Raw genomic sequence first — 234,692 nt, 5'->3', positions numbered from 1 at the left:
CATCATATTTGTAAGCTTTGATGCAACTCCAATGTTTTCAAAAATTACTCTTCCTTTCTGGAAAGCACCTTGCTCAAGCGATGTCAACTTGTGCAATAAAGCGGACAATCTGTTTGCCATAATTTTTGGAATGATTTTGAAAAAGAAATTTCCCAGGCATAGGGGGCAAAATTGCCCTACCTTTTTGGCATTCTCAACTTTTGGGATTAGACAAAGGAAATTATAATTTACCCCTTTAGTGACAATACCTTCCCTGAAGAATCTCTGAATGCCACAATAGATGTCCCTGCCAATGATGTCCCAACACACCCTAAAGAAATGCAACAAAGAATATAAAATAGATGGAAGCTTATGCATGACATTGAAGTGCAAGATATCTTATTGGCTCTATCTAGTTACAAGTCAAGGAAGAAATAAGACTAATTTTAAAAATAAAATAAAAAAAATAAAACTGATTTAAAAATTAAAGGGAGAGGGTTATCTCAACAAGTAACATATAAGAGTATACCAATGAGGTATGATAAGATGGTATCATATATTGAAGGGAAATGAGGTCAATTCTTGCGATGAGGAGAGAGATGGACATATAGGTGCTAGTATACCCTGCCCTGATAGCTTAGAGAATCTTTTCCGAGAACTAAAACATGATGCCTAGTTCCTATGGATTCACTTTAAATATTAATAATTGCCAAGTTGCAAATTAAATGGGAATGTAAAACATTTAAGCCATTAGGTTCCCTACTCACATGTAGAGTTTAAGTCACATTGGAGTTTGCCTCACAACAAAACAAAATTTCAAAAATCCAGCAAGCAATGAAAAAATGCTAAATAGTAATTGGAGCACCATAGACGTACCATAGACGTGCATGGAAATACATCAAGAAGCATATAAAATACACAAAAGAGTATCTGATTAGTGGACCCTTCATCCCACATTGCCTTGTATATTAAATAGAAAAAAGAAGAAGAATTTTATTTTTGACTACTTTGACTTTAGTAGGGTACATGAACATGACGTGCAATACAAAAAGCAGAAAAAGAAGCAAAAGAATCAAGAAATTTCTTTGGTCTCTAAGGAAAGTAGTGGACTCCCTCAATGGAAGGACCTTATGCCCTTGGCATGGTCAGAGATATTTTCAATGTATATATATATCCAACAACGAAATAGGACTGCAGATCATTTTTTTTTTTTCCCCAACTTTATCATGGAGGCAGGAGGGTTTGTCAAACTACCATGCTCATCTCCCATGAGGTTGTGGTGACATTTGGACTTGTCACCACTCACCACTTGTCTTTTAACTTTTAAGGGAAAAGGTTCTCTAAGCCACTTGGCAGGGTACACAAGCATTCCTGTGTTTATCTCTCTCTCTTTCAAATATGAAATGACCTCGTTGCCCTCCAATGCACGATATCGTTTTGATGCACCTAATTTGTATGCTCCTCTATGCCAACTTGCTTAGAGAACCCTCTCTCTAACTTTAATTTTTGAGGAGGATGTTTCCAATGACCCAAAGTGAGAAGGTTTCCCACACCACATCAATGAGTGGTACCGATTGACTTCGTCAATAAGGGGTAGAAGAGAGAATGTGCCAAGAGGATGTCAAGGAGGAGATAGACTATTAGAGATCATAGGTAACTGGTGTATGGGACAATTTTCCCTTAATTTGAACAATTGAAGTAGATACGAAACCATTTTTTAACAAAATAAATTGATTATATATGATTTCCATGATAAACATACTACAAATTGAACCATAGAAAGATGGAATCCATCCTCCCATGGGTCTAGGAGTTTTTCCTTCTAATCTTGTTTTACATTTTTTCTTTTGATAGTTATCTATGTAACATTGAAAAATGATGTTTCTAAGAAAATCATAAGTCAAATACGAGTGCATGGTAATATCGAGTGAATATACTTACAATGTTTTGGTAGTTCTACATATGATGTAAAATCAAAGTCATCGGATTGATATGCTGGACGTACACAATATTCATATTAATATAAACTCTAAAATTTGACATGTAGTAAATCTAGACCATGCCCTCATTATTCAACGGTCAGAATAGATACATCCTCTGTCCACACGGCAAAATAAATGTCATGTAACATTTTAAAAAACAACGGACCCTTGTGATAATAATAATTTACTACTTTATATATAATTTTGAAAGCAGATAGGGTAGGTGGGTTTCATTGTTAGCATTGAGAAAATAAAGTGACACCAAACATTCCAAGAGTTTGTCTAAGAGTTTGTCTAAGATGGTTACATCCGTTGTTGAGATGTGAGAAAACATAAACCCCACATAACTGCTTGCCATCTACTTTACCACCTTCTTACTTCTATCATACAAGAAGGCAAGGCCAAGCAAGTTAACCCCCTTTTTTACTCAGTAACAAAGACCAGGTTTTGACAAAAATAGAATCTTTATAAATCTATTGATCAAATTATTTTTGAGGAAAATGTTTTCTCACGTCATCTTCCTTCATCATGCTTACTACTATTTAACCACATGAACTAATACTTTTGTAAGCTAGATATTTTATATATTTGTTTTAAATGAAAGAGTGTCTAAATGACACCTCTATAACAGTATTTAGAACTTGACATCTTTTGGTTGTCTCATCTTATTTCTAAAAGTTCTTTAAAATAGTCTGGGAGTGAAAAAATGTTTTTTCGAAAATAATTTGAAAATGACTTATCGTCTAATCATTATCAAAATGAGTCAATCTTACATATTTTTCAAGAATCATGCCTTCACTTGGGGGGTTATTCTCTGATTATGTCAACACATCTTCAATCACTTAGGGACCTAGGAGTTTCAAGATGTTCCCTCTTCCTTTGAAGTTAATATCATCACAAACCCACCTGAAAACACCAACCAATGGAGTGTATACCTATAGTGGATTGTCATCATAGGAGCTTTTACAGTCACCCCAATGAGGAAGGATGGGCTCTGTTAAATTTGTATGGAGAAACTTTGTTACAGTTAACATGCAATCTGGATACTCAGGTTCAGCAGATGAGGTTGGAAACATTTCAATGATTTTTTAGAACCTTAGTACTGTAATTATTAAGAAACGAGACAGGTCTAAGGTTATTTTGGCACATAGATTAAAAATCCTTTAGGTGGGAAAATGTTGATGTAGCACTATAAAATCCCACTCTAACTTTGTTTGGTTAATTTAGGGTGGTAAACTAACAAAAGCTTAGGGGACATCATTAATTGCTTTGTCCTTTGATGAGGCACTTCAAAATCTCACCCCTTTGCTATCCAGAATCCCATCAAATTGGTGGGATTTTTATCCGCTGCTGTACCCATCGTACGGCGCTGCAGGTGCCATGTGGGGTCCGTTGTGCACACATGGCACCTGCAGCGCCGCACGATGAGTACAACAGTGCTGCAGTTATAGCAACGGATAATGATCCAAATTGGTGGGACTATGGTTACTATTCACGAGAAAAGTAATTTTACCTCAACATTTCCACCCCCAACAAAACCTCACCAACATTTTTTAGGATAGCAAACTCCATCCATCTATTATTCTCCACCAAATAAACAGATGGGTAAGTGATAATCACCTAATTAATACTAATGCAAAGGGCATCCAATCTTCTCAGAATCTTTCACAACAACAAGTTTCGTATCTTATGGAATTTTACTTGGATATGGAGACCATGGATTCTGACATTTTGATCACAGATGACAGTTTTAACCACACCTCTAACCGAGGGGGTGGGGTTCTGTTATAATTTTCAAACATCAATTCTATGCATCTTTAATGCATTTTGGATTTGCAGGGACAACACAAGAAATAAAGCTCAGATGACTCAAAGAAGGGCTTGAAGGGGCACTTCTATCGGAATACAGAGAATTAGCAATATAGACGGATTCTGAAGAGCTTAAGAATTGGCTGACAAATGTGGACATCAATCCATGGCCTTGGGAACTTTATCATCACTTCTGGATATCAAAACTATTTTCAGTTTTTTCCGATCTATAATAATAATTAAGCAACCTAGACTTTTGACTCTACCTACACATAAATTAGCACATGCTAGGACTTCAAAGATATCATCCAAATGTATGTTTAACGACATTTCTATTATATTTTAATATAATAGTTTCTTAGTTCATCAAAAAAAACAAAACCCCTCAGACATATGAGTCCCATATTCCCAGCAATCCCACCCCACCTTCCCCTCTAAACAAATGAGGCCTTAGCATTTCAATTATGCAGCTAGTTATCTTTTTTAATATCACATATTTTTTCTCTCATAAAACAATAAGAGAGCGGGTCTATGGAAGGGTTTTATCATAAGGTATCTATAGACAACCCACAAGATTGTGTCACGTGGCATGTTAGATGGGATTGACAAGTAGACCAGAGGTCACCTATCACATGTAAAATTTCAGTTTGAAAAGAGTTTGTTTAGTCAAAAAATAAAGCAGTAATAAGGGAAAAAGAATACTGCTAGTTGCGTGGCTCCTATGCCTAGACATAGGAGCGTGCAAAATTATCACCCAACCTTTTTTGAAATAAAAAATCTTATTCATGTTGATACCTATGTGCACGCTCTCATTGACCTTTGCACCGTTGCAAAGACCACAAAACAAAGCAATGATCTCTCCCCACCCCCCCCAAAAAAAATAAAATTTCAAGACTACCAAGAGGGTGCACATTAATTCTTAGACTAACAAGGGAGAGCATAAGATTGGGCTTGATAATGATGAATTCAAATCATTCCATGTATATCCAATAGTTGAAATTGCTGATCCAGGGCTTGCCCTGGTGGTTCGCTATTCCCTTAAGAGAACTGCGTTAGAAGCTTGATCGGTGGTTCAGGTCTCCTTAGCGGCACCAAGTCCACTCTTTACTCGCTTTCCAAGAAGTGGAGCCCATGTGGGTCCTGCCCTCAAGATGCTCCCGCGCACACTCTCATTGGCTATCGCATGCATGTGACCCTGCTCTCCCCCACAGAGAACTGCTCCCCTACTTTTATATATATTTTTAGGGACAGACCCAAAATGACCATAAGAAAAGTGGTGAGGAAATATATGGACAGTCTAGGTCTTATACCAAGTATGACCTCAGATAGAGCTTATTGGAGGGTATGGATCCATGTAGCATAACCCATTTAGCTGAGATTCTCTTGACGTGCTGAGGTGTGACTTTGTCCTCTTAGTCTTTTTCATCTTTCATTTTTCTATTTATTTCTCATATTTCATTTGTCATTTATATTTTTCATTTTTCATCTCTTTCCCCATCCTTCTTTTCTCATATTCTTTTCCCTTTCTTGGTTAAAACTGTGTCTTCACTACTTTGTTGTGTTTGGATCCATGTAGCCGACCTCATTAAGTTGGGATAAAAGCTGAGTTTGTTGTTGTTGTTGTATCTACCCCATTCAGTTGGCTGAGTATAGTTTGTTAGTCCTAATCTCATAAAAAAGAGTTTCCTTTTTTCATTTGGGGTATGATATCTGGATCTGCATCACCACCATATATATCTCAAGAAAATAAGAAGGAAAAACAAAAAAAATAAAACAAAACACAGGAAAAGGGTAAAAGAAAAGAAAGAAAGAATGAATAGCAAAAAAAGTTAGGCTGGTGATTGTTAGGTGAGACTGGGATGGTCCAGATGGATAAAAATTAATGTGTGTTGGTTATGTCTCTCACTCTTCGTCCTGGTGGTGGACTGATTTTGTGGATGGAAAGCTTCTGCAGAAACACAACCACCACTCGTTTCAGAATCAATCGACCCAATGCAAAGATCCCAAATCCACACGCACCTCCCTCTCTCCCATATCTTCTTGGTATATTCTCTTCCACCGCTCCTCAGATCTCTCTGTCTTCCTCTTGAACCCATTAAAGCATGCCTCCATCTTCTTACCTCTCTTCCACGAGAAACGGGTTAGCGACAGACACAGTCCTTCTCAATTCTCACCTTCTCCATGTTCGCAGACACCGATCATCTTTCCTCTTCTCCCACCAAACTCACTTCTCCAAGAGAGAGACTATACACCTCAAATCTCAACCACCCAGATCCTCACTTCCCATACTGAGACTAAAAAGTTCCAAACTTCTCCTTCTCCCTTCTGCAACCTTATCATCCTTTGCTGAAGCTGAAGGTGAAGAAGTATCTCAGAATACACAAACCCGTGAGGATGCAAAATCTGACGATTTGTCGGGTATGGCTAAGGCTTTCAACATCTCCTCCAGCACAGCTTCTGCAATTTCTATCTGCATAGCCTTTGCTGCTCTTGGTCTTCCTTTTTTCATGACGTCTTTGGGGCGAGGATTAACACTGAAGATTAAATTGCTTTCTTATATAACACTGTTGTTTGGGTTTTACATGGCCTGGAACATTGGAGCTAATGATGTTGCCAATGCCATGGGCACTTCGGTGGGTTCGGGTGCTTTGACACTTCGGCAGGCGGTGCTGACTGCTGCAGTGCTGGAGTTCTCCGGGGCAATGTTGATGGGTACCCATGTGACTGGTACAATGCAGAAGGGGATCCTTGTTGTCAATTCTTTTCTGGGGAAGGATTCATTGCTCTTTGCGGGTTTGCTTTCTTCTCTAGCTGCTGCTGGTACCTGGTTACAGGTCCATTCCCTTGATCCTGTGCCATTGTCTTCTTCTTTCATACATTATCTTCCAGAGCTTCCCATTGCTGACCATTTTTCATCTTCCACCATCTAAGTAACTTAATTGATGAACAAGGAATTTGGAAAGATGAGCATTTAATGTAATAACGGAAAGCAGACCATGGAACTAGCCCAATTTCTAACCATGACATCTTCTTGGAGAGCTTTTGGAAGACACCTAGAAATTGAATAATTTATTTGTTAATCATAGAAGTGGATCCACAAGTTCAATTGCAAAGGACTAACCACCAGGATGACAAATATAAAGGATTAAAATTTTAGACTACCTAGAATGAATTTGTTGCACATGGGTTCATGTTGACATGAAAAACCCCATTCCTGAGTCGCTGCTCTTTGCCTAAGTGTTTTCAGATAAGTCATATTTGGCAAAAATCATCAATCATATTTATTTGTTGGGTGAATAGGTTGTAACTATGTATATAAGCAGATAAACTAAAAATAGGGCCTACAACAAAATCATTAAAAAGGTAGTTAGGAAAACTATCAGACCAGCTCATATCATGGGGGGTTTTGGCTGTTTTTTTTTTTTTTTAATGAAAATTAAAAAACTTCATTAACCACGAAACGGGGGGTTGTACAACTGTTTGGGTGCTGGACCATTCTTCCTATACAGGTGGAAATTTAATTTAGTAAAGTTTTCTGTAGCCTTGGCAAAGGTAACGAAGAGAGATAAAATGTTCCATGGTAGAGGGGATGGGGATTGAAACGTTAGAAAGTTAAACAGTATACTATTGCATAACCATATGTCCCTAATCTGAATTGTTGTTTGCTGTGAATACTCCCAGCCTTTCCACAATCCAAAAAGCTCCGCTTCCACATCATCCTGTGCGGCAACCCAACCTGCATCTGTTAGAACACTCTCACCATCTATCAAAATATAATAAGCCCACCTTGCTAAATTAAGATCTGGTTCAGTCTAAATATTTTTCTCTTTCTAAATTGATTCTCAAGAATGCCGTCTTATGCTCCCATAAAGTATGGTAGAATGTGCTGAAACTAGAAAGGAAGCATTGTTAGCTTGAAGAGCTGACTGACGCAGGAAAGACCAGCTCACATTGAGGTCTCCCCAGATAAAGGGCTGGACCTTTTGTAGTTCATTTCCATTGGAAGTTGACTAGTTGTTACAAAACATTATTTGGAAATGATAAATATGGATGAGCAGGAATCTGTAAAATACCTCAGGTTACTGACCAGCTTAGAAATTGTTACTTATAGTTCTGACAACACGACTTAATTAAGGCATGGTCTTTGTTCAATCTTAAGTAAACAAATTGTGTAAAGACATACAGCTACAAGATCTTACATGTTAAGGAATATCAGATATTAAATAACTGCCAGTTTCCCATCCTGCAAAAAAGCATATTTCAATTTACATGCACAAGGATGGCTTATATTTATATATCCCCCTTACATTTTCCACAACTATGACAATCCCCTGAATTTACTTGAGGGAAAAAAAAAGGGTTTTTTTAAGATTCTCTGGTTCCAGTTCAATGCCATTGACAAATTTGTTTGTCCAGGTTGCATCCTATTTCGGTTGGCCCGTCTCCACCACACATTGTATAGTAGGAGCAATGGTTGGGTTTGGTCTAGTCTATGGGGGAGTAGGTGCTGTATTCTGGAGTTCACTAGCCAGGGTAACTTCGTCATGGGTCATCTCCCCTATCATGGGAGCAGCAGTGTCATTTCTTGTGTACAAATGCATCCGCAGGGTATGCTCTCCATCATATGGGACTTAAACTACAAAGCCTACAAATCATATATTCCCAAAGAGGATCCTAGCCGCTTTGGGAAATAGATAAAACAATGGAACTTCACATGCTAACTCTTACTATTGTTTCCTTTCTCTAGTTTGTCTACAGTGCTCCAAACCCAGGGCAGGCTGCTGCTGCAGCTGCTCCTATTGCTGTATTTGTGGGTGTAACTGGAATCTCCTATGCAGCTTTCCCACTCAGCAAGAACCTTTCCGTGGCTCTGGTGCAGGCCTTAGCCTGCGGAATGGCGGGTGCACTTATGGTCAGTAGAATTATCCACAATCAGCTTGGCCACCTCCTCAAGTCTGAATTGTCACAAGCAGAGCAACAAGAGGAACCTTCCCAGAGTAAGAATATTGGATTCCTCTCTGACATTGCAGGCCCCAAGGGGACACAGCTGGAAATTGTCTATGGTGTCTTTGGCTACATGCAGGTTCTGTCGGCCTGCTTCATGTCATTTGCTCATGGGGCAAATGATGTATCAAATGCAATTGGCCCATTAGCTGCTGCATTATCTATTCTCCAGGGCAGTGCCAGTGGATCTCAGATTGTCATTCCAAATGATGTTCTTGCATGGGGAGGATTTGGGATTGTTGCAGGACTGACAATGTGGGGGTACAGGGTGATGGCAACCATTGGGAAGAAAATAACAGAGCTGACACCAACAAGGGGATTTGCAGCCGAGTTTGCAGCAGCTTCCGTGGTTCTCTTCGCATCAAAGTTAGGACTCCCTATCTCTGCAACCCACACTCTTGTGGGAGCTGTCATGGGTGTGGGTTTTGCAAGGGGACTTAACAGTGTGCGAGCAGAGACAGTGAGGGAGATTGTGGCTTCTTGGGCCATCACAATCCCAGTTGGTGCATCTTTCGCCGTTTTCTACACGTGGATCCTGACCAGGCTCTTGTCATATATACTTTGAGGTGTACTACTGAAAGATTAGAAGGAAGGAGGACAGCCTCACGCTTTATATTGATTGCAGAACTGATCTCTTTTAAATTTGAAGTCTAGATTCTAGACAATGAGAAATGATCGTTTCTTTATCCAAAAATTTCTCCCTGAAAGAGAAACGAAAGACTAGAAATGAGTGAATTATTTGTAATCTCTGGCTCTGGAACTCAAAAGATGAGGTTTCCAATTCTTCTGGGAGATTAAAGCTCTCTTTTCCTTTCATACCAACTGAATGTTCTACAAATGTACTCCTTGCTGTACAGAAGGATCCAACTAGTTTGGTATTAAATTTTGAGTTTAAGAATACCAAGTTTCTTTTACTGATTCTTCTTTCAAATTAGGGACTGTCTAAATGATACTTCCATGGTAGTATTAGAACTCGACACCTTTTATTTCCCTCCTCTTATTCCTGAAAGCTCTTAAAGCTAGGGGTATAAAAGGGTTTTCAAAAAAATTTGAAAATGGCCTATCATTATATCGTTATCAAAAGTTGTCATTGTCTTGCATATTTTTTGAATATAAAAGCCATTTAGAGTCTGCATTTTCCGTCATCAGTGACTTTAACAGCCCAGGGTTCCAGCCCTTCTAGGTGGGAGAGTTCTATAGTAACTTGGTGTTTAAGTGAGGGGCACCTCTTTATTGGGGGATCTATGATCTTATGAGGTTCTGAAAGTCTCATGTTAGTTGAAATGAGATTCAATAGTTGTTAGCTCCATTGATATGTAGAAACCATGGATTCTGATTCCGCCAGCCTTTAATTTTTTTTTTCATGTTCCATAAATTGAATCGTTATCCTTAACAAATATTGTCCTATAAAGGATATAGGATAAATATCATCTGTGTCCCCAGGTGCATCAAAAGAACAGAAGATTCAGATAGATGTGTCTGCAGGAAGAGAAGTACTGCCCAAAAAAAGGGAGGGTAGCTGTAGACTGGCAGCAGTAAGGAAGAAATGTTATCAAATCTGGAAGAAGTCTACGAGCTTTAATGAATAAAAACAACAAATAAAAATAACAATTAGGACTAGTTTACAACTATGAAAAACTATACTTAAAGGCAATCACAGTTTTCACTTCATATAACAGCATTTCACCCACAAATATCCATTCTCAAGGTTTGATGAATGCAAATTAGTATACAACACTAGTGCAAAGCTATTTTTCATTTCGACCATCACCTAGGCAATTAAAGAAGCATTGTACGTCTTAAATTACTCAGTTATCTCATTCAGAATCTGAATCAAATCCCTGAATGACACAAATTTAATCTCTTTGTTACATCCAGTAAGACATAAGACCTCTGTTTTTATTGCATCCAACAGCTCCCCTAGCATAGTGGCACTGGAAGAGATTTGCACTGCACACAGCGAAAGCAGGGACCAGCTTGATAGTTTGCAGTGGACTAAACCATCATGCACAACGATAGTTTGACGTTTCTCTGTGCTTTCGCAGAGAGGCTGTTTCCAGACTTAAGTGGCGGGGTTTGGGGAGGGTCATAATGTACACAGCCTTACCCTTGCTTATCGCAAAGAGACTGTTTTCAGACTCGTACGCGTGACCACTTGGTCACAATGGAACAACATTTATCATTGCACCAAGCCCACCCTCATTTTTCTTGCTTCATTATGCATTCTAAATCTAAAATCTATTCCAACAATTCATATGAAACACAACCTAAGGTTCAAAGATTTTAAACCCCGAATTGGGGGTTTGGTTTTCGGTCCCTCAGATTTAAAACCCAATGATCCGATCCCAAAAAAACCTAAAATCGGCTGATCTTCTTGAACAAAAACTCATTAGCAGACTCTCTGCTCACAAAATCGAAGGGGGTATCGGAAATAAAAATCATTCTGGTTACTATCAAGTCAATCCACTTGACTGTTCCTTCAGTTTGAATTGAAGGATAGTTTGTGAAAAAAACTCATTTTGTCACTGAATTTTCCCCTTAAAATGGACTTTCTACCTATAAAAACAAAAATCCTGAACGAGAATCCAAGGATTGGGGATTATGGAGAAGGAATTGAACAAGCTTTCCAAGGGGGGAAAGGAACCCGTGAACTACTGGATACTTGGCTCTTGCTGAAGGAGAATCAGATTGGTTCAAAAATTATGTTTACTGACAAGTGTCACTTACAGCAATTTCTACAGGCAAACCACCTTCTGAGTTCTGGCTCCCTCATGCATGTTCTATTTAACAAAGAGAGAGAATAGTGGAGGGGGGGGGGGATCAGGGTTTTAAAAATCTGGTTCGGATTGGCTGATTTGGATGGAATCGAGCGATTCGGGTCAACATTAGAAAATCTCATTCCAAAATTTGGCGCCAAGACCAATCCAGATCCCGATTCTGGGTTTTAAAACTGTGTATCCAATCGTAAAAACATGGACAGTGGCGTCTTTTTTTTTTTATCCTCTCAATTGTGGGGTGAACGGTTGAATGATTAAGTGAGGTGCACTGGGCAGAATGCATCGTGCGACGGCTGCAGAGGCCATGTGCACCATGTGGGACCCGCTATACCACATGGTTTCTACAACACCTCATGATGCAATACAACACCGTGCTATAATAAGAGAGGATAATGATTCCACTGGACAGTGCACCGCACTTGAGGATAAATATCTGTGTGGCATGCGGCAGCGTGGGACACAGTAGTAAAAATATGAAGTCTTCTAGAAACTCAATGACTCTAAAACGGTAATGGACATGAAATGATACCATCTACGGAAGTCTTACTCAGGATTGTTCACCTTTAAAGTGGGGTGTGATGCTTACATACTAATCTAGTTATCTCTCACAAGATAGGCCAGATAATTATTTAACCATATTTACCTCCTTTGGATACTTTGCCAAAAACCTGTCTCTACACCATCGCTAATAAAGAAAACAAGCGAATGGACTATCGAAGGAGGTATTCAACCTGATCTTCGATAGAAGCTACAAGCCACAGCAACAGTTGCCACAGTTCCAATAACAGCAACTGCTGCGAGAATATCACTTTGCTCCCATGTTTCTGCCCAAGCTGTGAGATTGCCAAACATATTCTTGCTCACATCAGTACCTTGTCTCTGTTTCTTTCCTGCAATTTCACTCTTCACTTCCATCTCTTCATTCCTGCAACATGAGAACCCATTGGCACCCTGACAATAGCTCTCTACATCTTTCAGATTGAATTCACCGTTACTTCCTTTGGGTTCAGTCTCCCCTTTCTTCAAGTTTGTCCCATTATTAGCCATTCCAACATTTTCTTGATGCTTGTGTTCACCTTCATTTTCCTCTTTTTCATTGGATGAACCCATTTGACCTCTGCACATTGCAATTAAATTGGATTGGTTCGCCTGTTTGACAATAAAGAAAACTACAGGAATCATCCCAGATATGAATAAAATCAAGAGCTAGTTCTTGGACATAAGCAACCACCCATTGGCTGCTCAACAAGAACATGGTCTAAAAAATGGGAATAAGGAAACCATAGAAGTGAACCAAAAGAATCCAACACATATCTAACATGTCATAAAAACTAGCAAAAACGAATGTGACAATCAATAACCTCCTAGTTGGCTTGGTTGAAATATGGTCACTCAAAAGCAACATAAAACCGACTGCACAACACCATACGAAAAATGGTAGACATGTAGCATAGGGTGGTCCATAAGATCCGATCCAGCATGCATCCAATATGATTGCTCAGAAGCAACTAAGGTTGGACTTCATGAATTCTCAGTTTCTTTGATAGGGCTAAATAGATCATAGCAGAAGTATTCTGCAGTGACCAAATATATGATGTGACTAAAGCCTAGAGGATGCAGAAGGCTCTCCTGAGAGCTATCAACTAATGGTAGAATAGAAATGTGACCAATGGACAAGCACAAGTGAACATAGAACTCATGAAAACACCAATCAAATTGGTATACCACCAGTGAAAAATAAGTAAGTAGAATGAAACTAAACCCTGCAAGCTATTACGCACCACAGCAATCTCCAACGATTGTGAAGAGAAAATAAAAACCAAAGTAAAAGCTAGGAAGAAAAATAAAAAACTATGATGGCCGAGTCATATATCTTACTTGCACATAATGACGGTACTAGAAAGATCATTGTTACTTCGATTCACTTCAGAAAGATTTTGACAGTGCACATCATCTCTGATCCAGTAGTATATTTCTGTGAATAAGAAGTTATCTCGGGAAAGAGAGCCCCAACTCCCCAAGCCACCATCCAAACAATTGGGGGAATGTAGGAACAGTAATTCAGTCACATATTTGGTTTGCTGTCAACACTTTGTTAAAAAAAGAGAAATACCATATTGCTAATCGCCACAGCAGCCAAGATCAAAGACTTTTACTTGCTTACCTATTTAAGTCACTAATATACTCAACTGGTGGTCTTTGCAAAACTCCACAGAGGGCTAACCTAGCAATACTAGTATGACTTCACCACAAATGTTCAAGCCTCATGCATGTCTTTGAGCTTCAGTGACCTTACAAACCATTTTGGCAAACATATTTATAGACATCATATTTCAGAGTCTAGGAAGTAGATTAACTCAATGGTTTGGATCTTGATCTTACCAATTTGATATTTGGCATTATCATCAGCATAGTTATCAAGGTGTCGCCATGGCGTCCAGACTCCTTGTCGCCTTGGACGCCTTGGGTGCCATGGCGGGCGCCTTGCCGCCATGGAGGTGTCGCCTTACTTTTTTCCCCTCTAAAACGCCATGGTCGCCTTCCCGCCTTGATAACTATGATCATTAGTAACACAAAGAACTTCCGAATTTTTGCTCCATATCATCAGGAAATATTGCATCAGGGGACTAGGAAGTTTGAAAGTTGAAATCTGTTGCAACCAGTATTTGTGTATTTTTGATTCAGCTGTAAAAGATGAAATTCTCATACTCAGTTCTCAAAGCAGTCTTCTACTTGGTTTACCAATCTCAATAAAGTATATAATTGGTTTTAAGAACGGAAACTTTTTGTACTTTCTTTTTATCTTTTAAAATATAACTAAAAAATTTCTCTCATTTTCTAATTTTGCCAAGTTTTTTTAAAATAGGAATAACAAAGGATGGTCATTCACTCATTCTCGAGGAGAACCAAAAGGAAGTTCCACTTCCATTCCTAGGCTGTTAAAAATCTCTTTCTCCATGTTCTGAAAAGTATTTACCATCCAACAAACAAAAGCCTTTGTCTAAAGTGCATTTAACATAAATTTCTCCATTTCCACTATTTAAAATCCTCGTACTACTTAGGTAATTGAAAAAATAAAACACTGACAAAATTTTCAGCTATCATCAATGAAGGCAAAACAAGAACACAAGATATTTTCTAAGAACCAATTGGATTATACCATGTAAGTCCCTATTGCTTGAGCATACCATCCCAAGCTTCTGCAACTGTCATACACTCATTTTCTTCCTCTGTCTTTTTCCTCCTAGCAAATCCAAGATTAATCCAGTAAGGAGCACCTATATCGTAATTAAATTTCTTTATCACTGGATTTCCAGTTTTATATGACAAAGGTCAGGCTCTGGTAATAGTCATTACACGTCTTGTGGTATTCCATTGTTTCCTAAAGACAAACCATTTTTAATAATTGCATAATAAATCAAGATTACCCATTAAATAACCCAGTTTCAGTTTCTGAAGTCACCTATTTAAAGCATTACCTCATTTGTACTGACGGTTATATCAAATCAAAATCTGAGTCTGAATCCATGTTTGAGTCTAATATAATTTGAGAACTACAGAGATATAGGAGTCCCATCTGAATCTAGGGACAAAACTGATAACTTCAGATCCAATAACTCTTTTACTGATTTTTTTTTTTTTGATGAAAGTGTAATCACACAAAGCACACACCAATCTCTTTTACTGATTTTGGCTACCATAGATATGTAATCAAATCAAATGCAGAAAAAATATTTAAATTGAATCTACTCACAGGGCCTAAAGCATAAGCATGCACGTATAGGGATGCGTGTAATAAACCGGAGGGTGTTTGATTGAATTTAAGTATGAAATTTGACATGTGGTTTATATAGACCATATCCTCTCTATCCAACTGTCAAAATTGCTACATCATCTATTGATGAAGGCCCAGGACCACATCACCAGTCCAGAGTCTAGACTGAGTCCAGGACTACCTCACCAACCAAGATCGACCCAGATGATCCAGATCCACCCTCTCATGTGCCAAGTGGAGGATGATTCAACAATTCGATTTATTTATGCCCATCAAAGGACCTCGAGATGCTAATCCACGAAAAACGATACGAGAAATTCGAAAGAACTCATATACGGAACGAGGGCGACCAGTGGAAATACATCGGTTTCTTACTCGTGCAAAGGAACTATTTCTTGGCAACTTGGACAACTGATAACGATGGAATTCCCGACTCTCTCGTAGATTATCATGTATCGGAGCTACTCCTAACTCAGATTCCTTACTTGATTGTGAAGTTTAAACCAACCATAAAATACTAAACACTATTTACCAACAATGCTGAGTCAAGATATGTAAATAGGACAATCAGCCCAGCTGAAATCACTCAAGGGAACACACATACAGACAGTCAAAGACTAGGAAACCACCTACCTACTGGTATTATTAAAAAAATCACTTGTTCATAGTAGAAAGGTATTAATAAATGGGCATACCCAGCATACAAAGCTCCTGCCACTGCAGGGTCTGGGGAGGGTAATAATGTACGCAGCCTTACCCCTGCTTTCGCGGACAGGCTGTTTCCAGAAGGGTATTAATGACCACCATAAATGGCTCTATGCCTCTATCCAGTCAAATCTATAAAAGGTAGACCTAATTCGGAACAGTATGTGTTTTAGATAAAACTTTGGAACATTACTTCTCTTGCATTTCCCCTCAAGTTAATCACCTTAACTGCAATCGTTTTAGTTGTGCCTTCAACAACTTTAGTTGATCAGAAAAGCCAGCACCAACTTTTTTTCAATTGAACATAAGATAAACCTCAGCCTGGTATTTTGGGTCAAAAGAAGAGTGCATAAGTGGAATTGACAAATTCACCTACCTCCATAGCCTTTCTACAATCTCTCCCTTTCCAATATGCTGCTCAAGCAAAATGGGGACATCATCAGGAGTAACATACCCATACCTGCCAAAAAAACAAAAGAACTTGATGATCCCTCATCAAACAGCGGTAATATCTGAGAACTCATCGGGGAATTATCAAATGGTGGATTTCACGTGAACGTTTAAAAAGCTGGAAGACAAAGTGGAGGGAGGTGAAGCAAAGCAAGAAATCAAAGTACATGAATCTTACCAATGACCAGCAACTTTTCCCTCAGAATTCGAACTGAATATTATCAAGTTCCCAGCATATTTGTGCCCCCCAATGTGAGAGCACGGACTGACAAATACCTGATCATTAAGTCCTCGTGATTCAGTCTCCTCTTTAAACTTATCGATAAGAACAGGTCCACAAACACCACATCTCCGGTCTCGACTACCATGAGAGCACACGAATATGTGTGAGCCGGTTAAGGCTTCAGGAGCTCCAGAAACCCACGTAGAGCCTTTCACGACCACATTCTCAACGAAATTATCAACGTCAAGGTGTGTCAAACCCCTTCATCAATTAAACCCCAAAGAAAGGGACGATCTCAGAAACAACTAGCACGAGTCGAGAACATTGCAAATGGAAAAGAAAAAAAAAATCCAAGTATTTGTCCTGACAGTTACCTATATCGGACCATGTCTGGAAAAATCAAGATATCCCCGTTTGAAGACTCTGTTCCATGCCGCCCCTCACATATCGTCAAACGAGTCTGTCCATGTACACCAACAAAACCTCACTACCACATTTCCTAACCTCTAATCACCTGATCAAATCTTTCTATAATTCACAAGGTAACAAAGAAAAGAATTAAAGTGAATCGTGCATCCGAGAAGGAACCGACCTTTCCTTGAATTTCGTTCTTGCGAGATTTAAGAGCGGCAGCAAGAAGACTGGGAAGTCTATCGAATTCAGCATCTTCGACTCGAGAAGGCCAGCTCTCGGCATTCTTGTAGCATAAAAACACATGGCGGTCGTAAGGATCGACAGTTCCGGCGAGAGAGTTCTTGTACATTTCAGGTCGCTGGAATCCGTACTTCAAGTCGTCTGCGTCGATGACACCTTCGTCGACTTGAGAATTGGAAGAATTGACCGCAGTACCATCAGGATTGCCGGAGAAAGAAGACTGATCTTCTCCAGCACCGGCCATAGTAGAAACTGAGGAATTTCGCAGAGAAGTCGGAGACTCGAAGGACGAAATTGAACAAAACTGAGGAACGAGTTTGAAAAACTGGTCGGCTGAAATATATACGGGAGGTCTAACACTATGCTCATGTGTACTGATCCTCCGCCGTCATTTCTGCGTACCCAACTGTGCCGTCAAAGGGTATCAAGTTGGAAAGGCCAATTATAATATCATATGCCTTTGGGCTTCGTGGGCCACTTATGGAAGAAAATTACCGAACAGAGAGGTTCAGGTTCGAACCTGGGAGAGGATCCCTACTCCACTCCAACGGTCCAACCTGTTCAGCCCATTAGCCCGTCGAAGAAACCCAAGCTTTTTGGCTTCTGGCATTGGGTAGTGATTATTCCAAACCAACATATTCTATTGGCTCCATCTTTTTGTTATTATAGAAACTGGTTCTAGAAGCCTAAGGTAGAAGTTTGATATGGTTATACAAATATGCCCTTAGTTGCCAAGCTTAATTGCATTCTCCACCATAATGTGATTTTTGCCCATGTTTCTTGAACTATTCCTACAGAATGTGGCTTTCAATGTAGCTGTGAAAGTAAGAGAAAAGTTTTCCTTCATACCACGTCAAGGAAAATGATACCCAAATGATACCCATCAATGGTTGTCAATATCGAGAATGGATCATCTGCACGTATCAGTATGTGAATGTACATCTCAGAGTCAATCATATTTTAATTTTGTTTCCATAAAAACCCTTCCCCCCGTTGTAAATGGTAAAAATAGAACAGGTGATCGGCTCTCACATGTACGTTCACCTGTTGGTATACAAAGGAACAAAACTCATCAATATCTGTCATCTATTTATGAATAATTAAAAATATCTTTAAAAAAAAAATTTCCACGAAGCTAACCTATTCTTAATTCTATTAATAACAAAACAAAAAACAATCGTCCTAAATCTAGAAAGAGAAATGGGTGTGCTCAAGAAGGAGTCTTGTTTTGAATCACTCACGCCCAATAGATTATAGACTAAAGTTTTAAACTCATGTGGAGTGGAATGACTAAACATTATTGCACTTTTCTCAAATTTAATTTGTTGCCTAGAGAGGTCATGAACTAGATCCAAGATAGCCATTAGAGTCAAAATATCTTTTTTATTAGCCCTATAGAAAATAAAAGTATCATCAAAAAAAAAAAAAATTGTGAAAAATTTCAAGACCAAATTTATTTAGTTTGATACCCCTAAAATGAAATTTCAAGATATAATTTGGGATTTAATGGTGGTAAGTTCTGGTTTTCACCTTTTGTTCATGATTTTAAAAATCAGATCACAATCGACGAAATTAGTCAATTCAAATCGAAATCAATCAACTCTTTTGAAATTATCATCATTATTACTCTTCTTACTATACAGAGTCGATAATACTATTCCAGGTACTCATCCCAAAATCGACTTACGGTACAAAATCGATATATCCTACACTCATCTGTAAATAAATTCCTCATTCGCCGTGGATGAAGGAAAATTTTTCCTTCCTTGTGAGTGAAGGAAACTGTGGCCTGGTCTACCTCGCTCTTTTTTGGGGGGAGGGGGGTGTTTAGCTATTAGCATCGATTGTACACACATGCAGCTTCCCAATTTCATGCCCCCAACTAACTCAACTACCATTAGAACAGAGTAATCCCAACTACCATTAGAAATAGAATCTTGTCTAGTCTCTCCATTGAAAGTTTGGTGCACAACCCTCATCTATACTTAAAAACCACGTGAAAAATAGATGGACTCTTTGGTAGGTGAATGCCAGAATGGATCACTCACCCACCAATAGTTCAGTTTGATAAGCTTGATATCTTAGATATAAGTGCTATTCTTTTGTTCTATTGGTTCTACCTTTCGCTAATCCTTTGGATAAATAGAACCCTTCCTATGTCTCCTTTCACATTTGAATTTCAACTTATAAGGGGAGTTTTCCAAGCAGCAAAATATGGAACATTGGAGGGCATATAATTGAATTTGATTATGAAATTTAACATACATGTGGTCGAATAAAAATCCTCTATAGTGCCTTAATCTTGCGGTGCCTTACAGTTCAGGCATGAGAGCTCGATACGTGGAAGATGTGACATCCAATGGTGCCGAGCTCAAGAAGAAAGAAAAAAAAAAAAAAACTAGGTCAATTGAGCTTGCACCGGATGAAGCATCTTCCACGTGTCGACCTCTCAGACCTGAACTACAAGGCATCATAAGATGAAGGAATTACAGAGGATTTTAACCATATGTGGTCTATCAAGACCATCCATTATCTATTCAATAATTTGAAATTGTCACGCCATCCACCACATGATGAAAAAGGAATTCCATGGAGAAAAACCTCTCCCCCTATTTAAGACCAACTCAATAGTATTGTAAAAACAATATTTTTAGGCTCGTAATGACGTCAATGAGCACGGATCATGTCCTTGTACAACTACCCTCCAAGGCCAATCACATGGAATCCACTCCTCTTGTAGGTCTCATTGTAGATTCCATGTGACTGACCCTAGAGGGCATTGGACGGTACTTGTACAAGGACATGATCCGGTCTTGACATTCATAGGTATCACGCAACAATTTTTTTTTAAAAAAATCTCAGTAGGTTGATTAGTTTTGATTAAATTTGTTCTTCACTCCATCCCTACTTATCTGATGTCTTGTTTTATCTTTCCTCACAGTATTTGACTATTTGTCATCAACTAGATTCTATAAACCCGATCTACGATTTGGCTAGGTAAGAAGTTGGATGACAAAAAGTTTTATGATTGTGTATTGAAGCTCTTTGTGTATTCTGTCTTGTTTCAGAATACTCTTTTTGACCCAACTTATAATTTTAAGAATGGGTCTTACGGGTGGAATAGTTTGAAAATGTTTTATTTTCTCTGAGGAGAATGGTTTATTGAAAAATTGAAGATGTTAACTTTGTTTCCATTTGGAAAACCCTTGGATTTTATCCTAGTAGTATTCATATTTTTCGCAGAGATAACTCTACACCCCTGATATCGTCCTTCATTTTCACACATTCAGTTGCCAATGCCATTACATCCATTAGACTGGATAGTGCTCCAGATACTCTTGTTTCAAATCTCTCTCTCTATGGGAATTTGAAAAGTATGTATTTGTGAGAATGGTTGACAGGTTTTAAAGTGTGGAACCTTCGATGGGATTTTAAAGTTTATCCAAAATTCAAGTTATTCCTATGGAAGGTGTTAATTGGAGACATCTCTACAAAGAGAAAACTTGTAACTTTTATGCAAATTGATCCACAGTGTGAAAAAACTAGCAATTTTTATGCAAATTGAAATTGGATAGTTGAAAATGTGGCCTGATTTTGTACAGTAGTCATGTTAGCCTTGGGAGTTATTCACTTACCCCTTTAAGCAGTCTAAAACATTGATTGTCTTTCTAAGTCTGTAAATATTCTGGTGAATGAACAATAATATGTAAATGTAGCAAATAAATTATCTACTATGGCATGTAGATCTCAGCTTAGGGGACATGTAGCTATAGATTTATTTTTGGATGCTCTCTTAAATTTAAACTTTTCTATTCATCTAAGAAAACCCAAATTCTCTTCATTGTTGAATGTGGAAACTCGGGAAAACATCATTTTCCTTTTGGACTAAGTTTTTCTTCACCAACAGTGAAGAGAGAATCTTTTCATCCACCACTTTTGATGGTTGGATGGGATTTTTGGAACGATGTGAAGAACATTTCAAACCTTCGTACTATAGAGAGAGTAATTATGAGATCTCAATGGTAAGATTATTTTTACCATGATGTTGAAGAGAAACTTTTCCTTCCCTTTTTGGATATATTATGCAAGTTGATCTAATTAAATCTGCCAAGATTGCATGCTTCAACCAAATTATTCCTCACCTTTTTCTTTCTGGCAGGCTTTGGCGAGCGAGGGGCAAAGTTTTAAGAATCAGATCAAATAGGCCGATTCTAGCTGATCCAGCTAGGAATTGGCTAAGTCGTCATGGGGACATCCATGACCAATTCCATGAACACTCTCGTAAGGGAAGAGTGACAAACCACCAGAGCAAGCCCTAGATCGGCATCCATCCCATATCTTTTTCTAATAATTAAGAAGAAATTTATTTATTGAAGTGTGCAAAACGCTCGAAATCTGATTTCATAACTCAAAAATTCAAGGAGTGGAAATAAGCTAACTTGTCCAACACACGCAAGACAACGCCATCCTTGCAAGGGAGTCAGCCATGCTGTTATTCTCCCTTGAAACATAAGAAAAATAACATGATTGAAGATATGTTACAAGATGATTGAAATCCTGTATAGTGTCGACAACCTCAATTTGAATTGGATGATGAACCTAGCTCAACATTAATATCAGCTCTTTGTATCCATCTCTACCATCAAATAGTAATTACTTAATATATTCCTTGAAGCAAATCCGCTCTCAATGCCATAGATTCACTTTGTCGAATCAAAAGAGAAGGAAGTTGATTCACAGATAGCAGAAGTAGGGGATCCCAATTTTTTGGGATCTTTATCCTCTACATTACACTGCCCGGACTTGACGTCAAGAACATCTAATAGAGGAGGCAGAAATAACTATCCTACCCCCTATCCAAACACATTGTCCGAGGTGGGGTCCACCTCCCTCTATTAGATGTACTTGACCTCAAGTATGGATAGTGTAATTGAGAGGATAAAAATTCAATTTTTTGCCGGTCTGGTACCAAACCACAGGTACGACCCAAGGATAAAAAGATATAAAATTGATTTTTATTAAAAAGCAGGGGGAAATCCTTTTGATTCGACCCGATTCAGGGCGTACCAGATTAGTATTGACCGAGACCAATCCCCATCCCATTACTAAAACCCTAGGCTAGACTTTCAAATTCAGATCCACCCAATTCCAAATCATCCGGAATCAGATCGGATGACCACAACACCCCCCCTGGCGTATTTTTATCTGTTCTATTTTTTGCACGCTTCATTTCCCCAAGTTATTCCAATAGAGGGGGTGAACTCCACCCAGGCAGGGGTATGGTGGTCATTTCCAACCTCCTTTATTAGAGGAACTTGGGAAAATAGACTGCCCAGGAAATGGAGCGCCCCCACCCCACAACCCCACGCCAAAAAACAAAAAGAAGACTTTGAGCACAACGCAAAAGGAAAGATCAATCTTACCAAAAAAAAAAAAGAAAAGGAAAGATCAATAATATTGTACTGATTCCTAGTCATAGATACGTATCATTTCGAATTTCCAACCGCATATGCCATTAATTCCACACATGAACGCATGGCTTGCAATACTATTATGACACTAAAAATCTGAAATGTAGGAATCACAAGTGAAGCCGTCATAGTCATAGCCCTTTTGCTTTTAGTGGTGATGGTACTTTCCAACCAACCATTACAGCGAAATGTGCCAAAAAATTAGGATAAAGTTACACTTTTCTGTGCTGAAAATTAGTGATGGATTTAATACTCCATTGGTGAAAGGGAAACCAATATCTGCCACAGTAGGGGCAAATATGTCATTTTATAAAAGGGAGGAGAAAGATAGATTAACTTTACACTATGTAGTCCGACAGCGTTCGTCATGCTTACTTATATATTGGATTAAGGGAAAAAAATCCCATCCATAGGACCACGCAAAATAACTGCCCCACCCACTAAAAAGAAAATATCTCACCTTGTGCGCCCACTTATTGGCCCTGTGGTTGAGCAGGAGCCACATAGCCTAGCAGCGATCTACTACTCTTGGATTAATTATAAGGATCGGGTTCTATTTTGCTCTTACTTCTTACTTGACCCATAATTTAGGGAAGCAGTTTTCTGCCTGGGAGTGTGACCTACACCAGCACTCCCATCTGTCTATCTCTCTCATCCTTAAAACAAAGAGGCAGAAGTGTCTTTTCAAATGGAGAGGAGAGAGATAGATTCATTGGAGTGCTCATGGGAGTGCTGACGTAGGCCACACTCTCCGATACAGGTTTTTTTTTCCCAGAATTTAACTGTGGTATATAAAACTATGGGAGCAAGATTTCATGGCCTGGTCCAATCACACCAAAAGATGCACCTAATACTTGTCATATGCTATTTGTAAGTTTCTGAAGCTCCTGATTCCAACAAATGGAATAAGTAAGAAATAGGAGAATACACAACTTCAACGGGCTTACGGCTTTCCCTTTAGACACAGTCCGGGTCAAAGTAGTTAATGTAACACTGTTAAGTTTATAACTCAAAAAGGGATTAATGGAGAGTACCTTAAGTGGTCCACACTCCATTTGTTACAGGTCGTCTCATATACTCATCCACTAGTGTTAAGGAGTTTAAAGAGGACAAAAACGAATCTCCTTTCTTTTCTTTTCATGTGTAGTTTTCTTTCAGCACTTTGGAGCAACGACTTCCAACTCTCTTGACATGCTAAGACGATAAAAAAGCAGAAACTGTAAACCTCTCTCTCTCTCTCTCTACCTCTCTTCCTCTTTGCCTGTGAATATGAAGAGACACAGAAAGAGAGAGAGAGAGAGAGAGATGGCAGAAGAAATCATTGAGATAGGAGATAACAGTGAGAGTAGCACAAGTAGCAGAGATGGAGGAGGAGAGGCTAAGGATGTATATGTCGCAGTTGGCCAAGACGACCTTGATGTCTTGACATGGGCACTTGATCATGCTCTTGGACCTGGAAGTTGTGTATACCTTGTCCATGTTTTCCCTCCTATTCATTACATCCCCACACCTGGTAAGCTTTCCTTGGATTTCATCTTCTAGTTCCAGCATCTCTGTTTGTCCTCTTTAAAATAACTCCTTAACACTGCGAGACTCCTAACGAACATGGCTGTTTGTGGACTTTGTGCTGTTTTTTGTTAGTTGGGAGGCTATCAAGGAGCCAACTCAGTCAAGAACAACTGAGGCCTTATATCCAGGAAGAGAATACGCGGAGGCGAAACCTCTTGCAGAAATATATTACCCTTTGCAGCCAAGCAAAGGTAACCAACCACTCTATTGATTTGCAAACTCTGCATGTCTTAGAACTGATTCTGATCTTTTCTCACCATTAATTGTCTCAGGTGGCCGTAGATACAATACTTATAGAGAGTGATTTCACGGCCAAGGCAATCTTGGAACTTATTCCTGTTCTCAATATTACCTCCCTTATTATGGGAACGAAACGGCTGCCCTCTAGGTAACAACTATATCATCAAACTATACCAGAAATTTATGAATCTATAATCTTTACATTGTTATATTGGTAAAGTCTAGCTTGGATTTAGAGAATTTACCACTCCATAGTTTTTAGCAATTAAAGTTTACTGAGTTCCTCCGGCAAATAAAGTTTACTGAGTTCCTGTGTCTTTGCATCAGCAATTTTCTTTCTAAGCCTCAGTCATTGTGCAGGAGATTGAGGAAGGGACTGGGCAAAGGAGAATTTGTCAAGAAGAATGCTCCAGACTTCTGTGAGGTTGTCATTGTTTGTGATGGCAAAAAGGTTGTAGATAGGCAACAGAGGAGTGGATTAGAACCTTCTTCACCAGCATCAAGTAGCCGGAGACCAGAAATAGAACGACACCCAGAGCGGCACTTCTTTGAATGTGTTTGCTTTTCAGGGAAATTCAATTGAGTTCTATGTTACCTGGATTTACTGCAAGCACATCTGCTAAATGCTCTCTTTCTCTGTATAACTGAGACACAAAGACGGGTTAAGAATGGATTACACAAATTTCCTCATGATAACTGAGACACAAAGACTAATTCTGTTATCAGTGTTCTTGAGGGACTCATTTGAGGTTACTCTAACAACCTGAACTTTCTTTTTGGATAGGAAAGATGATTAATTGCTGGTTTGTTAGGGGCTGGTTTGTTAGGGGCGAGGTTGAATGTGGAACTGGAAAACAACTTACAGACATTAAAGATTTAGCAAGCATAGATAAAATGTAGGGATCCCTTCGTCAATTACTCCTAATAAAATGTCTATAATCCTCCCCATGAAATGTAGGACTCGTTTTCTCTTCACCAATCCCCTCACCATGGACATCAAAAACCTTTGGTTTCTCTTCGGTTGAGCTCTGGCATTCTTTTATCACATAGAATACCGTGCACCTCTCCTTTCCTAAAGTATATGACCTCTTCCTGCAATGACTAAATACTTAATTATTATCATCTGAGACGAAGAAAGTAGAAAAGATACACTCCAATAATCCATGGAAGCTTAGCATTTGCATGGAAGACCAAGTAGCTCAGGCTGGTAAATAGGATCTGTCAAGAGTTGTTCTTTGAGAGGGCCATTCGTACCATATTCAAAAAGTCCCAATGCAATTAAGAACGTCGAGTGCTTGAATCATGTTGGCCAACCCATAGACATTACACTTGTGTGTTTGTCTTCAAATGGTAACAGGAGAAATAGTGTGGGATATGTTCAGGTACGGTTTAGTCTTGCATGAGAATACAATTACAGCTACAGGAACACAGGTAAACCTCCTGGACATAATTGGTATAAGATAAAAGGACACGTTCTATATGTGTTTAAAAAAAAGGTTAAAAGAGAAGAGTTACAATTAGTTTTCCACAACTTTTAGGTCCAAGAAGATAATCCCCTTTTTTTTCGAGGGAATTTTCTAGACACGCATGTCTAGATGGTATCACTAAATGTGCATGGTTATAGCTCTGGATAAATGGAACACAGAATGCAGGTCGGCTAAGAACAGGAAGAAGGAGATAACTGGAGATGCAGAGAGATCACAGGCGAAAGCGAGGGAGAGAGTTGCAGGAGAGATTGGACAACTGTAACCCTTCCCCATCAAGAGATACCATCCAGAGAATCTTGAATAATTTTTTTCCTTTCTTAAAAAAAAAGGTAAAACAGGTATTATAGACAAAATTTCGATGTTTCAGAGACTACCTAATCAATGAGATTTCAACCCTTCCTCTGGGACCTTGATTAGGTCCAGAGATCTTCAATGGTCTAGAATGGCTCTGTATCAAATCATAGAAAGGCTAGGTTATCCTTTTTGAGAGGTGAAACAAAGAATGGGAAACCCTTTTTGATGCTACTGGTAAATGAAAGACGACAATCAGTGTAGAAACTCCTCCCCTACCCACACTTCCCTGGGCATAAAATCTTTGTGCCTTGAGAAGAGGATATTATGTCAAAGGCTCTTAATAATAATGGTTCTTGTCTTAGCATAGGAGCAGCAAACAAAAATTGAAGATTTTGCTTCAGAAGACCATTATCATGTGATTAGAAATAATCACATGCTAACATACTAGTGGTCTAGTGTAGCAGACACACAGGATGCTATATTTGCATTGAACCAACTATACCTTGACATTTATCCTAGCTCATAAGGCATAGAACTAATTTTCCAGTTGCAGAAACAAGTGGGAATATTGATAGTAGATACACAACGCAACTCAGTATTGTGTGGTTAGTATTAAGTGCTGCAGCAAACGATTTAGAAGTTATAAAAAATGATAGAAAAGAAAAGGACCCCGACACAATGTTCTCCACAATATTTTCTCCAAATCTTAATATCATGGTACAGTCACTAAATGGCAACCATCCAATACTTGTGTGCTTAATTTTAAATTAATGACAGCATGCAGAAAATCCACATCTATTTGGAAGTAGCATATTCACCAATCCTTTTTTTTTTTGGGTATATGAAGGTTTTTATCGACATAACCTGCAACGTCTTTCTTCATTTTAATGCATTTTTCAGCAGTGTACCATGCCTAGTGAAGCGAAAGATCAATTACACATGACGTTTGGAGGAGCAACAATTTCTGATCTTTGTAGTTGGGAAAAAAGAAGAAGCATATGACAATATCTTACCATGGAAATTGGTACAGAAAGATACAACTACAAGAATCAAAAGAAATCAATATCTAAATAATTACCTGAAGGCTTCATGTCAACCCTCGGCATCTTCTCATTTTTGGGTGCCTGTGGCACATCTGATTTTGCTGGTAAGTTCATCATGAATGGCTTTGGCACCTCTGGCGGACTGGTACACCGGATAAGTGCCCAATTCACACTCTGAAAGAATGGATGTTGCTTAATTTCTGTGGCCCCACGCCTATATGCTAGACGATGTTGTGGCTCTTTCACAAGCAAACCTCTGATCAAGTCCCTTGCAGCAAAGCTCACACTAGGTGACTCTGGAAATCTTAGGGGCTGCCCTACCACATTGAATAGCGTAGCACGGTTGGCTGACCCCTTAAATGGAGTCTTCCCAAACAAAAGCTCATATAGGAAGATACCGAAAGTCCACCAATCTACAGCACTGCCATGTCCTTCTCCTTTGATTATCTCTGGAGCCAAGTACTCATGCGTACCTACAAAGGACATTGACCGAGCACTTGTAGGTTCTGCCATAAGCTCTGGGAGTGGACTCACTTGATTATAGACTTCATTCTTTGGTTTTGTCTTCTTTTCTTTCTTGGACTTGCTTGATAGGAAGCGTGGTACAAAACATGCTGGTTGTATGCAGGATGGCTGAATTATGCAAGTTGGTTCAATGCAAGAAGGCTGAACACAGTAACCAGAGTTCTTTCCTGAGTTCATGTCTGTGTTTGAGGACTTCACAAGAGTTGGGCAAACTGCACATCTTAGAGATAGATCAAAATCTGAAAGCATAATATGGCCATCATCCCTCACTAAAACATTCTCTGGTTTAAGGTCTCTGTAAATGATCCCAAGCATGTGAAGGTACTCCAAAGCCAGTAGAACCTCTGCCACAAAAAATCTGCACGATCATGATTGCAAGATTAGAAAACTAAAAGAAAGTCAATACTTCCTGTTCTACTCGATCCTTCAAAAATAAATTTCCATGTAACAAATCACCACCATTGCTTGTGAAAACCAAAAAGCATGACATTGTGCAGGTTCAACTCAATAAAGATTTCGCTTTCTTTAGGCAATATACACATTATCTGATATCTATTGTACACATTCATCTGTTTGCTACCGTTTCTCCTAAAAGCTCGAACTGTTAGGGAAGGGCTGCGTATTTGTATGCATCAACACTCTCCCGCATGTGCATACCAAGATTTCATGGTCCTTGCACGTGGAGTCCACACGGCGCTGAAGGAGAAGAAATGCCAGGAAAACTCTTCCAATGTACTTTCCAGGAGTCGAACACTCAACCTCCCTGCTGTGATACCATGTTCACTACCGTTTCTCATAAAAGCTCTAACTGTTAGGGAAGGGCAGTGTAATTGTAACATCAACATCATCATGCAGCAATGTACCCATTAGGAACATGACTGTTTTATGATGCTTGCCTTGAAGGGGTCATAAAGAAAAGGTAGAATTTAAGAGAGAAGAGGATTAAAGCAGATTCCAAGGGCAAAGTTCCAGAAAATTTTACTCATCTACAAACTGGAATTTATGACTTTTGCGAGTACAGTCTAATCAGGTAATTACCATGAATCACCAATAAAGGAACCGAAATTCAATCAACATATTAAAATAAGGTGTTGATATCCCATATTGTAAGTATCAGAGAATAGAGGATGATAATATGGGACTATTATTTAAAGCCTTTACAGAATTATAAAGTAAGCAACATGCAGAAATTTGGAACATGTTTGTAAGGGTTTCTAATGTGGAGTCGAATGACATTAACAATGTTCAGAGATTGCATAACATAGACTAAACCCAAGTTAGCAGGCTCACACAGGAAGCAATGTAAAAGAATTAGCAGAAAGGTAATTGACATCAGACAGTTAGGAGGGATAAAGAAGTAAATGTAGTAGATACTTTTCAGAAATTAATTTTTAGAGGAAGTTTTGCCCCTAGCAAAGGGAAGAACAAGGTAAAGATTGTACCAGCTTCATATATTGCATAAATTTCAGGATTGCAGTGGAACCTTAATGTCTTATGTGATATAAATTGTCATGAATAATCCAAATTAGCAGGCTATAGATGTTCCAATTATATTACAATCTCATTTCCTGAGGGTTCATGGTAGCAGAAAGTTATTCTTCCTTTTCCATCACATGCAAAGACAGATGAAGGACCTTCAAAACTAGCAAAACTCTGTCAGGATAGAATTGATTCAGATTTACATGTTTGCAATACACGCCTCTTCAGCAAAGAGCCACATGATTAGAGAATCATTTCATTAAGCAATGACCGCTTTTATTTGCTTCAAGAGATTTCTGTTACTTTACCAGCAAAAAGATAGAATTATTATAAAAAAATGAAAACTTTGAATTATACCTAGCTGCATGCTCTGGAAAATATTTCCCTGGTTGTCTCTGCCGAAGTGCATGCAAGTCACCTCCAGGACAGAACTCCATGACCAAGCAGGAAATTTTTTCCGTCTCAAAGTGTGTATACAAAGTGGGCAGGAAAGGATGATCCAGGGACTGCAATATCTCTCTTTCTGTCTGAGCCCGTAGAAGCTTCTTCCTACTCGCTAGTGCTGCTTTATCCATAACCTTTATGGCATAATAACTTCTAGTCCCGCTCAACTCCGATAGGTAAACGCTACCTATATCTCCACAGCCCAACTTATCCAAAATCCTAAAGTGGTTCAACCCCAAATCCTCTCCACGAGATCGAACAGCTTGAATTGCTTCCCATTTCGTATCGTTTGCTTTGTGGGGTTTATTCATTGCACTGTTAAAACTACTTGAGCTGCTCTCCTCACTAACATCACTACCCGTGCTGCCTCTGTATATACTCGTCTTCCTACTCTCCATAATATCACACGAGTTACTAACTTTGGCGCTTCCACTAGATTTCTCCATGCTGCTGACACAGTCACTAACTTCCGTGGCTGCAGAACTGTCCTTGGCATCTGGGTTTTGGATCGCAGTGTGGAAACTATTATCAGGACTTGGGCAGTAACCGACGGGTGATTGAGATGTTAATGGTAGGTCCTGTTCCTCCATACTTAGTTTACTAGGCGCCGAAACGAAATCCATTAGATTCGACGAACAATTACACACACAACTCTCAGGATCGTCAATGGGGTGTTTGACGCACGGTTCTTGCTCCGTGGAAGATTCTTTTAATACATCTTCGGGAAAAGTTGTTTTCACCATTCCGGTAAGACCATCGTTCAGGGCGACGACTGCATGTTGCTCCTTGTCCAATCGGAGACATTTCTTCAAAGAAGCAGGTAACTCTTCCTTTGGCGACTCGTGACGTGGAAGCGTGGGATGGGCAAGAGTGGTCATGCCACAAATAGAGGAGACCCACTCGTCGGTGGACTGCTTTGAAGAACGTGGCGGAGGTTGAACACGGCGAGGATTACCGGGCAAACCTGTAGCAGAAGTCGAATCGTAAGGCTTCGACAAAGAACCTATTCCATCTCCAACCACTTCTCTTGGGTAATTGGGAGCACGCACAGCCGCACCGTAATTGAATTGGCCACTGGGATGTTCCGGGCGAAAGGTGGTCGATACGTCCGAAGTCGTAGCCATCAATCGAAGTAAACTCAAACTGTCTTCCGACCGGAGGACTCAATACACGGATTCTTCTGGGCAAAACCATTCCAACACAAGAATTCAGATCAAACACATTAAATCAAATCAAAGATTCTCCCCAAAATTTAATTCTTTGAAATCGGAGAGAGTCGTTACAAACGCCACCAACTGAGACAGTGAAGTAAAATCCCGAAGATTACGAGACCAAAAGAAGCAAGATTTAGCAAGGATGATGCACAAGAACAATTAAGTGAAAATGGAAACAGAAATTCTCAGTCAAAGAAGACGACCATAAAACTAAACAGAAAAAGGAAAAGAAAAGCAGCAGGAAGAAAGAAATTAAAGCTACCTTCATGGAAAACACCATTTAAGAGCAACTTTAAAGAAAACCGAGGTAAACAAAGAAGCTCACGAAGGCGAAAAAACAAAAAGAGAAAGAAGCAAAGCAATAGAGATTACCTGATCAGAGCACTGATCACAAAATGCAGAGCGGGCGATCTTTCATGACTAGAAAAGCAATTACACCCTTTAGAGCTCCGAGAGACGGAGAGACAGAGTTTTTGTCGATCTTTTAGTATCTCAGATCCAATCTAAGGAAGCAAAGCTAACTCCAAAGGTCCTGAAATTTGTGTTATTCCGTCGTTTATCGTCTCGGAGTTGAGACTTGAAACGAAGCCAAACTGAATCTCGCTACCAAAGCAACCCGTCTTTTTCTTGGATATTCTCTTCTTCTTCTTCTTCTTTTCGCCTTCTTTTTCCGCTCCTTCCACTTCACTTCTCAGTTACTACTTGCGACTGAAGAAGATATGAGAGAGTGAGAGAGAGATCACTAGGTCGTGAATTCGAGGTGTTTTAATGGAGTTACAGAGGCAATAAGGATTCAGGGAACTGTAAAGAGTAAAATAGCTGAATTGCAATCTATTTCTCGTTTCTCCGTTTCTTTCCAATGGATTGATTGGTAGAAACCGAATCTACGGTACCTAAACAGTCGGGATTGTGGTGTCTAAAAGATTCCGATCCAACATCTCTAAGAGAAGACCAGAGCAAAAAGGACAGGCAAGAGTAAAAACGTTTTAAGGGCTGTGATTTGATTGGATTATGATTTTTCACCAAATCAGATCCACATGAGGATTGAGGAATTACGATTATCCCAAAGTAATTTATCCTTTTTTTTCCTTTCTGGGTTATCGGGGAGTGATGTGGGTCACATGCGTGCACGTGAACAGGAAGGCGTGAATGTTGACTGCTGTCATGGGTTGGCGCAATATAATAACTTTACACTTCCGGCATACCAGCTACGGTAATAGACTCCCGCTAAACACCATTACTTTGGAATCTTTATTTTACCGTGATCATGGTTTTAAAAAAATGGTATCGGACCGATTTGAATCGAAATCGGCTGTAACCGATTCCAATTCTGGACGTTAGGAATCAGGATGAATAGAACTTGCGAGGATAGAAACCAAAACTCTGTGTACACGTGGCAGATTAGACCGGTTTGGTGAAGATAAATCACTCTAATCTTGTGGATAATGGTTGTGTACCCACAAATTGGAATCCTTCCCGAGCTTGAAGGTTATAATAAGCCATAGACAATCCTGATGGGCGATGGAGTTTGTAGTGACTAGAGGGAGACAGGTAGGGACTTGAAAACCCCATCTTCTGTTTTTTTATTATTATTGAAATGAAAAATAAAATAAAATTAAAAGGAATAAAATAATAAACTGTTTTTTTTGTTTAGAAAGCAGGGCTATTCATTGGGCAAACAAAGGAAAACAAGATACATAATATAGATAGAGAACATGATAAACGCGAGGTATGGATACACAGTCTCCGAAACCATGGAGTGGAAATTGACCCAGTCTCACATGCCATTGACAGGGTCATCCAGGCTAAGGTTTGGTAGCAGGCTGTAGATACACTAATCTTAAGCATATGCACATTCGTGCCAATAGATGGGCCCCCATGCTCATCGTTGGAGCCTACGCCAATCTGCCCATGCGTCGTCCGGCGACAGGATAAGGATGGTGAAGGTTGAACGGTGGGTGGTGCTACAGAGTCGACGGAAACTTCGGTACCACCAGTACCAGAGTTTGCACCACCTGCAAACACACACACAAAAGAAAATAAAAAAGGAAAACCTCCCGAACATGCCCGATTTCGAAGAAACCTTTCCAAGAGAAAGGTATAGATGACAAATTGGAGGCAGAAAAGCTGGGCCACTCAGGCTAGATTTTGGTGGGCCGCTCAGGCCAGGTTCCAGTGTCGAGGGTGCCGATGCCAACATCGTCGGTGTAATCCGGCTTGAGCCAGAAACCGGTAACATCGATGAGAAGGTTAGGGATGTGGAGGTGGTGGATCCGATCGAGGATGGTGGAGAGGGCATCTGGATGGCAGCAAAACTGGCCTGCTTTAGAGTGAGTGTCAGTCACCGTAGAAGAGACTTAGATGGCTGAGCAAGCGCATCAGCTTCTGGAAAAGGCAGCCACAGATCTTAAAGCCGGTGGAATATCGATTTCAGCTTCTCACACCTAACCCTATTGGATAAATACTTAATAAACCTTATAATAGAACCTAAGAAATCAATCAGTAAAAACAACTATTTTAAGTTTTGAAAATGTGAAATCGACCTAGAATGCATTACTAACACAGTCTTCAAGTCCAAAACATTACTATCTTGAAGGAAATGCTTCAGTTAGTTCTCTCAAACCGGGTTGTGTGTGCTAATCTCCAAGACGAAACAATCCATATGTAGGCCCATCTAGTACACGTTACACACGCTTATTAGGCCTCTATCAGGAATCCTTAGGATGCACCCAATTCCGAAAATGAAGATGGAAACAAGAATTGAAAACTCAGTAGGTAGTTGCATAGCAAAAGAGAGAGAGAGAGATAAATAGATACACTTTCAAGGTAGTCCTTTGAAAAGGTATGCTTAACCTGAATAGGTACACTTATATGGACTTCAATGCTGAGGATTCAATTTCGAGGAAAAGATTTTGAATCACATTACAACACACCCTTTTGTATGATTGTCTTTATGTAAAGACATGTCCAATAAGACACCGCCCATCCGTTTTATCCTTTAAAAATAAGCTCAAGCCCAGCCCATGTGACAAAAAATAAGTCAAGCAAAAAGAATGATCCAAGTTTATATTCCACACCCATGTTCCGTCCAATTAAAGCGAGAGGGTGAATGTCCACGTACGTGAGGATATGTGAACGACTCACAGTCGTTCAGATGGAACATTCCTATATGATAGATTCCATCTGAACAACTGTGAGTTGTTCACATACACTCATGTACTATGTGAAGACCTTGGACCTCGGACACTTGAAAGAAGGGAGAGTCTACCATTTAAGAGTTTACACCTTCATAAAACTATATTTATTAATAAATCTCTCTTCTTCCGTTTTTTTGTAGCGGTAATAAACCTCTCTTCTTACTCATTTTCAAACAAAATGAAACTAAAATTCTCAAAAATAAAATACCCATATTGGAGACAAAAAAAACCAAAGTAATAAAATGTTCTAAGGGGGAAAGATAGGCACAGGAGAGTTGACCTCATGACTTCCATAGATTCTCTCAATCTCTTGATAATTCAGTAATTCATAATTCACTTTTTACCTTCTAAAATTTATCTCTCTCTCTCTCTCTCTCCTCCCTCGACTTCCTCTCTTTCTTCCTAATTTTCTCAAATATCTTCCTTGATTAACGGTTCCCAATTTCCATCACAACCCTAATTGATCCCAATATCATTCACCATGATACAAAAATTTGAACATGTTGTTTTTTAGTTATTAATATTTGTTAATTACTGACTTGGTGATCCACTCAAATCAGTTAGCCACTGAGTGAATCGATCTTCTGAGATTTCATGGCCAATCTCTTTTGTTTGATTAATAGAGAGATGATATGGAAAATTTTAATTGTTGGATAAATAAAAAACCATATGACTTATAACACAATTTTACTTAGGTGACAAGTTATCATAATCATATATATATATATAATATTCTAATGCATATCACCACCACCTTGGTTCGATTTTCGGGCCAACAGGATACTGATTGGGTTTTTGAACCCTGACAATCCATACTTGATGGAACAAGAAATCTGAATTGGTTGAACCAATCAGAACGATCAAAAAATATGATTAGACAAAAACCGAACATTTGTCTAATGGTTCAAGATTTAGGTTTTTGAAATCCGATACAAAATGAAACAAATCGGATCAATTGAAACAAAAAATAATCAAAATCAAATCGAATTGAACAAATAGTGAACCATTTGACACTTGCCTAATGAAGTACAACGGTTTACTATTTGACACTTCACAAATAGTGAACGATTATATTTCACTAGGCATAGTGACGGGGAAGAAAACTCTATATATATAAACTTAAAATCAAACCAAATCAAAACCAACCAAAACTGAATCTCATCTTAACGGTTCGATTTGAACCTGTGGATGACAAAAGCAAATTTGGTCCGACCGAGATATCGTCCAAAGATCATTTCCCTTACATAATAGGTTCGGAGTCGGGATCGGGGCGGGTTCGGGAACCCATTTTATAAAATATATTTGATTTTGTTAGCTAGGGCTACGTTTGGTCCTCTATGCAATTTCTCATCTTCGAAGCTGCCATTCCTCTCTCTTTCTCAGTATCAGTCTCAGACTCTTCAACTTGGAGTCTCACACCTCCGTCGCCGTAAAACGCCCTTTTTCTGATCTGCGGCACTGCCCTTTGACTGGCCAAATCGATGGCCACAGACTTGAAGGCTATGGATGCTTCCCTCGACGATGAAATTAACGAAGTTAAAACTTCTGAGCACACTGAAGACAACAAGTCTCAACCTCATACAGGAAAAGCCAGTCCTGGGTATTTGATTCTCTCTCTCTCTCTCTCTTTGTGCTTCTTCACTCACCTTCACCCTTCCGTTTCTCTCTTCTTCATCTTTTATCTGCTAGTGTATTTTCTTTAAAGTTTTGTTAATAACTGAAGACATGTGTTTCTTTATTAGAGCTCATTTTACCATCTACCTCTTCGTTGGGTACTGCTCATTTTACCATATTGAGGCTCTTTTCTTTGTTGTTGGCGCCATGTTTGTGAAATTTGTTCATGATCTCATGACCTTGTAAAAGATTCACTCTCAAATTCCCTTAACAATGAACGAAACACCCATTTTTCCCTTTTCTTGTTTTCTTATTCTTTTTTTCCAATTATATGTTTCTTGTATGCAAACCCATTTTATTCTTCTATTGTAACTAGAGATATTTCTTGGAAGCATCATTTCTTCGAGGTTTCTTCTCTTATTTTCTTGAATGTACCCAATTGTCGTAGTCTTTCGATTTCTATCGAGTAACTCAACTTACTGGGGAGCCCATCTCTCCAAGTTTGCTTTTTTTGCTTCTGTTTAATAACTGAAGTTATTTCCTGTAGTTCAGTTTTCCTTCTGATGTTTTATTTCTTTACTTATATTTTTTGACCTTTTAAACCTTATTTTCATAGTCATTCCTTATAGCTTTTCTGTTTTTGTCCTTTGGAGATCTTAGTATTACGTGCCCATTGCTCTGTTTCTAATTTTGTTAGATCTTTATTTGCAGGAAGATTTTCATTGGAGGTTTAGCAAAGGAGACAACTCCTGGTTGGTTATTGATCTTATAATATCCAATTTCATCTTACTACCATTTTGGTCTAACATTTCTGGTTTTGTTTTCATTTGTAATTGTGTGTTCCTATAGAACAATTCACCACGCATTTTGGTAAGTATGGTGAAATTACGGATTCTGTCGTGATGAAAGATCGGAGAACAGGGCAACCTCGTGGGTTTGGATTTGTAACTTACGCAAATCCTTCAGTGGTAGATGAAGTCATTCAAGAGACTCATATTATCAACGGGAAACAAGTATGGTTTACTTTTGATTCAAACATCTGGTTTGGTTTTTGTTGTTGTAGCATATTTCAGTTGCTTCATCTTCAGTTGTCTGCTTTGGTGTCCGTGCTGGAAAATTTAGGTTGAAATCAAGCGGACCATACCAAAAGGAGCCATCGACCCTAAGGATTCTAGGACGAAGAAGATCTTTGTTGGTGGAATTCCTACAACTGTGACAGAAGGTGTTTTTCTATTTTTCTTGTCTCAGTTTCTTTATTTTTACTTATGGGACTTTGTTAGCAGAGTTCAATAATGGGAATCAAGTTCATAGAGACTGAGTGCTGCAGATCTGCCCCCCACCCAATCCCACTCCGAGAAATTGAAATATGTCAATTAAGTGGCAGTCTGATTAGCTGAAGTATTTTACCATTTTAGGGCTTGGTGATACTGTATTCAGATTGGTGTATGATGATAATAATCCACTACCCTTGAAGAAAAAATCTGAATTAGATAATAGTTAGCTAGAAATCTGTAAATTGTTTGAAGTTTCTTTTCTTTTCTTTTTGGTTCTACTTTGGGGGGGGGGTTATATCACATCTCTAAGCAAGCTGGGCATAGCTCGGCTGCATTTTGTCTCGTGACTCTTGGGTTGGGCTCGTGTCTCAGTCTTGCTATGAGCCCTAAATAAGAAGCTTGGGCTTGTGTCATTAAGGTTTGTGGGTTGGCCTTGTATAAACTGAAATCTATGCACGATGCAGTAAACAAAACAAAACAAAACAAAAGAAAGAGAAAACAAACAACCACAATGCAAGGATATACGTGGTTTGGCAAGGTGCTTACATCCACGGTGAGATGAGAGTGCCGAGATGAGAGTGTCTTCACTAGCAATGGAGAAAAGGGTTACAAGCTCTCTTCCTCACGCCTCTCTGTTTACAAGAATTCCCCGTAATCCTAATAACCCTATCACTACCAATTTAAAGTTAAAATACAAAGAGATACGGGCTTTTGACGGCCCTTCGGAGGTGGCCCATAACCCAAACCACAGAATACAAGACATCAACCCTCAACAGACCTTTTTCTGGTTATCTAAACTTGGTTGCAGTTTGACCTAGACAGACCAGAAGACTGCTAGTCCATAAGCCCTATATAAGTATGTAATTCTGTCATGCGTTTAGTGACTGAGCCATGCCAAGCTTGAACAAGAAAGGCATGTTCAGCTTATGTACTGGGCTTTGAGGGTCTAGGTTGGTTTGTGAGCTGCAAACTTGAACTCAGGCTTATGTCATGGTGGGCCATGCAAGCTTGGCTTGTTGACATCCTGATTAGTTGATTTGTATTTCTAATTCCAGGTATTAATGTTTTCTTGCCTTGAATGGTGCAGATGAGTTTAAGGACTTCTTTGCAAAGTTTGGAGAGGTGAAGGAGCACCAGATCATGCGGGACCATGCCACCAGCCGTTCTCGTGGCTTTGGATTTATTACTTTTGACACTGAACAAGCTGTTGATGATCTCTTGGCTGAGGGGAATAAGCTTGACCTAGCTGGAGCTCAGGTGAGTGCAGAGCCTACTGGAAAGATAATCTGAATCTGTTGCTTCACTGTTTCTATGATGTTGTTGGTCAGAAAGATAATGAATTCTCTAACATCTTCTTTCACACGGTTTGGCCAAAAAAAAAAAAAAAAAAATTGGTCCAATTTATGCTCTTCAACTTGATTTGTTTGTGAAGAGGGTTATGCAAGAAAACTTGTTTCACTTGAGTTAATTATCCATCCATGACTGATGTTGCTTTTAGTAGAATATCAGCCTTTTCTTTGCTGATAACTTATCATGAAAAATGGTCCTTCCATTTTATTTTCATATCCCTGCATTGTGACAGAGTCCTGTGGATGGTTTTTGAAGAATAACAATCTAGGTTGACACTTCTCTTTTGTTGTAGGTGGAAATCAAGAAGGCTGAACCAAAGAAAGCCTCAAACCTGCCTCCATCACTACCCAAGCGTTTTAATGATCCTAGGCCCACTTTTGGTGGTGGTTTTGGGGATGATTATGGTGGCTTTGGTGTTGGCACTGGTGGCTTTGGTGCTAGTTCTTATAGGTCAGGAAGGGGTTATGGGGGTAGACCTGGTGCATTTGGTGGATATAGTGGGTCTGAGTTTGGTGGTGGGTATGGAGGATATGGTGGTAGTGGCTTAGGGTCTTATAGGGGAGATCCCTCCCTAGGATACTCTGGCCGCTATGGTGGAGGCTTTGGTAGAGATTATGATTTAGTAGGTGGTTATGGTGGTGCAACTGATGGGTATGGACGATATGGAAGTGCCAGTGGTGGTTATGGTAGTGCAGCTGATAGTTATGGACGATATGGAAGTGCCAGTGGTGGCTATGGCAGTGCTTATGATGCCAGCCTTGATGGTGGTTATGGAGGTAGTGGTGGAGGCTCATTGTATGGGAATAGAGGGACTTATGGAGGTAGTGGGAGTGGCAGATACAATCCTTATGCAAGGTAGCTGAGGACCATGAAACAAGGCCTTTGTGATCATACAGTGCAAGATTAAATTTTCAATCTGTAGCCTCAAGCAATTTTACTTCTATGCCTTATGGGTGGATACTTTCTTACTCTAAGAGGCCATGAAGCAAGGACGTGGTTGTCTTCAAGTTTGTCTTCAGTCTTGAGGAGAGTTTGTTTCCTTTAAGGGAGAGTTACTTTAGCCATTTCGTTATTGTGCCCCGCTGTTTCTCTCTTCTTTATCAGGACTAATAGGCTGGGCCTTTTTCCAACTGCCATTAATGAAGAAAATAGATGTTTAGCTTTTTTTAATGTTTGGTTTTTTTCATTTCTCCCCCCCCCCTCCTGTGGTAGGTATGTCACTTCTTAATGTTTCAATAGCACCACTTTTCTGGTTTTGGATATTGGAACCTGGAAAATTATATTTTGGACATCTTGTTGGGTTTTAATGGTTGCATGCTTCTAAAGTTCAGTAAAATCAAGTAATCTGGCAATGCACGCCAATATTTAATGTTTCTGCCTAAAAAATACAACTTAAAGAGTACAGCAGAACCTGAATCATTGTTATTTGATTGGCATGGCCGTTAAGTTTCTTGGAAAGATTATGTTCTAAGGGAAAAGAATGTAGTATCTTTAGCATTTCATTAGTGTACTTGACAATTTTTTTTTCAGGGTCACAGGTTGGATATTGTGATATCTGATATTCTATCTCCATTCTTATTGAAACCTGTAAGCATTTTTTTTTTTTAATTTGTTGGTTCTGTTAAACAGTCGATTACATGGGTTTTTTACTTTCTTATTTTGTTGCTAATTAGCAATCTAGGCTGGTGCTTTACTTGTGTTCATGTGATATGCTTGAGGTGCATCCATGGAACTTTGTTACTATTAATCAAAATCAGGACCAGAACCGACCATTGATCTAATTTCGATCCGAATAGGGAAGAATTAACTGTATCCTGCAAAGAGTCGGTAAGTAATTGGAAAAAAGGCCCTAGAAGTACTGGATTATATCAGCCAGAACCAGGATTCACTACGGCCATATTCAGCTGAACCAAACCTGATTCCTTAAACCGTAAAACTAAAAATTCATAAACCCAACTTGTAAGTCCTAAAAACTGGGTTATATCCCACAAAAAGGTTCTGCTGGAAAACAAAACCAAATGAGGGAACATGTTTAGCAGTGTCCCATTCACTGAAGTCAAATCTTCTGCTCTGTATTCCTTCAAAGACTTAAAACTTGATTGTGTACCAAAAGTCCTGAATCCATAATTGTCTACACCTTTAGCCCATGGTATGCTACTTGATTACTTGTCATTTGTTCGTTGAGAAGAGGAGGCAACATACCAATGCTTGATCCTTGGTTTCCAAGGTAACACCAAGGAGTATTGACCATTGGAATAACCAAAGGTATTGGTTCCTCTAAAAAACTTAAAATAAGGAGGGTATCTTCCAAGAGATTATTTCCGAAAAAACCTAGGGCAGATTATGAAATAGAAATAAAAAAATTTGATTCAGTTTTGGTTTTGAAAAGTGAGATTTTATTCAGTTTGGTTTCAATTTTCCCCTACACCAACCGTTTGAACCGAGCCAAATTGAATCAAATATAAATTGTATAAACTAAACCAAACCTAAACCCTACTACACAATACAATCATGTCTGGATAGTGTAAAATCACCTACTATCGATTCCTTGTTTAGTTATGTAAAAACAATTGCAACTTACTAGAATTGGCAGTGGGAGTCTCATCTTCTTGACGTTGTAATTTCCTTCCCAACTGTATTTGTTTCGGTAGATTATTTCCACTCAAACGAAATTATTGAGATCATGTACGAATCAAATAAAATTGAATAAAAAAAAAACAAAAAACAAATAGGAACTGAATAAACCTGAACCAAATCGGCTTGTTTTGGTTCAGATTATGAAAATGATTAAATTTCGATTATAGATAATTTTACTCTAAGCCGAACTGAAATCGAATAGACCGACACCCTTACCTCAAAGCTGAAGCTGCATAATGAACTTGTAGATTAGACTGCGTATTGCAGTTTGTCACTTTGGGGATCCAGGATCCGGTTCCTCTCCAGGGAGCTCGGCGCCTAGGGAGTGCCCAGGGGGCATCCAAGGGTTGGGCTGTGCTGCACACCTAGGGATGTGTGCGGCACAGTCCAACGGCTAAATGCTCCCTGAATGTGCTGGGCTCCCTAGAGAGGAGCTCAATCTGGGGATCCAAATCCAATTTGACAAATTTAGAGGCAGCTGCAATGCTGTTCACAGGATCAGTAGACATAAGAAAATATCTGAGAACGAAGAACCAAATGGGTACCCATGGTAGAATTGCTTAAATCTATCAAATAATAAAAAGATTTACAAAATTGTTAGGTATAAATAATGTATTACATTCATAAACTACGAAGTTAAAAAGATTTACCAAATCCCCATGTAAGTAATAGAAGCTATAGAAAAAGGAGGGAACCCGATGATAGAGGTATTTTAGGTTTTTCTTTTAGCATTTTTTACTTTTGTGGGGATTTAGTAAATCTTGATAACTTCATACTTTTTAAATGTAAAACATAATTTATGCCTACCTAGTTTGTATATCTTTTTCTTATAATAGATCTAGAAAATTCGCCCCCATAATTAAATTACTTTGCAGACTTAGCTCTGATTTCAGGGACCCAACTTAAAAACAAAGTGATACGGTAGTACCATGTATACACCTGGGTTAATTCACTGTTTCTGTTTTGACCCTTTTAAGGCTAAATGATAGCAAGGTCTAAACTGAGTACCTATTTAAATGTTCTCATAAAAAAAAAAAACTATTTAAGGTTAGCAAGCCTGATCAAAAGCTACATTAGCAATCAACGTTGAGTCCATGCGATAAGAGGATCAACCTATACCTATCTCACCATTCAAGTTTTAACCCAGGCTGCAGGTTGAGATCCGACAAAGTCAGATCAAGGTTATTAAAATTCAATAATGCCACCAGATTCCCTTACAGTCAAATTGCTTCCCCATAATTTTATACTTTTAACTCTTTTTTCAACCATTTCCACAACTTTGGGGATGATATTTGACTTGACTAATGAGACGGATAACGTATCCTCTAATTGCCTCGACCCACCATGGTCCATCCAAGTCAGCCAGGTAGCAAGAAACATGAGCTTCTGGCAGGAAGCAAATGTGGCTAACAAAACATTTCATATAGAGGCTACTCCTGAGGAAAACAGAGCTTCTAATGAACTGAAATAATCACAAGCACAGCCTCCACGGGTGCGAGTGCTCCAATATTAAATAAAAAGGCATGCAACTCCACTGAAATTCGTATGGCCTCCAGATCTTTTGTTTGAAAAAAAAAAAAAACTATTTTTGAGATGAGGAAAGCACATTGCTTCCAAATCTTCTGAAACAAAAAAAAAACACAATTTTGGAAATGGGGAAAGCACATTACCTGCCACCTTTATCAATTCAACATCTTTAGGCCAGAAAGAAAGCAGTTCACAACTAGCTGATAACATGGCAATGCCTAAAAATATTACCATGGCCAAAACAACTACAATATCAAAATTTTCTAGGCAAACAACCGTTAATTTTGAAAATCTTCCCTACATGATTCCATCTGCAAGAATAAGAGAAACACCACAAAAGGAGCTTCATATGAAACTTTTGAAGAATCAAACCTCAGGTTGATGGGATTGCCAACCCATGAATCTAGAACGTATTCTGAGCATTAAATCTCCTCCTCCCTTCTCGTCTATAGTATGGTGTTTCATCTATTGTCCTCCTCACATACTCTATGAAAGGCTGTGGTGTCCGAGGTGACTGCTCCGAGCTATAACTCACTGTACTACGTTCAGGTGTGATGGGTGCAGCAATACTTGGTGCGGCTGGAAGGGATTGTTGGGACCTGTCGGGTCGGTCGAGGAACCACATGAAGATGGCAACAGTAAGTATCAAAGCAGTGAAACTTCCAATTATACCAGCCCATATGGCAACACTCCTCGTCTTTGAGCCTGCTCCTCCTTCAGGCTCATAACTAACATTTATGTCTGCTCTTTGACCTGTAATGTAAACCATTACTGTAGCTTGTTAAAACTTCATATTAAGTCGGAATCCCTCTTCAATTCCATGGATACAACAGACTAAAATAAAGTATAGTAAATATAACGAAAACAGATATTTTCTGCATTGATTCAGGTTTTCACCAAGAAGCAACTATTCCCGGCCTGTTTTTGAACCATTTAGGTTTCCAATCTTCCGACTACGAAAAAAGGCAGTTTGGATTTTCTGCATATTGGAGATTCTGGGTGCAACCCATTGAACTGAGTACTTTGATCACCGTTCAGGATAAGGCATCTGTTACCCCTACAGAGACTTTTTACTGTGCTTTCATTTCTTAATATCAAGCTGATTGCACATCATGTAAATGCTGCCTGAGTTAAGCTAATTGTCTTAAAACAAAAAACTAGTTAAATTCCACTCCAAGTACAAAAAAAATGAGCAAACAGTGATGGAATAATTACTTGAGAATCAAGAACATTCTTCAGCAAGTGGGGAGGAAACATAAAAATTATTATGGACGTTGCTTAAGGTGCAATTCCCTACCAGTGGCTGGGAGTGTAATGATGATTTTGTCTTTGAATCTTTCAGCTCTCAGAACCTTGACCTGTAGTCAACGATAAGCGAAATGGCTGTAACTAAAAAATTGAATTTAGGATCCAAGACAATAACCATAGATGGAATTGTCACAGCACTTTAATTAGAATCAGGGAAAAAGAATTGTGTACACCTCATATACAGCACGCCCACCAATCCCATGATCTTCTCTGTAGATGGGATTGACCAATATCAAGTCTCTGCCTTGCCAATGGATTTCGACATCTACAATGAAAATAACCCATCAACATCTATCATTATTGCTAATCTAAGAGGATTACAGGCTACGAGGAAGCCTTGAAAAAAGCCAGCATCCAGACCTCTACCATAAATTACATACATGCAATGGGTCTGAAATCCACAAACAAAAAAGTCCTGCTTTATTAAGTGATGCTTTACCCAATCGGATGAGTAGCCCTATATATCACATTCCACTGGACATCCGGAAGAGATTTTGTGAATGTTTCAGATATGTCAACAGATGGAATGGTTGGGAACTTAGGATCATTTCATTGGGTCATTTTTGACTTCTCAGGATGTGCAGTTGAGACAAATCAGAAGGCAAGACCACTAGCATGATGCACAGCAGGAAGTTTTGTCCATCAAGGTGCATGTATCCACCATTAATCTAAGATTAGAACATGTTAGCCATAATCACCTGTATTTCCCACAACTGTTATAAAACTCTTGTTGGAGGCCGGTGTCAAATTCAACTGCATCAATTCCTGAAACAGAAAAACATGCTACCTAAATCATCACAGAATATATAAAAATTACGTATATCTTCCTTCAATATTAACTAGTATTATAGGGACTTCTCTTTAAGCTCAAACTTAAAGGACCAGTTCTAGCCACATGTTGAGACCTTCCTCTAATTTTTCCCCCTTCCCCAGCTTCTTACTGTATCATCCTGTTTTTTAATGTTTCTTCCCCCTCCCCCCCCTTGTTTTTGATGTATTAACCTTTGATTAGTTGTTTTCCCACCTGGCTTTTGATGTATGATCATTTGGTTATCTGGTTTGGTCTTTGTTTGGGGTCTCTCCCTAGGCTAACCGTTTTTGGCTTCGTGTCGGACTTTGCTCTTTTGCCATAATATATTTTTCATTCACATAACCCCCTCAATAAATAAATAAAAAAAACAAAAAAAAAAACCCTCAAAATACACTTCTGAGTGCTGGTCATTTAAATATTATACAATCTGGCCATCAACAATTACCCCTCAGCAGAGGGTGGGGTTGACATGGCCATCTGCAACACAAATCTGACAGTATGATGTAGCAGCGGTACATCGAATGGGCCGTATAGCAGGCCAATATCTGGCCCATCTTATGGGTTTATTTAAGACCATTGAGAAACATGTAGTTAATTCATAATTCTGGTTCTATTCATGGCCATCGAGTTTGGCCCAATATAACCATCAAGCCAGCATATTATGAGGAGATCGACCTGCATATCCTATGGGCCCTGTTAGAAGTTGCCGATGAAAGGGGGAGGAAGTCGTGAATTAGCGCTAGAGCTAATTCACGATTTCCCTCTTAGGGGTGTTTTGGTCTTTTTCTGTTTACCCTATTGTTAATCTTATTAATATTGAATGTTTTGGAGCAGGCTGTAATACGGCTGTGACTCCCAACTTGTTGCAGCACTTCTTCTTCTCCTCTGTTTCTCTTCAATTTTGTTACATGGTATTAGAGCTGGATCAATAGGGACTGGTTCACGCTTCCAGAGATCCATTGTTCTCTTTTGATTGAGGTTTTACAGTGGCTGAAGGTGTCTTCTACAAACCAATCAAGTTGTAGACTATTCAGTCTTGAAGGGGTGCAGCACCCTATGCTGTCTTTGGTTTTTGTTTAGAAACTAGTTCGTGATTATATGAAGAACTAGGTCTATTTTTTTTTGGATGATTTTAATGAGTTGTTGTGGGACGTGAAGGTTGATGGAGTAATTGCTTGAAGTCAGCGATATTGGGAGTATTCACGATATTTTTTTTTTAATCGTGATTTTGTGCTTTGAGTTGTGTTATACTTTGGGGGTGATTCTCGATTTTGTTTTTAATTGGGATTATTTGGTGGATTGTTCTTTGGCTGTCTCTGCGATTTGAAGAATATCTGAATTAGTGAGAATGGTTGAGACCAAGACTACGTTGACTGAGCTTTCTTCTTCTAATCGTATTACTGATCGAAAGTTAGAGGGAACATCAAATTTCCAGGAATGGAAGAAGGCGGTTCGATTGGCTTTAATTGGCTGTGATCAACAGGATCATTTGACAAAATCGAAACCGGTTGATGATACATCATGGTACACTGTCGATGCATGGATTTTGAGCCAGATGCTGAATTCAATGGAAAATCAGATTGCAGACTTGGTGACTCATATTGATACAGTTAAGGAATTATGGGAATATTTGAATATCCTGTACTTTGGACAGGACAACCTGTCACGTATATATGATCTTTCTCAGGCCTTATAAAGTGGATCAAAAGAATCTCAATGTTACCCAATATTTTGCTGATTTCAAACGTTTGTATGAGGAGCTGAATTCTGTCCTTCCTATTTCATCGGATGTGCAAGCGATACAAAACCAGTGAAAATAGCTTGCTGTTATGGTATTTTTGGGTGGACTTCGTAAGGAATTTGAGTCAGTGAGGTCTCAGATTCTTGGTGAAGATAAGGTCACTCTTTCGGAAACTTTTTCTCGAGTTTTACGTGCTTCCCATGAAAGCAGTCAAGAACCCACCAATGCTGAAAATTCTGCCCTTGCTTCTTTTCCACCAAACCGTGGCTCTAATGGTGGGACAGGTAATAGTGGTGGTGGTAGTCGTGGTCGTGGGACTGGCACTAGTAAAGCTCCCACTTCTAGTGCTTCAGAGATTTCAGGACAGGTGAGAGAACTTGTCATCATTGTGGTAAGCCTGGCCATATTCAGCGGTTTTGCTGGAGACTACATGGTAAACCACCTCAATTTGCCAACTCGGCTAGTAGTGATTCGGGTGTTCCTTCTCCCTCCAAGCCTGAGGGTAAGATTGTGACGATGTCTGATGAAGATTATGAGCGCTTTACTCAGTTTCAGAGTTCCTAGTCATCTCAGTTCTCCGCTGCTACTCTTGTTCAGATAGGTAATGCTACTGCATGCCTTTCATCCATTTCTCGTCCCTGGATCATTGATTCAGGTGCTTTGGATCATATGACTGGGGTTTCAGGTATTTTTTCTTCATTTCGTGAGTCTTCTTCAAAAGTTGTTTTAGCTGATGGGTCTTTAGCTCAGGTTCGGGGTACAGGCACTGTGCATGCTACCTCGTCTTTGTCATTATCCTCTGTTTCTTATCTGCCTAAGTTTCCATTTAATTTGTTGTCTGTTCACAAATTCACCAAAGCTCATAATTATTTTGTCACTTTTTTCCCTGGCTATTATGTATTTCAGGATCTCAAGTCGAAGAAGACAATTGGTAGAGGCCGTGAATCTGGGGGGCTGTATCTACTTGAAGACACATTAGTAGTGGCATGTTGAAGTGTGGCGCTTCCTCATCAGATTCATTGTCGTTTGGGTCATCCTTCCTTGGAGAGTTTGAAAATTTTAGATAGTCGTTTTAAGTTTGTTTAGTCTTAATTGTGAGTCGTGTTAGTTTGGGAAACTTCACCAAACTTCACCGTGTAAGTTATCCCCCTAGAGCCAATAAATGGGTTGCCCACCTTTTTTCTTTAGTTCATTCTGATGTATGGGGCTCTTGCCCGGTTGTTTCTCAGTTGGGCTTTTGTAACTTTGTTACATTTGTTGATGATTATTCCAAAGTTACCTGGATTTATTTAATGAAGAATTGTTCTGAGTTATTCTCCATTTTTTGTGCGTTCGTTCTTGAAATTCAGAATCAGTTTAATACTTCATTAAAAGTTCTTTGTAGTGATAATGCTAAAGAATACTTTTCTACTCCTTTTACTACATTTATGGTTGAGCATGGCATCATTCATCAGTCCTCTTGTGGGACACACCTCAACAAAATGGTGTGGCCGAGAGGAAAAATAGACATTTAATGGAAGTCACTCGATCTCTTTTGTTTGGGATGAAAGTGGCGACAATTTTTTGGGCTGATGCAGTTTTGGCCGCATGTTATCTTATTAACCGTCTGCCATCTTTAGTTTTGTATGGGGGTATTCCATATTCTTTGTTGTTTCCTTCTCAACCTTTGTTTGCTTTACCCTCTCGTGTATTTGGGAGTGTTTGTTTTATTTGGGATCATCGTCTTAGTCGCTCTAAGTTGGATCCTAGGGCTCTTAAATGTCTTTTTGTGGGGTATTCTAAAACTCAAAAGGGTTATCGTTGCTATTCTTTTGATTTAAAAAAAATACTTTGTTACAGCTGATATCAAATTCTTTGAATCCACTCCGTTTGTTGAGTCTTCGCTGCCTTCTTCAGATTTGGACGATGATCTACCCGTCTCTGTCGTTGAGTATTCTTCTCTTTTGCAGGATCCTTTGCCAGCAGCGCCACCTCCTACTAAGCCATTTGTTGTGTTCCACTGTCGCTCATCCGACGAGCCGACACCTTGCAGTTCAGCTTATGACAAATATAGCACCCAGTTAGCTACCTCTACCTCGTCTTCTTCGCCTCCAGATCTGGATCCTCCAATAGGTACTTCCTCTTCGCCTCCTATTCCTGTTATTTCTGATTTAGATGTCCCTATTGTTTTTCGTAAGGGTTTTCGGAGTTATACCCAACATCCTATCTCTAACGTTGTGTCCTATATTGATTTGTCCTCTACTTTTGTTGCTTGTTTGTCTACTCTTGAACGTCATCCTATTCCTAAGTCTGTTGCAGAAGCCTTGTCTGACCCTGGGTGGAGGGCTGCTATGACTGAGGAAGGGTGGAGGGCTGCTATGACTGAGGAATTATCTGCGTTGAAGGACAATCAGACATGGGACCTTGTTTCTTTTCCCTCTGGTAAGTCTGCCATTGGCTGTCGGTGGATATTTGTGGTGAAAGTTAATCCTGATGGGTCTGTGGCTCGGTTGAAGGCCCATCATGTTGCCAAGGGATATGCCCAGGTCTATGGTATAGACTACCTGGATACCTTTTCTCCTGTCGCGAAACTTGTTTCTGTTCGCATTTTCATTTCTTTGGCTGCTACACACCATTGGCCTTTGTTTCAGTTGGACGTCAAGAATGCTTTCTTGCATGGTGATCTCCATGAGGAAGTGTATATGGAGCAACTTCCTGGTTTTGTTGCTCGAGGGGAGCCTGGTAAGGTGTGTAGGCTGAAACAGTCGCCAAGGGCGTGGTTTGGCTGATTTACAGATGTTGTGTTGGAGTTTGGACTGAGTTGGTCTAAGAGTGATCATTCGGTGTTTTTCCGGCATTCTGATGCAGGGAGGATATTTTTGGTAGTTTATGTAGATGATATTGTTATCACAGGAGATGATTCTTCAGGTATTGAGAGCTTGAAGACACATTTAGGACAACAATTTCAGACTAAGGACCTGGGAGGTCTGAAATATTTCTTGGGTATTGAGGTAGCTCAATCACGAAAAGGGATTTTGCTCTCACAGCGGAAGTATGTTCTTGACTTGCTTTCAGAGACAGGGTTACTGGGATCTAAACCTTTGGATACTCCTATGGATCCTAATTTGAAACTGATGGCAGATGATGGTGATATCCTTGATGATCCAGAGAAGTATCGGAGGCTTGTAGGGAAACTCAACTATTTGACTTTGACTAGACCTGACATCTCCTTTCCTGTCAGTGTACTGAGTCAGTTTATGTCCTCTCCTCGGACGTCTCATTGGGATGCGGTTATAAGGGTTTTGTGCTATTGTCAAGAAAGCTCCAGGGCGTGGTCTTCTATATACTAATCATGGTCATGGGAGGATTGAAGGTTTTATTGATGCTGACTAGGCAGGGTCTCCAGTTGATCGAAGAAATACTTCAGGTCACTGTGTGTTTGTTGGAGGAAATATTGTTTTATGGAAGAGCAAGAAACATACCGTTGTAGCTCGGTCTAGTGTAGAGTCGGAGTATCGTGCTATGGCACATGGCACTTGTGAGCTGATGTGGATTAAACAATTGATGACAGAGCTTGGGTTTGGTGATGATTCTCCTATGTTATTATGGTGCGATAATCAGGCTGCCATTCATATTTCTACTAATCCTGTGTTTCATGAGAGAACGAAACACATTGAGATTGACTGTCATTTTGTTCGTGAAAAGCTGCAACAAGGGATTATTTCTCCTCATCATGTTTGAACCGGGGAGCAATTTGCTGATTTGTTTACAAAGTCTTTGGGGAGTGTGAGAGTAGATTATATTTGTAACAAGCTGGGCATAATTAATATATATGCTCCAGCTTGAGGGGGAGTGTTAGAAGTTGTCGATGAAAGGGGGAGGAAGTCGTGAATTAGTAGCGCTAGAGCTAATTCACGATTTCCCTCTTAGGGGTGTTTTGGTCTTTTGCTGTTTACCCTATTGTTAATCTTATTAATATTGAATACTTGGAGCAGGCTGTAATACGGCTGTGACTCCCAACTTGTTGCAGCACTTCTTCTTCTCCTCCTCCTCTCTTTAATTTTGTTACAGGCCCCATAGTCAGCTAGCTCGGAGAACAAGTTGAGTTTAATTACCAATCGGGTGGAGACTTGTTAGGCTTAGTTTTTAGTTAGTTTTATTTCCTATTTCATTCATAGCGATTTTGACAACATTCGCAGGTCAAATCCAAGATTGCTTAAATCTGATTTGTATGAAAATATTTTTTTACATATCAAAACAAATGAATATTTTACCGTACTTTTGGTTTTTAACAATGTTGTACCATATTAAGATTCATGGAATTTATAGATTTGAGAAAGCCCCCAGCATTTAAAAGTTGAAAATTGCACCTGCTGCCGAAAATCTTGTTTTTTGTTCTAGAACTGGGGGGTTGTCTTTTTATCCTTTTGGAATTTTATTTTTTAACTATTTTTATTCGATTAAAATAGGGGGTATTTGCTAATTTATGATTAATATCTTAAGTAAATGTTTACTAAAATGACATTTGGCATAAATAACTGCCTCCTTTGACAACTATGATTCTTAGTACACCACTGCGGACACTAGTAAACTTAGGTTAATAACCACAAGTACCATTTTGAGTGTTTTTTTTTTGTGTGAAAATAGTTCATGCATTGTGTTTAGAATGTCAAAAATAGGTTGTATAGAAAAAACTAGAGCAAAAAAAAGCATTTCTGGGCCTTGAAACCACCACCTTGGCTTGGCTGGGAAAAAATCCCTGGCTTCGACCATATCTTGGTTTCTGGCTGGTCGAAACTAGGGTCGAAACTGAGTTCTTGAACCTTGGATTAAACCAATCGGACCATCAGATCTGATCAACCTTTTGGGATCTTCTGGCCCCTCATAAAAGAGCCACTTGACCATAGTGTTGGATTAATCTGACATGTAGATTTAATTTAATCCAAATTCTCCTGTTTTCTGCAAGTACTCTATTTCAGGTCTGAATGTAATTACTTTGAATCTAACCATTGGATCTTGTTGAAGTTTTGATCAAAATTTCTACACCTTAAGAGGAAGATTCAATCCAAGTTTTAGCAGGATCTGACCTGCTGATTTCTGGAATTTGAACTTCCCAATTCTACCCCTGGGGTTATTCATCTGCTGATTTCTATAATGATTTCCGAGATTGATTTTCTGATTTAATACCCTGACTTAGTTATGTTATTCATAATCTTCTCAAAATCAAATCTGATTGCTAACCCTAGTTGTGAATTTATGAGACTACAATTTTGCCACTGACCTTAAATCTGCTGATAGTCTAACCATCAGATTTGGTTCAACTTTTTCAGAACTTATTCCTTATATCATCTAGTGAACTCGATCAGAGTTTTATGTTAATCCGTCTGATTTTAAGATATTCAAGTTTTTCTTAAATCTGGGTTTGGTTTTCTGAGTAGAGATCCTGGTTAGGTACTGTCTCGTTAATCCCCTACAGTCCCATCACAGTACATGTGCTCCCTATGGCTGAGAGAGAGGTAACTGATGCGCATCCAGATGCCTATGAAGCAGGCATATTCTAGCTGTCTGCTACTCTGCTTGGAACATTTTATCTGATTACCTTGCTCATTCCCAAAATTGAAAATCCTCCAACAAAAAGTGCAGGTGCAGACCCCATGACATTCTCAGCATCTATTAATGAAGCATTGACAGTGATGGATATATCTGGTCTCATGGCCTTCAATTTGGGTATTGACTGTGCTAAATGCTCTGGTGAGTAAGGGAGGAAGAGACAATATGAAATACCGGTATCAAGATCTCTCCAAGGCTTTGCATATCTACACCCAACCAATGAAAAACAAAACAGAAGAAAAATAAGAGGTTACATGATTCAATAAGCAGATAAGAAAATAGAGAAGAAGATTGAAGCATACCCAACAAAAGGTGGGTCCACCCTACAATCATACAGAATTCCATTTCCGTTCCCAAGAGCTCCAAACTTGTGACTGTGGGTATCCCTTTTGCAGTAAAGTAATCAATAAAAAATCATTAAGAACACATCTTTATAGAAAATCCGATATTTCATGCAATGAGGTATCCATAATAATACAATAGTTGCATGTCAGTTATTTACAGATTTGTTATACATCTGGAAGCAGAGCAGCAAATTATAAGTAGATGGTGATCACACCTTGGGACAGTACACACTTTTGCTGAAATCTCGCCAAACTGTGAAATATTTTGGTTTCACAAGGGCTCAAAACAAAACCCTATGCGATAAAATGGATTGCACATATTTCGACTGAAATTTCAAGCTTTTGGTCGAAATTCGGTCAAATGTTTCGTTTTGCTGAAATTTCGGCTGAAGCGTTTCTTTGACCATGCTTTAAATATCACATTTAGAGTGAAATAAGTCAAAATTTCAAGCCATTTCATTCATTTCGCCTAGTTTCGACTAAGAATCTTGGAAAACCGTTTTGGTGCTTTCTTTACCAAATCGCTGCTGTAAAAAGTTGGAACAAGTACTTGGGTAGTAGAGGAACACAGTGGAAGCAACCATTTGCTGCGTTGTTGGAAGATTTGTCAAATAATCATGGTTTCTTCTTCCATACTATGACATGTGACATATTACAAATAGAATAGGGCTGTCACATGGTATTAGAGCTGAGATCCACCTCGGGATCGCAGGCCTAGCAGCCGCCACTCTTTTCTCTCTCTCTTTTTTTTTCTTCCCTTGGTTTCCACCTTCCACCTCTTTTCTTCTCTTCTCCGACCTCTCTCTCTCTTTCTCACCTTCCGAGGGCCATCCCCTCTTCTATTGGGTTTTCAGATCTCTCTTGAATAAATGATCTAAGAGCCCTCCTATGTTCCAATTGATTTTTTCCAACTTTTGAGATGAGAAAGACTTTTCAGGGTTTTGAGATTGACTTTTCAGGGTTTTCTGAACCCTCTACTGACCTCTTTTTGAATGTTCTTCGCATCACCCAAAGTGGTAACTATATCGGCTGACACTACTGCATCCACTAGAATTGAAGAGTCGAGTCGTGGGACTGATAATGATTTCCCTTCATTCCCTGTTAGCTCTGATGGATTAGATGGGAGCAATTATCTAATGTGGTCTCGCTTTTGTTACCTCTCCATTGATTCCCGTGGCTATGCGGGTAATTTGACGAGTGAAACTGCAGGGACTACTGCTACTGATGCTTTACAGAGGAAGTGGAGTTCGGACAACTCCTTGGTAATGGTCTTTCTCATCAACTCCATGGAACCTCAGATCGCTCGAGGTTATCTTCTTTTGGATATTGCAGCCAAAATTTTGAAAGCAGCCCAGGACACATACTCCCAAGTTGGGAATGAAGCTCAGGTTTACGAACTGCGCAAGAAGCTTGATGAAACTGTTAGATGTCGTTATATGTGAGGGGGAGGGAATCGTGAATTAGCAACTAGCGCTAATTCACGATTTCCCCTTTAAGGGTGTTTTTGTCCTTTCAGCTTGTACACTGTTTACCCTATTGGGTAAACTTATTAACATTAATGGAATTGGGGGCAGTCGACCAATAGGACTGCGACTCCAACTGTTGCAGCAATTTTGTCTCTCTCCTTCCTGTCTTCTCTTCTCTTCTTCCTTCTTCTCTCTATTATTATTACATGGCATCAGAGCAGGATCGTTAGGGACTGGTTCACGCTTCCAAGGATTGATTGTTCTCTTGTTTGAAGGTTTACATTGGTTGAGTTCTTCTTCTACAAACACATTACGTTGTAGACTCTCCGACCTTCCGTTTGAAGGGGTGCAGCACCCTAATGCTGTGTTTGATCTTGGGTTAGAGACCAGTTCATGATTACATGAAGAACTAGGTCTGTTGTTGGTGGTATTGATGAATTATTTTGGAGGAGAAGATTGATGAATTGAGATCAGTTTTATTATTTTAATCAGAAGTCAGCGCTATTAAGAGTGTTTGGTGATTCACGAATTTTTTTAATTGTGATAGTTTGGTGGAGAATTTCTGGGGCTGCTTCTGATTTTTGAGGATTATTTGACGGTTGAGCATGGTTGAGACAAAGACTATGGTGACTGAAATTTCGTCATCTTCTCATCGCATTACTGAAAGTAAGCTAGAAGTAATTTCTAACTTTCAGCAATGGAAGAAGGTAGTCAAGTTGGCTTTAACTGGTCGTGATCAACAGGATCACTTGACGAAGACGAAACCTGAAGATGATACGACATGGGACACTGTGGATGCAAGGATATTGAGTCAGATGTTGAATTCGATGGATAATTAGATTGCAGACTTAGTGACTCATATTGACAAGGTTAAGGACTTATGGGAATATTTGAATGTCTTGTACTCTGGGAAGGACAACTTGTCTCGCATTATGATCTATCCCAGGCTTTCTATAAAGTGGATTAGAAGACCCTTAATGTTACCCAATATTTTGCAGAGTTCAAGAGGTTGTATGAGGAGCTGACTTCCATCCTTCCTATTACTTCTGATGTACAAGACATGCAAAAACAGCGAGAACAGCTTGCTGTTATGGTATTTTTGGGTGGACTTCGTAAGGAATTTGAGTCAGTGCGATCTCAAATTCTTGGTGGTGATAAGGTCACCACACTTTCTGAAGCCCTTTCTCGGGTTTTACGAGTTTCTCGTGAGAGCAGTCAAGATTCCACCCCTGTTGAAAATTCGGCTCTTGCATCTTTTACACCAAACCGTGGGCCCAATGGTGGGATAGGTAATGGTAGTGGTCGTCGTCGTGGGATTGGTACTGGTAAAGCTCCCACGTCTGGTGCTTCAGAGACTTCTGGACAAGTGAGGACTTGTCACCACTGTGGTAAACCTGGCCACATTCAGCATTTTTGCTGGAAGCTTCATGGTAAACCACCTCAGTTTGCAAATTCAGCTAGTAGTGATCCGGTTGTTCCTTGTTCTTCCAAGTCTGAGGGTAAAACAGTAACAATGTCTGATGAAGATTATGAGCGCTTTACTTAGTTTCAAAATTCCCAATCATACCAGTTCTCCACTGCTACCCTTGTTCAGCCAGGTAATGCAATTGCGTGTCTTTCATCCGCTTCTCGTCCTTGGATCATTGATTCAGGTGCTTCAGATCATGACTGGGGTTTCAGGTATTTTTTCTTCGTTTCGTGAGTCTTCTTCAAATGTTGTGTTAGCCGATGGGTCTTTAGCTAAAGTTCGGGGTACATGCCCTGTGCATGCTACCCCCTTCTTTGTCATTATCTTTTGTTTCCTATTTGCCCAACTTTCCTTTTAATTTATTGTCTGTTCGGAAATTCACCAAAGCTTATAATTGTTCTGTCACTTTTTTCCCTGACCATTGTATGTTTCAAGATCTCAAGTCGAAGATGATGATTGGTAGAGGTCATGAATCTGGGGGATTTTATGTACTTGAAGACGCATCAGCTGTGGCATGTTCAAGTGTGGCGCTTCCCCATCAAATTCATTGTCGTTTGGATCATCCTTTGGTGGAGAGTTTGAAGATTTTAGATAGTCGGTTTAGGTCATTGTCTAGTTTGAATTGTGCGTCTTGTCAGTTTGGGAAACTACACCGTGTCAGTTATCCCCCTCGTGTTAATAAACGGGCTGCCCACCCTTTTTCTTTAGTTCATTCAGATGTGTGGGGTCCTTGTCCAGTTATTTCTAAGTTGGGTTTTCGTTACTTTGTTACCTTTGTAGATGACTATTCCAGAGTTACCTAGATTTATTTAATGAAAAATCGTTCTACATTATTCTCCATTTTTGGTGCCTTTGTCCTTGAAATTCAGAATTAATTTAATACTTCATTGAAAATTCTTCGTAGTGATAATGCTACAGAGTATTTTTTTGCTCCTTTCAATGACTTTATGGTTCACCATGGGGTAATTCATCAGTCCTCTTGTGCGGATACACCTCAACAAAAGGGTGTAAGCCGAAAGGAAAAACGGACATTTGATGGAAGTCACTTGATCTCTTTTGCTTGAGATGAAGGTGGCTAAATTTTTTTGGGCTGATGCCGTTCTAACTACGTGTTATCTTATTAACCGTATGCCTTCTTCAGTTTTAAATGGTGTTATTACGTATTCTTTATTGTTTCCTTCTCACCCTTTGTTTGTATTACTCCCACGTGTTTTTAGGAGTGTTTGCTTTATTCGGGATCATCGTCCTCATCGCTCTAAGTTGGATCCTAGAACTCTTAAATGTCTTTTTGTTGGGTATTCTAAAACTCAAAAGGCGTATCGTTGTTATTCGTTTGATCTAAATAAATACTCTGTTACGGCTGATGTTTCTTTCTTTGAGTCTACTCCTTTTGTTGAGTCTTCGTTGCCCGATTCAGCCTTAGATGATGATCTGCCCATATATGTTGTTGAGCATTCTTCTCCTTTGCAGGTTCCGTTGCCATTTGTACCACCTCCAATAGAGCCACTTGTTGTGTTTCAACGTCGCTCACCACACGAGACGGCGACGCCCCACATTACACCTTTTGAGATATATAGCACCCAGTTACCTACTTTAACTCGTCTTCTTTGCCTTCGGATCCACCAATAGGTACTTCCTCTTCTTCTACCATTGCTGTTATTTCTGATTTAGATGTACCTATTGTGCATCGTAAGGGTGTTCGGCGTTGTACTGAGCATCCTATCTCTAACTTTGTGTACTATTCTGGTTTGTCATCTACTTTTGTTGCTTGCTTGTCTACTGTTGACCGTCATCCTATTCCTAAGTCTGTTACAGAGCCTTTGTCTAATCCTGGGTGGAGAGATGCTATGACTGAGAAATTATCTGCGTTGGAGGAAAATCAGACATGGGACCTTGTTTTGTTACCTCCTGATAAGTCTGCTATTGGTTGTCGATGGATATTTGTGGTGAAAGTCAACCCTGACGGTTCTGTGGCTCGTTTGAAGGCCCGTCTTGTTGCTAAGGGATATGCCAAGGTATATAGAGTAGATTATCTGGATACTTTTTCTCCTGTTGCGAAGCTTACATCTGTTCGCATTTTGATTTCTTTGGCTGCTACACATCATTGGCCTTTGTTTTAGTTAGATGTGAAAAGTGAATTTTTGCATGGTGATCTCCATGAGGAGGTGTATATGGAGCAACCTCCTGGGTTTGTTGCTCAGGGGGAGTCTAGGAAGGTGTGTAGGCTAAAGAAATCGTTGTATGGACTGAAACAGTTGCCACATGCATGGTTTGGTCGTTTTACTTATGTAGTATTGGAGTTTGTGCTGAAACGGTTTGAGAGTGATCATTTAGTGTTTTTCCGACATTCTGATGCAGGGAGGATGTTTTTGGTAGTTTATGTAGATGATATTGTTATCACAGACTCTTTCTCCTTCATATCATACCTTTGTGTCTTCCTTGTCATCTATTTCCATTCCCCAGAATTGGCAGGAAGCTATCATAGAACAACAATGGAAGGAAACCATGATTGAAGAAATGCAAGCCCTGAAAAAGAATGGTACTTGGGATCTGGACCCTCTTCCATCACAGAAAAGGACAATGAGTTGCAAAGGGTTTTCATTGTAAAGCAAAATATCGATGGGGTAGTGGACCGGTGCAAGACCAGGCTGGTTGCAAGAGGATTTACCTAGATTTATGGTATGGATTACCAAGAGACATTCATACCAGAAAAATGAATACCATGATTCTTTCTTGTGCTATGAATCTAGGAAGGGATTTGCAATAACTTGAAGGCAAGAACGCATTTCTTCATGGTGAACTGGAAGAAGAAGTGTACATGGAAATTCGACCTGGTTTCTCGTGTCAGTAAACCAAGGGAAAGGTTTGCAAGCTCAAGAGAGCTCTGTATGGATTGAAATAGTCTCCTTGTGCCTGGTTTGGGAGATTTCACAAAGCTATGGTGTCTGTAGGTTACACTCAAAGCAATGTTAATCACATCCTGTTCATTAAGCGGACTGGTTCCAAGATTTCTATCCTCATTGTGTACGTTTATGACATTGTTGTCACTGGGAGTCACGGAGGAAATTTCTCGCCTAAAGACTTACCTTTGTCAAGAGTTTGAGATTAGCGACCTAGGTAAGTTGGGTTACTTTCTTGGTATTGAGTTTGCCCGTTCTACCAAGGGTATCTTTCTATCTCAACGGGAAATATACTCTTGACCTTCTATCTGAGACAGGGATGTTGGGTTGTAGGCGTTCAAATACTCCTCTTAAAGCGAATGTTCATCTCACTAGTAAGACTGATGATCTAGTGGATAAGGGACAGTATCAGCGATTGGGTGGAAAGCTGATTTATCTATCTCACACTCATCCTGTCATTGCCTTTGTTGTTAGTTTGGCAACCCAATATATGCATGATCCTTACTCCTTGCACTTAAAAGCTATGTTCCGGTCTTCCAGATCTTGCGCTACTTGAAGTCTGCACCAGGAAAGGGAATCCTCCTCTCTTTTTATGGCCATTTACGAGTTGAGTCCTTTACCGATGCTGATTGGGCCAACTCTCTAGAAGATTGGCGATCTACCACCGGTTATGGCACTTTTGTGGGAAGCAACCTGGTTACTTGGAGGAGTATGATCAAACTTAAGTACACGGTCCGATCAAGTTTGAAGTTGAAGAATTGATTGACGGTCCAATTTCAGTTGTGAAATCCCACAATCAAATTCCCATCAAAGAGATGTCGTTTGCTAACGACCATCAAAAGATCGTGATGATTGATCATGAGATGTGTTGGATCATTGCCCCCCCATCAAACCGATGTTTGTAGATGACGATTAAGTGGTGCTAATTCTCTCGTTTTACAAAACTCGTGGACGAGTTTTTCTCAACATCGGGGGAATTGATGCAGCTGCACCTAAAGTTCTAAAACTCGGATCTCGGCACCAACTCGGTTCTGGGAAAAACTGAGTCGAGTCAAGATCTTGGTGAGTTGGTGCATTTTTTTTTCCCGACTCGAAGCCTCATCTCGGTCGGTTTTAGACCTAGTTTGGGTTTGAAACTTGGTATTCAGCCTATTTTAGGCCATTTAAACACAATGGCACTATCAGATTTTGCAAAAACAAAGTCCAAATATGAGTTTCACTTCTGACCATAGGTTGGTAGGCAATGATGTACTAAAATACCCTACTTTACACATTATTTAATAATAGAAAGCAAGCAAAACATTCAATTAATAGCTAAACAACTTAAATAAGAATCAGAAATGTTAAAGTGATATATCAAACTGTTTAACAGTGTTACAACTATCATCACATAAAATGACTTTGAATCAAGTATTCAGGCCGCACTAGTGTCACATAGTCTTCCCATGACATAGTGTTGCTGTAATGTTGCGTATAGTGCTCCACAGCAAGCATATAAGAGTTCTGTCGAGTTAGGTAAGTAAATACATAGTAGATGGGTCATTTCCATGGGTCAACCCGAGATCTCGGCGAGATATGGACAAGATGCCTCATAAAAATGGTTCAAGACGAGATCTCGAACCGAGATCCGAGATTTCGGCGAGATCTCACACTTTTGGGACTCGCCCAAGGTCTCGTCTTGTCTTTTCCAAAAACGAGAAACTCGGCGAGATCTCGCAAGTTCTCGAACTATGGCTACACCACCTTCGATCGACCCAAACCCATTTGGGTATCGAGTTAAAGATGAACCTGGTCCACTTTGAGAGTTACGATCTAGTCGGACATTCGTAGTTTATTTACTTTGGGAGTCTTGTAGAGGTTGATGAGTATGAGTCGTAAGAGTCTTTTGTGGGTTTTCTTTATTATTTGGATTTATCTTGAGTCACTTTTAAAGTCTAATTCAGTTTTAGATTTCAATTAGGATTATGGGTTGTTTGAGTCTTTAAATACATAGTTGTAACTAGCAAGGTTAGATTTGAGAATGAATCGAAAGTTGAGTTTGAAGAGCAATGTGGTTGTGGTTTGTGCGATCTTCTTCTCCCCCCCTTCTTCTTATGCGATTTATCTTTTTCCCTGCAACTTTGAGTTCTACTCAGAATTCCCCTCTTTCTCATTGGCCCTTCCACCAAGGCAGTTGTTGCTCGGTCCAGTGCTGAAGCTGATGTGAGTTGATGTTGCTTCAAGGTCTCTTGAAAGACCTGGACCTTCCGGTTTCCTTTCCTATGATGCTTTATAGTGACAAAAAGTCTGCGATTAGTATTGCTCACAGAGTAATTAAATTGCTATCGATTTAGAGGAATGTTCTTGTTTTATAAGAAGTTTGACTGTCAAATGATTTTATTTCTACATGAGATTTTTTGTATTAGGAAGAGCACAAAAATTGTTTTCCAACAAATCTAAGATTGCTTAAATCTGATTTATATTGAAAGAGTTATGTTCCGATCAAACCTTATTTGTAGTCAAAATCTCTCTCAATGAAAATATTTTTTTAGATATCAAAATAAATGAATATTTTACCGCTCTTTTGGTGTTTAGCAATGTTTTACCATATTAAGATCTATGGAATTTTTAGGTTTGAGAAAAACCCCAGCATTTGAAAGTTGAAAATTTCACCTACTGTTGAAAATCTTGTTTTTGTTCTTGAACTAGGGAGTTGATTTTTTATCCTTTTAGAATTTGATTTTTTAACTAATTTTATTAGGGACAAAATAGAGAGAAGAATAAGAGAATAATGGCTTGCGACACTCTGTCCACAACCCACTTTATTTATAATAGACTAGGGAACTTTCTAAAATAGGTACAAGAACAAAAAATACCCCTAATAGATAGAATAAGACAAAAATACCCTTCTACCCCAAATTATAACACTCCCCCTCAAGTTGGTGCATAGATGTCAATCATGCCCCACTTGGAAATAATTGGATGAAAAACTTTACTAGACAACTCCTTAGTAAACACATCTACCACTTGCTCCGCTGAAGTAACAAAAGGTACACAAATGACCCCAGTTCAAGATTCTCCTTGATAAAGTGACAATCAATCTCAATGTGCTTTGTCCTATCATGCTGAACCGGGTTGTGTGCAATGCTGATGGCTGATTTGCAGTCCCAAAAAGTTTCATGGGGGAGCTGAGTAGGAACACATAGATCCTGTAGAAGCCCTTGAAGCCAGAGAAGTTCACAAATACCATGGGCCATAGCCCTGAACTCCGCTTCTGCACTTGAATGGGTGACCACCGCTTTGCTTCTTACTGTGCCAAGTGATGAGGTTTCCACCAACCAAAGTACAGTATCCAGTCGTGGAAGGTCTATCATCAGGAGAGCGAGTGCAATCAGCATAGTATAAGCTTCAATACGGAGATGTTCATGAGCAGAAAAAAGAACCCCTCGACCATGGGCAGACTTCAAGTACCTCAAAATCCTACAAACAACATCCAAATTACAAAAGTAGGGTTCATGCATGTACTGGCTGACCATACTAACAACAAATGCAATATACCGCCTAATGTGAGACACGTAAATCAACCTCCCAACCAATCTCTGATATCTCTCTTTACCTATGGGTTCACCATCCTTTTGCTTGAGATGAAAATTTGCCTCTAAAGGGGTATTTGCTGGTCTACACCCCAACATCCCAGTGTCAGTCAAAAGATCAAGTGTATACTTCTGTTGAGAGAGGAAGATTCCCTAATCTGATCTTGCAACCTCAATCCCAAGGAAATATCGATACTTACCTAGATCTTTAATCTCAACTTGGTACCTAGAAGGCCAGAAAGGTCTTCAACCAGGCTATCTCACTACTATCGCTTCTTGTAACCACAATGTCATCGACATACACAATAAGAACAGTATTCAACTCACCATTCTTCTGATGAACAGAGTATGACCAGCATTACTCTGTTTGAAACCCACAACCATCATTGTTTGTAACCCACAACCATCATTTTTTAAGGACTATATGGGTATTTCGGTAAATTTCCTGTATAGGGTTTTGCTATAAATCTGTAGCGAGAGTTCTTTCTCTGTATTGCAAATCTGAGAGAGGTGTGAGGAACGAGCGACTATAACCCTATCCTCCATTGATAGTGAAACAGATCTCATCTCACCGTGGACATAGACAACCTTGTCGAACCACGTAAATCTTTGTATGCATTGTGTGATTGTGTTTGCGATTTCCATTCTTCTCTGCATCGTGTTAGGTTTTACAATCATAGCTTTATGAAAGCGTCCAAACCACCCTCGTGGTGATTGCTTTAATCCATACAATGCCTGTCTTAACTTGTAGACCTTGCCATGTGTATCTGGACCAGAAAAACCAGGAGGAACATCCATGTAAACCTCCTCTTCTAGTTCCCCATGAAGGAACGCATTCTTCACATCTAGTTGTTGCAGCTATGAGCTAACACATGAGAGAATTACCCGAACAGTGTTTAACTTGGCCACATAAAACCAGTAAAAAAAAGGTAGGACATTCAAACTTAAAAAAAGGGGGGATGATGGAGGCTTAAAGCTGCCATGCTAATCAAAAGAAAACAATGACTAGCTCCAGCATCATACTTCGTATTCTACGAAAGTAGCTTTAAGAAAGGAGATTTATTCTACATATATTTAAACGTCACTAAGAATTTTTAAAGTGGACCTAATGTGCAACATCATGAAACGTTTCAAGGAATGAACTCAGTTTTTAAAAATCATCTACACTCAATGGTAACAATTAGCCAGTCAACTTAAGCCATACATCATATTCTTCATTTTCCTGAATAACTACATAACATAAGAATTATCAAAATATCAAATTCAGAAATTGAACAGACTAAAAGGTAGACATAACCTATCACAAACAATTAATCCAAGATAATAGCAAAAATATTAGAGGACAGGGCTATATGCATACCTTAATCTGACTGAGAAATTATATCCTTTTGTAGGGAAGGGGACATTGGTTAAGGTCTCTGCAGGTGCATCAATTAAAACCAGATTCATCCTTTGCACTGACACTGTTGTTTGTAGTTTCAAACTTGAACTTTCAAAAATAACTGTTCAGAGAAAGATACCTGTCAGCTGTTAGAAAAGATATTTCTAAAAGCAGTAGTACAGGATGCTAATAAGCAGAAAACGGAATTCAAAGTGCTTGAATTGATTCCAGTACACAGAAAATGACAAGTAAACGAGAGTTCGGTTCAGTACCTTGGGTTGCACCTTCCCCAACTGCATGGGCTTCTCCAGAGACCATGTCTATAGACAAAACACTTTCATTGCCACTCACCCACTGACCATATACTCGATCGATTAACCCTAACATATAGAGTGGAAACTTAGGATATCATATGGAAAATATTGGAGGGATAGTAAAAAGGCAATACCAATTATGAATGATTTGCCATTTTGACCATAATCTGGTCAAGTCAACACTCGCACCTTCATTATGAACATGAGCCACCAAGCCCAACACACGAGATTTCATTGAATTATATTCATTGATACAAGAACATAAAGAATTTATTGTATTAAAATACATTCAGGGGGATACTTACATATTACCAGATCAGGAATATGTTACAAAGTAAAAGGAAGATGGCAAAGAGGCTTCAATCAGAGTTGCTTTAAATACTCATGAAAACAATTTACAAGCTATTGCACTACACCCCCCCCCCCCCCCCACCCAAAAAAAAAAAAAGACCTGGACAAAAGAGGGATAATCTAATCAGCCACATGGCATAAATCAAGTGGGTGACATGCCAAGTCACGAAAAATGACCATCATGTCACCCTTTTTACTTTTAATTTATCAGATTACAGGTTTTAATATTATTCTTGCTGTTAGTGGTTTTGCTCGAAAGGATCAGTTTTACTGAATTCATAATTATAGTTTCACTTTCTCAAGTACATCTTAACTTCAATCTAACATTTTATAATCTAGTTTTTTATCTTATTTTGTACGCTTTGTTAAAATCTACTTAGTATAGAGAGTCCATTTTAAGATGGCCCTTTTCCTCAGATTCAATCAAGAGTTAAGACTTTGAAGGTTTCTTTTTCAAATATTATTTTACTTGAGATTATTAACAAAACTATCAAGTATAGAATCCTAATAACAAAACTGTCAAGGATTTCAGCCTAATTCCTTTGCTATACATTCGAGAGGTATATAAGGAATGGAACCTGCTTATCTTTGAGAACAAGCTTTTCCCACCATGATGATCCAGCACAATATTTTAAATTGGGTTCATGAGATTACTTGGATATTTACATTCTACTGTTCAGGTGACAAGTTGCAATTGGTAAATATCTTTAGAGTCCTTGCACTCATTTCCAAAACAAAAGCAAAACTTAGTCTGCTCCCTGCCATGCATGGAAAACTGAAGTTGAACATAAAAGATTCTAATAGGATGAACCGTGGACATGGTGGGGGTGTTTCTTACTGATAACTGAATTTATAAGAAAGAATACAATAATGGTACAACTCCGAAAGGAAAAAGTAGCTGCCTTCAACAACTAACAAGAAAACAATGTTACAGACTCAATAACTCAAAAGAGTTCTAATCATGCATTTACTGCTTTTAATGTAATGATCTTGACCAATTGACAGAGTTATAATCCCTACTAGAGAGGATGAGCTTGTGCGAACCTTGCTTTGCATAAGATTGATATCAAAAGGGACTCAGCTCTTAATGTGAATTTGTTCAGGATTCATTGATCACTGGGTTCATCTAATTGGATTTAAATGTTTTGGGGTCACACCTACCCCCGTCCTTTAGGATGTAAACATTTTTTTCACATTTATAAAATTTTCAAGGGTGCTCCAGGAAGGATGTGTGTAAGGAGGGAAAAGTGGGGGGAATATTTTTTTTTTTCGGGGGCAACAGGGGGGGGGGGTGTGTCATTCCTTGAACTTGAGCGGCTTTTTCCTACCAAATTTAATATCAACTTTAGATTTGTTTTCCTTTCTGTTATCTCAACTTCCATTATGCTGATTTATGTAATCTTTTATACATATTTATTTAGTATCCCTTAAAATATATCAGCTTTTGATATTTCTTGCTTCAATACTTTTTTCTTCAAACTATTTTTTTATATAAGATTTTTATTCAATAAATCAAAAGAGAAGGCAGGGTAGGCATACAGAGCCCCTCCCCCCCCCCCCCCCCCCCAACACACACACACACACAGAATTCCTCTTCACTTCATCTTTTGTCTTGAGCCTTAAAAATATGGTTTGATGATTTACATGTCATGCTCCTAGAAAATTATCTTTTAACCATCATCAGAGTCGTAAGGTTACAAACAGTCCAATTATTAAAGTGTAGGAATCCATTACATAGAGAATCACAAGAATTCTTGCGTAACATTAGATTCATCAAAAGCACGATTATAAGGAGATCAATGTCATGGAAAGGTTAGAAAGCGCAAACTATATAAAAGTTAAAAATTAATCATGAATGCCATGCCCATGAATATGCCTATCCTCCCAATAGATGGCAGTCCCTCAAGAAAATACTAATGTGACACATCATGACGAGGTTTACCCCTTCGGCCATTATTTAAAAAAGGAATAAAGAATCTGTTATATCCGTGCCCAAAACCTGTACTAATTTAAACTTTGTGAATGTAGCGTAGCTTGGGCGGCCGCCTACACCGTCGACCTATGGATCGCTACTGTCAAACCGACGATCAAGATCATCGATTGATTGTCGGGAGACATTGTCAAGGAAAGGTTTATAAACTGGACGTGGGGGAGGTTTGTAGACTGTGGTAGATTTGTCAACTACCCACCCTATATTAGCGAGTGGACAGAAGCGAGTAGAAGATACCCGAGACCTGCTTTTGAGGCTGATCCCCTTGTATGTATGTGTGAAGACTGCGCAGAAGAGAGAGGACTATTCCTGGCACTGTCACCGTATGCGTGAGGTGAGCTGCGATCCCTATGCATTATATTTTAATATGAATAGTAGCACATAAACACTAAATTGGGCTTAGGACCTTAGGATTGCCCACTTTATAATTAGAATCTGGGCTATGGGCCTAAGTGGGTTAAAAGGCCCAATAACTTAAACTAGGACCTAAGGTTAGTACCCAACCAAACAAGCCCTAGTCAAATAGACCTAAGGATTTAAAACCCAACCAAACATGTCCTAATGGCCATGTAAAGTCGATAGGGGCAAAGCTACTATTCACTTCACTTTCTAAAAGCCATAAATCGATTTGAGAAGGAGAGAAGAAGAGAAGAGGAAAGGAGAAGAAGGGAAGGGAAAGGAAGAGGAGTGGAGCTTGAGCCTAAGCCCAAACCCAGCTCTCCTACTTGGTGAGTGTTATGCTTCATCTCTCCCTCTCATTTATTGTTCATTTTAGGGTTTGGTTTGAAAGGACCTACCATCAATGGAGCTCCACCCACCTAAGTGAAGAAGCCATTGATGTGGGGGGGGGGGGGGAGGGTGTCATTCTCATTTAATGGAAGCCACATTAATTCCTTTAACCTTCCTTCCTTTCCTATTTGAAACCCTTACTTGTATGGGACAACCCTAACTTGTGGGATAATGATTTTTGGGGATTTCCTACTAGTTGTGAATGCTTCTCATGAAGAAGAGAAGACGAAAGGAGAAGAAGAAGGGAAGGGAAAGGAGGAGTAGTGGAGCTTGAGCCTAAGCCCAAACCCAGCTTCCTACTTGGTGAGTGTTATGCTTCATCTCTCCCTCTCATTTATTGTTCATTTTAGGGTTAGGTTTGAAAGGACCTACCATCAATGGAGCTCCACCCACCCAAGTGAAGAAGCCATTGATGGGGGGGGGGGGGGGTGTCATTCACAATAACTGGAAGCCACATTAATTCCTTTAACCTTCATTCCTTTCCTATTTGAAACCCTTACTCGTATGGGACAACCCTAACTTGTGGGATAATGATTTTTGGGGATTTCCTACTAGTTGTGAATGCTTCTCATGTAGTTAAGCTTTAAGCTACATTGTGGGCCTTAAATGAGTCCTCCCACCCTATGATCCTCCCCATGTACTCATCTTCCCATGCTTGTGTGAATAAACCCATTTAAATCATAGGGTTCATGCAACCAAGTGATTGGAATGCAATAGACCTCAATTGAAGGTTGTCCTCATGGCTTGGGAACTCCATAAGACCTTGGGGTATGCTCCTTATGAGCCAAAACCCCAAAATCCCAAGACCAAACTCGGATTTGTGAATACAGCAGGACAGGCACGAAGGTTCCTGGGCTGTTCCTGCCTGTGGACACTGCCAAGGGACAGGCAGGAAGCTCCTGGGTTGTTCCTGTCGGTGGGGACCTGCTGTTCTTGCTTGTGGATACTGCCAGGGGATAGGCAGGAGGAGGCAGGAAGCCCAGGGCTTGTTCCTGCCGGTGGGACTTACTTTTCTTGTCGGTCCCCTGTTTTAGTGAGTTTGAACCCTTTTTGGGTCCTCTTTCTCTTGGGGGCCTAACTCCAAAGTGGAAATTAACCCCACATTTGTATACATGTCTAGGGCACTCGATTAGGCACGGGCACATGCCGATACCTAGAGATCCGGACCGTACATTGGAAATTCGATCGAAAGCACAAGGTGAGGAAATCAGATACTTGATCTTAATTTGGTGTGTTTTGCACCTTTACTATACGAATGCCTTACATGCATGTGCTTGTTTAACTTCCAAGCTTTTATAACAAAGATGCTTATAATGCTGAGGGTGGTTGTGTTGGATTGTACCATGTTGAATGTATATTCTTAGGATGTATCTTGCTTTTGAACTATTATGATGAGACTATGAATGTGGTTGTGAGAATATGATGAGACTTGCGTGTGAATCACGAATGGGTTATGGTTAAGTGTTGAGACACGAGAATGAATGGTGATTGAGATATGTATGGGATTGATAGGACCCAAGTGCCATAGTGTGCGCCAAACTTGGGAACGGTAATTGAAAACAAATATATGTGCACGTGTAAGCTAGAGGGGGCGAGAGGATAGCGAGCCCAATGTAGGGACTATGGACTTGACCTTTGGCCTACGCTTGTGCATACCCCTATTATGCATCTAGATGTTGCTGGCTAGGACGACAATATACCCAGTGCTACAACCCTTACCAACAGGGGTTTATGTGTTGGATAATCCCCCACGAGGAAACCAACGATTTCGATATAGGTACTGGGAGCGGCGATTCTGATGTAGGACCGGAACCGTGGTAGTGGGATTAACCTTGGGGGTTTGCTGGGTAAACCATCGATTCCGATTTAGGTACTGGGACCGGCGATTTGTTCTAGGACTGGGACCGGCAGGCTCATTGCACAACTCGGGTTTGACATTGTCGGATAGGCCACCAATGTGTGAGAGGTGGAGGGCCGGGGGATGCTACCTAGGGTGTTGCAGTAGCACTAGACCAGACTTACAACGTGATGTTAGGTGAAAAAGCCATTAATGCATTCATGCATCATGATATCTGTCATTCATACATGTTGTGGTTGCTTGTATGGTTTGATTTGCTCATTGGGCTCAGTGGAGCTCATTCCTCAAGGATACCTCTTTTTAGATTGTGATGCAGGTATGATGGAGCCAAGTGACTCAGAGTATGTGGTACCTGAGGATGGCAGTGGAGAATGGTGGACTCTTGAGGTAGAGGAGCATGGGCCAAACCGCTATTGCGACATGTGCTACCAGGGAGAGTAGCGGTGATGGGTCGGTGGCCACATGTTGATACTTTGATATTTGATACTTTGATTATTTTTTATTTCTGTCATGAATGATGTATTATTTAGAAATTATGTAATACATAAATCCTGATGGGGTGATAACTTATGATAATTTAATGCGATAGAATGGTAAACTCCAATAAACTGCCACTAGTTAATGTATTTATGTTATAACATAGCTTCTGCTACTCTGAATATTGTTAATATATATTTCATCTTATCCTTTGATCTGTCACGTGTGGTATGGATGAATTAGCTTGAATACTGGTGGGAGCATGGAGCGTAGGTTATACACTCCAGTTACGTGTCCCTGTGGTACAGGAATCGGGGCGTGACAGAATCACAATGGAACTCAACAAGGAATAAACACATTAGAAAAAAAAAAAAAGCAAAAGAGAATAGGAAAATCCTTAGGTTGTTGACAACCCCTTATGGAGTATCCAAACTACTTTAAACATTAAAGAGATTAGTAGAACGAAGATGGAGTAGATGAAGTGTAATTTTAGTCACACTACGATGGATACTGACATGGTGCGAACTGAGGAAAGAGAGATACTGCATAGTGACTATTTTAGATATTTAGGGTAAATCATAAATAAAGAAGGTGGCATAGAAGATGATGTTTCAATGAGAATTAAAGTGGGATGGATGAAGTGCAGAGGAGTGTCTGGAGTGCTATGTGACCGACATATTCCTTGAAAGGTTAAAGGAAAGTTTTATAGGACTGATGTATGACCGGCTATGATGTATGGGGCAGAATGTTGGATAGCTAAGAAGTGTCATATTGAGAAGCTATGTGCGGCAGAGATGAGGATGTTAAGATGGATGTGTGGAAAAAACAAGGAAAGATAAAGTAAGGAATGATCGTATCAAAGATGTCTTGGGAATTGCTCCGATCAATTACAAGCTCTGAGAGAGTCATTTGGGGTGATAAGATCATGTTCAACGAAGGCCTAGGGATGCCCCAGTAAGGAGGAGTGATATGATTCCAATTGAAGCAGCTAAAAGGGCGAGAGGTCATGTTGCTCCATTGCGACTCAGTGGTCATGTGTTCGAGTTGGGAAATAGCCTCTCCGTGAAGCGGGGGTAAGGATGGGTACATTATGACCCTCCCCAGACCCCATAGTGGTGGGAGCCTCGTGCACTAGGTACGTCCTTTTTGTCTCAACTACTTAAATAGATTGGATAGAAGTTCTAACAAAGTGGAACTCTAGTACAAGTGTAAAACTAGTACAAGTAACTAAAGGCAACACAAACAAAATAAAAGATCAACTAAGTGTCCCATGTTGAGGGAACGCTTGTGCTGGCCCATTGCTGATCCAAAACTGAGCGGACTAAGTCAACTCGTTTGAGTTACTGAGTTGACCCACTGAGTTCACTCTCTGAGTTGCCTCAAGCTCTTTTCCTTCTTTGGTACTTCTTTAAGAATCTTTGATCAGCATCACATCACCTGTGGCTTTCAAGCTTTTTCTTCCTTTGGTACTTCTTTGAGTACCTTTGATCTGCATCACATCATGTGTTGCCTTTGCACCCAAGAGGGATGTAGAATGTGGCAGTATAACCCCACAACAAATACATAAAATACAGTTTCAGATCATCTAGTGTATCCAAATTTGGATACCAACATCACAACCATTCAGGATTTCAGTTCGGGTGTGGATTACCATAATTCAAGTCTTGTTTGGACTTGGATCCATAGATAGATCCAAGAAATGGTACCCTCCCCTCCCCAAACACATACACAGATGGAATTGTGTGTTTCTCCTGAAATCCATATTTAGGATCCATTTTATCTCAAGTTGTATATGGATCCCAGTTAGAATTAGATCCACAGGGGCCCAACCTGAAACTAATTGTTTTATCCCAATCATGACATCCTGTATACCAACCCATATGTATAGAAATAAATGCCCCCTGCAGATGCAGTAGCACAAAGGCGATCCAAAGTCCACTAAAAACATAAGATAAAAGACCTACCTTCTATACTGAAGTTAAGATAATGACCCTCAGATATGACTGGATTTTGAGGATGTAAATGAGCACCAACTGAAATCTGAAAATGGAGGAGTTCAAAAATTAGGCATGTAGTCTATCAATGGAAAAGCAAGCTATACCACAATAAAAAAGAGAGATAAACAATAAAGAAAAGGAAAGTACCATCATGTAGTCTGACTTCTCTGACTGTTCGTGAATTGATATCCGAACAAGAGCCCTACCATGGTGCATTGCCTTTAAGCAGAAAGACAGGAGAAAGTGAGAGGTAAGAGGAAAAGAAACAATCCCAACATCAATAACAACAACAATTATTACTATTATTATCATAATATCATAATAATAACAAATAACAATAATAATAATATGCTAATTAGATAAATCATGTATATTCTCATTTGATTATCTGCACAAAAAATATTCTTATATTTAAAGATGGAACTGCTTACCCTTTTTGCATCTTTACAGTATCTACTGTATTTGCATAGAGAAAATATTTTATTCAATTTTCAAGAAACCTCTCTTATTCAAAGCAGGAGGCTGCTGTCCAATGCAAACACAGAAGTAATGGGTCTAGAAGATGCAAAAAGGGACGTGGAAATAGCAACTCACAAATTCCAAGTAAATATGGCATGGCTCTAGGTGATTCAAAGAGTGAACTGTATTGAACCAAAAGTTCTAAAACCACTGAAACTTGGAAAATTAGGAAAAATAGAAACATGCATCAGACCTTCAGATGGATTCTTCCTTTGTTATCACATGTGTCACCAATAGAAACAATATCCGGGTAATTAGTCTCAGCCTTTGCTTGAACAACACCGTAAGCTTCATGGAAGGGGCTCCCTAAAAAAGGAAGAGTCACAACCACATAAATAATGAAACCACAAAACTGGAATACACAAAGAGGCACTTCATTGGTATTGCTGAACTTTGACTACCTAGATCATCACAGTAGCTTACAACAAGTTCAAGTTTGTCACCAACAGCTAGATCAGCCACATGGAAAGGAAATCCCTCAGTAACTCTTATTTGAGCCACCTGATCACAGAAATGGTTCTGAGCACAATAACCTTTTGTGGTAACAAAGAAAAAGTGAGAAGAACACATAACGCAAATTCATACTAAATTTACAAAAAACAGAAGCACAAATCCAGGTTTCTCCCCAAGGCATAGTACATAGAACTCAATGTTACAACATGCATTCAGAAACTACTCTCTATGTTTACAGAATCCATAACCTGGCACTTCCGATAAAAGTCTATCCATTTCAAAATAAGAAGCTGGCAATATAAACGTGAAATTCTATAGAGCCGTTTTGGACACCTGTATCAGATGTGACTGAAACTCTAGTCGAAGACTATTTTAGTATAGGAGAACAAGATATCAAATTCTCAGAGTGATCAGAAGGTTGGATTCTGAGATCTGGTCAAATCCTATTCAGTTAAGGAAACTCACAACAGAATTGCAAGACCAAAATGGGAGAAAAATTATAACTTAGTACGCACAGGTCAGTAACATACCAAAGGCTGGTTGAAGGGTGTTCCAGATTATTAGAGGAATATCTCCATCAAGTTTCAGCAGATTCTGATGGGTGGATTAAAAGATACTTAAGAATCCCAGTTGAACAAGGAAGGTCAACTAGAACAGAATTCAATTGCTGTAATGAGCTGATTCAAAGATATGAATCAGAATGGATTAACAAAAGTACCGACCAGCAAATAACCAACAGAAACAATTGCTTATAGATCAAAGAATAAGATTCAAAATTAGAAACCAGAATAATATGCGCGAGAAGAACTAACTTGTAAATTGGAGATGAAACCAGAAAATAGAGAGAGAAGAAAGAAAAATGTGATTTTGGAATCACCACCAATCAACTTACTGAATCATCGAAGTAGAGCTGGACTGAATTACCACAGTAACAATATTCTGAATCACAACAGAATAAACAAACTGAATCCAATTCTCATTACTCAAAAACGTGCACAAGGTTGGAGCCACTTAAAAACCTAAATAAAGACTGCTTAAACTGAAGCAGACACTAAAAAGGAAAGGCTGGAGCCAAGTATAACCATAACAGTAACTAAAAATAGACATAAAGACTAACTAGAACTCCTAAACTGACCATGAAACAGAAAACCAAAACCAAACCAGGAAAACTTCTCCTAATCACAATTCACAAGCTATAGGAGAGGTTCTATACTGACTAGGACTCACAAAACAGAATAGAAAAAGGAATGAAATTTATAACCAAGATCCCAGCCTTTACAAGGAAACTAATTAATAAAAAAAAAATTATATAGAAGATAACAGCCCTTAAACTGACCCACAAGGGGGCTTCCTGGTCTGGTTCTTCTCATGCGTTGGGAGTACCCTGAGCCTTGAATCTGAATCACTCACTCTTTCTTTTTTCTTTGGCTGGTGTGTAATTCATATCAGAAGCCTCTCCACCCACTCACTGAGAAGCCACGATAAATAGCTGTAAAACTGTCCATCCCAATACGCATGGAAGGAGTTTTCATTTATAAAAAAAAAATTACGTGGAAGGAGTCCCAATATTGGCATTGGATGCGCCCAAGTGATTGATATGACCTACTTATCAACATAGGGATTTTCCTCCCCTTCTGGTTGCAATATACACAGTTCAGAAATTGCCTAACATGAACCTTCATCAGAAACTTACCAGCTTCGAGTCTTCGCCTGATAACGATAATAGACAGCTAAAAACTCTTGTTTTTTTTTCTAAAATTAATTTCTTTCCTTAATTTCAGCTCATCAGAGATATTGCTAGAGAAATATCACATTGGACTAATGCAAAGTGGACACTCAAAAAAAAAAAAAAGAGGCTCGTGATTGATTAAGATAATACCATCAAAAGATCAAAATTTCAAAAAAAAGGGGAATCATTAAAATAGGAGGCCGAAAAAAGATTGATTAGGAACACAGTTTAGTTAATCTTAGACTTCGAATAGGAAATGTATCAATCCAGTGATTCTACTAGGATGGGCAAGAAGAGGCCAAAGCACAACATTGCATCAGAATGCTCTCAGCCTCATATTGCTGCTTTTTTGGGATTGAACTTGTGGTGCCTTTGTCATTGGTTCTTTCTTGGGGATTTATCTTTTGCTCCGGTAGCATTTTGTTCATAGTTGTCACGGCGGTTAGGCGACCCAAGGTGGTGGAGAGGACCAAAATCCAAGGCGCCCAAGTCGACCAAGACACCGCCTAGGCGACGCGTTGACAACTATGATTTTGTTGTTCATGCTTTCCGCATTGTGTCCTGACAGGTTTTTTTTTCTCTTAATAACAAACAATATTGTTGTCCTGACATGTTATCTTCCTTTTCTTTTTCTTTTTCAGAGGGGGGGGGGAAGAGAGGATAATCTACATTAATTTCTTTCTTTCAGTTCTTATGCTTGTATTTTCTCTTTCCTTTTCACTTATAATAGAAAATACTGTCTAATGGATTCAGGTCCAAAACCACTGGTGTCCATTGCATAAGATCTTGTAGAACTTACCAATGAGGTCCCATCAATTGTCTTACACTGAAGAAATCTGTTGAATGTTCACGGATTACCCGGTGACCCGTGACCCGGACCCGGACACATTAAAGTGTCCAGGTTCATTATGCACATGTTGCACATGTGATTTGACTAGGATTTTATTTCCTTTATTGTAATGATCTCTGATTATAAATAAAGAGGCTGCGGGCACATTGTTCACAAGCCATTATTCATGAAATTCATCAAAATCAATTATAGACACTAACACAGTAATACTAATGGACAAATCTTGATAAACAAACTTGGATTTTGTGATCCCAGGTAAGCTCACTTTAGGGTCATGGGACCCTTTTCCATCAATAATTATAGGCATCTGTCTGGTGGAATTCTTGTCATTTCTACAGATCCCGTGGAGGCCTATAATGACAATATTTACTCATAGCCTCATAGGTCACATTCTTTGGAGGATGATTGTCCTTGAAGCATTTAAAGTTTATGGACGGACAGAATAACAGCAACTACTAAGAACGTTGTTCCAATTGATTAGAAGCTTCCAAACAAAATATATGGTCAGGCATTCTTCAGGAATTTAATTGGAGAAGATAATTCCATTTCTAAACTTGGGATGAGATTATGGAAATGTAACATCTCAGATTTACAGCTCATTTAAAGATGATGTGCATTGACTAAATGCATCAACTAAGGGGGCCATGAATGCATTTAGAGAAGAAATCAGAACAACAATTGATGCAAAGATTATGAAGCAGTTTTCTGTCAAAGAGTAAATACTTATGGATCAGCACAGCATAACCAGGAGTTTACAAAATATCATTCATCAATGAAAAAAAAATAGAACATATTAATACCTCAGCAACCCTAACACAAGTTGCAATTTCAGTTCTTCCAGTTGTTCGGTCTTTTGCCTGAATGCAAGCAATATTATTACTTTCTGTTGTCTTTATTCTTCCGCCATCAATGGAAATGGAATCCTGTTGCATATCTTCATTCTTTTCACCAGAAGCTCTCAATAGAGAATAAATAATAGTTCCTTTACGACCATGAGAATCATTTTGGTTGTATGATTCTGATGATGCAGGCAAGGGATCCAACATGGTATAGAATGGTGGAAGGATCCACGTCATTGGCACTCCAAGAGAAAGGGGAGGATCAGGAACCACCCATATTAATGCAGATGCATTAAATGATTTTGACTCCGAGAATGCACCAGAAGAATGAAAATTACAAGAGAATGAAAGAGCGACATTTGTTCTTCCTGCAGATCTGTAGAGGATGCATGTTGATGAGAAATAACAAGCTATTATATTGTAACAGACAATCAAAGTATCTACCAAAGCAGAAATTCTGATTGTGAAATAAGTAGACCAGCTAAATTCTATTATGAATGACAGATCAAAAAGGAGTATTTTTGTATGAACTCTGCATTCTAGCAAATAACCCCTTGCAATAGCTGTGCAAGTAACCCCATTGGTCATTCTGATTTTTTATAAATCTTAATTGGCTAATAGATAAATAAACATGGCCACCAATCAAAATTAAGAGAGCAACTCTAATTCTGCTAATGTGCTAATGTGCCAGAGACTGATCAAATATTCAAAAGAATATTAAGAGCGAAACCAAGACTCTAATTCTACTTTGACTAACACAATTTTTCCTGGCATCTAATAGTATGTCAGGGAGTAATAAATTGATTAATTATTAACATACAATCCATATTAGCATGGGAAAATTGCCTTCACATGTCTCGTTTGGAAGGGCTTTCAAGACGGATTACCATTTTGTGCCATGAGGAAAAATGATGTGGCTAATCCGACTGTGGGATAGAGAGGACATTGTATGGATTCGCCACATGTCCAATTTCAAAACCTAATTCAATCATATACACTCCTAGCTATTAGCATGCATCCACGACTCCATGTGTATTTCCATGCAAATCTACAGGTACTTCGACCACTACTGTGCACTCTTCCATAGTATTGAGTTTTTCAAAAGCTGTATTTTGCCACTTTGGCAAATTTCGATTTAGCTGAAACTTGACATATGAACAGGGGACTTGGGGTCTACCTGTCTAAAAAGGTTGGGCTTGATCTGATCTGCCACGTAGCATATTTTTGGGGCTGTTTAGGTAAGGCTTCCTAAGCGGAATGTTGAATAAACATTTACACTAATAGTATTTGTCGTACAGCATATAATATCTACTACATTACTGTTTTCATTTTCACATTTATGTACATAGATTTTTACACTTTTTCTAGCTCATTCTCGTGGTTATTTGTAGACTTGTGCTCCATTCTACAATCAAAAAGAAATTGGCTAGCACGATTGAATTCTGTTTGTTCTCGATATCAAAAGGAATGGCAGGGTGTTTATCCAACTAAATCAGTCAGAAAAAGTGATCAACATCATTAGAAATAAATTGCAGTTTTCTGTGAGAACCTGGAAAGAGAAAAGGAGATCATCTCATCTAGTTGGTTACAGTCATAATTGCCAAGGTGGTAGAGGGGTGCCTAAGCACTTAGGCGACAAGGAACTAGCCTATGTGCGACCAAGTGTTATTTTTTATTTCCCCTCTTTTCTAACATTATTTAGTATGCTACAATACATACCTTAGATCATCAAAAATCAAAATTAAGCCACATCAACTTATCAAAAATCAACATTAAGCCACAACAAGTCATCAAAAATCAACATTAAGTCACATCTAGTCATCAAAAATCAATATTAAGTCACATCTAGTCATCAAAAATCAATATTAAGCCACATCAAGTCATCAAAAATCAACATAGAACTAGAAGACAGCAGAACTGAAGAAGCAAGCTATTAGAAGTTTGAAACAATCAAAACATACATTTGGGTTATATTGTTCTTGGAATTGGTGATTGTCCTGGTATACCTTGTCTCACATTTGGTTTATACTGTTCATAGAAAATATAATCTTATCTATAAGTAATAAAATTGCTCTCAATTTAGAGAAATATTATTGTTCTCTAAGAAATTGGATTGGTCAAATGATTTAATTTTGACAAGAGATATTTTGTATTAGGTAGAGCACAAAACCAGCTTTCCAACAAATCCAAGATTGCTTAAATCTGATTTATATTGAACGAGTTATGTTCCGATCAAACCATATTTGGTGTGCGCAAATGCTGTCAAAATTGCTCTGAATAAATATATTTCTTTTTAAATATATCAAAACAAATGAATATTTTACCGCTTTTTTGGTTTTTAGTAATGCTTTATCATATTAAGATTTATGAAATTTTTTGACTTGAGAAAGAAAAAAAAAACACATCATTAGAAAGCAGAAAATTCCACCTGCTGCCATAGTTCAAAATCTTGGCCAAATTTTACCGAAATTTCGCATATTTCGGTTGGGTCCGAGACGAGATGCACTGTCGAATTGAAAAAATACAAGATTTTGGTCACTATTTCAGCGAGATAACAAAATTTCGACTGTTTGTAACATCTCGCCGATATTTTGGCCAGATGTTACAAACTCCAGGTATAAAAAGGCAGAGTCTCGTGACTCTCAGTCAAAATTTCGACCGAAAACTCTCCATAGTCTGGTTTTTGCTCCCATTTTGAACTTTTTTCACTTGTTTTTGCTAATTTGTGATTTCCTCTTCAAATTTTCGCCCCATAAACGTCGGAATCACTTGGGAAACGCATCATTGAAGCTTTCTAGCACATCATTGAAGCCTTCTCCACTGTTTCTGGTAAAATCATTTTCTCCAAAAAAGTTTTTCTGAAAAACATAATGAATACATGTTGGTTAGTGATGAATTTATTATATGTCAGACACCAGAGGCCGATCTACAACCTCACGGTGTCGAAATTTTTTTCTATATATATATTATTTTTTATTTCTGCTTCAAAAAATTGATTTTCCTACAAAAATTTTAAAAATTAGGGGTTATATAAACTTGATAGGGATCAATTAATATGTGTTAGACACCATTGGCCGATCTATGACCTCACGGTGTCGAAAATATTTTCTGCCAATAATTAATTATTTTTATTTTTGAAATTAAGAAAATATTTAATTTAAAAAAAAAAAAAAAAAAGGAACAATAAGGAAAAACATGAGGTCTTGATTTGAAAATTAATGAAAAAATATGAAAATAATTTTACATGTTTTTGAAGTGCATTTGAGGCATATTATGGTGTATCATTTTCGGTTTTGTTGTGTTAGGCCAATATTTATTTGAAAAATATTTTTAAAAATTGTTTTTAAATATGAGAAAAATATAAGGGTTAGGGGAAAAATAGGAAATAGCTATATACTTGTTTTAGTTATCATAGTTGTCAATGCGATAGGTGAATCAAGGCGGTCGAGGGGTGAAAATACTTAAGGCGACACCAACCAAGGCACCATAAGGGAGAACGAAATAGCTATAAACTTTTTTTATTCATGCAACAGTAAACAAGTCAGATTATGGCGGGCCGTGAAAGATAGCAGAGGCAGGGGAAACAAAGGCAGGGGGAGCAGAGGCCACCCAGGCACCCCAAGGGTGGCATTGCATGGCTGCACGGAGTGGCAATTGATGGGGATAAAAGAAAAACATAGTGTAATTAGTGTCATAAGAGGTTTTTGGGAGGTGGGGCCACTAGACTCAAACAACATCTGGCTGGGAATTCTCTTGATGTGGGTCTCATGCTTTGTTAGCAAAAACGCGTTTAAAACGCTGTCCGCGTTTTTTTACCGTTTAAAATGTCGTTTGTCGTTTGATTGTGAAGTATACAGGAAAAAACAGCAAACCCCTTCGTTTTAAATGTGTTTCAAACGCTGTATACATTTATTTTAAAGGGTTAAAAAAAAAAAAAAAAAAAAAAACACCAAATCCCAAAATCACATTCACAATTCACACCTTTCCTTTCCCTTCGGCCTTCCCAATCTTTAACCTTGCCGTTTCCTGCAAACCTTGGCCCACCGCAATCGAAGGAAAAACATAAAATCGAAGGAGCTCTAAAGTTAGAACATCAGCTAGGAGATTGCAGACCCAGCCTGAAGCTTCGTCTTTGTGGGTTGGGATTTGGGAACTTGGAACGGTGAATATTGTCTACTGCTTTCCTCCTCCTCCTCCGGTCTCCTCTATTTGCAGACCCAGTTGCTATTCCTGACTTGCTGCCACATTGTCTTTGAACTTTGGAAGAGACCGGTGAACGTTCTCTTGCCCATATCTTAAACTTACTTCATATCAGAATCAGTTCAGCCCTATTGCTAGAAAATATCTTCATATTAGAATCTGTTCAGCCCTATTGCTAGAAAATATCTTCATATCAGAATCTGTTCAGCCCTATTGGTAGAAAATATTCTTCATATCAGAATCTGTTCATGTTTTGCCAATTTTGTTTCAAAATAAGATTCAGTTTGGGGAAAAAAACAAAGAAATTTGCATTCAATGAAAATGGAATGCTTGGTCTGGAATTATTGGAATTAGTTGAACATATGTCCTGTTAATTACTTAAGAAAAAGAAGAAGAAGAAGAGAAATCGAGAGAAAGAGGAGAGGAGAAGATGTGCAACTTGGGAGTTACACAATTTGTGTAATCTCCCTCAATAATTCATTATTTATTTAGTGAAGGGTAAAACAGGAAAACACAAGACAAAAACATAATAAGGACCTAGACAAAAATACCCCTCACATATCTAAGTATTACTGTATTAGTGAAGGCACTAATACCGAGCCATACACAATTCACTATAACACTCCCCCTCAAGCCGGAGCATAGATGTTAATCATACCCAGCTTGTTACAAATATAATCCACTCTTGCACTTTCCAAAGATTTTGTGAACACATTTGCAAGTTGTTCTCCTGTAGGAACATGACCAGGAGAAATCAGTCCTTGTTGTAACTTGTAACTTCTCTCGAACAAAAATGACAATCAACTTTAATGTGTTTCATCCTTTCATGAAACACCGGATTTGAAGCAATATGGATAGAAGCTTGACTGTCACACTACAGTTTCATTGAAGAACCATCAACAAAGCCAAGTTCAGCCATTAATTGTTTCACCCACATTAGCTCACAGGTAACATGTGCCATAGCCCTGTACTCTGACTCTGCACTGGAACGAGAAACTACTGCCTGTTTCTTGCTCTTCCAGGACACCAAATTTCCACCAACAAACACACAATATCCTGTAGTAGATCTCCTATCAACAGGATACCCTGCCCAATCAGCATCTGAAAAACCCTATATCCGCCCATGGCCATGATCACTGTAGAGAAGACCACGTCCAGGAGCCTTTTTAAGATAGCGTAAAATACACATAACAACGTCCCAATGAGACATCTAAGAAGCAGACAAGAACCGACTCACCACACTAACAGGAAAGGCTATATCACACCTCGTCACTGTTAGGTAATTCAACTTTCCAACAAGCCTCCGATACTTCTTTGAATTAGGCAAGACATCTCCATCATCAGCAGTAAGCTTCAAATTAGGATCCATAGGAGTATCGAGAGGTTTAGAACCAAACATTCCTGTCTTCGACAGAAGATCAAGAACATATTTTCGCTGTGAGAGCGAAATTCCTTTCTTTGACTAAGCAACTTCCACACCCAAAAAATATTTCAACCTTCCCAGGTCCTTGGTTTAAAATTTCTGCTGCAAATGTGTCTTCAAACCTTCAATACCAAAAAAATCATCTCCTGTGAGGACTATATCATCAACATAAGCCACAAGAAATAATTTTCCTGCATCAGAACGACAAAAAAATACAGAATGATCACTATCACACCGTGTCAGCCCAAATTCTAACACAACCTCAGTGAATCTACTGAACCAAGCCCTAGGGGGCTGTTTCAGCCCATACAAAGACTTCTTCAACTTACACGCCAAACCAGACTTCCTCTGAGCAACAAACCCAGGAGGTTGCTCCATATAAACCTCTTCATCCAAATCGTCATACAAAAACACATTCTTGACATCTAGCTAATATAAAGGCCAATGGTAAGTAGCAGCAAGAGATATCAAAATCCGAACAGAAGTAAGCTTCGCCGTAGGAGAAAAGATATCCAAGTAATCAACATCATATACTTGGGCATAGCCCTTTGCCACAAGGCGGGCCTTCAAGCGAGCCAAGGACCCATCAGGGTTCACTTTCACCACATATACCCACCGACAACCAATAGCCAATCTACCTGAAGGTAAGGGAACAAGATCCCAAGTCTAATTTTCTCCAATGCCAACAATTCGTCATTCATAGCAGCCTTCCAACCAGGACTAGACAATGCCTCTGCGACAGACTTAAGAATAGGATGATTTTCAACAGTGTGTAAACAAGAATGAAAGGTTGCAGACAAACCAGCATAGGAAACAAAGTTAGAAATGGGGTGCTGGGTACAAGCCCGAACCCCCTTACGATGAGCAATAGGAACCTCAAGATTAGAAGGAATTTCAAAAGGAGGAAGATCATTACCTATTGCTGAATCTGCCGGCAAAGAAGGAGATGGGGCTGAAGTCGCAGTCGCAAGGGTCCAAGCACATACTTTCCATTGGTGACATTTAAACACAATAGGTTGAGGTGCCGGTGATGAGGCAGCCTGCAGAACATGATGAACAACGGATTGAACAATAGAAACAGGAAGATCATCATCCATGTCAGACACAATAAAAGACGAACTATCATATGGTGTAGACTCAAAGAAAGAGACATCAGCTGTAACAAAGTATTTTCGCAACTCAAAAGAATAACAACAATAACCCTTTTGGGTACGAGAATAACCAACAAACATACACTTGGGAGCCTTGGGATCCAACTTGGAAACACTATGATGATGATCACGGATAAAGCAAACACTACCAAACACGCTCGGTGGCAAAACAAACAATGGCACAGAAGGAAATAATAAAGAAAAAGGAATACCACCACGTACAACAGAGGAAGGCATGCGATTAATGAGGTAACATGAAGTTAAAACAGCATCTGCCCAAAAGGATTCAACTACTTTCATTTCAAATAAAAGAGAACGAGTAATCTCCATTAAATGTCTATTCTTCTTCTCAGTTACACCATTTTGTTGTGGGGTGTAAGCACAAGAGGACTGATGAATAATACCACATTGAGTCATAAATTCAGCAAAAGGGGCAGAAAAATATTCCTTAGCGTTATCGCTACAAAGAACACTCAAAGGATTTGGGAATTGATTAGTTACCTCATTCACAAAAGCACAAAAGATAAAAAATAACTCAGAACGATTTTTCATTAAGTAAATCCAGGTAACCATGGAATAATCATTAACAAAAGTTACAAAGTAACTAAAACCTAAAGTAGAAATGATAGGACACGGACCCCAAACATCTGAATGAACCAACGCAACAGGTTGGTCAGACCGTTTATTGACTCTAGGAGGATAACTCACACAATGGAGCTTCCCAAACTGGCACGACTCACAATTTAAACTAGAAAATGACCGAAAACGACTATCAAGAAGCTTCAAACTCTCCAACGAAGGATGACCCAAACGACAATGAATCTGGTGGGGTGACGCCACACTGGAACACGCCATAGATGAAGTGTCCTCCAGTATATAAAGTCCCCCCGACTCACGACCTCTACCAATCATCCACTTTGATGAAAGATCATGAAATACACAAGAATCCGAAGAAAAGGTTACAGAACAATTAGGAGTTTTTATAAACCGACTAACAGATAAAAGACAAAGGAAAATCAGGCACACAAAGGACGGAAGACAAAGACAGAGAAGGTGTAACATGAGCAGTACCGGTACCAGTCACTTTAGCTAAGGTGACACTTGAGGAAGATTTCTAAAAAGAAGAAAGTATACCTGAAACACCAGTCATATGTTCGGAGGCCCCTGAATCAATGATCTAGGAACGAGAAGTGGCAATCGAAAGGCATGCAATGGCATTACCTGTCTGAACAAAGGTGGCAGTTGGAGGCTAGGCTGACTGAGAAATCTAGAACCGTGTAAAACGGGCATATTCATCATCAGACATCTGCACGGTCTTACCCTCAGGCTATGTAGATGTGAAAGCAGGAGACTCAGTAATAGTAGCAGAGTTGGCAAACTGTAGCTGATTTGGTTTGCCATGAAGTTTCCAACAGAAACGTTGGATATGTCTTGGATGACCACAATGATGACAAGTTCTCACCAAACCACCAAAACCATCAGAATTACTTTAAGTACTCGAAGTAGGTGCTTTACTAGAACCAGCCCCACCACCACGACCACAGCCATCACCAGTATTACTATTACCACCATTACCAACCCCACTGTTGGGCCCACAGTTGATGGAAGAAGCCAAAGTTGAAGTGTCAACATCAATAGTGCTCTCACGAGAAACACAAAGAACCCTTGAAAAAGTTTCAAACAAAGTAGCTACCTTGTCACCACCAAGAATTTGAGAACAGACTGAGTCAAATTCCTTCCCAAGTCCTCCTAAAAACCCCATAACAGCAAATTGCTCCCGCTGAATTTGCATTTGTGCCACATCAGATGCAATAGGAAGTAAGGAATTAAGCTCCTCATACATCCTCTTAAAATCAGAAAAATATTGTGTCAAAGGACGACCCTTTCTATCAACCCTGTAGAACTCTTGGGACAAGTCATAAATACGGGAAAGGTTGTTTTGTCCAGAATACAAAACATTGAGGTACTCCCACAATGATGCAGATCCAAGTACTCGAAAGAAGAAGAAGAGCAGCCTTGATTAGGCTGATTTTCGTTGGAGCCTTTTAGTTCTTTTTTTGTTTTAATTAGGAAGATTAAACAGTCTTTTATTCATTTTAGTCTTAAGTTCTCCCTCCACGATTTTAGAGGGATAGGTGTTTATTTATTTTATTTGTTTAAACTTATACTCCTAGTTAAGGGTATAAGTCTATGATTTGTTATGTTGGTAATTAGGATTCAGATTAGGAATTCCCACTCCTAATCTGACTAGGATTGCTTTTAATTTGTTTTATTGTAAGGCCTTTGGCCACCCCCCCCCCCCCCCTTTTATTATAAATAGACAGATCGTGGGCAGGCTCCCCGACTTCTTATTGCCATAAAAACACTGATTTTCAGATCTGAGATTGCTGCCATCGAGCTGCTGCCTCTGCTCCTCTGCGAGCTTGCATCCTTGTGGACTCAAGGTGGTGAAGGGTGGGTTCTCCTGCGACTCCTTGCACTGTGAAGGTCAAGAGGTCTTCTTCAATCTTCAAGCTGTTGCTGCTCCTACACATTAACCCTGCAACTTATCCATTCAACCCTCAACCCCATTAAACCTGCAACTCCTACTTCAACTGGGACTCCCTTATAATTCCAGATCTAGCCATCACCTTCAAACCCTATTCTCAGCCCACCTTCCCTACATCATTCCCCACACTCGACCTCAGCCCTAGCCTATAATTCCCACTCTAACCCCTTCATCTCTTCACCCCATTAAACCCTAAAGTCTGTGACCCGATTCTGCCCAAACTTGCAGAATTTCAAAACTTCTCCAAACCCTAATATCTTTATACCACTAGAGCCTCTTAAACCTGCCTTTTAAAACCCTATAAACCCCATAGTCATTACATAGCCCTAACCCTCAATTTTGCCCTAATAACCCTAATCTGCCCATTCGGCCAGCCCTTGGACAGAACCTGGTCCTAAGTGGAAGTTATTTCACCTAGGCTACATCACTCCCACAACTCCTTCACTGTATCAATGTGTGTCACCAAATCGACCATTTGGTGCTCCATAGAATTCAACAAATGTCCCAAGATTCGAGCATCAACTGTGTCCCATAATGGATCATCATCGGGCTTAAGTTTGAAAGTTGGTGATCCCCTCCAATTTCTTCTCAGTGATACGATTGGAGGAAGAGAAAATCTCTGTAGTCATTATAAATTTGGAACCATCACCCATCATGTACCATCGGATTGATGAAGTGAAGAGAAAAGTCCCAAAAATTCTGGAAAGATGTCCAAAAATGAATTCTCCAAAAACCCTGTCAAAAAATCGACTTTGCCAGAAACCCAGACAAAAAATCGATTCCAATAGAAAGGCAACCAAAAACTGTTCTCCAAAATTCTGCCACAAAGAAAATGCAACACCCTTCGAAAATCCAGCCAAGCCACAGAGAAACAAAAAACGATTTTAAAAAATCCTGAAAAAATCGAGAAAAATCGATCTCAAACCTTGACAAGTGCTGCCAATTTGATGCTTGAGCCTCCAATGTAATCTTCACTCCATCCAACTCCTTTAAACACTTCCACAAACAAAAAAGGAGACCTAGTTCTTAATTTATGCCATGAACTAGTCTGTAAACAAACCCAAAGTACAGCATAGGGTGCTGCACCCCTTCAAACAAAGAGTAGAAGAAACCGCAAGGCCTTCAAATCCTCTAACACACTTCAATCTTGGTTGTAGACTGTAGAAAAGAGAAGAAGGATCCAACCGAAAGCTGTAACAGTACCTACAGCTCTGATACCATGTTAATTACTGAAGAAAAAGAAGAAGAAGAGAAATTGAGAGAAAGAGGAGAGGAGAAGATGTGCAACTTGGGAGTTATACGATGTGTGTAATCTCCCTCAACAATTCATTATATATTTAGTGAAGGGTAACAGGAAAACACAAGACATGAACATAATAAGGACCTAGACAAAAATACCCCTCACATATCTCGGTATTAGTGAAGGCACTAATACCAAACCTTACACACTTCACGATAACATATCCTAAGTCCATACTCTTTTGTTCTGTTTCTAGTTTGATTTTAAGATGTTCTGGTTCTGTTATAACTCTTGAACCAATCCACATGATAAGAGTGGTGTGTTTCCTGCCATGAATTTTTTTCTTTTTTGGTTGAAGTTTCCTGCCATGGATATGCGTGGTGTTTTGTACATTTGGCAAACCCATTCTAACACAGATAGGTTGGTTTTGTTTTACATTAATTAAAATCTGCAAGACCAATTGATTTTGTTTCTATAACACCAATCCTGTAACAACCGAGCTTATGCTGGCACATGAACTCCCAGTAGAATGGACATGGTAGGTGCTTTCTAGCATATGAGCAGTCATGTAAGGATTACAACAAAGTCAGAAATGGAAATTAAGCTTTCTTTCTAATTTCTTTATCATTGATGATGTTGGATGATATCAGACTGTATGTTAGAAGTTTGGAACTTATAATAGGTGTTGAATATATATGCATTAATGTTGGATGTTTAGTTGTTTTGAACATTAGATGCAGGTATTTAAGTAATATTTCCTCAATTTATAAGAGTATACTGCTGTTTTTTTTTTTTGGTCTCCTTTTATTGAAATCTACGCGCGTTTAAAACATGTACCGTCTGTTTCCGTTTTTTAACCGTTCTCCCTTTTTTTTTGCCGATTTTTTTACCATACTGTTCGTTATTTTTACACCGCTTAAAACACGTGCCGTTGGACTCCCTTTTTTGTCGTTCCCGTTTGCTAACTATGATCTCATGTCATATGGTTCCTATTGAGATAGCTAGGACCATAAGTGAGCACATGAGGGGAGGGTGTAAGAGGAAGGCTCGAAGGGAGAAGGCAAGGATGAAACTTGAGGATGCAGTGAGGAGTACAGTGTGAGCCTATGATATTACTCATTATAGCGATGATGATCATAGTTATCAAGGCGTCGCCATGGCATACAGGCTCCTTGGTCGCCATGGACGCCTTGGACCCCATGGCGGGCACCTTGCCGCCATGGTGGTGTCGTCTTGGATTTTGACCCTCTAAAACGCCATGGTCGCCTTCCCACCTTGATAACTATGATGATGATGATGATGATAGTAATGACCCTATCTATGTGCCTAATGATAAGAAGAGGCTAAGGATTTTCGGCGGGCACTGGCGAGGAGCAGAGCCACTTATCATGATGATCAGGAGAGACTGAGAGTAGATGGTAGTGGAGGAGCAGGTACCTTTAGAACAGGTGGTAGGCAGTCTGGGTTGCCTAATCCCTTTAGAAGATTACAGAGTACAAGGGTAGCTCCACCTCCACCACCTCCAGTAGTACCACCACGAGTTGACCCTTGGTATCTACAAGAAGAAAGGCAGAAAGTAACCTCAAATAAAGGGAGCATGGAAAAATCAGAAGAGCTTGTGAAAGAGTCTATAGCTAAGTAAATGTTATACAATACCATCCCAGCAAATACCGCACAAGGCCCCTATTATCAGACGATGATAGATGCAATTGCTGAGGGTGGCCCAGGGTATAAGGGGCCTAGACCTTATGAGATGATGAATATTTATTTGCCCCAACAAAAGAGTGACCTTGAGGAATACATTGCGAAAATGAGGTTGATGTGGGAGAGCTATGGGGTAACTATCATGTGTGATGGTTGGACTGGTCCTACAAGGAAGTCCATCACCAACTTTATAGTGTATTGTGATGGAAGGACAATATTCCTCAAATTTATAAGTTGTTGAAGGAGGTGGTAGCAAAGGTAGGAGTGGAGAATGTTGTCCAGGTTGTAACGGACAACGGAAGCAACTTCAAGATAGCCGGTGAGAAGTTGATGCATAACAATAAGTATCGGCTATTCTGGACACCTTGTGCAACCCATTGTATAGACCTCATGCTGAAAGATATGGAGAAGATAAAATTGGTTCAGGATGTGGTAGATAGGGCAAGACAAGTGACCAATTTTGTATACAACCATGGATATGTGCTAAACCTTCTGAGGGATGAGTGTGGGGGTGACTTAGTGAGGTCGGGCATAACTAGATTATGCCACAAACTACATTGCACTCAAGAGCTTTGAGACAAAGTCTGGACTTAGATCTATGTTTACTTGTGAAGAGTGGTTTGAATGGAGGGGGTCCAATACCTAAGGTGGGAAGAAGCACATGCCACCATATCATCTGATGACTTCTAGACAAAGCTGAATATAGTGGTGAAAATATTGGACCCACTGGTCAAGGTTCTGCATATTGTGCACTCCACTCTCAAGGGGCCCACCATTCCACACTAGTATGTTGTTATAGACATGATGAAGGATAGTGTGTCCAATGCAAATCCACGTGGTAGCAAGCACTTCATCAAGATTATCAAGGATCATTGGGAGCTTCAACTTATGCATCCACTACATAAGGCTAGTGAGTAAGTTTTTTAATGTAACTAATTCACATTACATCTTATAATTGAAGAATATATTACTAATTAACTATGCATTGATAATATATATATGCATACTTGAAATACAAATAACATGTCTTTTTGTTGTAATGCAGCTGAATGGTGGGTGTGAGAGAATTTAAAGAGAATAGCAATTTGGGGACTGATCGCAAGAAACTAACTATAAACCATATATTGTTTTCATTTAAATTCTATTTAATATTAGAAACTAAAAAAATATACACCACGTTTCCATTTAATTCTCCTCCAAACAAGAGATCCTTGTTGCATTTAATTTTGATGCAAAAAGCTGAATGACAAGTTTTATTGCCATCAGGTAAGAGTATTTGCACCCAAAAGAGCAATAAAATAATAATGAGGGGGTATACCTTCCATGTAATACTTTAATAAAACCAAGGTCCTTTTCATCTGGATAATTAGGGTGAATTTCTTTGGAACTAGAGAATGGAACTTCATACTTATCACCATGTGAATTCCCCCAAAAGCTCAACACCTAAACACAGAGAAACAATTGGTTTTATTTAAATTTTTCAAAAAAGTTTATCCCTAGGTGTGCAGTACCATGAGGAAAAAACAAGCAGAAAGCAGGGGAAAATGGGAAGCTATTTTACTTGCTCATCTTCGATGATCCATTTGTAATTATTGCATAACTCATAGAAGGAAAACAAATTACCCTGAAGTACATCAATAAGTTAGTTGAACATTCACAGAGAAGAGAAACCGAACAATAACTATTTCTCTCTTTTTATACTTGCCTGGGGTAAAGAAGGGAATATTGGCATTTCACGGCCAACGCCAAGCTGTTCACTTTGTACACTCAAAATCATTGAGGAAGGTATCCCAACTTTAACTCTGCCATGTGCTTGGCAAATCACAGTATCACCATTCCCATACACCGTGGCAAGTAGGGTCTGATCATCAGAATCATTCAATTGGATATATAATCAAATTCTATATTTGAAGCAGGCATGCAACCAAAGTAGTAGCAATCATAGTTCAAAAACTAGTCTTCTTTCGGTATCTCAACCAGGTCGAGACAACCGAAACCTAGAAATTCGCCAAAACATTCTATTTTTTTTTAGTTTTGCTTGGCCATTTTGGGGTGTAAAAGGCCGAAATGACCAAAATGACCAAAATACCGAAACGAAATGGCTGAAATTTCAACAAATGCTGCAGTTTTAGACCGAAATGGGCAAGATTCCAAAACAAATGAACAAAATTTCAGTCGAAACATTGTCTGGTTTGGGTTTCGACGTTTTGTATGATGTTTCGTCTCGGGATGGGTTCGAAATTACTGATATATTCGAAAATTTTCGCCGAGTTTTTGAACTATGGTAGCAATAAGTATGAAGAGAGAAAAAGATCAACATCATTCTAAACAATGCAGAAGAGATCAAATAATACTCTGAAAGGGAACAAGAGGATCCATCAAACTAAATAAGTAAATATGCAGATAAACCAAATCCAGGATATCGGATGATCATCTCACTCAAATAACAGAATCCGTCTCTGCCACAGAAAACAAGAAAAGTCAAATAAACTGATCCTGGTTCATTATAAACTCAACATTAACAAAACTATGCAGTTGATCTAATTCACCAAGAGAGATTAACTTGGAAGAGAAGGAGCTTAGTTATATTCAAACAATACCAAGTCCATGTGCTCGTTAATAGCTTTGGACCCTCAGACAATTATCACTTTATTCCACATTTGATTCAAGATTGACATAACGCCAACTTGAAGTTTGAACCATGTTTAAAAATTTTTCTCTTAAAAAGTCTTCACTGACACATTCCAATTGAAGAAAATCACAATTACCAACAAGAAGATTCTTTACATTATACCATTTAATTCAACTTTATTGAAAATTAAATTAAATCATTATGAATTAATTCGTTTTGAAAATCAATAACAAAACCCAAAGAAAAAGAAGAAAAAGTGTATCTGTTACAACTGCTTATCCCAAAAGCTCGAGCTGTTAAGTTAGGGCTACAACAATGTATATTAACACAACACCACCCCACACGTGCAGGCCCACACACGCGCACAGCAGTGCATGTGACACCATCGTGTGGCATCAAGGGGCACAAAGTGTAGGGGCAGAACACACATAACACAAACCCCTTGCATTTACCAGGGATCGAACACCCGACCCCCTGGCTCTAATACTAAGTTACAATTGCTTATACCAAAAGCTCGAGCTGTCAAGTGGGGGCAACAACAACAACAGTATCCAACAAGAAATCAGGAAGTATCAATCAGCCAATACAGGTATACCAAGCAAGAGGAAGCATATCGAAATTCTAGCTTACACTAGTCCCAGGTGAAATTGCTGAAAGTCGGCCTGAAGTTCGGTTGATTGTTGCAACTGCATCATCCATACAAGCATACTCAATAAAAGTCCTGATGGTTGGGCCGCCTTTCATGGTGAGCTAAACAGAGAGAGAGAGATCGTTATAGAACCACTATATAACAGGAAAGATTATCACTATTGGGCAATAAGAACTAATGAAAATGGCAAAATTTAGTAAAGCTACAAGGAACTGAAACTGAAATGCATTCTCCCACAACTGTGATTAGATATTGAGCAATTAATAGGAGACTTTTCCCTCCCCATTTTTCCTCTAAACATTTCAATCCAACACCAGCAAAGGTTAAAAATATTCTATTATAGGCACCCACCATATAAGATGCACCTGGCGCAAGGAAAATATCTTCAGGATGTATTTTTGGTGGTGCATAGACTTCAACTTTGATGGGTTGACTTAAGATTTCATGCCCAGAATGCTGCATAGCACTGACCTGGAAATTCCAAAATCTTTTTAGTAAGAAATTGGAGACTCCTTACAATTGAGAACTAAACATTACATTATAGCAAAGACCAAATAAAAAACTTACATAAATAGTTGAAACTCCAAGATGTTTTGCCTGAATTACAAAAGTTGGCCCATAGATATGTCCGCTACCAGAGCTAGGAAAATGATCCGCATTGACAAGCTCAAGTATAGGATCCTCAATGTGAAGACGAATATTCATATAGACATACTACAAGAAAGGACTTACCACATAAGCTTAGAATTGGGTAACGAGAATCTAAGAGAGCACTTCTTGGTACCATAAAAAAGGGAAAAAATAATGAAGAGCTTATGGTAATTAAATATTCAATGTGGCAATTCAAAGTATAATATGATACATCAGCCACAACCCATCTAGCACAAAGAACCATGTAGAAAATAGAAAATATGGTGCCAAGTTCCCATTGTTGCACACAATAGAAAACTTAGATACATGATTTTTGGTACAAGTAACTACTACCCAGTAAATATGTCCACATAAGTACAAATTACAGCAGCGACATGGAAATATACACTTCAGAGATAAAAGTCCAAAGTATAATTAATCAAACCTGAGAAGAATCAAAGGCATTTCCATCACGAACTCCTGCTAATATATCAAAAGATTTTGCTTCTTTGTCCTACAAAACATTGAAGTGAAACAAATAAAAAAAAACATTGGAAACAAACAAATAAATAAATAAATAAATCCAACATACCATAAGACTTATCTCTTCTTCTGAAATTATCCTAATCCAGTCCACATCTGCAACTTGAACCTGTAAAAAAAATATACCTTTATCAGATAACAGCAGATAAGAACTCATATAAGAAAGAAGTGATAATGGAACTGTAATCGTTGGTCATAGGCAGCAAGGACATGCTCGAATAAGATATCTACAACATAGAGCATTATTTCCCAAGGATACATAATGCCTCCTTCACTTCTGCTTTAGTATAAAACAAATAATGATGCCCCAACATAAGTTCAAAATCTAGAAGCATTATGAAAAGAAAATTTTATTACAGCTCAAAAACATTTAGGGAGGAAAATGGTAAACTTCAGTGGGAACTTGGAAATTCTACACACGACATTGGACAGCAACTCCCAGTCTGGCATTCAGAACTTCCAATCTATTGTTGAACTAGATCACAAAGTCGCATTCTTCAATGATATCAAGCAACTGGACCATAGTTGTCAAGGCGGCGCCTTATTGGTGCTGCCTTGGTTTTTTTCCTTCCGCCACCACCTTGGATTGCCTTGTCGCCATGACAACTATGAACTGGACTGTGCACCTCCAACATACATTGTGGGAGGCAATGGTAGTGCTGTACCTGCTGATCGGCTAGCAAAGGATGCTTATACTTTGCCAGATTTACTGTAGGAACTGCATGTCTCAAACAACTCTAGTACTAGGGGTGTCAAAACCTAGACCAAACAACTTAACCAAACGAAACCCAACCGGCTAAACCTGAATCCACTTGACCAATAATTTAATTGTTCCAGTTTTAGTTTGGGTTTTAAAAATTCCAGGTATTCAATCAGTCCTGGCCTGACCTGGTTACACTGACAGCCCCAACTGAAATGGCAAAGTTGGACAGAACCCTAAAACCAACTGGTGAAACCATTAAAAGGTTTTACTTTTAGGTAAACTATATTTTCAGTAATTTTCACTGTGTCTCCCAACTCTCTCTCACGCACAAAATGGCAGAGGAAACTCTTGCATCTCTCTCTCCCATCTTTCCCTCCAGCTGCCATTGTTACTGGTGGGTGATGACAAGCAAGCTCACCCATTCTAAAGTGGCCTTTTCTAATGCCCGTGGTTCCATTATTGTCGCTCTTTTCCGTGGGGCTTCTGATTCCCAATGCTTCTCTTATCTCTGGAAGCTGTGTGTGCGCAATTATAACTGTTAAGATTACTTTAAATCCCACTCCACTATCAAGGTCACAAGTACTCTCTTGTTTGATCAATAGATAAATCCTCTTTTGAGGAAAGAATAGATAAAGATTATGAATCCCTTGAGGAACTCAGATAGGGAAAAACAAGGAGATATTTTGTATATTCTATCCTTCTCCTTTCCCCAAACGAAGGACCCCAATCCCCAGTGAGTTTTTTTTTTTTTTTTTGGGGTGTTCGTTTAAGGTGAAACCAGTAATGACAGTAAATGTCTGCCAAATTTGAGGTTAGATTTTATATGTACTATGAAAGAAAGACAACAGTAATTTGTTAATGGTTTTTTCCCTTGCAAATTTTGGTCATTTGGTCTATCGCACTGACAATGGACCAATCGTCTTTGGCACCAAGACCGATTATCTTATCGCTCCAGTTTTGGTCCTAGCCCATTTGCATGAGCACCTGCAGTAAGACCAACCGATTGACACCCCTATCTGGTAGGTTGTATGTCCCTTTCTTCTTAATAGAAAGACTAATAATGAATAGAGAAACAAACCTAACAAAATAGATGGAGCACAGAAGAAAGCTTACCATAGTAGAAGCCGCAAGAGGAGGAGAGAGTCCTATATCATGAACTGTGACAAGGGCAGTACCTATCCCTCGGGGAGCCAGCATCAGTTGCAAGCACTGCAGACTGGGTGGTGGTTGAATTACCTCAACCACTTGAGTGTCATTCACAACAGCATTCAGAAAACACGTTCCTCCAGTAATTGACAGATTTAGCTGGAAATACGATGATACATATAAGTACGCAACAATATTATCTGACGAGCAACAGAAGAAAACGTAAGGGAAAAGGGTTTACCAAACATAACAGAAGAATATATAAAAGCAATTCAGCAAACAGTATTGATAATCTGGTGCAAGAATACAAAAAACACAGTTCCACTTTAAGGCACCATTTTCATATTCATACTTGAGACCATGCTAGACATAGCCAACAAACAAAATACATGTTATGCATAATAATTACAATAATTTTCAGTCAAGATTGAATGTTGTTCAAGAAACTAAGGCAAATGGCAAATCGACAAGCACCAGAAAATGGTATCACCACTACCACCATGGTATAATAAAATCAAGCTTCCATTTGTACAGAATACAAGAATACAACAACATGTGCAAATAGATGCATCACAGATATGAGCTGGATTATCAAATTAGCACCTCAAGCATCAATAGCCATGACATGATTCAGAAAATTTTCCTCTTTTTTTCCCAGATGAATAACTGATTCTACAGAAAAAGGAAAAGAGAGACGAAACAGAATAGGATGTGCAAAGAAAAGGATGATTGAAAAATACAAACCACTATAGTGGATTTATATAGCCTGAAACGTCAGCCCAACAGCTGTGCTTGTGAACAAGTTACGTCACCGATAAGTTAATCATCATAACTTGATTAACATCATTGAGGAAGTTGGAACCCCTGACACCCAGGGTCTACAGAAGAAATCCCAGTAGGACCAAAAACAAGTTGCCGACACACTCTTCTTTCCCCCCCCCCCTCCCAAGGGAATTCGTAAATAAACTAATAGTTGAATACCAGAGTGGGATTAGAATATTTGCCTTGTCAAGGAGACAGAGGCCACAGCTTTATTTATAATCAAAGAGTATTACAAATATGGAAGATAAATCAGCATGTGCACGATGTGCAACATGTGCATAATGAACCTAGACACTCTAGTGTATCTGGGACTGGATACAAGTCACTGGATCATCCTTCAACACTCCCTCTCAAGTTGGTGCATAGATGTCTCTCATACCCAACTTAAATACGACTGGATGGAATGACTTGCATAGTCTAGGTCTTGTGCCAAGTATGACCTCAGATAGAGCCTATTGGAGGACAAGGATCCACGTTGTCGACACCATGTAGCTGGGATTTTTCCTGATGTTATGGGCTATCCTCTTTCCTCTTACTTTTTTTTTTTTTCTTTTTTCATTTTCTATTTCTCACATTTTTATCCCATATCTTCTTTTTTATTCTGCATTACTCTTATTTTCCTTTTCTTTGTGAGGACGTCAACTTTTCCCTACATTCTTTTGAAAGGATCCATGTAGCCGACCCCATTTAGTTGGGATAAGGCTAAGTTGTTGTTGTTGTTGTTGTTGTTGTAGTTGTTGTTGGTTGGAATGACTCAGACACCAAACCCTTGGTGAAAATATCAGCCAATTGATTTTCAGTAGTGACAAAAGGTATGCATATCAGGCCTTCTTCCAGCTTCTCCTTGTGAACACTTTTTTTGAAAAAAATTGAGGAAACTTAGTTACCTACAAAAGTGGGACTTATACCAATCAAATAGATTTCTTCCTAATTAGAATGGCAGACAGAATGTTGTGTAAGGATTGTAAGGCTATTCTTGGGGAGAGTCTAATCACCCAACATAGACTAGTGGTCTTGGATATGTGCATAGTACAAAAACTCATTATATTTCGGTTGAGATCTCAAGAATTTCGAGTACCTCGACCTTCTTGAAACGAAATGCAACTTCGAAACCAAAAAATGCAATATTTCGACTGATATTTCGGTCATTTCACGAAATTTCGAGTTTTTGTAACATCTCACCGAAATATCGGCAAGATGTTACAAAGTCACCTTATAAATATACAATGTCTCGTGACTCTCAACCGAGAGCTCACAAGACTGCATTTTTTCGAGTTTTTGGTCCTTTTGCTTCATTCTTCACTCATTTTTGGTGATTTTTGGTTTGTTCTTCGAATCTTCGCCGCATCTACGCCAGAAGCACTTGGAGAACACAGGATTGAACCTTCTCAGCACATCAGTGAAGCCTTTCCACTATTTCAGGTAAAACCATTTTAGGTACGACTCCCACTCACAGGGATGTAGTGGATCGTCTTTTGTGGATGACATCTTCTCTTACCCAACCCACCAGCCGTACCCGTACATGCTCCCAAAGCCGTCATATCACAGTGGATCAGTGGGTAGTCATGGTTCTTCATAGATTGGTGACCAATATCCTAGGATAGGTTACATTCAGCATGTTGATGATGCAATTTAAATGGCAATTGTGGATGACAACACTCGTTTCTTCTCTCAGACTATGACGTGGCATTCATATGTCCTATAGTCGGAGAACAATGCACGTCGGCTCCATCGGACTATGAGTGGGATTGATCCTGGACGGCGGAGTAATTATTTTGGGGAATACGCAGGCACTGGGTTTGTTGGAGAAAGGTCTGTAGGCCGCTCGAGGAAGGGGGGCTTGGTATCAGACTTCTGGAGGATGTTGGTGTCTCGCTCAGGCTTAAGGGCCTTTGGAGAGTACTTACGGACCATTCCCTGTGGAGTGAGTTTTTTAGGGCCAAATTCTTCAAGAACATCCATGTTGCTCTGGCAGGATCATATGGGACAGGTTCAAAATCTTGGCATTGCACCTTAGCTTACAGAGGGTTCCTTTTGGAGAGAGCAAGGTGGCTGATTAGTATTGGCAGGGTTTCTTTCTGGCTTGATAACTTGACGGGAGCTGGGCCTCTGATAGATTATGTGGATAACGGCCTTCTGGTGGACACAGGTTTGTGTGTGAAAGACGCTCTGGGAGAGGATGGTAGCTGGAAACAGGAAATCCTTAACCTCATTAACTCTTCAGCCGTCAAGGAAAGCATTATGATGGGGGATTTTGCGCTTATTGATAGGGATGATGTCCTAGCATGGTCCCCCTCGAGTGATGGGCGTTTTACCACCAAGTCGGCGTGGAATGAGATTAGGAGTACCTCGCCTACGGTGTCTTATGCTACGTGGGTTTGGAACTCTTCTGTTCCGGTGAAAATTGCTTTCTTCTCATGGTAGCTTCTAAATGGCAGGGTCCCTACGGACGAGGCGCTTATGTCAGTTGGAATACCCTTAGCCTCAAAATGTAACTGTTGTAACGACAGACCATTGCCTGCTTTATGGGGGTACGGCTGCCAAGGTGTGGGACTACTTTGACCAGGTTTTTGACATCCACTCTGCACCTTCTCAGAATGTCAGAGGGCGCATAGGGCAGTGGCAGAGCTTGGCACGCTGTAGTTCGCTTAGAGCTTACATCACAGGTGTTCTGCCGTCCTTGGTGGTTTGGGAGCTATGGAAAGAGAGAAATAATAGAAGGCATGGGGAGAGCAGGCGCACAGCAAGCTCCATCATAGCAGCTATTAAAAACCTGGGTGAAAGATATGCACATTCCCCCCAAAGTTGGCCGGTCAAGGTCTCTGAGAGAGGATCTTATTCTGCAGTGCTTTGGGCTTGCGCCTGCGGCCCCCAGGCTGAAACGCCCCATGGCAGTTTATTGGTGCCCGCCCTTTGCTTCAGTTAAACTCAATATGGATGGTGCATGTAGGGGCAACCCGGGCTTGGGTGGTGGTGGAGGGGTCATAAGGGATCCGGATGGGGTGGTCCTAGCTGCCTTCTCAAATCACTATGGAGCCTGCACAAACTCGATTGCCAAGCTTCGAGCATTGCGAGATGGCCTTATGCTGTGTCGGGATCTTGGTTTCATGGATGTAACAGTTAATGTGGACTCTGCCTCAACGGCCAGGATGGTGTGTCAGGGGCATTGTAGCCTGTGGAAAGGTTGGTACTGGTTCCATGAGATCTTGACTCTGGTCTCGTCAACCTGGTCTTGTGTCTCGTTTGACTATCGGGAAAGCAATAGAGCGGCGGATTGGATAGCTAACTTGGCTTGCGATTCTGGGTCTTCTGTAACCTTTCAGCAGGATGACTTGCCTACAGGTGTGTTTCAGGTTATCCTCTGTGAGGACAAAGAGGGACTTCCGGTACTCAAAAAATAAGGTAGTCTCCCTACCAGTTGTTGGTCGTTGTGGTGGAGAAGTCCTGTGTGGGCAGCTCCGTGGGTTTGGGGTAAGGTGGAATGTCCCCCCTGTGTAAGCTCTTATTCTTTTATTGATTATTAATAAAATTCGAGGGGCTGTCCTGGGTCCCAGTTAAGTTCGGGGTAAAAATTTAAAAAAAAATAAAAAAATTAGTCACTTGACTTCTTGACTTGTATTGGGAATTTGAGATATTGATATCATCTTGTTATTGACTTATTGTACTTAATATTATGACTTACGTTATGACTCTTTATCTTTATGTATCCAAGTGAATTTACTTGTTTAAATTGCTTATTAATTATTAACTTATTATGTCCTCTAGTACTTAAAGTCTTAAACAATGTGTATGCGTAATTAACTAAGTTACACATTAGGATTCGACAGTATACTTCCAATCAATGGTGCAAATCCAAAACAACACTTTGGGTGATTATTTTTGCAATTTGAACATTCACATGTGTTAATATAGCCTAAAAGAGGGTTTCTATGAAGTTTCAGGCCTTAACTTGGCCTAAAACCCACCGAAACGACCTACCGAAACCTTGCAGAAAAATTACAATATTTCGGTCAGACCGAAATACTGAAACGAAACGAGATTTTAAACCTTGGATATGTGCCTCCGTGCACACAGAAGCGTAGGAGGAGGGAACCATTATACCCTCAGATAAGATGGTGGAGACTAAAAGGGGAGTCCCTAGGAACATTTACTGAAAATATGGTCAAACAAGGAAAGTGGGACTCTGAGGGAGACACCAATACGATGTGGAACAAGATGATGACTTGTATTAAGAGGGTTGCCAAAGAAGTTCTTGGGGAATCAAAGGATAGGCGCCAGGCCCCTAGGGAGACTTGGTGGTGGGATGACGAGGTCCAAACAGCCATCAAGACCAAGAAATAGAGGTTTAAGATATGGTAACGGACTACGGAAACAGAAGATTAAAAAAAAAAAGAAGGTATAATGAGGCTAGAAACGAGGCTAAGAAGATAGTGGGGATGGCTAGGGAGAGGAAATATGAGGAGCTCTATATTAATCTAAACACAAAGGAAGGGAAAAAAGCTATTTATAAAAAAGCTAAAATGAGAGAAAGGAAGAGTAGAGACTTTGAGCAAGTGAGATGCATAAAAGGGGAGGATGGAAGAGTGTTGGCAACGGATGAGGACATTGTCAGGAGATGGGATGAGTATATTTGTGAACTTCTAAATGGAGATAGTACGAATTTGTCCGATCCGATTAACTGCGGTATCCATCAAGACATCACACATCATAGATATGTACGAAACGATGGTGTGGCGAAAGTTAAAGAAGCCTTAAGAAAGATAAAAGTAGGCAAGACACCAGGCCCAGATGAGATCCCAACAGAAGTGTGGAAGGCCAAGTATTGGGGTATATTGCTTATCCAAGTTATTTAACAAGATCATGATCACAAGGAAAATGCCAGATGATTGGAGGAGAAGCATTGTAGTTCCAATCTACAAAAATAAGGCTAATGTCCAAAGTTGCAATAACTATAGAAGCATAAAACTAATGAGCCATACTATGAAATTTTGTGAGAAGGTTATTGAAGCCCGGTTTAAAAAAGAAACTGATATCTCGAAGAATCAATTTGGTTTTATGCCAGGTAGATCCGGTTATTGAAGCCCGGTTTAAAAAAGAAACTGATATCTCGAAGAATCAATTTGGTTTTATGCCAGGTAGATCCACGACTAAAGCAATCTACCTATTGAGGAGGCTCATGGAAAGATGTAGAGCTAGAAAGAAGGACCTCCATATGGTCTTTATTGACCTGGAGAAAGCCTATGATAGAGTCCCTAGCGATTTAATCCTGCATGTGCTTGCAAAGAGAGGGGTGACGAGTAAATATATGGATGTAATTAAAGATAGGAAAATTTACGTCTACCATCCCTAGAGTTTCATACAATTACGTCTACCACCCTTGGAAATTTAAAATTACTTCCATACCCCTAAGTAGTAACTCTGTTAGTTTTGGGGGGAAATAACAATTTTCCCTTTTACCCTCCTCCTTCCTCTTCCTCCTGCAACTCCGCCCCCACCCTGCTCCTTTCTTCCCCTTGGACAACAGCCCCCCGGCTCCATCAGCGCAACCAGCCCCGCCACCCCGTTTGCAGATCTCTTGCGGCCCCATCTGTAAGACACACTGCAATCAGCTCTGCAACACCTCAGCCCTAGCCTTTGAACACGAAGCCACACCCTGCACCATACCCAGACCCTGTTCACATCATCCCAGCCCCAACCCATTGATGAAATCACCCAATCCAACCGCTGCCCTGCTCCCATCGCTGTCCAGCTTGCATTACCGCAACCATCTGCTGCTCCAGCAATAGCAGGGGACTCGCTCTTGGCTATTGTCACATTTGGGTAAAATGAAATCCCCAAATGTGGATTTCAAAACTGAAAAAATTCCTGTTTCCCTCTCCAATCAAAACCCAAGTCTGTTCCTCAGTTTCTTCTCTTCATCTTCTTCTTTGTTTCTTCAAAATTTGAACTTGTTTCATGTAATGTGTGTATTTGAAAGAGTGAATTTTTACACTTTTTTTTTTTCTCATTCTCAATGTACAGAGCTCAGGCTTTCCTTTCAAGAATTAAGATGCCCATTCATATTTCTCCTTCCAACGGTTGAGAGGAATGAATGTCTTGTAATTTGCTTCTTATTTGTGTGCTATTCCTTTAATAAATATCGTTTCTGTCATTCTGTGTGTAGAAAAGAAAACTAGAGATTCAATGGGTGGCTCTTGGTTCGTTGAGATCTGAGAAAAATGATAGATTTCGAGATCTCAATTGTCCAAGTGATTGTGGATTTGGAAAGAGTTGAAGACAAAGCTCACGACTAAAAGGCAGAGGAAACAAGTAAAGAAGAAAGAGATCAACAATCCCACCTGCTCAAAACTTCAACCTCACAACCATTAGCATTTGCAGCAATTGCAGAAAAAATTAGAAGGCCTACTGGAAGACAAATATAAAGAAGAAATTCTACAACGAGGAATTGAAAGCCAAACTGGGTTTCCCACCGAAGCCATTAATAAAGGGCAATACCAAACACCAAACTAAGTGAAAGAGGACTACAATCGAGTTCGTTGGAGAACCTCAAGTATCTCCCTCTAGTTTCAATGAAATAGTCCAATGATCCTCACCAGCTCTGGTTTCGTTCGTCAGAATCCCCAAATCGCAGGGCATATGAGATGAAGAAAGCTTGTAAGGGTATTATGGGTATTTAGTTAATATTTGGGTGATGACATCATCATTTAACTATTCTAATCTAATGGTAGGGGTACATTTGTAAGAATCTTTCAAAATACAGTGGAAGTTTATGAAATAGATGAAATTCCAGAAATGGTAGACATAACTGTTTAAAACCCTAGGGGTAGTAGACGTAAATTGTATGAGGGTGTAGTGTGAGATCTGTGGGAGGCCAGGACAAGGAATTCCCAATTACGATTGGTTTACATCAAGGATCAGCCCTAAGCTCTTATTTGTTTGCACTTATCACGAATGAATTAACCAAGAACAACCAACATGAGGTACCCTAGTGTATGCTATTCGCCGATGATATCGTTTTGGTGGATGAGATAAAAGCAGGGATTAAGGCTAAGTTAGAGATGAGGAGATCAAACTTAGAAACAAGAGGCTTTAAGATTAGTAGATCAAAGATGGAATATACGGTGTGTAACTTTAGTCACACTATGATGGATGTTGACATGATGAAAATTGAGGAGAGAGAGATACCACCCAAGTGACTATTTTAGATACCTGGGATCTATCATACACAAAGAAGGTGATATAGATGATGATGTTTCACAAAGAATCAAAGTGGAATGGATGAAGTGGAGAGGTGCGACCGGAGTACTATGTAACTGACACATTCCTTTAAAGCTTAAAGGAAAGCTCTATGGGACTATTGTCCGACCTGCTATGATGTATGGGGTGGAATATTGGGCAGTTAAAAAGTGCCACATAGCAAAGCTATGTGTTGCAGAGATGAGGATGTTAAGATGGATGTGCGGCAAAACTAGGAAGGATAAAGTGAGGAACGAACGTATCAGAGCTGATGTAGGAGTTGCCTTGATCAGTGACAAGCTCCGAGAATGTCATCTGAGATGGTTTGGCCATGTGCAACGGAGGCCTGGGGACACCCTGTAAGGAGTGATCTAATTCTGATTGAAGGAGCTAAAAGAGCTAGGGGCAGGCCTAAAATGACCATAGGTGAGGTTGTGAAGAATGACATGCATAGTCTGGGTCTTGTGCCAAGTATGACCTCAGATAGAGCTTACTGGAGGGCAAGGATCCACGTTGTTGACAACAAGTAGCTGAAATTTCCTGACGACCTGGGCTATCCTATTTCGTCCTACTTTCATCTTTCAATTTTCATTTCTAACTTTTCTTATCTCATTTCTTCTTTTTATTTTTTATTTTTATTCTTCATTTCTCTTACTTTTCTTTCCTTTGTGAGGACCTCAGTTTTTCCTACTTTGTTTGGAAATGCTCCATGTAGCCGACCCCATTCAGTTGGGATAAGGCTGAGTTGTTGTATGTTGGATTGGATTATGAGCGATGCTAATTGCAACCTTGTTGTCACAGTAGAGCCTCGTAGGGTCTTGAGAAGTAACACCCAGATCTTTGAGAAGGATCTTTAACCAAAGCTATTCACAAATTCCTTGTGTCATGGCTCGGAATTCAGCTTTTCCATAGGACCTGGATACGACTGACTGCTTCTTGCTTCTCCAGGTAACCAAGTTGCCTCCAAGAAAAGTGCAATACCGGGAAGTAGAGTGTTTGTCATCAATAGAGCCAGCCCAATCAGCATTTGTAAAAGCTTCAAACTGAAGATTGTTGTTGTTGGAACATAAGAGGCCTTTATACTGATATGCGGCCTCGAGATGCATGGTACGAGGATCTTGTAAGAATCAGCTGACAATTCAAACTGAATAGACTATGTCTGGCCGAGTATGGGAGAGGTAGATCAATCTGTCCACCAGTCTCTGACAACTCTCTTTATCAACTGGATCACCCCCACTGCTGTTTAGGTGACAATTGACTTCAATGGAAGACTGCTGGTTTGCATCCCAACATCCCCGATTCACTGAGAAGATCTAGGGCGTATTTCCTCTAAGAGAAAGATGCCTTTGTCGGAACGGGCAACCTCAATTCCCAATAAGTATCGAAGCGGTCCCAAATCTTTAATCTCAAATTCTTGTGCCAGTTGGGTTTTAAAGTTGGTGATCGCATCCTCATCACTACCAGTCCCAACAATATCGTCAATATATACAATAAGGGTTGTAACCTTGTCATTTCCATGTTTGACGAATAACGTATGATCTGCCTAGCTTTGCTTGTACCCAAATTTTGACATAGCCTTCAGGAATCGCTAAAAAGCCTTTTTTAGTCTACACACCTTTCCTACTGTAGAGGTAGATTCAAACCCCGAAGGTATGTCCATGTAGACTTCCTCTTCAAGAGCCCCATTCAAGAACATGTTCTTGACATCCAACTGTTGGAGATTCCAACCCAAGTTTGCAGCACAAGATAGTAAATCTCGAACAGAGTTCATTTTTGCTATAGGGGCAAATGTGTCCTGGTAGTTAATGTCGTATGTCTGTGTGAAGCCTTCAGCAACCAACCTTGCATATCGTTCAACAGTTCCATCAGTTCTGTGCTTTACAATGTATACTCACTTGTACCCCACCAACTTTTTTCCATGAGGACGCGGAACAAGTACCAAAGTGCCCATTTTTCTTAAGAGCTTGCATCTCTTCTAACATAGCAGCCTTCCACTTAGGATCAGCCATAGCATCTTTCCATCCCTGCGGGGTAGAAAACGAAGATATGGAGAAACAAAGGCCCAATAGGAAGGGGACAAGGACTCGTAGGAAACAAAGTTAGAAATGAGGTGTTGAGTACATGCTCTTACACCTTTTCGAAAGGCAATAGGAACATCAAGGTCAAAGGGTGTAGAGGAGTTACCCGGTTGATGCGAGGGAAGTGTCTTAGGCGGATCAGGATCAGGATCATGAGGCACAATCATAGTTACCATGGCGTGGAGTTACCTGGTTGATGGGAGGGAAATGTCTAAGGCGGATCAGGATCATGAGGCACAGATGCACAGTTGAACATGGTAGGTTGCCGATTACGGGCTCTTTTCCTTGTTACTTTTTTCGCCTGGAATATGTGATAGGATCCTTTAACTAAGTAACACTAGTAGCGTTGGTATCATTTGAAGGTTCAAGAAATCTTTCCTCGTCAATGCGTACTGTGTCAATAATGGGGCCCGAAGGAGCTTTAGGCAGTATGTCGAGACGCTCCCCCTCAAGAGTTACTGATAGTAAGGCTCAATTTTATGGAAGGTGACATCCATGGTAACAAAGAGACGACGAGAAGGAGGGTAAGAACATTTATAGCCTTTCTGAGAGAACCCGAGTACCCAAAGAAAATACATTTGAAGGCCATGGGATCAAGCTTGGACCGAGTATGGGAGGAATTATGGGCATAGCAAACATGCCCAAAGACTCGAGGAGGAACAGAAGAGGCTATGGAAGGATCAAGTAGAAGACTAACAGGGGTTTTGAAGTCCAGGACACTGGAGGGAACCGGGTTGATGAGAAAAGCGGGTGTGAGAACAGCTTCAGCCTAATAATATTTGGGAACATTCATGGCAAAAAGAAGAGGAGACCTCAAGAAGATGATGGTTCTTACATTCATGATTAGCATTTTGTTTAGGAGTGCGAACACCGGATGTTTGGTAAAAATGCCCAGTTCATCGAGATAGTGGCAAAATAAATGGTCCACATACTCGGTGTCATTATCATTGCGAAGGACTGGACCTGGGCATTAAACTGGGTCCAAATCATAGTGTGAAAGGATTTAAAACATGCAAAGGCTTCCAACTTCCTACAAAGGAGATAAACCCAAGTAAGGCGGTTACAGTTATCAATAAATGAAATAAACCAGCGATAGCCATCTCTAGAAACAATACGAGAGGGTCCCCAAACATGAGAGTGAATGATAGAAAAAGGAACATCACTTTTCTTAAAACTTGGGGAATATGGGATACTAGTGTGTTTGGCCAGCTCACAAACGTCACAATGAAAAGTATCTGAATTACAATCCTTTATTAAAGAAGGAAACATTAATCGTAAAGTGCGAAAAGAGGGATGACCAAGACGCTGGTCCCAACGATGAACCCGTTGGAGAGAACTTTTAGCACAAAGGGTATGAGCAGAGAGAGGAAGCGCCAACTGAGGAAGACCCGTATTCAGGTAGCTTAGCCTGTTGGGCACCCTACCATATCCAACTGTAGAGAGGATCAGAATTAGAACATAAGGCTTGGATGATTAATTATCATCCCAAACACATCTATTTATAATCATGAAAAACAGAGAACAGAATTACATGAGCAATGTGGGACTAAACCACATACAAGAGAGACATAATAAAAGGGAAAAAGTCCAAAATACCCCGCAGTATTCTGGCCCATACAATCCAACACTCCCCCTCAAGTTGGAGCACATATATCATGCATGCCCAACTTGACCAAGATAGGAAGAAACATTTTGCCACTTAGTCCCTTAGTGAACACATCAGCCAATTGATCAGCAGACTTCACAAAGGGAACACAAATGAGTCCGACTTCGAGCATCTCCTTGATGAAATGTCGGTCAACCTCCATGTGCTTAGTACGATCATGCTGGACAAGGTTATGAGCAATGCTAATGGCTGCTTTATTGTCACAATAAAGCATTATGGGAAGATGGACAGCAACACCAATATCCTGCAACAATCCTCTAAGCCATAGAAGTTCACAAATTCCTTGTGCCATTGCACAAAATTCGACTTCAGCACTGGACCTTGCCACAACATTCTGCTTTTTGCTACGCCATGTGACAAGGTTCCCACCCACAAAGGAACAATAACCAGAGATAGATTTTCTGTCAGTGGAACCAGCCCAATCGGCATCAGTGTAAGCTTCAATCTTCAGGTAACCATTGGGAGAGAGAAGGATTCCTTTTCCTGGAGCAGACTTCAAATACCGCAAAATATGACGGACTGCCTCCATGTGAAAAGAATAAGGATCATGCATAAACTGGCTCACCAAACTTACAGTAATGGCTATGTCAGGTCGTGTGTGAGAGAGGTAGATTAGTTTGCCCACTAATCGCTGATAACAACTCTTGTCAACAAGTTCACCCTCTTTCTCCATAAGTCTTGTAGTAGCTTCCATAGGAGTATCTGAAGGATGACAACCTAGCAGCCCAGTCTCAGTCAATAGATCAAGGATATTTTCTTTGAGAAACAAAAATGCCCTTTGAAGATCGAGCAACTTCTATTCCTAGAAAATATTTTAGAGGTCCGAGATCTTTTACCTCACACTCATGGCCAAGGAAGAGCTTCAAATTCTTGATAGCATCACCATCATTACCAGTGACCACAATATCATCCACATAGACTATGAGAAGAGTTACCTTGTCACCAACTCGTCTGATAAACAAAGTATGATTAGCATTGCTCTGCTTATATCCTGTTGAAATCATAGCCTTGTGAAATCTGCCAAACCAGGCTCTAGGTGACTGCTTCAACCCATAAAGGGCACATTTCAATTTACAGACCCTGCCCTTGGTCCTGTCATCAGAGAAGCCTGGTGGAATGTCCATATACCTCCTTCTCAAGCTCCCCATGGAGGAAGGCATTCTTTACATCTAACTGCTGAAGATCCCACCCAAGATTTGCAGCACAAGATAATAACACCCGTATAGTGTTGAGTTTCGCCACTGGTGCAAAGGTCTCCTGATAGTCAACTCCATAAGTTTGAGTGAACCCCTTTGCAACCAGACATGCCTTATATCGATCCACTGAACCATCAGCCTTCTGTTTGACCATAAAGACCCATTTACATCCAACTGGTTTTTTCCCTAGAGGAAGAGCCACAAGATCCCACGTATTATTTTTGTGTAGTGCCCATTTCTTCCAACATTGTTGCCTTCCACTTTCCATTTGTAGATGCTTCCTGCCAATTTTTAGGAATTGAAACAGAAGAAAGAGAATATACAAATGCACGAAAAGGAGAAAGAGAACTATAAGAAACAACACGAGATATGGGAGGTAAAGTGCAAGTCCTAGTACCTTTGCGATGAGCAATAGGTAGGTCGGAAGAAGAGGGCTTACCAGGAGAGGAAGGATCTGGATCTGGAGTCGGCAACTAGATGGGTATTGGTGCTAAAGTGGATTGAAGCTGCCCTCTGTTTGTCCTACCCCTTGTATAGGTGAGTATGTTGGAGTCGTCAATCATCTTCTGAAATTCACCAATAGCTCTCTGGACTGGAGTTGGCTCCCCCTGAATAGGAACATTAACAACACTCTTTTCTATGGTCTCCCCCTGTAAAGGATTCCCTTCAAATGAGGGGGGGAATAGCCAGAGGAGGTTGGGCATCAATTAAAGAAGGATGGGCAGCAGCCGTGGATGGCTGGGCAGCAGCCAGAGGAACCTCAAGAGGAGGAATCTCAAAAGGCACATCTTCACTAGAACTCTCCCCCTGAAGAGGTGGTGAAGAATAATAGGAAAGGGTCTCATGAAACACAACATCCATACTAACCAAAGTATGGCGGGAAGGGCGATGGTAACACTTATAACCTTTCTGGGTTGAAGAATAACCCAAGAAAATACAACGTAGCCCCCTAGGTTCAAGTTTGCCTGGAGATTTTGTATCTCTAGCATAACACACACAACCAAACACTTTGGGAGGCACAATAAAAGAGGAATTCTCCAGTAAAACATCAGATGGGCTACGGGAGCCAAGGACCCGAGTAGGTAATCTATTGATGAGATAGGTAGCAGTGAGAACCGCATCTCCCCAATATTGAGATGGGACATTCCGAGCAAACATCAAGGCCCTGGCCATCTCTAACAAGTGGCGGTTTTTCCGTTCTACCATGCCATTCTGGGCAGGGGTATCAACACAACTAATCAAGTGAATAATGCCATGATCAGCCAAATATTTTTGAAATTGGGATTCTGTATACTCGGTTCCATTATCACTCCTCAATATTTTGAGGGTAGCCTGGAACTGAGTTTAGACCATTTTATGAAAAAGCTGAAAACATGAAAAAACCTGATTTTTTGTGTCCAAAAGATAGACCCATGTGTTCCTAGAATGACAATCAATAAAAGAGACAACCAACGATGACCAGAAATAGATGTTTTACGACTAGGGCCCCAAACATCAGAATGCACCAATTGCAAACAAGAAAAACTCCTTTTATTTGAAATTGGATAATTTGAACGTGTCTGTTTGGCCAGTACACAAGCCTCACAAAAAGAGTCATCCTTAGTATGTTGGGTGACCAAACTAGGAAACAAATGTGCTAAAATTCCTAAGGGGGGTGACCTAACCTAGATTGCCATTGGTAAAGTTCAGAAGATGCCAAGGAGTTTTGGTGTAGAGGAGAAGGTAATGGTGGTGGAGTAAAGCGACCATCATCAAGCAGGTACAATCCATCGTGTACTTTACCCAATCCAATCGTCTTCCCAGAGCCTAGATCCTGAAAGACACAATGAGAAGGAAAAAATGTTACTTTGCAATTAAGATCACGAGTAATACTACTAATAGAAAGAAGGTTAGTAGTAAAATTAGGAATATGTAACACAGAGGACAAAGGAAGAGAGGAAGTGCAGTTGATGATTCCTTTTTAAGATATAGAGGAAAGGGAACCATCAGCTACTTTGACCTTATCTTTCCCAGAAGTGGGAGAATAACGATGAAACAGGCTAGAGGAACCGGTCATGTAGTCTGTAGCTCCAGAATCTATGATCCAAGTTTGGGAAGCTACAGAAGCACAGTGACCACCAAATGGAATACCTGACCGGGCAAAGTGTGAACCTAAAGGAGCAGAAGAGTTGGCAGTAGCAACGGATGTAGTAGAGGCAGCAGCAGCGGAAGTCCTTAGCACACGGAGGAATGCCTATAAATCGTCCTGGGATAGACCAGTGTCAGTTACAGGGGTAGTGGTAACAAACTCAGTATGGTTGGCTTTGTTCTTTGGCTTTATTTTTTGGCAGCCCTCTTAGCTTCAAAGTCAGCCAGCTTCCCATGAAGTTTCCAACACTTGTCTTTGGTCTGGTATGGCTTGTAACAGTGCTCACCAATAATAGTACCAGTAGTAGAATCAGTAGAAGTAGTGCCTGTAGGTGCAACTTGCAAGAGCAGCCGAGGCAGCAGTCTGAAGAGCTAACCAGTCAGTAATAGGAGGGTGCAACATGGCAGCCCTACGGTTTTCTTCAGAGGAGACCAGTGCATAGGACTGTTCAAGTGTGGGAAAAGGTTTGTGACCCAACACTTGAACCCGAATCTGATCATGCTCCACGTTTAACCCAGCCAAAAAATCATAAACTTTGATCTTGTCCACATGTTTCTTATATGAAGTAATATCAGCAGCTATACTTGGGTGAAAGTCAGAAAAGTGGTCCAGTTGCTGCCAAAGGCTGCGCAAGTAGCATAGTATTTGGAGACTGTCAATTCTTCCTGAGTAGTATGAAGGACCTTCTTCCTAATTTCATATACCTGGGCATCATTGCCAAGCTGTCCGTAGGTTTCCTTGCAAGCAGCCCAAATTTCCGAGGCTGTGTCAAGGAGAAGAAAATTATGCTGCAGATTTGTAGTCATAGAACCAATCAGGTAGGACATAAGAACTCCATTGTTGGCAAGCTACTTTTCTTGAGCAGCTCCAATCTCGATTGGCATAACACTGGTTCCATTAATATGACCAGTAAGGCCACGGCCAGCAATGGCAAAGGAAGCAGACCTAGACCAAAGCAAGTAATTAGTGCCATCCAACTTGATTGGATTAGTGGGAAAGGTATGATAATCTGATTTTGTCCACCACCAACAGAAGTAGCAATCGAATCCACTGAGTCACCCATGAAGAAAGTAGACAATCCCAAATCGCAGAATAGGGCTGTTGTGAAGAGAAACCCACGAAATCCTTCAAGTTAAGGGCTGAAAATGGGATGAGAGCCCTCTAGGAATGATAGAATAAATGTCTCCAAAAATCAGCAACAACTGACAAAGAAAACCTTGAGATCGATTTTTTTCAGGGTTTTGAAAAAAACCCTGAAAGTGCTGAAATCGATAAGAGGAGAAGCCACCCAAAAAGTGAGTGGATGAGGCTGAAATTGCAGTCGAGTGTGTCTTGAATAGGGGAGAATCACTCCTCAAAAAATCAGAACCAACTGACAGGTGGAACCTCAAGATTGACTATTGTCAAGGTTTTGAAAAACCCTGAAATTGTGAAGAAATATCGATCTTGAGGGGTCTTCAACTTGCTGTAGATGCTTGTATACCAATCTGCTGCAGTTCTTGAGCTCCAATATGTTGAACAAATCCCTTGTAGTATAGATTGAATCTGTCCAAAGAAGGCTGAAGTCTCCAATTTTCGCAGCAAAGAGACGAAGCACCCTATCAATCAGATCTTGATATCATGGAATGAAGTAAGAAAAAGAGGGCAGCAACTGGATCAATAGATCACCTCATCAGTGCTGCCCTATGGAAAAAAGAAGAACAAAACAAAAGGGAGGAAGAGAAGAGAAGAGAAAGAAGAGATCGAGAATTAGAAAAGGGGGGATCAAGAATGGGAGAGGTGGAGTCCTAATTCATAACCTGCTCTGATACCATGTAGAGAGGATCAGAATTAGAACATAAGGCTTGGATGTTTAATTATCATCCCAAGCACATCTATTTATAATCATGAAAAACAGAGAACAGAATTACATGAGCAATGTGGGACTAAACCACATACAAGAGAGACATAATAAAAGAGAAAAGACATAATAAAAGGGAAAAAGTCCAGAATACCCCCACAGTATTCTGGCTCATACAATCCAACACCAACTGTTGCCCCCGTCACCAGATCCTGAAAAAGGCAATGTGTGGAATAAAATGAAACAGAACAATTTAGATCTGCAATGAGGTGGTAAATGGAAAGTAAATTTGCACATAAATTAGGAACATGCAAAACAGATTTTAAAGGAATATTGGAAGAACACTGAATGGAACATTTACCAGAAATGGAGGATAAAGGTCCATCAGCCACACAAACCTTATCCTTTCCCGATGTGGGATGATAAGAGGTAAAATGGTCAGAAGAACTAGTCATGTGGTCTAAGGCTTCAGAGGCAAGAAACCAAGAGGAACTAGAACCAGAGGAAACATGAAAAATACCCAACAGGGCTAGATTGGAAGTAGAGGCAGGGGAAGGTGCAAGAGGAGTCCTTGGGCGGGACACCATGCGCTGAAGTGCCAATAGCTGATCCGAAGAGAAGAGAGCTGTAGAGCCAGATGCAAGTGCAAGCAGTCCAGTGGAAGGAACTTCGGAGGATTCAGTCAGATTCGCCTGATGTTGAGTAGAACCCCGTTTCCCACCATGCCCCACTCCTTTGGGGCGACCGTGAAGCTTCCAATATGTTTCGCGAGTATGCCGAGGCTTGCCACAATAATCACATTTAATTGGTTCTCGAGTACTAGTGGAGGCCTTAGGAGCAACAGATTCCCCAGACGCAGGTGTAGATACTAAGGTAGAGCGAGAAGGCATAGTAGGGGCAGCATTACAGAACGACAGCAGTCCTCATGATGCAGAATATTATATGCCTGTAAAAGAGTAGGAAACATAACTCTCTCCATCTCACGTTCCTTCTGAAAGGTAGCAATGTCTACAGTACACACCATGGGAATAGGATGATAAAAATCCAACTGTTGCCAGAGTGCAGTCAGGACAGCATATTAGGGGGTAAGGGACATATCCATATGAGTGGTTTCCCGAACCTAATGGCAAAGCTCATAAATTTGAGCGTAGTTACTGGTCTGAGCATAAGTTCGTTGGACAGCTTCCCATAGTTCTTGTGATGTGTTGAGTATAACAAAGCCAACACTAAGTTCGGGCTCCATGGAGTTTAGGAGAAGGGACATCACCAAGGCATCATTAGCAAGCCAAGTGGTTTTAGCAACACCACTTGAGGGCATAGGGGTGTCTCCAATCAATTACCCCGAAAGGAGATTTCCACGGATAGTCAAAAGGCATGCCCGTGACCATGCAAAATAGTTAGTCCCATTCAACTTGGTTGGACCCGGCTTTAGAGAGAAGTTATGGCCAAGAGTCCCAACACGACTCACCTCACTACCTCCAATTTCTCCCGCGGAGTCATTAACATCACTTTCACCTGCCATGAGATGGAATCACAACAAAAGGCTGATATGGAACTTTAACAAGAAGAAAATTAGCAATATGGAGGCTATCGTAGCATTCACAAGATGAGCAGTAAGCAAACAAGCAAAGTCACAGCACCATAAGACTAAGATGATGCCAAGAAATACTGGGCAGAAGGCAACAAGCCCTAGAAGATTGTTGCAAATAAGACGGAGGTGCTTGGCGGTGCAGCAGGAGGGAGCGAAAGGCCCCTAGTGGTGCGGCACCCCTGGCGGTGTGGCAGAGGAGCGAGAGGCCCCAAATGGTGCAGCACAGGGGGTGGGAAGCCCTGTCGGTGAAACAGAAAAGGGGCAGAAGCCCCTGTCGTTGAAGCAGAGGGGCGGGAGGACCCTGTCGGTGAAATATAGGGGGTGGAAGCCCCTGTTGGTGAAGTAAAATGGGGCAGAGTCCCCTGGGCCTGCGATGAATAGAGGGCTGGGGCCCTAGAAGCGTCACGGTAAGGAGGGCAGGAGCCCTAAACACCGGCAGCAGTACGTATGGGCCATTGGCGGTAGGCGGTGATGGTAGGCAGTAGTAATGGTGGTGTGGGAGCACCAGTCAGTGGCTGTTAGCAACTATCAGACGTGGTGCGACATGCAATGGCGCATGTTCAGTCAACCATGTTTGATGCGGAGAGGCCAAAGCCTCAAGAATCGAGATCAGTGGTGGAGCTCTACTGGCGACGGCAGAAAAAGAAAACCAAAAAAAAATTAGGGTTTTGTGCTCTGATACCAAGTTGAATACTAGAGTGAGATTAGAATATTTGTCTTGCCAAGGAGACAAAGGCCACCGCTTTATTTATAATCAAAGAATATTACACTTACGGAAGATAGATCGAGATAAATCAGCATGTGCAACGTGTGCATAATGAACCTACACTAGTGTATTTGGGTCCGGATACGAGTCACTGGATCATCCTTCAACACTAATGCATAAATAAACTTTGAAGATACCACCTTTCAACAATTCAGTAACTGTAAATAGAGAAACAATTACTGCTTATTTGGTTTCACAAAATCACATCATGAGGAAACATAGTAAAAGACAGATTTCCTTGATTCTAGCAGCATATTGCAATAAATACGGCCACCACAGAGCCAGGTCAGCCACAGTGGACCCTGAATAGGTTATTTTATGGAAAATGCTAATACAACAGGAACATTGTATTAGCTCCCATGTTTCATATTACATGCTATATAACCATATCTACCTACCATATATAAATGAAGGTATAATCTAGGTTATATTATATTCAATTGTTATATTCTGTACTAAGAGGGCAGGCCTTGGTTGCGGGTTCGAGTCTGGAAACAGCCTCTCTGCGAAAGCAGGGGTTAGGCTGTGAACATTATGACCCTCCCCAGACTCCGCAGCGGCGGGAGCCTCATGCTCTGGGTACGCACTTTTTTGTTATATTCTGTACTAAAAAAATAAATAAAAAAGAATTTTCTACTCAAATTGGATGGCCATAACCCAGGCCCACACCCATACTGGCCCAATGTCCAGTCCTAGCCATAACTAAAGGTAAAATGTTTAATGACTCAATGCCACTTCAATATTAAATAATTGGAGAAAATTTCCCTGCATGGGATGCAGGGGCTATGCCCAGACACATTGGCAGCGGATATGACCGCCCCGCCCCCATGAATGGCGGAATTTCCGCCCCCCAATGTGCCAGCAAGTGCTCTCATTGTTTGCCGCACACGTGGCCCCTGAGCTCCCATGCAGAAAACGGTCCCCCTAATAATTAAAGAGACAAAAGCACCAATGATTTCCAAACACAAAAATGCTACCGATCCACCAAAAGCAACGTAAATATCTTCATTTGATAATTCTCGAAATAGATTATCACCACTCTTTAAGTCTCCACATCCTTCACAAGGACAATAACCACCACAAGAAAGGATTATGTTGTGCAATGGTGATATTTTGTCCAAAAATGTGGAAAACCATGTAAGAAACATGACAATGCAACTGTCTTGCCGAAATGCAGTTCCATGGAAGTATAATCATGATGCAGCTTCGTTTGAAAAAAGGCTTCTCAAGAATTAAGCACAGTTTCAGCTTCACATGTACTTTTGTGAATTTCACTTTGATATCTAGGTTTTGACAGGGACTGAAACTCAAATAATCTCAACAATTTGGTAAAATTGACTGGCTCAATATAAAATTAAATTTATTTCAGTTAAAACTACCGAACTATTTTTAGATTTTGACCACACAAAAAAATAGGAAGGATGTCAAATTTTGATTCCTAGGAATTAAAGCAAGAATTGTGAAATTATAAATACCTTTGCATCAGGACTGAAAAATAAAAGCATGGACTCCGGGATAACTCTTAGGGTAGAAACAAGCTGCATTTTCCCAACAATTTACAGTAACTCAGTAAGAATCAAAAGAAAAGAACAAATGAATATTAAGAGAACACAACAGACTGAATTTGGAGGGAACAAAAGCACCCTCGAAAATGCATATTGTGATGATGAATAGGAGACCTGTAACCGTATGGCATCTGTGAGATTTCCTGAATCTTTAAGCAATGAAGAAACTTTCTCAAAAAGACGTCCACTTATGGTGGTGGAGAAGCCAATTACAGTAGCACGAACAATGCACTGAAATATAAAGAGGCATCATGATATTTATGGCCAAATGTACAAATAAAAATCAATATGATACATAAAACCGAGTACAGAACATGGGCAATAAGTAGTACAAAGTAAAGAATCTTCATGTCATAGGAAGAGAATAGCCAGCAAACAGAAAAATTAGAGGACAGGAAAAGAGGCTTTCATCATGGATGAAGACAGAAAGTTCAAAAACTATCACATCTGCATATCAGTAATGATGCCTAAGCATAGTTCAAAATCTCGCCGAGATCTCGAGATCTCGGAAAACTTGAGAAACTCGAGCTTCTCGAGATGAGTTATTATGCGAAACAAAAAAAAATGTAAAAAACTCAAAAAATTCGACCGAGATTTCGAATATTTCGAGAATCTCGAAGAAATCTCGACCTCCTCAGTACTCATAGTCATAGTATTGTATTGTTGGGACTTGGGAGTTGAGACGTGGAAGACTAGGGTAGTAAGGTGTCTATGACTTATGTATTATTCATTGTACTTAGGTTGGGTGTCTATGTAATATGCATTATGAACACTTCATTGTTTTTTGTGGTTTGTAGTAGAAACTTTAAGTCTTTAACTATTTCTTAAATAATTATTCAATATTATGAGCATAAATTACTTGTTTACTTGCCAATTATGTCTCATATGATCATATCATTCAAACAATGTGTAGAATAGGCAATACTACATTAAGGGTTCGGCCTTTACTGCCGACCAAGGGTGCAAATCCAAAACACCAAATTGGGTGTTTTTTTTTCATTTGAACCTTTAAATATGTTTATTAAGCCTAAAACAAGCTTACCTTCAAGTTTCGGAGCCAACTATGGCCATATGCCCACTGAAACATAATTCTAAAACATTAAAAAAAAAATACACTGTCTCGCCGAGATCTCGGAAAACTCGACCTGGTCGAGACCGAGTTTTAGAACCTTGTGTCTAAGAAAAGACAAAAATCTTCTATAGAGCTGATAATGATCTAACCACATATGCATGCACCCACAGAGACACGTACACACAAAATACGTTGTTTGCAAATTTGAATCCAGCATGGGACATAATAGTTACCAACACTAGAACATATATCTGAAACAAAACATTAACTGAAACCACCACTGATATTCCAAAGCCTACTCTCTGCACCTTCAAGTTCCATATTGTTAAATGCCAATTCAGCAAAGAGTGAACAAATATTAGAACAATGCTTTAGCAGATCTCTCACATTTATATTCGAAATTGTACCGTCCATCTCTCCATATCCCCACATGATAGAAACAATAATGTGAAACCGACGACATTGGGTTTTGGAGACCCATGTTCTACCAAACTGAACTAAGAGCGCTTTCTTATCACAATAGATAAGAAGAAAACTGTAAAGAAAAGGATTCTTTAGTTTTGAAAAATCCAAACATCACAGAGATAGATATAGAAGTAGGAATTTCTCAAACGAACCGCACTCCTTCATATATATCAGGAGTGCATTGATGAGAAGGTACTGGAAAAGGCTTGAATACAGATAGAACCAATACATCGAAATTCATCACCCACGGATTAAAAAAAAACTGTTTCAACAGCAAAAATAACAAAAACTAGAGCAAACATATAATAATGGATTCAGAATTGTATAGAGATAAGAATTTCTCGAACGACCACACTCCTTCATATGCATCAGGAGTCCATTGATGAGAAGGGACTGGGGAAAGCTTGAATACAGATAGAACCAATACATCGAAACTCATCGCCCACAGATTAAAAAAACCGTTTCAACATCAAAAACAACAAAAACTAGAGCAAACATATAATAATGGATTCGGAATTGTAACCAAGCATCGCCCATTGGTTCTATACTTCTATACCCGATTCATAACTAGAAAGTTTCTCTGGTCCTTCACTAATCAGGGCCAAAATTCCAGAAATTAGAAATGCCAAAATGAGAATAACACTTGAAGTTCATTTTAAGTGAAACTTTAATCAGCTGGAAGGGAGAACAAACACAAGCCAAAAATCCCTATACAAAAATTTTGCATCTCCGAAGCCATTACACATCATATTTTTTTAATGAAGAGAGGAACTTCACTAAAGCAGCATAAACATTCACATAGAACACAACAAACTCACTCTCTGTGTATGGTCGTAACAGCCATAACAGACTCCCAAGAATAACCATATTTTTTAAAATGAAAAGAGACTTCATTAAAGCAGCAGAAAGATTCACATAGAACAGAACACAGATTTTTTTAAAACCGAAAAGAGGGACTTCATTAAAGCACCATAAAGATTCACATAGAACAGAACACAACTCACCGTCAATATGTACCCATATCGGACCTCACCCTACCCTTATACAACTTCTTTAATTACCATTCAAAACAGAGCTATTAAGTGCGGTTTTCATAGTTCTGCCAACATACTTAAATAGAGACTCATGAAATCTATGTACTCTGTTAAAGTACTTTCTTCTTGCTTCATTGTCATGCTACATCAATTATCCAATCTCTAGCCCCTTTTCTTCAGTTAATATGTCAGGACCCTTTCAATAGAAACAATCCAAGCAAAAATCTCCATCATAGGAGCACCCTCAGCAAAATAATCAGCTAATTCTTACCACCACAATTAATCTTGGGAAGACCAATAGTTCAAACTCTCATCCGATCCCTTATTTGGGAAATATAATAACTCAACCCTGACTAGACTTTTGCTCAACTTCATTTAATCATTTTCCATTCGAATCACGTATAGTTTTAAAGACTGGAAATTATAAGAAGTGTTCTAAATCAAGAACGAAGTAATACAACCAGCATCTAACAGCAAAAGGCATCAGTCAAATGAAAGAATAAGTACATTTAATCAATTTATGAATCAATGATATAAATATACCAACAAAAATACAAAAACATTAAAAACAATGAAGCAGATAGGTGAACACTGTTAGGCCACTGAGTTAAAGATATAATTCAAGCAAAATGGAGGAACTGTGAGTGAGTGAGTGAGTGAGTGAGTGAGTGCCTCAGCCGTGCACAACTGCCACCATGGCTGGCCCGCCTGGTGTGGTGCCATCACCACCTAAGTCCCCCATCTCCAACCCGCCTTCTCCCCACCCTGGCCCCTCTGCTGCCTCCACCCTTTCCCAGGGTGGGAGGGCCGGGAGTGCTCTCTTCAGCCAGCCTTTTGTGCCTACAAGACATGGTCTATTTCAATTCGTCCCACCAACCATTGTTGGGACCTCTAAAGTCACTCTTTGTCCAGTTAGCTTACTGGACAAAGAGAATAGCAAATGGGTTAATTCCTTGGTTTGCCACTTCATCGGAAGCCAACCCCATTCAACATCGTTAAACTCTCATTGCCCAAGCAATGGAGACTCCAAGGGATTCTAGATAATTACTTGATAGATAATGGGTTCTTCATTTTCAAGTTTTCTAATGAAAATAATAAGATGTGTGCTCTGGAAGGAGGGCCTTGGCAAGTAGGCCAGAAACCAACCTTCCTTTGCTGGTGGGATCACTTCCTGCACTTTACCTCGTCTCCCTCTCCACTTCTGGTGTGCAGACGGGCTAAGTATTGTTGGTTGTGCCGGGGAAGCCTCTCTACTTTGATGGACGAACTAAGAAGATGGATAGGCTAGCATATGCTCGAATCTAAGTCGAGATCGTTGCTGATGAATCTCCGCCATCCTTCATCACAATCTCTGACGATGAAGGATCCTCATTCCAGAAGGAGGTAATTTTTGAGTGACGTCCTCCGCAGTGTTTCGTCTACAGAGTCCTTGGCCATGACTCAAGCAATTACTCCCCAAAGTCGGTGATTATAGCAGGTAACCCTCTACCAACAGATACCCATGCTCCTTCCCCCTCCAACCATATAACCTCTATCCACCATTCTCCTCCATCTTCCCTGCTAAACCCCACCCCTCTCCCTCCTTTAGTCGTCGCTCCCCAAGTCGTGCCCGACGTAAGAGTTACTAGCGACGTGGAAACCACCACTGTGACCCTCCAAGGGCTTCCCCCAAGGCGACGAAGCAGCCGCTGCCTCTGAACCTTTGGTCCACGATGCCGGTGCTACTTTTAATCCTCCGGTCAATGATGTCAGCACCATCTATGATCCTCCAGTCCATAGCACACCAGGGACCGATGGCTTCTACAACAACCCTATTATCCATTGTCGCTAACATCTCTGCTACCTTCCCCGAGGCTCAGCCAAACCCTGTTCCCTATACGCTGCCTCCTCAATTCCTCCCAATCAATCACCATCTACATCCTGCCACTTTTACACTTCCATAATCGCAAACAACCACTGCCCCTGCCTGTTCAGTCACGCCTTCTCAGCACCTCTCCTTAATCGCAAAAACCCCTCTTTCCAGAAACATCGCCTTCATCTCTCACTCCCCACCCCCACCCCCACCCCCCCCCCCCCCTTAACCCTGCCTCTTACTCACATTCGGGTGGAGCCTTCCTTGGACAAAGGCCACATGCATCAATCTCACACCCTACCTCACATACCCACTCAACTTGATGGGCCTCCTTATAACCATGGTCCATCCCTTCCTCATCCATGTCCAGTTGAGCCCTCTCCTCTAGTCCACCATCCCACCCTCTTCATGTCGGTTCTGAGCCAAGCCATGATTACATTCAAGCCCAGTTTCTCCATCACATTCCTGGGCTTCCCCAAGGAACATGCTTATTGTTGTCTCCTAGGGTCTCCCTCTATCCTTGCTTCAGCCCCCTCCCCTCTATCTGAGGATTGTGTCTGGTTTCTTCCTTCCTTTATTTTTCCTTGTTAATCTTTTCTTCTTCTTTTTTTCTCTTTTCCCCCCCAATATCTAGGGCTCCTTGTATCTTTCTCTTCTTTTGGTATTGAATCTTTTATTCAGCCAAAGAACACAGTCAAGTGCCCATGCCCATATAGCTTTCATTAATAAGTCTATAAGCCATGCCCAAGACTTTCCATACAGATTTCATTCATATTAACAATATTACCATCAGGTGATGTATCATTGCCCATTTTACTCAGTATACATACATACATACACATACACACATACATAACATATATATACACACACGCACACACAAATTTTTACAATATAGTCTAAATCCTTTGGACCGAGGGTGGGCATAAGGAGAGTTGAGTGGGGTTGAGGGGTCAATAAACCCAACACATTGGTTTACGAGCACCAAGAAGACCAGAGCAATCTCGAACTTGGCATGGGCTCAGGTAGGTTCATATAAACACCCCAGGTACCCAAGCCTAGTTAGGACTTTGGTCCACTGCCCCGGTGGTTCCTGATACCAGGCTGAACAGTCATACAGTCTGGTTTAAAAAACAGTGCATTGCAATAATCATAAAATAATTAGAGGATGGCCACAATAGCAAGCTAATAGTTACTTACAGTCATTATTTAGAAAGCTATAACAATAACTTTTTTATGACCTAAACAGTCACAATGCCATAACAGTTGGAAAGGTCATTAGGAAAATCATGCAAAATGTTAGTTCATAGCACAACCAGAAAAGAAAATAATTACAACTTATTAATGGATTTTGAAATGAAATAACTGTGGTAGAGGAGTTTTCAAGGTCTTATTGTCAATCTTGTTTAAAACCCATCAAGAATTTAAAACTCAGGAACCTTGCATGTCTCAGCCACTGGGGATCACAATCCACTCCTGATCCAGAGTGGCAGATTTGAACCAATACTGGCCAACTAGAAAAAAAAATAGGTCATGTTGTAGGAACAAATTTTGAGACATATTTAACCGGTATCGGATCTTTACATCAGCCATTGGTAATCCAATCCCAATACTTGGAACCACGATCCCACTGGTACCATGTGCCACTATTTCTTTCTTCTTTTTATCCTTGTGTGATATACTATGAAGGTGTGCTAGCCCATCTAATGGCTGCCAATAACTTGCAACAATGAGGTAGAACACATGTAATAACTCCCCAGTCTCCTTATGAAATAAACAGAACCAAGCTAATTTATGGCCATGCAACATCTCAAATCTCAAACAAATGAGAGACCAACAAACAGCATCTCCAACTGCTTATCTGTGCATCTTTTCCCCAGTCTCCTTATGAAACAAACAGAACCAAGCTAATTTATGGCCATGCAACATCTCAAATCTCAAACAAATGAGAGACCAACAAACAGCATCTCCAACTGCTTATCTGTGTATCTTTTCACACTCTGCAAGTCCCTTATTCTATTAGTAAATTCATTATCTTTCTACCAAAGCAAAAATGCTTGTACAATAATAAGTTATCTCACCATGGAAAAATTACAATCATTTTCTTGATCAACTCTATCACACAGCAATAAAGGGTGCAAAGGATTAAAGAAACTAATGACAAGAAGCAGCTACAGGGGAAAAAAAATTCCCCAGCACTGTTTCAGTCCCAGAGTATTCAGTTTTCATGCAAATTACTGAAAAATATCCAATTCTTAGGAACAAGATTCAGTTCCAAACTAGCACCGGAATCAGACATCTCTGAACTTTCAATCCTATCTCCTGACTTGAAATAAAGACCAACACATCCCTAATCAACACTAAAAATCCGTAATTGGAATACGAAACAGGCAGAGAACACTTTAAAAATAGAGAGGAATTAATAAATGAAACCAAGACAAAGAAGGAAATTACCATCATCAGACGCATGCACAACAACCCAGATAACTTCAGTAAACATAGAAAGTCAACAACTAACATCCATGTCCACAAGTGTGATTGCCCAGAGGAGGTTCCAAAAGATAACAAAATTTAACAACAAAAATATAATAGACAACATTAATTAGGTGTACCAGTCCTGATGCATTCTGCAAAGCCAAAAATCTTTCCCAACTGGCCCTGGACTGTTCTAAAGCATTAGCATCATCCCAATATGCCAGCTTATCACAATCAAGCAGTTCCCACTTCAAATAAAGAGATGATGAGTTTGCAAAAGCCTTTCCAGAGCTATGAACTCCAACTGCAGCTAGTCGAATAGTGCATCCATTTGCAACGGTAATAGGGGTGAGTTGAATTCTCCCTGGACTACGATCAGCTTGAACAGCAGATCTTACAACATCAGGTGCATTCACTGAAAGATATGAAATATTTGCTCAATGATGAAAGGGAAAAAATAAAGAGGAAAAATCGAAGGATGGCAATGTCAACAATATCCAAATGAGTGTTCAATAAAAGATTCAGTCATACCAGGTTCATTAGCAATCAGCGCAATGGAGGAAGGAAAACCACACGTAAGGGACAGCCCCACTTTTTCTATAGCTGGCAGTGGATGGTCATCACCAACCAAGTTGCCACGTGAAAAAACCAGCTTCTGTGCCATGACAAACCATGGCAAGAGAATTAAAAATAAATAAATAATTAAGCTGTTAACTAGAGAAAATAGGGGGTATGAAAAGAGCTGCAGAATCTTACAAAGCTCCCCAGCGTTTGGCAAGACAACTGGTATAATCCCCCACTGCTAGTTGATGGCCGATGAACAACAGATTCATTGAGAAGATGGCTGTGTTCTTCATAAAAGATTTCCACATGTTCAACAAACTCAACACCTTGGCTCCACCGTTCAGGTCCTCCAATAAGCATGACATCTAATTCTGTTCCACCAACAAGATAAATCTCATCTAAATTTGCCAACTGAGTACCAGCTTCAGCTCTACCAAAATCAACAGAGTAACCTCCAAATTGGTTTCCATCCCCTGCCTGCTGCACGGTAAGTGGAGAGTATGCAGCTATATGTGAAGACGCCTTTAAAACAGTAGGCCCATCCAGGGAATGATCAAAAACATTTAGTTCCTTTGACAAAGTAGCATGCAGCATAGTCCGACCAGAAGTAGAAGCATATATGAATGTCCATGCACATGGAGGACTAATAAGTGACTTGAAGCCCTCAATATTCACAAGCTTGTCCAAAGCCAATGTCTCCCCAGTCGAATTGACAATTCTGAAAGATTCACTTCCGGTCTTCCACTTTATAAAGGAACTAAAAGCATCGCATTTATAAAAATAGGCACCTGCCAATGCCAAATTAAGTATCTAACCAGAGAATGAGAAGTTTCATCAAAACTATTAAAAAGTTAAATTCAAAATCATTCGGAAATATGATTTACCGTTGGATGTTTTCAATGTCACTGCTGCTTGAAGATGTGTTCCTACAACAGTCTCTACAGGAAAGTTTTGGAGCATAACCATAGATGAAGGAACAAAAACTTCAATAACCACCTAGAATCAGAAGGAAAAAAAAAAACAAAAACAAATAAAATAGACATGGCCAGAACAAATAAAAACATAAGAAAACAACAAGAAAAGTGAAGCGTTTAGGATGCCAAGGATTAGTAATGCGATTAATCGCATAAAGGAACAGGTCAGCTAAGCTAAGTTCTCTCTGTTTGCATTAAAAGACTGGAGAGTTAGATCAAGATTACAAGTGGAAAAGGGATACAGCATAACATGACCAGGAGACATACACACTGATAAGATTTTTTAAGAAGAATGAAACATAGCCATTAAGTACGATAAGAAAACAGTGGGTAAGGTGGAGAGGTAAGAACAGTATATATATTTGAGACATAAGCTACAAATCATAAAGATAAAGCATGCATGTATCTATCTTCAACTCAGAAAACATTCAAATTTCTGTCAGAAGCTTATTAATTGGGGTTTTTGTCAAATAACAGCTGGCCTTGGATTTCAGCACATATCCCACCATCCTCCTACCTGAATACGCAAAAGAGGAAGAAAAACACAGAAAGCGAAAAAGAACACCTACAATGTTTGTTGTTCTGACACCATCCACAGTAGCAACTAGCAACGCAGCCAAGTTTGTGAGGCATGTTAGATAGGATTAGACAGAACCTCATGCAGCAATATAAATCCGAGAATTTGATGCAGTAGCATATGCATAGTTGGACCTGCATGACCCAATCTGAAAGCCCAAACCAAGGAGAACCTGGTCCAAACCTGGCTTTCGGTTAAGAGGTTATTTCTTTTAATTAAATTTTTCCTTTATTTTATGGAAGGTAGATAACGATTGTAGCAATAGGAGGTCGAGTTTTAGTTGCTTTCAAATTCTGTTTTAGTTTTAGATTAAGATTAGGAAAGAGTAGTCTTTCAGCCTTTATATGTAAGCCTACCCCATCCCCATCGATTCACATTTGAGTCGATTAAAATTAGAAAGAAAAAAAAAAGCCTGTTTCTGTTGTTTTGGTTATGGTGTGAACCGGCTGGCCGGCTGTTCTGCTTTCTCTCTTCCCTAACTCTCCCTGCTCAATTTCGGGTTTCACCTTCTCATGTTTGATCCCCACTTTTCCACACTTTCTGTGTTCTCACTCTTCTTCCTTGAGTTCCTGCAGCAATCATTCTTTGAAGGAAACCATCCACCCCCTGTTTTGGGCGGCAGACTGGACAGAGAGAAAGGACTTGAATCTCCCTCACTCCTGAACCTTTGGTCCTAAAATTCGTGTGGTGTTCATAAACAAAGGGGCGATTCTGATTGCGGAGTTTGGGGCCAAAACACAGCTGCTGTGAGAAGAACCAGGTCTTCTAAAAGAGCTGCTTCATGTTCTTCCACCACATCTAATATCAGGAAATAAGTAATTAAAATTACTTTTTTCACTTGTTATTCTGGAGTTTGTCAATTGAGTTCACTAGTCCTATGAGTTAGGAAGATTCTTCTAAAATTTTAACCTGATTGGACTCTATTTGAAATAGTTCTCAACCACAAGCCAATAATAAACTCACTACTGGTTTGTTCTGTCATGAGGTTGAAGGTGACTCAGGTTTTGGAAATTGCAAATAAGGACAGAATCTTGCTTTTATTACTAAATAGCTCACTTTCAAAATTGCGTCTGTTTTATCCCCATACCATTCTGAAATTCCAGAGACATCCTTTCAAATATCTTTTTTCTGTTTAATCCCTGGTTTTGTACCTTACCCAAAAAAGGGCATGAACTTCTCTTGAAATTACAAAATTGCCATTCACCCTTAGATTGTCACTTGTTGGCTGATAGCGACCTAAATTAGAGTTCTGTAACCCTAGGTTGCCTTAGCAAGTTTTATCTTAAACTCATTTTAATTAATGAAAAGATTCAATCTCAAAATTGAGGCTGCACCATTTAAATTACTCGCCTCAATCTCTTACTCCTTTTGTCAAAAAGTAAATTGGACCCTAGAAAATTATAGTTTAATATTCTCCTTGAAGAAATAATTGGAATGGCTTATCAATGTGATAGCCCTCCACGATTTATTTATAATAGATCTGGAGAAAATTCCAGAATACAACAATTACAATAATACCCTAATTAACTACAATAGAGAAAAACAACTAGAATAGAAAATACCCCATGGGTCGACCCAAGTTACATTAATACCCATATCCAACACTCCCCCTCACGTTGGTGCATAGATATTAGTCATGCCCAACTTGCACACTAGAGGTTGAAAAACTTTTTCACTTAATCCTTTGGTGAACACATCAGCCAATTGTTCTCCAGATTGAACATAAGGAACACAAACAGTCCCATTATCCAGATTCTCTTTGATAAAATGACGATCAATTTCAATGTGTTTCGTCCTATCATGCTGAATTGGATTATGGGCAATACTTATTGCTGATTTACTGTCGCAGTAGAATCGCATAGCCAGAGTGATAGGAATACTCAAATCTTGTAACAAGGTTTTAAGCCACAATAGCTCACAAATGCCAAGAGCCATAGCTCTAAATTCAGCCTCTGCACTGGAACAGGCCACCACTGTTTGCTTCTTGCTGCGCCATGTAACACAATTTCCACCCACAAATGTACAGTAACCTGTGGTGGATTTTCGATCATGAGAACCAGCCCAGTCTGAGTCAGTGTAGGCCTCAATCTGTAGATGATCATGATGAGATAATAAAACTCCTTTACCAAGAGCTGACTTCAAGTATCTCAAAATCCTGAGTACGGCTTCCAGATGGTTAGACCGAGGATCATGCATAAATTGACTAATAAGATTCACAGCATAGGCAATGTCAGGCCTAGTGTGAGATAAATAAATTAGTTGCCCGACTAACCGCTGATATCTCCCCTTGTCCACTGGTTCACCATCAGTGTCTCGAAAACGAGCATTGGCCTCCATGGGAGTATCCACAGGAGAACAGCCTAACATGCCAGTTTCTGAAAGAAGATCTAGAGTATACTTGCGTTGAGATAAGAATAGCACCTGAGAAGAATGGGCCACTTCAATCCCTAGAAAAGAGCAAAGTATGCCTAGATCCTTGATCTCAAATTCCTTAGCCAAATAAGTATTCAACTTCGAAATTGCAGTAAGGTTATTTTCAGTTACAACTATATCATCGACATATACTATGAGAAGAGTAATAACGTTGTCCGTCGTCTTGATGAACAAGGTGTGATCTACGTTGCTTTGTTTATAACCAAATGTCACCATTGTCATCTGAAAGCGACCAAACCATGCACGTGGTGACTGTTTCAGACCATACAAAGCTCGCATAAGTTTACAAACCTTGCCGTGAGTTGCAGCAGATAAGAATCCAGGAGGAACATCCATATATACTTCCTCCTCTAATTCACCATGGAGGAAGTAACATCAAGCTGTTGTAGACCCCATCCAAGGTTCACAGCACAAGAAAAAATTATCCTGATAGTGTTCATCTTGGCAACAGGCGCAAAAGTCTCCAGATAATCTATCCCATATGTTTGGGTAAATCCGCGAGCAACCAACCTTACTTTAAAACGGTCAACAGTTCCATTAGCTTTTTGTTTAATTACAAAGACCCACTTGCAGCCCACAGTCTTCTTTTGTGGTGGAAGGGTGACAAGATCCCATGTACCACTCTTCTTAAGAGCTTGCATTTCTTCGACCATGGCCTCTTTCCACCTAGCATCTGCAAATGCCTCCTGCCAAGTCTGTGGTATGGAAACAGAAGATAAAGAGGAAACAAAAGCATGACATGAGGGGGACAAAGATTCATACGAAAGTACGAAACAACCTGAGAAATTGGATGTTGCGTACAAGATCTTTTCCCCTTCCTAAGAGCAATGGGTAGGTCAAGTGATGGATCAGAAATAATAGGAGAGGGATCCAAAGGAGAAGAATCTAAAGGATCAGAAATATTACCAAAGAAAGTCTCATTCGGTCCTGGTTCAGAGGACAACTCTTGGTTTGGTAATACTGCAGTGGTGGGCTGTCCTTGCCCTTTTTTCTTTCGATAATATTGCTGATTAAAATCTTTCTCTGGCTGAACCTGCTGCTTCCCCTAGACTCCCCCTGAAGAGGTGCCGAGGAGGGAAAAAAGGCCACAGCCTCATGAAAAACAACATCCATGGAAACAAAAACACGACACGATGGAAGATGGTAACATTTATACCCTTTTTGGGTGGGAGAATAACCAATGAAAATGCAGCGGAGACCGCGAGGATCAAGTTTACCATGGGCATAGTGGTTTCGAACAAAACACACCCGAAAATCTTTGGAGGAATAATATAAGAGGAAGACCCCTTTAAAAGATCAAGAGGGGATTTATAAGGATCCGAGAGGGCATTCTATTGACAAGATAAGCGGCTGTTAGAAAAGCCTCGCCCCAAAAATGAGAAGGAACATGCATTTCAAACATAATGGAGCGAGCTACATCAAGAAGATGTCTATTTTTGCGTTCAACCACTCCATTTTGGGGTGGAGTGTCAACGCAATTAGTTTGATGAATGATACCTTGAGTAGCAAGAAATAATTGAAATGCCCTGTCTAAATATTCACGACCATTGTCGCTCCGACGAGTTTGAATGGTGGCTTGAAACTGAGTTTGAACCATGCTATAAAAAACCTTAAAACAAGAAAACACTTTACTTTTGTGCCGCATTAAATAAACCCAAGTGGTGCGTGTGTGACAATCAATAAATGTGACAAACCACTTAAAACCAGAAATAGAGGATGTGCGTGAGGGACCCCAGACATCAGAATGAAGCATAGAAAAAGGCTTGGAACATCTTTTATTTGAACTAGAATAAATAGAACGAGTTTGTTTTGCAAAAACACAAGCCTCACATAATAAAGTTTGAGGATTACAATGCTGAAATAAACCAGGAAAAATTTTAGCTAATGTTCCTAAAGGTGGATGTCCCAATCGGCGATGCCAACAATGTAATTCAGATAAATGATGGTCAACGGAAGTAGCAGTAAGAGCCTGTCTAGACTTGGCAGCAGTACTAAAGATAAAATCATCGTCAAGCAAATAAAGGCCACCACGCATTTTACCAGTTTTAATCGTTCTCCCTGTCCGCAAGTCCTGAAAGACACAATGGGAAGGATAAAAAATAGCTTTACAATTGAGATCAAATGTCAAACTACTAATAGAAAGCAAATTAGAAGTTCACTTAGGGACATGCAAAACAAAGGACAAGGATAAAGAAGGAGAGCAATGGATAGCTCCCTACCCCGATACAGAGGAAAGAGAACCATCGGCTATTTTAATTTTATCTTTGCCTGAAGAAGGAGAATAACGAAAAAATAAATTTGATGTACCAGTCATGTGGTCAGTGGCTTCGGAATCGATTATCCAAGGATGAGATAATGCCGAAGCACAATGACCAGCAAAAGAAATACCTGGTTTGGAGAAAACAAGGTTGGATTCAGACGAGGGCACCACAGTCGAGGTAGAGGCAGATGCAGATGAAGATGTGAGGGACCCAAAGTTGGTCATCATACGACAAAATACGGCAAGTTCTTCTGCAGAAAGTGTGGTATTAGGGGTTGTTTCAGTAGCTTCAGAAAGGTTGGCCTGTGTACCACCACGACCACGACCACGGCCTCGACCACGACCACCACCACGACCATCAGATGAATCAGATGGCCGACCATGCAATTTTCAGCAATAATCCACAGTATGTCGTTCCTTTCCACAATGGGTACATTTAAGAGGTTCCTTCTCAGACGAGGAACATGTACCAGTATTAGAAGAGCCACCCCCAGAAGTTATTAAAGCTGATCTCTCTGGCTGTATGGGTAGTAACATAGTGGAACAACGAGTATCCTCCAACTGTATTATAGAGTAGGCTTGCTCCAAATTGGGAAAAGGGGAATGACTCAAAACTTGAGACCGAAGCTGATCATATTCCACATTAAGTCCAGTCAAAAAAGTATATACTCTGAATTTATCCTCCCTGTGCTGAAATTTTGTAATATCGGAAGGACAATCAAGTTGAAAGTTATCATAGTAATCGAGCTCTTGCCATAGACTACGGAGTTCAGAGTAGTATTGTGACAAAGTAAGTTCACCCTGTTTGGTTGCATGGATTTTTCTTTGAATATCATAAACTTGTGCATCATTCCCTACCTGGGAATAGGTATCTTTAGCAGCCTTCCAAATTTTGGCGGCAGATTCAAAAATACATAGCCACGGGCAATGGATGGAGTCATAGCACTTAGAAGAAAGAACATAACCAGGGAGTTACTTGAACTCCACTTATCTTGTAATGAACCAGCATCACTTGGCTTAACAGTAGTACCATATATATATATCCCTTATAGCCCCTTGAATCAATGGAGAGAAAGACTGATGTAGACCAGAGTAAATAATTGGTACCATCGAGCTTCCCTGGGCTGGCTGGAAAAGAGGGATAATCATGATGATTCCCTTATGTAACAGATGGGCCAGTGGATATAGTAGATACGTCTGAATCAGGCATACTGATGAGACTATCGATCAAAAAATAAGGGAATAAGAGCCCAAAGTACAAAGATGATGTGCCAAAAAATTGTAGATATCGTTTCCTGCAAAAAAATAATTCTCGGCTCTGTTGGAGAAGACCTGATCCTTTGTGGTTTTGATCTTAAAGTGCAGAAAAACTGATGGGAAAAATAAGATGAAAGCCAATAAGAATCCTGGAATGCCGAGAACTCCAACAACCGAGAACTTCTGAGAAAAAAAATTGCAGATCTATCGTGGCTAATGAATATTGTGTCCAGAAAAAAATCTGCAAGTCTTCAATCTTCAAACACTGATCTCAATCTGTATGGAGATCATAAAATAGGATAAAAAAGGAGGTAAGATCTAGGGCAGGTACTAGATCATTATTTGATAACCTCAAAGTACCGCCCCCATGAAACAGTAGAGACTTGAGGAGAAAAAGAGTCTCGGCTGGAATATGGGTATTAATGTAACATGGGTCGACCCATGGGGTATTTTCTATTCTAGTTGTTTTTCTCTATTCTAGTTAATTAGGGTATTATTGTAATTGCTGTATTCTGGAATTTTCTCCAAATCAATTATAAATAAATCATGGAGGGCTATCACATTGATAAGCCATTCCAATTATTTCTTCATGGTATCAGAGCCAAAACCGATACCTAAGAAATAAATCCCAAATTCCAAAAATCGATCTCCCTCCTTGAGCTTGATTTTTGCCTTCCTCCATCTCTTCCCTTCAAGATCGATCTCTCCTAGATTGATTAGACTAGTTATCTTAATACCCATATTCCAACACTCCTAAATATTATACTCAGAAATCTTTGAATCATCCAAACAAATTTGGAGAAGTACTTCTTACCAACCACCTCTTTTAATACCGTATTTGTTAATATTCCCCATATCCTGCCTTACAGTTGTCCCTTTGCTGTAAAAATTTGTTAGTATACTGCATATCCATCACCTCATTTAACTTTTGCTTCATGTCACGGCTTTCATTCCTACATCATGGGACAACTGCTTCAAATCTTTCTTGTTCTGTTGGAACCTATACACATACTTTAGATCACTTTGGGACAATTATGCATGTTAATGCCTATGGAGAAAAGTCTAAAACAGCCAACCTATATGTACATCAATTTCTCTCTCTCTCTTTTTCATGAGGTCATCTTTGGACATACCCCATCTATCATTGTTATATTCACCTTGCCCCTCCCCCCTTTGATAATCCAAAAGGCTTTTATTCATTAGAAAGATCCACTATACAATACAAGGGCTCAACAAAGGGAGGCTATAAAAAGAAAGAAGGAGTTATCGAACTTATGGAAAAAGCAACCTCCAGCCTTTTTTATGTTAGTACGGGTAGAAAAAGCCAGAAAATGTATTCACATCTCAAAGCCCACATGATCATCTTCTCTTTGAGACTAGCCGTTACCCTATAATCTGATTCAGCATTAGTTCCTCAAGGTCCTCTCAAACCGAACTTCTTCCCAACTAAGCAGCCAGCGTTAAGAGACGAAATTTATCAACAGCAAGAAAGAAAACATCAACTGAAAAGCAGAGCATAGATAAAAATCAACTTTGCCTTGATCTTGCTAACCCGATTTGCCAGTGTGAGAACAGTAATGGGGGCAATAAAAATAAAAAATGCTACGCAAGATCAATACCTCATCATAATTGATGGAATCAAAAGCAGACATCACTTTAATAGTAGCTTGTCCAGGCTTCTTCGCCTGAACAACTCCAAAAGAAGATACAGACACAGTGGCCACATCAGAAGAGTACCACTTATAATCATTGAATGTTTTCGCACAACCTGCACCAGTTAGTGAATCACCAGTTCCATCAACATCATCAAGATTAGAGTGATTCATAAAAAAAAAATACAAAAGTTAAAAAAAAAAACTATTTGACCTCCTGTCACCCTAAGCTCCATCTCCTGATAAACCCCAGGTGCCCAGGGAAGGCGAATGCTATGAGAGGAATCATTTGTGTTGCCCAGTTTAAATTTCAATTTATCACAAACCATGACTTCTTGCACAACCTTGATAACCTGTAAGAGAAAATCACCAGCAGAGCAGTTAAAACTTCTTAAACAGTACTGCATTCACAAGATCCCAGCACTCCCTCCCTTCAACTAACTTTTTGCATCCACCATGATAAAGAATTAAGGAAACAATGCTGTTTTCACAGTTTTTCCTTCTTTTATCTTCTTGGTTTCTTCTAAAACAAATAAAATAACCAGAAAAGAGCTGTCACCTCTGTTGTTTCTGCACGTCCCCTACGATAAGCCAAGGAAGCAATTAATCTTCCTAGTCCCTCGGAAGTTGCTTTTAAAATTTTAGGACACTGCAAACCATGTTTAACAGCAGTACCATCTGGCACCAAGAATGTATCCCAATATGCAGGCTGATTGTAGTCCAACTTAACATCATCACTCTGTTTACATGGGTAAGAGCTCTTAAGTAAAAGAAAACCAACTGAAAATATTAAATAAATGATTGAACAGTCATTAACTAAAATAAAAACGAGAAAGAAGATTACGAATAAATCTTATAATCCATCAGTTGATAACTGTTAACAAAGAAAACTGCCACAGATAACAAGTCAATAATATTACAGAAAAAAGGAGTATTACATATATAAGGAATATAGCTGAAGAAAAGTTAAGAAACGCAAAAGAAATTAGAAATATGGAGAAACTTGATGAGAGCAAGAAATAGGCTTAAGGGAAACACCCACAGTCCTAAGAGGCCACAAATATGAAAAAGACTTTGATGGGGACATCAGTCCCATTCCTAAAGACTTTCGAAGAGTTTACCAACAAAGACTGCACAGACATCTTCAGCTTGGATCAGGCTCACTTTGGTTGGATGGAGAATTCTTTCGTGATGGATTGTGGTGCTGATCTAGAGGAGTACTTTTGCTGGCCGAAGTTACTTTAATCTTTTATTGTAACTTGGGTCATATGTAATTTTTGTTTCAGTTTTTGGTTCAATTTGTGGTTCGTTTGTAATGTTGGTCCAGGGCCAGGCCCATTTGGACCAGTTCTTTGAGTCAAAGGCTATTGGGCTTTTGTAATTTTGGTCCAGGCCCAGGCCCACTTGGACCAGCCCTTTACGTTATTTGAGTCAAAGACTAGTGGACTTCTTGGAACTTGTGCTCCATTAGTTTTAGGAAATAGCTCAGCTGTTGGGTGTGTTTCCCTATGTGTTGGTCTTCCCAAGGGGAGGTCAATAATTTTCTATTGTTTTTGTTTTTCTATTTAAGTTGTATACAGGCCATTCGGCCAGGAAATGTTGAATGAAAAAAATGAAAACTTTTTGGACTCTTGAAAGCTCCTCTTCCTTCTTGCGTGAAGCAGTCTTCCCCCTCCCCCCCTCTTCATCTCTCTCTCAAGTGGGTTAGCATCTTCTTCTTCTCTCCTTCTCTGTTCTGGCAGCACAACAGGTAAGTGATTTCTGTTCTTCCCCCCCCCCCCTCTTCTTCTTCCCCTCTTCTCCAGCCAGGCCTGCTCAGTTTTTTTTTCTTCTTTTTTTCTGTTTATCACATCACCTACCCTACCCTATTCCCCTACCCAAATGCATGCTCATCACCAACCTTCCCCTCCCTGTCATATTTACTAATCAAGAATCTGGAACCCTTTTATTTTCTAACCTGATATGCACTTGTACTGCTGTTAGCTTTGGTGCATCTTCTTCATACTTCCTTATGTCTCATTCTCTATTGGAATGCATGCCTAGGACTAGTACAGCATGAATTCTTTTAGAGTATTGAAAGGTCTCTGCACTTGATTTGGTAATTTATGTATTGTTTCCCCTTCCCCATTTTGCCTATCAAATGTTTGTGGAAATGATGCTATGAGTTCTATTCTGTATTGTTCAATATTGCATAGATTTTTCAATGTTTTTGATGAGCACATTTATGTGTGAAATCTTAGGGTCATAAAGCATGCATTTTTATACTTGGAACGGAACTACTCGAGGTCTTTGTTTGTGTTTTCAGGTTTTAGGTGAATTGTTGTGAAAATGGAGCAAATGATGCCAAGGAGCCATTTTTAAGCTGTTTAGTGGTGTTTGGCAGTAGTCGGAAGCGTCCAGGAGTCGAGAAAATCAAGTTTGGATTGAGCACTGAAAGAATCACGCCAATTAGTCAAATTTGAACGTGATTACAGTGGGCCCCTTAGCATAATTTTGAGGTGTTAATAGTATGGATGCGTAGCCCATCGAGTCAGCTTCGCAACAGTTCAAACGGCACTTGATTCCGAGTTGAAACGAAGAAGTTACGGCCGTTTCCGTAACGACGCGCGAAAATGGCATGTAGGGGTTTGTTTGTAATTATCGAAAATCGATCGGGTACAAAGTAAAGCGGAAGTTCGGATTTGAGGGGCTTTAGCACAATTATCAGAAGTTATCTTTTCTGTTAGCCGAAAGATTCCATTTGGAAGGGCTCTGGAGCAGTCCAACTTCAACTTGAGATATCTTGGTCTCCCGAACTCCAAATTGGACGAAATTTGGGTCTATTTTGGGTGATTTTTCTCGCAAGGAATGCAACAGTGAGGCCTATATAAGCACCCCATTCTCCACGTTTTTTGAAGGGCAGAATGGGTATTTTATTTATTCTTGAAGGGAATCCTAGTCATCACCCTCACTCTCTCTCTCCTCCAAATTTCCAAGGGGCATTACAAGAATTTTACTTTGGATAGATTTCTTTTGAAAAATATTCTCTCATCCATGGAAGGTTGAAAAGTCAAAGATGCCTTGATCACATGACTTGGAGAAGACTCCAGCAAAGAAAAAGAAGCACAAGAATAGAATTAGAAAGTTACTTTTTGGAAAATAGAAGGTTTATGTAGCTAAGATTTTTATCTCTCCCTCTTTCTATTTTTCTCTTTTTTCTTGGGATTCAAGTAATGTAAAGGAGGAAGGAGAACAGAATATTCTCTTCTCTTGGGGAATATTTCTCCTACCTCTTCTCTCTTCTCCCTTCTCCTCTCCTTCCCCCTATAAATACCCCTTGCCCTTTGGGTTGTAACTAGTTAATTTTTAGTTAGTTCTAGTTCAGTTTTTAGTTCAATTTTTAGTGCAATTTTTAGTTTAATTAATTAGTGAAATTTCTTCTTCTCTTCTTCTAGTTTTTGGCTTTCTTAGTTCTAGTTTGATTTTATGATTTCAATTCCATTGTTGCAATGCTTTTGATTCATGCTTTAATTTTATGTTTTCAATTAGGTTGTAATAATTTAATTCTAATTTAGTTTTAAAGCTTTTTAGTCTAGGCTTCTAATTCTAGTGAGAAGAATAAGAGACTTAGAAGAGGAAGCCATGCAAGGATTGTTCAAGTGTTCAAGCTTCTTCAACTATATTCATGCAAAGCCTAATTAGCTCATGCACTTTCAATTTTGGTAGAAAGGAGTATCAAGTTCTTATTTTTATTTTTATGTTCTTCTTCTTCTTAACCTCTTAATTCTTCTAGTTTCTAATTTCTTCTTCTTATTCTCTACTTCTTTCTTCTTCTATTAGTTTTATTTTATTAGTAGTCTCATCTCCATTAATCCCTCCATTCTATTAGGAATTTTCATTCTCCATTATTTTTATTTTCATTCTCATTCTCTACCTCTCTAATTCAATCATGCTTTTAGGATTTTTATTTTTTATTCACTATTATTATCATGCATTATGTTAGGATTTTAATTTAATTATTTTTGTTTTAATTTCATATTTGGTAGCGCCATATCAAGTGTGGTAGAAGCGAGTAATTTCAGTCCAGTTCAAGCCCCTTCGGGTTACACATCTCTAATCTCTTAGTCTCATTCTCCCTCTCTAATCTCTTTCTTTTGTTTAGTTTTTTTATGTGGTTATGGTGTGTGGCTGCAATTTATTCCTTCGAATCCGCGTTAGTATTGATAGGTTAGATGTTTGTGTGTTAGGACGCCAATTCAATTCGCAAGATGCTTGTGAGTTAGGATACGTTAATTTAATTATCATTAGTTTAATTCCACACTTTAATTAATTTGGTTCACTTTGCATTGCTTTAAAGTGAGTAAAATAGAGTAGCGTACATCTCCTTGAGTTGGAAAAGATGCTATGAGTTCTATTCTGTATTGTTCAATATTGCATAGATTTTTCAATGTTTTATTCATGCATATGAGTCTGTATATGCTGTTGTTACCCATTTCCGTTGCCTGCTGTCCTATGAGTTTTAACCCATTAGTTGTCCTAAGTAGCAACCCATGTAGGAGCCCTAGTTTCCAGGTATCCCCCTGCATCAACATGGTATCAGAGCTTGTGTTTAAGCTATCTTAGGTTGCTGTTACATTTGGGCAATCTATCCCACACCTTGCCATAGTTCTATCCTTTCGGTTCCCACCTCAATGTGAACAACCTTGAGTACAGCAATTCCTTTCCTAAGTTGTTGACAGTCCTAATCTAAGTGTTTGATCCCTTGTATGTCCACCAGGAGTGGTAGAACATACCAAAACATGCCAGGCTCCAATAGCTCTACCATTACACCTGAACAATTACATAGGATCTTCAAACAGAATGAAGAAACCTTAAGAGCTATCCAAGAAATTTCAGACCGACTTAATGTCATGGAAACATCCATGCGACAAGACCACACTGTTCAAGGTAACAGACCTAGACAAGAAGTAACCCAACAAGAACTTGAAGAGCATGATCGTAACATTGATGATCATGATAGGTATGAGGATAACTTCCTAGGCAATGGGCGTGGTCGAGGTAGAGGAAGAGGTCGAGGACCTCAAGGGCATCATTTTCAAAGGAATTATCATCCGCATAGGGATGAGGAATTCTATGAACCCCAAGACCGAGAATTTGACATTAGGAGAATGGTAAAGGTTGAAGCCCCTCCTATGATGGGCAAATTGACGCCAAAGTCTTATTGGATTGGATTAGGCAAATGGACAGATATTTTGATTTCTATGAAATGTCCGAGGAAGTTCGCTTCCGATTTGCCAAAATCAAGCTCATAGGAGCAGCCCAAGATTTCTAGACAAAACTAGAATACCAAGAGCAGAACTTAGGAATTGAGCCTGTGTCCACATGGGTGGAAATGAAAGAGAGACTCAAAAGGGAGTTTCTGCTTATGACCTATAGGCTTCAACTTCTAAATGAGATGAACACCCATACGCAAGGAAAGTTGTCTGTAACTGAGTACATGAGCAAGTTCAATGAATTGAAAATCAGGGGTCGCACTCGAGAAGATACTGAACAGACCCTTTCCAGGTTCCTTACTGGACTCAATTCAGACATTCGAACACGCATGGCACCACACATGGTTCGAGATGTCCATCAGGCTTTTAGAGTTGCCTTGGAACTTGAGTCATCCATGAGGACCTTTCTTCAAAAGAAGAATTTCCAAAGTAGAGAGTCAAATGCCAAAAAGCCTTTTCAAGGTTCTTCAAGTTTCGCTAACACAACTGGCAACTCTCCTCGTCAGTTTGAGAACAACAAGGATAAGGGCATTTTGGGTACAGCACCCAAAAAGAATAGTCAACAACAATGTTTTAAGTGTCAAGGATTTGGCCATTATGTCAAAGACTGCCCCAACAGGAATCTTTACGTTGGGAACCAGAATCTTGAAGAGGAAGACCAGAGTGTAAACCAAGATGAGAGTCAGGATGATGAGTTTGAGGATCACAATCCAAATGAGATCATTTTTTATGAAGAACAAGAGGAGAGCAATACCTCCCAATTAGGTGTTGTTCGATGCATGGTCTCGCAACCCAAAAGCGACGATGATTGGCGGCAAACCAATATTTTCATCACTTACACCTGTCATCAGGGTAAGAATTGTCGTGTCGCTATTGACAGTGGAAGTTGCATGAATGTGGTTTCTCAAAGTGTTGTGGCTAGAATGGGACTCAAACCTCAAGCCCATCCAAAGCCATACAAAGTCGCTTGGGTAGATCAATCTACTATTCCTATCACTCTTAGGTATTTAGTCCCTTTGCATTTTGCGGGCTATGAGGAGAGAGTTTGGTGCGATGTCCTAGAGATCGACGCTGCCCACATCATTTTAGGGAGACCTTGGTTGTATGACCGAGATGTCACAAACTATGGGAAGTCTAACACCTGTGTCTTTGAATTTAAAGGGAAAAAGATTAGACTGACACCTAGTGCACCCAAGGAAGTAAAGGTCCCCGAACACAAGGGTAGTACCTCCAAGCAAGCTCCAAAGAAAACACTCAACATTCTAAATCAACAGCAGTTTGAGAGTGAGTGTAAAGAGTTGGGGGTTATCTACGCTCTAGTTCCCAAGCCAAGTAAAGCTGAATAGTCAAGCAAATTTACTGAGGCTCCTAGAGAAATGCAACCCTTGTTGAAGGAATTTGAACAACTATTCCCTGAGGAGTTACCAGATGAGCTACCACCAATGTGTGAAATCCAACACGCAATCAATCTAGTTCCTGGCTAATCTTTGCCAAATCTGCCCCACTATCGTATGAACCCTAAAGAACATCTCGAGCTCAAACGACAAGTGGATGAGCTTCTTCAAAAGGGATTCATAAAGGATAGTCTAAGTCCGTGTGCAGTACCTGCTTTACTCACACCCAAGAAGGATGGCACTTGGAGAATGTGCATCGACAGTAGAGCCATCAATAAGTTCACTGTCAAGTATAGGTTTCCTATACCTAGACTTGATGACATGTTGGATATGATGGCGGGGTCGTCCACCTTTTCAAAAATTAACCTCAAGAGCGGGTACCACCAAATTCGGATTAGACCCGGGGATGAGTGGAAGACAGCCTTCAAGACGAAGGATGGACTTTTTGAATGGTTAGTTATGCCCTTTGACTTATCCAATGCACCGAGCACTTTCATGAGGATTATGAATCAAGTGCTTTAACTATTTATTGGCAAGTTCTTAGTGGTTTACTTTGATGACATCCTCATCTATAGTAACACCATGTCTTCCCACTTAGATCAATGACAACAAGTTTTTAGGGTACTACTGAAGGCTAAACTTTATGTCAATCTCAAGAAATGCACCTTCATGAGTAATCAAGTTATGTTCTTAGGATTTGTTGTGTCAGCTCAAGGAGTAGCTGTTGATCCTGAGAAAATCAGAGCGATTGTTGAATGGCCCGAGCCTACCAATGTTCACGAGGCGCGAAGCTTTCACGTATAGCCACCTTCTACAGAAGGTTCATTTATCGTTTTAGTTCCATCATGTCTCCTATCACAGATTGCATGAAAAGGAAGGAGTTCCATTTGGACTAAAAACGCTGCCAAGGCCTTTATGGAGATAAAGAAATTGATGACGGAAGCACCAGTCTTACGTCTCCCAGATTTCTCCAAAGTTTTTAAAGTCAATTGTGACGCATCTGGTGTCGGAATAGGTGGTGTCTTAGGACAAGAAGGGCACCCAATTGCTTATTTCAGTGAAAAGCTAAATGAGGCCAAGCAACGCTATTCCACATATGACAAAGAATTCTATGCGGTTGTGCAATCCCTGCGCTATTGGCAACATTATCTGTTACCGCAAGAGTTCGTGTTGTTTTCAGATCACCAGGCCCTGAAATACTTAAGTGCCCAGAAAAAGCTCAATCAAAGGCACGCTAACTCGCTAAGTGGGTCGAATTTCTTCAAGAGTACACCTTTGTACTCAAGCACAGACCTAGTGTTGAGAACACTGCAGTAGATGCGTTGAGTCGAGTCAATATCTTGTTCAAGCACATGAGTGCTAGGCACCAAACTAATGTTTTGCTCCAAACAATGAGCATTGAGGTAGTAGGGTTTGAGTGAATCAAGGACCAATAACCCACTTGTCCTGATTTTAGTGAGATTTTCACTTCAGTGAATCAAGATCCTCCTATTACTCGTTCGGATTTACTACTAAAGGATGGGTTTCTGTTTAAAAGTGTCAAACTATGCATTCCCAGCCTCCCAGGACATCACTTAGGGATTATCTGATTTGGGAATTGCATGCTGGAGGAGTCGCTGGACATTTTGGTCGAGACAAGACCACCACTCTTGTTGAAGATAGGTTCTTTTGGCCCGGTTTGAAAAGGGATGTTTCTCGAATTGTGAGTCAATGTCATACATGCCAGTCTACCAAGCAACAAAAGAAGAACACTGGCTTGTACACTCTCCTTCCTATGCCACATGCTCCATGGCAAGACCTTAGCATGGACTTTGTGTTTGGTCTTCCCAAAACTTCAAAGGGACACGACTCTATCTTTGTGGATGTGGATAGGTTTTCAAAAATGACACATTTCATCACATGTTCAAAAACTGCTGATGCATCCAATGTGGCCAAACTTTTTTTCAATGAGGTCGTCAAGTATCATGGTCTGCCTTTAACCATAGTGTCTGATAAGGATGTCAAATTCACAAGCCACTTTTGACGAACCTTATGGCGGATGATGGGTACTCAACTCCGTTTCTCCACTGCGTTCCATCCCCAGACTGATGGTCAAACTGAAGTCATCAATCGGAGTCTCAGAAATTTGTTACGTTGTTTGGTTGGAGAGTATCTTAACAGTTGGGACAGAATCCTCACCCAAGCAGAGTTTGCTTTCAATAGCTCTAAGAATAGGACTACTGGTATGTCTCCTTTTGAGGTCTGTCTAGGTTACCAAACCAAGGCACCCATTGACCTTATCCCAGCCATGTCTAGCTCTAGAACCTCCCCGTCGGCCGAGTCTTTTGCACAGCATATACATGACTTACATGCAGGTATAAGGCAGCGAATTGCGTTGAGTAATGACCAATACAAGTCTAGGGCTGATGTGTGTCGACGACTACAAACATTTGAAAAAGGTGATATGGTGATGGTGAGAATCAAGCCACAAAGATTCTCCAAAGGAAAAGCGAGCAAATTGCATGCTCGTAGTGCAGGTCCATTCAAAATTCTCAAAAGGGTAAGTGTTAATGCTTATGTCTTGGAATTACCTTCTGATATAGGAATCAATAACATCTTCAATGTTGAAGATCTTGCCCCTTATCACAGCACCCCTACTGATGCTCCTTTCTACCCCGATGACCTTGAGGACTTTCCATTTATTGTTGATGACACTTCAGTCCCTGCCCCTCCACTTCCATCCACCCCTTTGCCTCCTGTGCCCGAAACTGTTAAAGGAACAAAAGAAGTTGAGGATATCCTTGATGAAAGGATTGTTTCTTCACGTGACGGAGGAACCCGAGAGTTCTTAGTTAAGTGACGTAATCGCCCAGAGATTGATTGCACTTGGATTCCTATCGAGGAGTTTCGACAGCTCAACCCCGACATGCTTGAGCGCTACTTGAGTTTTTATTCATCGGAGGTGAACTCTTCAAAGCCCGGGAGAGTTGATGGGGACATCAGTCCCATTCCCAAAGACTTTTGAAGAGTTTACCAACGAAGACTGCGCAGACATCTTCAGCTTGGATCAGGCTCACTTTGGTTGGATGGAGATTTCTTTCGTGATGGATTGTGGTGCTGATCTGGAGTACTTTTGCTGGCCTAAGTTACTTTAATCTTTTATTGTAATTTGGGTCATATGTAATTTTTGGTTCAGTTTCTTTTTGGTTCAGTTTTTGGTTCAATTTGTGGTTCTTTTGTAATGTTGGTCCAAGCCCAGGCCCATTTGGACCAATTCTTTAAGTTCTTTGAGTCAAAGGCTATTGGGCTTTTGTGATTTTGGTCCAGGCCCAAACCCAGGCCCACTTGGACCAGCCCTTTAAGTTGTTTGAGTCAAAGACTAGTGGACTTCTTGGAACTTGTGCTCCATTAGTTTTAGGAAACAGCTCAGTTGTTGGGTGTGTTTCCCTATGTGTTGGTCTTCCCAAGGGGAGGTCAATAATTTTCTATTGTTTTTATTTTTCTATTTAAGCTGTGTACAGGCCAACCGGCCAGGAAATGTTGAATGAAAAAAATGAAAACTTTTTGGACTCTTGAAAGCTCCTCTTCCTTCTTGCGTGAAGCAGTCTTCCCCCTCCCCCCCTCTTCATCTCTCTCTCAAGTGGGTTAGCATCTTCTTCTTCTCTCCTCTATTCCGGCAGCACAACAGGTAAGTGATTTCTGTTCTCCCCCCTCCCCCTTCTTCTTCCCCTCTTCTCCAGCCAGGCCTGCTCAGTTTTTTTCTTTTCTTTTCTTTTTTTTTCTGTTTATCACATCACCTACCCTACCCTATTCCCCTACCCCGAATGCATGCTCATCACCACCCTTTCCCTCCCTGTCATATTTACTAATCAAGAATCTGGAACCCTTTTATTTTCTGACCTGATATGCACTTGTACTGCTGTTAGTTTTTCTGTTTATCACATCACCTACCCTACCTTATTCCCCTACCCCGAATGCATGCTCATCACCACCCTTCCCCTCCCTGTCATATTTACTAATCAAGAATCTGGAACCCTTTTATTTTCTGACCTGATATGCACTTGTACTGCTGTTAGTTTTGGTGCATCTTCTTCATACTTCCTTATGTCTTATTCTCTATTGGAATGCATGCCTAGGACTAGTACAGCATGAATTCTTTTAGAGTATTGAAAGGTCTCTGCACTTGATTTGGTAATTTATATATTGTTTCCCTTTCCCCATTTTGCCGATCAAATGTTTGTGGAAATGATGCCATGAGTTCTATTCTGTATTGTTCATTATTGCATAGATTTTTCAATGTTTTATTCATGCATATGAGTCTGTATATGCTGCTGCTACCCATTTCTGTTGCCTGCTGTCCTATGAGTTTTAACCCATTAGTTGTCCTAAGTAGCAACCCATGTAGGAGCCCTAGTTTCTAGGTATCCCCCTGCATCAAACTTGTTCAGTTGTTCTAAGCCTAATAAAAAGGAACTTAAAAATATGCATAGGCCTCGCATGAAAAATATACATGCACAAGGTTGCGGTATAACAACCAAAGCCTCTCGTTTCATAAAACAATTACTGCAAGTAAAAATGAATTCAGGTTTCACCAATAAATTTTATATGGGACTTCATTAAAATTTATCAAAATTTTGACAGCCAAAATAGAATAAAATAATCCCAAAATTTCTAAATATAATAGTCATGCATAGTTGTCAAGCGACACCTAGGTGTCCAGGCGCCTTGAAAGCCTCGGTCGCCTTGTTGGTTTCCGTGTGCCACCTTGCGTCTAGGCCCCCTCCAACACCGTGACAACTATGCATAGATAAACAAGGCCTTAAGTCAACCATCTTTGGCGCTAGAGACATCCCAAAATTTCTAAATCTAATAGTGATATATGCATAGTTGACAAGCGATGCCTAGGCATCCAGGCACCCTAAACGCCTTGGTTGCCTTGTTGGTGTCACCTTGCGCCTAGGCCCCCTCCAATGCCGTGACAACTATGCATAGATGAATAAGGCCTCAAGTCAACCATCTTTGGCGCTTGAGACATTTGCATTCAAAGGAGCATCACCCCTTCAATGCTGACTTTTCTCCAGATATTGAACATCAATACATTAACTTATTCATAATAAAATTTATATTAGTATTTTTTTAGGAATATCAATATAAAAAAATTATGACCTTATAATACAAAATATAGATCAAGAAACTTAAGTTATAGAAAGCAAAAAAAAAAAAGAAGAAGAAGAAGACGAGATTGATACTTCGGTTAGGTGTATTTCTTGTGCAACTGGTCCACGAGAGAAAACCTTCATGTGTATGACATACTGTTGGCCTACAACTGCATACCACAACACTGTAGATGGAATAGCTTCTATTCCTTCCACAGGATCGCCAGTAATAGACACAGGCAGAATGTATAAATACAAAGCATCTGGTATGACAACATGAAGAGATGAGATTTGCACATGGCCTGCAACTCTGATATCTTCAACAATGATAGTCGTAGCTCCTAGGTCCAATGCATGAGCTAACCCCATCATACTGTCAACTTGCGCCACCGAAGAATTCAATACCGACCATCGATGATAAGGAGATGGCAAAGTTACCACTACAAAAGCAAATGAGAAAGGCTATGAGACCAAAAAGAAAAACTAGAGATGAAAGAATGAACTGATAAAAAATCATAATCTAACAAGGAAAATTCCGATAAATATATTAAACTGTTTTACAAAAGTATAAATCATGGACTAAAATATGTCAAAGGTCTAGAGGCATTTGGACATAGGATGCATGGAAATGTTGTTAGTTTGACATAAATGTTGAGCTGAACTTGCAAACAGGCGTTCTATTGAACTTTTGGATCGAAATAGCAATTCCCAAACGGAGAAAAAGGAAGGGTTGTTAGACCCAAAATCTGCTTTGGGGACTCCATTCCTTTGTGAGTTACAAGATGAAGTAGGCACTCTTTTTTGCGGGGTAATATATAGTGTTGTGGTCCTTTAGCAAGTTTCTAATATTAGATATTCCTATGTACTTCTAAGTACCATTTTGTATCTCTAATTTACCATCAACAAAGTTGTTATTTCTCACCAAAAAAAATTCCAAACATGCAGAAATACAAGACACATGATACCACTTTACAAATAAAAATAAGAAGCGAATATTAAGAAAGCAAAAACATTTTTTTGGGGGGCTAGGTAGCACAGAAACATAGTTCGAGCCTTAAATGCCGGAAAGGCACGATTGAGGTACTTGTCAGAAAATGCAAAGTGAAATTCAGGGCAAGAATAATATTCAAGCCAAAAGGCAATAATCATACCTCCAGAAAAGAAGCAGGTAGGATAGTAAGTGTTGAAGACTATCGAGTACATAGGAGAGGGGAGCCAATCTAGATCAGAATATTGCATCTGATCGAGATTCCCTCCTCCTATATGTCTCTTTCTCTTGTTCTAAGAGTGAGGAGTTGTCCTAGTTCAAGTACAACTGTTTAGTCCTAGTTTATTTATGTTTTACTTTGAATCCAATTGTAATTAGGAGTAGGTAGTTTCTAATTTATTCTTAGTGCTATATTGTAACTAGGATTCCTAAATTAGGAATCCTCCACTTATTTCAAGTATATAAATAAAGGATGGGTGAGGGAGACTGTCAAGTTCGATCACTCTCTTGACAGTTCTCCTCTCTCCATTCTCGGTTTTGGTTTCTTCAGTGTTTCTGTTGTTACATGGTATCAGAGCAGCACCAATAACTTGTTGGTGCATAGATTCCTGGTTTTGAAGATCTTCTCAAGCTTCTTTTAACAGGGGTGCAGCACCCTATGCTGCATACTGTTACAGATTAAACCCTAGATGTAGTTTTCAATTGAAAACTAGGGTTTTTACTACTTACCAAGGTTGATTGGAGAACATTACTATCCTTCTGCTGCTGCTATTGCTTCCATCAGTTGATTTACATTGATGATTAAAGTTTTCTTCAAGGTTTTCTGTCTCACATCTGCGGTATTTTATTAAGCATTCTACATTGATTCTCCTTCTCCAATCGCTACTACATCAACTTAAGGGCCTGCATATTCAATCTGAGTCATCTACAGTTCTCGGTTTACCTTCTCTGCTGATTATTTGAGGTTGGTAAACCCTAATACTTGAATTTGGGTGATTATACCCTAGTTCTATACCTTTCTTTGCTACTACTGTTGTTTTGGGCTGTTTTTAAACCCTAATTTGGTTCTCTTTCAGAACTGATTACTACCACTGCTGCTGATCCTCCAAAACTCGGTCATTATTGAGAGTTTGGGATCTCTAGCCCTAATACCTACCTGCTGCTGTTTTGCTTTGGTTATTCAAACCCTAACTTGGTTATAATTAAGAACCGATAATCACCACTGTTACTGTTGTTCCTCTGGATTCTATTCCATTAATTTCTTGTGTCCTTTTAAACCCAAAATTTTTTATTCCTGCTGCTGCTGTTTACAATCAGTCACTGTCTACCTTATGGCTGATCCTAAGCCACATATGGACAATATCCAAGTTCAGATTATTAACATTAAACTCTCCGAAGTTTCCAATTATCTACCATGGGCCCAGGCAGTACACGTCTACATTCATGCCAAAGGCAAACTGAAAAATATTACTGATGATCCACCCAATCATGATCCAAAGGATCCTGCTACAATCACAGCATATGATGAATGGATGCGTGAAAATTCTGTCATCAAGATATAGTTAGAGAACAGTGTTGAACCTGTCATTGCATCAAATGTTATGTTCCATACACTTGCTAAAGATGTATGGAATGATTTGCGAGAAAGAATCTCTCAAGAAAGGAATATCTCTCACACATATGATCTCTATGAGAAACTTTTTAATTTCCAACAGGTAGATAAAACCTTGAATGAGTATTTTGCTAGTTATAAAGGAATGGTCGAAGAACTCCAAATAGATCAGCCTTTAACTACTGATCTGGAACAGTTGAAACAATAAAGAGTTGAGTTCCATCATGTCAAATTCCTAGCTGGACTACATCCTCACTATCAGTCTGTAAAGAGTCATCTACTTCCAGGGGAGAAAGTACCCTCTCTAAATGAAGTTTTCTCTCACATTAATCGTCTGGCTACTACATCTAATGCACCTAAGGATAACTCAGCCTTTATTGCAAGTTGTGGACGAGGACGTGGCCAATCCAAAGGCCGTGTCCATGGCACTGGTGGACGTGGTACTGGTCATTCTGTGGTTGACAAGTCTTCTCGCCAGTACTCTTATTGTGGTAAAGCAAATCATATTATGGATACTTGTTGGGCCAAGCATGGAAATCCTGAATGGGCGAAGAACTAGACAATGCTGCCATAACTGATACTACTACTGAGAAACCCACTGGTGATGTGAATCAGAGTTCTAGTACTTCATCTTCCGTCTCTCGGGATGACTATAATCAGCTAGTCAAACGCCTTCAACAGCTTGAAGCTGCCTCTGCTTCCACCTCTACTGCCACCTTAGCATATGAAGGTAACTCCGTTTTTTATCTTTCCTCTGATTCATGGCTTATTGATTCCGGAGCTTCATGTCACATGACTGGTAAGCCAAATTTGTTTTCTACCATAACTCCTATTCAAACCTCTTCTAATGTTATCCTTGCTGATGGATCCTCTACTCAGGTAGCTGGTCATGGGACTATCTCTCCCACATCATCCATGAACTTCTCTCTTGTTCTTCATGTTCCTAAATTACCTTTAAATCTTTTATCGGTCAGTCACATAGTTGTCATGGCGTCGCCATGGCGTCCCGGCGCTGGGGGAAAGGGCATATCGAGGTCCGCCATGATATATGTATAAATATCGAGCGATATGGCTTCCATGGCGTTGCCATGGACGCCATACCACGATATATGGGTATGTCGATCGATATTTGAACATTTAATGTATAAAAGTCAAGCTTATATTTTATTTTTTTTTAAAAACCATTTAATAACTTAGATGCTTTTTCGTTAATGTGTATTGGAGGTGTAACTTGAAAAGTTACACCTGCAATACACATTATCATAAAAATTAAAAATATTAAACATAATAACATTAGTCATATACCCTAATGGGGGGAAATAGAAATCGCAAAAGGGAAAATCGAGAGGAGTTCGTGAGACACTGAGACAGAGGAATAGTTCGTGAGAGTTGAGACAGAGGATCGTGACTCCGGCAACGGTAACTTGTGTTCCTCGCTTCCTGTAACTCTCGATAGCCTTCGAAGTTCGAACTTCTCCGGCAACCTCTAGGACTCCAAGTAAGTAAATTTTTATTTTATTTTTAATTTGGTTCTTCTTCCTCCTCCCACTCCTCCGGCAACTCGATTTTTCAGTTCAGTACTTCAGTTCTTCAGTTCTTCTCCTCCCAGGCAGACCTCTTCTTCTTCTTCAGTTCTTCTCCTCCCAGCCTCCGGTAGTGATTACAGCCAGTAGTATCGGTTTGTTTTTTTTTTTTTCTCTTGCCTTGCACAGCCACAGTTACACACACAGAGACAGGGAGAGAGTCGAGAGACAGAGGGGGGAATTTATTTCAGTTAGTAGTCCTCGACTCCTCTCGGGTTTATTTTCTTTTTTCTTTTTTCTTCTTTGCTTGTACAGTCACAGAGACAGGGACATAGTCGAGAGACAGAGGGGGGAGGGATTTATTCCAGTCAGTAGTTATAGCCATAGTCCTCTCGGTTTTTTTTTGTTTTTTTTTTCTTTTTTCTTCTTCTTGCCTTGCAACTAGCTTGCTTACAGTCGCAGACCTTGGGACTTCTTGCCTTGCAGTTGCAGGCTTCCACATAGACAGAGAATGTATTTTTTTTTTCCTTCTTCTTGCCCTGCACAGTGCACACATACACACAGTGTCACACACAGAGACAGGGAGAGAGTCGAGAGACAGAAGGGGGGGATATTACACTTTCATGAATTAAACCATAGTATATTAGTAGTACACTTTCATGTTGATTTTTTATGTTATAGGACATATATTCTATCATACTAAATAACATTAAAAATAGAGAAAATAAAAAATAAAACATGGTCGACATGCTCGCCATGGCGTGGACATGTCGATATATCGACGTGACACCCCTCCACCGACTTGGATCGCCGTGACGCCGTGACAACTATGGTCAGTCAGCTAACTAAATCTCTTAACTGTTCAGTAACTTTTTATCCCTCTTATTGTGTTTTTCAGGACCTTCAGACAAGGAAGATGATTGGTGGAGGGCTTGAGCGCGATGGGCTGTATTACCTGGATGGCATTGGACCTTCCAATGCAGCTACATCTACTACAACACTAACAATCAACACCTAAACCCAAAGCCAATAATGCTACAATTTCTACATCTTGTAACTAATTTCAGAAACTGAGGAAGCTCAGCAGCTATAGTTCTGCTGCAAGAGCTATGTGTATTGTGTACTTGACATGATACAGGAACAAACATACCGAGAAATTATTTGACTATAATAGAAAGAATAATGTTAGAAAACCTTGAGGAATATTCTGACGAATAACTTTAAGGTTATAGCGGACAGAAGCACCAATGATGACAAAAACTGGTGAGGGTGGATCAAGTGACATGGCTTCTGCAACAGTTAAAACAATCTTATCTCCCATATGCTCAAATAGAGGCTCATGCACATGTGCTGAAATGATCTCATGGCCGATTTCGGTTCCCTTCACAACATATAAATCTGAATAAACGTCCTGCATCATCATACAGTAAATAAATCAGTCCACCAGGCATTATTTTCAACAACAAAAGGTTTAATTCATGGTATTTGTCATGCAGACAAATTACAAAAGTGGGTTTATTTTAGAAGAAATAAACCTTGGATTAGGTTACATATGTGTAAGCCTTGAACCGAAGGGTTTCCATTGTAATTGGCCACTTTAATGAGCATAAAATATGGGTAGGAGGTAGGAATACGGGATTTGTTAGTTAGTTAAATTGGATTCTTAGTACCTGTTTTCTATTTCACTTCTTATTTTATTGTTTTATCTTAGCTGGAATAGGCTTGATGTTAGCAATCCAGCTCAGCTTTATTTTATCTTTTTATCCTTATCTATCTGCTATTTTTTTATTATTATTTCTAAAGCTTTTACCTGTAAAAGCTATCTTATTACTGACTCACAAAGGCTATAAATACATGTACAGGCCATAGGCATTTCCATTGACTGTAGTAATTCAATACTTCAGATTTTTCTGAAAATTGTTGCGAATTCAATATATGCTTGGGTGGATTCCAAGTGAAGGCTAAGGTGGATTACTTAGTGGAAGAGTAGATTCTCTTCACGGGTTTTGGTGGATTCTAAAACCACTGTAAGTGGATTCCTGCTCTATTATCCCTTCTACTTTTCTATCACTTTAATCAGTATGATAGGTCAGTTTCTACTAGTTCTTCACTCCCTGCAGCAGCTCTATTTTCACTCAATTTTCTGGTTTGTTCCCCCTGTTCTGTGATCCTGTTTGTACTAGTTTCTAGCTGGATTTTTCTGGTTTGGGATTAGTCTACATTAATGTGATATATTTAGGAATTAAAAAAAGGACATAAATTAAAACAAGAACTCTTTAATCATTTGAATCCATTAGCAGATACATACGCTATCTTCCAGTTTTATTTGAATAATTAGATCACCAGAAAAACCGCCATAATCACTCAGAGGAGAATCCTTCAACGGAACATGAGCAAGATGATGCTGATCTCCATCAGTTTGAGGCATGAGATGCCACATAAACTGTAACCCTACCAATGATGTGAACACATTTTCTGCAACAGAAGTTGACAAGTCAATAACATATAACAACCAGAAGGGAACACCTCCACCACACCCAGCCCCCAAAAGGAAAGAAAAAGAAAGTCAGCACAGAGCAAACAAAATTAACTTTACCATTTATATAAGCATATAATTAAAGTTGAGAGAGGATAAACAGTGCACAAGTAATACTCATATGCATAGATGAGCAGCCATATTCAAAAATCAGTTAACGCAAACACGCCAACTGCAAAAACCTTGACGTACCTTCTCCCTTTTTCTGCTGATAACTATAAACCTGGACCTGCTCTCATGCACCAGTAGCTAAAATAAACTATACAGAGGCAAATGGAGCCCAGTACTGCAGGTTATCACATGAATGATTCTAGGTTCCACAGGTTATTTTTATTAACACACCCGTGTCAGAATATCATTGAAAACAATTGAGGACTACAATAGAAATAGCAATAACATCAAATAATTACAATGAGGCACATTTTCCCGATCAAACAAAATACTTAGGTCAGAGAGTGCAAGGGAAACACACTAAAAGGGCTAATAGATCCACAGTGAAATCAAAAAGAAGTCAACGGCCACTGGCTTCAGGAATACCTTCACTATCAAACGCACGAATTCGTAGTGTAGCAAGCCCATCTAGATCAAGTTTAACAGAGCTATGAAATATCTGAATTCTTGAGATTTGATCAATAAAAACCTTGCAACGGATAACAGAACCACTACGTGTGTCAGCAGCATAAACAGCAGTTTCCTTTCGACCCCCATAAGGGGCAATAGATCTCACACGAGCACTTGTCGAGCAGTGACTACTAGCATTGTACTCAGGTTGAACAGAGAGAATATCATGATGATCCCATGACCTGTCAAGTAAATAAAATCCTATGTTCAGTTGAAATGCAAGGGATGGGGCACAACCATGCGACAATGCAGTCTTAAAAACAATCTCTATCCATGTTCACCCACTACGAATCAAAGAGTTTCAAAAGAATCATGTGCATATGTTTGCGTGTTCAAATAGATGTTCATTATTCGTCATACCGGAGAGCACACACTCATGCTATTTATAAATGTAAAGTATCTATAAACTCAAAACGCAAACAAAAATAGATAATGCTTATGAACAGGAAGATCCAAGGGTCCACCAATATATTTTTGAGATCATAGTTTGTTAATAGAAGCTGGCTACAGAGATACTCGAAGAAAAAAATGGTATGTTTCACTTAATTTCCTCTCCTACAATTTATAAATACTGGTAATGGAGTGAGTTCATTCCGTTGGTAGCAACGGGCGTCTACTGAAGTGGCGCATTTAGCATTGACATTTCTTAAAAATGCGCAAAATATATAAGATGGCCGCCGCTACAGCCAGCAATGCTAACCAAAACGCAGAAGCACAAAACAGTGTTTAACCAGTACAGTAATTAAAGACCTACTCAATCCAAAAACAAATACATGAAGAAAACGAGCTAAAAATCCAGGAAGTACGAAAGCATCTGAATCCGCCTCCGCGTCGGAATTAAGCAAACAATGAGTAAAGGTCTCAAACACACAAAAAAAAATTACAGGTCGTCGTTGTGCTGTAAATTTCAGTTTCAAGTAGAAAAACAAAGACACGTACCAAGTGAAGCAACCATCACTTCCTTGAAGCCGATATTCAACGGGATAAGTCATACGAGGAGGCAACAGAATGTTAACATCAGTTATATGAGGACCCTGAACTGACAGCGATGCCGGAAATCTTGAAAGCAGCAACAGCACGGCCAACAGCACCAACTGAGGCATCTCGAGAGACCTGAAAATCGCCGGAAGGAAGGCGAGAAAATCGAGCTCATTTACTGATGGAGATTGGGATGAGAAACCCTCGTGGCACTTGCTTCTTGGTTTTAGGGTAGCGAGGTTTGAGCTGTTGTAGTGTAGCTCGCTTCAGAAACAGCGGGAAATTGCATTTGGGGTTTGTTGGTGACGTGGCACTCCGCCATGTCGAGGCCGCGTAGAAAGTACGCCTTTATTCTCTCAGGTTCTTATTTGTCGAGCCAGGATCACGTTCACGTACGTGAATGTACGTGAATGTACAGAATGGCTCACATCCATTTAGATGGAATCCACTCGATGGGACCCACATGGAATGGATTTCATCTGAACGATTGTGAGCCGTTCTCGTGTACGCTCATGTACATTAACAGAAACCCAATTCTTATTTGTCTGTTCCCCACACGGCCACCAGCTCAGATCTGCTACCCACATGGGGACGGGTGGGGACAGATCTGAACCCTCCATTGGGGAGTGGAACCCGCCTCTAGGATGTGGGACCCACACACCCCATGGAGGGGTCAGATTTGTCCCCACCCTTCCCCATGTGGGTAGCTGATCTGGATTCCCCGGCACCCCCCCCACCCCACCCCACCCAACCCCTTTCTAGAAGGCTAGAATCTAAATTTAAAATTTTTATTTCTGATGTAAGTCATAGTTGGAAAATCAGGTTTTCACTAGGCGAGTCAATTTTTTGAAAATCTGATCAAGAGTCATGTAGACTAGGCCAGGATAAAAAATAACGGGACTAGGTCATATATGGTTCGAGTCAAATAAAACTCGGTATTTTTAGTCGAGTCATGACAAAATCAACAAGTTTAACCATTTAAAAAAAAAATCATAAAACCAATTCATTTAGGAACGGAGTTAACTAAATAGTAAATCCATAATATAAAGGGTTATTTTCAAATGCCTCCCTAAAAATGGCCAAACTTATAGTTGCCCCCCTGAACTTTCATTAATTCCATGTGCACCCCTGCTTTCCAAACTAAGTACCAATGTAGTCCCTCCCGTTAGTCAGAGACATTATGTTATAACGGATCCTAGTTTTTGAAAATTTATGGATCATTCTACCCCTTGATAGGGTAGAGTGACAAAAATACCCTTATTTAAAAAATAAAAAAAACCTGCAACTCATCTTCCCCAAATCGTTTAGGGTTTGGGGAAGATGAGTTTTTGAATCTGAAATGGAACAATTTCCTACACACCCTAAAGAAAGAAGTGATTTTTTTTTACCGGTACATCAAATGCTTAGCAAATAATGGAAAGAGTCATACGATTGGGGCCTGAAAAAATAAATTGAAATTTCTCTAAAGAATAAGAATTACAACCAAATTGCAACAGAATGGAATTTTGAGCATCAATTGCAATGCAAATGCATAAACGATGGCAACTCGAGATTCAAGCTGGAGAACGAAAAATTGCATTCCATAATGGACTGCATTCATGAGCATGATCCAAGGATTTGAGAATGGAATGTTTCTCAAACAACCTTTTTTTCAATCCGGAGTTTGTAAGGAAGAGGGAAAAACAATAACCCATCTCCACTATCTTGCTTGCAACTTGCAACTGCAAGGAAGAGGGGAAAACAATAACTCATTGCCACTATCGTGCTTGCTACCTGCTCGTGTCCTGTCTGCTAGATCCTGTGAATTGCATCTCTAATATTGGTTCAGTGATTTGGTGAGCCCATCAACATCAACAATAGGGAGGATCGCCATCACAGGACGACCTCGATGCTTTGTTTATGCCCATCTCTTGGTTATGGTATCCTTGCTTGTCACATTGACCATCATTTTGAGACCTAAAAAAAAAACTCACTTTTTGTTGTTGGGGAAGATGAGTGCAGGAAATTGTTCCATTTCATATTCAAAAACTCATCTTCCCCGAACCCTAAACTATTTTGGGAAGATGAATTGCAAGTTTTTTTTTTTTTTATTTTATTTATTTTAAATAAGGGCTATCAAGGGGCAGAATGGTCCATAAATTTTCAAAAACTAGGATCCATTATAACATAACGTCTCTGACTAACGGGAGGGACTATATTGGTACTTAGTTTGGAAAGTAGGGGTGCACATGGAATTAGTGAAAGTTTAGGGGGAAACTATAAGTTTAGCCATTTTCAGGGGGGCATTTGGAAATAACCCTAATCTAAAACAATACGAAAGCCTCAACTCCTCGACTCCCTTCTCTTGTTCAATGGTATAAACTCAAAATGCATTGATATGTGATTACATTTTTTTTCCCCATATTTTTTTGTATTTTTATGATTTTTTCCTAATGTATACATATTTATTGCATTATAAATTAAAAAATGTGACTCGTCATGACCGGGTTTGACAAGGCCGAGTCACCAGGTTTTTGTAGAAGACAAGTAGAATCAGCAAACCTGGCTTTCCAACGATAGTTGTAACTTGTAACCAGAGTTAGCAAAAACAGGAACGGCAAAAAACGAAGTCTTACAATTCGGATTTTAAACAGTAAAAAATTGCAAACAGACGATAAAAAATACAGAGAACGGTAAAAAAAATGAAAAACAGATGGTATAGGTTTCAAACGTTTATATTTCAAAAAAATGACACTATTCTCATATAAATTGAGGACTTTTTATTTTTAATACATGCTTCTAATTTCGGTGTACGTCTGTGCATTAACCTTGAGTTGAAGGTAAAATCATGAAAAATGTAGGCCTTTGAGTCATCTTTATGTCGGTGACAGAATTAGGCCGATCAGAGTTCGGGAGAGAGAGATATGGTCGGTTAAATAAGCCATTGTTCAACAAGTCCAAGGTCTTAAAAAACGCCAAAAAAGGGTAACATGTTTTAAACGTGTTTTAAACGCATTTAAAATGGGAATGCTTGTCGTTTGCCTTTTTTTTTCGTATGTTTGGGAAAAACATACGACAAAATGTGTTTAAAACGGGAACACATTTAAAACGGAGTTTTCAACGCATTTTTGCTAACAGAGGTTGTAACACACCATTACAATTTTTGTTTTTTCCCAAAATCAACACATGCCATTTTTTCCTAAGAGCAAGAATTCTCTATGGGGAAGGGTGGCCTCTCTTTCCATGCACAAAATCAATTGGAGTGCATAAAAAAACATCAATAGTACAGTCATTATCGCCTTTCATGGGAGCGGGCCGGCGGGGCGATCATTTTGCCCCCATGTGTCTAGTCTTAAGGTACACTCCCATGTAGTGCACATTTTTATTTTTCTAATTAATAAAGCAGTCCATGTATCTATGGATTGAGCTCCTCTCCAAGGAGCGCAGTGCCCATGGAGTGCCCAAGGGGCAACCAGCTGTTGAGCTGTGCTGCACACATCCCGATGGTTGACTAGGCGCATGCCGGGATGTGTGCAACACAGCTCACCCCTTGGATGCCCCCCTGGGCACTCCCTGGGTGCTGGGCTCCCTGGAGGGGAGCTCTATTATACCCGTACCCCGGGATATAATTAAATATTATTTCTTCCTCGTGATTTGTAGATATCACTGCCATGTATGCTGGTGACTTGTTCTCCATGATGGTCAAACCCAGCTACAAAATCATTGACCACAGTATGGGCTTGCCTGTGGAGGAAAGGTTCCTCAACCGCCAGTGGAGAAAGTTCGTTGACGGCGACTTTGTTGATTGGCCTCCAAGTACCAGCCCGGGAAGCGAGAAGTTTAGGAGAGAACATCCTGGACCGTCGCCTCAGTTGGACACTTTGTTCAGTGATGAGCTTGGCATTGCCGTGGCAAAACTATTCGGGGTCATGGGTGATAAACCATGACAGGGGAAAAGTAAGTTCTAGCCCTCAAGCTTTATTATTTATGATTTTTGTGGTGACCTCGAAGTACGGGTCAAGGTCTGAACCGCTCGAGCTATTTCATGTGAGAGGGGAATATTTAATTTCGGGTCCCACTTACCTTGGGGAAACACATTGAGGACTTATACCCATCTCATGTGAACCCATTTTTAAATTGGGCTTTTCCCTAATTAAAGCCTGTGGGCAGGCCCATTTAACTCTATTGACCCAATGATGGGTTATTCCTTTCTCTTACCCAAATAGAACTAATGGGTCAACCCATTTAGCTCTCTTGACCCATTTGACTTAGAAGACTCAAGATCCACTTTCTATAAATAAGTCTAAAGGGGGGAGAGCATTCAATTCTCATTTACTTCTCCCATCTAACCTAAATCGTGGAGGAGAGAAAGAGGGGTGAAAGAGGAAGGTGGAGAAGCTTGGTGGAAGGTTGAGACCCCACCTCTTGGAGCCATAAATCGTGGAGCTCTCTTATCTTGGGGGTTAGGTAAGCCATTAAGTCCTACATCTCTTCTTCTATTTTGGGTTTTAAGAGTTGGGAGATGGGAGAGACTTGACCTAGAGTTCTCTTGGAACCCAAGAAATTGATGGAACCTTTAAGCCTAGGCTATGGTGGAATTATTTCACTCCATTACAAGCTTTAAGACTAGTAATCTCATTCTATTTGAGAGATTTAGGGTTTTTACCCTATTATGATTTAGGTTGGGTTCTTCTCAGTTCCTTCTCTTGAATCCCTTGGGTTGAATGGACCTAGGGAGGTCTTAGAATCCTAATGGTCATAGGAAGAAGCGTCCTTGATGTTCCTATGCTTTAAACTACTTAAAAATGGAACCCTTGGAGGAAGATCCTTCAGATTTTGGACCTGCAAGTGTGAGGTTTTACATGTGGTTTAAGACCTGCAAAAAACCACTCTGAGATTACCTCCCTGAGAAGGCCCCTGGAAAGCTAGGATTTATGTGTGGTTTCAGTTCCTGAGACAAACCACTTGTGCAACCACACTTGACTGAGACTGTCCTGAGCCCCTGGTTTTCTAAGATTTACCTGTGGTTTCAGAAATTGGGCATGAGGCCACTCCTGCAACCACTTTGCTTCTAAAACCTTGTACTTAAGTGGTTATGGGAGACCTTTTGGGGATCCTTTCCCTTTGCTTGTTTAACCTTATTTTTACTCCTTGTTTAGGTTAATATATCCATCTTGTGGCTTATTGCTTGATCGATGCGACAACTTATAATCTTGGTGCTTGGCATATATATTATGAGTGGGTTTGGTCTTGTTTGGGTTTGCTATCATTAAATATACATGTATCATGCTAATAGTATATCTTATTAAGCATGCTTGTGCATATTGCATACTTTTAATGGATATGATATATTAATGTTGTGGTTGCTTTCTTTTTAAATTCGGGTTACGGTGTCGGAGAATGTCGGTGCTGGAACCCCAGACTATATATAATATTTTGATTGAATTTCATATTGAACTGTATGCACCGTGCCGTGCTGGTAACTGGGCACTAAACCAGATGAAAAGTTGATGCGCCCGGATTACCTCTCAGGACGATAGGAATTGCATGTAGACTATTTGTGGCTAGGATCTGCACCCTTATGTTACGACCCTTACCAACAGGGGTTTAGGTGTTGGGTAATCAGTACACCGAATTCTATGGAGGGAAGAGAGGCCAGTCATAGTAGTATTGATTATCGGGGGTCTGCCACTGAGTGGTCTTGGAGGCTTCAATCGGTGTAGGCCCCAGGTGACAATTGAGGTTTCATTGTGGCGATAAGTTAAGTGACTCACAGTGTCTCCCGAGTTGTTGCAGTAGCATATACCTCTGACTTGTTGTGTGATAGGTGAAAAAATGGAATTAACATGTGCATGCATCATTGGACTATGTGAATTGCATGTTGTGCATCCCCATCCCCTCACTGGCTTAGTAGAGCTAACCCCCTCGTGCGCACACTTTTTAGATTATGATGCAGGTGACGGATATCTCGTGGGACTTGGAGTTCAGCCCTCGGGATACGATGAGATTGGTGAGGAGGAGGCGCAAGCCGTGTTCGAAGAACATGGCGACGGGTGTCTTTGCGATGATTGCGCCTACGGGCCATGAGGATTCTTGGGACTTGATCCCTTTTTGATTACTTTTGGGGCTTAGGCCCATGTATAAACATTTACTGTTATACCCTTTTGATAGTTATTAGATGGTCATTGGAAATGTAACTAACTACTGTATTTATCATCTAGCCTTTGAACATCTTGTAATTATTTGATTTTATACGCTTCTGCAATACTACTGATATTTGGAATATAATATTTCTTTTTTCGCATTCTGATATCATATTGTGTTAATATTAGTAGGATGACACGCGTCGTCCTAGTCACCCTTTATATTATATTATATTCCTTGTAAGGAATAGGGGCGTGACAAGCTGGATCCTGTATCTATAATCCATGTAAACATATAGGCACACTTTGAAGCACTCTTAAGTCTCGATTCAACTTATGTTTCACTTCCTTTCCCGTTACTCCCAATCAGATGAATCCATAGAACATTGGGGAAAATGAGGACAAAAACTCATTATTTTCACTCGTTCTTTTTCTAAATATATTTCACCTTTTTATCCTAACATTCAAACATGGCATAGGCAGAGGAAGATTTGGAACTATAAAAAGGAAGTAAGGAGAATGATAGGGAAGATTAGATATAAAAAAGAACATAGAATTACCTTCTCATGAGTATAACTATCACATAGAGACAATTATAGTTAATTACCCAAGCATGGCTCCACAATAATAGGAAGATTATGTTCATTCGTCCAAAAAAATGGTGCCTATATAACTTCCTTCAAACTTGATGAAATCTAATTGTTTGAATGATTAAATTCATCGCACTTATGAGAGAGAGAACAACTTCTAAATTGTAAACATTGCTATTCCACTCACTTTGGAGTGATTTTTTCAGGGCTAAGTTCCTTAAAAACTTACATGTTACGTTGGCAGGGTCGCATATGGTGGGCTCTCAGTCGTGGCGTAACACTCTGGCCTTTAAAGGGCTTTTGATGGATAAATCCAGATGGTTGATTGGTTCTGGCAACATCTCCTTCTAGCTTGATAACTGGGCTGGGGCGGGCCCCCTGATTGACTATGTTGACAATGGACTGTTGGTTGATACGAAGTTGTGTGTTACGCTTTGGAGGAAGATGGCTCTTGGAGGCAGGACATCCTTCTTCACATTGATTCAGTAGAGATCAGAGATAGCATTTGTCAAGGAAACTCTACTCTTTCTGACTGAGAAGATGTACTGGTGTGGGCCCCATCTAGTGATGGCTGCTTCACTACGCGGTCGGCTTGGAATGAGATATGAGATGCCTCCCCTGTAACACCCTATGCTAAATGGTTGTGGAACCAATTAGTACCACTAAAGGTTGCATTCTTTTCCTGGCAGCTCCTTAATGGGAGGATCCCCATGGATGACTCTTTGATGGCGGTTGGTATTCCCCTGGCTTCCAAGTGTAACTGTTGTGGAAATCCAAGGGGGGAGACTATGGATCACTGCCTGGTCTCTAGCGGAACTGCTTCCAAGGTGTGGAACTATTTTTTTAGAATTTTTGACATCCCTTCTCTACCCTCACTGGATGTTAGAGGTTGTTTCTCTCTGTGGCATGAGTCAGCTAGGTGCAGCAGTTTGAGTGCTTTCTTCACAAGGATCCTTCCTTCATTGATTTTTTAGGAGCTCTGGAAGGAGAAGAACAATAGAAGACATGGGGACATCAGGCGTACTACTAGTTCAATTGTTGAGCGCATTAAAGGCTGGGTGAAAGAAGCACTGGTACTCACCTCGGTGGGTCGGATGGCTTCCTCCAGGGATAGCCTAATACTCCAGTGTTTTGGGATGATATCTTAAACCCCCAAGTTGCGACGCCCTATTCCAGTTTACTGGTGTCCACCTCTCGCTTCTGTAAAACTTAACGTGGATGGGGCGTGTAGGGGAAACCCCAAAATTGGTGGAGGTGGTGGGATAATCAGGAATTCCAATGGTGTGGCTCTGGCGGCTTTCGCTAACTTTAATGGTGTGTGCACGAACTCGATTGCTGAGCTAAGAGCCTTGAAAGATGGTCTGCAGCTGTGTCATGTCCTAGGTTGCCTTGATGTGGTGGTTAACTCGGACTCGGCTGCCACCGTTCGAATGGTTAACCATCAGAGGTGCAATCTTTGGAAAGGTTGGTATTGGTTCCGGGAGGTGTTGTCCCTAGTAGCTTCAACTAGGGCTTCGGTGTCCTTTGCTTATCGTGAAAGCAACAGAGCGGTAGATTGGTTGGCTAACCTTGCTTGTGATTCTGGGTCTTCAACTACTTTCCACCAGGGGGCTGCCTACGGGTAACTTCCTTGGCATTATTCGCGAAGACAAGGCTGGCTTGCCTGTTCTTAGGAAGTAACTGTTTCTGGGTCTTTGACTCTTATGTGGGTTGGAAGTGGCTGTGTTGAGTATGGTAAGAGTGGCTGTTCTCCAGGGCTTGGGGTAAGGTGGTATGTCCCCCCCTTGTATTCTTTGATTTATTGATTGATTCTAATAAAGCTCTAGGGGCTGGCCCGGGTCCCAGGTAATATTCGGGTAAAAAAAAAAAAAACATTGCTACTCCACCCAAATAGGGCTAGGTTGGCTTTGTCTAGTTGCAAGGGAAGATAAAAGAAGTTAAATCAAAGCTATAATAAAAACTTCTTAATTACAATCATCACATAACACGATTTTGTAGCTTAACTCCAAATCATTCCAGATATTGTTTTTAAAATTTACTTTACCTTGCCACCAACTCCCTTAATTGAGAAAGATGATTACCAAAATATGGCTTGGACCCCACTAATAAGAAAGATGTCCACTTCTTAAAATGTCCCATATATGTAGATAGAAACAAGGGAAGGGTTCAAATTTTCCTGATGAAAGGAAAATGTTTCATGCTAATGAATTCGATCCATAACAATGGGTTTCAATGCACGAGATCTTGTAGCACTTACCTTATTCAAAGGGATTTAATTTTTACATAATTGATAATAAGGGGATATTTATTATCGAACCGGAGCAATTCTAACATGGACGTTAATCCGAGTCAAGTGTTCGGATCTATTATGGCATTATGACATAGCCTTGGGGCGTTCAATGGACTCTTTTAGTCTTTAAAACCCTTTTTTCTTAACTTCGGCTTGATACAAAAACTAGATTGATTAGAATAAGACGATAGTTAAAAGGATATTGAATAACTTAATAGAATCAATGACCACTACAATGAAATATCCATTGACGAAGTAATTGAAAGCTGTATATCCCTACTTTGGGAAACTACCCTAGTTGGTTTCATTCTCGAACGCAAACCATTTCACCAGCCAAATGTTCTCCTCACTGCGTGGAATACCAGACACGAAGTCTTTATTTCCCCTCTTGAGAATTGAAAATTTTCTCTTTTAGTTTCAGCACTTAATGGACATGAACAATGTTCTTAAGGAAGGCCCTTGGGCAGTCGGGGACAATCTTCTCATTCTAGAAAAGTGGAATGCTGCTCAACAATGGAACTTCACCTCGTGTGATTTTTGGACCCAAATACATTATCTACCAAGAGCGCTCCGAGAGAATAATTTAATTCTAAGACTGGCTCAAAAACTGGGTGAGGTTAGCAAGATTATGGAGATTGAAGGCCAGCAATTCAGAGCCAAAGTGAGCTATATCCGTACGCGAGTCACCGTCGATATTCGCAAGCCTCTCTGATGCTCTGTTAAGGTCAAACGTCACTCTTGTTATTTGTGTGGATTCATAAGTCAATATTAAGTATGAAAAGCTTCCTCCATTCTATTATTTTTGTGGCCTTATTGGACATGAAGAAAAACATTGCATTGATTTCTTTGATAAGGGTGTTCGACATATAAATATTAATGACTGCTCCTTGGAGCACCTTTACAGTGAGTTCCCTCACTCTAAATGGAGCTCAAATGTCTGAGATATACCCCCAGATGAGCGCCTGATTCATAAGGCTCCTATCCTCCACTAAGCTCACTTGCAAGAAACACCTCCCTTATCCCCAATGGAAGGTTCATTTAGCAATGTCAATTGCTCACAGGCCACCAGAGGTGAAGAATCATACTCACATACCATGCATAGAACCTGCATGACACCTATCCTACAATACCCCTAGAATACACATGCCATAAGGAGCGATTTGCATAACAGCGTGACAGGTGCTAACAGTATGATGGCCACTCCTCATTCCTCCAATCATACTTCATCCTTGTTTAGCCAGGGCTCGGCAACTAGTAATGAAACTGCCCCTCATGTCCTCATCACATCACCTTGACAATTCACCCCCCATCATCCAAACATCCACCACTCCAACTCAGCCATTGAAGCTCAAAATTTTCTTCCTCCATTCATTCATGAATTCCTGATCGAGTGCCTAGAGCATTCTCAAGTAGTCTTCTCTCTCATCAACCATGCTGAAATTTGTTTCATCACCAACAGATATAACAAAAAGCCACCCAACTAACTTCCCCCAACCCACGTGTCACAATACCTATTTCCTTGCTTTGCCTAATGTCCACTCCAACCTGGGCCACCCACAATACCCCACACAGGCTTAACCACAAGTGACTACATCTAACCCAACCTACAATAACCAAGCCCAGCCTATTTGTTGTATCTCACCTATGAAACCCACCCCCCAAAATATCCTCCCAGCCCATGACCATTACCAAGAAATAACATCGCAACCCCCCACTACAGCACCATCTCATTGATACTTACCTCCATCAACTAAAACCATCTTCACTGGCACAACAGCTCTCAACCGTTACCCAAACAACCAATTCCAAGCCACCTGCCAGTGTGAATGGACCCAATCAAAAGATGAGGTTGTTGCGGAGCTGATGAGCCATTTGAGTGTTGTCGTTTCATCCTCTGGCTCTTATTTGATGGCCATAAGTCAAGCTCTTGAGGTGATTCAACTGATTGTAACTAAGGTTCTCAACACTCTTTTATGTGCTACTCCCACCCAAGATGAAGTATCTCAAGCTCTGCAATGCATGGGCCCTCTTAAGTCTCTAGGCTTGGACGGAATCCCTCCAATTTTTTACGAAAAAGTTTGGAACATCACCCAGGATGACCTCTGTCACTTTGTGTTTGATTTCTTTCAACAGGTAGCATGTCAAAGGAGATGAACAAGACATTTATCTATCTCATTCCAAAATTCCAACATTCGGAATGTGGTGATCAATACCGTCCCATCAGTTTGTGTGGAGTTGCCACTAAACTAGTATCTAAGATAATGACAGACATGCTTAAAGGGGCACTCCAAGACATTATTTGTCCAAATCAATCAACATATGTTCCTGATCGGGCGACCTCTGATAATATCTTCTTGGCTCATGAACTTTACCACTATAGTAAGCACCAAAAGCGAAGCAAGAAGAAATTTCTAGCCCTCAAGCTTAACATACGGAAGGCCTATGATAGGTTGGAGTGGTATTTCATTGAAAAAAAAAAAAATCTTAAAATTGGGATTTTGTACCAAATTGGTGAATCTCATAATGAATTGCATCTTTTTTGTCTCATACTCTTTACTTGTTAATGACTCCGAAGAAGGCTCATTCTCCCCCACCACAGGCATCCGGCAGGTTGACCCACTCTCTCCCTTTCATCTCCATTCTTTGTTCTCAGGTTCTAAGTTCCATCTTCACTAAAGCTGAATCGGAAAGGCTCATCAGGGGTATTCGTGTTCGTAATAGAGCGCCTTCCATATCACATCTATTATTTGCAGAGGATTGTTTGCTATTTTCAGAATTTAGCCTTCACAACATCACATCTCATAAGGCCTATCTTGATGCATACTGTGAAGCAAGCGGACAAGAAAAGAACTTGAAATATCCGCTTGCTTGCTTCACAATGTAATCGTTGTCTCTTTTTTCACATTTTTAGGGATGCAAATGTTGTTGCTCACTCCCTAGCCAGGAAGGCATGGCATGTATGACATCTTGGCCACTCTGCACTCCTTGGTTGATTGATGCTTGTAATCAGGAAGCCTCGTGCTCCTCATGGCCCCTTTGCAATAAAATTCCCCCTTATCCCAAAAAAAAAAAAAAAAAAAAAAAAAAAAAAAAAAACCATGGGTTAGGTTTTTCCCAAAAGGGAAAATTTCATGGACACCCCCTATAAGTTTGTCAAATATCACAAACACCCCAAAACTATCAAAATATCAACCGTGCCCCTGATGTTAAGCATAGTTAGCACCTAAAGTTGAAATGTCCATTTTAACCTCCTTAGTTATTTAAATAAAAACCTCTCATTCCATCTTCTTCCCTCTTCATATCATTGGAGAATTGCGGCATTGCGATCTTGGGCGACCATCACCTGTGCCAACTCCAGCTCCGGCGACAATCAATTGTGACAACTCCATCTCCCCGACCATCACCTGCGGATTATGGAAAAAACATATTGAGACCCAAGTAATGTGCTATTGTTTACTTGAAACTTATTACCAGGACTGTTCTGGAACGAAGAGAATAGTATTGTAGAAAACAATCACTACTTTTCCAGGTTAAAAGCCAGTTTAGGCATTCTGGCCCTATTACAATATTTGCAAGATGGTCCAAAGGATTCTAAGATTCCTAGAACAAGGCCAGACTGATGCAGCTCTCTTAATGCATCAACCTACTTTAAGGCACTGTTGCGTCAAGAAATCGTCGAGCTGTCCTGCGAGTGCCGTCACCTGCAAGTGGACCAAGGGGTCAACAGAGAGAACCGGTGTGGTTCCGGCCTAGGGCTCTCCGATGCCAAAGTTAGATCTCCTGAGCAAACAGATAAATAGTGATTATTCAATATGAGTTTTTATGTCCTCTAATGGGGTTGTGTACCTTGCCTTTTATAGTAGTGTATGGCGGTATGGAGAGTCCCAGTTTGATGGTGATTGTGCCGTTGAGTGGATAAAGGCTCAGGGTAACGGGGCTCTATCCTGATTGGCCATCTCCCCGCGGGAGGGAGTGTCCTGGTGGTATCAAGATCCTTGGTGGATAGATACCCGCGTGTGGTGATAACGTCATTGGTGCTTGAATCCGTCTAGGTGACGTGACTTCTAAGCAATGGCCTAAAGTCCTGGTGGTGACATGAGTCTGTAGTGACACGATTGGGTCATAGACGAGTAGCCCCGGTGTCCGTGTACATCACGTCTGCGTCCACGATGCCGCGCCTGGGTGCAGGCCGCACTTGAGTGAGAGGCCGCGCCTGGGTGAGAGGCCGTGCCTGGGTGTGGTCGCGCCTAGGTGAGGCCAAGCTTGAGTGCAGGCCATGCTTGGGTGCTGGCCGCGCCTGGGTGGGACCCTCAGTTGGTTCTCCTTGGTTCTAGAGCGGGTCGCTCGGTGACACATGGCAGCCGCTGATTGGTCCGATGAATCTTGGATGTATCAGGCACCAAGGACTGTGTACAGAACAAGTTGCCTCTTCAATTAACATAATTGAAAGCCCAATAGGACGAGAACGTTAAACCCCTCCTACCAGGTCTGGTCTCATAGGCTAAACCTCACCTAAACACCTATGGATAAAACCATACAGAATGAATGAGTTCACACGTCTCCGACAACATCATATCTGTGTGATATAATCTCGAGCGGCAGAAATCAGCACCATTTTATGTCCTCTGCTATGATCGAACCTCCAACGATTGGGGTTTTCTTCTTATTCTTTCTTCTGTCTTCCTCTTCTTGATTTGGATTTTGAGATCTACCAATTAAAGCAACCGTATTTGATTTATGTAAATAAAAGGTGGTTGAGTTTCGGACCTCCAAAATTCAGAGACGATGTCAATAATTTCGTGAATAAAATTCATGACCATTCGTGTCTGGGCAAGAGAGGGATTGAAAATAGGGAGTGGGCCGGATTAGGAGGAAGCACGATGGGGCGACAGAGGAACAAAATAGTGTTATAAATAGTAGAGCTTTTGGGGGTTACAAACATCGTAAGAGTCAGCAAGGGATGCAAGAGATGAATGAGAAGGTCTAGAGTCCCAATGTCTTTTCTCCTCCTGCCCAGAGAACAAGGTCTCTGCATGGTGTGAACGAAAACTAGAAGACTTGGTCTTGTCTGTAATGTCTCTTATCCTACTTCCCGGAGGAGTTTCTACACAGTTGTCATCTTTCTTTCGCTTTTTCTTTCTTCTCGTCTTTGTGGACATTGGGATGTCCAAACCTTAAAAATGCTTGAAGAAGAACAACGATGCATACAATAATGGTGGGGGGGATGATGAGAGCATAAAGCTGAACACATAAGGAAGAAATCTATAGAGGAGGAAGAACACAAAAACCAGATCCAAAATCAAGGGAAAACTGCCAACCCTTCCTCTGGAAAAAAAACATAACGGTCTTGTTGTTCTTGCTTCTTCCGCTTTAAGAGCATGGAAATCGAAGAAAAATGGTGTCAATTGCAGAAGCCCCCTAATTCCTTGTTCTTGCTCCTTCCGCCTTCAGACCATCGAAGATGATGATGAGTTGTATTAAGGGTTTTAATCTTAAGGGTATTATGGGAACTTAATCCTATTGTAAGGGTAATTTCGCCATTATAAAAGAGAAGTCATACTATAGGGGGTCTATGTGATATTTTGATAGTTTTTGGGGGTGTCTGTGATATCCAATAAACTTATAGGGGGTATCCATGAAATTTTCCCTTCATACCATAGAGAGTGGGAATTAACAATGAACCTAGAGTAAGGCGGATCTTTATCCCTGCAATTCCCTGCCTGGTATAGTTGCTGCGGTTCCCTAACAAGGGGGGGTGGCGTAATGAACATTCCACCCCTGACCGAAGTCCACCCCTTCTTACTAGAGCTTTAGAGGCACTAGGGGAACTGTACCGGTGGGGGCAGGAGATATTTTTCCGGCACCAACGATATCCTAAAACCGTCCCATGAAATTATTTAAAAAAAAAATAAAAAACCACATCGCCCTACGGTCCATGGGTGAAGGAAAATCGACATCCTCTACTTCTGCCTGCCCCTACTTCCATGTGCGCCCTACACACAACGAGGCGCGTAAAGGCTGCCTTACCCTCGTTTGGGCAAGGTGCTCGGACAGGGGTAAGACGGTCTTTACGCACCTCGTTGTGTGTAGGACGCACATGGAAGTAGGGGCAGCCGGAAGTAGAGGATGTCGATTCTCCAACAATGATACTACTTTACCTTTCAAGTTGCCCTAGATTGTATAACCTTATAAGTCTTTTGTTGCATCCAGCAAAACCCTTTTCGCTATCCCTCGATGAGAGTGGTCTGATCCCGTTTCGAAGTATAAACAAAGCGGCAACACTTCGACGGGGAAAGGGTTTTCAAAGAGAGACCTCTTCCTGTTTCAAAGGAGAACAGGATCCTAACGCTTTTCCCATCCATTACCTTCAATGGCGGCGATGATGAACCCTTACGATCCCAGATACACGGATCCCAACTCCTATAGGGAGAGACGAAGGTAAGCAGTGAAACCGTTACATTGATCGAGTGTTTTCATTCAATGGCTTCTTTACTTTATTAAATTTTGTTCTAAAATTTTTATGGACGATTGGGTTTTGTTGCAGTGGCCTAATGGCTCCGCAGCAACCAATAGCACCCTCCATGATGGGCGGAATAGGTGCTGGCGCTTCCCAGAATGTCGGCAGTGCTGGACCGCTCTCTTACGGAAGATCACCTTCAGCTTTCGGTGGCGGAAGGGGAGGTGGAGGTGTTGGGGCTGCCGGCGGCGGACCCGGACCGGGTAACTTTAATGGGTACCCGCCCTTTCAACCTGACGTCGGGAGAGGGTTTGACATTGGCCGAGGTAGTGGAGGAAGGGGTTTCAGTACAGGGAGAGGCGGCGGTGGCGGTAGAGGTGGTGGTGGAAGGGGCGGAGGTGGAGAACGTGGCGGTAGAGTATCCATTCCAGACCGTAGCGGCAGAATATATACTGGAGACCGTGGTGGCAGTAGCGTCAGAGGAGGCAGAGATGTAGGACGCGGACGTGGTAGTATAAGGGGTCGTGAAGGTGGGCATCGTGGTGGTGGCAGCTTTGGTGGTAGAGGTTTTGATGCCGGTCGTGGCGGAGGTAGGGCGAGCAGCGGTCGTGGTGGCGGTCGGAGTTTTGACTCCGGCCGTGGTGGAGGTAGAGGTAGAGATGGTGGAAAGTCTAGAGGGGAGTTGAACAGCATTGCTCTTCCGAAGCAGGATTTTGGAGACTTGGTACCATTTGAGAAGAATTTTTACGTGGAAAGCCCTTCGGTTCAGGCAATGACGGAGCAAGAGGTTGCGCTTTACCGAGCAAGGCGTGAGATTACAGTTGAAGGCTATGATGTCCCAAAGCCGATCAGACTATTTCCAGAGGCAAACCTTCCGGGTAATCTTCCAACATTTCTGATATATGAACTAAATTCATGTTCATCCTGTCACATTGTCTCCCTCTTCCCCACCATTTACCATACTTATTATCACATAGACTGGTTGATTATTATTTATTTAACTGAACAGCGTACTGCCTCGAGGTGATGGCTAAATTAGGGTTTGTTGAACCCACGCCCATTCAATCGCAAGGATGGCCTATGGCTTTAAAAGGTAGAGATTTGATTGGTATTGCGGAGACGGGTTCTGGGAAAACATTGGCATATCTGATGCCTGCGTTAATACATGTTAGTGCGCAGCCCCGACTGGGTTAGTGTCTTCCTCTCCTTCTCTGTTTGTTAGATTGATTTTCATTTCTCATTTTTTTTAATTATACTGTTTCAGTACGTGGTGAAGGACCCATCGTACTGGTCTTAGCACCTACAAGAGAATTGGCTGTTCAGATACAACAAGAAGTTGCCAAATTTGGGTCACGTACCAATGTCAGAAGTACTTGCATATACGGTGGTGCCCCCAAGGGACCACAGATTCGTGATCTCCAATCAGGTCCAGATTTGATTTTCTGTTTTGTTTGCCCCTAGATTCTTCTCTGTGCAATCCTGATCAATACTGTAGCTGATTGATGTGCTTCTGGTAGGGGTTGAGATTGTCATTGCAACACCTGGTCGATTGATTGATATGCTGGAAGCTCAGCATACAAATTTGCGGAGAGTAACATACCTAGTTTTGGATGAGGCTGACCGAATGTTAGATATGGGTTTTGAACCACAGATCAGGAAAATTGTATCCCAGGTTGGATTCATCCTTCTGACTCATGTTTTCTTTATAGTAGTAATATCAAGACAGCGTAAAAAATAGTTTTATTTCTAGCCTTCCAATTTTTTTAATGGGTTGGTGAATATGTCACTGATGTTTCTAATTTTCTTTTCTCCTTATTTCCTCGACTATTTCGTTTGCTTTAGTAGCCGAGCAACTGTAGATCAGGAAAATGGCATTGTTGGGGTTAGTTCAAAGTTTGCTTGATCCTTTTACAGGCATCCTTTTAAAGCTCTCGGCTTTGAATCTTGTTTCAATTGTAGCAACTTCTGTGTTGGTCTTAGCATTGCAACTCATTAACCATTAAACTGTGTTGTTGTTAGTAGCTTTGTGTATGTTCATATTTTTTCGATCTCTTAGGCTCTGTATGGCAACACTTTTGTTTTTTTTAGTGCTTTTGGGTCCGGCACAGTTTTATGCGTTTCTGTGTTTTTTGAGCGTTATTGGGTCCTAAAATGTTGTATGGTAACACTGAAAAAAATGTTTCTGTAACTAAGAAGAAACAGAAATCTGTATGGATCGCACTTAACAGAATCGTTTCTGTTGTTTACCAAAAATTACGTAATTGCCACCTACACCGTGGTTTATACTTATAAGATTCTGGATACTTCATACAAAAGAAAAAATGAAATAATTAAGAATGCCTATGTAGACATGTAGTGCACAACCAAAGAGCTTAAAACCCAACCTAGAATTCAAAAGATAATTGGGAGAAGTAGATACAGAGGTTAAAGGACGACCTTCAAAAAACATAAATCAAATACAAAACCCTGATTTTATAATAGAATTTCAAGGGAACCGAGGTTGACAACAATGATACTAAAATTGCAGCCTAAAATTTGACCTAAGGCTCCAAATGGTTCTCAATTCACACATTTGTAAGAGTGTAACCCTAAACAATGACTGGAAATCATAATGATTAATGGTTTCATCTTAGGAATGGAAAAGTCTAGAACAAGGCACTGAAGCAGTTAGAGGGGGTAGAGAGTTCCAATTTATAGTGAAAACTTATTTTAAATACAAAATGCTCTACAAGAAAATTGTTTATATTGAGTTTTGATGATTTTGTTCTCCTAATTTGGCAAGGAAGATTGAATAAATCTCCACCGCAGAAACGAAGACACAGTCAAGGGTCTATTGAGATTAGAGCGGAAAGTAGAGGATGGCGCCATTAAAGGAAGGGGCAAAGCCGAAGCCCGAGACAGAGCATATAATAGGAGTTTTTTCACAGAAGTAGAGCACTGGGAGAAACGACAGAGGAACCAAAGGACGCAAAGAGAGGAAAGCTAACAACTGCAAATGGTCCGAATGAAAATAAGCCACCGGAGTTGCAGAGGTGCAAGCAAGAGAGAGACACCGGAGAAAAGATGCCCATTTCTTCTTTCTATTCAAGGGAGGGTTTATGGAAGTGGTGATGACGAAAAGGTTTTCAGCCTGAAAAGAAAAAACCCCTAGATCTTAGGTAGATAGTATATCCTGGCTTATCACCTGAGGAGGGGAATTCACTCTCTATCAAACACAGTCGAAGCGTAGATAGTTTGGCCTCAGTCAGTGAAGAGCATCACTAGTTGCGCTTCGGTGCGTTCGGTCTTCCGTTCATCAGCGAATCATTCATTCCTACGATTGGGAAGGCTGTTTTGCTACTGATGTGCTCGAAGCTCAACCGCTAACGCCCCTGTTATCTTGTTTCTTTCGAACCAACGGCTCTGGTGTTTACAAACTATCGACTTCAGTTTTTTCTAAACTAGTAGCAATCTCTTTTGAGCAAGCAAGAGAGCAAGTGGACATGATGTTTCTCCGAAAATTGGTAGAAGTGTTTACCAAGTGAGAAACACCAATTTGATGTTTTGCAAATGTGTGCTAAAAGTGTGCCAAGTGTCTGGTTCATTAAAAAAAAAAAACAAAAAATCAAACTGGACATACCATACAGCTTTTAGCATGTTTCTGTTCCAAAAAAGCGGAAAAACACTAAAAACGCTTAAAAAGAACGTTACCATACAAAGCCTTAATTTATGGAATTGTATTTCTGTAAATACCATGTATGGCAAGGGCAGGCTGAAGGTGCCAATCATTGAAATTTAATGTTAGCTGAAGCTATTTTTGTCAGATTTTATTATATTTGTTGTGTTCTTCCGTGTTCTGAGGAAGAACACGTTTGAGGACTGCCGCTGCCTCAATCCATCTGGTAATAATTTTTGAAAAAATGTGATGCACTTTCGTTGTTGAACCGGCTTGAATCCGTTTGGAGAATGAATTTCGTTAAAGCCTGTGTGGTCTAGGGCAGTTTGGCTGTGGTTCTCTTTAATGTAGAAGGGTTTCAGTTAAGAACCACTATACAGTAGGATCAATAAAAATTGCAGCAGGTCATCAATAATAGAAACAAATCAGACTAAAATTGTTGGTTGAGGCTCTCTAAGGGCATGGCATATTTATGGGCAGCTATACTTGCCTTACAAGTAAGAGAAAATTAGAAACTTGCAAGAAAAAGGAAACAAATTGAAAATAGAAACTTCTTAATAAAAGCTAATCCTACTTTCTAAATCTGGTACTAGATACTAAAGAGCTAAGATTGTTTAATAGACAACCACAAAATATCTAAGAGAATAATTCTAAAAATAGAAACTAAACTCCCATTTCCTCCACACATAGACAAAATTGAGTCTTCTAATAAAGTCTTCACATGATTTGGTCTTGGTCCCCACAAGATCTTCTAGTAGCATTCACACCAAGGCAAAATAACAGGCTCTGATACTATTCACGTGAAAAGTGTTTTTGCCTCTTTTTCTTCATATTTCAGTCTATACCACCCTTCCCCTCGCTTTCTCTCATCTCTTCTCTCTCCCATCCCCCTACAAGACCTTCTTCCCATGATATAGATATATCACCAAAATGGGCTTATTTCTAATAAAATAAGCCTAGGGTTGGGTTCCTAATATTTTTTATACCCTGTTACTTAATGAGTATAGTTGTAATGTAGAAGGGGTAGTTTTCAGCAAAGATTCTCCTCATTGCCTACTCCACTCGATCAGACTTAGAGCCCATTCTTACTCCTGGTTTGCCTAGTATTTGCTACCTTCTAATTCTGATTTTCTTGTATTATTGATGATCTGCTGCAACTTTTATCAATCCTATTGTAGAGTGGTTCTTAGCTGAACACCTTCTCCATTACTCCAAACTAGGGTTTACAGTCCCAATAATAACCTTCAAACTCCAATAAGCTCAGTTAGAACACTCAGGCTTTAGGTAGGGAATTAAATAGACAAATCTGAGAATTCATTTAATGGCCAGAAACACAACAGAAGTAGGTTTTCAAAATTAGAAAGTACTGACGAGTGTGTAGAAACCAAACCAGCAATGGGAAGAGACCACTTGGATCGAGTGGAGTAGGGACAAAGGGGAATCTCTGCTGAATTTCAGCCAGTTCCAATGGCTAACTTGTGAGTTGTGAAGGAGTTCCCAAATTAGAAGGTTAAGGTCTGCAGGCCAAACCAGTGAGAATCTGGCCTCAAGTCAGGGGTTGAATGTAGCCTTTGATGGTTTGATTCAGTCTTCCAAATCTCAATTGATTTCAGTGGTTGGTTGGGGAGATATCCCAGCTTAAAGTCTGCAGCAATACCTGGACAGAACAATAGAGCTGCAGGGTATTCAAGTCTGTTTCCCTTTGAATTGATGCAACAACAATAGATCTGGACTTGATTGGGACTTGATTCTGATCTTCCCGAGGTCTTCACAGCACTTGCAGCAATCTTAGAATCGCAGCAACAGTAAGGGAATTTGAGCAGGGAAGGAAGGAGGAGAAAGGGGGTAGGAGATGGGCATCCACAGCTATCCTAGCTGTTGCACAGGGGTTTTAGTCCCATAGTCAAGTGCAAGGATGCCTCAAAATTTCATTCATTAATTCTGTGTCAATCAATTACAATGGCTGCCTTTCATATAGACTGAGGCTAGGCTACAAAAATAGAAAGTAAAACTTTGCAACTGTTTGGAAAACAGAAACTAATAAAAATAGTAACCACTGGAAATAGAAACTAAAAGAAATTAGAAACTACTAAAGGCTTTATAACTTAGCCTTCTAAACATGCAAAGATAATCAAATTAGAAACTACCTAATATAAACTGAATATAGAAACTAAACTATAGCAGCTTTGGATAGAATCTTCCTCCACTTGATGGGCGCACAAGATTTTCTAAAATCAATCCCAAACAAGGCAAAATTTGGCTTTCATAGTGTTCACATGAACAGTGATGTGAACAGTGTTTTAGTCTTCAACTTGGGTCTTCTAGAAGGATTCCCATCAAGGCAATATGGGCTGTGACACTGTTCACATGAACAGTAATTCCTAACTCTTCTCTTCTTCATGCTTCGATCTACATTAACTCTTCCCCTCTTAGAAAAAATTCGACCTTGAATTTTGAGAAGAGTAGGACTGATCTGTGTTGTGCACATCTGTCTTCAGCTTGTAGTAGAACTCATGTAGTTCTTTGTAGATACGAATGTAGTCCAGAAGATGTGGAGTTCGTTCTTTAGTGTACTTTGGTGGAATAACAAATTCCACTTGTTCAACTTCAAGATCCTCGGATGTATCCATGGGATCATCCACATGTGTCGGCAACCATTTCTGATTCAGACTTGGGCTCTTTCGGTAAAGGTGCTACATCTGATTTCTTATTAGCTGTCAAGAACTCCGTGTGAGATTATACTAGTAATGGCTTTGCGACATGTTTCCCTTTACCCGTGATTGCACTTGTATGCTGTGGAAGATTTGTACTTTCCTCCTTTGCTGGTGGCTTCTCAAGAATAGGCTTCAATAGTTTTTGGCGCTTGGCTTGGGCAACCATCAATTTTAGTTTCATGGCTGGCACGTTGAGTGGATTAAGTACCAATGGCTTTCCCTTGAAATCAGAGAAACATTGGTTCTTTGGTACCTCCCACCAACACATTATTGTCATACATCCATGGTCGTCCAAGTAAGACATCAGTCAATACCATCGGTATGATGTTGCACCAAACATCTTCTTCATATTCTCCCAATTTCAGCAGTACCGAGCATCGTTGATTTATCTCCAAAGTGATGTGGTTGAGGGAAACTGTATAAGGTTATGGATGAGCCTCTATTTTCAACTTTCCTGCTGTGACAAAGGCTTGAGATGCAACATGTACACAGCTTCCACTATCCACAATCACCTGTGATGTCAAAGGTCCACTCGCCACTAAAGTATAAAAACTAAAATTTCAGCGCCAATCCTCACCTTTTGCTTCTGTAACCAAAACATTGTTCACATGAACAATGTCACAGCCCCTTATTTTGCCTTGGTGAGAATGTTATTAGAAGATTCTATGGGGCCCAAGATTAGACTGCATGGTGCTTTTTGTGTGGGGATTTAGAATAGTTTAGGTTCTAATTTCAGATTTAGAAAGTAGGCTTAAGTTTCTATTTTGAAACTTGCAACTTAGAGTTTCTATTTTAGTTTCATTACTTGTGACCCAAGTCTCAGCCTTATAAGGGACTTTCTAATTTTTAGTTTCTATTTTGGAGCTCAATCATTGGGCCTTTATATATTGTAACCTGCCCGTAGAGGCGCCCCATGATTTGAATAGTTGAATGAAAAAAGTCTTGAAGCAAAAGATTCTCTTGTCCAATGGCTGTGACATGAAGGGCTGAGAGAGCCAAAATCCTAGGGCTAATAGGAGCCTGGCTGTGAGAGCCAAATCCTCCTATTCCTTTCCCTCTTCTTCCCTTAATCAATCTCCTCTGCTGTGACTACCTTGTGACTGCTACAAGCTGCTGTTGTGAACCCCTTGGAGACCAGAATCGAACCACCAATTATGCCTAGACTGCTGCTGCTGCTGCAATCAATCAAAGAGAGACCTTCTACACCCTGCGGTTCTGCTCCAGCCTCGGTTTTTCTCCTGCAACTTTGTTCTCCAATTTCTCTGCAAAAGGAAATTTGATCCAGCAGTGCTTTGGAGGACTGATTGAGATCACCAAAGGCTACACTCGATCCCTGGTTTGGAAGATCTGCCCTAACCTTCTAATTTTGACTCCAGGTCATATCTCAGCAACCAACCATCACAACAAGCTGAAATTTGGGGCACAAGGCCTCCTCATACCCTCCACTCGATCCTAATTGGGAGTCATTCCTACTGCTGGTTTGCAAGTTATTGTTTTCTTTCTATTTTGGTGTTTACCTCTTCTAATTCTGATTTGCTTCCCTAATTTATGATCTGTTGCATCTATTATTGATCCTACTGTAGAGTGGTTCTAAATTGAACCCCTTCTACATTACAGGGTGTCACTACACATGCTGTGTGTAAATACTGAAAGAAAAACTGATCAGGTTTAGTGTTAAAAGAGAACTTGCAACAGTCTGTGGGAGGACACTGTCGAAGGGACACTGATGCAGGCTAAGAAACCAGAGGGTATGATCCTCAATTGCAAACAGGTTCCCAGGTGTTAAACAGTTGCCGGAATATTCACAGCGTGTGGCTGATCTGATCTGATCTGGTCAGGGATATGTCCAAGAGGCACTGCAGAGCAGAGCATAAAGAGGAAGGAAAAGAGGAAAGGAAGGTTGATGAGAGGAAAGAGAACCTGCTAGCTGGGTGCTGCAGGAAATAAGGGAGGAAGAGGAGTTGTGTTTTGGGTGGGTGGGTGGGTGGGTGGGAGAGGAGGAAGAAAAGAGATCGAAGATGGGGAGCAAAGTTATAAAGTACTATCAAAATAGGTCCAATTTTGGGACCAGGCCTGCATTAAACACGGGTCAGGTCCAGTGTCAACTGAGAACTTACAATAGAGCAGTCTAGGGCAATATTATCAAAGTGTCTTGTTTTGGGTCATGGTCAGATCAACTCATGCATATGTCAGGCGCTACTAGCAAGTCAGTTGCCTAGAGCAAGTCATGCAACTAGTCAACCTTTCATGTTGATTGGATAAAGGAAATTACAATAATGGCCTCGTAAGTTTCACTCAGCCACCAACTTGAACAGGAAATTAAAAAAACCTTCCTACATTCAACTAAATCTTGGACCTAAACTACACCCTTTTATCTGTGTAAGGCTCAAGTACTGAAGGGCCTTGTACAGAATTAATTAACTTTAGGCTTAAAGTATTAATAATGGCTGGTGGCTATCAAATCATTGCACTGCTAGCGCATCAACCGGTCAGTAAAAATTGGCTTGAGGAATAGATTATTCACTGGCGCAAATGGAGTACAATGTTCAGTATGACATCCAACAAGATGGAGGGAAGATCATTGCTTTAAGAATGAAGAGTTGACATCTCACTTTTATGTTCCTTCAATTATGGTTTACCACATGGTCTTTGGTAATTCAGGACTCTTGGTATCATCAACCAATTTCCTTGTTCATACCTTGAGATAAGTTTGGACATTACCTACAACCAATCTTGTGGGAGAGCCAGTAAGGTCACCTTGTTGTTAGCTGAGGTGTTCTATTAAGCAGTTGATTCTGTAATCTGTAAGGAGCTGTGATTTGTTCCTTCAACAATATACTTTCTACTTTGCTGGTGAGAATAATGTGATGATTATATTGGTGGAACAATAACATTGATGTGTTATTGTCTCCATTGGAATAATTTGGCACTTATTTCCATGGCTTCCTTCCAGTTTCTAACATCATAGATGCATCATGTTATGTTATTTCTTATCCAATCTGCTTGTAATTATTATTTTTGAAATAAATAAATAAAATCATTAGGCCTGAACTTCATTAATTACAGATTCGGCCAGATAGACAGACATTATATTGGAGTGCCACGTGGCCCAGGGAGGTGGAAGCATTGGCAAGGCAGTTCTTACGGAATCCCTACAAGGTGCGTGTGTGCATGTTATGTGTGTGTGTGCGCGTCTCTTAGCTTGTGGATTTGTTACATGAATGATTTGCAGTGGTAGATGATAAAATCTTATTGAGAGCCTTGTAAAATCAATTGACGCCAGGTAATCATTGGATCTGCGGATTTGAAGGCGAATCATTCTATTAACCAGGTAGTCGAAGTTATGCCGGAGATGGAGAAGTATAATAGGTGTGTTTTCATTGACTATGGCAACCAAAAAGGCTAAGAAGGCTGATATTATAAAGTCTCTTGCTGATTGATTTATTCATATGTTTATCCAGGCTGATCAAACTGCTTTCGGAAATGATGGATGGGAACCGGATCCTTATATTCCTGGAGACGAAAAAAGGATGTGATCAGGTCACACGGCAGCTGAGAATGGATGGATGGCCAGCTCTATCCATCCATGGTGATAAAAACCAGGCTGAAAGGGACTGGGTTCTGGCTGAGTTCAAAAGTGGTAGAAGTCCTATAATGACTGCCACTGATGTAGCTGCACGTGGTCTTGGTAGGATCATTATGTATTAGGGAATCTTACTTGTCTTCATTTAGTAGTTATGCTGAACATTGGCGAGTCGGCAGGCTGCTGTCCAGTTCCCTGGGGGTAATTTCGTGGTCTGGTGGGTGAGGGGAAGCCATCTCATCTAGAGATTATAACTATGTTCTTGTTATTTCTATCTGTGAGAGTGATCATTTCCCTTCACCAATTTCTTCCATGCCACTAGAGTGTTCCATGAAATGCCTCTGGTACCATAATATTGCAGCTCATGTTACATGGACACAGGGAGCACAGGTTCACGAATATGGCCATTACAATGTAATATTTTCTAGATTGTGGGAGGACCAATGGAATGTCTGTAGCATCAGTCGTGTAGATGTTTCCTATGTTTCTGTTTACATGGTTACTACGGAGTGAAAAGATAAGTGTAGAATTCTGGGTTTGATCCATATTCGCTAGAAGTGTCTGACATGGGCATGGCTCCTATCATCAAAGTGTCTAAGTAACATGGTTGAAAGCTGTTCCAGCCCATCCACGGTCTTGGAGCTGGTGTTGTGGCAGCCAGTCGACTCAAGAAAGCTTATTTGTTTGTAGGGGTTGAACTGGGTGATGGTGCTGGTCCTTATCCCTGCAAGGTCAAGGTGGGCACATTTACTTGTTGAATGTGTATCTTATGTTTGAACCAAAGTAGGGGTGCAGGGATAAGGGGGCAGTTGCATTTTTGTCCTCATTTGGGAAGATTACTACTGAGTGTACATGTTGATACATCTGCACTAATTTTGTCTGTAATGTTTGCAGATGTGAAAGACATAAAATGTGTGATCAATTATGATTTCCCGTCGAGCCTTGAAGATTATGTTCACAGGATTGGACGAACTGGCCGTGCAGGTGCTAAAGGAACTGCATTTACCTTTTTTACGCATGCAAATGCCAAGTTTGTGAAGGATCTAATTAAGATCCTACAAGAATCTGGCCAGATTGTGAATCCGGCATTGGCTGCCTTAGCCCGTTCGGGTGGATATGGTGGAGGAGGTGTGTATTCGCTTCTGCCATGTTTTCCTTGTTTCATAAAGTTGTTAGTGGGATTTTACCATAACATTGATTTGGTGTTAACATTTCAATGTTTTGGCAGGGTCAGGGGGGAACTTCCGCTCCAGGGGCCGAGGAGGAGGGGGAGGAGGAGGTTTTGGTAACCGAGCTTTGATTTCAGGTTCCAATACTATCCCTCTTGGGTCAAAGAGGCCGTGGTAGTCTCTATTTTATGGCTGCCATAGACTGAAGAACTAACCAGTGTATGTAAGATAGAATTCACTCTTATGTTATGTTCCATAGTTCCATCTTGGAAATCTTCAGAAATGATCAACCTGCTACATTGAGGTCATCTTTCTCTGGAATGTTTATGTTCATTTTTTGGCTAATGAAGGTCCGCATAATCGCCTGAACTTAAATTTGTAGATTCAGTATACCCGCTTCATGTACCATTTACTTTCGGTAGAGTCATGGCCTCGTCAACATGGTTTATAAATTCTTGTATGGGTATTCACCCCAACCCTTACAGTTACATCCCACACAACTTGGCTCATACTGGAACCCACACGGTAGAGTGGGAAATACCGAATCAAGATATTTCTGATAGCTGATTTGATAAGTTTTCATTAGTGGTGAATGCCAGGTTGTCCTTTTTTTTACAAAAATTTGATCAGGTTGGCCTTTTTGTCATCATATATAAGAAGGCATTTTATGAGTTTCTGCACTCCAATGCTCTCATCCAGGGTTAGACTGGTAACAACTTACAATACCTACTGCATAGCAAATGTCCGGCCTTGTACACAACATAGCGTATATAAGACTCCTTGTTGCAGAGACATAGGGAATCTTCTTCATCTCTTCAATGTTCGTCTGAGACTGAGGATATTGAGATCTGGAAAGACTGACTCCATGTCGGAAATGGACACTTCCCCGTTTAGAGTTCTCCATGTTAAATTTGGTCAGAACTTTGTCTATGTAGGTAGTCTGTGACAAGCTTAGCATCTTTTTCTGGCGATTTTTCACGAGTTTGATCCCAAGGATATAGCTAGTTTCACCAAGGTCTTTCATCGAGAAAGTTGTGGACAACCATTGTTTCACCGATGAAAGAAACCCTACATCGTTACCCATCAACAATCTGTCATCTACATATAAAATAAGAAAATATACTGCACTCCCACTAATCTTCTTGTAAACGCATGGTTCATCTATGTTTTGATCAAAACCAAAAGATTTGATTGATTGATCAAACCTAATGTTCCAGCTTCTGGAAGCCTGCTTTAGTCTATAGATGGACCTCTACAATTTGCATACTTTCTTTCTTCCTCCAAGGAAGATAACCCCTCTGGCTATTGCATGTAGATTTCTTCTTGAAGAAATCCATTCAGAAATGCAATTTGTACATCTATCTACCATAAATTTTGAAGAACCATTAAGTTCCGAGGCTTAGTTCATGTCCAGTGGAATCCATTGAACTTGAAAGTGCAATGTCAAACATACAGGCTGTGATACATAACCGAAATTAAGATACTTAATTTCAGGTTTCATGGTCGGAACTTTCATGTTCTCAATTGTTTTTTGGTATAAAATTTCAGACAGCTTTTATGGTTTTCAAGTAGCAGATTTATGGTGTTTCTTGTGACCCTGACACTGTTTTCTGTCGAGTGGTGAAAGGTATCTTCTCTGATCTCTCCTAAGGTGCTCTGGAGATGGTTTGAGCTAGTCCCTTCACCCACATCAATCCTTGATGCTAAATAAGAGGGGCAACCAATATCACCAGATGCCTTGATCTGGATTTTGAAATTTCAGACATCATATATAGCTGAATCAGTTGTAAATTTAGATTAGGAAAACTGGTAAATCCTAATTTGAGTTTGTTTTGTCTTCTAGAAACCCCTTACCATATTAAGGGGTGTTCGAGAATGGAATAGCAAAGAATGTACATAATATGCAACTTTATTGGGAGATCTTAGTGGGTGAGCCTTATAAGTTCTGCTATTGCATCCTGTTGGTTGTGGGTTCAAGACTTGGAGATTCTCTCCTTCATAGTAGGGTTTTTTTGGGGGGGGGGGGGGTTGGTGTGGTGGTGGTGGTTTGTGTTAAATCTACCGTAGCGGGAGGCTCATGCAGTATGATGCAATTTTTCTTCGTTGGAGATCTCATTGTTTGGTTCATTGACCATATTAAATTTAGGGTTAAATACACGCACCCCTATAATGCACCTAATATGCCTCATGTCCCCTAAGGTTCTAACAATTCAACCTGCACCTCCTCAAAATTCCACGTATCACCCTGTACTTTACCTCCTAAAGTCATTTAAGTCCACACCGTTAATTTTAGAAGTTAAATGCTAAGAACTTTTTTTTTATTGATCGAACGACCTTTATTTCTAACAACTTTTAAAATTTGAAAAGATCAAAATGCCCTCATTTTCCCCTGATCATCATCTGTAGATATCCAATACCGTGAAGCCCCACCTCCACTCCTCCACCTCTACCAATTCCACCACCGAGTCCACCTCCCTTGCCTATTCTCCACCAACACCGCTTCTTTTACCAAATCCACCCCAGCTCCACCACCCTTTCCAAACCCACCTCCAGCGCCCGCCAACCTTTTCGATTCCACCACCATCTGTGCGCAACTTAGTTCCCTCTAAACTTAGTTCCCCTAAAAACCATTAGAAGTTTTCCCTGAAATATATCAGGGAACATGAGACAACCATTAGATCCCATATCAAGCAAATCGATGTTGGCAGAGCCATCCGATTGGTACTCGACCAATCTTCAGGTATACTAATTAGAATCTAAAATTTCCTAAACGATGAGGATAGGAGCGCTTCTTATTCTTTCGATCTGCTATCATGGTCGACATGGCAATAGAGTTGCAGCTGTCATTAATCGAATCAATGGGTTATCCACAATTGCAGAGTATGAATATGAAGTTTCCTAACGATGAAGAAATAAGGGTTTCATGTTCTTTGGATCGGATATCATGGTGTCCATGGCAAGGTTGCAACAAATGTTGTAGCTGAGAATAATCAATCGAATTGATGATGGCTAGGTTTCCCATGACAATCCGGTGAGGTTTTTTCTATGAAATACTGAAATCTGTAGAGCCCTCAACCATCAAACCTTCGTATCATCAGAAGTTATTTGAGAAAATTAGAAAAATCTGAGCCCAGGGCTGACTCAAATAGCTCTGAAACTTCAAAGTTAGAGTCGCCTAGGGCTGCTGGATCCAATCAATTCATTAGAAATCGATTTAAAAAGGTATATGAAGAATCTATTTCAGCTGGTCTAGAAAAAATGGTTAAACTTGGCAGATCCGATTACAAAATTTCTTATCCCTGGTTTAAAAAGGAATATGAAGAATCGATTTCAGCTGGTTTAGAAACAATCCTCTGATCTTCCACGGGTAGATGAAAATAGGTTGCAAAAGGGAGTGTTCTACCCTGTTCTTCGATCGCAAAAGGGAAAGTGACAAAGAGAAAGGGAGAAAGGCAGAAAGGGCAAAAGAGAAGGGAGGGCGATTTGGGTATTTTACTTTTTAACCTTTCTTGTTTTTTGTTTTAGGGTTAATTCCAAATGCCCCCCTGAAAATGGCCAAACGTATAGTTGCCCCCCTGAACTTTCACTAATGCAACATGCCCCCTACTTTCCAAACTAAGTACCAATATAGTCCCTCCCGTTAGTGTGAGACGTTAAGTGATAACAGAACCTAGTTTTTGAAAACTTATGGACCATTCTACCCCCTAATAGGGTAAATGACCAAAATGGCCTTACCTAAAAAAAAAAAAAAACAAAAAAAACCTGCAACTCATCTTCCCCAAATCGTTTAGGGTTTGGGGACGATGAGTTCTTGAATCGAAAATTGAATGGAACTGGCAGGAGACTTGATTTCTGAGCAGCTGAAACTAAAACCTTATCAGCTATTCTCTCTCTCTCGCTCTCTCACTCTCTCACTCTCTCAAACACACAAAATGAGAAGAAAGCTGGATCTCTTACCTCAGTCGCCGCTTCTTTCTTTTAGGACATATAGAATTCCTAGTGTGGGTTGTCTTGTCGTAATCCGTATTCTCCATCGGAGAATGAGATACGAAGATCCAGAATAGAAATGGGGGAAACACCTGACTGCCCTCCTCTGCTTCTGTTCTCGTTTTCTTCCCCAAATCGTTAAGAGAAAAGATGCGACGACGCCGGAGAATCCGAGAAGGCTCTCGTATTTCAAGTCCCAAACCCTATTTCTTCAAGATAATCGCCAAAGCAATTCTTGAAAGTGGAGAGCTAGTAAGTCTCTCTCTCTTTCCCTCTCTCCCTCTCTTTACTTTCGTCATTCTGCTACTCTTTGATAGCCATCTTGTTATGGTTTTCAGATTTTTCATTTCACTGAGATCCTTCGTCAAATGCTAGTGGACTGTAACCTAGTTTTACACCCCTCAAAAAAAAATATCCAATCTTTACAAACCAAATCTAGTATTAGGTGGTGATGTCGGTGGTGGGAGGTCGTGGTTGAAGGATTATGTAGACAGATTGGCTTCATCGGCTTCGACGTCGTTTTCATCTCGGACTCAATCGTTTCGATATTCAGGTAGGATTTTCACTGGCAGTAGTCGCCGGAGTGATTTGTATATCGGGAGTGGTCGTCGGAGCGATGATAATGCCGTTGTCGATTTTAGGGAAGTCAGGAGTTGGGATTTGGAGGGAAATTGGATGATCGAAGAAATTGGGAGTTGCCACTTCCATTCTTGATTTCTGATTCAAGAACTCATCTTCCCCAAACCCTAAACGATTAGGGGAAGATGAGTTGCAGGTTGTTTTTTTTTTTTTCAGGTAAGGCTATTTTGGTCATTCTACCCTATCAAGGGGTAGAATGGTCCATAAGTTTTCAAAAACTAGGTTTTGTTATCACTTAACGTCTCAGACTAATAGGAGAGACTATATTGGTACTAGGAGAGACTATATTGGTACTTAGTTTGGAAAGCAGGGGGGCAAATTGCATTAGTAAAAGTTCAGGGGGGCAACCGTATGTTTGGCCATTTTTAGGAGGGCATTTGGAATTAACCCTTTGTTTTAACCACTTAAGGGCTTTTTCATAATTATGCCTTAGAAAGAGTATAATTATACATTACCTTCTTCACACTAGCATTTAATGCCTAAAATTATTAGTGTGGACTTAAATGGTTTTAGGGGGGTAAAGTAGAGGTGGTACATGGAATTTTGAGGGGGTGCGTATGGAACCTTAGGGGCACGACGAATATTGGGTGCATTATAGGGGTATGTGTGTTTTATCCTTAAATTTACCATTCGGTATTGATTTTCCTTTTCCTGGAGTGTGGCCAACGCCAACATTCCCATGAGTCCCTCTCTCCTCTCCAGATGAAAAAGAACATTTGCCTCCTTGTTTTAAGGAGAAGAAAGATAGACATATGGGAGTGCTGGAACAGGCCACACTCTCGGACAGATAATTGCTTCCCATATTATATATGAAAAATGGGAAAAAGATCTCACAAGGCACCGTGAGATGACGCCTCTGCCCCCTAGTTAGATACACATGTTCACCCATTGGCCCTGCTTATGTAGAGAACATGCGACCAACTAGAGATCTCTTGCCCATGAAAAATTTTCTTGTAACTATGGTTGGTTATAACAAGATTGTAACCTTAATTTTTTATCCTTTTAGTATAACATTTTGTTTTTTCCATGAGTATCAATTATATCATTTTACATGAACAATGACAATTATTGAAAATTAAGTAAGAACTCATTTCCAATTTATTTTGAAAATAACTTTTTGCCCTTGACTTAATTAAATTTTGAGAATAAAACAAGAGGCAAGAATATAAGGTTAAGCTTCTTAATTCACCTACTTGGTGACTATATATATTCTCCATCTCTGGTGATGTCATATAGTAATATTACCCAATGCTCAGACATGGAATGATGCAAACGCTTTTATTTATTTATTTTGAGCCCCCAAATTTCTGCATGTTTTCTAAACCCTCCCCCCACCCTCCAAAAAAAAAAAAAAAAATCCTGCATATTTGGGATCAGGATCGTCTCCAAGAGGCGTGCGCCCAGGGTCCTGCCAGGGGACATCCAGCGATTGAGCTGTGTTGTACACATCTTGAGCAAAGCTCATACAAGGCGAGGTAAAGGTTGCGGTTGTGGACATTACACACAAGGGTGTAGTAGAGAACTTGGTTCCAATGTTAATATCCAAGTTAAATTCATACATCGAAAATCTTCTTTTGCTTTAGCATACAAAATGAACTCAAGAAAGTGTTTTTTTGCCCCCTAGGTTGATCAGAGAATCTATGAAAGTTGGATTGTTCTTGCTGTCTAACCCAAGCCTCAACACGAACCGTACCCTGTACCATCGACACTGGGAAGCCTAATCTTGGTTAAGAAAGAACCTGAAACTCGCGAGTTTACCTGTGAATTGAAGTTGTATCTGCTTCCTCTTCAGTGTTGAAAAAAATGCAGTAACAGCTGCAACTGTAGACCATCAATCTTGAGCTTGGAAGAGAAGCTATATCCTCCCTTAGTTCTCCTTTATTTATCTGAGTTTACTTCTCTATGTCATTGGATTTCTCATCGTTGTGTCCTCCCCACTGTCTTATCCTATCCTCAGCAATTGATGCCTTTCACCAAAAATGGATCCATTTTATTAGTGTTTCTGTAACAGAATAAAAATGGGCAATAATATTTGGGGTACCAAACTCTTCTTACCTCTTTGTTCCAATTGGTTCTGTAAATCAACCAGAAGAGCACACATGTTTGTAGAATGGTTCCAGAGAGCATTCCACCCCAAATTCCCTGAGACATACAAAATTTCCATCAAAAGAGAAAATTTTCATAATTCTTCAACTAAAGTTGATGTGCTTTTAAAAGAAAGGTATCGAAGACCAGATCAAAGTTTGCTATATCGGTGGCCATTGATCCTGGATCTCGAGATCATAGTTATCATGGTGTTTAAGTGACCCAAGGTGTTGGAGAGAGTTAAACGTCAAGTGGACAGCGACAAGGCACTTAGTGGGTGCCTAGACGACCAAGACGCCCTTTAAATAAATAGCACTTGGACGCCTAAGCAATACCTTGACAACTATGCATGAGATTACTCCATTTTTTTGAACTCAGTTCTCTGTTTCTCTTTACTTTTGTGTGTGTACTTTCTTTAAAGGGAAGGATTTCCCACGATGCCGAAGTGGAAAGAGTACACCAATGGGAGGTGTACGATTGGTTTCATCAATAGGGATAAAAAAAGGGAAGAAGAAAGAGTGTCAAGAAGAAGAGAGACCGTGAGAGAGTTTTCTACTCTGGGATTATGGGAAAACTTTTCCCTTTCTTTTAATAAGCAAAGGAGTAATAGTGCAAGAGATGTTTACTATGACACCCAGGTTGAACTTATAGCCCAATATGAGGCCCAATGGGATCCCAAATATATAATAGCACCCAATGTTCACATAAGCAACAAGAGCTTGCCACCCTGCTCCAATCGCCACCCCTGAAAATAAAAAATGAGAAAAGTCAATTTGTTGTGCCACTGCATCCAACTGAACCAATATTGATTTTGGTGCTCTTTTACTTTTTCTTAGTCAATAAGAATAATGAAAGCATCGTTTGATCACATTTGAAGATAGATCATATATACTCTGCCCATATGGGATAATTTTGATCTCTTTAATCTCTAAAATTTTGTCCTCTTATGTAATTGTATCTTTTATTTTTATGAAATGTAATCATGTAATTATTTCGCCTTTATACAAAATAGGGAGAAAGAATGCTATCTAGGAGGGTGCGGTGCGCTACCTCTGCACCCAGACACAGGGGCACGTGAAATGACCGCCATGTTCCTATGAAAAAGTGGAAATTCCCAGGAGCGTGGTGGGCATTTCGTACACCCCTTTGTTTGGGCATAGGGGTAATACACCGCAAGCGCCCTAGCAGTATTCTCTTTCCCTACAAAATATTACAATTGAGTCTAACAAGAAGATACAGCATGGGTTTCCCCCACCGCTGGTTTAGTGAGAATCTCCCACGCCGTACAAATTAGAATACAGAAACCGGATTAGTTTACTAAAGGGGCTCACATGGTGTATGATGGGAGAGAGTGTCAATGCGGGTCCACAACTCACTATGTGAGAGTGCATGGGAAAGAATCGACAGGTAGCTTGGCTGGGGATCTTTTTTCCCATAAGATATACATAAAAACAAGGGAAAAGGTTCTCTTAGTCACTAAGATACGGTACACTAGCACCTGCGTCTATCTTTTTCCTGCCCACATAAAATGACTTCACTGCCCTCTTATGTATGCTGATGTTTTGTTGCACCTCATTTCATTGGTGTGCATTCCTATGTTGCTTGTTCACAAAACGTTCTCTAAAAATTAATAGAGTTGAATAAAGAAAGGGATAAAGTTCTCTACACTCGGGGCATAGGGTAAGCCCAGATACACATGGGGTGGGCGAAATGATCCCCCAATGACATAAACCCTGCCCCTGTCTCACCCCATGTGTCTGGGCGCAGCCGCCCAGACGCACTCTTGGACAGAGAACGTGCGCCCATAAAAAAAAAATACTGGAATAGAGGGAAATGTAATAAGAACTTGGGAGAGAGGGTTCCCCACAATGCCAATGTGGGGAGGAACTACAGGCCACACTAATGGTGATCAGAAAATGAGATCCATATGGTAAGAAAAAATAATAACGAATCCCATGTGAGAGTAAAAAAGTAGTTTGGGATAGTGGCGATTCTTTTCCTTTCAAGTATTTACCAGAGAGAACAGGTTGAACATTGGTGATGACAATGGATGAGGCGAGCCATGGGGTTAGCTCAGATACAAGCTCTCTCACATCCGAATTGCTTGAAAATGCAATTGGGAACTGCTTTCTGGTGATGATCAGAATGAGTGAGAGGACAAGGCCTAGGAAGAATGAAGTAATAACCACAACTGCAACTGAAAACTTAGCTGTTCTTGGATGCCCTGCTCCCAATTCATTGGAAACCCTCACACTGCATGCATATGACAATTAATTAATGAAATTATTACCTAATTAATTAATACAACTGGAACAATTTGGGTTTCTTTTGCAACAAACCTTATGGCCGCATTGAATCCAACAGCCAGCATGACTGCCCAACCCAAAATGTTCATACTGCAAAATTGAAGATAAATTAAGACATCAAAGCTGTCAGTATTAATTTCCTTTTTATTTTTTTCTCATAAAGAGTTTTTAAATAGGATCCAGATCTTTTATGGTGCGCTACCCATAGCAGCCTGAGCGGCGCACAAATAGGGTGCAGTACAATGACCGCCTTACTCTCGCTCGGGCAAGAGTAAAGCGGTCATTGAGCGCACCCTGTTTGTGCACCGCTAAAATCGCTATGGGCAGCGCACCATAAAGGATCTGAATTCTCCTACTTAAGTGGATATTGTTCGTAAGGACCTCACCATATGGATAGGGCATCCACAGAAACTTCTGGGTTCTTGAGATATCCAGCAAAGAGGATCAAAGCCATATAGTACCACACCTCTAGACTGCATCAATTCGATCAGACAGAAATATAAGCCAAAAATGGAGAAATGATCAATACTCATAAAAAAAAAAAAACTATTGGTTTATTACAACATTTAAGGAAAAATAAGTACTATTTTAACTATCTACTAATCGGGATTTGATTTCTAGGGTTAAGATATATTTTGATTGATTCTGATTGGACCTGAATCTGATTCTAGATTGAAAGGTGATACATCCTATGGGTATTGTATCGGTATCAAGCATAGGCGATATAGATATGTACGTATTGATTGATACGATACTGACACTTAAAATCGTAGTCCCGGTTGGTTTCACCAAATCACAATTCACAACTCAGGTACCAAAATTTTCAGTTAGGATACAAATGATCGACCTAGATTAGGGATGTTAAACACTTAAACCTAGCTTGAACTGACAAAACCGAACCGTAACCGATATGAGTTAATTGAATCATATTTTAGAGTAGGTTTTGTGACATTGAAATCAAATCGAAACACACAGAACCCAAACGATATAACCCAATAAAAAACCGATACCAACCTAAAATTCATAAAAAAAAATACATGTTGTTCATACTTTTCAATCTACTCACAAGGTAAACCAAAACCCCCTAAAATATAAACCGATAAGAAATCAAAACCAAACCCAAAACGAAATTGAACTGAAACCGATGCACCCTCATTGGATCATGTTTTGAACCCACTCGTGTTCACACAAAATCCAGTGAAGCCGAATGAAAACCGGTCCAAACGGATCATTTCACACCCCCAAGCTAAATGATTGAATCGGTTGAACCGGATTGACCACCCAAACAGGGGTCGATTTCTCGGTCGAATCTGATAAGAAAGATATTTCTCTCCTGTGGTTGGGCAGAGGTACGAAAATAATGAGGTCAACGATGAACCTATCTTGGCAATGGACTACTTAAACTTACCAGAGCATGACAGCGGATGCCACCGACAGCCTGACGAATCCCCAGAGATTCTGGAAAGCTTTCCATGAAAAACCAGACCAAGCTCGACCACATGTCCCACTGAAGACGTAAACCATCTGAGCTACCACTATAAACCAACAAGAAGCGTTGAGCACGATGGCTGCCCCAACCAATCCCCATCCAAGCTTCAGCATCAAGAGCCAGCTGAAGAAGGTGTGGAGAACTAAGGCCACTCCCGATATCAATGCCATCACCATCATCTTACTCTGAGACTGCAAGAACTTGGCAATGGGGAAGTTCATGGCATAGGCGAACAGTTGTGGAATCATCCATAACGCAAACACCCCAACAGCCTTCGAGATCTCATCCGATTGCCCTATCAACTTCATGAATGGCTCTGCGAATATGTACAGAAAGCTCAAGGGGATGGCCGCTGTATTCAAGATCACCCAAGATCTCTGCATATAGATCCCCAACATGTCCAACTGCCCACCACCGAATGCTTGCCCGCATAGCGTCTCCAAGGCACTCCCCATTCCTAACTGCTCCATCATCATCATCATCATCGACAAGAATAAAAAATTTGAAAACAAATAGAATATTTAAGCTTACCATGATACCGAAGGCGAAACCACCGATGACAGAATTTTCGACGGAGACGGCGGCGAGGTCGAGAGTGCCGGCCGATTGACCGGCGAATACAAGTGTAATGGCGCCTAGAGAGTACTGACATAAGGATGTGAAGATTGCCGGTCCAGCGAGGTACCAGAGCTTCTTGGATTCAGCACGGAATTGTGTGAAGAAATCTCGTAGTCCGTGTATGGGTCCAATGTCTCCTTTTTTGGTCGTAAAGGAGATGATCCTTTCTTTGGGGAGCTGATGAGGGGAGAGAAGTGGTTGCAGGTTTCCATTGTCCATGTTTTTTTGATTTTCCTTTTTTTTTTTTTTTGGGGTAATACTTCAAGAGTACTACTGGACAGTTGGTCTGGTCTGGGAGGACTCGCAGAAACAGAGGAATGGATGTATATTATGTAGTAAACGTTAAGACCTCATGGAATTAACAAGGCTAGTCGACTTGGGTGCAGAGGAATCTAGCTATTGCGGCGTCACTAATATTCCTTCTGTCCCATTGCCATGATTCCAGGAGTGCTTTCCAATAAGAAATACCGTGGAAAAAGGAAAATCAGTCCAACCAAACAATGTTTAAATATATCCAAGATCCATTCACCTTTAACCATATCTTAATATTATAATGATATTCTGTCTTATTCGGTACATCATTTTGACTCTGATAAAAAATTTTAATAGTCGTTTAAAAAGGCTTTCTGGGTAACATTTTCGTATGCAGGTTTTTGTTTTTGTTTTTTTTTTTTAAATTTGATAATGGCTTAATGGGCCAGTAGACTCACCCTCATTTTATATAGGTAGACTAGGTAAATCCTGGTTCCATGTAAAACCCTACAACCCACATGAACAAGGAAGTGAACAAGGAAGTTTGGGGTCTTGAACATCCAGTGGAGATGACAGTGACTGTGTATTAGTTGTCATTGTTATCAACACAGTGCATGTGTGTAATTGTTGTCAACACTGTGCACCTTGGTGTAGGTCAGCAGAGCAAAAATTAAAATGGTAAGGACAGTTCTGACAGCATTCTGGATGAGTTGGCAAATATCAGGCAGTGCAGGGAGTGATTGGACAGTGTTCCCCGCATCCCCAACAGTTCTTATAGTGTTCTCAGCGGCGGGGGATTTATTATAGGGGTTTGACAATGTACACAGAGTTCCCACAGTGATTGGGAATCATCCATGGGCATTTCTGTCATTTGCATGCATAAACAGTCATTCAGGGGCATTTATGTAGTTTTACAAAGTACAGATGGCCTAGACAGGTTTCAGTCAACATATATAGGTATTTTGGTGATTATGTCAGTCACAAAGATCAATGGACTGTACGCACAACTCACATGGGTGTATTGGTCATTTGCTAGTGATATGACATGTTGGTAGTGATGACAGAGTATTCGGGCTTATGTGGCAGCATGGGACACCTCACCTCAGTTTATTATTCAGGGGCATTTTTTGTAGTTTTACAGAGTACAGATAGCCTAGACAGGTGTCAGTCAGCATACATAGGTATTTTGGTGATTATGTTAGTCACAAAGGTGAGTGGGGTGTTCGCAAAACTCACATGAGTGTATTGGTCATTTGCTAGTGACATGACATGTTGGCAGTCATGACGGAGTATTCAGGCTTATGTGGTAGCATAGGACACCTCACCTCAGAGTTTCACAATGTTTGGCAGCCTTCCGCAGCCTTGTGTGAAGGCTAGATGCCTAGGGAATTGTGATTTCATAAGATCACATGCTGGCAGCGTGTTCAATTGCATTTTTGGAGGGTCTAATGGTAGAAATGGGTACAGTTGCATGAGAATTGTAGTTCATCGAGTCTTCTTCGAAATACAATTAGAATCGCGCAATTCTGAGTTTGGATTTCGAAATTACAACGATTCACGTTGACACTTTAAAATGAAGGACATTTTAGACAATCAGAATTGTTTTTAGCTTTCATGAGGAAAGCAATAAGGAATTTTCTGATGTGGACAATTTAGATTGGTGGTACTCATCGTCACACACCTGTGACCGCAAATGGCGTTCAAATCCGAGCTAAAATGAAGAAGTTATGGCTTAGATACCGTATCTGGTGTTTTGATAACCTGGTAGTACAGAAATGATTGGTGCATTGTCATACCGAGTAATAATTGGACGGGCGCGATGTGGCCCGTATCTTGTACTGAAATCGGCGGCTGAGAAGAAGGGGTTCATAAAGAGACTAATGCACTGCGCAAGAGATACCATCGCACGAGATTTGGTTAGATGGTACGTTGAGTTTATGTACGCTGCGAAACTTATGATTGGTCCTATTATTCGCTTCACACATGAGTTAAGAGGCGAAGATTCTGATCGTCTGTACAGAATAGATATGCCCTTTAAAATTCAAATACACGGTCAGATGTAATCATTAATGGTACACTCCCATGGTCCCGATTCGGTGTTGAGCGGAGCACTATTGAGCCCAGAATGATTCTATTTCGAATGCTTCTACTGGGTTTACAATCGTGAGATTAGGTTAAAGAAGATCTAACGGTCTCAAAGAAGGGGTAATTTAGCCATTTTAAAATAAGTAAGGAAGAAGGGAAGGTAAGAGTTCACTTTGCTTGCGCTTTTGCTGTACCATACAAAATGAACACATGAAAGTGGTTTTTCCCCCTCTGGGTTTAATCAGAGAATAATATGAAAGTTGGATTGTTCTTGATGTCTAACCCAAGCCTCAACCCGAACCGAACCAAACCCTGTACCATGGACACTGGGAGCCTAAGCCGTGATTAAGAAAGAACTAGAAACTTTGTCGCAACTTCTACCCCTTCAATGTTGAATATTTCGACAACCGCAAGTGTGGCCCATCAGTCTTGAGCTTGGAAAACGATCAACTTGGGTTAGATTTGGTATGATTTCTATTTCAATTTCGGATTGATTTCATGAAATAGTCAGCAAATTGATTTTTTTATCAATAAATTAAATTTTTTTTGTTTGTATCAATCTGAAATATTTTGAGAATAATAAACCCATTTGATAATTCAATTTATGAGAAAAGATTCTCTATACATCCTTGGGAGAGGAGGGTGGTGGTAAGGCCATCGGGAGAAGACGAAGGATGGTGTTTTGTTTTTAATATGAAATTACTGTTTTGCGCATCAAATTAACCATTTTTTTCTCTTACCAAAAAAAAAAAACTTTTTTTTTTCTTTGTGAAAAGAAAGAACTGTATAAGGTGAAATCAATTTTGGTTTCAAAATTAAAACAACTGTGTTTTTTATAGATATTTTTATAATTTCGAACAAAATTAATTTCAATTTCTCATAAATAAGGTAAAAATATAATACCAAACACTTCAATTTCAATTTATGACCCCATGAAATTGAACTAGAGATCATATCAAATCAGCCCCGGGAAGAAAAGCTATATGCTCCCTTATAGATCCTTTATTTTTTAATCGCATTGGGCATAGCGTGTGGTGTGCCATTTTCGTCCGAGTTTACTTCTCCATGTCCTTGGATTTCTCATCGGTGTCTCCTCCCCACTGTCGTATTCTATCCTCAGCAATTGATGCCTTTGGCCCCCAAAAAAAAAAAAAACAACCAATTTAGAAACTAATATGGATTAAAGAATAAGAATCGGATTGAATCGACTGAGGCCAACATTGGCCGATTCTGGGTTTTAAATCCTTGTACCAAACTCTTCTTACCTCTTTATTCCAATTGGTTTTGTAAATCAACCAGAAGAGCACGCCTGTCTGTAGAATGGTTCCAGCGAGCATTCCACCCCAAATTCCCTGAAACATACAAAATTTCCATCAAAACTGAGAATTTTCACAAATCTTTATTTAAATAAGTTGATGTGCTTAAGAGAAAGGTATCGAAGACTGGATCAAAGTTTGTGGATCTGCCGATCCGGATACTGATTCTAGATCTCGAGATCATGGAATCAATGGCCAGTGATTTAGCGAGTATCGGCTTAATCAGTGGTCATTGATTCTAGATCTCGAGATCATGGTTGTCGCAATGCCTAGATGACTCAAGGTGTTGGAAGGGGCTGAGCGTCAAGCAACACCAATAAGAAACTTAGGCAACATCCAGACGATCAAGGCACCCTTCTAGCAAAGGGTGTTTGGATGCCTAGACGATGCCTTGACAACTATGCTCAAGATCATCTGATTTGTTAAACCTTAGAGATTGATCCATTCTCTTTACTTCTATGTTTGTGTACTTTCTTTTGAGGGAAGGGTTTTCCACGACGCCAGACTGGGAAGAGGACGTCAATGGGAGATGCGCGATCGGTTTCATCAATAGAAGTAGAGAAGAGAGAGTGTCATGGATTGTCAGGAAGGAGAGAGACCATGAAAGAGTTTCGTACTCTGGCATCGTGGGAAAACTTTTCCCTTTCTTTTAAGGAAGAAAGTTCTCTAGTAGGGAGTGTGCGCCATGAGCTCAGACACAGAGGGGGGAGCGAAATGACCACCCCACACTCTCAAGGGCCACACTCCCCCACAAAGAACTCTTGTCCTTCTCTTAATAAGCAAAGGAGTATAAGTTTGAAAAATTACTATGACACCCATGTTGATCTTATAGCTCAATATGAGGCCCAATGGAATCCCAAATATATAATAGCACCCAATGTTCACATAAGCAACAAGAGCTTGCCACCCTGCCCCAATTGCCACCCCTGAAAGTATAACAACACAAAAGTCAATTTTTGTAACTACTGCACCAACCAAACAATTATATATAAAATGAAGGTGTGGGTTTAGTCCCACATCGGGTGTGTGAGTGTGGTGTGTGTTGTGTATATCTGCCATTTCTTGGTCCTAAAAGTCGATTAACCTTTTGGGATCGGTGTGTGGTTTGTGTGATTACGCTTTCATAAAAAATTAAAAAAAAATAAAAAATAAAATATATATATAAATAAAATGAAGGGTATTTATTACCAGAGAGAACAGGTTGAACATTGTTGATAACAATGGATGCTGCCAGCCATGGGGTTAGCTCAGATACAAGCTGTCTCACATCCATATTGCTTGAAAATGCAATTGGGTACTGCTTTCTGGTGATGATAAGAATGAGTGAGAGGACAAGGCCTAGGAGGAATGAAGTAACAACCACAACTGCAACTGAAAACTTAGCTGTTCTTGGATGCCCTGCTCCCAATTCATTGGAAACCCTAACACTGCATGCATATGACAATTAATTAATGAAGTTAATTACCTAATTAGTACAATTGGAACAATTTGGGTTTCTTTTGCAACAAACCTTATGGCTGCATTGAATCCAATAGCCATCATGCCTCCCCAACCCAAAATGTTCATACTGCAAAATTGGAGACAACAAAACTGTCAGTTCCTTTACTAGAAATAGTTCTTAGTAGATTTTTAGCTGAAGGTTCCATTTGTTTCCAGTTAGAAACCACATAAAAGGAAAAGGCCAAGGGTTTTTTGAACCACCAGGTTTCTATGTCCTCTCACCTGAAATAATTTACTTATTATTTTTAGGAGAGAGAATAACTGATAAGAAAAAAGAATGTGAGGTGGCAAAGAAAATCCCTGCGGTTCAGATATTTTTCCCAAAGGCTCGGTTATTTTCGGCGTAAAAAACATTTATATGTTGAAAAGTTTTCCAATGTTTATTTTCATAAATAAAACAAAAAAGGCTTTGGAAAACTTTTCAACATGTAAAATTTTACTAGTCAAATTTTTTGAAGTCGAAATAAATGGAGTCTTAAGAAAAAGGGTAAGAGTTTTCTGAATCATTATTTTTAGGAGAGAAAAATAATTAAAATATCATGAGAGGGGAGCATAAGCACCCTCCCCAATGGTTCAGAGAACCTTTTTCCAAAACAAAAAATGACAAAGGTTCTCTGAGCTACCAGGGGTTCCTAGGCTTGATTCAATATTCATAAAAAGGGGGAAAAGTGGATTCTTTGGGGAAAAGTTTGGGCACACCACTGTTGTATCTTATGCTAGTGCCCCGTCTCTCTCTTCCCCCTTTGAAATGACCCCTGTTCCTCTTGTATGATACTCCATCTGCACCCCCCCATTAGTACCAACTGCTAGTTTATCGCATATGGACGGTGTGCCTATCTCTTCCCCCCTTTTTTAACATGGGGTCCTATTTCGGAAAGGAACATGACAAAAAAAATAACTATATATATGAAGAAGAGTATGGCTTCTATAACTCTAGGAAAACTAGGCAACTAGGAGAAACGAGGTTTCAACCAAAATTTATAACAATAAGAGAAAATAATAGATTTTTTTTTTGGATTCCCTAAGCTCTCTTTCTTTTTATTAGATTTTACATTTTAGAATTAAGTTAGTTGACATTCATTTAGCATCAGTTTGGGTTGTTGGAGTTTCAATTCCTATGATTTTGATAGGAGAATGAAACCTTAAGATTGTTTTTAATTTTTTTTACTCTCTAAGTCTCTTTCTTTTTATTAGTTTTTACTTTTAGAAATAAGTTAGCTAACTTACACTTAGCATCAGTTTGGGTTGTTGGAATTTCAATTCTTATGAGTTTGGAATCATGCTTATAGGAATAGATCAAATATAGGCAAATTGATATTTTAGATTAACCCTTAATTTCTTTTAGGACTTTTTAGACTCCAACAACAATGAATTGTTTTCATTATTATTATTTTTTTGGGATCAAAGGAAACATCTTTATTAAACAAAAAGCCCCGGAGAAAACTTCCACACTTCAGTACAACAGGGTTAAGAAGACAAGCCGGTGGTGTGACCCACCAGAGAAAGCTCCAGGTTTGAAGCACGAGAAGCCAAAAACTCCTCGGGTCATGTATATATTTTTTATGGGGTTGCTTCCATGATTAATGAGAGTCAAAACATTCATATATTTTATAGGATAAAGTTTTCGTTTACCCATAGAGGTTCACCCACTATCCTAGAGTTTTCAATTCAAATCCCTCTTAGGGTTTTGGTATGTTCCAAAATACCCTCTCGATACACATTCTCATCCTCTCCTGCTCACGGTGAAAGGGATCCCATTTATGTATACAAAATGAACAAGTGGTTGTCTCTCACATGTATGTGCACCTGAAGTGCAGATGATCCAATCTTTTTTTTAATGATCAATCTACTTTATTCATATCTTTGACTTTCTAGAATACCTTGATTCATTCTCTTTTTCTTCTCGTTTAAATTCGGATTGGATTGACATATTATAGATAAATCAGGAATGATGGGATCTACTTGTGTATCAAATTTGAAAGTTTCCACATGACGGATATAAGTGGGTGTTACCATGCTTTTTTTTTTTTTCCGGTAAGAGCCGTGCTACCATGCTTGGCAACACTGGGATAAGAAATGAGGATTAAGGAGTAAGGAGCTCACCATATGCATAGGGCATCCACAGAAACTTCTGGGTTCATGAGATATCCGGCAAAGAGGATCAAAGCCATATAGTACCACACCTCTAGACTGCATCAATTCGATCAGACAGAAATATAAGCCAAAAATGGAGAAATGATCATTAATCATAAAATAATAATATCTATTGTTCTATTACAGCATTTAAGGAAAAATGAGTACTAGCTTATTAACTGGATCGATCTATACTAGATTTCTAGGGTTCAGATATTCGATCCAAATCTGATTCTAGATTGAAAGGTTATTTTTTAATAAAAAATTCTGAGTTATGGTAAAGTTTATAGGTATCAGTATCAGTGTCCATATTGGTCTCAACTCAGCTGGTTCGTAATCTTGGATTGGATCGGTTGATTTTGATCGGATCAGATCAGTATCAGCTGATCCAGATCCCGATCCCGATCCCGATCAGATCCATCTGTACGGACAAGGGTAAAAAGGTAAAAAAATCAGATTTAAAAAAAAAAAACAAGGGCAAAAGTGTCATATTTGTTCAGGTTTGGGCGATTCCAATCCGATCCTATCCAGCTAATGCCGAGATTACATACCATAGTCAACTGACATCGATAGGATTTTCTAGAATCTGACAGAGGTGATATAATACCGACACTTAGATTAAGGGTGTCAAAACCTAGCCTGAATTGACGAAACCAAACCAAAATCGATATGAACTTATTGGATCATGTTTTAAATTGGGGTTTTGTGACACTGATACAAACCGACAGAAACTGATTTACTATGTAAGAAACCGCTACTAACCCGAAATCAAACCGATAATAAAAAGCGAACGTAAACCGAAACCGATGCACCTTTATTCGATCATGTTTTGGAACTCAATCATCCTCACACCAAAACCATACTAAAAAATTTCTAGGTAGAGCTGCGAAAATCATGAGGTCAACATTAATGAACAACAACTACCTTGGGAGTGACTACTTATACTTACCAGAGCATGATAGCGGATGCCACCGATAGCCTGACGAATCCCCAGAGATTCTGGAAGGCCTTCCATGAAAAACCAGACCAAGCTCGACCACATGTCCCACTGAAGATATAAATCAGCTGAGCCACCACTATGAACCACCAAGAGGCGTTAAGCACGAAAGCTGCTCCAACCAATCCCCAACCAAGCTTCAACATCAGTAGCCAACTAAAGAAGGTATGGAGAACCAGAGCCACCACCGATATCAATGCCATCACCATCATTTTGCTTTGCGATTGCAGGAACTTAGCGATTGGGAAGTTCATGGCGTAAGCGAAGAGCTGCGGAATCATCCAAATAGCAAAAACCCCGGCCGCCTTCGAGATATCATCTGGTTGCCCCATCACCTTCATAAATTGCTCCGCGAATATGTAAAGAAAACTTAGAAGGATAGCCGTTGAATTCAAGATCACCCAAGATCGTTGCATATAGATCCCTAACATGTCTAGCTGTCCAGCTCCGAATGCTTGTCCGCATAGCGTCTCTAGTGCACTCCCCATCCCTAACTGATCCATTTTCATTTCAATCATAAAAAAATACTGTCAGTACCCCGTTGAGAACATTTTTAGTTCAAAACTGAGAACATATATAATTCAAAATGTAAGAAGATTTTAGGTTTTCAACTATAGATGTTCTTACGTTTTGAATATACTGACAAGAATGAATTTAATGAATTCTAAAAATTATAAATAAATAAAATTATATGTAAACATATATACCATGACACCGAAGGAGAAACCAGCGATGACATTGTTTTCGACGGAAACGGCGGCAAGGTCGAGAGTACCAGGCAATTGACCGGCAAATACTTGTGTAATGGCACCTAGAGAGTACTGGCATAAGGATGTGAAGATTGCCGGTCCGGCGAGGGACCATAGCTTCTTCGATTCGGCACGGAACTGTGTGGAGAAATTTCGTAGTCCGTTTATGGTTTCGATGTCTCCTTCTTTGGCTGTAAAGGAGACGTTCCTTCCTCTGAGGAGCTGTTCTTGATCTCCATGGTTGGAGAGAAGTGGTTCCTGGTTTCCATTATTCATGGTTTTTTTTGGGAACAGTGGTAAGAGTAATACTGTTGTTACAGTTGTTGATCGGATCTGGTCTGGGAGAACTCAAAGAGGAATGTCGTGAAGAAATTATGGTGATTAGAACGAGGCGATTGCACGTAAGAAAGTATAATAAATGCTAGAATTGGGAATTGGACTGCTCATTTAAAGATTTCGAAAAGAATAAAAATCGAGTTATAATGTCGAGGCGGTATTTGGTATTTGGGAAAGATGTCAAAAGACTCATTTTGAACTCATCCTACGGTAACTCGGTAAGTGAAGGAAGTGCCTCATAAGCCTACGGGGTAAGTCAAGGCCCATCTAGAACTTGCGTGGTTCCTGCGCCCATATACAGGAGTCTGTAAATGTAAATGTAAATGTATCGTCCTGCCCTCCATGAAATAAAAAATCACATTGTGCGTTATTATTGGTCCCCACATTGGTGCAGGAGCTACACGATCAGAGACAACGATCTCATTTCAAAATAGAAATAGTCAAGACCTCTAGGAATAATTATATAAATTGACATTAACAAAAATTTCAGCTAGACATAATTGATTAATGGAGAAAAGTTCCCTGCAGGAAACACCTCGACACACATTGGGGGCGGAAATGACCACCCCACCCCCATGAATGATGGAATTTCTACCCCCAATGTAATAGTGTGTGTGTGAACCCTGTGCTCTCATGCAGAGAACGGTTTCCCTTGATTAATAGCCTGGAGTAGAACTTTTGTTTCAGCAAGGCACTTGGTCCAAGAAAATACTCATCTTATTTTTTGTTTTGTTGAGATGTTGGAAGTTATAAAGATATAGTTTTAGATCAATTTGTTCGGGTCCTTGTTGTTTTCATATGTTGAGGAACTATCTCAACTTAATGCTTGAGGTTTTAAGTTGAACTCTCTAACATGTTTTGATTAGCGGAAAATCTTGTTCTGACTAAGGTTGGTGAAAAAATAAAACTTTATTTTTTTTGTCCTTTAAGTATAACGCATTTAAAAAACAAAAAAAAGATAAATCTGATCATTTCAGGTGCTTAATTGAAAAATGTGCAACTTTTAATAATGATATAATCACAAGTCACTTTTTTTGGAATCTTTACTATATGCATATGATAGTATATGCTTAGTATATACAATTGTAATATAAAGATTTCACCAATTTTAATTCAAAATCGTTTACCTAATGTGTGGCATGTATATCCTGATTAGAGATTGTCTTACTCTATCAATTTCCAAGAAAGAACTCTTTTTTTTTTTTCTTTTTTTTCTTTTTTAAAATTATGATTGTGTAATTGACTTTTTTTTTTTGGTAGAAGATTATGTAGTTCACTTAAAAACTAATAAAGATATAGTGTGCGCTGACATTTTTTTTTCTTAGCTTTGACTAGCCAACCATGTGTTTGTCTCTCTCTCCAGTCCTTAAAAAGATCCCTTGTCCCTCCTTTCCCACATTCCCCGTTGATGTACGCCGCTAGATTGCGGCAAGTGGACATACCAAACCCTTGCCATTGTTTTTATAGATAGCTCAATCAATAAGATGGTTTGTATTTTTGTTAATGTTTTGTTTGATTGCAAGTTTTTGAGTTAGAAGTTCTTATGAAATGAAATTTGTTCTATTATATTCATTCAATAGTAAATAATAATTAGAGAAAAATAATATGTTTTATTTTGACCAAACAATTGTCCTTTTATTAAATTTTTATTTTGGTTGAAAAGAATTCAGATTAATGATTTTTTTGGTGAAGGCTTTTCCATGAACTCTATATTTTATCCTTAAAAAAGTTGTTTCTTGTTAATTCCTTGATGCCCTCCAATGGGTAGGGAAAGGTAGACTGTAAATCATTTACTGAATATTTTTGTTAATTATGTCATATTTGAAAGGGATAACAAGTTATTGGGCTCTCTTTCATTGTTTTTGTTTTTTTTTGGATACTCTTTATGTGACTCGAACCCGCGAGCACTAGGTCGCAATGAAATAACCTTACCTTTGCGCCAAGATCCGCCCTCTCAATGACAGAAACTATGTTCACCATTCTATGAAGTAGTTGATTCTGCAAGGAGCTGTAATTTGTTCTTTCAGTAATAAACAAAAGAAAAATATTGATTACTTTGATATTTTCTCCCTAGTTGTTAGAATATTACCACAAGAGTTGTAATTGTTGTTGCTTCTATTTATTAATTGATGCTACATCACATTGGACGTGAAAACATCGTTTTTAAACAAAGACTTGAAAGAAGAGATTTACATTATACAACCTGAAGGTTGTGTGATACATAGAAAATAACATAAAATGTGTAAATTAGTTAAGTCTTTCTATGGTTTGAAACAAGTACCTAAACAGTAGAATAATGAGCTTGATACAGTTCTGCTATCAAATAAATTTTGTATAAATACTGTTGATAGATGTGTTTATAGTAAATTCAATAATCATAAAGATGTGATCATTATCTTATATGTTGATGAGATACTATTATAATGGGTTTAAGTCTTGAGATAGTTGAATCAACAAAAAAAAAATCCTAATATCAAGTTTTTATACAAAAGACATAGGAGAAGTTGATGTAATTCTGGGAATCTTGTTTCTTAGTATATTATTAATAGACAAGTTAGGGGCTAAAAGTCAAATATGTTGTCTTATCTTTCCCCTTTATCTCCGGGAAAACAGTCCAAGATTGGAGTTTAAAAAAAGAAGGAAACGACAGGTATGTGGAACATGGTTTCAAAACTCATAATCTAGTCTGGTGAAATGGAAATCCGCGATCGATCTGATCGATTCTCACTACCTATTTCATAATCACATATGAATGCATTTGGATTCTTTTTTCCTGGTCATTTCCCCCTTTTTTATGCATTAAATTATCATAAAAACTTTCTTTCTTGTAAGAAGAGTTTTGGATGTTTTGAATAAAAAAAACCCCCAAAAATCATAGATTTGGAAAATCATTGTTTTTCTTCTCGATTCCAATTTCTATGTTTCAAGTTGATTCCAATCAATAAATATAATGAAATAGTGTTATCTCAGCCCCATTATATATTCACCAAAAAAAAATAAAAATAAATCCCCATTATGTAGAGAACATACTCAAGAAGCATGGTTTTCTTGAATACATCTTTTAAGACACCTTTAGTTATTCAAATCATCTAGAGAGACATGTAAGTGAACTCATATCTCGAAAAGGATATTCACAAATAATCGGTGATGTGCCTTACTTGATGAATTATACTATTCCCGACATTGCTCTTGTTGTTGGCAAGTACAAAGCATCGTAATACCCTTGAAGCTTGTTGAGATATTTGAAGAGAACTATGAACTATGGTCTATGGCCTATAATGGCAACCCGACGCTACTAGAAGGGTATTGATACCAACTGGATTTTTAATACTAAGGAATCTTTAACTATTAGTGGATATATATTTACATTAGGAGGTGAGATAATTTCTTGGAAATCTATTGAACAAACCTATGGTATAGGATCCACCATTAAGGCTACATTTGTGGCATTAGAAAAAGCCAATGCAAAAGCTGAATGACTTAAAAAAATATGATGGTAGATATTCCTCCGTGGCCAAGGCCTGTGCTATTTATATCACTTCATTGTGATAGTCAAGCTACGATTGCTAAGGCAAAATGTAAGGTCTATTATACAAAGATGAGGCATATATGCCTAAAGCAAAATCTAGTGAGACAATCCATTAGTGAAAGAACAATAGCAATTGACTTTGTATGGCCAGAGAAGAATTTGGACATGTTCACAAAGCGTCAAACTGCTAAGATTATATATGAAACACTAAAGGAATGACGTTAAGGCTTGTTGCATAAGTAACATGATCAATACCTTACCTATGTGAGAGGTAGTTCCTAGAATTAGGTTCAATGGGTTTAGTACTACCATATATATATATATATATAGGAAAGCAGTTTTCTATACTGGAGTGTGGCCTACGCCAGCACTCCCATGTGTCTATCTCTCTCTACCTTAAAACAAGGGGGCAGCGGTGTCTTTTCACATGGAGAGGAGAGAGATAGACTCATGGGAGTGCTGGCATAGGCCACACTCCCAGACAGAGAACTTTTTCCATATATATATCAAACTTTGTAACTTGACTGATTAGATTCAAGCCCCAAAAAAATCTACAACGACAAATCCTACCTACTCTAAAGTACACAATACTTCAATTTTTGTTTTGGCTGGTGTTTTGAATTTTACATGAGAATTATTGTATTTTAAAGGTTTAAAATGGATTTAAATATTCAAAACTTCTCTAGCTTTGTTTTGGTTTCAATCCCCCCAATGTGCATGCATGTTTTCTGCCTTCCAATTGTCCAACATGAGTTGGTCGATATTTTTCGAGCGCAACATTTCTAGTAGATGAGACTGTAGCGAGGAGCTAGGCAATCAACCCACCGTTCTAGATTGTCAACAAGCTTGACCAAATTATAAAAAATATTGGTGAGATATTCCCCTGTGGCCCTTCATTGTGAGAGTCAAGCTACGATTGCTAAGGCAAAATGTAAAGTCTATTATAGAAACAATAGCAATTGACTTTGAATGATCAGAAAAGAATTTGGCTGACATGTTCATAGAGCGTCAAACGACTAAGATTATACATGAAACACTAAAGGAATGAGGTTAAGGCTTGTGGTACAAGTAACATGATCAATACCCTACCTATGTGAGATGTAGTTCCTGGAATTAGGTTCAATGGGCAAAATAATTTGTTTATACATATATATATATATATATATATATATATATCATATTTTGTAACGTAATTTATTAGACCTAAAGTAGATTCAAATCCAAAAAAAATCTACAACGATATATCCTACCTACTTTAAAGTACACAATATTTCAATTCTTGTTTTGGCTGGTGTTTTGAATATTGCGCGAGAATTGTTAAATTTTAAAGGTTTAAAATGGATTTAAATATTCAAAACTTATCTAGCTTTATTTTGGTTTCAATCCCCACAATGTGCATGCATGTTTTTTTGCCTCTCAATTGACCAACATGATTTGGTCAATGTTTTCTAAGCACAACATTTCTATTAGATATGACCGTTGTGAGGAGCTAGGCAATCGACCGACCTTCCTAGGTTGTCAACCAGCATCAAATTATAACAAATATTGGCGAGAGTCACCTCCCTTGGGGTGTTTTGGACAGGTATGTCCAAGGGACACCTTCCCTTTATAAATAAAGGATGAATTTGTTAGTTAGAAACAACGTTTGAAATACTCTTTTGTTTTCTCTTTCTTTGTTCAAGTGTTTGCCTTACTATTTTGACTTCTTTTGATAGTCTTTCCTTTGCTACATTAAACATTATTCTTTTTTTTCTAAAGTGGCCTAGTAGTTGAGTACAACAATTATTGATAGAGTCTACTTGGACTATTTTGATTGTTGCAAGAACTCAATTTGTACCAATAGGGGACAACTAAGATCTTAAGGAGAATGAGCAGGGTATTTGTCCATGCTCATTAATGCATTAAGACCATAGAGTTTTATCGCTTAGATTGATTAGATGATCATGATTATTACTTAAACAAAGCATGCATTAAGAGTTTAAACACAATTTAAATCATGTGTGATCATGTAAATGGTGTCATATGCTAGTCAATTGTTGCATCGATGCTACTTATAGTAGAAAATTTAATAAGACCATGAAAATAGTCATGAAAACAAGGTTTTCACCATGGGTGCAGAGAATCTAGGCATTGGGGGTGTTTTTATTCCCTCTGTCCCACTATTGTGCGGCTGAAATATCATTGATACTATTTCAAGAGTCCCATCCAACTACCAGAACTAGAAGATTAACAGATACCATAGGTGAAGAAAATCACTCCAACCAAACAATGTTTTAACCATAAAATATTATTCACCCAAAAAAAAACAAAAAAAAAACAACACTGATTTGTGGGACCGAAACCACGAATCAAAATATCACTTTATAAGTGGTATATTTATTTATTTAATAGGAAGGATATATTATATTTGAGCAAATTACATGCACCCTTCTGGTGTTTGAAACAATAACAGAATATCCCCGTAGTTTTATCATTTACAGGGACCTCCCCTAGACTTGTGATGCTTACAAGTAAGCCCTGTCCATTAAATTGAAACCGTTAACTGAAACTAAACATTCATAAATAATCATATTACCCTTTAATAATGTACATTAACTCTTTTACCCCTATGAGACATAATCCAAACCCAAACTCATCTCCACGATTGGCGGTGCTGGATTCCCAGACAACGCTGCCGTTACCATTGAATTTTCGGTCAATCCTTCGTTGACTGAAAGAGTAAAAATTAATCTGCTTGAATGGTTTAGCAATTGTGCGAAAGTGAAATGTTGGGGTTTATTGCTGTGGATCCAATTGTTTGCTTTGATTTGGGTGTGGGGGTTAGTGTGCTCACATAAGCCCCAATTTGCATTTTCATTAATCTGAACTGTAATCGTTTTCCAAGGTTTATAAACCTCTTAAACACCCTAGTAGGAAATTGCAGCGGTGAAGGAAGGAGAATTGGAGATAAAGCCCAGAGAGAAAGTGCCGTTGGGAGACAATGAAAAATTGTAGAGAATAAATAGCAGTTTTGGCAGATTTCCAACTCACATTTTCATAATCGACCAAATCCTCACCTTAAGATCCCCACTAGATCATCCCCCAAACTGATATCTTTGAAATCAGGAGAACTTAGCAGTTCGGGTGGCTGGGCAGGGGAGGTCCGCCGGAGATGGTTTAGTCTTCTGCACCTTCGCCGGAGATGGTGCTTAGCAAAACCCTAAAAATCGATTTAAGGATATTTGGTTTAGAGGAGATGTAAATAAGGGTAAAATAGTACTTCAAAAAAGGTAAAACTATCTTTCATCTTTCAAAACTAACACCTCACTACCACCGTCAGCCATCATGGGAAATACATAAAAGGTGAAAGTATAAGGGTGTTCTGTTACTATTTCAAACACAAGAGGGTGTATGTAATTTGCTCATTATATTTTAATCCCACCCTTTATCTTCCTTCTTTTCAAAAAATAAACAACCCAACTCAACTCAGCCTTAATCCATTTAAATGGATCAATCATATGGATCATTTTTTTGCCGACCAGTTATCCAAAGTCATACTAGTTACTACTCCCAAGTAATACATATATTTTCTCATAACTTTTTCTAAAGTTATTTTAGGTCTACCCCTGACTCTTTTAGCTGTTTCAATCTGAATCAAATCACCCCTCAGAATTTGAATACTCAAAGCCTTTCATGAGAGATTCTATCTGATACATGCCCTCGTCCACACATTTATTCTACCATGTGGACAGATGATGTGTCCATTTCGATCATTGGATATAGACCTGGATAGATGATGTATCCATTTTAGGTCTACCCCGAACTCTTTTAGCTGCTTCCATTTGAATTAAATCACCCCTCAGGATTGAAATACTCAAAGGCCTTCATGAGATATTCTATTTGATGTATTGCCCTCGTCATCACACTTATTCTACCACGTGGACATATGATGTGTCCATTTTGATCATTGGATATGGACCTGGAATGGGGGAAGAGCTTTTATTTATTTATTTATGGAAGAAAGTTGTTTGTCCGAGAGTGTGGCCTATGCTAGCACTCCCATGAGTCTCTCTCTCCTCCTCTGCCCCTTTGTTTTGAGGACGAGAGAGATAGACACATGGGAGTGCTACTGTAGGCCAGATAGAAAACTACTCTTCCGTTTGTTCATTTCGGAAGGAAACTATCCCAAGTTTTTGCATATTCGAGTCTAATATCCAAGTTGAACTCATACATCAAACACCTTGCCTGTGCTCTTGCAGTACCATACAAAATGAACACATGAAAGTGTTTTTTTTCTCCTCCCTGAGATGATCAGAGAGTATATAAAAATTGAATTATTCTTCTTGATGTCTAACCCAAGCCTCAACATGAACCGAACCCTGTACCATGGACATTGGGAGCCTCTTCCATGGTTAAGAAATAACCAGAAACTCATGAATTACCTGTGAATTGAAGTTGTCGCAGCTTCTTCCCCTTCAATGTTGAAAGAATATTGCAGTGACAACCACAATTGTGGCCCATCAGTCTTGAGCTTGGAAGAGAAGCTATATGCTTCCTTACTTCCTTTATTTATGATCGAATTGGGGAAAACCTGTGGTGTGGCGTTTTTGTCTGAGTTTACTTCTCTATGTCTTTGGATTTCTCATGGATCTCTCCTCCCCACTGTCGTATCCTATCCTCAGCAATTGATGCCTTTTGCAAAAGAAAGAAAGAAAGAGAATTAATATAAGTGAATAGCAAAAGAGCACTAATATGGATTAAAGAATCGGAATCGGATTGATCGATTCATATTGGAATCGGCTGAATCCCTTTTAAAAATCTAGGATTAGAGCATATATTAGCCGATTCCGTTGGCCAGGACCGATCTGGATCCCAATTCTGGGTTTTTAATCCCTGTAATAAACTCTTCTTACCTCTTTATTCCAATTGGTTCTGTAAATCATCCAGAAGAGCACGCATGTTTGTAGAATGGTTCCACAGAGCATTCCACACCAAATTCCCTGAGACATAAAAAAATTTCAACAAAAGTGAAAACTTTCATAAATTTCATTTAAAGAGAAGGCTATCAAAGGGAGGTACATGGTTGATTCATCAATAAAGATTGAAAAAAGAGTGTGTCAGTGATTGTCAAGGAAGAAAGACAGTTTCCTATTCTTGACTTCGTGGGAAAACTTTCCCTTCGGTTTTAAAAAGCAAAGGAGTATTAGTGTGAGAAGGTTACTGTGACACCCAAGTTGATCTTGTAGCCCAATATGAGACCCAATGGGATCCCAAATACATAATAGCACCCAATGTTCACATAAGCTACAAAAGCTTGCCACCCTGCTCCAATCGCCACCCCTGAAAACAAAACAGGAAAAAAAAAAAAATCAATTTGTTATACCCACTGATACCATTTTATCGCACCTAATTGGTGCACTCACCTGTGCTGTTTGCTTAGAGAACTTTTTCTTTAAAACATAAGTAGTTGGATAAAAAATAGTAGAGTAAAGAAAAAATATAAAAAAAACTTGGGAGAGAGTTCCCCAAGATGCTGTTGTAAGGTGCGGGGTTTTAAAACACGGGAATCAGTCATTGGTGATTCTGGTCTAGATCAAATCGGAATCCACCCATATAAGTGCTCAAGAACCTTAGAATTGGTCTTTAGAACCAAAAACAGGGAATTTTAGGTTTTCTGGATGTGAATCAGCTGTGATCACAACTGATTTCAATCTGAATCGACCAATTCACTGATCTGATTCCCAATTCTTAAAACCTTGGTGAGGACAAATCTGCAGACTATACCAAGAATGGTATAGAAAAGGTATCATCCAGATGGGGTCCATATGGTGTCGATAGGATAAAGAAAATAATAAAAAACACATTGAGAGGACACTGGTGTCATGGCGACAAAAATAGAGAGATGAAAGGTAAAATTACCAGAGAGAACAGGTTGGATATTGTTGATGACAATGGATGTTGCGAGCCATGGGGTAAGCTCAGTTACGAGATCTCTGACATCCGTACTGCTTGAAAATGCAATTGGGAATTCATTTCTGGTGATGATCAGGATGAGTGAGAGGACAAGGCCCATGAGGAATGAAGTAACAACCACCACTGCAACTGCAAACTTAGCTGTTCTTGGATGCCCTGCTCCCAATTCATTGGAAACCCTAACACTGCAATATGACAAGTTAATTACCTAATTAATTAGTGCAATTGAAACAAAAGGCTGTGATTTTTTGGGGTTTCTTTTGCAACAAACCTTATGGCCGCATTGAATCCAATAGCCAGCATGACTGCCCAACCCAAAATGTTCATACTGCAAAATTTTAGATAAATTAAGACATCAAAGCTCTGTTAGTTTTTTCCTTTTCCCTAGAAACAGATCTTAGCGGATTTTAGCTGAAGGCTCCATTGGCTTCAAATTAGAAACCACATAAAAGGAAAATTATCAGGTAGACCCAATACTCATAAAAAGGGGAAAATGGGATTTTTTTTGCTTATTTAATTAATTATTTTTATAGTGGTCTTATTTTGAAATGAACAGAACAAAAAGAAATTCATTAAATTTAAAAATAATAAGTGAATGAAATAATAGGATTTTATTAATTTTTTTAGAGGAAAAGAACGCTACATGATTGCGTGCGGCGTGCGGTTCTTGCACCTAGACATAGGGCCACACTAAATATTCGTCGTACCCCCAAGTAAAGGCAGAAATCTCTGAGAGTACGACGATCATTTCGTGCAGCCCTGTCTCTAGGCATAGGAGCTGCGCACTACACACAATTAGGTAGCATTCTCTATCCTAACCAGGGTTTTAGTATAATCGATAACGATCTGAAACGGCTTGTATCAGTTTGGATCGAATGATTTTACCCCTAAATTTCAATAAAAACTAATTTTATTTACATTTTTACTCTTGGTCAATACCCTTGGATCAGTATCGTATCGATCAAGAATTGATATCAATCTCCACCGATACTAATATGAATCAGTCAACCTGATACCGATTAAGTTACCTTTTTTTTTTTCCTCATCACTTTGGGTAGGAGTTTCAATTCCTACGGTTTTTGGAAACATGCTTTAATGAAATATATATATATATATATATATATATTTTTTTTGATAACTAAGGGGGAGGGATGATGTGAACAAAGTCAGATTTGGGTTTTAAATGAGTTACCAAGAATAGAAATAAGCGGGTCATGTTACAAGGTGGACCCTTACCATATCGATAGGCTATCCACGGCAATTTGTGGGTTCTTCAGATATCCAGCGAAGAGGATCAAAGCCATATAGTACCATACCTCTAGGCTGCACCAATTCGAGCATAGAGAAATAAGCCATAAATGGAGAAAAGATCAATAACCATAAAATAAATAAGGGAGAGGGTTTCTGCATTGCCCATCACGGGAATGAGAGAATCCCTTTGATATCTGGCAATAGAGTGAAATACATTTATGACATTTCACCCCTTCAGATGAAGAGTGACATTTGAGAGGATGTGCAATTTTATTTTTGAGTTGATTTGTTGATTGATTGCTATGGTTAATACACTTTGGGCACCTCTAGCAGTTCCTCATTGATCTCAAATCGAATTCATGAGCGATCCGGACCCAATTCTATTCTTTTAAACACGAGGTTTATAGTTAAGGAAAAAAAAGAGGTAATATTCCCCCCCCCCCCAAAAAAAAAAAATCTAGCACCGAACCACCATCTGGATAGGTTTTAAGAACTTATGAAAGAGTCAGGTTCACGTTCACGTACGTGAATATACGAGAACGGTTCACAATCGTTCAGATGGAATACATTCACGTATGTGAACATGAGCCCAATTTACTTATGAAATCATTATCGATTTTTTTTTTTTTAAATTTTTTTGGTAAGAAACCATTATCGACTTGACTCAAGAGAAAGTAGGTAACGACATTTCAGAGTTGCCAAACTTACTAAAACGGCGTAATGATACAGATGGGCCAGGAATAAGAAGGGAAGACTGGTAACGGACAAAGCAAAATTTGGCTGGCTATTATATCATCAGATTCAAACTGTTCACAATTCTATCCTATCCACTAGTGCTTTGTTGTCGTCATATTTGAAAATGGTGTACCCACGGCAGGAGCCAGGTGGTTCCTGTCAGTGTGGGGTATGGGGAGGGTCATAATGTATGTAATGCTATATTTATTTTTGCGAAAAAACTGTTTTCAGATTTGAACTGTGATCACTTGGTTACAATGGAGCAACCTTATCTTGCAAAAACTTAAGCTTCCATGTCCATCAAGATTCAAAACACACAAATGAATCCGAGGGTTGGATCAATCTGAATCAACTCTGGATTGGTATATTCTTAGAATCTAGGAATTTTTGTTCAAGGATTGAATGTGATTGGCCGATCCAATCCTGATTCTTGAAACTGTGGTGTTTGTATCGGTCTTAGTCAATATCAATATGATATTGATATGATTCGACTGGAGTTGGACTGTCCTGGGCCGGTACCAGGCGTTATTTCGGATACACTATTTTGATGACACACCCATTCTACATAATATCATATGGGTATCGGGCTGTGACAATACCGATATGTATTTTCTGATACGATACTGATAATTAGTACTATGGTATCGGTCAGGCTGACCAAATCACAATTCACAACTCAAAGTACCAAAAGTAATCAATTAGGATACAAAGGATCAAGCCAGATGATTGAACCGGGTGGACCACCCCAAATAAGGGTGGATTTCTGGGTTGAATCTGATAAGTACGGTCTCTCTCTCTCTCTGAGGATTGTAGTTTAATTGGCAGCTTTCCGTTACAGCAGCTTGCTTTCTACACGACTCATGTCTCTGTTTTCAGACTCGTGAGAAGCAACTTTTTTGACCCGTGCCAGTCATGCTGAATTGGTGATACAGATAAGAAGAGTGGAAACTATGTATAAAGTAAGCATTGAATTATTAAGGAATTTCTGAGAAAACTGCAAAAAAATCATGAGGCCCAACAACGAACACAACTACCATGGAAATCGAGTAATTATTCTTACCAGAGCATGACAGCGGATGCCAGAGAAAGCCTGACAAATCCCCAAAGATTCTGAAAAGCCTTCCATGAGAAGCCAGTCCAAGCTCGACCACATGTCCCACTGAAGATATAGATCAACTGAGCCACCACTATGAACCACCAGGAGGCGTTGAGAACGATGGCTGCACCGACTAATCCCCAACCAAGCTTCAGCATCAGGAGCCAGCTAAAGAAGGTGTGGAGTAACAGAGACACCCCCGATATCAATGCCATCACCATCATCTTGCTCTGAGACTGCAAGAACTTGGCGATGGGGAAGTTCATGGCATAGGCGAAGAGCTGTGGAATCATCCATATCGCAAATACCCCAGCCGCCTTCGAGATCTCAGTCGATTGCCCTATCAGCTTCAAGAATCGCTCCGCAAAAATGTACAGAAAGGTCAGGATGAGGGCCGTTGAATTCAAGATCACCCAAGATCTCTGCATATAAATCCCCAACATATCAAGCTGCCCAGCTCCGAATGCTTGCCCGCATAGCGTTTCCAAGGCACTCCCCATCCCTAACTGTTCCATCATCATTAATTTCAAGCTCGCATCAAATCACCTCCAATGAATGAAAATAAAATAAAGTGAAAAATTAAAACATCATACCATGACACCAAAGGAGAAACCAGCGATGACAGAGTTCTCGATAGAGACGGCGGCGAGGTCGAGAGTGCCGACTTGACCGGCGAATACTTGTGTAATGGCGCCTAGAGAGTATTGACATAAGGATGTGAAGATTGCTGGTCCGGCGAGGAACCAGAGTTTCTTGGATTCGACACCGAACTGTTTGACGAAATCTCGGAGTCCATGTAAGTGTTCGATGTCTCCTTCGGCGGTAAAAGAGACGATTCTTCCTCCGGGGAGCTGCTGAAAAGGATCATCTTCTTCATCCCTGTTGTTGGAGAGAAGTGGATTATTGTCCATGCTTTTGTAAGGTCAGTACTACTGGACAGTTGAGTCTGGTGTGGGAGTGGGAGTGGGAGGACTAATGAATTAAACGTGAAGAGCTTGGCGATGACATTCTTATCGCCATTTTAGATTGAATGAGGCGAACGGACGTAAGAGGTATAAATACTGAAAATTTTACTGCTCAATTTAGAAAAAATCAGTAAAAGTAATTATAAATGTCGAGAATGGATATTTATTTATTTACCTCATTGCCCGGAATGAAGGATGTACCCGAGAAACCCATCCTAGGGTAAGTCAAGGCCCATTTTGGAATTGGGAAAATCTTACTTTTCAAAGTGAATCCGTTCATTTCACATAAATACTAAAACTATATTTGGTTGCAAGAAAAATTAAAGGAAAATAGAATAAATAATTTTCAAAACTAAAAAAAATATTTTTGTAATCATTATCCCATGTGATTATATATATTACTTAAATTTCTTATTATATTTAGTAATGATTCATTTACATGTAAACTTTATGGAAAAAAGGCGGCCACCCTGTCGAGTAATGTGGTGTGTACCTGCAAGATACAGCTGGGTGCGAAATGATCGGCACAACCCTGCATTTCCATGGGGGTGGGCAGTCATTTCACACTTGGCTATGTCTAAAAGGCATAGGTACAAGCCACAGCATGCGACCGGGTGGCAATTAGTGATGCAGTCACATGGTGTAATGACTATAAAAGTTTTTTTTATAAGTTTGAAAATTTTACTTCCCTTCCCTTTTTGCCCCTTGCAATCAAATGAAACCTAAATGAGAAATAGTTTTCTGTCTGGGGGAGTGTGGCCTATGCCAACACTCTCATGTGTCTATTGCCCTCCTCCTCGCAACAAGGGGGCATAGGTGTCTTTTCATATGGGAAGGAGAGAGATAGACTCATGGGAGAGGGTTCCCTACGTTGATTGAGTGCAGTTTTCGACAAATAAAGCAACCCCATTTGGAGTATGACAAAAGGGGCCGAACAATTAATGATATGTGAGGGCTTGTGCAATTTCATTTTTGAACTAGCGTTGTACAAAACCTTTTTCCAAGATAAATATACTTTCCCCCAAATAGAAAACACATCAAAATGTGTAAGTTGGACTCGATGGGAAAGATATCAAGAATAGTCAAATAAAAAATATCTACATTACGAATTAAATCAACAAAAATCATTAATTAACGTTGTTGTGTTTATTATGCATACACGGAATACATTCAAGGTCTAGAACGGACCAGGATCCTCTGCAGTACCGGTAGGGCGTCAGCGCACATCCAACGGCACAGCAAAGGTCAAGTGGCACACATGGCACATATGGCCTTTGCTGTGCCATCGGATATGCGTTGCCGCCCCACCGATACTACAGAGGATTTTCATGCATCTAGAACGCATCAAGAATATAGAGAAGATCACTGGGTTTTGGAGATAACATTGTATATTAAATCAAATTGATTCTTCAAAATTTTTGTTCTCAGTAAAAATCATTAATTCATAATCATATAAAATATTACATCCAACCTTCCAAGTGCAATGACTTGAGCAATGGGGCCAGCTGAAGAATGCTCTCATCAACTTAAAAAACAACAATTTACCAAAAAAAACGAGGAAGGCCTCTTAATAATATAATGAAAATTCTACTTTGCTTTCTTAACCCAACAAAGAAAAAAAATTATGAAAATACTACCTGGGGCATTACTATTTGTTGTGATTCGTTTTAAAGCTCAATGCTTCATGACCTATCATGTGACGTTATTTTGGTGGGTCCATACCCCATAGGGGATCTTGCACCTATCCTCATAAAAATTTCAGCCCATTAATAAATAGACAAATTAGCTCAAATCTTAACCTAATGTTTCAAGACATGTTTGACTCAGTTTCTTGACTCGTTTGAGTCAGACAATTTATCAAACAAGTTGAGTCATGAATGTAGGGATCATCTTTGAGTTTGAAAAAAATCTTCGGAAAATTATCTATTCCATTTCCTCAATTGCCTCTAATAGAGGGGAATGGATAGATCCGAACAGTGTGATCGGATAGCGGTAGAATAGTCACTTCTACCCCTTATTTGAGAAACTTAAAGAAATGAGGCTGAACCCATAAGGAAGTGGCCATGAACGATGATGTTGGGGATGACGAAAATGAGAAGTTCTTATTTTGGGAAATTTTGAATGAATGAAGACTCTTCAACGAGAGAGAGAGACAGAGAAAAAAACAAAATAGAGATAAAGGAGGATGCTAATTTTACGGGCCTTCTCAAATCATGAGCCCAACTTCCAGTCTCCCCGGCACTGACGATGCACTGTGGGCCTGTTGGCGGATGTGGGTCCTCTGTAGCGCGCGGTGTGTTGGGCTGCGTGTCCGCCCACTGCAAGCCATCAAATAGTGTATTATACACCATGTTGCAGTACAGAGAACCCAACGCGCCTGTTGGCCTTCTGGAAGTTGATGTAATGTAAGAGTTAAAAGACGGAAGGACACTGCCATGGAGCACAGAGGCTACAGCGTACGAGCAATGCGCCCATCCTCGTAGCTAGAAAAGTAGCCAGCCACACATTGGCAAATGGCATGGGGGGTTGGGTCGAGCCATGCGCCCATACTCGTAGTTGGGTCGAGACCGTCGGTCATCCTCCCCTCTCCACCTCTTCGTTCTCTATATGGACTCTCAAGGACAGTAAGTACTCTGTCACAATCCGACGACGACGACGACGACGACAAAAGAGGCTGACCGAGTGATTGTGTAGGCCACGGCATCATTGGCACGTGACCAATACCGTGTTACATCATCATCTCCATCATTCATCCATAGCCCAAATTCGTAAAAAGGAGATCGATTGGAGAGAAAACACACTCGTTCGTGATGCAACAACTACTCTCCCTCAGGTTTATTGCATTCTTCAATATTGATGAACGTCAATACTTCAAATCACACACGTCTCTCTCTCATACTGACACGACCGCCAGCCACTTAGATTGTCGAGCACCACCTAACTTTCGCAGGTGTTGAGGATGAGTCGGAAAGTGTGGGAAACGGAACATGGGCTGGTAGTTAGAAGAGATATTGAATCAACAACAATCACAAGCAATACTTAGTTCCTTTCACCAAGCATTTCCTCATCAACACAATAACTGGTACCTAGTTCTCTTCTAATTAAACTCCCACCCTCTACCACAACAATCATTTGGCGTCTATCTAATTTTTCTGAGTAGTCACAATGCAAGGCTTATTTATTTATTTATGCCACACGACAAATAGATTTACTTTATCAAATGGGCACAACGACTGAAATTATTGTAATGTAGTGATTTTTTATGAATAATCTTGTACACATCTGCTGCCACTTTCCTTAAGATTGTAGACGTCTCCTATAGTGCAATCTAAGTAATGTAATAGCCAGTTAAAAGATCATATGTTAAAATAAACCTCGAACCTCACCCAGACAATTTAGCATAGTGGGTCTTCCTTTCAACAACATTTTTCAAAGCCAGCCCGCTTGATGAGGTTTTTAAGCAATACACTTGTTTTTACCACATGGAGACATGAAGCCACAACTCTTAACCTTTGTTGGGTGGTCTACGATCAGTAGCAATCAAACTAATGCGTGTGTTAAAGCATCACGCTAGCAACAATCAAACTACTGCGTGTGCTAAAATTTCCATCATTAATTATCAATGGAGTAATTTGGAAATGTCATGTGTTAATTTTTATATTCAAATTCAATCAATACAACCCCCCAACCTGGCATATGTCCATGCATTGCCATCTTTGTCAACTCCATTTTTTGCCTTGCACCTTCTCCATAATCCTTAATTTTCCAATCCAAAAAATACTTTGTTTTACAACTTGGCCAACTCTGATTGAGATGAAATTAACCTAAAATGTGAGAAGGGACCTTGAGGGTCCACATATTTATAAAATTACGATCGCATCTGGCCTACCACATGATAGAACCAAAGCCCACCTAGAGAGGATCCAGATCTTCTATAGCGCAGGTTGCATGTCCTGCCGTGCTGCGTAGACACAAGGCGACGTGCATTGATCGCCTTACCCCTGCTCGAGCACTTTGCCCGAGCGAAGGTAAGGCGATCATTACGCATGGTCCTATGTCTACGCAGCACAGACAGAACAAGACAGCACACCGTAAAAGATCTGTGTTGACCTAGAGATCCCTATCCAAACTATCTTTTCTAGTACCACTGTTATACATGGAAAAAAAAAATATTAAAATTTACTTGAAAATTAAAACATAAGAAGACTACCATTTCCAAGTTCCGACCACCATAAAACATAAGAGTCCTTAACTACCAGTCGACCTATGTCCTTAGTCACTCTCAAAGAATGGTAGAGTAGATGATTCTAAATCAAGTAGGCCCATTTCAAAATTTTCAATTCCCGCAGTCTCTTTCATTTGGTGGTCTCCATTAACCCAATAAAACAATAGTATGAGAGCAACACAATAATGTGCTATCATTACCTTCTGACAACCTCTTTATAAACTTAAAACCATTTCTCCTTCTTACAATGTCTTCAAAAGTACGACCAACTATGGTTAATTGAGAGATAACATTGAAAATAATTGCATATATAGACAACTAAGAGAGTAGATTTTTACTAAAATGTGGATTGCTAAAGTTATATATAAAGGTATATCTACCACCTAAAAGCCAATCTTCCTTAGAATTTCTGATTCAGATAACTTTTTTTTTTTTTTTAATACCTCTTTGATATAAGTACTCATCAAGAACAAAGTGGGCTCTTCTCTGTGCTACTTGTTTCATATTGTATTGAATGGGAAATTATTAAAAATTCAAACCAAAATAAAACTACATCAATTGTTTAACCTTATCCTAAAGAGAAACACTAATTAAAGAGACTTGGTATTACTATTTGTTTGCCTAAGGCACCAAGAACTTTGGAGATCTTGTGGTCCTCTCCTGATCTCAATTGGATTAAAATCAAAATTTATCGAGCTTTTAAAAGGGAATCATGATTGTAGGCCTTTGTGTTCTTTTTGCAATGTATCATGGAATTGTCTTTAATCATTTAACAGAGATCGGAGGTAATTTTTGTTGCACAATGAATCTTCAGTCTTGATTTCGATAGTAAATATAGAAAACGAAATCTATATCGATAAAGAAAAGAATGAAAATCGCAAATAAACAATCATACAGTGCATACAAGGATTTACATGGTTCAAAAAGATTGTTTACGTCCACTATGAGATAGGATCTGATTCACTATCAATGAAGAATAGGGTTACACCCGCTCGTCCTTACACCTCTCTCAGATTGTATTACAGAAAAAAAACCATTGTTAAAAATGTATAACGAAACCCTATACAAAAATTTTATTGATTAAGGGCCCTTCAGAATTAAACCTATAATGCAAGCAACAGGAATACAAGATATTGTACACCCAACAATAAAGTTATAAAATTTTCCTTGAAAATTTATTTAATTTAGCAGTAGTAAAACCTTAGACTCTATCTTCAATCTTATTCTTGGAAGATTTCCCATTGCTTTCATAAGATCAATGATGTTACAGATTATTTTGCAAATCAAGGCGTTACTTCAGGAGCAAACTTTAAATGGGCATCATCTCCTACGTCATTTGCAACTGAATTAAAATAAAACATTATATACGTCTAGAACTCGAAATAAATTTAATTTTTTATGGCAATGCCAAAGATGATTAATTCTTAATAGTTTTGTTCTTATATATATTTTTTAATCCGAAGTAGACCTTGTCGTCTATCTAAGTACTTTATTTCTCTTAATTTATTTATGATCATCGCTTATCTTGTAATGAAGAATTTAAAAAAAAAAAATCTTACCAGAACGTAATAGTTTGTACCATTTGGTTTATTGATAATCTTGTTTATTGTTAAGGGAACCACCTGCTCGCTAATATTAATTTGTCTCTTAATACACTGGTTAACGTGTTAGGAGAAAACATTACAGTATTACTTGTCTCACTGAGAATGCATTTTAAATTTTGATTCAGAAATAAGAATGTCCTTGAATTGCTTAACAACGATGTCTTTAGCTGTTGTTTCCATTAATTATCTATTTTATCTGTGTACATGAATACAATAATTAAAAAGGCTGAATATTTGTCTGTAGATTAATGACATATAAGAGGCTTCTACGTGTTCCGCCTGCCCGGTACTGCCATGCGCCCCCAGAAACAAGTGCGGTGGAAAGTACCGTCTTACCCCTACTCAGACAGGGGTAAGGTGGTACATTCCACTTTACTTGTATGTGGGATGCACATGGCATTAGAGGCATGTAGAAGTAGATGAGTTGAATTGTTTCATCAAACAAAGAAAAAAACAAAAGAGTTTTAAGAATCTGATTTAAGAAATCACCAAAGATTACACTACAAGATCAAGAATCTAGGCACAACCCAAAGACTGGAAATGGAAAAGTTGATTTGAGAGACCAATTTTGTTTTTTTGGCATTCTCCCTGATGAATAGAAAAGGGAACAGAATCAGTTCCATATATATTCTTTTAATTTATTCCTGTTCAATTTTTGGGGGTTGGAGGACCAGTAAGATACCAATAAAAAGTTTTAAAAAAATATATATTTGTTGACTTGTAGTTGGAAATTTGGATTGTGTCCTCGTCACTGCTTAGAGAATCAATAAGATTAATTATTTTTGTTTGTCCATAAAGTGGTTCTTCCAATTTAAGTAACTGTTATTAACTTATTATCTTATAGGAATAATTAAGTTTTATTTTAAGGGATATGATATGGGTAATTCTCATGTTTGCATAAAGTGGCTATTCAATTTTAAGTAAATTTTAAAATCTTATAGGACTAAGTTTTCTTTTAAGGGATATGGGTACTTCTCATGTTCCCATAAAGTGGTTCTTCAATTTTAATTAGAAAATGTTAATATCTTATAAGATTTAAGTTTTCTTTCACTCATGATGAAGAGGTTTATGATTCGATTGCGTTCATTATTAATTTCTACCACTTGTTGGTTATAATCTGTATTACCCTTCTCCAATTCTATCAAAGGGTTATCGGATGAAAAAAATTCTCTCTTCACCATGGGTGGAGAGAAAGTGGATCCAATCTTATAACAAGAAATATTTTTCTCTAAGGATTACTTGAAGTTGTAAGAGTTTTCTACACGACCCAAATATATACCACGTGACAGTTTAGAACAAAAAAAACAAAAAAAAAGAAGGCCAAATAGAATTGACACTCAAAATTTTGTGCAGGAATAGACCCCTAAGTCCTTGGTCAAATGCCAAATTTTAGGCCAAATAGAATTGACACTATAAGAAATAAAGATTGAAAAATCAAGGATTACCAAGAAGCTGATCTCTAAAGCAAGTATTAAGAAGGACCATAGTAATGTAGGGGGAGGAACAAACAGGAAAAACAATATATATAGTCAGTATTTTTAATAAAATTTTATCTAGAATATGATTGGCAATAAAGTCATAATCATTGTTAAATTAGTATTTTTTTTGTCAAAAATTTATTGAAATCCTTGTCAATGAAAGAAGATGCATATATATAGACAGGACCAGCCTAGGAAGACCACGCGATCATATATATAGGGGTGCAATTTTCTGGGTGGGATGTAGAGGCCACGCCATACACGTCAACCAATGAACGCACACACGATTGCATAAAAGGGAGTAAATTTCCACCATACATTGGGGCATTAAGGTCATTCAGGCCCCTATTGTGCATGGGCCACCCACTTAGAAAACATTCTCCCATATATATATGACGCCCAAAAGCACTTGGACTATTTCTTTTCTTTTTTTGTTGGTAAAAAGCAAATTCATTGAGAAACCGAGTCGATACAAGGAGTGACATCTAAATTACAAAGATTTATCAGCCACTGAGAGGTAACTGACCAAGCAATCGGGGACTCATCCGAAAGGGCCGACCGGGCCAAGGAGTCTGCAACTGAATTAGACGACCTTGGAACTAAACTAAAAAAACAAGCAGCAAAGGAACCTTGAAGCTGAAGGATATCAAATCCCACCCCACTGATCTCCAATTCGAAGCTTTTAGAGGTAATTTGGCTGATCAAATTTGAGCAATCCGACTCCACCACAATGGAAGAGAAAACACACTTCGCCGCTTGAAGAAGCCCAGTTCTAACAGCAACAGCTTCAGCGAAAAGACTTGAGACACCATCAAAACCCGCAGTAAAGGCATGAAGGGGAATCCCAATATGATCCCTGATAATGATTCCTAAACCTCCTCTATTGGTCTTCTTCACCCAGGATGCATCGCAATTTACCTTCACAAAAGGATCAACAGGAGGGGACCAGCTGCAAGGAGGGAGAGGAGAACGAACTGAAACTGCAGCAGGGACTGAATTAGACTTAAAACAAACCTCAGAGAATTCATTGAAAGCCCTTTCAGCCATAGAGATCACTTGCTGAGGAGACCAACAAAGGTTGTTGAAGATCAGTTGGTTTCGAGCCTTCCAAATAAACCAGATCAAGAACGAAGCCATAGAAAACCTCTCTTGCGCCATTTTTTTATCCTTCCCAAATAAATCATCCCAAAAATGGAACCAATCACTCATTTTATCAGAATAAGTAAAGTTGGTTAACATGGATAAGGATGAACCAAACCAAACCGCCCTGGCGAAAGAACAAGTAAGAAGAGTGTGGCCCACGGATTCTTCCCTCTCTCCACATCTATAGCAAGCTGAATTGATGGGGATTCTTCTAACAAGGAAACCTTGACCCACTGCGATTCCATCAGCGCAACTTCTCCACAAAAAAAGCTTAATTTTAGGCAAAGTCTTGGCATTCCAAATTCTTCTCCAATAGATATCTGTCATAGATAAATAATTCTTATGAGAGGTTGAGGAAGAGGATGAACGGTTAGAGCTTTTCAAATCCTTCCTATTTTTGAGCAAATGATACATAGACTTCACTGAAAATTTGCCGGATTTAGCTCCACCCCACACCAAAACGTCTTCATTTGGGAACAAACTAAGGCTGATTTTAAGAATAGCCTTCTTATCAATAGGTAGAAAAAAAGCATCCAACAAATCAATCTTCCACGATCTTGATTGGGCGTCAATCAAGTCCTCCACCTTCTCAATTGGACAATTGTCCGGTTTGAGAGAGTAGATTCTGAAATTCTTAGCCGAAGGAATCCAGTTATCATTCCAAACAGAAATTTTATCTCCCTTCCCCACCAACCATAAAAGACCAATAGATAAGGCTTCCCTACCTTCCAAGATACTACGCCATCCCCACGAAGGCTGATGTCCCAATTTTGTTTTAAGAAAATCACAATTTGAAAAATAAGTATTCTTCATCATTCTTGCCCAAGGAGAATTCGGCTCTGAAAGCAACCGCCAAGCATTTTTAGCCAATAAAGCTTGATTGTGAAGAATTGGATCTCTGAAGCCCAGACCACCTGTTTGTTTTGACTTACACATTCTGTCCCAAGAAACCCAATGAATTTTATGTTTATCAGAATTATCATCCCAAAAAAAATCAGCAGAAGCCTTTTTAATATCCTCAAGAGAAGATTTAGGCAGTTTAAAAGCAGCACCTGCATAGTTGGTCATAGGGAGAGCTGCAGATTTAAGTAAGACCTCTTTGCCCGCTGCTGACAGGAGATTTTTCTTCCACCCTTGAAGTTTTGAAACAGTCCGATCCTTAATGTCTTGAAACAGAAGATTTTTAGAGATACCAAAATCCGTGGGAAGCCCCAAGTATTTAGCCGGACCATCCCCATAAGGGATTTTAAGCATTCTAGAAAACCACCTTCTAAACTTGGAATGAGTATTCTTGCTGAAAGTAATGCAGGATTTTTTTAAGTTTATCTCTTGACCCGAAGCTTGACAGTACAGGTCCAGACACCTCTTCAAAGCAGTAACTTCATTAATATGGGTTCTACCAAACAAGAGGCAGTCATCCGCGAAAAGGAGATGAGAGAAAGCGTTTCCTCTATTTCTGATTTTAATGCCATGAATGTCGTCTTTAGCTGCAGCCGCATTAAGGATAGAAGATAAAGCTTGAGCGCAAATGATGAACAACGCCGGAGAAAGAGGATCTCCCTGCCTAATTCCCCTGGAAGGCAAAATATCACCACTTTCTGATCCATTAATCAAGAGAGTATAAGAAACCGATGGAATGCAGGACATAACAAGCTTGGCAAAAAATCAGAGAAACCCAATTTGCTAAACATCTTGATCATTGCCTTCTTTTGAAGAGTTTTTTATTCCATGAAGTCGAATCCAATATGTGGTGGTGGTTAGGATTACATGGAGTGTGGCAATTTCCAACCTGATTTCCACCTGACAGTCTGACACCAACACAACCCGGAATTATAAGTTTGCATTAAGGAAGATTCGACAAAACACATCCTGACAATAAATAAATGGGTTTTTGTTCGGGATGAGAGTGTGTGACATGTTGTTTGAGGGGGAGGGGGAGGGGGGATTTAACGTGGTGGAAGAACTGGGCCAGAAAAGTGCTGATGTGGCATTTTAAAATCCTACCCTAATTTTGTTTAATTAATTTAGATGGGTGAAGTTACAAAAGTTCGGTGAACAACATTAAATATTTTGTTTGGTGAAGTGACTTGAAAATCCTATGTCTATTTTATCCAAAGTCCTGCCAAATTGGTAGGACTTTGGTTATTGTTCATGGGAAAAGCAAAAATCGGATCTAGTCTTACAACATTTCCATCCCAGACTCCCCGTCAAACAAACAACTCTTAGGCCCCGTTTGTTTGACGAGGACTTAGGTGGAGTGGGAGAATTGGAGTGAAAAAGTGTTGAAGTGGCATTTTAAAATCCCACTCCAACCTTGTTTGTTTAACTTGAGATGGTGAACTTACAAAAATTCAGGGAACAACAGTACATGCTTTGTCTGTTGACATGAAACTTGTAAATCCCAACATTATGTTATCCAACGTCCCACAAAACACAAAGGATTTTGGTTACTTTTCATGGGAAAAATAAAAATCTCACATCTGGTCCCCAACTCACTACATTGTGGGACCCAGTCTCACAACATTCCTACCCCATCCTCCTTGTCAATCAAATTTTGGAGAAAGTTTTCTTTCACTGGGCAGTGAAAATTCACCACACCATTTTATTTACAAACCCAAATAGGGTTTTAATATGTTCCCCAAAATACCCTCTTGATGCCTTCTCGTGCGCATCTAAAACCCCGCGGTGAATGATTCCCATTCACTGTGGCTTAAGGAAAACTCGATCCATAAGTTTTTATTATTGGTAATATAATAGCTCAACATTGATGATATGTATAGCTTAATTGAAATTTTGATTAATGTATTTCCATGCATTAGGCTTGAAATTTAAGTCTTTTTATTATCATTTTCATTTTCTGATTTCTATGATAATATACCTAAAAAAATGTGATACAACATGATATATTGATCTAAAATTACTATGATATTATTATGACATGTTATAATGGATTGAAATAACCAAGTTCGGTTAATCAAAGAGTTGGGCTTTCGTTGAGGCAACTTTGACACATCGAACATGACCCGACTCAACCAAATGCCACCCTATAATATCTCTTATATAATAGATAGGGCCAGCCCACCCTTACGCAGGCCCATTTCATGCTGAAGGTCCAATTCAAAGGATCTTTATTTGATATTTTGATTGTTTTATGGCCATTTATTAGTGAATAATTATTATGGGCAGGGCATGGTCATTGCCTACCTTACCTTATACAGTTGTGACCTTAATATGGAATCAATCAATCAAGAATCAAGACGGGCTTGCAGGTAGGGGTGCAAATTTGGCCCGGAAAGCCCAAGCCCACCAAAGCCCGCCCTAAACCTACTCTAGCCCATCCAACCCCACCTTGAACCTGATAGGTCTTAGTTTGGGCATTTAAGTCTTCAAGCAAGGTTAGGGTTGAGATTTGAAGGCTTGGAGTACAACCGGCCCTGGCCTAACTACCCACACACACATTATAATATCATCCTGAAATGACAAAAATAAAGGATACCAAAGTCAACCTGGGCCAGTCCAGCCCAATCAATGCTGGGTTGGGCTGAGTTGACTTTGATAGGTCTGGGATGTTGAGATATTTCAACCCGACCTCAGGCTAGGCTGGGCCTGGGTTTAGCAAACTGGACCTAGGGTTGGCTGGGTTTTTCGAAAAGCCGACCCAGCCCGGCCCGGTTGCAACCCTACTTGTGGGGATATAGATTCTCCCATTCCACGCCCAATAAGAGCCCATTCATGTCATGTAGTGATTTTTGATGAATAATCTTATACATCTCTACTTCAACAATCAAATTTATAGTTGTCAGAAAAGAATAGTGAGGCTAAGTCATGTCACCAGCTACTCTCCATATGATTGTAGACGTCCCCTATAGTGCAATCTAAGTAATGTCGTGGCAAGAAAAAAGATCGCGTGTTAAAATAAACCTCGAACCCCAAAGACAATTGAGCATAGGGATCTTTCCTTTCATGGAACCCTACCATTTTAGTTCCCATTATAAATATAAGCTTCACTCTACTCTCTTGCTATCCTATCCCATAGCCCATGTTGCCTTGTAGGGGAGCCCCCTCCTGTAACCTATCCCGCAACCGATAAGTCACTAGAAGTGCGACTATGTTGAGTTACATGAGGCGCAACAACGGAAGGAGAGTCTCCAACGATGATGGATTGCGAGTGATGTAGCAGAACAACAATGAACAACTAAGATGTTTCTCACCCCAATCGACAATCATTATTCTACTTACATGAGAATTTTTTCCCAAGCTGACAACAAGAGAATCTTTTCCCAATTAAATTTATGGGGGAGGATCACCAATGAGAGGGGCAGATGATGAATCGTCCAATAGAGTAGGCATTTAATGAGAAGAGAGGGTCTTGGATCAACAGGTGGGATGTGAGAAGGCGTGTGCAAGAATCATCACATTGGAATCGTAGTGATTATTTTCCTATATTTATTCCCAATATTAGTTCAACAACATTTTTCAAAGCCAACCCGCTTGGAGAGGTTTCTAAGCAGTAAACCTGTTTTTACCACATGGAGACATGATCTCGAAATTCCCATTATTAAATATCAAGAGAGTGATTTGGAATGACCATGTGTTAATTTTTAGACTCGAATTCAATCAAATACCCCCTTGTATGTCCATGCATCACTATCTTTGTCAACTCCATTTTTTGGCATGCACCCTCTCCATAATCCTTAATTTTCCAATCAAGAAAATACTTCGTTTTACAACTTGGCCAACTCTGATTGTGATGAAATTAACCTAAGATGTGAGAAGGGGCCTTGAGGGTCCACGTATCTACAAAATTACAGCCGCATCTGGCTTACCATATCCACATGATAGAACCAAAGCCCACCTAGAGATCTGTCTCCAAACTAGCCTTTCTTATAACGTTGCTCCCTATATGAGTCTTACACAAGGAAAAAAAGAATAGGGCAAGAGATCTCTACTTGATAGCATGGTCTCTACACAAGCATCTAGGTCAATGAATGAGCCACTAAGTGCACCTGGATATCTACCCAGGGGGCGGAGGTATCATCTCACGGTGCCCTTTAAGAGGGTGTAGGACACACCACCAAATAGAGATCTTTTTCCAAATGAATATTAAAGTTGTATTGAAAATTATAACATCAGAAGAGTACCATCTCCAAGGTCTGAGTTGTGAACTCTGAGTTCCAACCAGTCAACCTATTTACTTATTAGTCCACTCTCAAAGAATGGCAGCTAGAGTGACGTAGCCTTAGTCACTCTCAAAGAATGGTAGAGCGGATGATTCTTAAATCAAGTAGGCCCATATCTAATTTTTCAATTGGTGTAGTCTCTTTCATTTGCTGGCCTCCCGGTACAATAATGTGTCACCCCGATATTGTGCTTTTATTATCTTCCGACAATTTCGTTATAAGTTATAAAACCATTTGTAACCTTTTGGGATTGGTATGTGTTTTGTGATTCATCAAAAAACAAAAAAAAAAGGACGACCACCCTTGAAGTGCTGCCGATTATCAATGATGTGTTTGATCTCGTACCATATTTTGAAGAATGTTCTTTCATGTACACTCCGAGAGAAAGCAATGTCATTGTGGATGCTCTGGCGCGGAGGGCCTTATCCTTTATGTTTAAGATGGTGGATTAGCCCAACTCCACTCCTTAGATTCAGTCTTCTTGTAATGTGCTTTACACATATTAATGAATAGTTTTTGTCTTTTTTTGATAAGTACATATTAATGAATAGTTGCTTTTTTTCCATTAAAAAAAACAAAAAAAAGGATGACCACCATCATCTACTTGGAGGTGTTTCCTACACGGACCTTTATCCCCTCAAGTATGTCTAATTGACAACTTTTTTTCAATCTATCCGATCAACTTGGTCAGGATTCTGATTCACAAGGTCCACGTTGATACAAGTAGTCATCAAGAACAAAGAGGGTTCTTCTCTGCTAATTGTCTCATATTGTATTGCATTATTGGTCAAAGACCAACAAAACAAAGTGCTCTTCTTCCTTTTCCATATGGGAATATTAGGAATTTATCTAAGTACCCCCAGTATAGATCCCCCCCCCCCCGCACTTGTTACTTTTCAATGTGATCTAATTTGTATTTCATCTAATATGTGAAATTATTAAAAGTTCAAACCAAAATAAACTACATCAATTGTTTAACCTTATCCTAGAGAGAAACACTAATTAAAGAGACTTGGTATTACTGTTTGCTTGCCTAAGGTTTAGAGAACTTTGGAGATTTTGTGGTCCTCTAGAGATTCCAATAGGATTAAAATCAATATTGACATTAGGGGTGTCAAATGGTCGGTTTGGTTCGATTTTGGTCGGGTTGAATCGATTTCGGTCATGGAATGAGTGACACCAAAACTATACCGTTAAAAAACTGCGGTTTTCAGTTCGGTGCGGTTTCGATTTATTTCGGTTTTTCAATATCGGATTAATACTGGTTTAGATCGGTTTGTTTTCGGGTTTGAACTACAATAAAATCTTACATTCATAATTTGTAGTGAGGAAAGATTCGATAAAAACACTTTAATTCACCTTCACCAAGTAAACAACCTTGAATAAGATATGAATAAATTGTAAGAGGATGAATGGAAGATAACTAATATTTAAATCAATGGATAAATAGAGTTTGTAACAAAATCAATGTTACAAATCATATAATTATTTATCATTAATTGTAAGGAATAGAACAACAATGAATTCTTTCCCAAGCTGACAGCATGAAAATCTTTTCCCAATTAAATTTATGGGGGAGTATCACCAATGAGAGGGGCAGGTGATTAATCGTTCAATAGAGTAGGCATTTAATGAGAAACGAGGGTCTTGGATCAACAGGTGGGATGTGAGAAGGCGTGTGCAAGAATCATCACATTGGAATCGTAGTGATTATTTTCCTATATTTATTCCCAATATTAGTTCAACAACATTTTTCAAAACCAACCCGCTTGGAGAGGTTTCTAAGCAATAAACCTGTTTTTACAACATGGAGACATGATCTCGAAATTCCCATCATTAAATATCAAGGGAGTGATTTGGAATGACCATGTGTTAATTTTTAGACTCAAATTCAATCAAATACACCCTTATATGTCCATGCATCACTATCTTTGTCAACTCCATTTTTTGGCATGCACCCCTCTTCATAATTCTTAATTTTCCAATCAAGAAAATACTTTGTTTTACAACTTGACCAACTCTGATTGTGATGAAATTAACCTAAGATGTGAGAAGGGGCCTTGAGGGTCAACGTATCCACAAAATTACAGCCGCATTTGGCCTACCATGCCCACATGATAGAACCAAAGCCCACCTAGAGATTCCTCTCCAAACTAGCCTTTCTAGTAATGTTGTTCTCTACATGAATCTTACACATGAAAAAAAAGAAAAGGATTAGGGTAAGAGATCTCTTCTTGGTCACATGGTCTCTACACAAGCGTCTGGGCCAATGGATGAAATAATGAGCACACCTGAATATCTACCTAGGGGACGGAGGCTTCATCTCACAGTGCCCTGTGAGAGGGTGTAGAACACACCACCAAGTAGAGATATTTTTCCAAATGAATATTAAAATTTAATTGAAAATTATAACATAAGAAGACTACCATCTCCAAGTTCTGAGTTGTGTATTCCGAGTTCCAACCAGTCAACCTATTTACTTATTAGTCACTCTCAAAGAATGGTAGAGTGGATGATTCTTAAATCAAGTAGGCCCATTTCTAATTTTTCAATAATTGGTGTAGTCTCTATAATTTGCTGGTCTCCAAGTACAATAATGGGTCCCCAACACATTGTGCTTTTGCTATCGTCCAACAATTTGGTTGTAAGTTATAAAACCATTTGTAACCTGGATTGGTGTGTGGTTTTGACTTTTATGAGAAAATAAAAAAACGACCACGTGCTGCAAGTTATTAATGATGTGTTCCTTCTAGTCCCATATTTTGAACAATGTTTTTTCATCCGCACTCCTAGAGAAAGCAATGTCACTATGGATGCTTTGGCGCGGAGGACCCTATCGTTTATGTGTCGGCTGGATTGGCTCATCTCCACTCCTTAGATTCAATATTCGTGTAACTCTGATTGAGTTCATGTGCTTTACACATATTAATAAATAGTTGCTTTCTTTTCCAAAAAAAAAAGGATGACCACCGTTATCTACTTGATGATGTTTCATACGTTCTTTCACAGGGTACCAAGAAATAACGCCTCTACCCCTTGGTAGGTATTAGATTAGATGTGCAAAAGCCCCTCTTCCTTAGAATGGTCATTGTTTCTCAGTACCCCTAACAAGGGGGGCGCAATGATCATTCCACCCCTACCCGAACACTCTATATATGACCACAGCCATGCGATGGAGAGCCCAACACTCTCCCCATCCATTGCTCCTCCTGTGCGTGCTTGCTTTGCCACTACTGCGGCTTCCAGCCACCCTCGATCATCACGATTCACGATGGCCACAATATTGAAATCCAACGCTACAGAAGAACGCAAGGCTATCCATGTAGCCATGTTCCCTTGGCTTCCTTTTGGCCATGTTAATCCCTTCATCCAACTCTCTAATCACTTAGCTTTCCATGATGGCTTCAAAGTTTCCTTCTTGGCCACTCGTGATAACATTCCCAAGATCCAACCCTTGCTCCGGTTTCCCGATCAAATTGGGTTAGTCCCCCTTGATGTACCACCACCGACTCAGATCCCAACCAGTAATGTTGACTCGGAGAATTTGAACCCTGACTCGCCAATCTTCAAGCTGACTCAGCTCCTAATTGCCACCGATTCTTTACAAGCCCAGGTGGAAACAGCTCTGAGTCAACTCAAACCTGACATTATCGTCTACGAGTTCGTCCACTACATCCCTTCCATGGCTCATGCCCTTGGAATAAAAGCTGTTTTCTACTGCGTCACAAGCGCCACCGCCATCGCCTACCATCTTGTCCCCGCATGCTCTACCCACCAAGACCTCACCCGACCACCACCCGGGTTCCCACCCACCGGAGTAACCCTTCGAGCCCACGAAGCCCAACAGCTTCTTTTCGCTTTCGTGGCACCGGAGGAGGGAATACCATCACTCCATCAACGAGTAGTCATGGCCATGAAGGAAGCAGACATGATCGTTCTGAAAACCTGCGGAGAGATGGAGAGCAAATACTGTGATTACATATCAGAACAATACAAGAAGCCAGTAGTGATGGCCGGTCCAAGTTTGAACGAACCACAAACCGACACGTTAGATGAGCGTTGGGTCAAATGGCTCGACCGGTTTCCGGTTGGTTCGGTGTTGTATTGCTCATTTGGCAGCGATGGTATTCTGAGCAAGGAGGAGTTAAGGGAGTTGCTTCTTGGGTTGGAGGATTCAGGGGTGCCGTTCATGGCGGTTCTTAAGTACCCGAAGGGTTTGACGCAAGAGGAAGCTTTGCCGGAGGGGTTGGAAGAGAGGGTAAAAGAGAGAGGGTTGATACATAGCGGATGGGTTCAGCAAGAGTTGATATTGGAGCATAAGGGGGTGGGAGGGTACCTATGCCATGCGGGTTTCGGATCAGTGGTGGAGGCGGTGGCGAACGAGTGTCAGTTGGTGTTGTTGCCACAGAAGGGAGATCAGTTTTTGAATGCGAGGTTGATGAGTAGAGATCTTAAGGTTGGGGTGGAGGTGGAAAGGAGAGAGGAAGACGGTTGGTTCACAAGGGAGAGTGTAAGCAAGGCGGTGAGGTCTGTGATGGTGGATAAAGAAGGGTCAGTTGGGAAAGACGTGAGGGCTAACCATTGCCGGTTGAAGGAGCTTCTCTTGAACAAGGAGATGAAGTCCAGTTACGTGGACCAACTGTTGCAGAAGATGAGGGATTTGGTGGTAATTAATAAGGAAGTTAAGAAGAATTAAAGCAGCATAACATCTAATAGGGGGTGGAAATGATCACCCTACCTTCTGCCCGAGCCCGAGTGGGGTCTACTCCCCATTTTATTAGATGTAATGGAGAAAATAGAGAGACATATAATTGGAGACGATAATTTTCTGTCTTAACTCTATTTCGATCTGTACGTGTCATCTATCTATCTATGTATCAATATCGTTTTTGTTGGAAATAAATCCAGTTAATCAAATGGATGGATCATAGTCATTGTGCATTTTGTGCTCACTAGCTATAATATAGTAAATGAAGTGAGTTGTTTAACTTCTTTTGTTGATTGCCTAATGGTACTCTAACATTAGAGTTAGAATATTTTGTTCCATCCATTCTTCACTCTTCAAGGAAGAGTATAAAATACAAATATAGATTACAAGAGATCGATGAGATCCATAGAAGTAAAGTGAATAAAGAACTTTGAAGGACTTATATATACAAGGAAAGTGAATAAAGAAGATACATAGAAGTCATATAGATTACAATCGAATTTCCACGTACTCCTTGCCCGTAAGATTTCGTATCACGTGTGGAGTTCTAAAAAGATCCTCAAGCCGATCGAGCTATCATTCTTTGAGGGAATCCATATCGCATGTGGGATTCAAGAGAGAGAGAAAACTTTACCCTCAATACACCTCCTCAATGTGGAGATTCAATTCAGGCACTTGAATCTTCAACTTATCGAGCAAAAAACTGGCTGAAAAACGGACAGTCCCTAGGGCCTTGGTGAAAGTGTCTACTACCTAATTGATCTTTGGTGGAGATAAATTGTACCTATAATTATTGCTTCTTAGCTACACGATCATGAATAAACTGGAAATCAATTTCCACATGCTTGATGTGTGCGTGGGAACAGAGGGTTCACAAAAAGATAAGTTGCTCCAATGTTGTCATACCAAAGTAGGGGTGGGCCGGTCAGAGGGAATCTTAACTCCCGGAACAAGGATTCCAACCAAATTAGTTTGGTGGAGGAGCGTGCAATAATGCGTTGCTTGCGAGAAGTCCAAGAGATGAGATTGGGACCAAGGAACACCGTGAAACCACTTGTAGATTTGCGGTCTAGGCTATTACCAATCCAGTCCGAATAAAAAAAAGCTTGGAGAGACTACGGGTGTAAATGAATAGCCGAAATTCGTTTCCGTATCCGTGTCTGTATCCGCTTAGCACTATCCGAATCCGTCTGAAAGCTAAATGGATGTTGATACGGATAGGCTCTGACTATCCGAAAAGCTATATTTACATGTAAATGGATAAAATATCTTATCCGTATCCATGTCTGCATCCGTTTAGCACTATTTGAATCGGTCCGATAGCTAATCGGATGTGGATGTGGATATAGCACTATCCGAACCGAATCTGATCCATTTACAACCCTAGGAGAGACCGAGATGGAGAGTGCTCAAGTAACAAGCCATGTGTGCGAGTGCTCTTGAGGTAGCAAAGAATCCCCAGTGGTCAATAGTGGGAGCATGCAAAAATTGACAAGCTCGATTGACAACAAAAGAGACGTCCGGGCTAGTGAGAGTAACATACTAGATGGCTCCAACGACTAACCGATACTCGGTCAAGTTAGGCATGCTGGATCCACATGTGGAATGTGAGAAGGTGTGTGCAAGAATCTACACATTGGAATCGTAGTGATTCTTGTTCTTATATATATTTATTCCCAATATTAGTCGTTCAACAATATTTTTCAAAGCCAACCTGCTTGGAGAGGTTTCTAAGCAGTACTACACGTACCTGTTTTTAACCACATGGAGACATGATCTTGAAATTCCCATGGTTAAATATCAAGGGAGTGATTTGGAATGGCCATATGTTAATTTTTAAACTAAAATTTAATCAAATACGTACCCCGTACATGTCTATACATCACTATCTTTGTCAACTCCATTTTTGGTTGTAAGGTGAATTGTTACAAATCATTGAGTATGAGGTTATGAATAGAGAAATTGATTTGTAATAATGCTTCTTCCATTGATCTCCTTATTCACTATACAAAATTAGTTGGATTGTCAAATAAATGATTTGATAGTAGGGTTCATTTTGTGATTTCAATATTAATTATCTTCTCCTTACAATTAATGATAAATAATTATATGATTTGTAACATTGATTTTGTTACAAACTCTATTTATCCATTGATTTAAATATTAGTTATCTTCCATTTGTCCTCTACAATTTATTCATATCTTATTCAAGATTGTTTACTTGGTGAAGGTGAATTAAAGTGTTTTTATCGAATCTTTCCTCACTACAAATTATGAATGTAAGATTTCATTGTGGTTCAAACCTGAAAACAAATCGATCTAAACTAGTATTAATCCGATATTGAAAAATTGAAATAAATCGAAACCACACCAGGCCGAAAACCGAAAAAATTTTAACGGTATGGTTTTGGTCTCACTCACTCCATGTCTGAAATCGATTCAGCCTGACCAAAATCGAACCGAACCGATCATTTGACACCCCTAATGTCAATATTGATTTTAATCCTATTGGAATCTCTAGAGGACCACAAAATCTCCAAAGTTCTTTAAACCTTAGGCAAGCAAACAGTAATACCAAGTCTCTTTAATTAGTGTTTCTCTCTAGGATAAGGTTAAACAATTGATGTAGTTTATTTTGGTTTGAACTTTTAATAATTTCACATATTAGATCACATTGAAAATTAACAAGTCGGGGTACTTAGATAAATTGCAAATATTCCCATATGGAACAGGAAGAAGACCACTTTGTTTTGTTGGTCTTTGACCAATAATGCAATACAATATGAGACAATTAGCAGAGAAGAACCCTCTGTGTTCTTGATGACTACTTGTATCAACGTGGACCCTGTGAATCAAAATCCTGGCCAAGTCGATCGGATAGATTGAAAAAAAGTTGTCTGAATCAGACATATTTGAGGGGATAAAGGTCCGTAGGAAACACCTCCACGTAGATGATGGTGGCCGTCCTTTTTTTTTTTTTTGGAAAGAAAGCAACTATTCATTAATATGTAATTATCAAAAAATGAAAAAAAAACTATTCATTAATATGTGTGAAGCACATTACAAGAAGACTGAATCTAAGGAGTGGAGTTGGGCTAATCCATCCTAAACATAAAAGATAGGGCCCTCCGCACCAGAGCATCCACAATGACATTGCTTTCTCTCCGAGTGTTGATGAAAGAACATTCTTCAAAATATGGCACTAGATGAAACACATCATTGATAATTGGCAGCGCTTCAAGAGTGGTTGTCCTCTCTTTTTTTTTTTTTTTTAATGAAAGTGTAATCACACAAACCACACACCAATCCCAAAAGGTTACAAATGATTTTATAACTTATAACGAAATTGTCAGAAGATAATAAAAGCACAATGTGAGGGTGACACAGTACCTGAAGACCACCAAATTAAAGAGACTACACCAATTGAAAAATTAGAAATGGGCCTACTTGATTTAAGAATCATCCACTCTACCATTCTTTGAGAGTGACTAAGGCTACGTCGCTCTACCATTCTTAGTCACTCTACCATTCTTTGGGAGTGACATAAGTAAATAGGTTGACTGGTTGGAACTCGGAATTCACAACTCAGAACTTGGAGATGGTACTCTTCTTATGTTATAATTTTCAATTAAACTTTAATATTCATTTGGAAAAGATCTCTACTTGGAGGTGTGTCCTACACCCTCTCAAAGGGCACCGTGAGATGATGCCTCCGCCCCCTAGGTAGATATCCAGGTGAAGTTTTGAGCTGTGAATTTCGAGTCCCAACCATTATAAGGCATAAGAGTTCAGATCGGAACTACCAGTCAATCTATGTACTTAGTCACTCCCAAAGAATGGTAGAGTGGATGATTCTTAAATCCAGTAGGCCCATTTCTAATTTTTCAATTGCCGCAGTCTCAGAAAATTATCTCTTCCAATTCTTTGCCTGGCACAGTTCCCCAGTGTCTGTAATAAGAGGGGTGGACCTCACCCAGGCAGAATGTTCGGGTAGGGGTAAGGTGGTCATTGCACCCTCCTTATTACAGGCACTGGGGGAACTGGCCGTGTTAAATCCGTGCCCCAAACCTCGGTTTAAAGCCCGGTCTAACCGGTCTAGTTAAACTTGTGTAGAATCGACGGCGGTGTACTCCAGGGAGCTATGGGCAATGATACTCAAACCATCCCATAAGAT

General features: G+C 39.7%; 11 protein-coding genes and 1 long non-coding RNA gene across 15 annotated transcripts; 6 read left to right on the top strand and 6 right to left on the bottom strand.

Annotated features, from left to right (window-relative positions):
* Positions 1-5,678: 5,678 nt before the first annotated feature.
* Positions 5,679-9,367, top strand: LOC122672144 (inorganic phosphate transporter 2-1, chloroplastic-like). The gene is made up of 3 exons (XM_043869643.1): positions 5,679-6,604; positions 8,187-8,378; positions 8,518-9,367. Exons 1-3 carry the CDS (start codon positions 5,873-5,875, stop codon positions 9,337-9,339), a joined length of 1,746 nt encoding a protein of 581 aa, XP_043725578.1. The 5' UTR covers positions 5,679-5,872; the 3' UTR covers positions 9,340-9,367.
* Positions 9,368-12,046: 2,679 nt separating this feature from the next.
* Positions 12,047-17,673, bottom strand: LOC122672145 (altered inheritance of mitochondria protein 32-like). Its single transcript, XM_043869644.1, has 5 exons — positions 17,297-17,673; positions 17,079-17,164; positions 16,660-16,965; positions 16,408-16,491; positions 12,047-12,668 (listed from the first exon to the last, which is right to left on the bottom strand). The coding sequence occupies exons 1-5, from the start codon at positions 17,600-17,602 to the stop codon at positions 12,278-12,280; spliced, it is 1,173 nt and encodes a 390-aa protein (XP_043725579.1). The 5' UTR covers positions 17,603-17,673; the 3' UTR covers positions 12,047-12,277.
* Positions 17,674-24,134: 6,461 nt separating this feature from the next.
* On the top strand, positions 24,135-25,230 carry LOC122672148 (U-box domain-containing protein 33-like). The gene is made up of 4 exons (XM_043869648.1): positions 24,135-24,342; positions 24,471-24,589; positions 24,671-24,786; positions 24,999-25,230. Exons 1-4 carry the CDS (start codon positions 24,135-24,137, stop codon positions 25,219-25,221), a joined length of 666 nt encoding a protein of 221 aa, XP_043725583.1. The 3' UTR covers positions 25,222-25,230.
* A 2,103-nt stretch (positions 25,231-27,333) lies between these two features.
* On the bottom strand, positions 27,334-31,816 carry LOC122672143 (serine/threonine-protein kinase D6PKL1-like). 3 transcript variants are annotated; one of them, XM_043869639.1, is made up of 4 exons: positions 31,588-31,816; positions 31,512-31,557; positions 29,824-31,090; positions 27,334-28,345 (listed from the first exon to the last, which is right to left on the bottom strand). In XM_043869639.1, the coding sequence occupies exons 3-4, from the start codon at positions 31,032-31,034 to the stop codon at positions 27,469-27,471; spliced, it is 2,088 nt and encodes a 695-aa protein (XP_043725574.1). In that variant the 5' UTR covers positions 31,035-31,090; positions 31,512-31,557; positions 31,588-31,816; the 3' UTR covers positions 27,334-27,468. The 3 variants fall into 3 exon arrangements, with proteins under 3 accessions (XP_043725574.1, XP_043725576.1, XP_043725577.1); XM_043869641.1 differs by lacking the exon at positions 31,512-31,557 and having other exon boundaries at positions 29,824-31,087; positions 31,616-31,816; XM_043869642.1 differs by lacking the exon at positions 31,588-31,816 and having other exon boundaries at positions 29,824-31,087; positions 31,497-31,528.
* Positions 31,817-35,724: 3,908 nt separating this feature from the next.
* LOC122672146 (glycine-rich RNA-binding protein 3, mitochondrial-like) lies at positions 35,725-39,428 on the top strand. Of its 2 annotated transcripts, XM_043869646.1 has the most exons (7): positions 35,725-35,921; positions 36,647-36,687; positions 36,785-36,948; positions 37,058-37,157; positions 38,297-38,466; positions 38,852-39,210; positions 39,262-39,428. In XM_043869646.1, the coding sequence occupies exons 1-7, from the start codon at positions 35,803-35,805 to the stop codon at positions 39,416-39,418; spliced, it is 1,110 nt and encodes a 369-aa protein (XP_043725581.1). In that variant the 5' UTR covers positions 35,725-35,802; the 3' UTR covers positions 39,419-39,428. The 2 variants fall into 2 exon arrangements, with proteins under 2 accessions (XP_043725581.1, XP_043725580.1); XM_043869645.1 differs by having other exon boundaries at positions 38,852-39,428.
* Positions 39,429-43,110: 3,682 nt separating this feature from the next.
* Positions 43,111-151,843, bottom strand: LOC122672142 (nuclear pore complex protein GP210). The gene is made up of 36 exons (XM_043869638.1): positions 151,542-151,843; positions 150,519-150,784; positions 149,754-149,920; positions 148,640-148,856; positions 143,416-143,762; positions 132,101-132,280; positions 131,756-131,894; positions 131,509-131,657; positions 123,273-123,384; positions 122,581-123,176; positions 122,356-122,479; positions 121,962-122,239; positions 115,041-115,157; positions 114,837-114,899; positions 94,006-94,197; positions 92,239-92,298; positions 92,092-92,160; positions 91,584-91,730; positions 91,368-91,487; positions 90,998-91,117; positions 89,441-89,596; positions 89,297-89,359; positions 89,054-89,178; positions 75,431-75,845; positions 72,000-72,099; positions 71,792-71,904; positions 71,227-71,298; positions 71,047-71,122; positions 63,576-63,683; positions 63,283-63,424; positions 52,475-52,558; positions 52,162-52,378; positions 44,730-44,796; positions 44,205-44,296; positions 44,021-44,081; positions 43,111-43,476 (listed from the first exon to the last, which is right to left on the bottom strand). The coding sequence occupies exons 1-36, from the start codon at positions 151,703-151,705 to the stop codon at positions 43,127-43,129; spliced, it is 5,868 nt and encodes a 1,955-aa protein (XP_043725573.1). The 5' UTR covers positions 151,706-151,843; the 3' UTR covers positions 43,111-43,126.
* Positions 151,844-166,769: 14,926 nt separating this feature from the next.
* On the top strand, positions 166,770-178,547 carry LOC122672589 (DEAD-box ATP-dependent RNA helicase 20-like). The gene is made up of 10 exons (XM_043870048.1): positions 166,770-167,020; positions 167,127-167,917; positions 168,049-168,228; positions 168,304-168,465; positions 168,557-168,711; positions 176,475-176,567; positions 176,692-176,777; positions 176,870-177,096; positions 177,886-178,119; positions 178,220-178,547. The coding sequence occupies exons 1-10, from the start codon at positions 166,953-166,955 to the stop codon at positions 178,336-178,338; spliced, it is 2,115 nt and encodes a 704-aa protein (XP_043725983.1). The 5' UTR covers positions 166,770-166,952; the 3' UTR covers positions 178,339-178,547.
* A 6,110-nt stretch (positions 178,548-184,657) lies between these two features.
* On the bottom strand, positions 184,658-189,417 carry LOC122672591 (protein DETOXIFICATION 29-like). Its single transcript, XM_043870051.1, has 8 exons — positions 189,198-189,417; positions 188,586-189,127; positions 187,564-187,650; positions 187,211-187,267; positions 186,886-187,124; positions 185,498-185,616; positions 184,842-184,928; positions 184,658-184,753 (listed from the first exon to the last, which is right to left on the bottom strand). Exons 1-8 carry the CDS (start codon positions 189,198-189,200, stop codon positions 184,679-184,681), a joined length of 1,209 nt encoding a protein of 402 aa, XP_043725986.1. The 5' UTR covers positions 189,201-189,417; the 3' UTR covers positions 184,658-184,678.
* LOC122672593 lies at positions 189,244-212,072 on the top strand. The gene is made up of 3 exons (XR_006334436.1): positions 189,244-189,401; positions 197,188-197,194; positions 212,017-212,072. It is a non-coding gene; the product is annotated as an uncharacterized LOC122672593 (long non-coding RNA).
* LOC122672592 (protein DETOXIFICATION 29-like) lies at positions 192,672-198,518 on the bottom strand. Its single transcript, XM_043870052.1, has 8 exons — positions 198,275-198,518; positions 197,520-198,061; positions 196,541-196,627; positions 194,448-194,504; positions 194,126-194,364; positions 193,745-193,863; positions 192,887-192,973; positions 192,672-192,751 (listed from the first exon to the last, which is right to left on the bottom strand). Exons 1-8 carry the CDS (start codon positions 198,275-198,277, stop codon positions 192,677-192,679), a joined length of 1,209 nt encoding a protein of 402 aa, XP_043725987.1. The 5' UTR covers positions 198,278-198,518; the 3' UTR covers positions 192,672-192,676.
* LOC122672590 (protein DETOXIFICATION 29-like) lies at positions 206,770-212,083 on the bottom strand. The gene is made up of 8 exons (XM_043870050.1): positions 211,809-212,083; positions 211,180-211,721; positions 209,370-209,456; positions 208,405-208,461; positions 208,080-208,318; positions 207,382-207,500; positions 207,074-207,160; positions 206,770-206,852 (listed from the first exon to the last, which is right to left on the bottom strand). Exons 1-8 carry the CDS (start codon positions 211,809-211,811, stop codon positions 206,778-206,780), a joined length of 1,209 nt encoding a protein of 402 aa, XP_043725985.1. The 5' UTR covers positions 211,812-212,083; the 3' UTR covers positions 206,770-206,777.
* Positions 212,084-228,982: 16,899 nt separating this feature from the next.
* Positions 228,983-230,506, top strand: LOC122672043 (cyanidin 3-O-galactoside 2''-O-xylosyltransferase FGGT1-like). Its single transcript, XM_043869551.1, has one exon. The coding sequence runs from the start codon at positions 228,983-228,985 to the stop codon at positions 230,504-230,506; it is 1,524 nt and encodes a 507-aa protein (XP_043725486.1).
* Positions 230,507-234,692: the final 4,186 nt, after the last annotated feature.

This window comes from Telopea speciosissima, chromosome 8, assembly GCF_018873765.1.
Source record: "Telopea speciosissima isolate NSW1024214 ecotype Mountain lineage chromosome 8, Tspe_v1, whole genome shotgun sequence".
NCBI lineage: Eukaryota > Viridiplantae > Streptophyta > Magnoliopsida > Proteales > Proteaceae > Telopea > Telopea speciosissima.
This window is presented reverse-complemented; position numbering and strand designations above follow the sequence as displayed.

Coding starts and splice junctions, on each gene's coding strand:
- LOC122672144 (XM_043869643.1), top strand. CDS start 5,873: ATGCCTCCATCTTCTTACCTCTCTTCCACGAGAAACGGGTTAGCGACA. Junction 6,605..8,186: donor CTGCTGGTACCTGGTTACAG/GTCCATTCCCTT, acceptor TTGTTTGTCCAG/GTTGCATCCTATTTCGGTTG. Junction 8,379..8,517: donor TGTACAAATGCATCCGCAGG/GTATGCTCTCCA, acceptor TCCTTTCTCTAG/TTTGTCTACAGTGCTCCAAA.
- LOC122672145 (XM_043869644.1), bottom strand. CDS start 17,602: ATGGCCGGTGCTGGAGAAGATCAGTCTTCTTTCTCCGGCAATCCTGAT. Junction 17,165..17,296: donor AGAACGAAATTCAAGGAAAG/GTCGGTTCCTTC, acceptor GTACATGGACAG/ACTCGTTTGACGATATGTGA. Junction 12,669..16,407: donor ATTGTAGAAAGGCTATGGAG/GTAGGTGAATTT, acceptor TGCAATGTGCAG/AGGTCAAATGGGTTCATCCA.
- LOC122672148 (XM_043869648.1), top strand. CDS start 24,135: ATGGCAGAAGAAATCATTGAGATAGGAGATAACAGTGAGAGTAGCACA. Junction 24,343..24,470: donor TCATTACATCCCCACACCTG/GTAAGCTTTCCT, acceptor GTTTTTTGTTAG/TTGGGAGGCTATCAAGGAGC. Junction 24,787..24,998: donor ACGAAACGGCTGCCCTCTAG/GTAACAACTATA, acceptor GTCATTGTGCAG/GAGATTGAGGAAGGGACTGG.
- LOC122672143 (XM_043869639.1), bottom strand. CDS start 31,034: ATGGCTACGACTTCGGACGTATCGACCACCTTTCGCCCGGAACATCCC. Junction 28,346..29,823: donor TTTCCAGAGCATGCAGCTAG/GTATAATTCAAA, acceptor ATGATCGTGCAG/ATTTTTTGTGGCAGAGGTTC.
- LOC122672146 (XM_043869645.1), top strand. CDS start 35,803: ATGGCCACAGACTTGAAGGCTATGGATGCTTCCCTCGACGATGAAATT. Junction 36,688..36,784: donor AGCAAAGGAGACAACTCCTG/GTTGGTTATTGA, acceptor GTGTTCCTATAG/AACAATTCACCACGCATTTT. Junction 37,158..38,296: donor TCCTACAACTGTGACAGAAG/GTGTTTTTCTAT, acceptor TGAATGGTGCAG/ATGAGTTTAAGGACTTCTTT.
- LOC122672142 (XM_043869638.1), bottom strand. CDS start 151,705: ATGCCTCAGTTGGTGCTGTTGGCCGTGCTGTTGCTGCTTTCAAGATTT. Junction 132,281..143,415: donor AAGAAATACACCTAACCGAA/GTATCAATCTCG, acceptor CCATGTAAACAG/AGTGATGATGTTAAGTTGGA. Junction 115,158..121,961: donor TGCAGAATGCATCAGGACTG/GTACACCTAATT, acceptor TTTATATTTCAG/TGCATTGTTCGTGCTACTGT.
- LOC122672589 (XM_043870048.1), top strand. CDS start 166,953: ATGGCGGCGATGATGAACCCTTACGATCCCAGATACACGGATCCCAAC. Junction 168,466..168,556: donor GATTCGTGATCTCCAATCAG/GTCCAGATTTGA, acceptor TGCTTCTGGTAG/GGGTTGAGATTGTCATTGCA. Junction 177,097..177,885: donor TGTAGCTGCACGTGGTCTTG/GTAGGATCATTA, acceptor TAATGTTTGCAG/ATGTGAAAGACATAAAATGT.
- LOC122672591 (XM_043870051.1), bottom strand. Junction 187,651..188,585: donor GCATCCGCTGTCATGCTCTG/GTAAGTTTAAGT, acceptor GAATTGATGCAG/TCTAGAGGTGTGGTACTATA. Junction 187,268..187,563: donor GTGGATGCCCTATCCATATG/GTGAGGTCCTTA, acceptor TCAATTTTGCAG/TATGAACATTTTGGGTTGGG.
- LOC122672592 (XM_043870052.1), bottom strand. Junction 193,864..194,125: donor TGTTCAACCTGTTCTCTCTG/GTAATAAATACC, acceptor TTATACTTTCAG/GGGTGGCAATTGGGGCAGGG. Junction 192,752..192,886: donor AAACCAATTGGAATAAAGAG/GTAAGAAGAGTT, acceptor TGGGGGCCAAAG/GCATCAATTGCTGAGGATAG.
- LOC122672590 (XM_043870050.1), bottom strand. Junction 209,457..211,179: donor GCATCCGCTGTCATGCTCTG/GTAAGAATAATT, acceptor GAATTGGTGCAG/CCTAGAGGTATGGTACTATA. Junction 208,462..209,369: donor GTGGATAGCCTATCGATATG/GTAAGGGTCCAC, acceptor AAAATTTTGCAG/TATGAACATTTTGGGTTGGG.
- LOC122672043 (XM_043869551.1), top strand. CDS start 228,983: ATGGAGAGCCCAACACTCTCCCCATCCATTGCTCCTCCTGTGCGTGCT.